At 41.3% G+C, this 288,358-nt stretch overlaps 1 protein-coding gene and 1 pseudogene across 2 annotated transcripts; both read left to right on the top strand.

Annotated features, from left to right (window-relative positions):
* Positions 1–124,156: 124,156 nt before the first annotated feature.
* Positions 124,157–133,904, top strand: LOC132352960 (large ribosomal subunit protein mL37-like; annotated as a pseudogene).
* Positions 133,801–285,215, top strand: CDH11 (cadherin 11). 2 transcript variants are annotated; one of them, XM_059903552.1, is made up of 14 exons: positions 133,801–133,984; positions 194,415–194,542; positions 212,208–212,315; positions 230,748–231,145; positions 235,757–236,051; positions 239,283–239,402; positions 241,387–241,554; positions 245,187–245,374; positions 251,695–251,948; positions 265,900–266,036; positions 266,876–267,009; positions 267,238–267,355; positions 281,267–281,518; positions 283,891–285,215. In XM_059903552.1, the coding sequence occupies exons 4-14, from the start codon at positions 230,918–230,920 to the stop codon at positions 284,385–284,387; spliced, it is 2,391 nt and encodes a 796-aa protein (XP_059759535.1). In that variant the 5' UTR covers positions 133,801–133,984; positions 194,415–194,542; positions 212,208–212,315; positions 230,748–230,917; the 3' UTR covers positions 284,388–285,215. The 2 variants fall into 2 exon arrangements, with proteins under 2 accessions (XP_059759535.1, XP_059759534.1); XM_059903551.1 differs by lacking the exon at positions 212,208–212,315.
* The last annotated feature ends 3,143 nt before the right edge of the window (positions 285,216–288,358 follow it).

Below are 288,358 nucleotides of genomic sequence, written 5' to 3'. Positions count from 1 at the left end.
ACAGCTGACAGGAGTTGGTGGAAAATATCCCCACTTTCTTGCTCCTTAGGAACATAACACAGAAGGCTATTTTACATTGTACCTGAAAGTTCTCCAGGGAGAATGAATCCTGATTTCTCTCAGCAGCAAACTGGAGAGTAACACGATTGTATTCCTTCCCTTCCCCGACTTATTCCCCCTCTCCTCTGACAGTGCTTCCTGAATCATCCTAAGTTGACCCTCTGGGAGAGACAATGTAAGACTAGACTTAACTGCCAGGGTAGTTATTGACCAGAGGCTGGCAACAGCAAAATGAGGAAGCCAAAGCTGACTCTTTCCAGTCTCACCCAAGGACCCCAAGCAGGTTTCCAGAGCTCCAAGGGGCTCTTCTTTGGGCAACAGAGATTCTCAATGGTACAATTTTCCAAAGCCAAGGTCTGGGAGCCAAGGAGCTCCCAGGCTCCGGTGAGACCCAGAGGGCAGCGGTGTCTCTGATGAGCCTGGGCACTGTGGTAGTGACCCAGGTGCCCAGGAAGGGGTGATCCAGAAGGAGATCTTATGGACACATAAACACCTGTGAGTCTGTGTCAAACATGCTGTCCACCACGGACTGTCACCAGAATTTTACATCAGGGTTTGTTTCTGAAGTGACTAACCTGAGAGAATACACGTCTAGAGGCAGAAGCACTAGCTCTTCACCTGTGGTTCACTTGAGAAAGCCTGAGCCTTTGGGTCAAACACATTTAGATTACAGTCCAATCTCTAGAGTCAGGTATCTTTCTACTGCAAATGACTGCCACACAACTCAAAGTATTTTCAACTAAAAAAGGGGATTTATTTACTCCCATACCCAGGAAGTCAAGGGGTTTCATATGGCTTCGGATAGGGCTTCAAATTATGTTGTTTCCTACTCAGCTCTTGGTTTTGATATCCTCTTTGTCAGCTCTATTTCCGGCTGAACTCTATAAAGTAGCCAAGATGGCCTGTGGTTTAAGTGCCCAGAATCTGTAGAGGGCAGAGTCTCTCTTCTCTGTTTTAGCAACGTCTTGACTTATAGGGAGAAACCCTGAGTGAAATATTGAATCCAGGGAGATGTACTACATTTTAGGCCATGACTGGGTCATGTCTCAACTCCAGGAGACTGCAGTGATGTCAGACCCACAGAAATCACAGAGACTAAGAATAGGGTTCGAGTGTTCCAAATGGCAAAAAGGATCTCGGTAACTAGAAGATGATAAGACAGATGGCGGGCACAGGCAGGTTCCACTGATGACAAAATTATTTAGCCTTACTGCTTAATGCAAAGAAGGGAGAAATGGAGGAACACGAAGAAACGACAGGAGGCATGGGGATGACTTCTCACTGGTGATACCTTTTAACTCTGAATTCAATGCCATCTCACCCTGACCACATAGTATTGTGTTTCACAAACTTCTCTGGTTAGAGAAGCACAAATACTGTGATGTGACTAAAGGTTTAGGAGACAAACTAAAATGAGCACAAATTCATATTCCTGTGACTTAATAAAACGTAAAATAATGAAACGTAGCTGTTATGGGCTGAACTGTGTTTCCTCCCCACCCCCCCCAAAATTAATATGTTGAAGACCTAAGCCCCAGTACCTCAGAATGTGACTGCATTTGGAGATAGAGCCTTTAGACAGACAGGTTAAAATGAGGCCATTAGAGTATGCCCTAATGCGATCTGACTAGTGTCCTTAGAAGAACTGGATATTTGGAAACAAAAAAGGGACACCATGGACATGTGCACACAGAGGAAGGACCATGTGAAGACAGGGAGAAGGCAGTCATCTGCAAGCCATGAAGAGAGGCCTCAGAAGAAACTAAACTCGCCGACACCTCAATCTCAGATTCCTAGCCCCCAGGACCATGAGAAAATAAATTTCTGTTTTTTAAACCCAGTCTATGGCATGCTGTTATGGCAGCTCTAGCAAACTAATACAGTAGCTACCAATGATTGAGAACTTACAGGATTCTAGTCACTATATACATGCTTTTATAGTGAGAGCATTTAAGTCCAATGGCAGTCTCAAGAGGTGTGATTAGTTTACATATTTTATAGATGGAGAAACTGAGTTTCAGAAATATTAAGGAACCTATTTGAGGTCATGCTGGCTCTAATCAGTGCCTACCTGAAACCTCCCCTTGAACGTTTGAATACGACTAAAACCAAACTCAAGGTTCAGTCACCAGGCCCAGTTTTCCCATCCAATATTCTCTCCGCCAAACATCCTGATTTATAAGCCAGAATCTGAAGAATCATTTTTAACTAAACACTGCCTCATCCTTCAGATCTAATCCATCATGCAATCTTGTTTATTTGACTTCATCTTCTTACAGAGTACCTGATACAACAGACACCCAATAAGAAATTATTAACTTTGTGGAGGTAGAACTGATATGCTTAGCACTGGAATAGATGGACATTGGTATACATTAGAAGGAAGATCAAAGATTATGCCAAGATTTGAATTTAAGGCACAAAAGGGAGTCTTTTCAGTTAGATCAGCCCTGAAGGAACTCATCAACGCATATTATCCTTCTCCCTCTGTTCCCATTCAGGCCTCTCTACTGTTATCCATGCCCAGGGTGCCTGCTATGGTCCAGACCATTATCTCTCACGTGTATTAGTTCAGCATCTCTCTGTACACCTTCTCTCCTCGTCTGCTCTAGTGCATTTTCCACCATAGCCAAAAGAACAGACCAATTTCCTTTAAAACCCTTCATGGGCTCCCCTACTGGATAAATGTTAGGATCATGACCCATGAAACGTTACTGGCTCTCACTCTAACCCTAAATAATGCCCAGATAGAGATAATGGGCAAAGAACTTAATTTCGCCAAAGCTGCAACCCAAATCATGGCCCAGTCACAAATCCACAGGCTGTCCTTTTCCTGTCACACCAAGTGGCTTCCCAGGAAGCCTGGTTTACTCTAACAGTGATGTACCAAACAGACATCTCTTCATCTGGGCGTGGAGGGAACAGGCTTCCCAGAGATCAAGTCCTGCCTCTACTACGAACTGAACAGGGAGTTTTCAGATATGCCAGGCCTCCATAACTTGGTTGCTTCATCTGTAAAATGTTAGGTTTTGGGTACTGAACTCTGTGACCCTTTCATGTTCCACAAATAATTATAAAGTCACATGCCATGTTGTTGAGAAGAAATAGGAAGATCTCAAGGTGAACTAGAGACAGAAGAAAACAACATGCAATGGACAATTTGAAAGAAACACTGGTACTGAAAAATGTAGATGTGGATGCAGTGCCTCAGAAACCAGTGATTTAAAAACTTGGGTTTTTCCCCACCCTCTGAGTTTTCTCTACACTTGCCCAAGGGATGCAAAAAATGAGAGCTGGATTTTCTTCAGGAACAAAGGGGATAGAAACCAGGCCTCAGACACACCTCTTCCCACCCAGACTGAGCCAGGATCCACCCAGGAGGTTGTGGCGGGTAGGAAGTTGGGGCCAGATTCCCTCCCTTTTTATGAACACGGCTGCCCTTTGAAATCACACTAGGCATGGCTGGTCAAAAAAAAAAAAAAAAAGGATCACTAACTAAAACAAAAACAATAAAGCAAAAACCAGAATCAGATTCTATGAGCAACAAGTTATCTTGGAAAGCAGCTGCAACTATACACTCACTTATCAAATGAGAAAATTAAGGCACAAGAAGTTCAAATAACATATCCAGCTCACACAATCAGGAAAAGATATTCAAACCCTTGTCATTCTGACCCTAAAATCTATGTTCTTACTGTGATACATCTTCTTCCTAATGATGAATGCTGTGAGAACGTCTGGCTGACACCTCTAGCCTTCTTAGAGTGGAGACAGATCACATTTATTGTTGCCATAGATTTTCTCCTCATGCAAAGGCAACTCTTGATCCCTTTGGTACTGAGATGCCATATGGAGAACTCCAGGATCTCTTGTTATAGCATATGTGTGTGTTATTTTTGGTGTCGACACCCAATTCCCTATACTGTTCTGGTTCTTTTATCAGGATGTTGGGCTTAAGATTAATCACCTCCTAATTGGGAGAGCTATTTTCTCATTCGATAGCAGAGATTGGTCACATCAGTAGGTAAGCATTTAGTGTGTAGCAGAAAAAAAAATCAGGAAATAAAAAGTAAAAAATAATAATTTAGCAATTGGATGTATAACCTCTATTTATCATGTCTCCTCTCTGGGTGTCAATTCACTCATCTGGAACAAGGGGAAGTGTGATTAGATGATCTTTAAGGATCCTTCTGGCTCTGGCCATCTTCAATCCTGTCTATGACTGAGAACAGGAAAGGAAGAGCCCCATGGCAGCTTGGTGGGGGCAGCCAGGAACCTAGATGGTCATGGACCCTGGGCAGCTCTGAGAATGAAGGGCCTGACAACTGCATTTCTAGAACATTCCCCTTTCCTCCTTTACCCAAACCATGTGCTGTCCTTCTAGAGAGCCTAAGGGACACAGCTAAGGGTTTTGCACCTGAGATGGAGAAGAAATCAGCCCCTGACATTCTTGTCTAACAAGCTTACAATAATGATGAAGTTACCCACTGTGACTTTGTAACAGTGACCCACTGATGAATAAATCAACCTTCCCAGTCTAACCTTATTGGGCACTGATACTATTATTTGCCAATTTTAGATATAAAATTTCACCTTTCTCTACTAAATAAAAAATTAAAGCTTAATAAACATCAATATCTTAATCAATATAGCTTGACAATCATTAATAATTCAGTTATCATAACAATAGCTGTAATTTACTAAGCACTTTACTAGACACCAGATGCTTTGTCAAGTGCTTTACATGTATCGTTTTATGGAGTCCCTTTCAACCTTATGAATTAGGTTCTTCTATGATTCCCATTTAACATATGAGGAAACTAAGGCTGAGAGAGGTTAAGTAATCAGCCCAGAGTAATACAACTAGGAGGTGCTGGAGCCAATATTCAAACTTAAATTGACCTGACTCCAAAGACTACTCTAAACCACTCTGACTTTTAAACTACCTTAAAAGTTGCATGCCTTTAGGATTAAAAGGCACTCTCCTCTTTGGTATGCCTAGACTTCTTGGAATGAAATTATCTATTGAGTCCTTCCCATTTGCTTTGGCCAAGTTGGTAAGCCATCACATTTCCTGTCCTGTGAGTGTATATATCTGTCTCTTCCACTGGTAATCATGCAAGAGAAATACCTGCCATGTTACTCTCTCAAGAGTTTGGGGTCAGGCCACACAGCATGACAACTTTAGCAGCTGGTAAGACAGGAGCTCAGACCTTCAAGAGGCTAAGAGTCCAAGAGGATCCCAAAGGCAGAAGGAATGAGCCTGGAACACTCCAAGTCACAACATGGATCCAAATCCTATAGGCTTGATTTACTAATGGCTATAGGACCTTATCAGTCTACACAGTTCAGGGGAGAGGAAGGAGGAAGCGTGAAGGATTTCCACTTGCAGCTTACTGGGCAGAACAGCGTTACATGGTCATAACTAGCTCCAGTGGAGGCTAGAAAATCTCTCTACACTAGATGAAGTCAACAGGGAGAAAAGGACCAGAAGGAATATTGAGGAAACCAGCCTATCATTCCTGCCCCTCTCTCTGACCGTTATCCTGATAAAATCCTCAAATAATGAATGATATCATGCATGTGTAAACATGCCCAACCCAAGAGAAGCCAGGAAATGGGAGGCTAAGGGAATGTGGGAAGGTATGAGTTTATCAAGATGACCACGGTGTATCTGAGAATGACATAACTGTGTTGGCATATCCAGAACCTTAATACTAGCTACACGGTGATCCAGTCACTGGAAACAGATGCCTAACTCAATCACTGACAATAAAAAAGGGGCAGAAAATGCTGATCTGGTTTATTCCATATTGCACAGAATATACAAAACTCTCATATCCTGCAATAGACAGAACATGGTCTACACCAACAGCAGAAAAGGGAAGCTAAGGGCAGCTTATGTAGTGGATCTCTCTCGTGAAAGTGAATCTGACCTGGAGGATCCTCCTTATTCCATCCCCTGAGAGATAGCCTCTGATGTGACAGATGTTATCTCATCCACCTCTCAAGGTCTCAGAATCACCAGACTAAGCTACCTTCTGAAGTTCAGGTTGACTTCTCACATGCCTGGAATAGCACACAGGTGTACTTTGGTGATGTAAAAAGAAGGTTCTACAGTTAAAACGAATAAATTGTGATCAAGTTTATGTACTGGTATCCTGTAAGCTTCGTTGGCATGAATTACTTTCCTAGGTCTGGTTGGCTCTGAATGCCATCACAAGGTCAAACACTGTTCCTTGGACCTTGCTGACCCCATCATATGACATCTCCCCCTAAACACACACACAAACACACACACACACACACACACACACACACACACACTTGGTAGCTTTGTCTGTATGGCCAATTGTATAGCCTATAGATGAGAGGTCTATATGCCTGTTACCTCTTCAAATTGCAGCAGAGAAGACAGATGCAGGCTCAGTAACAGAAGGAAGGACTCTCTTACAGTCATAGCTGCCTGAAAGAGAAAAGCACTGCCTTGGGAGGCACTGGGTTCTCCATCCCTTGACATAGAAAAGCATTGTTAGAATACTGTAGAAAGATTCCCAGCATCACAAGAGAAATAGACTATAAATCCCTTTTGTTTCTAAGGTCCTACGGTGCCCTGAAAATTTTTACCTGCATATCCCTTGAGTCCATGTAAACATTAGGAGCAATCAGAGGTGTGTGTTCATTCATTCGTTGACTCCTTCACTCATTCTTTTATTTATTTGACTAATAAATATGTGCACATAAATCACCATGGGCCATGCCATGTGACAGGGGCTGAGAAAACAGAGAAAGAAAACGAAGCACTCTCCTTCCCTTAAAGAGGTCATGGGGATCTTTGAGTGCGACAAGTGCTCTGAGAGCTGAAAACCTACATATGCACACTCTGCCAGATCGAGAGAAAAGTTGCTAGAGGGAAAGCTTTATAAAGTTAAGAAAAAGGATTTGTTATCTAATCTGAAACCCTCTAGGTATATAATAACTTTGATCGCTACTATGTTTTTACACAGAACTATCATTGAGTGGTTATCCAGACAAAGAGTACTGTATATGTGGGCATCAATCTTATCCAAGAAACCACAGGTTATCAGAACTCAATATGTTCATAGATAGATCATCAAATCTACTCCCCTCTTGTATATGGTGAGAAACTGAGGCCAAGGGAGGTCTAGTAACTTGTCCAAAGTCCCAATGTGATTTTTTGGAGCCAAGCCTAGAATGAGGTGATTGTGTCTGTCAGACTTGTATAATGTCAACTTGGTTTAATATGTTTTATTTTAGATGGCGGTGATGATGATGATGATGATGATGATGGCCGTGTATTAAGTGCTTGTCTATGTCAGGATACTGTCAAGGTGCTTTAAGGGCTTGCACTGTTGAATCTAAAAAATAAGCTTAGAAGGTAGGTGTTATGGTCCTCATTTTACAAATGAGGAAACTAAAGACCAAATAAATTAATTACTTTGCGAAAACACAGAGCTAGGAAGTGGCAGAGGCAGGATATGAACCCAGGTCTGCCTGATGCTCAAAGCCCATAACCAGGCATTAAACATCGTGACCTTGTAGTCTGCTCTGATGGACTGCCAGTTGATTCGTCCTGGGCATCCGGGATCACAAGGAATCAAATACAAGTCTTAGACCTCAGCTTAAAGCAGGTTAATGTTTGCTCATGACGTCTTGGTGAGAGGGGAAGGAGGTCAGCTGATACTCAGTAGCATTCCCATCCTCTCCTCCCCGTGAGGAGAGCACCCTCCAGCCAACTGAAACAACACTGAGAAATGGAGCAGAGATAACTAATCTAGGGGTATGACCCACCCCACTGAGACATTCCCCGCGTTGCCATAACAAGAGCAGGAGCTGTGATAAGGAGCTGGGAAACTCTGTTACAGAGGAGGCTACACCCAAATCAGCCTGTGGACGCAGACCAGAATCAGCCCTGGAACTCACGCCGCTGCAGCGTGGAGGAACAGGCACAGATCCCAGGGTGCAAACTGTTTCCGGTTCCAAAACGGCTCCTCATTCCTGGCTGAGGCTTGGTCTTTGTAAAGCCAATCACTCAGGATTAGGAGGGGCCAGGGTCCCTTTTGGATTTGGCCCCTGGCTAACTCTCTCGCTGTAGGAGGTCTTACTCCTACAATACCTCCATCCTAGCTGTCAGCTACAAAGAAATGTATTTGTAGGTGCCAGAATACTCCATGCTATTTCTTAGCTCTGGGGTATTGGATATGCTTCCTTCTGACACTTCCTTTCTCCTTCCTTTTTAAATTTGAGAATATCTATTCATTCTCCAAGATTGATTCAATATGGCACCTTATCTGGGAAGTCCTCCATATTCCATGATCCATAACACCCCCATCATTCAGATGAGAATAATTCAGTTCCTCTCTGGAGGGCAATCATTATCCCTTGGGAATATCTCTCTCAGAACACACCCTATATTACAGTAAAGTTGCAGGTTCATGTTTCTGTCTTCCTCCCTAAACTGCTGCCTTTTGGAGATCAGGGACTATCTTGTATTCCTCTTCGTATTTACAAGATGTAGTAAAATAAACATTACTTGCAGATTCTCAATAAATACTGCATGAATGAATATATGAATGTATAAATGAATAAACTGATGAGCTCAAATTAATTTCATAAAAACAAACCCTGGTCTAGTAGCTGGAGCCGGAAATAATTTATCTTTCACATCTCTTCTGTGAGCCTGATCCATGTTATCAGGTATAGCAAGAATGGTTCTTGAATCACCTTGATTCAGAGGCGAGGTGGAGGATCCACAGAGATGATCCAACTCAACTCTACATGGTCCACATGGGAAACTGAGGTTCAGGTGACTCACCAATAGCCATTCATCTCAGGGGTGAAGATTTTCAAGTGAGCATCAGGCCCTTTTCTATCAGTCAGAGTGGTGGTGATGCCGCAAGTTTAGGACTGAGTATTTAGGATGGGTCAGGCTCTCTATTGGAGCTGGGGACCCAGTGGGAACCAAGACAGACAGGGTGCCTGCACTCCATTGTTTACAGTCAGGGAAGGAGGGCAGACAGATGAATAAACAAAAGCACAGAGTGTATGAAGGAGGGACACTAAACATGGAGCTGGACAGTCTAAGTTTCCTGGAGGGAGATCCAGGCTAGAATTGGGGGGATTCACAACTTGGATCAGTGTGGCTCCTCCTGGGTTTAGTAATGGCTATTTTTATTAACAGTTCTCCCTACCCATTTGATAGGATCTACTAACTGCCAGGTCTGTATAGAGTGATTTACAAACTTAGCCTTTTTAAATCCCCCAGTTTCTCCGAAAGTTAAGTTTGATTGTCCCCATTTAACAGATGAGGAGACTGAGGCTCCAAGCAGATAAGTAGTGATAAAGTCCCCCCTTCCCCAGATAGTGAGGGGTAGAGTCAGACTGTGGACCCAGGCCTGCCTTTGACTAACTCTGCACCTCCCAGTCTAGCAATGGCTTGCTTTGAATATGTGCTCTAGGTGTTGAAAAATAGTAATTCTCAGATTTCAACAAAACCTCTCTCTTTCTAACAGTTACTGAATATCAACTAAGTGCTGAAATTGGTGCTGAGCTCTAGAAAGAGATATGAGGGAGATGGAGAAGGACCAAGAAGGACTCTAATTGCTAAAGGGCCGACAGTTCTGCATATAAGGGGGAGGGAGGGAAGGTGGAGAGAGAGAGAGAGAGAGAGAGAGCGCACACAATTAAAAGGCAGAAATGCCGAGAATGACACCCCAAGCACTGTGGGGAACAGAAAAGGAAGTGACTCACTCTTTCTAGGGAGGTCAGAGAGGTGAAGCCTGTCATGATTGCTTATTTGTTGATAGCCAACTTCTGGAGGTTTAACTTCAGAATAATAACCAAGTCCTCCTGGTAAGTCAGGAAGTACAAAATAGGATCCAACTGGTACGTTTTAACAAGACTGACTGTTGGCAACCTCTACACTTTCAAGATCCCGAGCAGCTAAACTATTCAAGAACTGGGTGATCTGATCACCTAGTGGCTAGTGGTTCTCAAGCCCAGCTGCTCACTGGAAGCCCCTGGGAGGATTTTAAAATATACCAGTACCTGGGTCACATTTAAGAACAATTAAATCAGAATCACTGGGAGAGAAGTCACGAGTTGGTAGCTTTAGAAAGGACAGACACACCCCTTACTGTGATTCTAATCTGCAGCCAGTTGGGGAAGCCACTGCTATTTGGGGAAAAAAACAGTTTTGGTGGCACTAAAGTGACAGACTGGCCTTTTAAAAAATCCCTGAGATAAATGAGGTAGGTAATGGCTATTGTTTGATCACCTCTCTCCCCACAGGGCCTTTGCATACCATTTTTCTTCTGGTTCAATCATCGTTCCACATTTCCACCCATCCTTCCCCATTTAATTAACTCCTTACCCTGCTAGCTCTCATCTCAGGGCCTCTACCCGTATGGAGGCCACCAAATCAAGTTCCTTTGTCATCTGCCCTCAAAGAGCTTGTTTCCTTACTCCACAGCCCTCACCTCAGCCTGTAATTGTACAAGTAGGAGGGTAAAATACTGAAGTCCATCTTGCCCACCAGACTGGAAACTTCCAGAAGCAGGGACCATAAAAATTGTGATTCCCTCTGTTTGTGATCAGGACCTAATTCAGTGACTAGCACAGAGGGAGCACTCAACAGATATATGTTGTATGAATGAGTAGATGAATAAATGGATAAATGAATGAATAAGGAAAGGAAAGAATTCCTCTATACTCCAGGCCATAAAACAAAACCTGATCAGATCTAGTGTTCTTGTTGTCCTTGTTATCTATTGTTGCTGTTCTGTGTTTCAACAATAGCCTCTTCCATATCTGCATTTCAAAACCCCACTCATCTTTCAAAGCCTAATTCCACACCCTACTCCTGCACCATGCCTTTCCAAATCACCCAGCAAGAAGTGAATTTCCTCTTCTCTACACAACTTGGATTCCTAATTGGAACGTGCTACATGCCATCTTTAACACACACATATTACCACTTTCAAGAGATTATAAGCAACTTGGAGGTGACAACTGCTTAATTCATTTCTGCCCTTTCCCACTCGGTGCCGGGTAAAGCATCTGCCACATAGTAGGTATCCTGTAATTACTGGTTTTAATGCCTGGGTGAAGGAATGAGTATATATTATGGGTAAGTGGGCAATAGACTTCTGCATTTATTTTTCAAACACAAACAAAGAGACAATCACATAGATTTTTAAGCTCATATGTATTCCAAGGATTGAGTCTAGGAAAAAATTACTAATCAGGCTTATTCTTTTCTCTTTTCCTTTGTAGACCACACTCTAATTTTTTTTTTTTTAACTAGAAGAGAGAATGCAGATAAGACAGTGATTCTGAATGAGTTTGGATAATTATATTTTTCACATTGCTTAGCAGTTAAGATTGACAACTACTGATTATCTAAAGCACTGTGTATTTTTCAAAAAAATTCACAAAACAAAAGTAATAATTGGATATAATTGCAAAACCAATGGATAAAGTCTCAGCACACTCTTGAGTTTATGGACCTCAATTTCCCCATCCATGAAATGAAAGACATGGAATAGATCAGTGTTTCTCAGTGTTTATTCCCCCCAAGACACACAGCGTAACTCATACAGGGTTCTTTAATTCGCAAGGTAAATATTTAGTGAGCATCTACTATGGTAGTCATAGAGATCAGGAATAAATAACAAAATGAAAAACCTCTTCCTGGAGTATGGGCATGTATTAGGGTTTTTCAGAGAAACAACTAATAGGACATGTGAGATAAAGAGACATATGTAAAGGAACTGACTCACGAGAGTGTGAGGGCTGGCAATTCTGAAACCTGAACGGCAGGCTGACAGGCTGGAGACCCAGGAAAGAGTTGATATTGCAGCTTAAGTTCAAAGGTAGTCTGGAGGAAGAATTACCTCTTCCTCAGGGGACCTCAGTCTTTTCTCTTAAAGCCTTCAACTGATCAGATGAGGCCCACCCACATTACGGAGGGCAATCTGCTTTACTCAAAGGTCTACTGATTTAAATGTTAATCTCATCTAAAAAATACCTTCATAGCTTGACTTCCCTGGTGGCTCAGTGGTTAAGAATCCGCCTGCCAATGCAGGAGACATGGGTTCGATCCCTGGACCAGGAAGATCCCACATGCCAGGGAGCAACGAAGTCCGTGTGCCACAACTACTGAGCCCGTGTGCCGCATCTACTGAAGCCCGTGTGCCTAGAGTCCATGCTCCACAACAAGAGAAGCCACCGCAGTGAGAAGCCCGCACACTGGAGTGAAGAGCAGCCCCCGCTTGCCGCAACTAGAGAAAGCCCGCACGCAGCAACGAAGACCCAACACAGCCTTATAAAAAAAAAAAAGATCAATAGTTGTACGGGAACTTACAACTACTTATTTCTGTTATCTACACTGCAGAGTGGTCACTACTGAAGATTCTGTGCACCCAGAAAATGTACTATATATACTGCAATTATTGGAAATGCAGTATTTTGAATTTTCCGTGTCTTTTTTATAATCAGCAAGTTTTCTTTAAAAAAAATAGAAATTCTTTCACCTGCTCAGAAGCTAATTCAGAATGTCTTCCTTTATGGACTCATCTTGACCTGAAGAAAGAGTTTCAAAGGGAAGCCCAGTATTTTCCTTACGTCTTTGGCAAGAGCCAGGCATTTTCAGGCAGCTAGCCTGGTTAAGAACGGAGTCAGTCCCTGGGGAGCCCCAGGTCTGCCTCAGAGATACCACTAAATGGGTTTCTTCCGAAATAGCTTCTAGCACGATTCAAGTTTCAGGAGCTTTCCAGTTTCTGGTGTCTTGACTTAGTGTTGCTGACTGTGGGAACTTTCATTTTCAGCATAATCTGGAAAACCTCACTAGCTGTATAACTCAGAGTACTTAGAAGATATTCCAAGGACAGAAAACTTGACCATACTTGCCAACACAGGTTAGCCTACACGCTCATAAACTGATAGAATTTTAGAATTGGAAGGGCTGAGAGAACACTATTATTAAAGGCTCCACATTATTCAGAGGTGGAAAAGGGTTCCAAAACAAGAAAGTGAGTTCCTCAAGGGCGCACAGTGAGCCTGTGCTAGATCTAGGGTGATTCTGTCTTTGTGTCTAACTGTCTTGGTAAAGAGAGAATCTTCACTGGCCTCCTAAGATGCAGTTACACTGTTTACTGTTATTTTCTCTTGGTTTAAGAGTATTGGTTTAAGAGTATTATCACCCCTTATCATAACCCTTTGAAATAAGAGTTAGCCATTAAAGGTTATAACCATTGTTCCATCCTTTATTCCTAAGCCTGTGTGAACACCATTTGGAATGGGATGGCCCCAGCAGCCTACCAAGATTCTCATTACCCAACCCTTTGGGGCAGACTTTTGCCAGCCTACACATCTAGTCTGGTGTGATGTATCAGACTGGAACATAGTAGGGCCTCCCGGCCAGTGCTACCCACACTAAAGAGGCCCTTTGGCGATGTTCTCTGCTGCTGTTCTTGTTGCTGCTGCTTCAAATTCCAGGACTGCAAATGTTAGTGCTATATCCCAACTGCTATAGCTATGCATCCTTCATTTGCCTAGTTATGGTTGAGACTAGTTTCAAAACACATACACAGAATGAGAGATGTCACAGGTGAGAATTTGACCTGCAAAATTTATTTAACATTAAAGTAGCTTTGCCTAGTGATGCTTTTCCAGTGATTCCTAAATCACTGGAGCTCTAGTAGCCCTGAGTCCAGGGCAACTGATAGATTGTTGTCCAGGTTTCTTCTTTCCTCTGAGCCCTCTCCTTCCCCATCTGACCAAGGCCATTGTAATGATGATGGCTCTCACAGTTTTAAACAGCTTCTCCTAGACACTCTTTCCAAAAGTGTTGATAGGAGACCAAAACACAGGAAGTGGAAGAGAAACACAAAATATCAATAAAATAATTTTTAAAAGCCTTTGCTGGGCTGCAGGAGGCTTGAGTGCATTTCCAGGTTTGTATTGACTGGTGATTTCAGTGGGTAAAAACATTAGCCTCTCTTGAGTTTTCCATTTCTCCATCTACCATGAAGATTCTTGACAGGCTTTTGTTAAGATTAAAATAATTCATTTTTAGAGCTAAAAAGAACATTAAACTCCACTACCCAAAACTAAAACATAATCCTGAAAGTCAGTTTCATCAATCTAATGCCAGAGTATCTGGGCAAAATGTGTCCTGAGAGGCTGGGGGAGTGAGAGTTGTCAGCAGTAGGTGAAGACCTGTTCACTCCTGGGCGGGGCTCAGAGTAGAGATGAGGCACTGGGGACTAGGATCCAATCTCAGCTGAGGAAGAATAAGAGACGGTGAAGATCACAATCAAGGGAGTGGGCTTCCTGGTCTAGGCACTGCCCCCTCAACTTGGGGATACGGCTCTAGGCCTCTAGCCCCCTCAGCAAAACTCAGTCTTTTTCCAGACCAGGTTGGGCTCACATCTCATTTCTCTTCAGGTACAGCCATGTTGGAGGAATTCAGTAAGGTTGACTGGCAGAAGTCTGTACCCTGAAATTGTGGGAGGTCAAGAGGATCCAGGTCTTAGGTTTGATTGGGAAGCTGGAATCAAATAATTCAAAGACCAGGCTTTTACACAGACCATCACAACCAAAAAGGCTAAAATAAAGTGTAGATCTCAAAGGTCCAGACCTAAAATGTCCAAGGTGGAGAGAGTGGTCATTCCCATTCCTTCCAGGAGGGAGCAGCCTTCAGAACATTCCTGTAGGCTGGTGATACTGTTTCTGTCATAGTCACAGTGTAGCAGAAGTACATGGGTCATTGAGTTCCCAGCACCTAATATGGGAGAGACTCCGATCGGAGTGTCTGGGACACTCAATAACTGAAATCTGGAAAACCCCATGAGAGATGTGATCAAGCAGAACCAGAGAATAAAATCTGCAATTGACTTGTGGGAACAGTTTGAGAGGACGGGGAGAGATGGGTTTAAGCGCCAACGTGGTGTTGCTGAGCTCCAGCCACAGAAGGGCAAGTTTGTTCTATTCCCCCAAATTTGCCATCTGCTCGATTCCAAGCCACATTCGTGGTCACCAGGCCAGTGTGTGACCCCCTCCCACTCTAGGGGAAACCTCCTGGTCTTCCACCCTGATCCTCTGTATGTCTGGCACCCCTCCTTCCCACTCAGCACTTCCAGCTCTTAAGGGTTTGATTGCCCTGTGATTAAGGAGGTTTGTTGGGTTCTAACATACTGAGGAAGGGGTGGGGAGAAGGCAATAAATATTTAATGAGAATTTTGCTTCTCAGTCTTCCTCTTAGAGGGGAAAATGGAAATCAAAAGTCTTCATTGGAACCCCCTACGGGTGGAGGACAAAGAAATATGCTCCCACTGGCTGTGAAAATGAGCCGCTGTGCACCTCAGCAAGAGGCAGCTCTGAGAGGGGAGTCTTAATGAATCACAGAGCAAAGAGCCCTTTCCTGGAAGGAATTATCCCCAGTGCTTTCTCTGATACCACTCGGAGGCTTCAGCCTGACGAATGCGGAGTTATGGCTTTAGAGTAGAGGCTCCGGCTGATTGTAAGGGTGACGTTTATGCAGCCTTCCCAAACAAGGCCCTCCACCCCGTTCTGAAAGCAGAGCCATCAAACTGGATCCTGCAGCTTGCTGGGGCCACACAGAGGGGCTATTTGGGGCCTCAAACAGTGACAGCCTGGAGGACAAAACTTTCTCAGAGGAAGCCGCAGACATGGTGAGGAGCTAGATTTGTGACTTGGGACAAGTCAATGAACCTCTCTGTTCCTTGGATTTCCAAACCCATAAAATAGAGATAATACCTGCCTCATAGGACTGTTTCTGAGAATTTAATGAGATAATATTTTTTAAGAGCCCTCAGAATGACTGACATATCATAAGCACTCTGTAAGTGTCAGCTACCGTTTTCATTGTTGTCATTGTGGTGGTGGCGGTGATTTCAGAGGAAGTTGGGGCTTAGAACTGAAGTGCTGGACAACAGCTGCCATGTGAAGTGGTAGGAACGTGGTTGATACAGGGAAGAGTCCAGGTCTCCTTCGTAGTCACAGCTGACATGTATTGACTGCTTACCACGCTCAAAGGATTTGTCATTCATTATCTCACTTAACCCTCACGGTAACCAATGAGAAAGACCTCACCACCACCATCATTACCATCATCATCATCATCATGAGAGGTGGAAATCAGACCTATGTCTGACTGACATCAAAGCCTGTGTTTGTTCCTTCTCCCACAGTCATCTTTGCTGCCCACTTCAAGACTTCCACTTATTTCAACATTGAGACACCAGGAAAGTATGACTGCAGTCTCTCATGCTGGCCTTCTTCCTACCATGCCCCTGTTGGGCCCCCTCAACTGCCACCACTGATATTGACCTGAGGCTTCAAATCTGCTCTTCTTTTGAGATACCCCTAACCAGACCCATTGTCCCACTGTCCCAGCCACACTAGCACATGTCTTGCTGCCATGGGCCCCAGCCTTCCAAGGCCTTGGAAAAACTCTGGGCATCAAATCCTTGTCTTTACCCTTGCTCCTCTGAGCCAGCGTCATCTCTAGCCTTCTCCCTCTGTTTCCCCTCTTAGCAGTCTGTTCCTATTCAGACCTGTCCAAATCTTAGCCTCTCACTAAGACCCTATGTATCTTGACCTTATATATCAAAGCCAAATTTCTGCCTGGGATCCTATTCCCAATTGTCTGCAATTACGACACTGCCATCTGTCTTGCTACTTGCCCTTACATGCATGCCTGAGACCCTGCCCTGGAGCCCCTGGATGGTGGAATGGACTGGTAGAGCCTGAGGGCACCATGCATCATGGACCACCATGAATATGGCCTATTGCTGCCCCTCATTCTATGGCTTCAGACTTCCAAGCCAATCCAGCCCCCAATAAAACACTTACTTCAGGCTCGCCTGGTGGTGCAGTGGTTAAGAATCCTCCTGCCAACGCAGGGACCATGGGTTCGAGCCCTGGTCCGGGAAGCTCCCACATGCCGCGGAGCAACTAAGCCCGTGCGCCACAACTACTGAGCCTGTGCTCTAGAGCCCACAGGCCACAACTACTGAGCCTGCGTGCCGCATCTACTGAAGCCTGCACGCCTAGAGCCCGTGCTCCGGAACAAGAGAAGCCACCACAGTGAGAAGCCTGCACACCGCAATGAAGAGTAGCCCCCGCTCGCCACAACTAGAGAAAGCCTGCACGCAGCAACGAAGACCCAATGCAGCCAAAAATAAATTAAATAAATAAATAAATATTAAAAAAAAACAACAACACTTACCTCCTCTCTACTTTATTCAGATTTAGATAAGAAGAGGTAACACTTATCAAATGATAGGAAATTCACTCCTGTCCGAGGTCTGATTTTCCTCTATCTAGTCCTCATCTGGCTTCCTTTTTCCGGTTTCAAGATGTGCCCCTGTGCTCCGCATTCATGTCCTCGTCACCCAACCCGATTTTCCAAGATTTCATTGCCCAGGGTGCCCCCACCCCTTACTTTGTCATTTTCATGTTGGTGGAAATAACCTTCTGCTCTGAGGAGATGCATCTGTACTTGGCCCCTGGGTCAGTCCCTCCATGCTGTCTTTTCTGGGTCCCACCACTTTGCTCCTCTTCCATATTCAAAAGTTGATTTGATATGGGAGGGCCAAGTGCACTGATGTATGAAGAGTGTCTACAAGGATCTAGTCTCTTCCTCCTTCCTGCAGACATCACTGTTCACAGAGCAGCATGGGTTGGATGGTGAACTACTTGAGGACAGGAATGTGATGAGTTCATCACTGCATCCCCAGCACCAAGGACAGTGCCCATGACACGCTGGGGTCCTGGTTCCTCATTTTCCCTTGGGCTCACCAATCTCTTTGGGAAGGGGGCTGGCTGCCTCTGTATGCTGACCTGATAATCTTTTCTTAAGAGGGCCTGAGATGACTGAAAAATCTTGTCCATTTGGTTGTTATCTGACTGTTCACAGGTAGCCTACAATATTAAGAGCTCTAATGAGGGCTTCATCCCTGGTGATGACCTTTTCCCCACAAGAACAACACATTCACTGTAGATAAATGAATGGGTGAACAAATGAATAAACCACAAGTAAATGCATGCATACACAGTCTCTGCTAGAATGGTCTGCTCAGCTTCAGGGGGACCGCTGAGTGTCATCCTTTGGGGAGGAATAACAGATTGAGGGTCTCACAAGTGAACAGATGGGAGATTTGGGAGAACAGATGCAAGGCCAAGAAGGTCAGAATTAAGAGGCTCAAGGCCTCTTGGCTGCTGGTGGCATTCAGGGTGGCTGCAATCATACTCCCTTGCCAGAATTCTGTGAGGCAACAGGGCTCATATCTGAGTCTCCCTCCCCTTTTCCCCCAGCACTCATTTCCAGTTCTCTGAAGGGAAAGATGGACCTGATCCAGGTGAGCCAGGAGGCTTTCTTTCCACTACAACAGCTGGCTGATTGCTCTGGGTTGAAGGGGTTTATAGGGACCGTGTTAATTGATGCACAAAACAACCCATCAAAAAGTAAACGGATCACACTGCTCCCTGAGGCATCAGGAAACCTTAGTCTTCGCAGCCTGCCTTCTATTGCTTGTTCAGTACCTGAGGTAATAATGCTTCCTCAGTAAACACCAGCAGGGAAACAGTTAAGCACTGGGTGGTATATTTCACTGCAGGAGGGCAGTTCAGTGTGTGACTGAACATTCCATCATCATTTGCCATCTTCAAATTGCCCAAAAGAAACCCCAACATCCAGATGCGGTGTTAGAACAAAGAGGGCTGGTTACTTTGCATTGTAGGCAGTGGACAGGAAAATTTGAGCTAAGGCATTAGGATAAATGGGATGATTGGAGAGATGATAGAAAGAGATATTTTTCATAGACTGCTTTTGTTGGTGATTTTTCTTTTTAATGTAGAAGGGTCATATTTTGTGGGGAGAAGAGCAAAGAGTCAAGAAATGTGGCTTTAAATCCCAATTTCCTTTGATGAATGCAGCATTTACCCCCATACAGAACCATTCTGCATGTATATGATAATGTGTAATGCATATCGATATTTAGGAAATGATCTTTTCTCTACCTGATAAGTTGAAGTCAAATCTTCCTTTTAGCGGAGAAGTAAAGTATCTCCAATGATTTCCTTTTTTTAGCCATGTTATGTGCATGAGCCAGTGCTTTGGGCTTTACAGCCATTAGCTCATCTAATTCTAGAAAATAATTCCCAAAATAAATACTATAATGCCCATTTTATAAATTAGGAAACTGAGGCTCAGAAGCTGATATTGTTTGCACTGGTCATAAAGTCAATATCTTTTAGAGCTGGGCTTCCAGACTGGGCTGATTTAACTCAAAGGTATGGCGAGGCACAACAGGAGAGTGGTCAAGTGTCTTGGATACCTAACCAAGGTTGAATCTTCAGGCTACCAAGTACTAACTCATTGATGTTAGGCACTTTACTCAACCTCTCCAAGGCTTAATTCTCTCATTTGTAAAACCAAGATAATGAAAGCACCTTCCCACAGAGTTTTGTAGTTATTAAATGAGGTAATACATGCAGCACACTAAGTAAAGGGCCTGGCACAGAGTAAATGCTAATAACTGGTAGTTACTACTGTCATCACACCATAGGATGCCTGCAGCCTCAGTTACTGGAAGAATCCACTTCTCCATGGACCTGGTGTTGGAGACTCTAAGTACAGGTGACCAGTTAGGAGACATATGTCAATTTTCCAAGAGATATGATAGAGCCAGGGTGGTGGGAAATGAGAAAAAGGGATGATGTCCAAGGAAACTTAGGTGAAACATGGGAAAGACTCATCACGATCCATATCAGGCAATGTATGGGAGACAGAGAGCCAAGGACAGCTCCTGGCTGGGTCAAACCAAGCCTTTGGCTGGTTTGCTAGTAACACATGTGGCTAAAACAGCTGGAGGAGGGAGCTGTAGCCGCCTGTCTGCAGAGGCCTCTTATCTAGAAGGCATATATCCAAGAACCACCATTGTGTGGAAATATTAATCAATAACTCTATCCCTTGCTGAACTTATGCTTTATTACAAATAGAGGACAATGTGAATCTGGCATCCAGCTAGGGTAGAAATAGAATTAGAGACTCAGGAGAAAGCAGCCGTGGCTCAAGGAGTTTACTTCATCACACTCTGTTCCTGGAGTCTATAGGCTCAGTGTTCTTATTTAATAGGAACCAAAATTCACCATCAAGTTCTTAGGTACCAGTTTGCAAAAGTCCCCGTGTAACTAAATTAGATTTGCTTTTGCCCTGAAAATTAAAGTCAGAACAAGGTCGAGGTGTAAATCGGGTTTGATCAGAGCAGCCTTCTAATGAAAGCAACAGTTGTATCCCTGCCTCCTTTATGTAGTGGTGAACATGAATCAAAGTCTTTTCTTTCAGTCTGAAGCTTAAAAATGATGCTGAAATCTGAGCAGGCCAAAGGAATGGATGAGGACGCACAGGGCCACTTTTTTTTTTTTTTTTTTTTTTTAAACTAAGACCACTTGACTGTTACTGAAATGAATAGCCCAGTTTGCTTTTTTTTTTTTTAAAAAAAAGAAATTCACGTTCTTTTATTTATTTATTTATGACTGTGTTGAGTCTTCGTTTCTGTGCGAGGGCTTTCTCTAGTTGCGGCAAGTGGGGACCACTCTTCATCGCAGTGCGCGGGCCTCTCACCATCGCGGCCTCTCTTGTTGCGGAGCACAGGCTCCAGACGCGCAGGCTCAGTAATTGTGGCTCACGGGACCAGTTGCTCCGTGGCATGTGGGATCTTCCCAGACCAGGGCTCGAACCCGTGTCCCCTGCATTGGCAGGCAGATTCTCAACCACTGCACCACCAGGGAAGCCCAGGGCCACTTTTTCAAATCAAGTGTTACTCAAGTGAGGGTTTTCCTAAGAGCCCCTGTCTTGGCCATTGCTCCAGAAAGGCACTCGATTTGAATCTTTAGGGCAAATGTGCTGGACTTTGAAATTCTTCGTTTTCCTCGAACAGTAAAAAAAGTATTGCAGACGTCAGCACACTGAGGCCCACTGAGCTTCAAAGCACAGGGATTCTGCTGAAGGATGGTGGGCTGACAGGCAAGAAGTACTGACCGTGTGCCAAGCATGAGAGGTGCTGGGTTCATTGACAGTCAATGATTCAGCACCTGTTTATCAATCCTCTGCCAAATGTCAGTCATCCATACCTGTACTGGAAACACAGGTCCTAGCTCTCACGGAACTTATATTGTAGGGAAATATGCTAGTGGCTCAAGCCTGAGAGATGTTGAGATGTCTGACAAGAGCAAAGAGAGATAACCATCCTGACTGAGGGACAGGCTTTGGAGTTAGACATCGTTTGTGTTCCGGATCTGCCTATTATTTGCTAATTGGTCTTGGGGAAATTTACCTTAATTCTCAGAGCTCTCACAAAGGGCTATTATGAAATGCACATGAGATGATCTAGGGAACAAGCTCATGCACGATATATGCTAGGTATACTGTATTGCATAAATTAGGGATGTTATTATTATTGACATAGCCTCAAGCAAGTTATTTAACCTTTCTGAACCTCAGTCTCCTTATCTGTGAAGTGGGGATAATACCCTCTGTAGGGCTATGAGAAGAATTAAATTGGATACTGTTTGTAAAGCACCTAGCCAGCACCGGAGTTCAATAAATAGTCACTATTAGGGACTTCTCTGGTGGACCATCGGTTAAGACTCCACTCCCAATGCAGGGGGCCCGGGTTCAATCCCTGGTCAGGGAACTAGATCACACATGCTGCAACTAAGAGTCCGCACGCCACAACGAAGATCCCGTGTGCTACAACTAAGACCTGACACAGCCAAATAAATTTTTTTTAAAAGTCAATATTATTGCAACTATTAAACAAAGCACAAATGATGTAAGCTAAATACTGCAGATTCAGTGCTATTTTGTCCCTCCTAGCGACTGTGGAAAGTGTAGAAGGGGATTTTTTGAAACTCTGCAAACTGGAAAGTTCTTTCGAAAATCATCTCCCAGGGTGTCATTAGAAATATATTTTGATGAGGACGTAAACAATTCACAGACCAAGAAATTGTATTTTCCTGGCGGTAAGGGTTATCCAAAAATCTAACGGGAAAATGATTACTGCTGACATTAGGAACACATCCACTCAGAGAGTAGCAAGTTGTAATAAAAACACACCATCTGAGGTTGGAAGTGTTTGGGGTTTTCTTTTAGAGAATAGAAAGGGACATTTTTTGACATATATACCTGTTTCTCAGAAAAGCAATATTAAGTAACTCCCACTTCCATTTCCAAGAAAGCAAAAGAGGCCCTTTGAGCAGATACCGTTTAAGAGTTGGAGATTTTTCATTAAATGAATCCTGCTACTGCAAACCCACACTGGGCCATTCCTAGGCGCGAGAACGCAGGGTCTCAGCGGCTGCCCACCCGGAGCACCTGCTGTCATCCCTGGTTCCCCGGTCACTGCAGGGGTGATCTGGGGTCTCTCTGAGCGTGTATCTCTCTCTCCCTGCATCTGCCTGCCTCTCTTTGTCTCTGACTTTTCTGTTCGTCTCTCTCTCCCCTGCTGTCCACGTCTCCCCTCCCTCTCTCCCTCTCTGCCCCCTGCCTGCCTCTTTCCTTCCATCCCAGTCTCTTTGTCTCTGCCTCGGTCTCTGTATCTCTGCCTGTAATTTTGTTTCTGTTACTAACTTTGTTTCTCTGTTTCTCTCTGGGGTGTTATCTGCCCTTCTTTCTTTTTACTCCTGTTTTCTTTCCCCCATTCTTTCTCTGCCTCATTTTCTCCTTAACTGTACTTTTAGGGGATTTCCCCCATCTATCTGTGTTCTTTCAGTCTTTGCCTCTCTGCCTGCATCTCTCACAACATCTCACTCACTCTCTCTACCCTCCTCTTTCTGTTTCTATTTCTGTCTTTGTTTCAGACCTTTTTCTTCTTCAGTCTCTTTCTCTCTCTCTCTTCATCGCTTGCTCACTGTGTGGTTTTCTTTTTCTCTCTTCCCCTCTCTCTCTGGTTCCTCATGTTTCTCATGCTTTTACCATGCCTCACTGTCTCTCCCCTCTCAGAAAACACACACACACACACACACACACACACACACACACACACACACACACACACCCCTCACTCTTTCCCTTCCTGCATCCTGATCTAGTGGACCCCTCCGCAGAGAGCAGGTTGTAAATTTAAAGGGACTCCATAATACCACTGGGTGTTGTTTGGTTTATGGTGCCTTTGTGAAATCACAGATGCATATTTCATTCTAGCAGCGACTTCGTTCTGGTTGGGTCAGCACCGTGCTCCCCCCACCCGTATTCCCATGACCCCCAGGCCCAGCACCCTGGAGACGTCCTCAGTCCACACGGGACGGCGTTCCTCTCCCACATACCTGCACAGGCCCCAAACCACACCCAGCTCAGGGGCCCTCAGGGCAGCCTGGGCTTAGTCAAGTCAAATTCAATCTAGGTTGAAAGAGGCAAAGAGCAGAAATGAAAAGAAGCCTTTATTTTAAAGGCGGGGGGTGGGGGTGGCGGGCGCAGGCAGAGAGTTGTATCTGCTCAGAGAAGGTGAGCTGCCTTGCGGAATGGTAATCCCTGGGAGACAGCAGTTGGAACAATGAAGCTGGGGTGGGGTCCCAGTCCTCCCAGCCCCTTTGCTTTGCAACTCTGCCTTTGTCAATCTGTGTGACACTTTCCCGGGCAACTGCCTCTAGTGGCAAGAAGGTAGGATTTGGCTTTAAAAGAACTGGGTTGGAACCCTTTCTCCTACCCCTCTATGAACTATTAAACCTGGACAATTTTCTCAATTGATTCTGAGTCTCAGTTGGATCAGTTGTAAAATAAATTCCAGATTCAAGCCCCCATTTATCCAGCAGGCCCCACGTGTCAGGGAGGGTGCTAGAGATTGCTCGATACGATTGCATGGAGGGCCATCTCCCCCAGGCCCACCAGCCAGCCAGAATCACCCAGTACTCCCTGGCAGGCTCTGTTTCCTTCCTCAAGTCTCAGTTTTAATATTGCCCTCTATGCTGGGAGACCTTAACGGTATAAATCCTTTCTCCTTTACACTCCACAAAGCAACCTGGTTATTACCTTTTTAGTACTCTGACAATTTATAGGTACATATGTATGCATTTGTTTATTTATGGCTCTTTTGCCCTCCTGGGACTGTAAGCTTCATGTGGGGAAAAAGCACATCTGTTTCATTCTCCATCATACAGCCACTGCTGAGGCTAGTGATACGGAAGCCGAGGTCGGGGCGGGGTTGGGGGGTGGCGGTGGTGAATTAATTCGCCTGAGGGGGCACACCTTGAAAGTGGTGGCACTGCAACGGGGACACACATCAGAATCATTCAAGGTCCCTCCCCTCCTTCTTGCCTGACGACACTTGCCATATAAGAAAAAATTGAGATGTTATATATGTCAAGAGGTTTGCAAACCGTGAAGCTTTGTAAAAATGTTATTCTCTGTAAAGTGGGAAGGTTAAGCCAGATTTTATCTTTCAACACCTATGATTCTTTGAAATATGCAGGAGCTTCTTTGAATCTTAAGGGAAAGGGAATGGGGAAGTCGAGAAGAGCCAATTAAATATGTTTCACCCGAAGAACGGATGAGTGGTAAGACCCTGCAGGGGCTCTGCACATGCTCAGAGAGCCCTGGTCCCCTGGGTGCGCAGCCTTGAGCTCTGAAATTGCTGAAGGACTTCCTGTGGCCCAGATGAGCTTGCTCCGTGCAAGACTCTGCAGCCAGGTAACAGGTCCTCTGCACCCCCACTGACATTTCAGGGTACTAGAGACTATCAGGGAAAACTCCTTTGACCTCCATTGTCAACAGGGTTGCGATTATTATTTGATTTCTGGGGATCTAAATCCCACACCAATTACCCTCTCTCTTTCCTCCAGATCTTAACCCGATTCTCTTTGACATCTAATGAGTCAAGGGTACATGTCTTTATCTCCTTTTCTAGATGCCTGAAGAGATTCTTTTTGCCCCTATGTTTTGGTTACTAGGACTAGGAGTTTCCAATTAGGTGTACAGTCTGGTTAACTGTATACCTCTGAGGGATAACTTCAAACCTCTCTGGTTCAAACTGTTTTAGAAATAAAACTATCAACTATTATATTCCTGATGCATTATATCTAATGATATTATATTAGATATACTTACATTAGGCATATTAGGTATACCATAGTATACTACTGTATTATATATATAGACAGTATATACTAATTATACAGTAATATAGCATAATACTATTTCCATAGATATATAAATATATAAACAAATATATATGTATATATACTATATTAGGTCTATTAGGTATAATTAGAATTATAAATGTTGATGTTTACTGGTTGTTAAATAATTAGCTTGGGGTTATTTCCTAAGGCTCTCAGCAGCCCCATGACAAGTGTATCATTGTTAATCCCATTTTTGAAATGAGGAATCTGAGGCTTAAGGAGATACAGTGACTTGCCCAAGGCTACATACCTAATGAAAACCATAGATGAACCCAAGCCCTGGCTGATTTCCAATTAATTATTTTTGATCTTAACAGTAATCCATTCCCATTGTTTTTACTTTTTCCACTGCCACTCTAGGCCACTATGACATCCCAACTAGACTACTGTCATACCCCTAAGTGGTCTCCCCTTTCCTCCTATCCAGTCTCCTGTGTTTCCTCAAAGGTTTGTTCCAGCTTCAAACTGTTGACTCTAAACGATGCTTCCCAATCATACCTGTGAGCAGTAAGGAATGTTCTCTTTAACACATGTGTGATTCTCCTCTACGGGCCTATAGCCACTCACAAGATTCCCGGTCCTCAGCCCTGCTTCAGCAGATCTCCCCTCTCTATTCTCTGCTAATCTTGCCACGCCTTGCTCACCAACATGAGAACTATCCCTTCTGGGAGTGTGGGAGCAGCAGTTCCCCTTCCCAGGTAAAATCAATGACTCTCAGATTGTATGGGGTCTAAAATGGATTGGGAAATATCATTAAGGATCTTCCCTATGACTTAACTCTAGTCTCTGCTTAAATAGCCCCATGGATAGGAAACTTAATAGCTTCTCGAACAGTGCATTTTATCTGGAGACAACAATGTATATTAACATGAACACATAACTAGCAAGTCTCTCATGTTCTCAGTGTGTTAGCCACTCTCCGCATATTGTATCTCCTTTAATCCTCGCCCAAGTCCTAAAAGTAACTGTGAATAAACCCATTTTACAGATAAGGAAACTGATATTCAGACAGAAAGTGAGTTGGAGAAACCCCCAGGGTTATTAAATGGCAGTGCTTGGAAACAAACCTGGGTCCAATACAAGATCCTATTCTTAGATACTTTGCAAATGGACACTGACCTCACGCTACACAAGGCCCCCAGGGAAGGGCTCTCGCTCTTTGTGCTTCCACAGCCCCTTTGCTGACCCCCTCGTGAGTCACATAGTCTGGTCTGCCTCCTCTCTAGGACAAGCATTCCCTGAGCAGAGCCTGTTGCAGACCTGTCTGCAGTAAGCAGAGGACATACCCAGAGCAGGTAAAAATATATGTTTACCGGTACATGCTAGACTAGCACTGAGGTCAGCTTGATCTGCTCTACACGGATTATCTCCTTCAACCCTTGCAGTAGGTATGGAGATTGTCCTTGCCTTACCAATGATGAGACTGGGGTTCAGAATTCTTCCCATGGCACTAAGACCGCCCTTACCTTGAGGAGTCAGATCACCACAGGACTTGCCTTGTAGCCCTGTGACCTGGATCAACCAGGAAGCAACTTGCCTCCTTTCTGACGTTCACTGTCACCTCTAGTTGAGAATGGGGCTCAAGAAGACCCGAACTTGGTTGTACTGAGCAACATGACTCCAGGTTATTGCTTTCTTCTCTCTGAGGGTAGCTCACACCTATACCTTTCCACTTCCTCCCTCTACTTAACATTTCCCATTATTTCTCCCAACTGTTGAGTTGGACACACTGTTGTTCTACACATGCCAAACGCTAAGTGTATCTTTATACACATTGTCACACTTAAATCTTGCAAAAATCCTACAAGGCAAATATTACTGTGACACTTTATATATTTGGAAATGGAGGCTCAGATAAAACTCAGTTGCCCAAGGTCACACAACTCATGCCAAATGAAACCTGATTCAAATCAGGACATGTTGACTCCTGAGACTGTCATCTCCCTGAGACATTCTGTAAGGCATTTCTTTCCCTCCTGTCCCTGCTGCCTTGTAGAAGCAACATACAAATTAGCTCTGAGAAATCCCAACAGGCGTTTCAAACTCTGATTAGAAAAGCAGAACTCTGAAGACTTGGATTCAAATCTGGATTTTGTCACTATTTGGAATGTGAGATTTCAATGCAGGTTGGTTTTCCAGGGTTCAGACTCCACGGACATATAATTTAAGAGCTACTATATATTACAATGTCTCCATTCGATCCTTACAACAGTCCTGTGAAATAGTGATTATTATTCCTGTTTCATAAATCAAATCAAATAAAAATAACTGGGTGACAGTTATGTGAGTAAAAGACATGTCTCTCTCAGCATTGCTGTTTCTACTAATGAGATATTAAATAGGGGTGCATTTTATACGTGGAATGGGCAGTGCAGATATTGCTACTATACAGAACCTATAATTAAAAGAGTGGATGTTTGTGACCTTGACTTGGTCTCCCAGTATCCTAATTAGAATTTAACCACTGTGGCATTCTGAGACTCATTCCGATGCTTGGGTACGAGTCGGGGGTGTGAATGTGTGTAGGCATGGCTCTAGAGAAGCCATCCCAGGACACAGGCTCCAGTCACCTGAGGCTATGATAAGCCAGCTGTCCTCTAGCAATGAGGTGGAGACCTGGGGTTTGAGCTGGGACCCCTGCCTCCACCTACCTCACTCTGGTTTGGGCAGGGATCAACATGGCAGCTCCTGAAGCTCTCCAGAACCCACTTGCCTCTCACTTAATGCACAAGAAACCAATGAGCCTTCCCGGGGTGTTTTTCTTGCAGATTTCCAAGCCTGGCTATTGGCTTTCTGTCACTTCTTTCAGGCCTGATTAACACAGTATAAAATTGAGGGGTTTTCAGCTATTCTTCAAAGAGAAGGAGTCAGTTTTCTTCCCCCTCATTCTGAAATAAGCAATTGCATTACCTCCATGTGAATGGAGTCTGGCGATGCAAGGAGATGGGATCAATACACAGTTAGAAGGAAGGCAGAAGCTGCAACAGCAGTGGACGCGGTGCGCTGCTCAGGCCGAGCTGCTGAGTCCTAGCATGAAGGGAAGATCAGAGGGGCGGTCGGTGATCTGTTTCCCTGCCTGTTGGTATAAGGCAAAGTGGCACAGGCCTTGCCTGATGGGGATTGTGATAATGGTAATTGTTAACATCTACTGGGCACTTACCACTTGCTGTGCTAAGTCTCTGACATGATTATCTCATTCAATCCTCACAAAATCCTTATGTGATTGGTACTATCATTGCCCCCACCTGACAGATGATGGAAACTGAGACTCTGAGGGGTTAGTGAGTTGCCTAAGGTAGCACAACTGGTGAGTGATGGAGCTGTATTAAATTCCAGATTAGCTGAGGTCAGAGCTTCTCTCTTGATCAACATACTCTAATGTATCCAGGGTCGAAGCCGGAGGAGCTTCCTAATTGGGCCTATTAGCTCAGCCTATCATTGTGGGAGATAGATGGAGGAAATCTTCAAGACTCAATAAAAGTGGCTTCCTTTGGGGCCAAGAAGCATTCTCTCTTGCTGATGAAAGTCTAAATTCAGAAGTTCCCGCAGGGGTTGGCGAGATGTAGGAGAAACGGCATAGAGAGATGGAGGACTCAATTTGAATCCCAGCTCCATTCACTGCCTTGGGACTGTGAGCCAATAACGTGACCTCTCACAGCCCACATTTCCTGACCTGTGAAATGAGGATGGTGACACCTATCTTTCAGCAAAGTGCCTGGCCCATTACTGGTGATTCGTATCTGTTGGCTCTCTTCTCTCCTTCTGGGGGGCTTAAATCCCTGGGGTCTCTGAATGTATCCACAAGTCCATCCTCCACTTTCCATTTTCCGAGAAACTTGGCAGAAAGCATGTGCTCGTGCAAACACCTGCGGGAGATCAAACTCAAAGTTGAGGTTCTTGCCTTGGGTTGGAATTATATATCAGTGGTTCTATCCTGCTGGAGAGAAACTCCACTTAGCAGACAGAAAGGCTTCTGATGAAATATTTTGACATGAAAATGCATTCGTTTTGTAAGAAAAATTTTCCAACATCCAATGTATGGGGCACACAGTAGGAAAAAGAAAGATTCCTGGTGAAAAGTTTTGTGAACTTCTTCTGCACTGGAGGTTTCTCACCTTCTTCACAGTCATCACAGGTCAATGTCCTTCCACTCTTCCCATGTCCCCGGCTCCATTTCCTCTGGCCATGCTTCTGTTCTGCAGAGCTAAACCCAAGTTAGACATGAGGCAGCTCTATCACCTCCTCCTGAAACTGGGTTAGCCATCCTGCTTCTCTAGATTTTTCCCTAGAAAAATCCACCTACGAAGTAAGTAACCTGGGAAACCTTACCATTTCTGTGATTTAAATACAGATAAATGGACCACTTGGTCTAAAATGGTCAAAATGGTGGCATGAGAACAGATTAAATAAGATCTGCCCAGTCACTGACTGAATTCATTGACACACAGTGCTAAAATATTTGACCTCTGCCCCATACCTAAGTTGTTCATCACGATGATGCCTCCCTTGAGAGAGGTGGTTCTCAATATGACAGGACATTAGGATCACCTGGGAAGCTCTGATAACTCCCCATGCTCCTGCCTCTCACTGGATCCTATAAATCACAGTCTCTAGGGGTGGGATTCAGGCATCAGCATTTTCCTTTAACTTTCCAAGTGATACCAATGTGTTGCCAAGGTTGGGAACTGCTGTTTTTATGGAAAAAGGACTAGAACAATTCAGAGGGAAAATGTCCTAAACCCCACTACTCACCCCTTCCCCATGGCTCTACAATTAAATTCCCTGCCAACACCAACTCCCTAAGAACCTTTTCACGTGGCTTCATCTCTGAGGTCCTGGGCATTTCAGACTGAGAGCTGGCTGGCCAATGATATGTGTGCTCGCTGACAACAATTCAACAGCTTTTCTTGGCATACTTGAGCTCAAAAAGCTGAAAGATAAAGACCTCACATTAAGCTAAGGGGTCTTGCTCTCTCTCCTCCAATCTCCCCAGGCTGATAAATAATGGATAATGAAGAACAGTGCTATTACATGCATAAAGCACTTGGCATCTGCCTCTAAGACAGCACTTTCCATCTAACCTGAGGTCCAGTTCAGCATAAAATCTGTTTGGTGGAAAGGCCAGGTCCTTTTGGAGGGCTCTTTGATGCTGCCAAGTTATTCAATGGAAAAAGGAAATAATTCAACTCTAGAATCAATCGCAATGTCGGTTTCTAAAAGGCCAAAGGGCTAGGTTAGTATGAATGAAGCTTCTCTTTCTCTTTCAGAGCATGACATCCAACATGTACCTATTTTTGAAGGGCAGAGCAGCAAAGCTTCTCAGAGAGGTCCATCCAAAATTGAATCCCTTAGAAATCTTCTGTTGTGTTTTCCTCTTTACAGAACATAGCACAACCATCAGAGCCTGTGTGTGTAATTGTTCTTTGTCTCCTCCCACTAGAGTTCAAATTCCACACAGGTGACACCATTTCTGTTTTGCATCTTTTGTGCCTAACACAGCACCTGGCAAAAAACAGGCACTCAAATACCTGCTGAATGGATGCTGAAGGAGCAACATGAAACATCTGCTTTACAGAGAGTTTCAGGGCATGTTTTGCTTTATTAGGCAAACACTTTATACCTTTTGGGGAAACTGGGGCCTTTCAAAAGATGAAGAGGTAACATGGAGTTAGGCAGTCTTTCCTCTTCACTAGAAATGCAAACTGGGGAACAGCCCAAGTCCCATCTGGGCGCATGGCTGTGCAGCCCTGGAGAAGTCACATCCTCAGCTTTGTGAGCAAAAGAGAGATTTCACCCCAAGCCCTCTGATCACACTGATGTTTCGGTGAGACAATGTGCCAGAGGAGGCAGACTCATCAGTGAGCCTGGCATTTGGTAGTGGGCATTCTCTGCACGGTGGCACGGATTGATGTGGGAGCACCAAGGGCTCAAATGCCTACAACTTCACGTGCACTGTGGAATTTTGGGTCAATTACTGAACATTCCTGGGTCTCAGTTTCCTCATTTAAAAAATACCCATGTATAAATTAATATTTTATTAGGATCGTGATAAACACAGTGTTTCTTTCACAACGTATGTTCCACAGAGAACTAATCCTTCCACTGCCTTATAGATAAAGGGTTCTATTTCAAAATAAGCTTGAGGAACACCACACACGCTATGCTTCCTGATCTAGTTAAGATTCAACAACAAATATTTATTGAGCATATAGTATGTGTCACACACTGGATACACCAGTGAACAGAAAAACATAAATTCCTGCCCTCGTGGAGCTTATATGTTACTGAGGGGAGACAGACAATAAACAAAATAAACAAGAAAACATAATAGACTAGATGCTGGTAAATGCTATGGAGAAAAATATAGCAAGGAAAGAGGTTGCAAAGGAGGGAGTGAGAGGAAGGGGATATTTCTTTCTCTCATCATTTCTATAGAATCCCAGAGAAGGCTCTGATTGGCTGACATTGTTCATAGGCCCACCCCTTAGACTAACTGCTGTTGAAGAAACTGCATCGAATCTGTGATTCTCCAGACATGGTCATGTCTGCACTCCTATGGATCAGGAGTCAGAAGTGGCTTCCAAAGGAGGAGGAAGACAAGAAGACAACATCAACTGCTATCATAGGCCATAGAAGACCTGGAAGACCAAACTTTTTTTATGAACTAATGTTCATTGCAGCACTATTTACAATAGCCAAGATATGGAAGCAACCTAAATGTCCATTGACAGAGGAATGGATAAAGAAGATGTGGTACATATACACAATGGAATATTACTCAGCCATAAAAAAGAACAAAATAATGCCATTTGCAGCAACATGGATGGACCCCAGAGATTACTATACTAAGTGAAGTAAGTCAGACAGAGAAAGACAAATATCATATGATGTCAATCGTGTGTGGATCTAATTTTTAAAAATGGTAAAAATGATCTTATTTACAAAACAGAACAGACTTACAGATATTAAAAACAAACTTATGGTTACCAAAGAGGAAACATGGTGGGGAGGGATAAATCAGGATCTTGGGATTAATATACACACACTACTATATATGATAGAAAACCAACAAGGACCTACTATATAACACAGGGAACTCTAGCCAATATTCTGTGATAACCTGTATGAGAAAAGAACCTGAAAAAGAATGAATATATGTATATGTATAACTGAATCACTTTGCTGTACACCTGAAACTAACATAACATTGTAAATCAACTATAATCCAATAAAAATTTTTTGAAAAATAAAAAGAATTTTGAGAAATCCTGCAGTGGATAAACGTGTAAATCTTCATTTAACCCAGTAGTTACCCAATGCTGTTAACCACATACATTTGTTTGTGAATACCTATCAGTACACTTTGATAAATGCCTAGTTGTAAACTTACATGATTTCATCAATGCTCCATCTACAGTTCAAATAACCTCACTATTAGTAAATCTAGATTTTTTGAGCAAATTCTCAAGTTTTTAAAGGACTTTCTAGATTGAAGTATTTCGTATCTCTCCTTATTTTTTCCTTTAATGGAAGTACATCTTGGCACAGGTAAGTGTCTTTCCTCAAATGTAATGAGAAATCTGAAGGATTTAGTTTCTGAGGCAGAGCTGCCTCCATGGTTTAGCAAAGGATCTGCAAACAATAAATGAATGAATCGAAAGTCGGAGCACCTAGTTTTGATGCAAGAAGAAATCTTCCAAACCACCATTTGTCCTGGTCAAATTGGTCTAGTTTAATGAGAAACTTTCATGATGTTTTATAGAAATGTTTGCAAAATCACAACCCTGTAAAATGTCATGTCATATTCCTTGTGACTTTGGGAAATGTCATGAGGTAAGCTATATCAGTAGGGCTCTTAATGCTTGCAATAAAAATCTCTCAGGGAGAGGGAGGCAGATATTTACAGTAGCTGTTGAGCCACAGGTCACAAAACATAAAACAGCTGGTTGAATGACAGAAGCAGAAGATCCCAAACTATTCACAGAAGATGTCAGTGTCTGTGGCCTGGTCCAGAACTGACCTCATTACTAAGACACTGTTTCATTCTAGCAAGTCATTCCAGCATCTAGGGAATCTGGATTCATTTTCAGTAGATACTGGGATAACAATAATAAACTCTTGGGGTTTAGGAAAAAGGGTCAGCGAATTTGATGACTAAAGGGACCACCTAGCATTCTTTTTCTTCAGACATGTTTTTTATTTTTAAATGGCTTTGTTTTATTTCATTTTAAAATTCAATGCATAGCCATTTAAAAAATATTAAAACATATGAATAAAAAGTACTCATAATTTCTCAGTTTAGAAATAACCACTATTAAACTTTTGATGAAGTGTTAAGTTTTAAGTTATGCTTTTTATGTTTCTGTTTACACAAATGTGCAAGTAAGCATGTAGTGTGTATTGTGGGTTGGTAAATATGTAGTTCTGTGTATCGATTTAGCTTTAGAATTATAAACATTTCCCCACATCATCAGAAAGTCTTCATATATATCATTTTAATGGCTACATAATATTCCATCTATTACATGCACTGTAATTTACTCACTGCTCTATATTTGGAGATGTTATGTTGCACACACATCTCCATGTTTTTGCCACTATAAATAAAATTGATGTAAAACTGGCATATAAGACTTCAGTAAATATAATATTCAGTCCCCTCAGGAATGTGGGAATTTTAGAAGAAAACATACGGGTTAATTGGTGATTTTTCCAAGTCATTATAAACGAATTAAAAGAGCAAGAGGACAGTGTTTCCATACCTATGTTTATTGTTGATGCAACACAGAAATTTGCTTTGATGCTGGGGAAGAGAGTTTTCTTTAAATTGTTGGAGGCAGAAAATTTCAAGAGGATCAAAACTAAAAATCACTGCTTTTCTGCCAGAACACAGGGAAGAAAAGCAATAATCAAACAAAATCATTAGGAGGGATCAGGCCAGAGGCATTCATTATAAGTAAAAAAAAAAAACATGACAGCATTTAGAGGGTTGATGAAGGCAGCTGGCACCTTTCAACTATTAACAGTCTTGAAGGTCCTCTAACAACGGAAAACAGACTAAAGAAAGGGCAGGAGTAATCAGTCCCCAAACAACAAGCTCCTTCATACCTTTGATTTGTTTTTTTCAATGATGCTAAGAATATAGTATATACACAATGATAATGGAGATTCTGTGATACTTACAGTATCAGAATGCAATCATTCATATGTGTGTTGTGTGTACACATGCACATATTCTCCCCTAAGGCATATCTTTTCCTCAATAAATTTCTAATAGGACTTCAGTAAAAACAGGAGAGTTCCTTTGTCTACTACACAAGTGTAGCAATTTAGCTAATCCTGCCAGTAATGTATGTCTGTTTCAAAGACCAGGCCAAACCAAGCTGACATTCCTAAAGAAGTGCACAAACAAACCTCATGGGAAAGGCACGCTGGCTTAAAATTCTGCACAGCAGGTCACCAAGTTGGCTTTTTAAGCAGGTGAAACCTGTCCAATTCGTTCTCTGGTTCTTGGGCATGTCCCATATCTTACCACGGAAGCATCAGCCTTTTCAACCTCTGCATCTTTGATAAATACCACACAGTTCCTTAGGTCATTCTGCATCATTCACCTGGTGACTTTTATGGAAAATGTGGCACCAAACTTTGAGGTCAGGATCCCTCGCCCACTAATTCCAATTTAGCCAGAGTGGAACCAGTTAACTATCTCTGAGAAACAACTCCTAGATTTTTCTTTTTTTTTGGCAAGGATATTTTATTCCCCTGGCAGGGGTGATTTTGATGGGTGGCTGGACATTTATGTGTGCACAGAAATCTAATTTCATTTCCTGCTGTTGGGGTAATGTAAGCTCCCTTTCCCTGCACGGAGGATGGAAGGCGTCAGGTTGGCAACCTGGCCGGTTTCCCATTGATCCCACCCTCATCAACGGGATGGAGTGGGGAGGCAGACTGACCAATGGAAACCTTTGGCTTGGTGCCCTCAGAAGTCAGGGTGTTAGTTTTCAGGCTCTGCTAGACACCGTGGCCAAGGCCAAGGGTGCTCTGTCAAACCTATCCATTTCAATTAAAGCCTAGACAGTTGGGAAGTAAAATAATCAATTTTGCAAGCTGAACTCAATCATCCTGTCGACACTTTATCTTTGCTCCGGATATACTTGTGCAGGACATGTTTAATACGACTCTCACGACATTATTCACCGATGACACTTCTGGTTAGAGACTGATCAAAGCTACTTTGTAAAAGTTACCAAGCTAAGGGAAAGTGGCAAAAGTTTCATATGTATAAATATATATATGTATGTAATATAGGTGTGTGTGGTGCACAAAACTTCCTTACTTGTCATTGAAAGGTCTCTGTGATCCAATGCCAAGCTCTACAGCCAAATCAACTAAATTGTTTGTTAATATATATCCAATGCTTCAATCAAATTTCTTGATGACCAACACTCCCGCATATCCCACAAAGTTAGAGACTATTACTAATGCCCTTTCCTTCCACAGTGATGCTTTCGACCATTTATTACTGCTCAACACAATGTGTTGGTCGTTTATCGAGCAACATTAGTGTGCCAGGCAGTTCATTTAGAGATGTCCACACATAATTGGCTTGATCCTTAAATCTTTGGAATAAACAAATTCTAATAGACAACTGTGCTCAACTTATCTATTTATTTATTTGTTTATCTCACTCTATTGTCATTACATTTTTTATTGTATTCATTGAAAAGTGATCAATTCAGTGAAGGCAAAAACTGAATCTTTGTCTCCACTCTCTTTAGCATCTAGCAGCGTGTGTGAAACACAGTAAACGCTCAATATTTTGAGTAAATTTGTGAATTATAATATCATTATTACTCCATCATACAAATCAGTTCCCTGATGCTTAATGAGTTTATGTAACTTGACAAGTCACACAGCTTGTCAGTATGAGAGCTGGGATTTGAATCTGGTTTTGTCTAACCCCTCCCCTCCTCTGCCTAAGCCCATCACTGACTGAGACCTCCATGACCAGTTTATATCAAACAAGATCCACACCCTGGTCTGGAGTTGTTTCCTGCCCCTCTGAGCACAGGACTCAGATGATGCGCTCAAACAAAAGTGAGGTTCTGCCAATGAGGAAGAATGGAAGTAGAGAAACAGCTGTGGGTGAACAGCCAATAGTGACTGCTATTGAAAAGGAACAGTAAAATAGTTCATGGGAGCTACATGGTGAGGAGTATTACCCAGTGTATGGCCTCATCTGACACTTTAATGCTAATAATCCTGAAACTTTATTTCTAATTAATGTCTCTCTTTTTAGCTCTCTATACATGAGCATCCAACAGATATTACACACTTGAGTATTCCACAGGTTCTTCGACTCAACAAGCCTCAAACTGAATTAATCATCTTCTCCACAATCTGTATTCCCTATCCTGTGGTCCCTCTTCTCTTGGCCCTCTGGCACCACATCTATCAGTTCACCCAAGGCTTAAACCTAAATGGCTTCTTAAAATCTTTTTCCACTCCAACTGCTACACCCCTACCTAAACACATGGGTTGTGGCATTGAGTTTTGTCACTGCTGAGATCCAAGGATCTCTTAGATTAGTCCACTCAACTCTAGTTACCAACACTGTCTAGGCTTATATCCTCGTAGAGTCTCATCTAGTCTATTTCCAGAACCTCTATTCTATATTTCCAATATCTGGTTTCCCCAAAGCCAATCTAGGCTCGACCATACCAGTATACCATATTTCTTAATTATGAATCTGCTCACAACTCATCAAAGTATCTTAGTTAACATCACGATAAAAAAGCCTTTGTTGTACAACTTCTCTTCAACTATCCAGACTTACCTCTTGTTCCTCCATCCTTTTCATTTTACCAGTGAGAAATCCTGAACTACATGAATTCCAATAACACCCCATGGATAACCTGTACTTCCAGTTTACTTTTAGCAGTTAACCAGACAAAATATATTAAACAATGTTTCTCAGACACTGGACAAAAGGTAGCTCGGGGAAGTGATCTCTGAGAAAAAGAAAACAAAGATGTAAGCCCTACAACTGCCTGGAGCTTACTGCCTGAAGGGTTTTCAGGCCACAGTGAACGGAGGGGAAACTCAAATGGAGCCCTGGCCTCCCTGAGTGGAGGAGTGCGGGGAGGCCAGGACAGCCAGGATTCACAGGGCTTTACCAAAGAGCACTAAATAGGGGAATGAATGTATGGAGAGGAAACAACTGCACACAGAGGTCTGGAGACATGCAGAGGGTTCTCCTAGAGTCTCCACCTGAGTACTGATCAGTGCACGCAAGTGAGGAAACTGCAGGAGGCGGGGGAAAGTACCCTCTGAAAGGAACATTTGGAAAAATCCCTGGAGTTCACACTGGGCCAGAAACAGTTTGTGTCCCCACCAGCCAGAGTAAAATAAATAAATAAATAAATAAAACATTGAGAATAGATGTGACACAAGGTAGAGTACATAGAAAGGATATTGCCTCAATATTGCGGTAAAATTAGCCCCTTAGTCTAAACACTGCTCTGAGCCTGCCTAAGAAAGCTAAAAAGCAGTCTTGAAAGTACGAAATTGTTTTCAAGTAAACTATCTGTATCCCAGAACAAAGCTTAAATGTATTTAAAGGAATACAAAAATAGCCAGCACCCAACAAGGTAAAATTAACAGTGTCATCCTTCCAATAAATATTACTAGACATGCAAAGAAGCAGGAAAGTACCACCCAAAATGAGAAGCAAACTCAATGAACAGAAATAGACCTAGATGACATAATTAGTAGATAAGGTCATTAAAACAGATATGATAAATATATTCCACATGTTCAAGAAGCTAGAGGAGAGTATGAACATGTTAAGTAAGGAAAGATGTGGAAGACATAAAAAGAAGAACCAAATTGAACTTATTTTATAGAGGGGAAAAATTAAAAAAAACAGTATTAGAGATTAAAGATACACTGAATGAGATGAACATCAATCAGATACTTAAGAAGATTAGTGAGCTTAAAGATGTAGCAAAAGATACTATCCAAAATGAAATAAAGAGAAAAAATACTGAAACAACAGAGCAAAGAAAAAACAAAAAACAAAAAAAACAGAGCCATGGGACTACTTTAAGTGGCATAATACACATGTAATTGGAGACTCTAAAAAGGGGGAGGAGGGTCATATCTGAAGAAGTAATGGCTAAAAAATTTCCAAATATGATGAATATTTTAAAACTACAAATTTAAGAAGCTCAACAAACCACAAGTATAAGAATCATGAAGATTATACTAAGGCCATCATAATCAAATTGCTTAAAGATAGGGCTTCCCTGGTGGTACAGTGGTTAGGAATCAGCTTGCCAATGCAGGAGACATGGGTTCGAGCCCTGGCCCGGGAAGATCCCACATGCTGCGAAGCAACTAGGCCCGTGCGCCACAACTACTGAGCCTGCGCTCTAGAGCCCGCGAGCCACAACTACTGAGCCCGTGTGCCACAACTACTGAAGCTCGTGTGCCTAGAGTCCATGCTCCACAACAAGAGAAGCCCGCGCACCGCAACGAAGAGTAGCCCCTGCTCGCCGCAACTAGAGAAAACCCACGCACAGCAACAAAGACCCAATGCAGCCAAAAAAAAGAAAAAAAAAATTGCTTAAAGAGAAAATCTTTTTTTTAAAATAAATTTATTTATTTTATTTTATTTATTTTTGGCTGCATTGGGTCTTCGTTGTTGCACACGGGCCTTCTCTAGTTGTGGCAAGCGGGGGCTACTCTTTGTTGCAGTGCACAGGCTTCTCATTGCGGTGGCTTCTCTTGTTGCGAAGTATGGGCTCTAGGCACACAGGCTTCAGTAGTTGCGGCACGTGGGCTCAGTAGTTGTGGCTCATGGGCTCTAGAGTGCAGGCTCAGTAGCTGTGGTGCATGGGCTTAGTTGCTCTGCGGCATGTGGGATCATCCAGGACCAGGGCTTCGAACCCGTGTCCCCTGCGCTGGCAGGCGGATTCTTAACCACTGAGCCACCAGGGAAGTCCCAAGAGAAAATCTTAAAGCATCCACAGAGGGAGAAAAGGGCATGTACATAGAGAGGATTCAAGATAAGAATGACATTCGAACAGTGCAAGCTAGAAGATATTGGAGCAACATTGTTAAATTACTTGGGGTGAAGGAGGGCTATGTCAACCAAGAATGCTATACCCAGTGAATGTATCTTTCAAAAAATGAAGCCAGAATGAAGCCTTTTTCAGATAAACAAAGATCTGAAATAATCCATCAACAGTGGATCTGCATTAGATGAAATGTTAAAGGAATTCCTTCAAACAGAAGAATGTGATATCAGAGGGAAAGTGAAATTTACACAAGGAATCAAAGAACTTCTGAAACTGTTTTTTATATATAAATATATATAAGTACACATATATTTACATATTTATATATACATACACAAGGAATCAAAGAACCTCTGAAATGGTTTTATATATATATATGTGTATATGTAAGTAAATATAAAATTTTTCATATTTTAAAAAAGTCTCCTTAATTTTTTTTTATTTTTTAAAGCAAAATCTTAAAAATTATTATGTGGTTTATAAACATATAGAAGTAAAATGTATGACAACCAAAACACAAAGGCCAGGGGAGGGAAAATGGTAGAATACTTTTGTAAGGTAAAAGACAACTGCTATAAACACTAAAGCAACCACAAAAGAGAAAATGCAAAGTGTTATTGCCAATAAGCAAATAAAGGAGATCATTTGAACCTTTAAAAAATAATTCAATAACACACCGTGTTCTCCCTGTTTCTGTGTCTATTAATATGTGTTGTCCCTGTTTATTTCTGCTCCAGAATATGTGGCAAACTCCTCCTCATCTCTCAAGGATCAGCTCAACTAACACCTACTCTGGGGAGCTTCCTATGACACCCACAGTCAAGCATACTTTTAGAAAAATAATTACATTATGACCATATTACTGTCTGTTACCATGGCTGACTCCTCACTAGACTTGACGTTCTCAGCAAATAGTATATCCCTGCTACAGAGTACATCTTTGGTAAATATTTATTGAATGAATGAAGTGTGAATGAATGAATTCAATGCTTTTATTAACTCTGATTACCCTTTGGGTCCTGTGATCCAAAACAGATTTACCTTGTTAGCACCGAGTGACCATCCTGATTCTAAAGTAATCTGTTGAAAGACTAACAACTCAGGTTAAATAATACTTATCCTTATTACTCCTGAGGTCATCAAGCCCAAACAGTTCCATAGTAAAATAATAAGACTAGCTCCAAGGAGAGTGCATGGAATTATCCTGAATGAAGAAAAATCCAGGACATCTTTGAGAATTTCTACTATTAACATGATCCATGAACTCCTTTCCTGTCAATATTCTGTAGGGTTCCACTCAAATGGCTCCTTTTCACAAAGTCTTCCCTATTTCCCCAAATAGGAATAAGCTTTTACCTCTTCTGAACTCCCCTGGTCCTTTGCATATCCATTTGGCCATTAGGTATAGTATTTTTGGATATGAAATAATTCTGTGTGCTTATCCCTCTTACTAGACTATGAGCTCCTTTAATTTTATTCATCTGTTCATCCTTCCCTGGAGCATATTGACAAATTTAGCATATGTTCAATTACTGTCTTAAAGAAATGAATAAAGAATTCACAATATAATATGGAATATTTTGATAAATCCTGTCACAACTCTATGGAATGATGGGGATCCACTGAACTAAGACTAACCTAGGGTAAAACTGACACAGCAACAAAGTGTCTGTGAGAAATGTTTTTCTTTCTTTATCAATCATCTATAATTCCATATCTATATTATGAAAGTTTACAAGGATATATTTCTCTTGAGACTTCTCAGTAAGAGGCCAAAACTCTATTTTCACTTTTTGTTTTGTTTTCATCCTGAAAAACACTTTTAGAAATCTTATTAGAGATCCATAACATTTATCAATCCACAAGTCATTTAGCTATTTATTTATTCATTTATTCTTTCAATAAGTGTTCACTGCAGGCTAACCATGTGCAAGGATGAATATACACAGATTGATAAAATCACCATCTCTATCCTAAATGGGCTTCCAGTGATGGTGAAGACTGACATAAACAGAATATCAGCAACACTAATAACTGAAAGATAGAGGCATGCACGGAAAAAGGGCATCTACCCAGAAAAAAGTGAGGGGCAGAAAGGGCATCCTGGATGACATGATACCTGAAATGAAACCTGCAGAAAGAGAAGACAAAGACCAAGGTAGAGGCGAGTAGGGAGGAGAGCTGAGTGTATGGCAATAGAATAAGTACAATAGGAGAGCCTCAAGAGATGTATCTGCAAAAGTAAGTAAAGGACAAATAATTGAGAAGCTCTTGTGCATGATAACAAAATCAGCTTTATTCTGAAGACAGAGAATCACTGAAGTGTTTTAAGTGGATGACATGTTTACATTTGCGTGAAAGAAACTCAGTGGGTTTCAGGGAGAATGTGTTAGAGTGAGACTCCAATGAGAAAGGTGGTCAGCTTGCACTGGGGTTCATCTTCCTTACCTGGAGAATGAGAGGAAAGGAACATATGATTCCCAGTGCTAGTAGTTTATGAGTTTCTAAATGTGATCTCTCTTTCTTTGACACTGTCCGAGGGATTGCAGGTATGGTTACTTTCCTTCTGGGGGCTTCTAAATTTCAACACCCCTAAAATGAGGAATTTGGACAAGGCCATCTCTGAGGTCTCCTTTCATACATAAAATCCACGGTCCTAAGACCATTTTTTTTCTCTTGGGTAATAACAAAAATTTCAGAGTATGTAAAACAATGCCCAGTAATTTCATAATTTAAAAAATACAGGAATATTGCACTCAGATGGCTACTCATCTCCAGCAATTAGAAAGTAATTATACTGCAAGTTTTTAAAAAGTCTCCCCAAACTTGATGGCTCAGCAAAAATTATTAATTTAAACTAAAAATAAATATGTGACCCTCTTCACATTCCCCTTGTCTGGCACCCTGGTGTGATAACCCCAGTGAGCCCCTCCCCATTTCAGCATATAAGAAAATCTGCAATCGTCTTTCTGTTATTGATTCTTTATTAGAATCATGTGTCTTATTTGAATAGAAGACTCTGCAGTGACTGAGGGCTCCCTGTGCCCACTGGGTAATTAAAGTCTGGGATTATGAAAGTTGGAATCGCTTACTCCTGCCCTAGAGCTCCTGGAAGACCACCACAGCTGATCCTAAATGCAAACAGTACATACATCATTTGGCAATGGGATACATAAATTAGAACTTTCAGAAGTCCAGGCTCTGCAATGAGACTACCTGAGTTTCAATCTAGCTCCAACACTTACTAGGAATATGATCCTGGGAAAACTCACAGACCTGTATAAAACTCAATCCACTACTTTGATAAGTAGGAATAATAACGATAATACCTATATCACTTGGTGACTAGAAAATAAGATATTTACTTCCCTATTTGTTATACCCTACCTCCTTCAATTTGATTCTTTCACCCAGCTCAAGGTTTTTTGTTTTGTTTTGTTTTTACCATGACACTTATCACCTTCTAATGTACTATATAATGCACTTATTTATTGTTTTTAGGCTTATTTATTTCTCCACCACCCCCCAAAATATGACATTTATATGACATTTATGAGGGCAGAGCTCTTTGCTTTGACTGATGCTTATCCCAAATGGTCAGAACATTTTGTGGCATGCAGTAGGCACTCAATAAATAGCTATTGATTAAATATATTAATAGTAAATTTTATTTGTTTTTTAATTTATTTATTTTATTTTATTTTTGGCCACGTTGGGTCTTTGTTGCTGTGTGCAGGCTTTCTCTAGTTGTGGCGAGCAGGGGCTACTCTTCTTTGTGGTGCAAGGGCTTCTCATTGCAGTGGCTTCTCTTGTTGCAGAGCACAGGCTCTAGACATGCAGGCTTCAGTAGTTGTGGCTCGCAGGCTCAGTAGTTGTGGCTCATGGGCTCTAGAGCGCAGGCTCAGTAGTTGTGGAGCATGGGATTAGTTGCTCCAGGGCATGTGGGATCTTCCCGGACCAGGGCTCGAACCCATGTCCCCTGCATTGGCAGGTGGATTCTTAACCACTGCACCACCAGGGAAGCCCATTAATAGTAAATTTTAAATTGGCTATTTGCATTCAATGAACGTTAAACTATTGTCATTGATGGTGGTGGCATCATCATCAAATTCCACGTAATTTGGTGTTTTTTGAAATTATCAGGAATTGCCTTATTGACTTTTACTTGATTTTTCCACCATTGATAGCATCCAAGTTATATTTGCAAGAGATGATGAAGTCATATTTGGTTTAGTTTCTACTGGTCAAAGCCTGGTTGACTACCTGCTGTGCCAGGCACTCTGCCACATTTCTGCACTTAGGAAATCTAAGTCCCAGCCTTAGAAGCTCACAAACATGGTAGTGATTATTATCTTGCAATTAATGAACTGAATCTGAGGCCTCTAATGAATGTATTCCTTATCTAATTATATCACCTGTGATCCTCATGCACACAGATAAATGGTCATTTCCTCTCTTCCTTCTCCAACCCCCAACTCTGGAACTTCAAGGACACCAAGGATAATGTCCATAGCTTGAGAAGCAGGAGTAAACAAGAGCCATAAAAATCACCTGGGGAACTTCTTAAATAGGAAACGACCTGACCCAAAAAATTCTGGCTCAGGAGGTCTGAGGTAGGGCCCAGAAATTTGCATTTTAAAAAGCATAGGGTGGGGGGCGCAGAGTCAAGATGGTGTACTAGGAGGACTCAGAATTCGCGTCTCCTCACAACTAGGGCACCTACCAGGCACCCGTGGGGGACCACGGACACCTAAGGGGACGGGAGGAACCCCCAGCAACCGGGTAGGACGTGGGGCGTGGAGGGGGGAGTGAGGGGGGAGGAGAAGCAGAGGCAGGACGGGACTGGCGCCCCTGAGGGGCGGCTGCGGGAGCGGAAAGGATCCCACACCTGAAGGGGGAAACTGGGGAACCACTGGGATGGCAGAGGATCAAAAGGGAGCATGGCCAGGTTTCCCCTGCCCACTTGGACCCCCAGGAACCTGTTGAGATCCCAGGCCTGATCCTCTGCCCACCAAGGCCCCTCCAGCCGCGCAGGTCCTGAGGGAGTGGGAAGGAGGGAATGGGGAGCAAAAGTAAAGGGTGGACCTCCAGGACGGCACCCCTGAGGAGTGGCTGGGGGAGGGAAGGAGTTCCTACACCCAGCGGGACCCATCCACGGTTAGGGGTCCAGCGGCAACAGGGGAGACCCAGGGGGAGACAGTGGGGGAGGGGTGTGGAGGAATGGAAGAGAACATGGCCAGTGCTTTCCCTGCCCACTTAGGCACCAGGAACCCTGTTGGGCTCCCAGGCCTAATCCTCTGCCCTCGGAGCCTCCCTCCTGCCACACAGAGCCCAAGCCCCACCAATACATCCCCACCCAGGGCCCCACCTCTACACTCGGGAGACCCCCTCCAACGCGCTGGGCCTAAACCCCACCCACACACCCTCACTCAGGGCTCTACCTCCAAACTCTGGAACCCTACACTCCAGAGGCCCTCCTTTCCACGTGCTGCCTCTCCCCTTCCAGGCAGGTCCTAAGCAGAGGCCCTGCCCCATGCTTCAACCTGGCCCCACCTAGGCCCTGCCCCACACTCAAACATCACCCCCCATCTGCCAAGGTCCCATCCCACCCTAAACCCCACCCCGGCCTAATTGCCACCCCCCACCTAAACTCCTCCCCCATAGCCAAGGCAATTCTCATAACACACAAAATACACTTTAAAACAAAGACTATTACAAGAGACAAAGAAGGACACTACATAATGATCAAGGGATCAATCCAAGAAAAAGATATAAGAATTGTAAACATTTATGCACCCAACATAGAAGCACCTCAATACATAAGGCAAATGCTAACAGCCATAAAAGGGGAAATCGACAGTAACACAATCATAGTAGGGGACTTTAACACCCCACTTTCACCAATGGACAGATCATCCAAAATGAAAATAAATAAGAAAACACAAGCTTTAAATGACACATTAAACAAGATGGACTTAACTGATATTTATAGGACATTCCATCCAGATACAACAGAATACACTTTCTTCTCAAGCGCTCATGGAACATTCTCCAGGTTAGATCATATCTTGGGTCACAAATCAAGCCTTGGTAAATTTAAGAAAATTGAAATCGTATCAAGTATCTTTTCAGCCCACAATGCTACGAGACTAGATATTAATGACAGGGAAAAAATCTGTAAAAAATACAAACACATGCAGGCTAAACAATACACTACTAAACAACCAAGAGGTCACTGAAGAAATCAAAGAGGAAATCAAAAAATACCTAGAAACAAATGACAATGAAAACACGATGACCCAAAACCTATGGGATGCAGCAAAAGCAGTTCTTAGAGGGAAGTTTATAGCAATACAATCCTACCTCAAGAAAGAAGAAACATCTCAAATAAACAACCTAACCTTACACCTAAAGCAATTAGAGAAAGAAGAACAAAAAAACCCCCAAAGTTAGCAGAAGGAAAGAAATCATAAAGATCAGATCAGAAATAAATGAAAAAGAAATGAAGGAAACAATAGCAAAGATGAATAAAACTAAAAGCTGGTTCTTTGAGAAGATAAACAAAATTGATAAACCATTAGCCAGACTCATCAAGAAAAAAAGGGAGATGACTCAAATCAACAGAATTAGAAAAGAAAAAGGAAAAGTAACAACTGACACTGCAGAAATACAAAGAATCATGAGAGATTACTGGAAGAAACTATATGCCAATAAAATTGACAACCTGGAAGAAATGGACAAATTCTTAGAAAAGCACAACCTTCCGAGACTGAACCAGGAAGAAATAGAAAATATAAACAGACCAATCACAAGCACTGAAATCGAAACTGTGATTAAAAATCTTCCAACAAACAAAAGCCCAGGACCAAATGGCTTCACAGGCGAATTCTACCAAACATTTAACGAAGAGCTAACACCTATCCTTCTCAAACTCTTCCAAAATATAGCAGAGGGAGGAACACTCCCAAACTCATTCTACAAGGCCACCATCATTGTGATACCAAAACCAGACAAAGATGTCATAAAAAAAGAAAACTACAGGCCAATATCTCTGATGAACATAGATGCAAAAATCCTCAACAAAATACTAGCAAACAGAATCCAACAGCACATTAAAAGGATCATACACCATGATCAAGTAGGGTTCATCCCAGGAATGCAAGGATTCTTCAGTATACGCAAATCAATCAATGTGATACACCATATTAACAAACTGAAGGATAAAAACCACATGATCACCTCAATAGATGCAGAAAAAGCTTTTGACAAAATTCAACACCCATTTATAATAAAAAAATTTCCAGAAAGTAGGCATAGAGGGAACTTACCTCAACGTAATAAAGGCCATACATGACAAACCCACAGCCAACATTGTTCTTAATGGTGAAAAATTGAAACCATTTCCTCTAAGATCACGAACAAGACAAGGTTGCCCACTCTCACCACTGTTATTCAACACAGCTTTGGAAGTTTTAGCCACAGCAATCAGAGAAGAAAAAGAAATAAAAGGAATCCAAATCGGAAAAGAAAAAGTAAAGCTGTCACTGTTTGCAGATGACATGATACTATACATAGAGAATCCTAAAGATGCTACCAGAAAACTACTAGAGCTAATCAATGAATTTGGTAGAGTAGCAGGATACAAAATTAATGCACAGAAATCTCTGGCATTCCTATACAGTAATGATGAAAAATCTGAAACAGAAATTAGGAAACACTCCCATTTACCACTGCAACAAAAAGAATAAAATACCTAGAAATAAACCTACCTAAGGAGACAAAAGACCATATGCAGAAAACTATAAGACACTGATGAAAGAAACTAAAGATGATATAAACAGATGGAGAGATATACCATGTTCTTGGATTGGAAGAATCAACATTGTGAAAATGACTATACTACTCAAAGCCAGCTACAGATTCAATGCAATCCCTATCAAACTACCAATGGCATTTTTTCACAGAACTAGAACAAAAAACTGCACAATTTGTATGGAAACACAAAAGACCCCGAATAGCCAAAACAATCTTGAGAAAGAAAAATGGAGCTGGAGCAATCAGGCTCCCTGACTTCACACTATACTACAAAGCTACAGTCATCAAGACAGTATGGTGGTGGCACAAAAACAGAAATATAGATCAATGGAATAGGATAGAAAGCCCAGAGATAAACCCACACACATATGGTCACCTTATCTTTGATAAAGGAGGCAAGAGTATAAATGGAGAAAAGACAGCCTCTTCAATAAGTGGTGCTGGGAAAACTGGACAGCCACATGTAAAAGAATGAAATTAGAACACTTCCTAACACTATACACAAAAATAAACTCAAAATGGATTAAAGACCTAAATGTAAGTCCAGACAGTATAAAACTCTTAGAGGAAAACTTAGGCAGAACACTCTATGACATAAATTACAGCAAGATCCTTTATGATCCACCTCTTAGAGAAATGGAAATAAAAACAAAAATAAATAAATGGGACCTAATGAAACTTAAAAGCTTTTGCACAGCAAAGGAAACCATAAAAAAGAGGAAAAGACAGCCCTCAGAATGGGAGAAAATATTTGCAAACAATGCAACTGACAAAGGATTAATCTCCAAAATATACAAGCAGCTCATGCAGCTCAATACCAAAAAAAAAAACCCAATCCAAAAATGGGCAGAAGACCTATATAGACATTTGTCCAAAGAAGATATACAGATTGCCAACAAACACATGAAAGGATGCTCAACATCACTTTCATGTGTGATGCACATGAAATGCAAATCAAAACTACAATGAGGTATCACCTCACACTGGTCAGAATGGCCATCGTCAAAAAATCTACAAACAATAAATGCTGGAGAGGGTGTGGAGAAAAGGGAACCCTCTTGCACTGTTTGTGGGAATGTAAATTGATACAGCCACTATGGAGAACAGTATGGAGGTTCCTTAAAAAACTAAAAATAGAACTACCAAGTGACCCAGCAATCCCACTGTTCAGCATATACCCTGAGAAAACCATAATTCAAAAAGAGTCATGTACCACAATGTTCATCGCAGCTGTATTTACCATAGCCAGGACATGGAAGCAACCTTAGTGTCCATCGACAGATGAATGGATAAAGAATATGTGGCATATATATACAATGGAATATTACTCAGCCATAAAAAGAAACGAAATTGAGTTATTTGTAGTGAGGTGGATGGACCTAGAGTGTGTCATACAGAGTGAAGTCAGAAAGAGAAAAACAAATACCGTATGCTAACACATATATATGGAATCTAAAAAAAAAAAAAAAAAAAGGTTCTGATGAACCTAGGGGCAGGACAGGAATAAAGATGCAGACATAGAGAATGGACTTGAGGACACGGGGAGGGGGAAGGGTAAGCTGGGACGAAGTGAGAGAGTGTCATGGACATATAAACACTACCAAATGTAAAACAGATAGCTAGCAGGAAGCAGCTGCATGGCACAGGGAGATCAGTTCGGTGCTTTGCAACCACCTCAAGGGGTGGGATAAGGAGAGTGGGAGGGAGACACAAGAGAGGGGGGATATGGGGATACTAACATAACACTGTAAAGCAATTATACTCCAATAAAGCTGTTAAAAAAAAAAAAGCATCTCAGGGGATTCTGTCTACAGACTACAGACTACACATGGAGAAACACCAATTTAGAGGGTGTATTTTATATGAGAAATAATTATAAGAGCATATGATGGCTTTGGGATTTTGTGTATAGTGCTAGGAATCATGAGCAGTGTTTGCCCAAGGGACAGCAAGGCTGAAACATGAGTCACTGTGTCAATGGGTGCCATGGCCAAGGAAGTGACTGAGAAAAAGACAGGGGACAACCCAAGAGGTTAAGGTTCAGCACAGGTGGAGAAAACCAAGCAGATGTGATAGTGGTCTGGAGGCCAGAGTAGACATTTTTATTCTACTTGGTCTTTTCCTTCCAACTCCAATGCTATTTCCAACCCATTTCAGGGTCCTCTTTTTTACTCCTCTTTTTCTACCATCTTTTAAATATAAGATAACCTTCAGTCTGTCCTTTGCCTCTTCACTTCCATGCATCACCTCATTCATCCCCACAGTTTCAGGTCCACTGTAAAAATTCCTCCTGGGTCTCTCTGCTCTCCTCATGATTGCTGTTGCATACCCATCCAGGTGGCAGAGGAGAATGAGAATCTCAGGACACAGGACAATCCTCTTAAGTCAACAAGCTTGCTCTGAATTCAGCTCTGGAAGTTCCTGGCTTGCTGCAGAGAACTTCATGGACCTGCAGCCCCGTGCCCTCACTCAGTGCTTGCTGAGAAGCAGAGACATGGACTGGGGAAAACCCAGACACCAACTGGTCAGTGGAATGGTTTTCTGTTTGTTTGTTTGTTTGTTTGACTGACTGACTGGTGATTGATTGATTTTGGTCTATCTGTTTGAGAAGCTGCAGTCAGAAATGGGCCCTTCAGAGACAGACACAGATAAGAATTAGGTAGACTTTCCTCCCAAAACACCACATATGAAAATAATATAGACTGATATTTCCTGAAAGCCCCAGCCATAAAGCCCCCAACTTACAAATGAGAAAGCTGCATCCAGAGAGATGGAGAGACAGTTCCGGGTGGGTGGGGGAGGGAAGGACTGGGAGTGTGGAATTAGCAGATGTAACCTAGTGTATGCAGGATGGATAAACAACAAAGTCCTACTGTATAGCACAGGGAACAATATTCAATAGCCTGTGATAAACCATAATGGAAAAGCATATAAAAAAAGAATGTCTATACGTGTATAACTGAGTCACTTTGCTGTACAGCAGAGACTGGCACAACATTGTAAATCAACTAAACTTCAGTTAAAAAAATAATAAAATTTTTAAAAACAGAGAGTCCCTATTTCTAGCAGATGGTCTCAGAGCTTTGTCTCCTAACAAGTACCCTGTGTTTTTTCTTCCTCACTCAGTCACAAAGAAAAAGATATTAAAATAGCATATTTAAAACATGGAAATATTAGTTGTAAGCTACTAAGTTGTCAACATTTTGACCCTTTCAAATGTAAAAAAGATTCAGGTTTCAACATGGATCTGCAATTTTCAGGAAAAAAAACCCAAAAACATAACTCAGAGAAGCTGAAGTGGCCTCAAAAACTCTTATCTGCTGGGGTCTATTTGGCCAAAAACTAAAGAGCAAATCTCTCATTCCAACCAGAAAAAGGATACTATTGCCAGATTTATTTTTAATTATTATAATTAATATTATCATTTCTAAAATGCACAGATTAAAATATCAAATATATCATAAAATATGTTTGGACCATGATAAAACATGAAAATTCTCTGTGTGGTGACCACACAAAAATGTTCATATCCATTCATTTATTTACTTGTTAAATGTTTACTGAGTACCTAGTATTGAGTGTCAGAACTATCATAAACTCCAGGGATACAATCTTGAACAAAAAAGATAAAGTCTGTCTTCAAGGGACCTTCATTCTAGTGGAGGTGAGGGATAATAAAGAAGTAGAAAAATGAATAGTGCCAAGTGACAGTAAGGGCTAAGAAAACAAATAAAGCTAGTGAAGGCACTAGAGAGCGATGATGTGCTATTTTATAAAGGGGAGTCAAGGAAGGCCTCTGGGAGAGGCTGGCTGCTTCATACAGAGCCAACTGCAGGGAGGCAAGAATGAATGGGAGACTAGTTAGGTGTTTTTTGTAGCAATCCACACAAGACAGTAGTGCCTTGGGATAAAGTGGTAGAAGGGAGGTGATGAGATATGGACAAAAATGGGACACATTTGGGGAGGCAGAGCTCATGGGGGCTTGTTGATAAATGGAATGCAAGGGTGTGAGACTCACACATTTCTGGGCAGAGCAAATGGGTGGATTGCAGGGTCATTTACTAAACTGAGGAGCTTGGGGAGGGAAATCCAAGAATGATATTTTAGATGTGGTCACTTTGATGTTCACGCCTTGACTTGACGCCGCTCAGGTAAGTCACGCACACATGTGCGCGTGCACGGAGTTCCTACCTGGAAAATTCTTTCCCAATTCCTTTATTCCCTTATCATTATGCATGTTTGTTTTGTACTATTTTACAGGCTTTTCACTCCAAATCTGACTCTAAAGATATTAGGGACTCCAGAACCTCAATAGTCTTATCTGACATTTTTTTAAGAAGAGAGAGAAGTGTGTGAGGGAGAATGATGCTTGTGATCATTAAATGAGATAAGTACAAAAGGGGGCCAGGAATGCAGTGCTCACCGGGCAGGGAAAGGATAAGGGCTTATTATTATTATTATTTTTTGTAAAAGGGCTTTTAAAAAAAACAAATTTATTTATTTATTTATTTACTTTTGGCTGTGTTGGGTCTTCGTTGTTGCATGTGGACTTTCCCTAGTTGCAGCAAGCGGGGGCTACTCTTTGTTGTGCTGTGCGGGCTTCTCGTTGCGGTAGCTTCTCTTGTTGCAGAGCACGGGCTCTAGGCACACAGGCTTCAGTTGTTGTGGCGCACAGGCTTAGCTGCTCCACAGCATGTGGGATCTTTCCGGACCAGGGCTCGAACCTGTGTCCCCTGCATTGGCAGGCGGATTCTTAACCACTGAGCCACCAGGGAAGTCCTGGGATAAGGTCGTATTGAGAAAGAACATGACTCTTTCATAGGGAACGAAGCAGAAGGACTCTGGACCAGGAGCTCTGAACGAGGACTTGCCATTTCCCTGTCCAAAATGAAATCTGCTATCAGCATTCTGTGTGGTCTTGGGGACATCTACCTATAATCCTATCACAGGCTTTATCCCCTCCATCTTCAAAGGTGGAGTCCTGGCGTAGACCGTAGAGCTGCGTCAACCTTATGTGATAACATAGTTCAGCTAACATGTGAAGAAACAGTGTGTATGAGATTTCTCCCCGGGACACATCGAACAAAGACAACTCCAGGTGTTCACATAAAGTTCAAATGTTTCATTTCTGAAAAGCTTTCCACAGCCTGCCAGAATCAGAGCTTGCTCACAGCTGTGAGATGGTTTCATTGTGCTGTCTCTCACTTTCTACTCCCCCTCCTCAACCCACTGTGGACCATCGACGAACACTTCTTGCCATAACTTCCCTCATACACAAATTTAGAAGCTCCATGGGCCAAATGCCATTCAGGACTGTGTCACCCTCCCTCACGAAAGGGAAAGAAAGGAGTGCTGCTTCCATCTGTAGTGATGACAGTGCTCACCCAGATCCGAGTGTGGTAATTGTGCAAGGGAGCAGACACTTTTCCAGCATTTTCTATGTGACATCCACTGCAGTTGGCAATTCTCTTCTCTCACAGTGACTCTGTGACATGGCAGGCTAAAAAGGAGACATTTAGCGAAATTGGTGCGGAACTACACTGGGTTCCTACTTCCCAGAGGTAAGGTCACAGGCTAACGTATCCAGGCAAGTATTTCTTTGTCCTACTGATCTTCAACTCAGGATCTCGTATAATTTTAATTTCTTCCATTTCCTGATCGGTGAAAGGACCACCTATGATAAATGTCATTCTCTTCTGTCTTAGAATAGTTTGCTTTTCCCTTTCCTCCATTTTATGTGGAAATTATACAACCAAAACAGTTGTTTTGTTCAATTGATGCTGGCCAGTGGGAAGTGAAGCCCGCAGGACAACAGGGATTCAAGCACCATCATCCTTGGAGTCAAAGTATCAGGAATGCCTGCGTTCACCTGAAAGTATTTCAGTGCTTACGGGTCAGTGTTGTAATAGTCACAAGATTCGTGAATTAATTATGCCACAACAAGAAGATAAATAAAATCACTGAAGATTGAGACCTCAAAATTGTGAATGAAAGCTGCATTGTGTACCTCTTCTATTTGTCTCAGGAATGGTCTGACTCCTTGGCACAAAACTGAGATTGTTATGTACTGAAAGAGAGCCAAAATCAGAGCAATGTTATGAAAATCTTGCTTTGGGACAAAGGATATTGAACTTTAGAAAACTGTACTCCTTTGAGCCAGGGTTAGGGAGCTACAGGGCCTCAAATGTGTCTGAGATTCTATGAGCCAAACACATCCTCATTTCAAACCAAAAATGTGTTTAATTATTGTTATTGATGCTTTTTAATAATTTCCAGAACTACTGTGGCTGAAATAATAAAATAAATCCATTAGAGTGATAAATGATTATTTGATCTTAAATAACACACCTAATACACAACAGACTTTTGCTTACAATAAATCTGGATCTCAACAGAAATGAGAGTCATTTTCTTCTTAACGACACTGAGGCATAGGCTACTTTGGGGAAATAGAACAACATGGAAACTTGCTTATGAAGCCTGTCATCTGCCTCTGATGAATGGAGGGCTCATTGGAAAATTTCCATTAATACTCAAGAGAGCAAATAACATCCATTATATCTGTCCCTCAGAGGAAATATTCAAATATAACAATTTCCAGGTAGAAACATTTGGATTTGGTAAAACAACAACAACGTTTTAAAATAATATGGTACTTTGCTAGAGTGGCAGTAGCCAAGAATTCTGAGCCAATCCTCTCACTGTTGGACACACAGAAATCCAACAGAATCAAATTACTTTATTTTTAATCAAGATGAATCAAGCTGTAGGAATGTAGGGGTTGACTCAGCAAAAGGAAAGTTTCTTGAGGTGGTAGCTGATTGAGGAATAAGCATATTGCTGATAAGAAAATGTAGGGTCTTTCTTCTATTTAAGAAGGAGCTCACCTCCTCCCCCAGGACAGAGGTTGCATCTGATTTGCAGTTTAAACCAGAAAATATAGAGAAACACTCTTTGTAAATGAAACATGTATGCACATATGAAGTAGCTATAGTGGCGTTTGTAGTAGTAGAAAGAGCAGCAGCAAGAGTAGCAGTAAGAGTGCTGACAGCAGCTAGCAGTAACAACAGGAGTGATGGTAACAACAGAGGTAGCAGCTTATATTATAGAACCATGGCTGGGATGATTGGGAGGGTATCTCCCATTGTAGAGATTAGGAAACTAAAGAGTAAAGAGAGAACAAAGGTCTTATGATAGGTAAACAGGACACCCAGGAACATAATTCAAATTTTGAAATTCTCATAAATAGAATATAAATATATAAATCTAAGGTTCTCAAAGCTGTTCGAGAGGCAGAAAATCGGGGACTCATTGCAGTCTTTGTAGAACCTCGAGTCATATTCCCATAGTTATGTCCTCCCATAAACTATGAATACTCCCAGCAAAAGACACAATTGTGCTCTTAGCCTACAATGCATTCATCAAAGGGGAAAAAAAAAAAGGTGCTAAAGTAAGCCTAGTTTCTGAATCTTTACAGTAATATTTGTTTCCTCAATGTGCATTTATTTGGATATTTTTTAGGCGCTCACGGGACAGTGGATGGTGGAATCTAAGGGTATCTTGGAGGTCACAGGTCGAAGGGTTATTTACATGTCAAAAGAAAAGCCATGTCCGTGGATTCTTTGGTTTCTGTGGAACACAGCAAAAAACAATGTTCTCTCTGCTTAAGTTTCATCTGTCTATTACCTGTCACCCTAAGCCACCCTTTTTCAAATTATGTTTCTCAGTAAAGAATTACTTTCTCTCTAGTTCGCTAAATAAATTGCACTGTTTAATGTCCTCCCCACTCCCACCCCCCAAGAAAAGAAAAGCCATGTGTCCACACATGTGTCCACTAGAAGATATATTTTCAGCTTGGATCCAAAATAACTCTTTGTGTCAAAGTTCTGGAGCTGCTGCTGGAAGAAGGACTCAGAGACCAGAGAATCCAAAGTTCTCCAATGTGAGAAAGAAGTCCTAAGACTGAAAGAAGAGAGAACAGACGTTTCCCAAGACGACTAGACGGCCGCAGCGTCTCAGCAGAGCATGTGAAACAAAGACTCCTTAGCAATGTAACTGACAAAGAGGTGTTTTAAAACGAGCCCTTAAATGGGGCTTAAAAAAAAGCTTGATTGAAGAAGTCAACCACTGCAGCTCCAACTAACATGGGAGGATTGCCCGGAATACACAGGAGGGAATCCTCTGAAGATGGACAACGTCAGGAACTCAATCTTCAGACTTATGTTCTAAGCAATTCCAGGGTGAAGAGGGAGTTGAATTTAATTATGCTTCAGTTAACAGTGTGCTATATAGTGTCTGGTTCTCATTCCACAGTGTGGTTCAATCATCCTCAGCTAATCCTGCCATGACTCTTGAATTAAACAATTCCTCCAGAGATGATCATAGACAGGGAGTTAGGTGTGGTGGACCTTCACTGACCATCAAAGTCAAGATTCCCGTGTGCAAACCGGTGAGCCCCACAGTGACAAAATGTTTGGCATCTCCTTCCTAAATGTGTAATAACACAGTAACACACTGCCAGTAGATAAGCAATGGCAGGTTCAAATGTTAAAGGAAAAAAAAAAAAAAGAAAAGAAAAAAGGAAGGGGACAAGAAAAATAAATCAATTATTTTTCCTGATAATTTTGCAGGGGGAAAAAAAAATCAGTTACTCTATACTAGTTCTCAGATCCCAGGACCTCAGCGTTATGTGACCTGATCATTTGGAGACAACTTTCTAGATTACCAAAATACCTTTCTCCAGCCCTTCAAGTTACGGCTTCCTCCCTCTCCTCTCCACTGCTCCACTATCCCACCCTCCTTTCTACTTCTTCACTTTCCATTCTTCACCTCCCACTCACTCCATAACCCACTGCCTTATAGCTTGGTTTGCTCACCTGATCACTGTGGCCCACTAGCCCACCGAGAATCAGAATGCTCTAGAGCAAGGTTGCTCTCGAGCTCTTCCAAAAAGCAGCACCAGGGTAAAATAAATCACCTTTAAAATTAAATCCTCCATTTAAGCATTTGAATAAAGATTTCCTTTGCAGCCTTGCCAAGTGAGGAGAGGTCACTTTGTGCCTTGTTTTAATGAGTAGGACAGACAGAGACAGGAGAGGGTTTGCCATTGCCAAGTGTGCTGGGGTTGACCACAAAGGCTCTATCAGTAACCTTTTGTAGCTGACAAACAATGATATCAGAGACAATTTGGGTACTGTAACTCTGCCCCAGGCTCTGCAGGAGTCTCCAGTAGAAGCCTCAGAGCTAACTCCACTATTTGGCCTCAGGAAAAGTTTCCCAGCCAAGTATTAAACCCCTGGAGATCAGGGGTGTATAACTTAAGCACTAATATAAGCTAAGAGGGAAAGCAACAATACTAGTGCTTCCATAATGGAAAGATCATTATTTTTAGGTTTGTATAGAAAGCGGAGCTGGCAGCTGTGAGGGAAAATGTACCCTTTGAAAAGAACCTACCATTGTTATATTTAAGCTGTTGGGATACAGCTTTTGACTCAGAGGCAATTGTCATATGCTCAGAATTACCCTATGAACAGTGACAGGCTTAATGATTTTGAAAGTAGCAATATACAAACAAAGAAAGGTGAGGGACCAGGCCCATTATTTCTTTTGCCTGCTAAAGAATTTGTAACCATACTCAGAGCTGATGGAGAAGGATAATACTAAGTTTACTTTTATTTGTGCTCATAAATATTTACCTGTCTTTCTTTAGGCAGGATAAGAGAGGTTAAGTACTTGTTAAAATAGACTTCATCTAAAATACCAGATCTGCTACTTACTAACTATGTGACTATGAGTAAGGTACTAACCTCTCTGTTTCCAGTTTTTCATCTGATAGATGCAAAACAGAGATAATAACAGCATCTGTCTCAGATGTGGCATAATGTTTCATTCATTCTACACATACTTATTGGCAGCTACACTGTGTCTGGCAATGTTTAGGTGCTGGGGATTCAACAGAGAACAAGAGAGACACAAGATCCCAGCCTGTTAGAGAACCTTACAGTCAAGTGAATCAGATAAGATAATGCATGTGTGTAACTGAGTACAGTGTAGGGCATGAAGTACGTACTTAATAAATGACAGCCTTTATTCAATGGTAATATCCCACTGTAAAGGCCATTAGGTGTATGGTAAAGGGGAGCAGAATTTGCAACCCCCAAATATGCCTCTTTGGCATAAGGATTATCTTAAACTGGTTATTTTTAACAAATGGTCCACACAGGAGAAGTTCTGAAAACTGAGCAGATGTTACCCTTTTGTAAGAGACATTTACATTTGTACGGGAAGTCTCCATTTATCAGAGTAGGTCTGCTCTGTACCAGGAAGAGGAGGTTGACTAAAACTCTAGAAACTCCTGTCAATGGAAAAGACACCGACTCAAATCTGCATAGCAACCATACCCTTGTTTACTGTGCTTTTCCCGGCAACTTCCCATAACTGGCTCCCCACTAACACCTTTCCTTTGTCTTAATCTGAAGAAGGTATTTAAGGTGATGGCTTGGGCCATTTGGAAGAGTTGCTCAATTTTCCTGGGTATCTCCCATGTATCCAGGAGGTATCCATGTTATTAAACTTCTGTTTGTTTTTCTCCTGTTAATCTGTCTTTTTATTATGGGGGGGGTGGGGGTGGGGAGAGTATCTCAGCTGAGAACCTAGAAGGGTATTATTTTTCCTCCCCTACAGGGGTCAGGCTGACCAGGCTTGATCCCAGTTCTACCACACATGAATGACTTGGCTGGGGATAAGGCATGTCACCTCTTGCAGTCTGTTTTCTCACTTGCAGATCGGAAGCAGTAACAACGCCTACTTCCAAGAGTTAGGGAAAAGGGTGAAATGAGATAACTCACAGTTCCTGGCATTCCGAAGAAGTCTGTGAATCAGAAACCCCTCAGATTGAGATACTGACAAACTGACAATGGCAAGAGAGGACTGAAAAACTGACTGGGTCTGAAGGCAAACAAAAACAGCTGGCCAGTTCTGGCCTGACTCCCACTTAATTACCCTTTATTAACATCTGCTGTATTCCAGGTATCACACTGCGGGCTGTGGGGAAGTGAAAAGCAGCTTCCCTGTCTGGGGGCGTGAGGGGAGAGGCAGTTTCATGAGAAAACAGAGAAGTAGGCATGTGACTCTAAGACCGGAGACTTCAGTGAGTGCCGTGCGGCAGATACACGTGAAGGGTGTGGGGTCTGTGGGAATGCAGTCAGGTCTGAGTCCTGGGAAGAAGGTCTGCCACGTAGGCAACCAGACCTCTAGAGCGCTGGCTCCATTGTAAACATAATGCTTTGTCATTCTGCAATCACAGATGCCTACCCAGAGGGGACACCCACAGCTGCATATGAGTGCCACACTAAATAGGGGGAGGGGACAAGAAAAATAGCATCTACAGGGAACCCACTAGGGGCCAGGCAGTGGACCAGGTACATTAAACATCATCTCACTTGATTTTTCCAACCATTCTGTCAAGGAGATGTGTCTGCACTCCATTCTAAAGTTGAGGAAACTAAGATTTAGAGGGTCTAACTCACTTGAGCAAGATCATGCAATCAGTAAAAGATAATGCAATATGTGTACCCCCAGGTCTTATTGATTCAAATGTTCTTCTTCCTACCCTACTATGATGCTTCTCACTAGTCATATATGGATCACAGCTTTCCTTGAGGGGGGAAAAGTAAGATCAGGAAGGTGGAAACAATTCAATAAATTGATTCAGTGTCATCCAAGTACAATGTACTATTATTGCCAAAGGTCCAAAAGAAACTGGATTTACCCAGGCAGAGTAATTTACCAAAGAAAGTGAGGTCTGTTCGGGTCTAGCATTCAAGTTATTTTTATCTGTTGATTTTTGCCTGAGCCCAGTATGGGACATAAGCTACCAGGACCATAGGCAGTGGACTTCTAAAGGGCATGAGTATACACCTTGACTTTGAGCAGGAACCCAGGACATAATCTTGAAATCATTATGGTGGTTAATGAGCATATTAAAATGGTTACATCTAGAACTATCCATGAACCGCAAAATAATTGGGTTGGTTGGTAGACATTATAAGAAACATGGATTCAGGGCGAGACTCAAGGTAACTAAGCAATGTGTGGTCGAGGATCAGAGACCCAAAAAAGGAGGCTTAGCTGTCCTCTGAGAGGTCAACTCACAAAACTCATGAGATTAGTCACTGAAGCAGTTTTTTTAATGTACCAGATTTATCCCAATTCAAAGGCAAGAATAGGCGTGCTTAGAAATTCAGCCAAGGTTTGAAAGGATGCAAAAGAATCCTGTAGCCTGGCCACTGGTGGTATTAAATCTGAGAGAGTATATTATTTTAAAATAAAGGAGAGGGAGGAGGGTATTTCTGCACCCAAGAAGAATAACGGTAGAATGACACTTCATCAGTGTTGATTCAGAACTGTCCAAGGAAAGAGATACTAAATATAGAACATACCCATATTCTGGAGAGTCCAAGAGCTACCTCCATGCCTAAAGAATATATTTCTCACTATTATTCATTGCTTTTTGCCCTAATTGCACTTCCCAATGGAATAATTTAAAAGTCTGATGTGGATTACCTGGAATTACAGATGTATATATTTCAATTATTTGCAAGGTATAACCTGCAAATACATAATTGTGAACTAATATGTTGGCCTTTGAATTCTACTTTGACCTCTTGTGATTTTGGCCAGTGTTAAGTCAGTCCCAAGTAGCCACTTACCTTTGAGTGCCCTGACACTGTTTTTGAGCCCACGATGCTGAGGTAACACCCTGAGTCAAGATGGTTATACCCAGGCTTATAGCCCAGAGACACCCTGTCTGACATCTGATCATCACCTTCAGGGTTAACACTCTCATTTCAGCACAGCATGAGTATTGAATAACCCCAGTTTTTTTTTTTTTTCTCTTTTACGTAGAAAGTTATTCACCAGGCCTTAAGCTGGAAGACAATAGGTATAGCTCCTTTTTTTTTCCCAACAGTGTTTGGGTGACCATGTGACATTCAGCAAACAGTCATTACTCATTACTGCGTTCACTGTGTTAGCAGGTACAGAAATGAGTAAGACTGAGGCACTGTCCATCAAGTACTGAGCCAGGTGGAGGAAACCATTCATGCATTCATACATGAATTCACTTATACTTGCATTCATCCATTCATTCATAAACCCATTAAACATTGAGTACCTAGTATATTCCAGACTCTGAGCAACCAGCAGTGATTAAAACAGACCAATTCCTTGACCTCATCATTCAATAAGGAAAGAAACATGTAACGTATCAGATGATGATCAGTGCTGTGGAAAATGTGAAATCAGGGTAATCTGAAAAGAGAGTGCTAGGCTGGGGGTAGGGAGAGTAGTAGTCACTATTTTATAAAGATTGGTAATGGAAGGCTTCTATATTAAGGAAGCATGTGAGAAAGACCTAAAGGAAGTGAAGGAATGAGCTAGGTAGATAAATGGAGAAAGGATATTCCTGGATGAAAGAAACACCTAATGTAAGGGCAGACTCAGCGTGGTCAAAGAGCAACACAGAGCGAAGTGGACATAAGAAACAATGCAGGTATGGTTACCAAGGGGGAAGGTGGGGGGATACATTGGGAGATTGTGATTGACATATACATACTACTACATACAAAATACATAACTAATAAGGGCCTACTATAGAGCACAGAGAACTCTACTCAATAATCTGTAACGGCCTATATGGGAAAAGAATCTAAAAAAACAGTGGATATATGTATATGTATAACTGATTCACTTTGCTGTACAGCAGAAACCAACACAACATTGTAAGTCAGCTATACTCCAATAAAAATTAATTAAAAATAACAATAAAGCCCTTCACCATCCTAAAAAAAAAAAACCAACAGCAAGAGGTAATTTCAAAGAGTTAATGGGGACAACATTATGTAGGACTTTGTAGGTGGTGACGAAGACTTTAGCTTTTCCTTGAAGTGAAAGGGGAAGCTAGTGGAGGGGTTTAAGGAGGGGAGCAATGTAATCTGACATTTTGCAAAGATGACTGTAATTGCTGTGTGAAGAACAGGTTGTTGGAAAGCAAGGGTGAACAAAAAGATATCACAGAAAAACTACAGCCAATTTTATCAGCACTAACCCAGCAATTCAGGAATAATTAGTCCGTGCAGAGAAATCTATACCTGTCTTCAGAGGCCACACCCATGGGCCAGATATGGCTTCCTTTCTTTTAGAGGCTGGCCTTTAAGAGGTTAAAAGAAATAGGGCTGCATGATCTCTGGAAAGAGCACCAATAGAGCATTTGCCTGGAATCTAGTTGAGGTTGAATAAATTCCCACTCTTAAGCAAGGTGGAAATAAAAGAGTAAAGATTCGGTCCAGGACACAAAAGGAAACTCAAGTGACTCATTTCTTACCCTATCCCTGACCCGACTCTAGTTAGGGGACACTATAAATGCCCTCAAGTGGAAATAAAAAGATGGAGATTCCCAAGCTCTCTTTACTAGCCAAGACACTGAGAAGGAATGACAGGAATTTCTGGAGTGTCCCTCTTGGGGCTACATTTTTATCTTTCTCCAAAGGTTGAGATGGAAACATCACTACCATCTTTGGGAGAGAAAGGCAGTGGCGTTGATGATGATGTTGGCAGAGGCAAATGGGCCAGCAAAGATGTCAACATTTCTGAATACAGTGGCTTGGGAGCTAGCTAGGAGCGGCTCTATATGGGGAAAAATGGTGAAAGCACCTCAGCACTAAAACAGTGACTCAGGGCAACACAATACGACCAAGAAAGAGACAGGTCAGCAAGACCCTGACCGGGAGCTCTGAGGCCTTTCCCTTCAGGGGTCACTGCCAGACAGTGGAGAAGGCAGAAGCTAAAATGGAGGTGGCGAGATTAACAGATACACAGAGGGTAGGGTAACGAGTTAACCAGGTGCGGACAGGGGACGGTGGCAGTGGAATGCGGAGCACAGCAGAAAGCTGGTGGTGGTGGTCGTCTCAATCCCCTCTCCAGGACCAGGTAAAGTGTCACATATCTGCATATGTTGCTTCCTTCTGGTGTCAAGTGGGAAACATCTAAACAGGGTTAGGACTTATCTAAGTGTTAAACTAACAAAAAAGATAACTTGCTCCATGATCTGCCCAGGGTTTATTTTCCTGTTATAACTTATGTTGCACTAAAACAGATACAGGAGAAGGTCTGTACCGTAATAAATGCGGTACCTGTCAACTCCTACCAGAACTGGAAAATGGGGAAGGACAGGGCAAGGCACTATGAATAGCTCTGGCCACAGAAGGAACTGTGGCCTTAGATGAGATGCAATGATACGGAGGATGCACTGGGCTTGTTCTGACTAAAAAGCAAGTGGGAATGCAAGGTCTGCTGCTGGAGGAGAGCAGAAACCAAAATTCCTGGGAAGGAAAAGGCTGGGGAAAGAGATGCATGGGAGAGGAAGGGCTTTTAAAAATGTCCTCATGTATCAGGTAATCGAGAAGGCCAAGCACATGTCCAGAGCTGGAAACATGCTCAGAAAAAGTCCAAGAAGACCTAAACTTTCACCTCTAGCTGACCTTCAGACTCTGCACAGCAGGGAGTGAAGACTGAGGCAGGGCTGTAAATGGACCGTCTAAGCACTGAAGGAGTGCCCCAGCAAAGACCCTATGCAGAGACTGCCAATGTGTCTTTGTCTTTCTTTTCCTTTTTTTTTCTTTTCTGTGGCTCCAGGCATTTAAAGAAACTCTGTCAAAACACTAGCTGACCAGTAAGCAAATGGAACACAGACTTCGGTGTGCCCACATGAGAAGTAACACAGAATTTACATAAAAAGTCTAGAAAATCACAAAACAAACCACCACCATCCACAACAAAGCAGCTACAACAAACTATTGGAGGGGGAGTATCTGAATTCTAGAATTGCCACATTATATTATTCAAAATGTCCAGCCAGTAACAAAAAATTATGAGGCATGTAAAGATACAAGAAACCATGGCTCATGCACATATAAAAAAAAATTAGTAGGAACTAGATTGTGTGCCATTTCCCCAAAACTAATATGTCCCTTAATAGATAAGTGGATAAATAAACTATGGTAAATCCATACGATGCAATATTATCCAGCATTAAAAGGAAATGAACTATCAAGCCACAAAAATACAGAGTTGAATCTAAATACATATTGCTAGATGAAAGAAGTCAGTCTGAAAGGGCTACATACTGTATGAGCCCAATTATATAATATTCTGTAAAAGGCAATACCATAGAGAAAATACAAAATCTGTGGTTGCCAGGGGTGTGGGTGAAAGGGATAGTGTTGAGTAGGTGAAGAACAAGACCTTCTAAAGTGGTAAAGTTCTTCTGTGTGATATTGTAATGGTGGATATATGACACTATGCATTTGTCAAAACCAAGAGAACTTTACAGAACAGAGTGAACCGTAGCACATGTAAATTTTTAAAATATCACTCAGGAGTTCATGGGATCCTAGAACGAAATGCATAATGTGATAAAAGAATCTGACCATTTTACAAATATATGAAACAACCTCAATTGAAGGGGATGGAGAGAAAAGAGGGAGACCTAAGCAATTGAAAATGAGTGGAGTCTATAAGAAAAAGGTAAAAGGACCTGTACGTAAGCATTGTACTCTCATCAATAAAGCTATTTTTCATGGGGGAGGGGTTGACTGATCTCATACCACTATACATGTGAATTGAATAGTTAAGTAAATGATGGCGAATGGCAGTCAGGTTTCTCACTGTCGGATGGGAGGTTACACAGAAGCAAAGGGAAGAGGCCAGAATGATCTATGTAGTGATGAATTATAGCTGGAGATATCAGGGAGAATTCATGCTTAGCTTAATATAGATACAGGCAGTTATACAGAGAAATATGTATAGATACATGTATATACACAGTTTTAGGAAACATGCATATTTTCCCCTGTTCTGCTGGCCTAGAAGCAATGACACCCCAGTGACAATGAGTGCCCCAAGCCCCCAGATCTTGGTTTCTGATACAATTCTCCAGTGAAAGGAAACAGGGGTTCTTGGTAAAATGGATTATTCTAGGACTGGGGTAATAAATATTCAAGATGCACTAGGAGCATCAGAAAGTAAGAAAGTGTAAAAATAAGTAACTATTATGGGGGTATGTCAAAGGGACACAGTGGTCAACTGAAAGAGCTCCCAATGACCAAAGCTGAAACAGTTTGAGCAACAAAATAAAATAACATTGGATTAAAATTCTGAGTATGAAGTAAACATCAATGAGTCCATAGTGATACCGATACCGATAAATAAATCAATGTGGGAAAACAGACAAATCTCCCCATACAAAAGAATTGCAAATTTTTTTACGTAGATAATCCATACCCAAGCAGGTAGAGTATAACTCCCCCTCCTTAACTGCAGTCTGTGCACAGTGACTTCCATCAAAAGATTGTAGTTTGGAAAGAAGGGCACAAAAAATAACTTTAGAGTAGGGAAACCTAATGAACAGTATCTCTGCCAGGTGACCAAAGTTAATACCAACAGTGATAAGTCATCTTGAGAACTTGTGGTCTTGATGTGATGTGAGAAAAATGGTACTTTGCCTCTGCAGTCTTCCTCCCCCAAACACATAACACCAGTGTAATCATGAGAAAAATATCAGAGAACTCTCAATTAAGGAACATTTTTGAAAGCATCTCAACAGGACTTCTCAAAGATATTCAGATCATCAAAAACAAGGAAATCCTGAAAAACTGTCACAGCCAAGAGGAGCCTAAGGAGAAACAATAAGTAGATATAATGTGGTATCCTTAGTGACCCTGGGACATATAAAAGACATTAGGTAAGAAAAAAATAAGGAAATCTGAATAAAATACGGATTTTAGTTAATAACAATGTATCGATATTGCTTCATGAATTGTCACAAATGTACAATACCAATGCACATTAAGGGAAACTTGGTGTGGGGTATATAACTCAATACCATCTTAACAAAATTTGGGTAAATTTAAAACTGTTCTAAAATGAAAGTTATTTATAAAGAGAACAATGATTAAAGTCATTGTATATTTCCTTCAAGAGTGTTTTCCTATTTATTTTACATACATTTAAATTGATTTTGTTTGTACTTATATAATCTGGGTTTTTTTTATTATTCTAGACATAGGCATTTTCCCTCATTATAAAAAACCTTTTATTTAAATCATTGCAATTGCAGCAAAAATTATGTATGGAGGTACCATAATTTACTCAAACTCTATTACTGTATATTTAAAGTATTTAGAGTCTCTATTTATAAAACATCTTCCACACAGTAGAGTATTTCTTAAGGATTAGATATATGTGGGATTTTTCACTAGTTTTCAAGGATGAATATCAGCCATGTGGTCATCCCAAGGGCACAGAGTAGGAAACAGTGCTATATGCTAAACACAATGTTTCTCACATTCTCAGATAAGACTGGCCTGCAGATCCTGTTAGTTAAAATGTAGATTCTGATTCAGTGGATCTGGAATGTGGCTTGAGATTCTCCATTCCCAGCAAGCTCCCAAGTGATGCGAGGGCTGCTGAGCCATGGACCACAAACTTGGAATGGCCAGGCCGTAAAGAGCCCTGCGCCTGGGTCCCGGCGAGCCGGATGTTCTGCTTTACCATTTCTCTCTCTCATGTGACCTTCAAGAATCACATGCTGGGCTTCCCTGGTGGCGCAGTGGTTGAGAATCTGCCTGCCAATGCAGAGGACACGGGTTCGAGCCCTGGTCTGGGAAGATCCCACATGCCGCGGAGCAACTAGGCCCGTGAGCCACAACTACTGAGCCTGTGCGTCTGGAGCCTGTGCTCCGCAACAGGAGAGGCCGCGATAGTGAGAGGCCCGCGCACCGCGATGAAGAGTGGCCCCCACTTGCCACAACTAGAGAAAGCCCTCGCACAGAAACGAAGACCCAACACAGCCATAAATAAATAAATAAATTCAAAAAAAAAAAAAGGAACAAAAGTATTTAAAAAAAAAAGAATCACATGCTATCTGAAAAACACATGCCCCTCCCCACCCCCGCCCCCAACCTCATTCTACTTTCCTCCCCTGGCTGTTATGAATCAGATCATGGATGTAAAAGCTCCCTGTGAACTATGAAACACCTAGTATAAGTATTTTTGAGTTCTCTCTTTCTCTCTCTCTCTCTCAATGGAAAGCTCACTGTACAAAGCCCCCCACATTGCACACTGCACTTTTGTAAAAGTGTCTCAAACACAAAAATGGTAACATTAGCAACTAAGACATGCATGAAATGGCTGTAGCACCATTAAGGTTCTTACAGTCCTGGTTGCCAAGAGTCAGACCGTTTAATCCTCATTAGGACTGATATCATTAACTGAAGGAGTTAGGGAGACTAAGTGGCAATAAAACCTGAGCCTTGTTTTCAAGGAAGTTGACACTCTTAGCACAGCTGGGCAGGGTACCGGTCGTTAGGAATGGTGGAATCATCATTAAGCAGGAGCAAGTCAATCACACCGAAGACGGCAGGCAAACCTTGTGTTTTCCTAGAAACGGATGCTCTCAGCAGCATGTTCCCATCAGGGGCCCATGACAATACTCTCACCAAAATAAAAAGGCATGTTGGGGTTTGCATTTCGGTCCCTGGGATGTGTGTCAAGTAACATGAGATCCAAGAGATATAAACTCAAGACAGACAGATCCAGTGTAATAATCTAACAATGAGGAAAGCACACTTGATTTCACTTATTTAATTGACTGGAAATTAATCAAACAAATTAATATGACTTTTTATCTTATTATCTTATTATGAAGGCTTTGTCAGTGCTGATGGATGGATTAATACATAAGTGAAAAAATAAGTGAATTATAAGTGAAAGAGTGAGTGAATAAGGGTTTGACAGACCCAATCACTTTGAATTTGGTGAATAATGGAATTAAATTTTTAACATGCCAAAAGCTCCATTAAACCTAAGGGTTCTAACACGTGTATGAAGAACTCTAAAGCTAACGAAAAGCAGGCAAATCAAATGTACCTACATGCATACTGTGAAATTGGGAAAGGAAAGAGAAAAACAGCAAAAGACTAGATCGAAAAATCTGTGAGGGAAGGAACGAAGCCTATCTTACGTCTATATGTCCAGCACCAAGTACAATTCCTGACACACAATGGGCACTGAATAAATATTGCTGAATGAATGAATGAGAAGGTGATTGTAGCAATTGTGCTAAGACTTTAAAGTGGATGAGAATCACTTGTGGGGTATACACGAAGCCTCCATTTCTAAAAATTCTGATTCTGTGTGTACGCCGTGGGTCCAAGATATTTACTTCTTCAATGAACTATCCCTAGATGACTCAGATACAGGTGAGCCACACTGAGAAACCCCAACCAATTCTTTATAAAGTTATTTCCAGGTGCCCAAAGAGGCACTAGACATGCCATATGACATTCTGATGCGAACAGTTTAATGGCTCAGTATCAAAACCAGAACTTTGATTTCCAGTTCAAGACTTTGCCTCTGTAATGCTAAATTTGCTCGGCCATTGGCTGAATAGATAATTCTGCAAACAAGTTATACTTCAAACTACACTGTATGTTCAGAGATTTCTGGGTCCCACCTTTTCCAAGATATTGGTTAGTACAGTTGTTCTCAGTCCTAGATCAACATTAGAACCACTGGATGGAGGGATTTTAAAAAGACTGACGCCTGAGGTATATCATAAGCCAGTAAATTCACAAATCTGAAGACAGGGCTCAGGGATCAGTAGGTAGGATGGGTGTCCTCAATATAACCAGCTGGACGACCCTGCCTCATCGGCACCTGTACCACATTCAGTAAAATTTCACATAACCCCTCTTAACTCCCTCCTCACCATTGGTTGTTTTATTCTCTGAAATATGCTGGACTCAAAACATTTTATATGCTGAATTCTGGTTAAAATCAAGGGAAAAGCTCACTGCATTAAAATGAACCAGAGCAGAAATAAACCGGGAAAGAATCCATCTTTGAAATTGTAGTTTCATGTCATTTACTTTTATTTAATAATTTAGTTTGGAAAGGCCATAGTATGTTTCATTGCCGTGGCAGCTTGAATTTGGGAGGGGGAAAAGGTTTTGCAAATCCAGTAAATGACCACCGTCTTACTAGCCTGCCCTTGAAATGACCCCCGTTGGCTGAGCTGGTATCCTCAGGTGAGAGAGGCTCATTCCCAAATACATACCTCCCTTTATGAGTTAAAAAAAAAAAGTATGTGTTTTATATATTGCCTATGATCCAAAACAGATTAAGAAAAGTTCTTAAATGTAATTCTATATATATAAGAGAAACATACATTGGAAGTAGGTGAAGACAATGAAACAAAGAGAAGCAAGGGCACACCCATAAAATGAAGCCAAGTATGAGTCTATGTCACGGTCTTCTCTCCCCAGGACTCCCTGAGGCTCCCAGGGCCGCCCCAGTCTCCCCAGTACTATCAGCTTGCATGGTCTTCTGATGCTGATTTCATCATGCTGATCCCACCCCTCCCCACTGACTCACTGCACCCAGTTCCCCGTCTAGCATTTCTGCCCTGGCAGTGTTCCTCCAGCTTTGGCATGCACAGGAATCTTCTGGAGAGCCTGTTAAAAACCCAGATTGCTGGGCACCTCTTCCTGAGTTTTTCATTCAGCAGGTCTGGAGTGGAGCCTGAGAAGGTGCCTTTCCCGCAAGTTTCCAGGTGATGCTGAAGCTGTGGGTCTGGGGACCACACTCTGAGACCCACTGCTCTTATGGTTTCCAATACAACACGCACTCTTTGGGTCAGGACAATGTATTTCCTCTGACTTGCAAGGCCATGCAGTTCTGGCTTCTCCCTTCTTCTTTAGGTCTGTTTAGCAAGATTCTCTCCTGAGCCTCTAAGCTCCTACTACAATGCCCTTCACCCAGTTTCTTAAGCAAGCCATCCTTCCTTCTCCCACACATGCAGTTCCCTCTCACCACTAACCTCATCTCACAACCCCTGCCCACCCCTAGTCCAATGCCCTCTTTGTCTAGTTAACTCATGTGTCATTTCCACAGGGAAGCCCTTCGTTTAAATCAGGTTTTCTTGTTCTATACTCCCACACTAGCCTATTCCTTTCCTCTACAATACGTATCTCAACTGATAACTATCCATTCATCAGTGCGACCTGTGGATTAAAGTCTTCCTCCTCCTCTACGCTCCAAGCCCCATGAGAATGGGAGCTGTGCTTGGTTTTGTGCACTGATTTATCCTGAGGTCCTGGTGTTACTGAACTAGGTTCTTTTAGCCCCATGTGCAGCAGGTCAAAACACTAAGGTTTACAGCAAAGAGAGGGCTTATTCACAAGGCAGCCAAGCGAGGAGATGCGAGAACAAGTCTCAGATCTGCCTCCCCAAAGGCAATGGGCTCAGGGTATTTCTGGGATAAAGAATAAAGAAGCATCATGGTCTGAGGCATGGGGAGTGTGGGAAAAGGTGGCTGGAAAAAGCTGTGGTAATCATCATTCTTCTCTGGTGCAACTAAGCTATAGGCCTCTGCACATTCAAAAATGGAGGTGCTTAGCATGATCTGAGGGTGGAGTTTTCGGCCTCTAACATCAAAATGTCACATAGTGGACACTGCCAGGCTCAGAAAGAGGGTTGGTGGTCCTGTCCAGTCTTAACCGGCTCAGCTCCAACTAGACACAGCTGACTCCAAGTTCCTGGAAAACAACTTGGGCAATCATCTCACTGTTTAGGCTACCTGCTGGCTGGAGGACATGCAAATCTTTTGCAGCAATATTTAAAATGACCTTGATTAGTGAAGGCAGGTTAAATGGATTTAACTGATGATTATTCACCGTTTGACTAGCACACTACTTGGGACAGAGGAAAGCCATTTACTTTTAGTGGCATAAGACTGCATATACTTATAAAGTTGATCTCACATTTAGCTCTAACTTTCTAGCCACAATGTAAAAAAAAAAAAAAAAAAATTGCTATTCACAGTCTATGTTACCCATAAGTTTCAAGGAAATCAATTGTTCAGAACTATTACAACCATCTCTGATTCTCTGATTCTTACACTGGCGTGGGGTCGCATGTAACCCAAACCTGCTAGTCAGTCAAAAGCAACAGAACATGCATTGATGTCATTCCAACTGCAAACCCAGTAATCAGGGTCTTGGCTCCTGTCTCTCACTCAGTGCCCAGCGTGGGCTGGGGGAAGACTTCCAGAGCACGCCATGGTGCTCTGATGGGGAGACACAATGTGATATTCTGCAGGTACACTGCTGATGGCTGATGCTCTGGTTTAATCCAGAGTTGACTTAGAGCCCTCAGAGGAATAGGTGGATTCTACATACTCCAGGCCGTAGTCCAAGAGTATTGTTTCTCTCGGCAAAACCTTTGAAAACTTGGATATCACCAGTGTGTTTAAGATTTCAATCGCTGGCAAGGATAGTTTGGGTGGGTTCCATTAAAGGGTGAAACCTTATGCTTTACAAGCCAATCTAGATGAGGAATCTGAACCTTAGACAAGCTGCCCGGGGCCTCCTGGGATAGCCAGGGTCACATCTATGATCATTTTAATACTCATATTCTGGCCTCCCTGATCTGTAAGCCTAAAGCTTTCAGGCTCCAAATCTGTTATAGGAAACTGCAATGGAGGCACAAAGATTCGTGCAGTGGAAGCATGTAGGCTGAACATGGGTCACAGCAACCTGAGTTCAAATCCTGCCTGCGACAATGGCCAGCTATATCTCTTGGAGTAAATTATGTAAACCTTCTCTAACCACCAGTTTCCTCAACTGGAAATGTTAAACGTGTTTTTAAAAGATTAGGGATAAATAAGATAATGTATGTAAAGTGCCCAGCTTATGAAGTATAATAAATGCTAGGTTTTTTTTGTTTGTTTGTTTTTGTTTTGTCTTCCATGACTCACGATTTTAATCAGCTATTATTTTAAGAAACCCAAAGCTTGACATACTACCACAAAGTGATGTCACAGGAATTTTCATTTGTGAAGCAAAGCAGATTTGAGGTCAGGCTAAGCTGGGCTATCAGCCTTTGTTCTTGTTCCCTCTAACGCCTTGAGAAAGATGCAGTGGATGCTTTTTTTAAAACACTAAAATAGAAAAAAGTGACTCCCCAGGGCCTAGTGGATGACGGAGCCTGAAAGAATCAGGCTGCCTATTGCTCTCAGCCAGGTGGTGGCAGGGAAAGGCACCTGGGGCCCACCTCAGAGGCTTTTGTTCACAGCTGAGTCCTGCAACCAAGGGTGCTCATGAACACCTTGTAATTCAGGTATTAACCTGGTGTGCTCAGCTGCCATATCTTCTCCCCAGTGGTTTCTGCAAAGAGTTTTAAGTTTGTCAGCTCATTTTTCACTTGCAGCATCTAACTTGGGAAATGGCAAATGGGCTTGGGCTGCCCCCAAACTCTGATTAGCATATGGAGCACTACTTAACAGAATTTTCCATTTTTAATATTGCTTGGAGTACCATAGTCAAGCAGCACTCACTTGGCATCAGGAGACATAGTTTGGACATGACTCTGCCCATAAAAGGGCATCCAAGGAGAGGGAATGGCATGTGCAAAGTTGCAGAGACAACCAAATAACCTGGGGTATGTAGAAAGAATGTGGAAACTCAGTGTAACTGCAGCCTTTGGGTTCCTGGGGTGGTGATGGAGAATGAGGACAGGCAGGGATGTTGGGAAGAGTCATAAAAGGGCCCCTGTTGTTCCAGAGCTCTTCTTACTCTCATGAGCCACAAGAAATCAGCTCACATAGGGTAGGCATGGAGGTGTGGGCGCAATCAGATTGTGATTATGAAATGTCAGTCTCACTCTGGCAGGCTTTGTGAAGGATGGAGAGAAGATAATGTAGACACAAGGAAACAAAACACCAGTTGGGCAGCTGTTGAAGTGATCCAGATTTCTAAATTATATATATATATACATATAATATACATATTATATTTATATAATATTTATATAATATATTTATATAAAGTATATATATTTTTTCCTTATGTGAACATCTTAACCACCTCCTAACCATGCACAAACACACATACACACACAGTTTAAATAGAGAAATTACAGTGAGGATAAATAATAGTTATTAAATTGAGGAGGTGATCCTCAGGAAAAATCTACTGGATATAGGAAGAAATGGGGGAAAGAGCAGGTGTTCAGTTTGCTGGCTTAACCTGTCTGGGTGGATAAAGAAGTGATCGTGAGGAAAGCTCTAAACAAATGCCTTTCCCTCTAGGTTTTGGTTTTGCCATTTGTAAGATTAGCAGATTGGAAGACAGAACTTTACTGAAATAGAGGGAAAACGAGTGATCTCTGTTGCAACCACTATCGTGCCCAAGGTGGTCTTCTGGTCAGCAAGCAGCAGCTCTATTTTTGGAAAGAAGTTTGTGGTTTGAATCTGCAGCATGAAGCTCCACATGCAAATATTTAAAGAAGGGTTAATGTTTCAGGACATGTTGCATCTTTGAATACTAGGATGAGAACTTGTGCTTGATGAAATAATTCCATAACATGAGATAGATAACAGATAGATAAATGTGGCTTCTCAGTGGGCCTGGGCTATTTCATTGAAAATTCAACCAAAGACAACATTTCTCAAAATTTGAGTTCTCTGCAACAGGCATCCATGAGCAGGTTCTATATCCTTAGATAATTTACATAAGTTGTCTCAGCCTTCATTTCCTTAACTCTAAAAGAGGTAATTAATACTGATCTCATCAGACTTTAGTGAACCAGAATGAGAGAAAGTGAGTAAGATGACCACCATACAGTTTGATATATAGAAGGGCTCACTTGAAGTTAATCATTCCATCCTTCTGTTTAGAGGATGCAGCCTCATGTAAAGGAATATCTGATGATTGGAATCAAATAAACCTAGAGACTGTCTTATGAACTTGAGTAATTTAAGTTCCCTGAGTCTCAACACTCTCGTCTGTAAAATGGAGATGGGAGTAGCTACTTTACATGGTTGATGAAATATAGCCAACGATGTTTCATTTAACATTGTTCAGTGTGTGGTAGTAATAAATTGTACCAGCTGTTACTGAATGAGCTTCAACAAAAGCAGGGTGTGGTTATGAGAGGTTTGCTCAGACAATTACAACCAATCCAGGAAAGAACTGGGACACTTCCTTTTTAACTAAGTTTACTGGTGATGAATATGTGGGAAAGATGGAGACCTCAGCTCTAAGTAAGTCTCTGAGAAAGAAGTGATGTCTAAATATTATTCTTTTCTGCACAATTTATTATATAACAAGATTATAACAATTCAATTAACAGAAAACAACACATTTGAGCACTAATCAAATACTATGTGGCAGACGCAGTACTTGGTTTCAAAAGTAATAGGAAAAGAAGAAAGAAAATACAAGATCTCACCTGCTTCCCAGGGAAAGTGATCCACAAGCAAATAAGAGTAGGGCATTGAATCAGTCTTTTAGTTAAGAGTATGCACATATGTAGCAATTCACAGACCTATTTCTTAGCTTGCTTTCTTTTCCTTAGGTGACCAATACGTGCCTTTGCAAGGAGTTAATTCCTTAGTTAGGAATGCACCCAACAATTTTGACTACTTGAAGGACTAAATCACAAAGCTAACAGAAGACTGTGTTCTCTAAGAGAGGCTCACATAGAGACACGAAAAGACCTTGAACATCTATAAAACATGGGCCCTCATCGAGGGAAGCAGAATGCATTTTCTATTTCTAAACAAACTTAATATTTTTCATCTGGAGTTATTTCTGTACTGTCAGCAGAAAAAAAAACATCTTTGCATGTGGTTGTGTATTTATGAGCGAGTTTTATCTCTAAACAGATTCGTAACTAAAAACAGAAATATCTTTTTATGGGAGACAGCTGGTTGGGAGATTAAAGATATACATGGAGAGAGAAAGGGTCTCAAATTAACAAACATTCCTAGACATAGAATGTCTGTGAGTATTAGGAATCTTTTGACTTGTGACCTAAAAAATATCTAATCCCCACTAGTTTCCCAGGATAGATTTCAGCCTCTTTGGCACTTAAAAGAAAAAAACAAATCTTGGAAAGCCTAGTACAGAGCTATAACTCTCCAAAATCTCAAGGAATCAGAGATAACCTATAAATACTATGTGGGGCATAAAATTCCTAAATATGCAGTTCCATTTATGGGATTCAGAAAAAAAATTAACCAGTCAAATCAGGCCAATTCTGGGCTTACTTTCTCCTTCCTGAAATACAGAAAAAGATGTGCTTCTGAAATTTTGGATTTGATCTCCAAATTTCAAGCCTCTGCCACATGTTTGTGCTGGGAGTCTGCTGTAGTTGCAATAAGGCTGTTCTTGGGTTTATGTTCCAAAGGGCACTGATAAACTTGAATTTTTAAACCTTTTTATTGAGGCTGGGTAAAACACTTTGAATCTGGTAAACTAATCCCTAAATTGGATTTATAGGACACCAATGATTAAAATGTCTCTAGTTATTTCTTCCTAGTCCAGCAATGGCTTTTAAAATAAATGGCCAGTGCATAGCACAGGGAGATCAGCTCGGTGCTTTGTGACCACCTAGAGGGGTGGGATAGGGAGGGTGGGAGGGAGACACAAGAGGGAGGAGATACGGGGAATATATGTATGTGTATAGCTGATTCACTTTGTTATAAAGCAGAAACTAACACACCATTGTAAAGCAATTATACTCCAATAAAGATGTTAAAATCAATCAATCAATAAATAAAAGGGCAAGAAAAATAATTAATTAATTAATTAAATAAAATAAATGGCCAGAACTCAGGCTGAATTCACTGGAGGCGGTGGTCACTGTCAGGAGAACACTGGTGAGAGAGGGTTTGAGGAAAACCACTTTTATGTAATGAGCTCCATGCCCCAACTCAAGAATCACATGTGCTTTAAGTTGATTTAATTCTTGGAATCATCTGAATAAGACCAAGGCATAGAGTTGGCTATACTCAATGATTTTAACAGCAAAACCAAAGTTGCAATCATCAGGGTTGGCTGATGCAGGAGAAATTCAGCAAAGTCTATTTCCCACACTCCTCCCAATCTAGCTAGGTGTTTCTCACAACTCCATTATTAAAACTGACTTACACATTGAATCTATTTAAAAAGCACAAGTATGCCTTTCTCATATATGGGAAACCAATATCAACTGCCATAAGCAGAAGGTTATGTACAAATAAATACAATGAAAATAAAATAGTCCTAGAAACGGTTGCTCCCTGAAGACTCTCAGTCTGATGCCTACTCTTTGGTGGTGATTGTTTTTTAAAGGGAGGTTAGCAAGTTTTAATAGATGTTAAAGATAAATTACCAATAAAGTCATTGCATGGACTGACTGACTACTGAAAAAGTTATACATTTACATTTTGTAATATTTATTGTCATGTGCTCATACTACCATGAACAATCATCTATAATAGCATCTGTGGTTTGTATTTCATGCCTTGGGAAATCCTTCTCTAGTGGACAGCTGCTGCTCTATATAGAAGCCTTATCACTTGGTAATGCACAACTTTTTAAGAGCTTATGAGTCATTAGCACCTGGGAGTGGATGAAGTTTAGATTCTTTCTTGATCTCCTTCCTGCCTATCTACCCTGCCTCATATTCTCCATTCCAGGGTTCAGACACAGGGTGAAGCTTTCCTTTACTCTTGCAGGTCTCCATGCTTTTACACGTATTGCTTCTAGGATCTAAAAATTCTCTTCCTCAAGGCAATCCTTCCGCTCATAAACACATCTTTCTCCACTTAGGCAACTTTCATTCACCTACTAAGACTCAAAAAGCCATTAGAGAACAAATGGATTATAGATATTAAGTGTGCTACACTTGAAGGAATTAATCAGAAATATTTTGTTAAAGGTATAAAGGTATGAGTACAAGAATGATTATCTTAGTATTGTTTGGAAAGACAAATATGGAAGTAATGGCAATATCTATAAATATAAGACTGGCTAAATGACCATGCTCCCTCCATAAAATACAATATTTTGAAGTGGTTTTAAAAATGGAGTCATCTATATACTTACATGGGAAGAGAGCCACTTTGTCTCTACAATTTATTGAATGCCTCATTGCTATTTGCCTGGATTGATTAATTCATTCATTAACTCTTCACAAAATCATTAAGGGGTTGCAGTATTACCCCATATTACAGATGAGGAATTCAGGACACAGGAAGGTAAGGCCATTTGCCCAACATCACCCTGTTAGTGTAGAGCCTAGATCTAACCCAGGAATTTTAATGCCTTAGATAGTTCTTCTGAATTTTAGACTGTATCGTAGGGCTTGAAGAATATATGTTAAATTGTTAATTTCGTTTAACCTTGGAAGGAAGTACCAGATTCACAGGGATAGCTCTGTATCCCCAACTGAGCCCATGGTGTTTGTTCTCATTGCCTAATTGGCTGATGCCTTTAAGCCCCAGTTAGAGGGTGGAGACATGAGAGGGGACATGTCTACTTATGCTCTGGGTCCAGTAGCAGGCTCATAGTGTTACTCTGTGAGCCCTGATGTCTGGGGTAAAGACCTTCCAAAAGGACTCACCCCTTCAGGACTGGTTTATCACAATCATATTCCTACGGATCTCACTTGGGCTCACTAGCTCCCAGTCATGATTCCTCACCACTTCCCGCCTCTTTGACTTTTCTGTCTGGCAGTTCTTGTACCTATCTTACCTAGCTCTGTTCAATTTTACCTCTTCTAAGATTTAGGGTTCTTCTTAATGATTCCTGAATATCAGAGCTCAGCTTATTCCTCGTTTTTGTGGTGGGGGAATTTTTATTTCCAGAGTAATGCTGAGCCTGCACAATCATCCCCAAGTTAGGATGGATAGGACTGAAGGTGATTATAGCCTGTGGTTTTAATCCTTGGATTCCACCTGTCTTTTCAAGGTGAAGCACAGAGATACAGTCTAGGGAGCTGTTGATGGAAGCACTGAGGCAGGAGCTAGCTTATTTTTAAGTACATTATAATCACTATTGGCAAATCTATTCTGATCATCTCTCTTTGAAAATGAAAGCTCTGGGCAGTATGACAAGTATTGTGAAATACCACCTTCCTACTGACAACAACATAATTATTATTATCATTGTTATTATCCCACAGAGGTTTATTTGCAAACTTTAAATGGCAAGTATTTTTATCTGGTTTCCTGCCAGATACCAGGTGTCCCTCCCTCTGTCTTGGTTAATAATGCCTATAAACATCAATTGGAAATAAGTCTGCTGTTCTATGAACATTTACATGACGCAAAGTGGCTAAAGATGACTGAACGTTGGGGGACTGAACGATGGCAACAAGACCATCATTCCCGTGGGTCTGATATGGGGCAGACACTATTACTTTCTTCATATTCAGAATCTCTCATATTCTCAAGATAACATCAAGGTAAACTTTATTAAACCCCATTTCAGAGACTGGGATATTGAGGATTTGAGAGGTCATGTGATTTGACCACGGTCATCAGTAAGTGGTAGAACCATGACTCAGACACACACCTTCCTGACCTAAAAACCTCAACATGTTATCCAATTCCAGCTTCCATGCCCAAACCATAGACTTGCTTTAGTAACTTCCCATCGTTGAAAGGAGTTCCTTTGACAAATCCGAATGCTAAGGAAATTCCTCTCTAATTTCCGGGTTGTGGCCACCATGAAGTGGTGGGGACATATGGGTAGGCGTTTGTTTTTCTCCTTCCTCCCCGCAGCTATACATTTTGGAAGCTCCCAAACCTTGGCGCTGTGCTGCATCAGCACACAGCTGTGGGATGTCTTCCAGAGAAGATGTTTATTTTCACTGACCCTCCCTCTCCCGAGGTTTGGTGTTATTTTTTTTAAATGGGTTTAAGTGTGAACAATCACCATCCACATGAATTCTTCCAGCTGCTTCTGAAGCTCTTTGGAGACCAAGGTCCAGAAGCCATAGTCTACCCTGCCCTGCTGGAGGTGCTCTTTGAGGGAAGAACTCTAGGGCAGGGGCGAGGCTGGGAGGGAGCACAAGCCAGGGAAAATCCAAGCCAAAGATGCCTCTGGCCCCTCCGTGGCTGAGGGGGGCTGGCTGTTGGGATGATCGGCAGATACGGAGAGCCCTTCCAGCGCTGCTCCTGTTTATCTCCCTACTGGTCCTTTTTGTGGATTCCAGGACTTGCTTCCAAGTGATTTTTATTTGGTCTAAAGCAAAAGGCCCCAAGCTTTCTGTCAGGAGCTGCAACTTTTCACCAGATCAGAAGGTAATGAGATCTACTGGATACATTCCAAGTGTATTACAATGCTGCATTATGCACTTAAAAAAAACCGAATAAACAAAACTTCTTTATTGAGATAAAATTCACCATTTTAACCATTTTAAAGCATATACAGTGCAGTGGTTTCCAAAACACTCGCAATGTTGTACAACCATCACCACTATCTAATTTCAGAATATTCCCATCACATCATCTCACTGAACCCCATCCAATACCATGAAGGAGGTGTTCTTGTTGGCACTTTACAGATGGGGAAGTGGAGTCTCAGAGGCTTGAAGTGACAAGGGCTGCAAAGGTGTGGAGTGCGGGAACTGGGATGCACGTACCAGAGTGCCTCCTTTCCAACCTCAGCTGAGCCTATGTGCCAGGGGCTGCTCATAGTAAGGTTTCTCGATACATGGAGACATTTAAGTGCCACTAAAAACAAGTGATTTACTTCTCGTAAGAAACCCAGAAAATCAGGTGGAGGAGAAACATTTGGTGGCATAGAGTTTAAAAACCTATCAGGGAAAAATTAGAGAGGTAGCAGGAGACTGCAATCTCTAAGTTACAATGGGGCCTGGGGGGTTTTGACTTGCACGTCAATACAGCAGAGGGTATAAATGAAAAGACAAACAATACAACAATAAAAGTATGTGTTCTCACCAGAAAGTCAACACATAGGTTCGTCCCTCTGTATCTTCAGGGGATTGGTTCCAGGACCCCCCCCATGGATCCGCGGATGCTCAAGTCCCTTATATAAAACGGCAAATAACCTAGACACATCCTCCCATATACTTTAAATCATCTCTAGATTACTTATGATACCTAATACGATGGATGTAAATACTATGCAAATAGATGTAAACACAATGTAAATGCTATGTTAATAGCTGCCTTGTGTGGCAAATTCAAGTTTTACTTTTTGGAATTTTGTGGAATTTTTTTCTAGAATACTTTTGATCCTCAGTTGATTGAATCTGCCAATGCAGAACCCGTAGATACAGAGGGTCTACTGTATGTTGGGTCCATATCTCGTTATTTCAGTCATGTCTCTGCAGAACTCTTCAGCACGTTACTCTGATGAATGAACGTATTCTACACTCTTATCCAGGTATCAGTAATTTAGCCAACAAACTAAGCAGCTCGTGTAGGGCAAGACTGGGTTAGTATAAATGGGAAACATTAGTTAGGAAGAATATTGACAAGATTGAGGAGAGGTCATGCCTGACACATGATCACTCAGCATTAGGGGGAGATCAACTTGGGCAGCAAAGACAGGCAGCAGGAGAGACCCAAGGATAGATGGTTCTAATCTCCTGCATCAGAGAGGGCTTCAGGCAGAATCCTAGAGGAGAAGGGATACTGAGCAGCTCCTGAGGCCACACCCAAAGCTTTTATTTCTCAATTAGGAGGCTTCCCTATTGCTTCCTCTCTTTCTCTGTAACATTCTGTCTCTCAGAGATGCTGCTTCTTTATTGCACAGCCTGGTTCACATGGGTCCCCAGCATAATTCTCATCACCTCTTCTTGCTGGGTTGGAGGTGAGAACTGGATGTGGTCTTCCAGATGGAGTTATATCACCCGTTGGATCTAGAGGACTGGCTTCAAGGTCAGAGGTGTGGTTTCCTCTTTCTCACTGCTGGTCAGTTAACTCCCTGGGGTTCTCTTTCTCCCAATTTATGTTGGTTTTGGGGTCTGAGGTTTGCAGTTGAGCCATTCTTCTATCTGAGCCCTCATCCTCAACTCTCTTTTTCCTCAATGACTCCACTTCAACATGACACATACCCCTTTTTAATTCCTTACTCTAAAACTGCTGAAAATTCCCCATTCAAAAGATAACATTTAAAAGCAAAGAGGTCAATTTCTCTCCAAATTTATCTCTAAGTACCTCCTATGCAATTCCTATCAAACTCCCAGCAAGAGTTCTTTGTAGACATATAGACAAACTTATTCTAATATTTATATGAAAAAGCAAAGGGTATAGAACAAGTAAAACAATTTTGAAAAACAAGAATGAAGGAGTCACTCTATCTGATGTTAACGGTTATCATATAGCTACATTAATTGAGACGGTGTGGTATTGGCAGAGGGAAAGATACAGAGCCATGAACAGAATAGAGAACTTATATATTGACCCATGTAAATATACCCAACTGATTTTTGACAAAGGCACAAAAGGATAGCCTTTTCAAAAAATGGTACTGGAGCAACTGGACATCCATAGGCAAAAAAAAAAAAAAAGGAATCTTGACCTAAAACTCAACTCAAATCTTGTACAAAAATTAACTCAAAATAAATTGCAAACTTAAATAAAAAATGTAAAACTATAAAACTTCTAGAAGAAAATAAAAACAGGATAAAATCATCAGGATCTAGGGCTAGACAAAACACCTTTAGACTTGACACTGAAATTATGAACCACAAAAGGAAAATGCAATAAATTGGACCTCATCAAGATTTTAAAAATTTGCCCTATGAAAGATCCTGATAAGGGGATGAAAAGACAAGCTACAGACTGGGAGAAAATATTTGCAAACCACGTATCTGGCAAAGGATTAATTTCTAGAATTAAAGAGAACTCTTGAAACTCAAGAGAAAAAAAGAAACTAACAGAAAGTATTCAATTAGAAAATGTTCAAAAGACATGGAGAGAGAGTTCACCAAAGAGGATATATTGATGGCAAATAAGTACATAAAAAGATGCTCAAAATTATTAGCCATTAGGGAAATGCAAATTAAAGCCACATTGCGATAGCATTACATGTCTGTCAAAATGACAAAATAAAAAATAGAGAAAACACCAAATACTGGCAACAATGAAGAGCAACTGAACCACTCATGCATTTCTGGTGGAAATGTAAAACAGTACCACCACTCTGGAAAAGAGTTTGGCAGTTTCCTATAAAACCGAATCTGCAACTATTATATAACCCAGCAATCACACTCTGGCATTTATCCTAAAGAAATGAAAACTGACGTTCACACACAAACCTGTACATGAGTATTATCAGAAGCTTTATTCACAATAGGCAAAACCTATAAACAACCCAAATGTTCTTCAACAGGTGAATCGTTAAGCCACCTGTGGCACATCCATACTGTTAAATACTACGCAGCAATAAAAAAGAAATGAACTATTGTTATACATAACAACTTCAGTGGATCTCAAGGGAATTATGCTGAGTGAAAAAAGACAATTTCAAAACATTAAATACTGTACAATTCCATTTATATATCATTCTTGAAATAACCAAATTGGAGAGACAGAGAACAGTTAATAGTTGCCAGGCCTTACGACTGGGGTGGGGAATTGGTGGGTGTAGCTATAATGGGATAATGAAAAGAAGCCTTGTGATGATGGAAAAATTCTACATCTTGATTTAATTGTGGTGGTGGTAATAAAATCAACACATGTGACAAAACTGTACATAACTATATATGCATACAAATAAGTGCATATAATTAGCAAACCTGAATAAGCCTTGTGAATTGTACCAATGTCAATTTCCTAATATCTATATTTTACATAGTTATAGAAGATGTCATCACTGGGGTAAACTGGGCAAAGGATACACGGGAACTTCCAAACATTCTTTTAAACTTCCTGCACGTCGATGATTATTTCAAAATAAAAAGTAAAAAAATAAACATTTCCTTGAGCACAGTATGTCAACAAATGATTCCCATTTTTTTCCTCCCATAAAAAAGAGCCTACCTATATTTGCCTCTCATGCTTCTCTTTCGTTGATTCTATCACTCACAATCTCATTGAACCTCCTACCGATTCATTCTAATTATTTTCCTTGAGGTCCCTGGCAATGCTTTGGTCTCTTCTCAGTCTTTTAGAGGGATTTGATCATGTGGTGAATATTCACCAAACTCTGTCCTGAAGAACACTGATTTGATTAAAGATATTTGAGTAGGAAAATGTTAGCTGAGTCTGTTATTCAAAAGCATTTCTAAAATGTTGAGCAAAACAACTTGCTTTACTGCCAAATTGCTGAGAGCATTTAATGAGGTGATTTACTTTATGTCCTTCTAAGAATCTGTCAGAGCTTGAAACAATCCCTTAAGTATCTTTCCACATACGCTTTCTTTCAGGGAGCTAATTCATGGGACTGGTGTTCCACATGAGACCACTTTTGGCAATTCTGCTACGCAGTACATAGCCCCACACCCCTATACACCCACATGCACTTACACATCATTCTTTTTATATTCTTTCTCTGACCTGTGTGTTTCTTTGTGATTCATGTTGCCTGTTCTATTAATGTATCCCTAAAGGCTCATTATATTCCTTTCTTGCAACTTCCCATCCTGTTTCCCAAACGGTAATGTTTATTGTCTCAGGACAGTCAGTATCCAGGACACATATCTTTTTATTCTGCCTCCCCACACTCCGTGTCAATTTTCATGGTTTCCTTTATCTCTATGGGGCATCTTCTAAATCTGTCTCATTAGCCAGATGTTGCCTCTCTAATTCACACTCATGTATCCAATCAGCAACTGGCACCTCCATCTGGGTTGTGAAAGCAACTCCAAACCAACTTGTCCAAAGCTGCGTTGCAGTTTCCCAATCCTGATTGTGATGGACTGAATGTGTGTCTCCCCCTAAAATTCATATGTTGAAGCCGTAATCCTCAATGTGGTGGTATTTAGAGGTGGGGCCTATAGGAAGTAATTCGTTTAGATGAGGTCATGAGGGTGGGGTCCCCATGATGGGATAGTGTCGTTTAAGACAAGGAAGAGAGACTGGAGCTCTCACTTTCTCTGCCATGGGAGGAAGGACACAAGGAAACAGCCACCCTCAAGCCAGGAAGAGGGGACCTCACCAAGAACTGAATCTGCAGGCACCTTGATCTAGAACTTCCTTGCCTCCAGAACCGTGAGAAATAAACATCTGTTGTGTAAGACTGCTATGGTATTTTGTTAGAGCAGCCTGAGCTCACTAAGACACTGGTGTTCTTCTTAGTTTCCTCATTTCAGGAAAAGCCACCTCCACAAACCCAATCATCTAAGCGAGAAACTTGGAGGTGGTTCTACCACCTCTCCCTCCAAATCATAGTACCAGAATTACCAGTTACAGAGTACCAGTACTTACCATATGAATTAGGTCATATATACCCATTCCCTTAAGGAAAATGTGATTTAGATGTTAAGTTCATACCAAAACAAAAGTAATGCACCTCTGTCATAAACCTCTATTTGCCAGACATCAAAATCCAGAGTCTTTTCACTTAACCATTCCACCTCCTTTAAATTCAATATTTCAACAACCTTTAATATTCATTCTCCCCTTTCCATCTTCTCTGCAGTTCCCCATGGCTTCTTTCCTAAACACTTGTGACAGTCTCCTTAGCTAACTTTTCACCTCCAATCTTTCCCTTCTCTATTTAATATTTCACAGCACCATTACATTTTCATGACCTTCAGTAACAATTATCGCCTTCCACTGGATACTGAACTAAGTTTACAATTTTTAATCCCAAAATTAAAATGACTTACAATATGTCCCACCCTCTACCTCCATCTGTATATATAAAACTGCACTATTTTTAAAAATCAAACCCTCCTCTTTTTAAGTACTTATTTATATCTATGTCTTTGGTTTATCCATTTATTTACTGGTATCAGAACCTCTGGATTGGAAGCTCTGGGTCCAGTCTCTATCTTGCTAATATCTTTTAGCAACTTGTATAAAATAACCTAAAGAACTTTTAAGAACATATGTGAGGAGGAAACCATATGGGAAATAATGTGATAACAAGAAGAGATTGAAGTGACTTCAAGCCATTGCCCACCTTCATAGCTATTGGGTTGGCCCAAAAGTTCATTCGGGTTTTTCCGTAACATCATAGGGAATGAGTTGCAAAAGGATTAGTGGAAGAATGGATGCACGAATATAAGCATACATGGATGAAGAGGTAGCAGATCACAGTGTGTGTTATAGAATAAGATTTAAATATGTGGGGAAAAAAACAGTTAACTTCCTACATTGCTCAGCCTAAGACACCAAACAGGGAGAATTGGCTTTGCTAATCCCCTACAGATGAAAGCATGAAGACTCTAGCGTTACCCAATTCTCAGACTCCGCCTTTTCCCTGCCATCCTAGGAATAACTCCTACCTAGTTACCCCACATGAAATGAAAAGATACATTGAAAGACCATAAAACGAATGGCAGGATATGTTGTCCTGCCTGATCAGTGGATTTCCAATGGACGTGAGTTTTCTCATCAGTAAATTGAAGACACTGGATAAAATAATGTGGTAGGATAACCCTCTCCTTAATCATGCCTTGTGAATCAGCCATGAGTTAAGCTCTTTCCTAGTGTGGCTTCCACTATAATGGCCTCAGAGAACCATGAATCACTTCCTGCATGAGCAGGATGGGACTATGGGGTCTCAGTAGATCACCTGCCTCTGTCTGAACTTCCCTGGATAACCCACCTATCTGTCTTCATTTCCATTGCAGGCTTGGTTCCCTGAGACGAAGATTAATGCTGCAGGAACTTTATTATGGAATATTCTTGGGATCAACACCTGTGGAAGGATAGGGATAGAAGCAGAATTGGCTAGACAGAAAAGTCAAGTGCAGTGTGGTCTCAAAAAGGGATTCAAATGACTTCAAGAGGAGCGCTGAAACCTGGATGGCCCTTTAGAGTTGTCTCCAGTTACAGTGGGGAGATGGGCCTTTATATCCCTGTGTCAACTAGACTTTGGATATAGGCTGCCCCAGTTTGAGCACGGCAGTTCTCTTTAGCCAAGGTACTTCCCGAAGGGGACTGACTGCCTGGGGGCTATCTGCCAGTGGCACTTTCAGTAGCTGAACGATAGGCTCTTTCTTCCTATAATGGGTCTGGGTGGACCATTATAATGATGCATTCTGTTCCCTGTCCGGAAATCAGTAATGCCGGGCGAGGAAGTAGGAAGGCTTTGTGTTGGCAGAGGTGTCTTAGAGAATGGCTGGAATTCTTGTGTCTTTCTCACTGTATGGAGAATGATCTGTCACTAGTGATAGCTACCTACGAATTCCTCAATAGGCTCACTGTCACTGACACTAGTAGAGGCACCTACTGCCTGGCCTGCCCTCTTTCTCCCAATATTTTGTTGCCTGGCTTATTTTATTCTCCCATTCTCAATTCACCTCCTGGCCAGAAGACTTCATTTTCACTCCCTTCTGATAGGTCTCCATTGTTCTTCTGGATGGATTGCTTGGAATAGGTTCCTTCATATAAGGCTGACTTGATGGGTAAGCAATTTGATGGAAATTTGTGGAAAATGGATGGATTTATGGATGAGTGGATGGGTATATTTGATGGAAAAAGAGTTCCCTCTGGCTAGTTTATCTTAAATTCCTCCCTCTGTTCCTTTTGTTGCAATATCAGAAGAGAAAGAATGAAGCTCAAACTGGAACTTTGGTTGGAAAGAAAGAAAGAAAGTAAAATAAAGTACACCAGTGCCAAAGGGAACCAATCTTGCTGATCTCAAATGCACCAGGCTCAGGTCTGTCTCTGTTTCTTGCCAATGCACAGTTCTCTCCATCTGTGATTTTCCTGGTCTCCACTCTCGTTTCATCCATCCTTCCTGATCCAAAAGAATTCCCCCAGACATCTCTGCCTTCAACAATTTATCTTGTTCTCTGAACCAATTTAATACTCGCTGCCTGAATAACAGAACTCAAGGTAAGAAAAATTCATTGATCACCTATTCTGTGTGGGGACTGAGTTATGACTTCAAGATTAAAGAAAAATGGCCAAAACTCGGTTCTTCTTTCAAGAAGTTTGTTTTCCTTTTATACATATCATAGCAGTACAACATGGTAGTCATTACCACAGAAGATGCAAGACGTGTTGCAAACAGAAGGTGTATGGTAAATGCTCACTAATTTTTTTAAATGAATGAATGAATGAATGAACAGATTTGCATTTTAGCAATCATTCAGGTTGCATAGATAGTTATGATGCAGGAAGGCCAGGTAGAGGGTGTTGCCTGAAATGAGATCGTGAAAGAGGACAGTGGCAGAGAGGTCAGAGAATTAACCAGATAGTTGAGAAAATGTTGCCCTGCTCAGGGACACACACACAGCTTCTCTCAGGGATCTATCAACACAGCATGTCGGGTCAATGAATGAATGGTGACGAGGTTTGCACCCTGTCACATACAAAATAATAAATTCACAAATTTAAAGAGAGTTTATTTTCTTTTTCTTACTATTTTAAGTCTTTTCTTGCAACTTCACATTTCTCCTTTTTCACCAGTTTGTAGCAAATTCATTTATAGTTCAATTTAAGTAATGGAGCATTTTACATAGTGATCTTTTCACATTTAGAATAATCACCCGGTTGTTTTCCCCAAACGTATTTATATTAAGGCTTTTGGGGAGCAAATTTGTAGTCTGCCAGCCATCAAACGTAAAATAAAGCCAAATTTTAGCAGTTTACCAATGAAATAAAACAGACTGAAATCTGAGTTGTCAAATTGTCAGTTTGGGTTCGGGAGTGACCAAATGAGGAAGTGCAGGCTTTCTCCTAAGCTCAGTGCTATAGTACAAAGCACCTCGTTTATTGCTGATTTTTAATACTTGTAGTTTTGAATTTCAGACTTAAAAAAATTATGTCTCTTACCCATCCCCCTGCCACACATGCATACACTCACTAGGCTCAAGCTATAAAAAACAACTAATTTCACCCCCCCAAACACGGTTTTTTTATTCTTCGTGCTTTTATTCATGGGTTTCTTCAGTGATAAATGTCATCTGTAACTCCCTGTTGCTTAACTCCCAGATTTCCACTGTGAGAATTAGCCACTGTCTTCTCTGTCTTGCCTACATCATATTAATATGTGTCATTATTGATGTTTGGCACAAAAGCTGTGTTTGATAAACATCCACTGAATTAGATAAATGCAGGGACCACAAGAGAAAATAAAAGACCAAGAAAGAAATGCATTTGTAAAATCTCAATGAACATACAATTCAGATTTTTGCATTTCATTGGATATAAACTATTATATTTAAAGAAAAAATACTGTAAATAAATATTAACTCTAGTTAGTAATGTGCATACTGAAGTAATTAGAAGACGTATACAGGTATCTACCATTTACTTGGAAATGTGTAAAAAATAGATGGATCAATGATGGATAGAGGGATAGATAGATGGATAGATATGTGATTTGCAAAACAAGTAAAATGTACATGGTAGAATTTACGTGATAGGTATGTGCATGCTTACTGTAAAATTCTTTCAACTTTGCTGTATGTTTGAAAAATTTTATAATAAAATGCTGTAGGGAAAAAGGTGAAAAGGAAAGATTAACCAAGGAATGGATAAATGCAAACAAAGTAATCAATATGATCCCTTTTAACTCTGACAATCAGCATTACCTCAATTTTTTCCTCATTAACTTATTTTTAAGTACCCACTATGGTTCACATAACAATGTTGTGCTATAAAATAGGTAAGAAGGAACCTTTGCAAAATATTTCCATGGGAGAAGGAAATCACTAAAGGTCACCCAGGTGGTCAATCCCTTTATGCATACTTACCCCAAAATTTATCCATCAATCTGAGATGAAAACACAACTCATAAGTTCAGAGATTAATGATGGTATATATGTGTTTTTGAGGTATGGGCAGAGACATTTTATGAAAACAGCCAACCCAAGATTTGTAGCAGGATCACAGGGAGCTCTGGCCTGAAGCCATTACATCATTCGTATACAAAATTTTATTTATTTGGATTTCAAGGAAATAAATTAAGGACACATTTGAGGGGTGAGAATGAAGCTTTGTAAATCACATATATCTGTCTTTAGACTTTAGAGTTTAGAGTAGACTAATAAATAAAGGCTGGAGCTTGGTTGGTTAGATCTAAGGAAGGTGGATAAAACACTGCAGTAATGGGGACCCAGGTTAGCTAGTCCCTTGGGACAAGCACCTACCTCACAAGTTAATTCACAAATTAGTTCACTCACTTTATACTTTAAGTATTCTCCAAACTCTCCATACCTTAATTGCCTCATCTGTAAAATGGAGCAAGAGTCTCTACCTGAACTTCCTGCTAAACTTGGTGGACTGAACACATGGGTTTGTCTCTGATCCCTCCTAAGAGTTAACTAAAATGACACTATAAGACTAAAGGGGCCCAAGTCTAAAAGCACAAGGAGAACAAAGAAGGAAATCCAAGAAGAAAATGAATGAAAACACAGGAAGCACATGAACGAGAACACTGACTTAGTAGAAGGGACACAGTTAGGGGCATCAACAAGCCAAGCCACTTTGTGTCTGTTTTGAGAAAAGCTCTGAAATCAGACACTCCTGTTGTCTCTGAAGGCAGAATGCACTGTAAGACTGGACTCAGGCGACTTCCCTGGTAGCACAGTGGTTGAGAATCCGCCTGCCAATGCAGGGAACACAGGTTCGAGCCCTGGTCTGGGAAGATCCCACATGCCACGGAGCAGGTAAGCCCGTGCACCACAACTATTGAGCCTGCATTCTGGAACCCGTGCTCCACAACAAGAGAAGCCACCGCAATGAGAAGCCTGCGCACCACAACGAAGAATAGCCCCCACTCACCACAACTAGAGAAAGCGTGCGTGCAGCAACGAAGACCCAATGCAGCCAAATATAAATTAAAAAAAAAAAAGACTGTACTCAGGAGGGCTTCTTCATTGTCTTTATATAAGGTTGCTAGGATGCTCAGGTCAGTTCTTCCATGCTGTGGGTCCAAGTCACCACCATCTCCCAACTTCAGTAGAAGACTGAACTTAATACTTAGAGAAAGAGAACCAGAAACTCTAGCCCCAGACCATGAGGTACAGATGAAAGTTTAAATGAGACAACATACCCAAAAAAGAGAGATTAAGTGAATGTTTACAGACTGAAAGATGAGACTCCACCTCAAACCCTTTCCTTGTTTGGCTCTGGAATTCTGGTAAGCAGTCTTAGAATTGCAGGAAATGTGAGGATTCATTACTGGAGAAACTGACCAACTCAACATAAATGGAAAAAAAATAGATTAATGGATGGACAGATGGATGGATAAATGGATGGAGAGAAAGAAAGAGAAAGAAATATTATATAAAGCTTTTGTAGAAATAAAAAGAGAGGGAGAGAAAGATGGAATGTTTGACAAGAGGAAGTGTATATAAAAGAACTGAATCTCATCTTCATGCTAGGAAGTCATTAGATGGTATCTAAAAATGAAAAAAAAAACCCAATATGACCTTGGGCATATTAATTAGAAACATGAAGGTATATACTTGGTGAAGACAACCAAATGATTTGAGAGCAGTTGTTTCTGGGTAGAAGATATAAGGCTGGGGAAAGTTTGGGCAAGAAACTGCTGATTTTTGTTACCTATGTTATAGAATAATGTGATTTTTAAAAAACTATGCCCATATTGTACCTTTACAAAAAACTAGTTAACATAGCAGTAGGGTAACATACGCTGTTGCACATAGTAGGCAGTGGGTCCTAGTGGTTAAGATGTAAGCTCTGAGCTAGGTTGTCTGGAGTCTTCCTCTGGCTCCACAGCCTTACAAGTTGTATGGCCCTGGGAACCTTATTTATGCTCTGATTGCCTCAATTCTCCTATCTGTAAATGGAAGACAATTTCATAAAGAAAATGAAGGACCAGATGAATGGATAAAGAAGATGTGGCACATATATACAATGGAATATTAGTCAGCCATAAAAGGGAACGAAATTGAGTTATTTGTAATGGGGTGGATGGACCCAGAGTCTGTCATACAGAGTGAAGTAAGTCAGAAAGACAAAAACAAATACTGTATGCTAACGCACATATATGGAACCAAAAAAAAATGATACTGATGAACCTAGTGGCAGGGCAGGAATAAAGACACAGACATAGAGAACAAACTTGAGGACATTGGGGGTGAAAGGGAAGCTGGACAAAGTGAGAGAGTAGCACTGACATATATACACTACCAAATGTAATTGGATGGCTAATGGGAAGCTGCTGCATAGCACAGGGAGATCAGCTCGATGCTTTGTGACCACCTAGAGGGGTGGGATAGGGAGGGTGGGAGGGAAGCTCAGGAGGGAGGGGATATGGGGATATACGTATACATATAGCTGATTTCACTTTGCTGTACAGCAGAAACTAACACAACATTGTAAAACAAGTATACTCCAATAAAGATATTTAAAAAAAAAATGAAGGACCCATTTCATAGCTTGGCTGTGGGATTAAAGAATTAGTAAATTTCAGTGGATTAGTTTCCAGCTAAGTAGGAAGTGCTAAAAAAGTATAGTATCATTATTATACACAGCCTAGTATCATTATTATACAAAGCCATTGAAAAATGATGTTTCTATGTAAAAATATACAATAAATAATAAAAAGATAATAAGGTCTATATTGGGATGTTTGGTATATTTTTTTAAAAAATAGGAAAATCCTAGAAATATAAGCAACATGTAAAGACTGATTTTCTCTTAGTTGTGAAGTTTTCTGTACCTTCAAAATTTTCTGCTGTGAACATATCTCACTTTTATAATAAGAAATAAAACCTTGATTTTAAAATGCAAATGAGTTTTGGAAGATAAATCTGGCTGTCATAGGGAGAAATGATGTGCAGATTAAATGAGAAATGGTAACATCTGGCACAGCCAGACAAGATATTAGCTTTGTCCAAAGGTAATATTCCGAAAGCAAGGTGACTTCACTAGTTTTATCCAATCTGGGCTCCCGTTGTGACCTGGGGTCCTGGCAACACACATACCCATCTCCACCAATATCTAAAGAAATTCCTTTAATCACATGCATGTGCAACAGTGATAAAATGTTTAATCAAAAATGACTTAAGGGCTTCCCTGGTGGCGCAGTGGTTGAGAATCTGCCTGCCAATGCAGGGGACACGGGTTCGAGCCCTGGTCTGGGAAGATCCCACATGCCGCGGAGCAACTAGGCCCGTGAGCCACAACTACTGAGCCTGCGCATCTGGAGCCTGTGCTCCGCAACAAGAGAGGCCGCGATAGTGAGAGGCCCGCGCACCGCGATGAAGAGTGGCCCCCACTTGCCACAACTGGAGAAAGCCCTCGCACAGAAATGAAGACCCAACACAGCCAAAGATAAATAAAATAAATAAATACAATTTTTTTAAAAATGACTTAAATTATTAGTCATAAGAACTGCTATATATCAGTGTTTAATAGGTAGTAAACAATTTAAAAATACTTATTGATTGAACAGATAAAAACTATTGGGATAAGAACTACATACAGATTACTGTATCACTGTCTCAAGTGTAATATTTTAAAACAACCCGTAAGAGTTGCTGATTGTATTCCTGATTTAAACCTTTAATTCCGCATTCATTGGGAAACTATTCAACCCTGTTAACAACCACTGTCATGGGGCCAGTGTATCAGCTGAAGTTTCTTCTGGACTTTTTTCCTGGTGCTGCCCACATTCTGCTGATGTGCTTCTATTCAGTCCTCTCTGCTTCTTTTCACATTTACCTGCATTCCACTCTCTTGTATTAGAGCTCTTGTTACCCTATGCATAAAATCCCTGGCTTTTGCTGATGTTCTCATTAATGTTCACTTTATGTAACTTAACATGGCAAAGAAAACTCGCTTCCCTCCAAAATGTATGTCAAATGTTTTCATTCATTCATTTACTCATTCATTCATTCATCTGTTTTGTCAACAAATGAGTACTGAGAACATACTATGTTCCTGATGTGCCCTGATGAGCAAGACATAGTTCCAGACCTTGAAAGCTTAAGTCTAGTGGAGACAAGAAACATTTCCCTTTACCTCCACAAGGGAGTGGATGCATGCCTTAGTAGAGGAAAATATAGGGTGCTGATGGGCATGTATAAGGAAGCACCTGATCCAGAGGGGGTGAGTCAGGGTGAACTTCTTAAGGAAGGGAAACTGTTCATTACCTCTGTTCCACTTTTCTAAATGGAATGCCAACTGGTGCTGCATTTCATTCTTCTGTTATTTCTGGGACAGGTATAGTCTCCTAATGTATGATCGACATAACACATCAGTGTAACATCATCAAATAAGCCCTACATTTACAACAGCTCAGGGAGCTTCTGTTTAACTTCTTCTCAGTCTGTTACTCTAAGCAAAATTCTGACTTCTATTAGAGCTGAAGAGCAAATCTGTCTTGTTCGTGTTTTAACAAAAGTTTTTAGCACTGCTTCTCACATAGTAGGTGTTTTATGAATACTGGTTGGATAAATAAATAAGAGAATGGACTATAGAAGATGAATGTTCACTCATCTTTCAAATTAAAGGGTTGGAAGAGATGCTCACCAAGTCCTGTTTCAGCTCAGAAATGCTTTTAGTTATATGTCAAATAGATCTTTTCATAATAATATTGGCCTCTTTGGGCTTTTCTTCAACTTGCCTTCAACTGCCTCAAATAAAAGACATCAAACAGGAACTTCCCTGGTGGCGCAATGGTTAAGAATCTGTCTGCCAACGCAGGGGACACGGGTTCGATCCCTGGTCTTGGAAGATCCCACATGCCACGGAGCAACTAAGCCCATGTGCCACAACTACTGAGCCTGCGCCCTAGAGCCCACAAGACACAACTACTGAGCCCGAGTGCCACAACTACTGAGCCTGCGCCCTAGAGCCCATGAGACACAACTACTGAGCCCGAGTGCCACAGCTATTGAAGCCCGTGTGTCTAGACCCCGTGCTCCTCAACGAGAGAAGCCACCACAACGAGAAGCCCGCACACCGCAACGAAGAGTAGCCCCCGCTCGCCACAACTAGAGAAAGCCCACGTGCAGCAATGAAAATCCAACGCAGCCATAAACAACGAATGAAAAGAAAAGAGAAAAGAAAGGAAGAAAGGAAGAAAGACATCTAACAGTAAATCAAGGGGCTTAGAGTCAAATGCTTATGGACCAAAGGTATGACGTAAAGGCCTTGGACCCTGGAGTCAGACAGTTCTCATTCTGATCCTGGTGCTGTCAGTTACTAACTGTGAATCCCAGGGTCAATTCAGACCCATTCTCTGGGTCTTGGCTTTTATCATCCTCAAAAGAGAAACAGCAATATGTGAGTGACATACAGAAGGCACTCAATACATATTTGTTGAGTGAATGAACTCAACAGAAAACTAGATGAAATAACCTATCTGTATTACCTGACATATGTGTTCAGGTGTCCATTTCCTCCTTCCATGCATTTTACAGTCAAATGCAAGTAAATAGGATGATGGCAGGAATAATGTTTCCTCTGGATTTGAAAAAAGTATGCGTTATGGAAAATATTTAAAGGAATAAAACTGCATGACTTTCCTACTTTCCCACAGAATTTAAATAGAAAAGAACAAGTGGAACGAGACAAGCAATTTATTAATCCATTTCACAATAGGCCCCTATTACATTATCTTTAAGGTCCTTTAACAAACAAAAATTAATTTCCAGACCCACAAGTTGCTGGCACATTGACAGACTCCTCAATTACAGGGTCTTTGGTTTAGAAAATAATGATTGATTATTTTAGACTATATTTCACTTAGTTATGGATGAGACCCTGAGTATGTACACAGAGAAATTATTTCAAAGTTATTATGATTAATAAGTGTTATAGACAGGATGTCTGAGTTACTGCAAAATCTGAGACAATGAAAACAATTTTCTAGGGTATCTGAAAGGGTTGTTCTGAGGTAGATGACAGGAAATTGGGAAAATGAATTGTGCTTCTGTTTATTTATTCCACAAATATTTATCTGGTGCTTTCTAAATATCAAACCTTGTGTTGGCCACAGGAGATACAAAGTTAGAAGAGACATGATTCCTGCCCCAAGAAGATTACATTACAATGGAGGAAACCAAATCCTACACAAATAAATTCAATGCAGTGATAGAGGTAACACGACAGAGCTCAGAGAGGACTCTCAAATGTGCAACTTTATTTGATGTGTTAAACAAACAAACACACATCACCTCCTACACAAGAGAACACAAGCTGAAGTTGTAGAGGTGAGTAAGGGCTTCCTGGGTGGACAAGGGCAGGGAAGAAGTACCCGATAGTTGAACCAGCCTGAGCAAAGGCAGCATTATGCTTAGAGGCCCCTTCCAGGAGCTTGACTGTGGAGTAGAGGGTACCAATAGGTAAATGGCAAAGATGAGGTCAGGGAGGTGAACTGTCCATTGGAGGTTTGCAAACAAGCAAGGAAAGTGATCACGGTCACATGTTAAAGAGACCATTCTGGTGTCAATATGAAGGCCTGAAGATGGCTAAAACTGGTCCCATGAGGCCCTTTGAGAAACAATATGGTAAAGAGGGGGAGGCAATGCTGGGATCCAAAATCGCAGTTGGATGCAGTAAAGGTAAGGTGGCCCTCAGATTTCTGAGTAAGGGTACTGGGTTGGGGGTAAAGAGTGAGGTCACTCACGGAGGTAGGGAACTCAGAGAGAGACAAAGTTTGATGGGTAGGATACATCAAAAAAAAAAAGTTCACAGAGATCTGAACTAGAGGTGTTTTTCATTCATTAGAGATATATTCTTAACTAGATGTGATAAAGTATTTGACATAGTTGTCTTGGTTTTCCAAGTAAGGATCCAAGCTCTCTCAACCCTCTAGTTATTTTAACGCTAAGCAATGTGAAATGCTTTATGCTTTAGCCTTGCCAATGGAGTATAAGGGGAAACACCAGTCATAGTAATTTTTGTGGTAGTTGTTCTTGCTTTGGGATTCATTGCCTGCTGTAAAAAGGGAGAAAGACTCCTACCTGATTCACAAGGTAAGGATATTAGGAGAAGGTCCGGCTAGAGGTGAGGAAAAGTATAGAAATTCATGGCTTTTCTCAAGCTGGGTTCCAAGCCCATGTTTGTGTGTTTAGTTACACAGGAATAAAAATTATAGGAGAATAAAATCTAACTCCAGGGTGACCTGAGGTGACTTCCATCTTCTTCCCATGGGTAATCCTCGAGATGGGGTTCTGTTCCTATTCTGTCTGTCCCTTTTTGTTCCATCTGTATCAAATTCCTTGGCAGAAGAGTTCAAGGAAACAGCACGGACAACAGAGATAAGATGTCACTGGATGGCCAGCTAAGGGTGCACCAGGACAAACAAATTGAAAACAAGTTCTATGTGTGTAGACAGTGGAAAATAGGGATTGTTCCAGGAATTGTGAAAAAGCAAACATTTAGAGAAGGGAATATAAAGCCCTGGACAGGCAGAGATCTTCCTCTTTTCACTTCCAACCTTTTGATGTAACATCCCTTAGACCAAATCCCCACAGAGGCGGTCTTATGTTACTAGAACGCCCCAAAATGGGTTGGAACTCTGGTTCAGTTGCTCTCTATATGACCTGGGGAAAAACTGCTGAATCTCTCTGATGTTTATTCACATTTATATATTCATTCATTCATGGAGGCAGGGCAACCACAATTGTCATGTATTTGGCAGTGCTTAAATGAAAGAATAAATTCACATTTTACAGGTGAGGAAACTAAGGTGCAAAGAGAGGTTACAGGGGGTTCATAGTGGAGCCTGGGCTTGATCTCAAGTATCGGGATAGTTACCACGAGCATTTTCCATAGGAGATCGTAAAGGAGATCTCCTACCTTCTGCTTCAGAGGGTAGCAAGACTATGAGCTTGATTTGAGTTCCTTGGAATCATATCACCATTTTTCCTCTGTTCTCAGATCTGTTTAGGCTTCAAGGGTAACTTGGGTAAAAATATTTAAGTAATTTTTAAGTAATATTTAATATTTAATATTTAAGTAATATTTAAGTAATTTATCAACCCTCCACTTTGCTTAGGCTGTTCAGCTCTGGCCTAAGGGAGTCAAACCAGGAGCCTTGCTCACCAATAAAGGCTGTCAATCATTCAGTCCGTCCTTGTCCCCAACCCACTGAGAAGAGCTGGAGCAGCTAAAGGGAAGTTTGTTATTATTTATGGAATAGCCAGTACATAAATATGGTCATTCAAGATGCACGCCTTTTAAAAAAGAATTTTTCACAAAGCACCCAGCTGATCTCCCCGTGCGATGCGGCTGCTTCCCACTAGCTATCTATTTTACATTTGGTAGTGTATATATGTCCATGCCACTCTCTCACTTCGTCCCAGCTTACCCTTCCCCCTCCCTGTGTCCTCAAGTCCATTCTCTACGTCTGCATCTTTATTCCTGTCCTGCCCCTAGAGGGGTGGGATAGGGAGAGTGGGAGGGAGACACAGAGGGAGGGGATATGGGGATATATGTATACATATAGCTGATTCACTGTGTTATACAGCAGCAACTAACACAACACTGTAAAGCAATTATACTCCAATAAAGATGTTAAAAAAAAAAAAGAATTAAGGTATAAAAGAAAAAAAAAGAATTTTTTTTCTGCAATAAAAGGAAGTAATGATTATGAGGGCAAGACCCATGAAATAGCAGATAAGAAATAAAATAGGCTTTTATTAAGTCACCATTTCCAAGTGGTGGAAAGGGAAATAAATAACAGAAGGCAGAGCTAGGGGCTGAGAAAATATTGCCAAGGGTGGAGTCTCACGACTTGACTATGAAGCAAAGACCCAGCAAATTAAATATGTTGGTGAAATCAGAACGAATTTTCAAGTTCTCCACTGACCTTATGTGCAATGCTTCTTTGCTCCCTGACTTTTAAGCTCAAGATGGACCCTTTAAAATATTTTTTTTTTTCTGATCTCTCTTGATTTCATTTTAAGACGTTCTTAGCCGTTGTTAGGCTCAAATAAATCCTCTGATTCATTAGGATTCATTGAGATTTTATAATATGCTATTTTAAATAATACTGCAATTAACATTCTTTGTGTTCTCTGTTTTTATTCTCTGGTAAGCTCTCTTGTCTCACCTCTGTGTGCTGCCTTACAGCTATCATAGTCAATTTCATGTGTGTATGTATACATATATATGATTTCATATTGTTCATATATATATATATATAATTTTTCTGGTAGGTTGCCTAGGCTAGATTCTGACTGCTTTTATTTTGTAGGCCACTGCAATGTCATATTCATACTGAAGTCTTTAGTAAACTGTGCTTTGTGCTAGGAAAAAAGTAGAAACATGTTAATTTTCCTTCTCTTCTACCCTTAAAAAAAAAAAATCTCACTTTTTAGCATATTGATGAATTTATAAATCAGGCTTTAAGGTTTTATTAAGTTTCAGGTAACAGTAAATTAAAATCTCATTCACAGATGCTTCATTAATTTCATGTTACCAACAAATGCATCTAGATTTCTTGCTACATTTGAATGTGTCCTATAAATATATATTAATAATGAATTCCTAGCAAGAAATATAACACATTGTTGTATAAAGCGTATTATAATGACAAGTATTTTTAAAGTATGTGTTTAATACATAATTCAAATGATCAAAATGTGGGTGTAATAAATCATAGCAGAGTTTAGAAATGAACTTTTCAAATGTGTATATGTAAATTTCTAGCAAGAATCTTTCTATTTCTTTCCATTTTTTTTTTGTGAATGTGTGGGTTTGAACAATTACTTGATAGGAATCCACACATACTAATGGTTTCTAAGCATATCATAATTAATATGTCCTCCTAAATGTAGTGCAAAGGTAATTTTCTCTTTAAATTACTTTAATAGAAACAGTAAAAATGCCATAGTTTATGTTTACCAGATAGAATATCTTAACTATGGCTTTCCTCTTGTTTCAATGAGTTCAGATACTGATATAGGCTGGGTCACTATTTTTGCTTTTGTGTGGTTTAGACAGAGCTGAGGAACTTGGAATGTAGACGGAAAGAAAAAGAACCAGGAACATCCAAGCTGTCTTCTCTCCCTGGATACTGTACCTTCAAATAGTTATCCTGAGGGTGTCAAAAATAAGGATCATCAGCAGGGAAGGGGGCTGACACTGGCTCTAAGTAGATGACATCAGCTCAATCTAGTCACAAATAATTAAATTGGAAACTATGTGTGAGTGTAATTGGTCCAACTTTAGAAAGAATGTCTGATCAGCCCAAAGTATCACAATATAAAGAAGACAGCCTTAGAGCTCATGTGTTTCCTGCTACTGGAAGTATTTATGCAAAGGCAAGAAAACCACTTGATAAGGAAGGCGGTTTCCTCTGGATGACCATGAAAGTGTCTCTCAACTTGGTTATTTTATGATTCTCCCCCTAGGTCAGAGGCTCCTGAGAGAAAACAATAGCTCTTGTGGATTCTTAAATCAGCAGGTCAAATACCTGGGGGTCACCTAGGTTGGTTTTATCCTCTATGAGTCTGGTATCTCAAAATCTTAGAAACTTGACACAGAGGGTACTTCTAGACATTTTCTGGCAAAGAGATGTCACGTTAAAGAAACCAGTGTTGAAGGACAGAGAGTGAAATGATTTAATTAAAAATCACATAGTAAGTTAAGCCTTGTTATGGCTTGAATTGTGTCCCCAGAAATTCATATATTGAGGTCCTAACCCTCAGTACCTCAGGATGTCACATCATCTGGAAACAGGGTCATTGCAGATATAATTAGTTAAGATGACTTCATTAGGGTGGGCACTAATACAATACGACTGGTGTCCTTATAAAAAAGGAGAAATCTCAGACACAGAGATAGAAATGCACACAGAGAAAACACCACGTAAAGACTGGAATGCTGCCCCAAGTCAGGGAGCTGCCAGAATCCAGGAGAAAGGCCTGCTGTGGATCCTTCTCCAGCACCTGCAGAGGGAGCATGGCCCTGTGGACATGCCTTGATTTCAGACCCAGAGGTCAGATTTCTCTCCTAGAATATGTCCAGTTCACACCCATGTCTGAAGACTGATCATGAAAGAGCAGAATTCCTTTACATTTAAAATTGTACCCTCTTTAATATTTTGACATCTCTTTGAAATCAATACTGTAAATTACAACTCTTCCAAGATGAAGCAAATCTCCACTTATTTTCTTGCTCCATGTTACAGATATTGCCAGGCTATAGTATAGTGGATCTCCCTGTCTAAGACAATCCCTGATCTGTAGCATGAATAAACACAGTGGCATCTGATACCTGGATCCCACTGGAATTTTATTTAGGTTTTGCTTGATTTGCAAAACACTTTGACACTTTCATTACCTGATCTCTTCCTACTATCAATTCCAGAAAGTAAGCAAAGAAGCTAGTATGCTACTTTAAATTTTTAAATGTCCTCATTTGTAGAAAGATTAAGTGGACTGTTTAGGATCACACAGCAAATTAATGACAGAGTAGGGACCAATGTATTGGTACTTCGTGCCAAATGCTTCTCATCTAGTGGATGTCTGCATGTGTTTTACTTCCTTCGATATGGAACTCTCAAATATCTACTGTATCTACCTTGGCAAGGGTTAAATACTTTGGCTTCATTGTTTTCTGGTTTGGCCACATGACTTGCATGGTGAATGCAATGTGAGTGGAAATAACATGTTTATGTTTAAGCAGAAACCTATACATCATCATGTGGTCCCAACATGCATAGTCCCTCTGGCATAAGACTGGTAATATTCCCAACAGAAACTTTTCTTTCAGCTTGAGTTCTGGCATAAAAGTGGCACACTGCAGGCCACATCCAACATATGATGATCATGTAAACGTGGATGAGAATAATCCTTGGTTGTAAACTATTGAGATTTGAGGGCACTTCCTTAGCATAACATAATATAAGCTACCTGACTAATATAGACTTCAAAGAAGTTATCTTCTCTATCCAGCCTCTGGAGGGAAGGTTTTATTGTTTTCCAAAAATCAATATAGGGACTTCCCTGGTGGTGCAGTGGTTAAGAATCCGCCTTCCAATGCAGGGGACATGGGTTCGAGCCCTGATCTGGGAAGATCCCACATGCCGCGGAGCAACTAAGCCCGTGCGCCACAACTACTGCGCCTGTGCTCTAGAGCCCACGAGCCACAACTACTGAGTCCGAGTGCCAAAACTACTGAAGCCTGCGCACCTAAAGCCTGTGCTCTGCAACAAGAGAAGCCACTGCAATGAGAAGTCCGCGCACCACAACAAACAGTAGCTCCCGCTTGCTGCAACTAGAGAAAGCCCGCGCGCAGCAACAAAGACCCAATGCAGCCAATAAATAAATAAATTTATTTTAAAAAATCAATATAGTAAAAATAGATATTGAATGTATTATGCAGACTCTTAATTTGGTACATTAATATAGATAAATTAAATACCTGTGTGTGATAAGACCTAAAACTTACTGAATATCTATTATGTTTTTAAGCATTTTATACCTAATTTTCTCTAACTCTCTCACATCAACCCTGAGTTGTTGTGTGGTAGATTGTAGAAATGTTAACAAATTCTTTCCCTTCCTGTACCACACCTTAGTAATGTTAACATAGCAGGTCCTCCATGTAATGTAAGAGCTAGGAAATGTTAAAACAATAACAACAAGAGCAACAACACATTTCCTTTTTTAAAAAATGTGAAAATTAAATCTCAAAGAAAGGAAGAGACATATTCAATATTTCTCAATTAAGGTTTGTGAGAGAGGCAGTTCTATAACCCAGTACTCTCTACATCAGTGTTAGCATAATTGACTACCTCAGAAGAAAGGATTTTCTTGAGAAGTGTTGGACTTGTGTTCTTTCCCTTTCATCTCTTTAACAACATTTACCTAGAGTTCCTCCCAGTCTAGAAGGTTGAATCACTCCTGCTTTGCATAAAATTTTAATTGTGAATCATTTTCATGATTGGTATCATCAGGGCTTAAATCATAGACCCACTGTATGATATGTAGACAAGAAAGGGCCCAGCATCTCAAGGTAAATGTGGAGTAGAAAAGCTTGGGACAACATTCAAGTAAGTTCTCAGTTTAGTAAGAGTATCTACGAAGATCACTATCTACATGTGGAGCTACTAGGATGGAAACCAAATACACGAGACCAGAGAACAAAGGTGGAAGGTAAAATCTGGTAGAGTTTCCTGACAGTGAAGAGGGTTATCAAAGTGTATTTTTTTAAAAGATCCTGATTTGTGAATGTGGACACTGATGGAGCTGCTCCAGGTGCTAACCTGGCCTGGACATCCAGAGGTGGGAAATGTTCCTTTCAGCAATTCAGGGTCAAAGAAAGTGCTAGATCCTGTGAATTTATAGTGGCATCAATTAAAAAGCCACTATAGAAGATAGTCTCATGCAATTGACATGCCTCAGAGAAGGTTGCAAAATAAACCAAGAAATGAGTGTAAGATGTATCAACCACTCATCACCATACATTTGAGAGTGGAGAAAAGGCCAGAAGACATAAGCAGCATCTGTCCTCACATCTTACAGAGGGAAAAACAATACTTGTGGAAAACATGAGACAACTGTAAAGAATGCCTGAGATCAACTACATATATTGTACAATATAAATCACTGTTAAATTGTTTTGCCATCAGTATAAAACTTAAATGATTTCAACAAGAATGAAAAGAAAAAAAAAAGCAAACCTGCAACGACCAGAAGAAAGGTAGAGGTTTAGGAAGAAAACATAAATGTCTTAGGTGTAAGAACAACACGGACAAGCATGTGTATAAGTTGGCATACAGACAGACAAGAATGCTTGTGAGGGTGGAGTTGGCCAGAGGAAGAGAAAGGACTTGCACATATTTTAGTACACTTAGGCCTATGACCTGTTCATTATAACCACTTGCCCCTGCATCCCCTCTTGCTAAAATCAGAGCTCTTTCTAGATAAGCCACTAGGGAATATCTGTGTGATGTGATACAATGAAGAGGCACTGGCAGGGATCCTTTCTGCCCCCTGTAGTTCGCATTCTAATGATACTCACCCACATTTCCTAAGTAGAATCCTAATGACTGAGGCCTTTGACTCTCTCTTTCAACATTTTAAAGCTTTGCTGAAGTGTTTGAAAATTCATTATACTTTATTTGACTTCCTTTTATTGTACAGAAATAAGAAGTCCCTGATGGAATTCTGGAATCAACATTACAGATACTGCACCCAGCAAAGTAGAGGAGAATCTTTAAAAAACCGATGCTCCCTGTAAGTCAATTAAGCATTTACACAAACATGTATGTTCACACATGTGCAAGCATATGCACCCACCCACTCACATGTGTATCACGCATGATACAGTCACACATTCCCAGCGAAGCCAACCCCCCACCCCTTGAAAATGAGGTCTACCCATCTTTGAAATAAATTACACATGTGGCAAATTACATGGGAAAAGAAAAAAACAAAAAAGTCCAAAAAAAGGCAATTCAAAAGGGTAATAGAACAGAGAGTAGTAGTTAATTATGATTTATAAACTTATTAAGTTGCTAATCATTGTAAGAACCAAAGAACACATTTAATTTTAAATAACATTAAAGTAGTGAAGTTGCCTAGATGAAAACACAAGCTAAGGAAATGTATTTAAAGACTGAGAAACCACATTTTTTTAGGAAATAGCCCAAATGTCACCTTTTAATTCAGCTTTCATCATTTAACATGAAGGCAAGTAGAACTAACACAGAATAATAACAACTCAACATTTCCTAGATAATTGTTATTAAGTGAAATAATGTGTGAGTTTTTTTCTTCCCTTGACACAAGTTGCATATTATTGGCAAAAACAAATTACCATGGCAGTTTATAGTTTTGAACTCTAATGTTCTTTGTGCACCTACTCCGTGCAAATCATGGTCTAATAGTCTCTATATTATGCATATACAACTAAGCAGAAGAAAGCATCATATCTTCTACTTTGAAAGCAAAAACAGACATTAAAATGGTATAGAAATTTTGATATTACAGAAATCACCTTCATAATATGTGATGACAAAGGTAACAGTTATATTTGATTACATAATATTATGTTGAATTATAATTCTGAACTTCCCTGTTTTTGCCTTCTAGCATGTGAAACAAGAAGAAAATTTTAGTAAAATATAAATCGAAATGTGCTTCTTTAGGCATATTCTACTTGCCAGTTCTTTACCACCTGGGAAGTGATTCTGTTCCTATACCAATCATTCCAAGTTTAACATGGATTGATGATCAGAGATAAAGGAATAACTGTGTGTCTCCCTATACTAAAAAGTTTTAAGAGACTAAAAACCCACCATACTCTCACCCTTTTTAAAATGAGGCATACATTTCTACATAGCACCTGAGTTTTAGGTTCATATCCTCCTTGTTTTCCTGAACTGCCCAAGTAGAGCTCATCTGTGCCCCCATAGAATCTAGCTCTTTTTTAATATTTATATATAATAAAACTGCACACATGCTGAGCACTTATTCTATGTCAGGCACTGTGTCAAGGATTTTACAGAGATTTCCTAATTCCTCAAAAATAATCCATTCGCTGATGGGAAAATTGAGGATTAGAGTTTAATAATCCTCCCTGAAACATCAGGCTGAACTGGTGGAGCTGGAATGGACCTCAGGCAGCCGAGCTTTGCAGGATGTTCTTAAGTCTCAAGCAGTGGGACCCATTTGGTGGATGGTTGGATGGCTGCTGGGTTGGTCAGTTAGTTGGTTGGTCATCTGTTTGGTTTGCATGCCTTTCCCAATAAACAGGGAGCTTCTTGACAATAAGGATTACAATTTACTTATTTATTCCTGAAGCACTGATCTTCTACCACAAACTAGACACTGTTCTGGGTAATTGGGATATAACAAGGAATAAAATAGAAAAAACACCACAGTCTATTGGAGTTTACTTTCTGGAGGGGGAAGAAAGACAAATACAACTTTATAAATAGATAGTGTGCCTGGTGCTGTAAAGTCCTTATGAAGAAAAATAACCCAGAAAGTAGAATAGGGAATGTAAGCATTTAGAAGGCAGGAGAGCTAAGTTATAAATGGTAATCAAGGAAGGCTTCAAACTGAGGTGGTCCTAATTCCAGATCAGTTATTGCAAAGGCCATGAAGCATGACTATGTGAACTGTGTAAAAGAAACACCAACAAGAACAGGTGGTAGAAGGTGAGGTCAGAGAAGTAGCAAGATGAGGGAGGGACCCATAAGATAGCCTGAGACCATTTAAATCCTTTAGTTTATGAATACAGAATGGTTCTCATTCAAAAGGTTTTAATTTTTTTTTCAAAAAAAAAAAACTTGACCTGACCTTGACCAGGTCACTCATTGTCTCACTGATGCAGAATCATTACCAGATAAATAATAGGGTTGGTAATTGATTCCTTGACCTCTGCAAATCTGATTTTAAGTTTCATGTGTAAATTCATATCAGTATAAGGTCTATTCTTTAATGACTTGATAAAATAAGTTGCAACCAAGACCAGCAATGTCCAAGATCAAAAAAACAAGAGATGACCCTAGACTAATGCTAGGTAACTATACTGTGCTCAGGACCATGTTTTTTTTAAGAATCTGGCCATTTATAGGATAAGTTAAGGTGTTATGTGAGGGATTTAGTTACCTATTTAGCATTGGCTGTTGGAATACTCAGAGCAAAAGTGGATTGGGGGGGGCAGAGAAGGAGAGGAATGAGAGAAAAAGGAGGAGGAGGCAAAGGAGGAGAAAAAGACAGAGAAGAAAGGAGGTGAAGGAGGAAGAGAAGAAGGAAAAGAGAAAAAAAAAAGATAAGTAATTTCTCAAGGACAGAAAATTGGACAGTCGAATCAGTCAAATCTGGGTTCAAATCCCAACTCTTCCACTTGGACATGAGAGAAGGCTGGCTGCCAACCTGCAGACATCCCATTTCCCTTCTTCCTTGATCACCTTGGTCTTATCTTCATTATCCTCTAAATGGCAATGTCACCAGGGAGACTAAGCCCACCTCAACTTCATGGTCTGAATCTTTCTTGGTCTAAGGTCATATTATGGTGGTCTCATTTACCTTGCTAATTGAAAGATTTGGTGTATGTAGGTACAAACTCTATATGAATCTACAGTAAGGCTCTGGGAGAGCTTCTGGAAAAGCTTTCTGTGATCTTAAAGAGACACAAGACCGAAATGGTCCCTTAGTTCGGTCTCTAGAGAGTGCCAGCTGCATGTGCCAAGCTGCCTTATTTGGACAAGCTAAATTAAGGGTGGCAAAATGTGAAGCTGTTGGAAACCTGACCCACTGGGATGATGCTGAGTCACTGAATTAAACTGTCTTGGACTTGAAATAGCAGTAGTATCATTTAAGCCACTTTCAGATGGGTTTTATGTTTGTTGCAACTCAACTGAAAGCCAGCTAAGCAATGAAATTCACAAGACAAGTGATCTCCTTCCATCCACCAAATATTTAGTGAGTCCTAAGAACCATTCTAGGAGTGAAAGGTGCAATGATGATAAGGTTTCTTAATCCTGCTGAGCCTTAACTTACAAATTTGCAAAGTGGTGCTACTAATACTGACCTCATAATCTTGCTATGGAGAACAGGTTATTATTATTATTATTCTTGAGCTTTGGAAACTGTAGGAAATCAGCTAAGGGATTATTATTGTATAAGTGGAAAAGTTCAACGGATGCCTCTGGCTGATAAAAATGGTTCCAATACGAGCTTTGGTAATTAAACAAAGACCCCTCTTCAGAATATGAATGCTAAATGAGGATGTCTAAAATGTAGGTAAGTTTTAGTTCCTTACCCTGAAGAAAGTTAGGTAATACCACTGTGGTGTCATGGAAAGAACACAGTTTGGAATCTGGGATCCAGACAGCTATATGATTTATTGCTATGTGACTTGGGGAAAGAACATAATTTCTCTTGATTCACTGAGAAAATAGAAACTATATACAGAAAAGAAGTTCCACCTGCTCCCATCAGCAAATATACTAACGTCTCAATCATTATCTGCAAAGGTGTGTCTTTGCTCCTGTTATGATGAGTGAACTCACCATGCTTTGCAGGCCAATTTCTCCAGTATGCCCTGGGCCCTCTCTGACCTAGCCAAGGATCTCTCTTTTGCTGTTATCTTCTCTCTTTTTTGCATTATCAAGTTTCCCCTATTGACTGCATTGTCATCATACAAAATCACTGTAATATTTCCCACTTCACCAAAAGCTCTCCCTTTATCCCAGAACCGCCTTAAACTATTGCCTAATATCTATGTTCCCCTTTACAGGAGAACTCCTAGAACAAGATGTACATTCACTGTCTTGACTTTTCCCCTTCTTTGTACCCATTCCAATTAAGTTTTTAATGTGACCATGCCCCTGGAACCACTCCTGTCAATTATTTCTCTCACCTAATACAATGGTCATTTATTAATCCTCACTGCACTTATCACATCAGCAGCAATTGACATAAACTCCCTTCATCTTTAAATACATAACTTGGTTTTAGAGAAAAACTGTAATTCAAAAAGATACATGCACCCCAATGTTCATTGCAGCACTATTTACAAAAGCCAAGACATGAAAGCAACCTAAATGTCCATCAACAGATGAATGGATAGAAGATGTGGTGTATACACACACACACACACACACACACACACACACACACACACACACACACTGGAATACAATGGAATATTACTCAGCCATAAAAAAGAATAAAATAATGCCATCAGCAACATGGATGGCCCTAGAGATTATCATACTAGGTAAATTAAGTCAGACAGAGAAAGGCAAATATCATATGATATCAGTTATATGTAGAATCTAAAAAAAAAGATACAAGTGAACTTATATACAAAATAGAAATAGACCCATAGACACAGAGAACAAACTTATGGTTACCAAAGGGGAAAGGAGAGGGAGGGATAAATTAGGAGTTTGGAATTAACATATACATACTACTATATATAAAACAGATAACCAACATGGATCTACTGAATAGCACAGGGAACTATACTCAACATTTTGTAATAACCTACAAGGGAAAAGAATCTGAGAAAGAATATATATATATATGTGTATATATATATGTGTGTGTATATATATGTATATATATATATATATATATATATGTATATATATATGTATATATATATGTATATATGTGTATATGTATAACTGAATCACTTTGCTGTACACCTGAAACTAACACAACATTGTAAATCAACTATACTTCAATAAAGAATTTTTTTAATAAATAAATACATAACTTGGCTTCTGGGACACCATTCGGTTCACTTCTTACATCACTGGTCATCCCTTGTCAGTTTCTTTTTCGTGTTTTCCCTCATTTTCCCCCACTTTAAATAGTGAAGAATCCCAGGGCCGAGTCCTCCTTTTATTTATCTAGCTCTACATAATACCTAGGTTATCTCATTCAACCCTTTGAATGTTGAACTCATGTGTTTATCTGCTTATTTGATTAAACATCTCCAAATTATTCCATCCCAAGCCAAATTCCTCATTTTTTCCCATCCCACCCTGAAATTGGTTCCTTCTACAGTTTTCTCTTGGTAAATGGCAACTTTATCTTACTATCTTTATCTATCTTTACCTCATTGCACAAACCTGGGTGTCAGGGCCGAGTCCTCTTCTCTCCTCACACCCATTTCAAATTCATAAGCAAACACCAACAGATCCATCCCTGAAATATTTTAAATCCTAGCATTCTTCATGTTCCCTGCTGCGACCTTCGAGTCCAAGCTACTAATTTCTTACCTGATTCTGTTTTGCCTACGCTGCTCCCAATCTCTTCCCCTCACAGCAGACCAAATGACCCTTTTAAGATCAATCATGCCACACTTTAGCTCAGAATCCTCCAAATGCTTTTTATCTTTTTCAGTAAAAAAGCCAGAGTCCTGAAAATTGCCTACAAGGCTGACGTGACCCCCCTGCCACCAACCACCACCCCGTGACCTCCTCTCCTACGACTTATCCCCCTCACTTTTTTTTTTTTTTTGCAGGGTTCAAAGATTATGTTTATTATATAATTTTTTTTCATATTTTTATCATGTAATATTCCTTAACTTTATTTATTTATTTATTTTACATCTTTATTGGAGCATAATTGCTTTACAATGGTGAGTTAGTTTCTGCTGTATAACACAGTGAATCAGCTATACATATACATATATCCCCATATCCCCTCCCTCTTGCGCCTCCCTCCCACCCTCCCTATCCCACCCCTCTAGGTGGTCACAAAGCACCGAGCTGATCTCCCTGTGCTATGTGGCTGCTTCCCACTAGCTATCTATTTTACATTTGGTAGTGTATGTATATGTCCATGCCACTCTCTCACTTCGTTCCAGCTTCCCCTTCCCTATTACTCAGCCATAAAAAGAAACAAAATTGAGTTGTTTGCTAACACATATATGTGGAATCTAAAAAAAAAAAAAAAAAAAAAAGGTTCTGAAGAACTTAGGGGCAGGACAGGAATAAAGATGCTGACGTACAGAATGGACTCCCTCACTTCTTTCAAGTCACATTTGCTTCCTTTTCTCCCTGAAGACTCCAAGTACCTCCAGGGCCTTTGCATCTGGGGTTCTCTCTGCCTGAAAGCTTGTCTCCAGTTACCTACCTGGATAGCTGCACCACTTCCTTCAGACCTCTAGTCAAACATCATCTTTTCTATGAGGCTTCTAAGACCAACCCATATAAAATAACCCCAATAGCACTCTAGTCCCTTATTCTATTTCATTTTCTCCAAAGGAGTTTGATCAACTAACATACTATACATTTGTTTCTTTCTCATATACCCTCCCCTCTTTATAATATAAGCAGCACAAGACAGCAGTTTGGTCAACTTTATTCACTACTGTGCGTGGAACTGTGTCTACAATGTCATAACCTCTCCATAAATGCCCACTGAAAGAATAAACAAATAAATGTACTAATTATCTATGGTCATACAGACTATATACACAAATACTAACATCACACGTGAGTAGATTTAGCATTTGTGTATATTTCCTTCTTATCTTTTCCTACCTGTACACATACCTTGTTTGTTTTTCTATTCTTTTGTCTTACAGAGTGGATATCTTTATATATATATATATATATATATATATATATATATATTCATTCCATTTTATATTCTAATTGTTTCACTTAACATGAAAAGCAAACCATTTTCACACATTAAACTTTTCATAAATGAGTCTTTCAATGGTGAGGTAACCTTTCTTCAAAGAGATGAGTCAGATTTTACTTATCCATCTGCCCATTACTGGACATTTAGGTTCTTTCCATTTTTTATTTCACTCTTCTTATTAACAGAATAAGCATTTTTACCAAATAATTTTTTACTATTTCAAATAATGTCCTTAGGATCGGGTGAAAACAGAATGGGTGGGAGAGTGATGAGTTCTCTGAGATTTAAAAGATTGTTTATATAGCCTCCCAGAAGGGTTAAACCTACTTGTACTCCAATACTGGGTTTCCTTGGCCAGCCTTGACTTTATGCTGATATGAATGTATAGCCTTGGTAAACTCTTTTCTTGTATTATTACTGTATTTATTCTTATTAATTCTCCACTCCTAGCCATTTCTAGAAATACATTTCTTAGTCCTGTTTCCAATGCTCCAGAAATACAGTGAATTTTTTTTTTAATTTTTTAAAAAATTAATTAATTAATTAATTAATTTTTATGGCTGTGTTGGGTCTTCGTTTCTGTGCAAGGGCTCTCTCTAGTTGTGGCAAGTGGGGGCCACTCTTCATCGCGGTGTGCGGGCCTCTCACTATCGCGGCCTCTCTTGTTGCGGAGCACAGGCTCCAGACTTGCAGGCTCAGTAGTTGTGGCTCACGGGCCCAGCTGCTCCGCGGCATGTGGGACCTTCCCGGACCAGGGCTCGAACCCGTGTCCCCTGCATTGGCAGGCAGATTCTCAACCACTGCGCCACCAGGGAAGCCCACAGTGATTTTTTAAAATTAGTTTTCTTAAAGGAGTTGGATCACCCTTATCTTGATGGTCAGTGAGGCTCACGCTTTTTCATATGGAAAATGCATGACGTGGAGTAACTTGGCTATTTTTAGTACCACTCTGCTTCCAGAACTTTAACCTTTTCCACCAATCTTTACATGCTATGCTTTCCACCTGCCTAATCAATTAATATGAGTATTCATATTGGGTTGCATTATTGAAAAAATGGTTTTCACAATAAGGTTTTAGGCCTCACTTTGTCCACACACCAGTGTGGACATCACTATGTTGTCTTGGGAAGAACATGGCCTTTGAGTTAGTTGGGTGTGGATTCGAACACCAGCTCTAACACATTCTAACTCTGTGACCTTAGACAGGTTGCTGAGTCAACCAGAACTCAGCTTCTTCACCTATAGGAACAGTAGCAGGAACTCATAGGGTTGTGGTCAAAACTGAATGACAACTGAATGAGAACAGTATATAAAGTTCTTGGAAAATTATAGAGTTGTTAGCTCTCTTTCCCTTTGTTCAACCAACTGTAGATTATTCTTTTGTCGTTGTTGTTGTTGCTACAGGGGTCCTCCCTAAAGGAGGATTATACAGACTTACACTGTTAAACTCTAAGGGCCATGTGAATTGCTTTGGTCAGTGAAACATGGACAAAGCGATGTGTCACTTCTGAGCAGAAGCTTGGTCAATCACGCCTTGTTGTACTCTAGGTAATGACAACCAAAGGAAGACTACTCTATTAGCCTGGGTCCCAGAGTAAAGATGACAGAGGACAGAGCCATAGCTGACCCTCAATGGACATGCAGCATCTGAGAAAGTAGAACCTCCATTTTCTGAGTCACTAGGATTGGGTGCATGTATTATCACAGTTTAATTTTAGCCTAACCTGACAACCGACCCCTACAATAAAAGAAGCATCTAGAGTGTCTCCCCACTTCAATAACAAAAAAGAAGCATCTAGAGTATCCAGGTGAAAAAAATGTAAAACAAACCAAAACACACACAAAAAAAGCCATGCTAAGTATGGCCAAGATTCTCTGTGAGTTATTAAAATTATTTATAGATGCTACTTGCCCTCAAAGAGATCACAATCCATTATTTCAGCATATGTTGTTATAAATTATCTCTTTTCTGTTCACACAAGGGAAGATGCTCCCTGACCTGGAAACTTGAAGGAGATGTCAACAAATGTCCTTCTGCCAAAAGGGTGTGGAGTGAAGAGAGATTTTTTTTGTTCTTCTCATTGTATCTACATCATATTCTACATATATCCCAAAGCGACAAGCTCACTGCAGTGTCTGCTATTGTACAAGGACAAAAAGCAATTCCACAAGCTATTTTAGTTTTCCTAATGGAAAAACTAGATGCTGCAGATGAAAGAGTTATTAGAAAAATAAGTCTTAGCTATCCTATAAAAGAATCCAAAATGTGCTGCACATCCTGGCCAGTCCATCAGCACTGCAAAGGTGTACATTAACAGACAGGATCTCTAATCAAAATATATCGTATATTTCAAGACTTTTTCCCCAAGAAAGTAGCCAAAGAAGAAGAAGAGCCAGAAAAGACACCTGAAGTGAACGTGTTTTGATGCATCTGTTTGATGCACCTGTTTCCAACAGCAGACAGAAGCTCTGCGGCTAGTATTCACCCAGGCCACTCGCCCAACTTCTATTTTCTCTCCTCCCTTTCCTGGCATTATGGTTCCTTGTCTCCACTCTCAAGTTCTGCTTTTGATGATGTGCTTCTCTGTCCCTGATCTTTGCCATTTCTTCTTCTTTTGTTTAAATGTTCAATTGTGATAAAATACACATAATATTAAATTCACCATCTTAACCATTTTTAGGTGCACAGATCAGTATTGTCCAATCAATCTCCAGAACTTTTTCATCTTGCAAAACTGAAACTCTATACCATTAAATAACAACTTCCAATTTCTCTCTCCCCAGTGCCAGCAATTACCATTCTTAGCTTCTGTTTCTATGAGTTTGACTACCCTTGATACTGCACGGAAATGAAATCACACAGTATTTGTCTTTTTTGTGACTGACTACTGTCTTTATTGTGACTAAACTATGTGCTCAAGTGTCCTCCGCATTATAGCATGTGTCAGAATTCCCTTCCTTTTTAAAGTTGAATAATGTCCCATTGTGTGTATATATGACATCCTGCTTATCCATTCATCAGTTGATAGACATGCGGGTTGCTTTCACTTTCTGCCTATTGTAATTAATGCTGCTGTGTACATGGATATGCCATCCCTTCTTAAGGCTGACTTTGTGCAGAACCTCAGCACAAGATAAAATGAGTTTTCTCTTCCCTCCCCAGGTGCGTCTGGGTAGGGATCAAACATTGGAGCTGGTAGTGGAGTGAGGTGATGAGGCACTTGCCTTGGGCATAAAGTCAAAAGGGCTCCAAAAATCTCAGCAATCAAGGCCCATAGTATTTCAATGCACTCTTTTAAAATACCAAAATTCATGCAAAAAATCCATGGTAGACAAACTATCAAAATTTTATGTAGAGACAATAACAGTAACTACTGTACAGAGCCATATTAGCACCAAAAGAAAAAGAAAAACATTAGTAATATTGATCTTGCCTTTATTTAAAATTTGTCATTTTGTTCATCATGGAATTTTTGCATTATTTTTTTTTAAATACTGCATTAAAATATTATCTGGATTAGTGAGCTTTTTGGTACCTTCATAAATGGTGTGACACCCATGACAAGAGCCTCCATTTCCTCGCCCTAGTCCCAGCCCTGTGGAACAGATTAGAATTAGGTGCTTATGGTCCCCACTGGCTTTATAAAATCAGATCAGACCAAGCAATAGCTTCTTTATTATTATCTTTCTAAAGTGAGAAACAGGCCAAGTTCTATAGCTTAAGTCATCATCAATCTTGCCCATGATCCTACCAAATATATCATTCTTTGAAACACCCCTTTTTGTGAAAATAAATTTTTCATGGCCAAATTGGTTTTGTAAGTGATCAGTTAAACACAGCTAAACAGATATTACTTGAGAATGTCCAGGAATATATGCTGAATGTGCTACTATATACTTATGTGTCAATATATGAGTCTTTTAGGTAGGTAGAGGCTGTTATTATATTCGTATTTGAGCAAGAAAGCACATTTTCAAGCACAAATCCAACTTGGACATCCAGGGAAATGCCTAGACAATCTTGGGGAAGAGATCTCAATAAACTCGAAGTAAATGTACACAGCTTGTGAAAAGGTAAATTGATAATAGGCATGCTGACACAACCTAAAAAATGATGTCACAACAGAAAGTTGAAAATAGCTCACTTGCTACCCCGGGGAAAGGAAGTTTACATTGGGGGATTTAACAGCCTCCTGTTGTTAGATAACACACAGCTTCATGTAGGAGAGAGTAGGAGAAATGCGAGTTATTGTTCACAACCTTTTTTTGGCTGATAGACTTCTCATTGACAGAAAAGTACCATTTTGCTGATTTCATTTTAACTTTCATAAAATCATCATTTAGAGTTGAAAGACAGAGTCAAAGCTGGCTTTATAAAAAGGTAGGGAAATGAAATTGATTAATTTGAAGGCATGGGAAAAGGCTTCTCTCTCAGCATAATAATGGCGAAATCCATTTCACTGGGTGAGACAATGCATAGGAGTTTCTTTTTATTAGATATTGGCAGATCAGTGGTCTTAAAGACATCCCATTGTAGAGTAGACAAAGTTTATTGGCTGCTCTCCATATGCCAGCTCCTGTGCTAAGCATTTATGTGGATTATCATATTTAATACATATGATGGTCCCATGAGGTAGAAATTATAATTACCCCCATTTTACTCAAGAGGAAATTGGGTTCAGAAAGGTTAAGTCACTTACCTAACTCACATACCTAGTAAATGATGGAGCTTGGAGCAGAAGCTAGGCAGTCTGACTCACTTTGCCTCATAACCTCTAGAGGCTAGAACCTTAAAACCTTTGCCTTCTAAGTACCAGCAAGCATTAAGTTGGCATCTATCTGGGAATACAAGCCATCTGGCTAGGAACAACTTAAATAACGTATCTTGAAAGAATTAAAGAGCAACAAAGGGAACTGGTGGCAGGACTGTCAGCAGCAATTCAACAGGTTCACATTTTTTCACGCACACAATAGTCGAAGAGAAAACAAGAACGAGCACCCCATGCCACAGTGGAGTTGTCACAGTAAGGGCATTACTTCCTACGAAAACAGAAGATTAAATTTATCTATACCACATCATATCCACAAACTTCCACAGAAAGAAAGAAAGTTAGAGGTAAATGATTCTCAAAACCTGACTGTGGTAAAGACATTCACTCTCCTCCCAAAACCTATGTCCCACTCCTCGTTTCTCAGCTCCCTTCCAAGAGGGCCATGGGGTGAGTTCTGACCAAGGGATTTGGCAAAGATTTAAGAACTACTACTGCATGACCCTTCAGCTCTTCTCTTTGCCTCCGGCAAGAACATAAATGGCAGAGTCAAAGAAGGAGTATCTTGGATGTTTCTGCAAAGACGACACCTTCTGAATAATACTGCACCGTATGTACATACCACATCTTCTTTATCCTTCCATCCACTGATGGACACTTAAATTGTTGCCATATCTTGGCTATTGTAAATAATGCTGCAATTAACATGGGGCATGCAAATATCTGTTCAAGATTCTGTTTTCATTTCCTTTGGATATACACCCAGAAGTGGGATTGCTGGATCATATGGTAGTTCTATTATTAATTTTTTGAGGAACTTCCATACTCGTTTCCAAAGTGGCTGTACCAATTTACATTCCAACTAACAGTGCACAAGGATTTCCTTTTTTCTACATCCTCTTGGAATCTAAAAAAAACAAACTCGTAGAAATAGAAAGTGCAACGGTGGTTACCAGAGACTGGGGGGAACTGGGGAGATGCTGGTCAAAGGAAACAGACTTCCAGTTCAAAGATGTGTAAGTTCTGAGGATCTAATGTACAGCATGGTGATTAGAGTTAATAATACTGTATTATGTATTTGAAAGTTGCTAAAAGAGTAGATCTTAAATGTTCTCACCACAAAAAAGAAATGGAAATTAATTATGTGACATGATGGAGACGTTAGCTAACCTGTGGTGATAATCTTATTGCAATACCTAAGTGTATCAATCAACATTTTGTACACCTTAAAATTACACACTGTTATACATCAATTATATCTCAGTAAAGCTCGAAAAGATTAAGGGAAAAATAAAAAAGAGGACATCTTCTTTAGAGAGTCATACAAGCAGTGGATTTGTTGAGTAAGAATAAAATTTAATGTGATATGTTTCTGATATTTCATGTTTGATTTGTTACCACAGCATTACATAGCCTATCCTGATAAATACATGGTATCAGGATCACGTAGGGAGCATACAAAAAAATACAGGTTTTAGGCCCACACGTCAGTCTACTAAATCAAGGATGGAGCAGGAATCTCTGTCTTTACTCAGCTAGGATATTCTAATGATTAGCACTTTAAAAAAAACACTGTTAGATGTTAGCTTCCTGCTTCCTCTCCAAACCCTACCATGACTGAAACACACACACACGAAAGTCCACATATATTGGAGCTAAGCCTTGGGTATTCTGGCACAGTATAAGGAAGAGCATGGATTTGGCTACCAACGTTGCTATTTATTACTGGCCTATTTATTGGGCAAATTATATAACTCCACTGAGCCCACTTTTTCTCATCTGGGAATTAGAGATAAAAATAGCATCTATTTCTGGGGTGATGGAAATATTCCTTTCTTGATTAGAGTATCAGATACACAAATATATACATTTGCCAAAACTTATGAAGTTATACAGCTAATATAGGTGCATCTCATTGAATTAAAGTTTTATAATAATAATAATAACACACCAGTCCCTACTAGGCAGATTAGTGAGGATTAAATCAGATAACCACGGAGAACACTTAGCCTGATGTCTGGCATTTTTTGGAAGTCTGGCTATTATTAGAAAATAGTAGCTATTATTACATTTATATTATGTGCTATGTGTTATGGATTATTTATTATGTATCATTATCAGAATATCCTCCAAAGTTACACATATCGAAAGCCATAGATTTGAGAAGGTGGGAGGAAAACTTAGACTATTTTAGACTGAACTGTGTTCTCAAGATGTATTTCTTCATGTTTTAAGTGCATAAATTCTCTTTACCAAAAGTATTTCAAAAAGCAAATTTCATACTTACTCTGTGTCTTACAGAATGTTTTGAATTCATACCTCAGCTTATCCATGACTTATAATTTTGCAAATGGTGCATGCTCCAACACACAATATATATTTTGTTATGCCTCTGCTATAATTAATCAAGCAAAAAATGAGTATTATATTTCCTAATGACGACTTTGTGCCTGCAAAGAAAAACCTTTGCCACAATGTTAATATATCTATATGATCGCCTGCATCAAAATGCACAATGCTTAATTCTAATTTCAAGCTTTAATTGCTATAGGCCATACTAATACGGATTTTTTTTTTAAAATACACTTTCCGTAGGTTTTCTCTTTAAGAAATGCTACGTAGTATAATGATATATGACACCCAGAGAACAACAGGATAAAAAATACCAAGCATTACAAATGTGTTTGGAGACAGACAGATTAAGTTCCTACAAATTTTAATTTACCGGAACACAAGAAAATGCACTTAATAATAATAGACTTTAAGAATAAGGCAAAAGTTTTTGTAGTAAGAAATGTGTGAAATGGAATATAGACTCTTCCTTCAGGCAGACCCCAGGGAATATGTGAGTGTTTACTGAGCTTCTCTTCTGTGCCTTGTTCCCTGTGGGGATGCAGACAATGAGGAAGGCAAGATTCCTTTCCTAAGAAACTTACACTTCACATTGGGAATGTTACCCATAGTTGGGGTTTTGATAAATTGCCAGTCTCCTGTCTCTAGAACTCAAAACAGTAGCAACAACAAACACAACAAGCTCAAGATTAAAAGCCTTAAAATAAAATAAATGATAAGTATGATCGTCACAAAGAGATAAATGACTCTTAGGCAACAGAAAGATTTGGCTGTAGCAGAACTGCTTATATTAACATATTTGAAGAAAAGTGCGGCTATCAAAAGAGAGAGGAGAAGGAAATGACAGACAGATTTACAATGTGTCCCAGCAACGTTTGGGGGGTGAAACAGAGGCCAGACATGCCCACATGGACCCCTCTTCCTTTGACAGGGCTGATGCTATTGCAGGGGTGGTGCACAGGCTGTGAGTCTGAAGCACTGACAACTTGGATCTTCCCTGTGCTCTCCTCCTTCATTTGTGAGGCTCCCCAAAATCTAATTATAACAGGTCTTTTCATGCAATTCCCAACACACACACACACACACACACACTCTTCTTAGACTTTTCATTGTTACCAACTTCACTAACGTGTTTAGTTTCCTATGAATGGTGGATATAAGTTGGTTTTCCCATAAGAAGATAGTAAGCACATGTTGAGTATTTACTATTTCCATATAGTTTACATTTTCTTTTTGTTTAATACTCCTAAGAACCCTAAAAGCTTGATATCAGTATTCCATTGTTATGTGTAATCCAAATGTCCCCTCCACCTTTAGTTTATAAGCTGCAGGGGAAGTCTTCTTTCTCACTGATATCAATTCAGATCCTCAACTCCTTTTTAATATCCTACCCCCACAAAACAATTCAGTGTCATAAAAGCATTATCAAACATGATAGAACTGACTGAAGGTATTTGGCAGGAAAATAAAGACGAGGACTTAACACTGCATCTATATAGAAAAAAAATTTCCGTTAGACATTCCTCTGCTCCATAGTCACCTCCTAGCTTTGATGCCAGTGGTATCACCTGAAGTGGTGTGATGTAGCAGCCTCGTACAATTTAGGCTCTGACTCCCGATTTTTCATCTCTCCACCAGTGAAGGTGCTCAGTCACAGCAAAGAATTCTCCTGGAGCTATAGTGTCCTTGAGAAGGCAATTTGGGAACCACACTGAGTGTCTTCTTGCTCCTCACCATCCATACCACATATTATTTATTTCTTCAAAACACATATGGGGCCCCTCTTAAGAAAAATTCTAGTGAATGAAGTTTCTTCCCTGCCTTACAATGAGATTGTGTGCTTCTGTTTTGTCCAGATTCAGTGCATTCTTCACAGTTAGAATACCCTGTAAAGCTACTTAAGAACTCCAGCTGGCATTTCCCTAGTGATACTGTAACTTGCTATATGCATCTCTTGCCACTTGCACAGGAAAGGAAAACAGACTCAAGAGGGAAAAAAATCCAGTAGTACAAGACAGCACATGATCCTGAATCTAATTTTGTGATGCAGAGGATAACATCTACAGGAGCTTGAGAGAAAACACCAGGAATTAGAGAAGTGAATCAAGACTTTGTTGGGGTGCAGGTCTTGAAAGATGGCTGCAGAATGTATGACACATAAAGAGAACATCGTATGCGTAAAAAAAAAGAAGGTACGTGTACTTCTTATATATTTCCATATATTATTCCACTGAGGCTAGCATAATTATCTGAATCAGCTCATCCAACTTGGGTTTTTAAGTCCCTTGGGGAAAGAGACTATCTCTATTAAAATTGCTTACAATCATTTGTTTTCAGATATCTTTAATTTTATTATTCTTGATGTACTGACAATATCTCCAAATCTTCTCACCAACTTTGATTTTCCAATTCCTATTCAAGTTCTTCCACTTACCCTACCTAGGTCCCTTTTGATTTCTCCTTTGGAGAAGATGTGTGTGAGCCATACACATAAATTGACCTGTTCTCATGCAATTGTGAGGCAGCTCTTCCTATGAAGGATGCAGTGGCCACAGAATTAAGTGGATTCATCATAGAAAGAATTAAAGAATCTGTCTTTGATAACTGCAATTTACACAACCAGCAATGTACACCTAGATACTCAAGAAAGAACATTTCAGGAACAGAGTATCACTTTTTCCCAAATTAAATCTGATTTAAGCCTAGGATTATCATATGTTATTCCTCTCCTTTGATTTCCTCTCCTCGCCTCTTCCTTCCTCTCTTCTCTTCTCCCCCACCCTCTCTGTAAAACAGACAGGTAACTAATTTTGTGCTGAGACATACATGGGCTTGAGCGTTACTATCTGGACAACCAGGAGCAGAGGGTTTCACCTCCCAGAGCCTCAGTCCCCCACAACTGCAAAATGGGGATGAGAGCATGGACCATTCAGGATTGCTGTGCAGGTTAAATGACATAGTGCATGCAACATGCCAAGTGTCTAGCAGAGGGAATATGTACCTTTTACACAGTAGCTACCCTGCAAATAGTAATAGTAATAGTAATCATAGTAGTGGTGGTAGTAGTAGTATAGTGGTAGTTTTACCATTAGTAGAAATAAAATTCTTTCCGAGGCATATGGTACTCCAACTAGACTTTTTACAATTTCTATTAAAATTTATATTTAGATGAGATCATGGTGGCCCTGTAATATCTTCTCCTACCCACAGGAGAAGCCCCCTGTGAAATATGATAATACCTGTCAGGCGGACGGCCAGTCTGAGTTCCTGTGCCTGACGTGAACCAAAGCCTCTGTTCTGAGGAGCACAAGATCTAGTGGCAGAGACCCTTCCGGCCAGATATCTGTCCTTAGGCTGAGCAGCATTTTCTCTCCCTCCCTGAAGTTTCTATCCATCAGTCCCAGTTTCGTACCCCCCTGGGGCGAAGCAAGATGAATCTAATCACTCTTCTTCATGACAGTGCTTTAGATATTTGAACAAAGTGATCATGTGCCCCCAGAGCATTCTCTTCTACAAACGATACAGCCTCAGATCATTTCTCCATGTGGCTTACATTCCGGGCTCTTCAATGTCCTGATTGTCAGTGTGACACCCAGGACTGAAAACTCTAACACCATCTATGGAAGAATACAGAGGGCAGAGAACCACCTGTGATCTGCACTGTGTGTTTAACAATGTGGCTAAATAAGTTGTCAATCTCTTTGTGTTGAAAACTTATCAAGTGTATGATTAAGTAAAACGTACAGATCTATGATGTGTGTGTGTTTGTACAGGTAAGTTGTACATGTGTATGTGTATTTATGTATATGTATATACACATATATTTGTGTGCATATTTCTTGTCCTCTCTCTCTCGCTCGCTAGAAATGATCCTTGTTAACAGTTTTAATCTCACCTGCAAGTTATGAGATTTAAATGAGTCTACATGTAAACTGCTTACATGGATCAGATGACTATAATGCTACCTATTCTTATTTTATCTTCACATGCATTAACATGGTCTATTTGCCAAGGTCTGCAACAGGTTCTAGAGATATTGATATATCTGGGAATATGTATCCCTAAATTATGTATAAAATACAGCCTCTGCCCTTAAAGAAATAAGAGCCCTGGGAGAAAAAAATTTTTTTACATGATGGGTCAAGTACTGTACACTGTTCCTGACTTATGATGTTTCAACTTTACAATGGTGCAAAAGTGATACACGTTCAGTAGGAACTGTACTTGGAATTTTGGATTTTGACCTTTTCTGGGGCTAGTGATACATGGTCTGGGGCTAGTGATACATGGTCTGGGGCTAGCGATACCTGGTCTGGGGCTAGCGATGCCTGGTCTGGGGCTAGCGATGCCTGGTCTGGGGCTAGCGATGCCTGGTCTGGGGCTAGCGATGCCTGGTCTGGGGCTAGCGATGCCTGGTCTGGGGCTAGCGATGCCTGGTCTGGGGCTAGCGATGCCTGGTCTGGGGCTAGCGATGCCTGGTCTGGGGCTAGCGATGCCTGGTCTGGGGCTAGTGATGCCTGGTCTGGGGCTAGTGATGCCTGGTCTGGGGCTAGTGATGCCTGGTCTGACAATCCCTCGTGCTGGGCAGGGCAGCAAGCCTGAGGCTGCCAGTCAGCCACCCAAAAGTAAGCGTAAACAACCAATACGCTGCAACCGTTCTGTACCCAGACAACCGTTCTGTTTTTCACTTTCAGCACAGTATTCAATGAATTACATGAGATATTCAACACTTTATTATAAAATGAGCTTTGTGTTAAATGATTTTACCCAACTGCAGGCTAATGTAAGTGTTCTGAGCACATTTCATGTAGGCTAGGCTCAGTTATGATGTTCTGTAGGTTAGGTTATTAAACGTATTTTCGACTTAACGATATTTTCAAGTTACGGTGGGTTCATGGAGACGTAACCCCATTGTAAGTCAAGGAAGACCTTAAGAATTAGGCACGTGGTGGGGTGCACAGAACACAAAGGAAGGATACTAAGTTCATACGGGCAGCAGGGGAGAGAGATGGGCAAGGAGTATCGGGAAAATATTTCTGGAGGATAGGACACCTGAGCATGGAATTTTCAAAGAATAAATTGGAATTAGCCAGAGCATAAAGGAGCAAACTTGTTCTAAGCAGGGGGAGGAATATATGCAAAGAGGATGATGCTGTGGGCATCTGAGCACGGACAGAGTTGAATAGGTTTCCATGCATTTGGCTTCAGGATATAGATGCATTATACGATGTTAAATGTCCAGTTCATAGGAAGTTACCATCCCAGCAGACTGAATGCTTGCCAGTTTATATCTGAGAAATACCAGCGCATACTGGAATGAGAAAGCTCTAGGGAGACACCCAAGCTCCACAATGTCTAAGCCGTACCACCCTGGATATACAGCTTATCAGCTGGCATTACAGCTTCTTCATCAGCAAAATCAGTGTAATTACACTCAGCAATAACACAGAGAAGGCACCTCCTTTCTAGTAACTGCTTAGGATGCTGCTGCCACTGCTGCTGCTCACTTGTGCCGTGATATTTAAAACAACATTGGCCAAATAAAATGTATAAGTACTCTAGAAGCCATGCTGTTAACAAAAGGAAAGCAAAAGATGTTTATCGTGGAAAAGCAATTACTGGGTGCTGGGCATGAGGGTGAGAAATAGGGTTAGGAGGAAAAGGCTGGAAAGGACTAGCTGCTATTCTCAGCTGCCTTTCTGCTTTGAAATCATACCTCCTTACAAGTGTTGATCTGGATAAATCTATTTGTTCCACCAGAATCTTTTGTAACTACACAAACTTTTAGCTGGAAAAATAACCTTACTTCATTTTATACATCTGCCACATCCAAAACAGTTTTACCTGATGATTGATTATTTTATAGCACATCTTCCAATGTTTGCTTCTGTGACTCAACTGACATAAAGAAAATAGACTGTCTGGGTGCATTTTCCCCTTCCATAGATATAAGAAAAGCTATAGGAGGAGAGCAAATCAGACTGTAAATACACATGATAAATTTTGCTTCTGTTGATAAACCTTTCTTAGTCAATCAAGAATTGCTTGTACTGGGGACTTCCCTGGTGGCACAGTGGTTAAGAATCTGCCTGCCAAGGCAGGGGACATGGGTTCAATCCCTGGTCTGGGAAGATCCCACATGCCACGGAGCAACTAAGCCTGTGCACCACAACTACTGAGCCTGCACTCTAGAGCCCGTGCGCCACAACTACTGAAGCCTGTGTGCCACAACTACTGAAGCCCGTGCACCATAACTACTGAAGCCTGTGCACCTAGAGCCCGTGCTCTGCAACAGAGAAGCCACCGCAATGAGAAGCCCACGCACCACAACGAAGGGTAGCCCCCTCTTGCCGCAACTAGAGAAAGCCCACACACAGCAACAGAGACCCAACACAGCCAAAAATATATAAATAAATGAATAAATTTATTTTAAAATATATATATAAATATATATATATGTAAAAGAATTGCTTGTACTAAAGACTAAATGATGACTATATGTCACATAGTAGAGAACTACTAATGTAATTTGGGCCAGTTAATGGATTCTGCTTTTACTCTATTTTCCCTTCATATTCTATACCAAATCTCTTTAGAGGAGCTGGCCTGACATACGTGATTTTTTTTCCCCTCCTCTTTGGTCATCATCCCTCTTCGAGGATGCCTTCTTTTAGCATCCTCTTTGGCAGTAAATGTTAGCAAACATTTATTGAACACCTACCGTATGCCTGTATGCTTGAGAGACAGTGATGAAGTATCAGTGATTATTGGTCTCTAGATGTCTCCTGCAGAGGGACAGTGGCGGGACAGACGAGCATAGGGGATAATACACTGTAGCAAAATCAAACTGTAGACAAGACTGTGGGAAGGGAAAGGTCAGGAAATATTTTTCTGAAACGTTTGATGCCTTAGTTCAATTTTGAGAAATGAAAGCTAATGAGAAGTAGGAGTGAGATGAGTGAGGAGCACAGGAGAAGAAAGAAAACACTCACTGAGTATTTACTATATTCTAGGCACTGCGATGTATCACCTTTCTAACTTACAACAATTCTCTGAAGGAGGTACCGATGTTATTAGATGTGGAAAGTGAGGATCACAGAGGTAAAGTATCTGCCAACAGCAAGTAAGGGCCATAACCAGAATTCAAACTTGGGCAGCTCAATTTCCAAGTCCATTGTCTGTGTCATGGAATCCTGCTCCCTCCCCTGATAGGAGCAGAGAAGGAGAAAATAAGATGAGCAATGGTATGGACACTTTAGGTAAGAAAGTAGACAGGTAAAAATCTTTGGAGGCCTTGAACAGCAAGGAATTGTTGACAAATGGCCCTGAGTGGCAACATCAGGGGACCTGGCTGACCTTCGCACTGAGCTCTGGGGTCAACTGAATGCCCTCCGTGTCCTATCACTTGTGTTTCAGGGCAGGACTCCAACTGACACAGAATCAATATAAATGTATCCTTTGGACATACTTTTGAAAAGCTGTGCCTGGAGTGAAGGTAATCAGTAACCATGGGCTTTCAGAGGGAAACAGAAATGTAGAAATCTTTCGGCCAAACTCATTTTAGACAAGAAGTGGCTCAGAGAGAGGAAAGTATTTGTCCAAAGTCTGCTCAGAGCTGAGGGATTTCTCTTTTTAACTAATTAAACATCAGGTGACACTGTCTTCCTGACCCAGGAGGATATTCGCGGGCACAGGAAAGGAGAGCAGCCTAGGGCCCAAAATGATTTCATAAAACTGCAGGTTGGGTTCTCAGCAAGCCTTGCGTGCGGGAAGATGGCGGCGTCCCGGTGGAGGTCTTGAAGAGATAGGATTGGTATGGCATTGGAGTCAGGGCCAGCAAGGCTGGCGCTTGCTCGCCCCGGGCGGCTCGGTCTTGGGAGCTGCGGGGCCCCAAGACGTGGGGCATAAGAGTGGGGCATGCGCTCCACGCGGAAGCCCGAGCCTCCTCCCCCGGACGGGGTGTACGAGATTCCTGGACTGGAGCCCCTCACCTACGCCGGGAAGATGCACTTTATACCTGGTCTGGCGCGGCGAGTCTTCCCGCCCTGGGACCCCGGCTGGACGCACCCGAAGTTCCGCCACTTGCCCCCGCTTCACGAGCACCCGCTGTACAAGGACCAGGCCTGCTACATCTTCCACCCGCGTTGCCGCCGCCTCGAGGGTGTAAAGAAGGCCCTCTGGCTTACCAAGACCAAAATAGAAGGCCTTCCTGAGAAAGTGCTTAGCCTTGCTGACGATCCAAGGAACCACATAGAGAACCAGGATGAACGTGTTCTGAAAGTGATCTCTCGTGCTTGTCTCTGGCACTCTAATGAACAACATCCCCAAGAGAGAGACCTACTGCCCAGTCATTGTGGACAGTCTGATACAGCTGTGTAAATCCCAGATTCTCAAGCATCCTTCTCTGGCCAGGCAGATCTGTGCCCAAAACAACACGTTATCCACCACCTGGAATCGAGAGTCTACTCTTATTCAGGTCCATGGTTCCAGTGGAGCCCAGCTGAATGCCAAGGATCCTCTGCCCCCCTAACGCCTTCCAAGAGGAAGTAGAAGCTACTAAGAATCATGTTCTTGAGACCTTCTATCCCATATCTCCCACTATGGGTCTTCAGGAATGCAATGTTTATGATGTGAATGATGACACAGGATTCCATTTTGTGTGTGTGTGTATCTCACATCTTCTTTATTCATTCATCTGTTGATGGACACTTAGTTTGCTTCCATACCTTGACTATGGTAAATAATAATGCTGTGAACATTGGGGTGCACATGAAAAGACCCTCAGCATCACTAATCATCAGGGAAATGCAAATGAGGTAACACCTCACATCTGTCAGAATGACTATCAACAAAAAGATAAGACGTAAGTGTTATTAGCAAGGATGTGGAGAAAAGGGAACCCCTGTGCACTGTTGGTGGGAATGTAAATTGGTGCAGCCACTATGGAAAACAGCATGGAGGTTCCTCATAATATTAAAAGTAGGACTACCATATGATCTAGCAATTCCACTCCTGGGTATATATCCAAAGAAAACAAAATCATTAATTTGAAAAGATCCATGCATCCCTTTTTTCTCTCATCCACTTGAAGCCACTAGGCTCTTCGTCAACAAATACAATCAGATCACTTCTGCTTAAGAAAAAAAAAAATTCAACAACTGCCCATTGCATTCAAGATATGATTCACAATTCTTTCCTTGTCCTACAAAGCCCTGGGTTATCTGTCTCTGTATTTCCTCAAAGCTCATTAAGCATCAGTCTTACAGATATTTTTTAGCTCCTCAAAAGTTCCAAATTCCATCTTGCCTCAATGCCCTTATGTAGTCTATTTCTTCCATGAATGTTCATGTTCTCTCCCTACACTTATCCTAACTAGCCCGTCTTCATCTTTTAATTCTCAGTTTTGATTCATACCTTTACGGAGACCTCCACTCACCTCTCCTTACCACCTCTCCCATATAAATTAGTTCCTAGTTATATTCCCTTGTAGACTCTGAGCAGTTAAGTCACATTTAATTATTCATTTATTAGCAAACTATTTGAGTAAGCTGTCCAATTTTCTGAGCTTCCCTGTTCTTACCTATAAAATGGGCTTAAGAATACTTGCTCTGTAGAACAGTTGTAAAGATTGAAATTAAAGTACTTAATAGGCATTCAATGAATAGCTATTAAAAGTGTTATTCTTTAATTCTACCCATGCCCAGAACAATACTCTTTGCAATGGGGAATTAATCATGGCTTAAGACCCAGAACTAAAGTGACTGTCAATCAGAATAGAGAGAATTTTCTGGAATATTGTTTCCAAGAAGAAAGCTCTTGGGCCACCTGTGTAAAATACTGCATTCCATTTTGACCTACCTTTGCTCTATGGAAACATCACTATTATCTCTTAGCCACCAAAAAGGCAACTGAATAGGGAAAGGGAAACACACAACCACTAGATAAAGCACTGAAATAGTCTATGCTGTGTAAGTTCACTTATCTTAAGCTGAGGACACTAAAGAAAGATTTTTTTTAAGCCTTCTCCGTCAGCTAAGGATCATTTCTGCCTTCCCTTCTCAGCACTGATAGTCAGTGTTTCAACATTCATGAAAACTGGAACACAGAGCTCTCAAATCCTGTAGTCTAAATTGTAGACTATTTGCAAAGCAAGCCGGTACCAACCTTGAAAATACTTCCAGTGGTTCTCCAGGAGCACAAACATATTTAAATGCACCTATTCACAAGTTTAAAAAGTAACGTAAACGTATGCACATACGAACATTGAAATAGCCCTCTGTGAGGCATTTTATTAAGCCAATTTCTTTGTCCATACAACAAACAAACAAGAATTAGAAATCAGAATCAGAACTGTCATTATGTATACCTGTAATTCATTTTAAGAAATTCATATGTTCTAGAAAAGCTGCCTGCACACCACCACTTTGTAAATTGGATTATATTTTTAAAAGCACTAAACAAGGTAGCTATTTTAATTAGCTTTCGAATAAAACCTTTGGTAAAATGCAAAATCATTTTGTAGTGTGAATAACTGGCATCATTAAATTCACTTTGTAAACAAGGGACACTTGCACCACATTTAGATTCAAGCAGATGATTCATCTGCTCTTGGTTTGGGGATTCATTCATTCAGTTAGCATCTTTCATGCATATATTATTCATGTATTCATTCTGCAAATATTTACTGAGTGCTTACCATATGCCTGGCACAGTATTGGATGCTCAAGACACAGGAGTGAATGAGAGAGATGATGTACTTTGCCTTCCTGAAGTTTATAGCCTGGTGGAGCAAGATGACCAATAAAAACATGTAAATTAAAATATGTAATATGATGTCAAGTACATATATGTTATAAACAAGAATAAAGCAGACTAAAGGGATAGAAAGTGGTAGACTACAGGGGATTAGAGCATCGAATGGGTGATTCTGCTGGTGAGAGAGCCAGGTAAATCCTGATTAAATAGGCAAAATGAGGGAGCAGACCACGAAATAGGGGCAGGGTGCTTCAGGCAGAGGGCAGAACAAATGCAAATGTCTTGAATCTGGAGTACACGTGCATTTGAACAACAACAAGAAAATAAGTGTGGCCTGAGTGATCAAGGGAGAGATTGGAAGATCAGCAAGATAGTCAGGGGCTGGCTCAAGTTGTACCATCTACACTGTGGAATGGAGGCAGGCAGGAGGCAATTGTTCTCAGCACCAGTAGGGGCAAGGGATGAGTGACCCTCAGAATCCACAGATTTCTGCCCATCACGGAAAGGTATGGTTTTTCCATATAGATCAACATACTTATATCTTTTCGCTTATATCCTCCTTCTTCCTCTCTTACTTTCTCCACTTCTGCTGACTTCCCCTTCCTCTCTCCTTTACCGCCTTTCACCCTTTCATCTTTTACCCTTCCATGAATACTTTTTTGTGTACCTACTGTGTTGCAGGCACTGTGCCTAGGGATCCGATAGATGCCCTCTGCCTTGGGTGTAGAGGAAAGTTCTTCTCTCTCTTCCCCACACACCCCCAAACATATCAAGACTAGAATCTGTTGCATGAGCTTCTCCACTCAAAGGGCAAGCTAGTGGGATGACTTGTGAGTCAAACATACATAGGCTGGAATCCCAGTTCCAGTACTTACCAGTTGTATTTATATCGAGCAGGGCATATAATTTTCTTGTCTCAATTCTCTCATCTGTAAAATAAGGATAATAATACATACTTTGAAGGAATGTTTTGAGAATTTCTAGTTTTATATATAAGTTGGTGATTAATATTATTACATTAATATTTCTGCTTGCTTTCTTCCTTTACAACTGGAACTTCAAAGTAAAGGAAGGACATGGTTACAATTTGGTAAGACACTGAAATCGCCTTCTGATCTTCTGTCTCCTCTAATGTTCTAGAATATTGTATTCATGATTATAGGATATAACCTATGGGACCTGACAACCCAAGATGACCCAGAATGGTGGCATGATGGAAATCTGTTTCTGCTTGTGGGAGAGTGCATTAATGGCCCCAACTCTTTACACTTCTCTGTATTCAGACTCTTTGCCATGCAACTTCTGAAGCTTCTTCCACTAGAAAAGCAGATTATATTTCTCCACCCATTAACTTTCAATCTGGCCATATGGTGTGCTTTGGCCAACAAAATGAGATAGAAAAGATAGTTTCCCGTTCTCAGCCTACTGGAGACAACCTCAACCTCAAGACACCGCACATATTTCTGCTTGGCATCTTGTGCAGTGACCATCACCATGAGAATATGCCCAAGCTAGCCCTAAGGAGGAGGATGAGAAATACAGAAAGCTGAGTGGAGTTACCCCAGCCCAGCCCCAGCCAACCCACAGATGTATGAGAGTAAATAACTGTTATTTTAAGTCACTGAGTGCTGTGGTTATTCATACCCTAGTATTACTGTGGTGATATATGACTGATATACTGGCCTTAATTTAATAAAAATATTTCTTAATTAACATTATCAATTAATCAAATATATTGATTGGACTTCTAATGCACCAGGTGCTGGAGATACAGACAAAAACCAAAAAAGGTATCATCCCTGCCCTCGGGGAACTTATAGTCTAGGTGAGAGGGAAAGACAAAGAAACGCTACAGATAGAGTTAAAGTGGATTATGTTTGAGAGATAGGGGATTCTTGGAGTCAGGGCTTCGCCTGAGATGATTGCCTGACTGCTCCTAGTGGTGGAAAGAGGAAATGCATCTAAGAGAGGTTTTCAATTTAACAGAGTCTTGACTTAAAAACTCCAGAATATCAGCTCTGGAAGCATCCTCCTAAGAACTTATGTTGAGTAAGCTCTCATTTACAGCCATGGGAACTGAGGCTCACAGAAAGAAAATTACTTACCCAAGGAGATTCAGTGAATTTGCAGATCTAGGACATGAACCCAGGGCCCCTGCCCCCAAGGTTGGCACATCTAATTCTATATGACCCATGACAGGCCTTACAGTGTCAGTAAATTTTGAACTGCTAAAATATTCTTGACCAGAAGTTTTATTACAAATATCATTTATGATAAGATTAATCTCCATCATTATTATAATTCATACTGTAACATGACTCCTTGCTCAGGTGATTTAAGGTGTGACAATAATCAGACCTCATAATTAATAATAGTAATTAATAACTTTCATTTATTGAGCCTCTGCTTTATGCACAGTGCTTACTGCTCTAGGTATGTGGGCACATTTAATCCCTGCAACAATCTAGGCACAGATAGCAAGCCCCATTTTACAGAACTGGAAACTGAATCTCACAGAGATTAAAGTCTTTGCTAGTAAGCAGCAGAACCAGGAATCAGACTCAGATCAAAGGCCTGTGGCCTCCCCACTTATCTCTGTGGCCTCAGCTGTGGGAATCTCTATCTGAAATGCCTGGTTCAGAAAAGGCATACCTGTTCAGTCTTTCTCAGTGTTCTCCCTCTGCCTGGGGAAGGCATGATGTGGGCCTACTGCAATGTGATAAAACCATCTCCCTATTTGGATCTTGCCTCACTTTTTATACCATTTACCAAAGGATGCCTCTAGAGCAGGAAACTTTGAGAAGGCCCGGGGTAGCCTGGGGCTTCTAAGTGAAAACAAGGAACTGACTCAGCAGGGCCTGGCTATCTTCAGAGTCTGAGGACAGACGCATCAAAGGGATGAGAGCCTGGTAACTTTGATGAAGGAACCAACAGGAAACTACCAGCCTCTTGCTGACAAGGACAAAGACAAGAAAAGGCCCATTTGAGCCTCATCTCTGTCTGGACCGGAAGAGTCAGGAAGCAGAGGGGACCGTTCAATCCTGCCTCCCGAGCAACCCTGAACCCTGGCTTCCTCCCATGAAGAACAAGGTGAAGGAAAGGTGAGGCAAGTTAAGATAAACACCCAAACTTTTGGCTGCTGGATGAACTGAATCTTTTAATTTAAACTGTCAGTGGGTTCTTTTTTTTTTTTTTCCTCTTTTCCTTTTTTAATCCAAACTGTAATCACACAATACTCCACCCAAGTGCTTGATATGGATTTCTAAGACAGATCCTAACATAGTCATAAAAAAATCCCCTCGGAAATGTGCACTTTGTACTGTGTCTATGTGTAGGTGTGTTTAAAATGTCACGAACTGGAATGCCTAACTCTAGTTCCCAGGAATTAATCACTTAGAAGAGTGAAAGGGGGGAATTAACTTGCTTTAACACTTATAAGACTCTCCAAAGCCATCGCCAAAATAGAACTTGCTGAATAGAAGTATGGTTATCTTTCCATAAGAACTAGAACTCTTTTTTTTTTAATTTAAATATTTCTCTCTCTATAAAACTGTCTTGCAATGTTTTCCCCCTGGGGCTCAGCTGTAGGTCATAGATACTCCGGGAATAAAGGTGTAAATTTTTGCCTTCCTTTTTGGTTACAATTCAATGAATTTTAATAAATTTATAGATTTGTGCAACCATCATCACTATCCAATTTTAGAACATTTTCATCTCCCAACACAGTTCCTTCATGCCCATTTGCCGTTAATTCCTATTCATACCGAGACAACCACTGATCTGCTTTGTCTCTATAAATTTGCCTTTTTTGAATATTTTATATAAATGGAATCAGAAAATATCTGGTTTCTGCACCTGGCTTTTAGCATGTTTTAAGGGTCATTCATACTGCAACATGCATCAGTATTTCTTTTCTTTTTAATGCTGAATACTATTCCATTATATGGATATACCACATTTTGTTTATCCACTCACCCATTGATGGACATGTTAACTGTTTCCAGTTTTTGGCTATAATGACTAACGCTGTTATGCACATTAAGGCACATGTGCCTGTGCGGACATAAGTTTCCAGCTGTCTTAAGTAGACTCCCAGGCATAAAATTGCTGGGTTGTGCAAAGGAATATTGAGTGCTGCTATACACTGGGTTCCATCTGATTCAGGTGTGCAATGTCAGTAGAAATCTGCCAAGCAATTTTTAACATACTTTTGAAAATCTGCTGATGCTATCATTCACGGAAGGGATGGTCTAAAGAAAACGACCACCACCAACAAACAACTGCTGTCACTTAACGAATTCTGAACCAAAAAGCAAAGAACACATTCCGGATAACGTCAGGTCAAATGTGACAAGGCTCATCCTTGGTCCTGTCTCCAAAATGGAATTAATGAAACTTTTCTCACGGATCAAGCGCTGTCCCCTAACCATCACCAATCCCCAACATCATTGTATACCTGCAATTAGACTGATGAGCCCTTCACGTTCCCTTCCTGTTTCCACTTTCACTTACGTGGAAAGCATGAGAAAATTCAGACAAGCGTTAGTAGACAAACAAGAGCAAACTCCGAGTATCTCTGAGGGAGAGTGGGGCCCTCTTCCAACCTCTCCTCTGTAACTTCATTTATAAGTGGAACCGTTGAGGTCAGAGCACCCCATCACCATGTTCTGCCCCTTTAGAGTGCGGGGACCTGGGCGGTGGCGTAGGACATACTAAGCCCATACAAAGTTTCAGGGCTTAGAGCAGACAGAAGTGGCAGATGAAAAGACAGGACCAGAGAGGATGATAAAGGAAGCAGGCAGAGTGTGGAAGGGACCAACCTGTGGAGGGAGAAGAGACAGGCACCGCGTCCCACTCACTGCGCTCTCGGGGAAAGCGCTCCGCCTCCTCGGCCTCTCGAGGGCCTCGCACCGGCACGTGTAGGGCGAGGGTGGGGGGGTACCTAGCGCCCAGAGGCCTGTCTCCTTGCGGCATTTGGGAAGTAAAGGGGGGCCGCTTTACCTCCCAGCGGGAAACTCAGCGCCCCCGCCCCCAGCCGAGGAAACGGCAGTTTAAAGGCCACGGCCACACGGAGGGCGAAGGACGCGGCAGCTTGGCTCAGGACGCCGGCTGGGGCGGCGGCCGACGCCTCAAGGATCCCGGAGCCGCCAAGAAGCCCGCGGGCGCACGGGGGGGCGTGGGCGTGGTAGTCGGATGGCCCCGCCCCGCCCGTCGCCCGCGCGCGCAGCCCCGCGCAGTCCCGTGCCGCGTGCAAACGTGAGGGTTCTGCGAACCGCTGGGACTCCGGCGCCCAGGGCTGGGAGCCCGAGAGCAGGCTTTGGCCGCCCCCACTCCCCTCCCACTACTACAGTCCCTTCCCCCTTCGCGCACCCTCCGAGGCTTTCTCTTCATTCTTCGACCTCATTAGTGTTAATTCCTCGACTCCTCTCCGCCCCTCTCGCCCGGCTTTCCCTCCGCTTCCTCCTTCCCCTTCTTCGCGGGCCCATCACTCCTTTTCCGTCCTCATCCCCGTCCCTCCTGGGATTCCTTTTCCCCATTATCCGTTTGCTGCTTCATCTTCCCTCCGTCTCTGCTTTTTCCGCCGCCTCCCACCAAAGGAACTTGTTCCGGCCAGGAGTCCTCACAGTCGTCCCCCTCCACCCTAGGGACGGCGGCGTGTGCGGGTCCCAGCACCGCTCCCGAAGCACGAGCGCCCCGCCCAGTCCCTGGCGTGATTCCGAAGCCCAGGCCCCGCCAGCCTTTTCTCCCGGCGACTCCGCGAGGGCAGGAAGCAGGCCCGGGGCCCCCTCCTCCAACGAGTCCTCCTGGAGGGCTACGGGGGCCACCCAGGGAGGATGCAGGCACTGCGCCCTCAGGCCCGGTCTCCCGCAGAACCGCACTCTTCACCGAGCCGGGGCGGGCGTGCGGCGAGGGGGCCTGAGGCAACAAGTGACGCTGCGTGCGGGCGGGGGCCACTGTACCTGCCTTGTAAGGGGGCCGGGCCGACCCTGGCTAAGCGATCCCGGCACCCGCCTTCCCCACACTAGGCTTTGGGGATGGGGTGGGGAGGGAGAACTGGGAGAGAACAGAGACGTGGTTCTTCCCAAGTCCAGTCTCCCTCCCCCAGGTTTCACCACCCGCGCCCCAAGCAGAGTTTGCTAGGCATGGGGAGAGGGAGTAGGGCAGAAGCCACCGACGTGGAGGGATCTTTGGAACGTGGGGCGATGGGGTGAGGAAGCACGATGCCGGATTGCCTCCCCCACTTGGCCGACGCTTTCCCCCTACCCACCACCCAGGCCTCCTGGGCCAAGGGCCCAGCCTGACCAGCTGGAGCGGATTTGGGCGAAGGAGGAAAGAGGGGCCCCGGAGCCCTCCCCAGTCTCCCTGTGCCGCCCTCCCTGATTGGCTGTGCGTCCCTGGAGCCCAACTTCAGTCGCTCTGGACTCCGTCTGAGCCCCAGGGGAGCCGGAGTGCGGCGACCCAAGGCGGGAAGGGGGCGGCCGCGAATCCCGGGGGCTGACATCCCGGGGGCCCCTGGGGGGAGGGACGCGGACGGGCCGGCCCCCGCAGCCTCTGCGAGGCCCAGCTCGCCGCGACTAGCGGCCTCCGCTCCTCTCCGCCCCCCGCCCTTTCCTTCCCTCCCAGCGGCGGCCTCCCTCCTCCTCCGCCCCGCCACCCCGCCCGCCACCTCCCCCCGGTTTCTCATTCCTGCCACCAGCGCGCTCGGCGGCTCATTCCGCGGCCGCCGCCAGACGAGGGGAGCGTCGCGAGCAGATGCCGCGGGGGCCGCTCGCAGCCGCCGCCGACTTGTGAATGGGACCCGGACTAGGGCCGGGGCTGACACCGCTGCGCTCGCCCTGCGCCAGCGACCGACGGCCCGCACCTCGCGCCCACCCTCCAGGGCCCCAGGTGAGGCGCACCGCCAGTGCCTTCCTCTCGCCTGGATGGGGCTTCTTCGGGTGGGGTGGGGGTTGTCTCTGGATGAGAATGTTTGGGGACGGGGGAGGACTGACTCGAGAAGGTTTCACTAATGCAAAGCAGAACCGGGGGGAGGGCGGAGGTAAGAGAAGATTTGTTTAAAAATCGAAAAGGAAGAAGCGAGCCAGCTGTGGGCGCGGGCAGCTTAGGGGGCAGAGGCGCCAGATGTGCGCTCCAGTCTCTCCCCCAGCTCCGGCCTTTTATGGGGTCTGCGCCGAAGCCGCGAGACAGGGGCTTTGCACCCGGCTGGAGCTAGAGGCTACAGAGCTGCGTTCCGGACACGCCGACTGCCCCCCGGTCAGGTCTCCGGGGAAAGTCGCCCCTGGCGCGGTGTCCGCCCGCCCGCGCTGCGACTCTTTCCGAAAGCGAAGACATGACCGCGCTTTGCAGGGTCCCTACCCCTTCCTCCCCATCCCCGCCGAGCGCTCCCGGGGACTCAATTCCTCCATCGAGACCGCCGGGGAAGCCCCAGAAAACGGAAGGAACCCAGCTCGGGTCGGCGATTTCCCCCGCACTTTTATAGCGTGGCTTTGGGTCCGCTGACTGCGGCTGGGGCTGCCGACTGCGGTGCGCGCGCCAGCCCTCAAGCCGGAGTCTCTTCGGGTGCTCAGGGGGCCGTTTGTCAGCACCCGCCAGCTCAAGGGGTGGCCCGTGAGCGGCTCAGACTCGGGCTCGGCTCTGGCTGGGGCTTGGTGGAGCTTGCCGGGGTCAACGTTAACTTTGCGAAGCAAGCCTTTCCCGTAGCCTGCGCCTCCTCCCGGAACGCGCCGAGCCTCTCCAGCTCCGCACGCACGGCCTCCCTCCCTCATCTTTGCCCCGGAACGGGAGCCGGGGGTGAGGAGCTTGGAGAACCCCGCAGAATGTGGGGGCCGGCGAGGAGAGCACCCCTCTCCCCCTACACCCGGGTACAGCTGTAGGAGGCCTGCCTGGTGCTGTGAAGAAGAGAGTCCCCAGAGAAACTGGGGTCAGGGAGGCCCCCGGGTCGCGCTTCTTCATCCCTTTCTTGCCAAGGCCTTGCTCCTTGTTTTCTGGGCGGGGGTGGGGTGGGGGTGGGCAGTTGTGTCCACACGCCTCCTTTTCCCGGGCGAAAGGTTTTCGAAATGCTAGAAAAAGAAAGCCCTGTTGCTTTTGCTGATAATGCAGCAGGAATTTCACGGGCCAAAGCACTGCTATTAAGAAATTGCATCTTTTAATTATTTAATAATGCCATCCCTGCATGACGACGGGTCGTCCCTAAGGGGTGGGGTGGAAGGTTGTTTCTAAAATCCTGCTGCATGAAGGTATACATCTGCCTATAAAGTCTTCCCTCCCGTTTCCCTCTAAAGAAATCTTTTTCGGATGGCTCTGCAATCTTTCTTGGTTTTCCTCTTCCTATCATTCCTATCAGTTTTCCTACGAGGCAGAGTAAGTTTTCGATTTAATCACAGGGAAGCCACGATAATTAATCTGGTGAGAGGATGGATCGATTTATCACTTGGGCTTGCAGCAAACATCGATGGTTTTGCGGGGTGTCTGGATTTCACAGGGACCGAGGTGTAGAAGTGTTCTCAGGAGCGAGGATCCGCCAGCATCGCATGAGCACATTTGCCACGCTGGGCTCTGAGAGCTAGAGCCTAATACCATGAGAGAGAAGAGAAGAGGCTGACCTTCATTTCATTAATCCTGGAATTATTTTCCCTACAAATACAGAGATGCAGCCATCAGAACCCAGAAGTAATCACTGCCCAACCCCTGCTGCAGGAACCCTGGTCTTCTTCCAGTAGAACAAAGGAATAAAAGTTGCAAAACAAAGAGACAGAGGGTTGGGGCCAATGCCAGAGGGACCCTGAAGCTCCTGGTCACTAAAGTTCCTTAGTCATGAGCTCTAATTCAAAGTTTTAGAGTTGGCCAGTGGGCCCTAGAATTCAAACCTCTGTGCAAGACTGAAATCCTGCCTAGTACAAAGGAATGTGAGTAGTTTTCAAGTACAGACCAGGAAAAGGCATCTGAGAGGCCAGGAAACTTTCCTTGAGTGAGAATTATCTTTACATCTTGCTTTTGAAACACTGCAAATTAATACATTAATCTTACAGCTGCACTTTATTATTAATAATTATTATTACTATCATTATTTTCCTTGTTATTTCAGAGTCTGTATAAGCGGGTCATTTTATTACATTGTCAGAAAAGAAAGAAAGAAATAACCCTCCCCACCCCTGGGGGAGAGAAAATGAAATGAAGAGCCGCATTGAACGGACTGAGATAGGATAATCTGTTGAGGCCCAGACATGTAGATTTACTCAAACTGAGCTTATTGCCTACTAGAAAAATAGGCTTTTGAAATAGCTCTAATTGAAGCACTGGACCATCTTGATAGCACTTCAGAACTTTCATTATGTTCAGCATTCTTATCGAAACACCAGACAGTAAAATTACTAGAAACCTAAGTTCTGTTTTCAATTAAGATGCAATATTTTGTTAATTTGAGAATTTTTTAAAAAGTTACATCTGGTTTTTTACGACCCAGAACTCATGTTTCCTCTTTGCAGTGGTGGCTGTGGATGTGTATGTTTGTTTGTTTATTCGTGTGAAGAGGAGGGGCAGGGTTGGCGAGCCATGCTGTGATTTGGGGGAATACAGATCAATTTCATGCTCCTTTAATGCACTTGTCTTCATAATTCATGGTTTTTCTTCCACTTTGAATAGAATTACATGGCTGCTTTGTAAAGATTTCTGGTTTGGGGACCCTCATATGGGAAACGCCATGACTTTGACCTCAAGGCTTGATTTACAATGCCAGAGCTACAGTCCCATGAGCATAGTGTGTCCCAGAACCTTGCCTGTGAATGTCTGTGACTTACGAAGTTGACAGTTCATGTAAACTTTGATCTGTGATATTCAAAGCTATTTTCAGAACCATCTAAAGATCTGCAAATCTGATTTTAGTCTGCCTTCATTTTCTACACATTTATGCAGGCAGATGTTCCAGAAACATGATCATTTCGTTTAAGTTTATTTTCAATATTGATTTTTTTCACTTTGATCATAGGAATACCTTATCATTAAATAGTAATGATAAGACAGTGGTCTATAGAGTTTGAAAGTAGGTAGCAAATCTTTTTTTCTTGAACTGTCAAATTTGCAGAATAACTATAAATTCCTAAGTTTTTTTTTTTTCCTAGAAAATCTCATCATTGTGTAAATTCACCAGCCAATGGTTTAAGGGATTGAAATGTGTTTGGGATGTTTTTCCCACTTATGCAATTGGTCCTTGTTCCATAAAAAGTTACCTGATTTGTCAAGAACCCCTGTTCTAGATTTACCAAAACATCGTAGTTGTCAGCCTTTCCAGTCCAAAGTTATTGCCCCTGAAATATGTAAATATCTTTGGTCTCTCTCTGTCTCTCTATTTATAGATATGTGCGTGTGTGTTATTTAAGGGACTAGGGGAAAAACATCAACAGGTCTGGTAAAAAAAATAAAATAAAACAAAGCTGGAGAAAGTTGGACAAATTCTGATGCACCAGTAGGAGTAGGAGTGAGCTTTTCCATCAGGATTACTAGGATAGCCATCCACAGCCTCCTCTATGGGCAAAGAAGGACTAAAGAAAACACTCGAGGAGGATAATTAAACATCTTTCTGCTATAATTTTACGCTGACGTTGAGAGCCTTGTGCATCTCTGGAAATGGGCTCCTTCGCGGAAGATTGCACTTCTGGCCACTAGAGGGCAATGGCACCCTTCTCCAACTTTGTGCGTGGGGCCCATCTGCTTTTGAGGGCACCATGAAAAGCGGTTTTGTTACCAGCAGCCTTGTCTGGACCTCTCAGGAGAGACGGAATTCAATCTAGCTGTGGTTCAGGCTACTGCTTGAGCAGTTTGTCAGGATTAACATCTTTCTAGTCGGTGGATCCCGTTACCTTCACTCTCTTCCCACCTTGGAGTTTACTAGAAAGTTGCAAAACCTGAATCTTGAGATGTCTGAGCAGGAGATGGATGGGGGCTGGGCTGTATGAGAAACAAGGTCAGTTCTCACTGAGTCAGTGATCTGGGAGGATTTTCTGGCTCTTTTTTTTTTTTTTTCTTCCCTGCAAAAAAGCATCATTTCAGACTCTGAGAGGAAGGGAATGAATAAAGAAGAGAAATATTAGTGAGATTGCTGTGATATCATTGCCTACTCTTTCAAGAGGTTTTTGAAGATGTCTGCAAGACATTTTTAATTTGCAAAAAAGAATAGCAGTTTGATCTTTGGTAAACACTTTGGGGCATGGAGTTTTAATAAAACAGTAAATGTTTTACTACTACCTTTAAACCATTCTTGATATTGCTGTACAAAACCTAACTTTAGCAGAGTGTAAAATTTAATTCAAGATTGGTCCTCATGCCCTGGAGTTTAATCATTTGACTTTTCTTTCCTCCTCAGTGATATGGAAATTACTGCTTATGATTAAATTGCGTATTCCAGGCTGCACAAATTTATATTTGTTACTGTTTGATAGTGTCATTATGAAATTCAGAAGAATGAAACAAAAAACTAATGCTATACTATAATTAAGAGGAAAGCTGTATTTAAAAAAATAAGTACTGTCTTAAGTAGATTCTTATTTGCATCTTTTTTTTTTTTTTTAACTGAGTACAGTTGCCTCCCTGGTGAATCAGCAGTGGTGTTCTTTGCAGCTCTGAGTGTGTTGGAATGCATGGGCAGTTGATGAAGGAGGGATCAATGCAAATGGATTATGGGAGGGAGTATTAAGTAACTCAGTGGAAAGTAAGACAAAGTGTTTTGTAAACCGAAGCTCACTTACCGCCGGACAGTTTATTTAACTTTTAAAACGAAGGCACTTTTAAATTGTAAGTGCTTGTGAATAATGCACGCTCATTAGAACTGGAGGGAAAATTTCACTGTTATTTGGTTTAATTAGTCGTCAGACAGTCACAGAGTTCCAAGATGCTTATAGAGATAAAGCATTGTTCTCAGAGTCTCTGTGGTCAGGGTTTCTGCTCAGGCAGAGCACCTAGTACACAGGATGTTAAATGAGATGGGAGTCTGAGAGAGAAGAAGAGAGGAAAGGAAGAAAGAGGAGGGGAAAAAAAAAAAAGAGTGTGGGAGAGACTAATGATGCTGTTTCTCATGGCAGGCCAAGGACTGGTGTCTCTCTTCCCTTTTCTCTCTCTTTCTACTCATTTAGACCATGTGAGGTGCTGAATCCAGAAAGCTGGCATACACAGCCTTACAGGCCACAGTAAACAGTGGCCAGAGCCTTATTCTATTGCCGTCTGGCACTGAGTACTCATCAAAGGATACTGTGAATAAGCATTGCCTTTTTCTCGAATTTTTCTGGTTATTCCAGTTGAAGACAAACCTTCATTTACTCCATGAACCTCCTTATTTGCTGGAAATCCTCCTGACACGGTCCTCTGCACTGGCATGATTTCACAAATTAAGATTACTTCTCCACGTTCACTTTTCTTGAAGAAAATGGCCACCATGATGATCACCTAACAAAGCAACCATGGCAGTGGAGGCCCCTACCTGAATTTAGTTTAAGACACACAGAGGTCTCTTTCCAGCCATTGCTAGGCTCCACCAGTGAGATCGAACAGTGAGAATTTAGAGCAGCATCCCTGCCATGGATGCTGATTTATTCTCAGTAAGAACAAGCATGGATGAAGGCAGGGATAGACATATCCTCTAATTATGGTACATTCACCCCCACCATGATCTCTGGGTATGTGTTACTGATGATCACATCCTGAACACTCAGGCCTATTACCATCATCCCCCAGGCCTGGACCACCTATTCAGACTTAGAGGCAGTATTGCCGAGCGGCAGGGCCAAGATCAGGGTGAGGAGAGTGAGGCTAAGACATACAAGTGCAGAGTTAGATCCTGTCTGTATTTATTTATTTATTGGCCACACCACATGGCATGCAGGATCTCAGTGCCCCGACCAGGGATCGAACTCGCACCCCCTGCAGTGGAAGCGCGGACTCTTAACCACTGGACCTCCAAGGAAGTCCCAATCCTGTCTTTATTTAAAATGTTGATATTTTGCTCATTGTGGATTTTTTCTAGTGATCTTGATTTTTTAAATATTTCCTTAAAATATTATTTATCTTGATTACTGAGTTTTTTGGCATCCCCTTATATTTTGTGCCCAAGGACAGAGCTCCACCTGACTCACCCTAGTTCCAGCCCTGCCCAGCAGTTTGATTCTTCTCGATTCCAGCTCCACTGCTTACAAAGTAGTAACCAAAAATGAGCTACCTTACTTCTCTAAGACTCAGCTACCTCATCTGTGAAAATGGAGCTCCTCACAATACCCATGTCCTAGGATTGTTGTAAGATAACATAAGGATTGGGTGCAATGCCTGGTTCACAACAAGCACGCAGTGACTGCTCGGGCCTTGTCCTCTCAGAAAGAGACCTGAGCTTCACTTTTATAGACTAATGGTGGCAGGTAGAAGTTCTTCCTCACAATTTTTAGGCCAAAATCCTTCACTAAACTTTCCCTTTGGCTTGAGGCCTCTCCGAATTAGTGATGAATTGTTTATTAGTACCTGCCTTTTTTTAAAAAAAACATTTCATAAGTTTAAGTGACCCATCCCTCTTCCATTTAAAATATTCAAGAGGCAGTCGAGATTTTAGAGATAAGTACCGCTTTTGAAAATTGCCTGCCTCCTTCCTACCTTTGCATTTTCTCCCTGCTTGTTTTTACATATGGGTTGCTGTGGAAAAGTTGCCCTGAAGTAATATCTTACTGGGAAAGCTTGCTAAGCATGTGATGTTGAGATATTCCTCACAAGGGTTGCTTCCCTTTAAAAGGGACGCATTACTATTCCAGACTAGCTTAAATGATAATTACTCTCTTGAAAAAATGTCGCCATTTCCAGAATATGCCTGTTTGTTTTTCAGGTAAATGTAGTTTGGGGTTTTCGGGAGGGTGAGCAGTGACAGTCTGACCCGTGGGAAGACTGCAGCTTGAAGAAGCTCTTGCCCTCTCTGCGCTCTTCCTCGGGCCCAAGCAAAAGCCCAGGGATTTGGCATCACGTTAAAAATAGCAGGAACCCTCACCCCCACGCAGCTGTTGATGGTGCTCTGTTTTCACACCCAGTATCACAGTCAGGCTGGGCTTTCCAAGGCTCCTGGTTCTTCCAGATTGTCCTGCTGTGTCCCATCTGTGGCCTCCTTGTGTCATCTGTTCCTACCCCAGGCCCTATGCATTCCCTCCTGAGTGCAGGGTGCAATGAAAGGAAGGCTCTGCCTGTGTTTGCTGGGAAAAGGGCAGGGGAGAGAGCCAACTTTATGAGATGCTACTCTGTGAAAGGTGCTGCACCCACTACCTCCTTAATTCTATGCAGTCACCCTATGAGGAGGGTACTGTCAGCTCCATTTTACAAGCGGGTAAAATGACCCCCAGGAGGATTCCAGACACTTGTCCAAGCTCACCAGGCTGAAGGAAGGAAAGCCAGGTGTCCAAGCCTGTCTGACTCCACATGCCCAGCAGTTTTCTGCTATCGGTGACGTGTGTTGCAATCCTGGGCCCCCTCAGCTTCCTGGAGAAGAGCAGCTAGACAGAGAGCTGAGCTGACGGCTTGACCCTGTGCCCCTACAGGATCCCAAATCTTGACCATAAAAGGAGCCTCTGAGATCTTATGGTCTAACTCTCCCTCTCAGCAGGTTTTCTGCTTGCCACTAATCCTGCAGCTGCTTAAATGTCCTGATGACAGCATGCTAGCGACCTCTCTGGAACCCCATGACATGAGAGGTGATTCATCAACTCTGTTCATTAAAATGCCCCCTCATATGAGGAGCTAAAATACCCCCCTGCTGTAACTTTCTCCCAACAGTTACTTTGCCCCTGCTCCCCATCACTTTTTCCTTCTCCTGACAGCCCTACAAATATTTGAAAATGGCATCCAGTAACAGTTAAAATCCAATAAAAAGTATTTATTGAGCACTTAGCTAGTTTCAGGCACTGTGCTAAGAACATTCTATAATATGAGACTTATCCACAGTGACCCTATGAACTGGTAAAGTTATTGCTAGCACCTTACAGAGGAAAAAACCCAGACATTCCCAGTGTTCCACAGCTGGTAACTGGCAAAGCTGGGATTCAAACTCGGGTATCTGACACCAAACTTAACCCCTATGTCAGTGTGCTCTGCCACTCAGCACTTCAGCTAATCTGGCGAGATACAGTTTACAGACCTCGCACCATCCTCATCTCTCCCATCTACTTCCACTCCATTTTGTCATTGTCCCCATTAACATGTGGCATCTTAAATCAGAGTCTCGATTGCAGTCTAACCACCATACGGTGATTGGACCTCCTACTTCTGTAGCAAGGACTGGACATCCCACTTTACCAAGTAGAATTCTCAGGAATCAGATGTTTGAAGTCATTAACTGAACTATCAGCTATTCCAGTCAACCTTCTTTTAGAGCTGAGGGTCCAGGGACCCAGAGAAGAACCGTGAATTGCCTGAGTCACTTGGTAATTTAGGAGCGGAGGGAGCAAGAACTGGGGAGCGGGGGTCTTGGCTCTTAACCCAACCTTTTACCACGATCTAAAAGCAAAAGCCTTTTTATTATTTTTTCTAGAGTCTATATACCTGTGGTCTGATTCTTATTTAAACATATCATTGGTTCAAGTATATATATATATATATATATATATATATATATATATATATACACACATATATATATATATTCCCCCATATATTCCCCCTGTAACATCATTTGGCAGTTAAATCATAACATCTATATATGGGCTTTGCATGAACCTACTATTTGGAAGTCATGGTCAGCCAATGCAGTGCCATTTGATAATATTTTGCAATATGTACCATTTGACTTCACCCTTCAGCTCTGTCCTATCTGAAAGACATCTACCACTAATACCTCCATTCCAAGTTTCCAGAGATAACAGAGTAGGAATGGCATCCTCACCTTGCCACCCCTAAGCTTTCACAGGGCCCTCTGGCAGGGTTTGGTTTGAACTCCATCTCAAACTCCATCTCAAATTTCTTTGTCCCATACTTTATTGAAAGGCCTGGGCTGGGCACAATGAAATGGTCAAATCACAGGGCCTTCCCTCAGAGAGCTGACAATATCAATGGTGCAGAACATACTAGGTCTGTCTGTAAAATCTCAAGGCCTCATACTGTCCGTACTGCAAAGGAAGTATAAACAAAGAGGACCACAGTAAGGACAAGCCACATGCAGTTCAGTGATCAGGGGTGGTTTGGGGAAGGAAAAACAGCATTGCACTGCTGCATGGTAGGAGGGGACCCTAGAGGCCACCCAGACCAACACGTTATGCCATTCCTGGCTACCATGTGCTGGTGATGACTGGAGCTCACTAGTCATATGGAGCTCACTACCCCTGGATGCAAACCACTGAGACATTAGGAACTTTCACTTTTAGAAATACTTCCTTAGGTTGAGCCAAACTCTGTTTCCCCAGAGGTTGTATTCTTTGGTACAAGCCTTTGATGTCATGCAGAATAGATACAATTCTTCCTCCCCATTGCAGTTATTCAGGATCTAAGTTGTCTTCCAGGATGCCTTCTCCCTGGTCTTAACATCTCTAGAATGAACACCCCATTCATTTTTGCTCCAGCCCTCCTCGGAGGGAAGGACTGAAGACAGAAATCTAGAGGCAGCTAGACTCTAGACTATCAACTCCCTTCTACACACTTCTTTTATTGCAGCCCGAGGCTACATTACATTAGCTTTTATTGCCAGCCACATCACCCAGAGGACTTATGCTCCACAGTTAATTTGTTTGTTTTTCCTTACGTGCTGCTGTTAAGTGACATTTCCCCACCTGTCCCTGTGCACATAAGACACGATAAGGCACCTTCAGCAGTGCTAGGGAGGCAGCCTGCCTTGCTTCAAAGCTTGCCGCTTCCCAGCTGTGCAAGTCACTATATCTATTTCTCAATGTCCTCAACTGTAACACTGGGTTAATGATGTCTACCTTATAGGATGGTTCTGATATTAAATGATATTAATATATAAAAGTGTTTAAAGAGTGCATGGAATGAGGTTGCTGTTATTATTATCTCCGTTATACTTCATATCTATAGTCTGGGTCCATTGATCCAGTCTTTCAAAATGTTTTTTAAATTTAAACCTTTAGTCTATTGTCCAGAATATCTGTCATCCCTCCTAGCCCCATGCAATAGGTTGGTTTACTCAGACACCTATCTTTCTTATTAGAAACAAAACACAACACAACAATAAAAAAAACCAGAATAGAAGCAGGGACAAAATCTTGTTAAACTACAGAAGACACTCCTTTTGAGTGATTCCACACCCTGGAATACAATATTCTTCATGTTACTCATTTCTTGTAATGCATAATTGCCATTTTGTTTGCTTGTTTGTGTGTTTGTTTGACTGCATAGCACCCAAACCCCCTTCCTGTGTTTGGAGACTAACCCACAATAAGACTCTATAGAAAGAAAGCCCTCCTTCTACTCCACAGCCTTGAAGGGCCATAGAGTTGCTTCCCTAGCTCTCCTGGAAGCTAAAACGCTGATTCAACTTCCCAGTGTGCTTTAAATTTGGATTCAGTATCTTACACTTATGCTTGTGCACGTGAGCATGTGCACACATGCGCACACACACACACACACACACACACACACACAATCACTGGCCATGAAGAACTCACTCTGGTCATTGCAGCAGTGACTGCTGTATCATCCAACTTCCAGGGGTAACCAGGGTGGTGGAGCAAGCTATCGCTACCCATGTTCAGCGGGGACAGCCACAGTGCCCTCACCCACCTGGTTCTGTGGCAGGATCTGGTCTGTGGTTCTAACTGCCCAGGCTCCTACATTCCTGACCATTTTCTGACCCTGCTTCTCTAGTCTTCCTGCAAGCACTGTGTTACCCACAGTCTGTATCTGTTGCTTTGAACTAAGAAACCCAAAAGGCTTCATTTCCCTGCATATCCTTGCAAGACTGTTGTAAGAAAACTTATCCCCTGCAATACTGAGTGGGGTATCCGGCTTTTGAGTTCCTCTCAAATGCTTAATAGAATGTTGATAGACAGTTAGATGTTAAGGTGTGAGGATAGAGCAGAGAAAGCCTTTATTAAACATTGAATGGTCCGATTTGTGTTGAGCAAGAATTGGGCAGGATGTCAGGACCTGAGCAGAAGCCTAGTGATAGGCTCAGGAGCTCAGAAGATGAAGTGGGATTTCCATAGGCAGCTATGGTGGACAGCATAACTGCTAGGCATCTGAATGGCAAATGGTCTCTTGGAAAGAACAGGGCAGGTTGTATGGTAAAGTGGCCCATGGATGCTGGCTCTGGAACCAATGCAAAATTCCCAAAAATATTATCCAGAGAAAACTAAGGCCAGATTCAGGGACAAGAGTCCAAATAGTATTCCTAATCGAAGGGCAGCCAGATAGAAAGGAGTATTCTGAATTCAGAGCCAAAATCTTGGAGAAGGCAGGATGGAATACATAGGAGCTCTCTAGGCATTGATACGAGCACAAAGGATGCCCCCATAAGAATGGGCAAATGACCTCACCACGTCCCAGCTTCTGGAGGGGACAGCTCCCACACCCTCCCAGCATCCTGGCCTCTTTGTTGGCCCAAGAATTGGATGATCAGGTGGAAGTTGTCAGTGCTTAAATTAGGGCAAATTAGGGCAGCAAGGAAAGACAGAGGAAAGCTTCCTCTGCAGTTGGTCCCTTATCATCCCAGGACAGCCTAACCCACTGCTGAAAGGAATCAGCATCATCCTTCCAGAGAGTGGAGCTTTCAGGGAAGCTCAGAGTTTCAAAGCTTCTGAGACTTGCTAGCCCGTCTGCTGGGCCAGGGAGTTAAACCATTGAATGGTTTTGATTTTGTGGTTGATGGCACCCCTTGCCCAGACCTGACCCAGTCGTCACCAAGCTGCACAGAAGTCTCAGAGCCATGCATTTCAGCTTCTGTGTGGTACTCCCTGACGGGTCACCGTGGACACAAATCCAGATCACAACCCAAGAATGACCAACTAAACATAGGTGAGGCTGGTTGGGCAGCTACATCAATAGTTATCTTTCCATTGTCTGTTTTTAAAGCATGCATATTTAAAGGTTTTAAATATTTCACAACATATTTAAAGGTTTTATAAAATATTTCATTGACAATAGCAGCAAAACTGTGTTTAAATTCCAAATCCAAATTGAAAATCCGGCGTACTTTATGCAAACAACTCCAATTCACAACACTTTGCCCTAAAATATCCCAATAGCGAAGGGAGCTTGCTCTTGAACTGTCTCACTCCACTATAGACTTCATATATAGACACAGCTGTAGTATAAGGTGTAGTTTTCATTTTTATTATTATTCTTGGGAACTTAAGAAGCACTATATAAACGAAGCATCACTATTAGTATTATTAGAGTAAAAACTGCAATTTAGCAGTTAGAACTGGGCACACTCACCTTCAAAGTAATGCATTGGCGATTCTTGTGTTTTATTCATCACTGTTCCTCCTGCAAACCTTACAGAGAATCTTCAACTTCAGCAAACCTCCACAGTGCGTTTGGGAGCATTAGTCAGGAGACTAATGCAGCCTGAGAGGAGATGCCTTTGAAGTGAGGGATGGATCCTGCGGAATCATTTCAGCTGCTCTCTCCCCATGAACCCCCTCCTGCCGTGCCCCGCATTGCAAGCCAGAGAGGGACCCGGTTTTCACTTACACAGAGGCATGCCTCATGTTCTTTTCTTATTGGATGCTTAACTTCTGTCTCATTTCTCATGAATGGAGAAAGATAACCTGTCAGCAAGTTTGCAGCCAATTGCTGACAGATTTTCCCTAATAGGCTGCCCTGTGGTTTCCTCCTTCTAGGCAGACCAGCCTAGTGAAACCCTGGCATTCTGATAAATAGCTGTGTGGCCTTGGGCAAGCCAATTAACCTCAGTTTCCTCATCTGTAAAGTGGCCTTTTGGGTCCTTTCCAGCTCTAAAATGGTCTGGCTCTCAAATCTTCTTCCACAAATCACTTGGCATGGTGCCTTCTGACCATCACATCTCAGCATTCTGGAGAAGGAGCCATGCAGACAAAAACGCCAGGATGTAAATGCACAGCTTTGTTTTGCCTGCTGGTGATAGTGGGCAGAGGAGGCATGCAGGGTGGTGAGTTTGGGACTCTTTGTGATGTATGTTGCATGTCAAATTTAGGGCTTTGGACTTCATTCCCTAGGTTCTAGGGAGCCTTTGTGAGTTTAGAGCAGGGGAGTGATGTGTTCAATGCTTTATTAAATGATTTCTGGACCAGCACTGAGAAGAACTGACAAAGGGGCAGAGACTGTAAACAGGGAAACTGACAGGAAGCCGGGACTAGAGGGCAGCATTATTACAATCACTGACGTGTACTGAGCATTTACTATGTGCACACGCAGTGCTCAGCACTTCCCATAAATTATCTCAATCCATCCTCACTACAACCTTAATGAGGTGGAAGCTATAGTTATCCCCATTTATAAAACGTGGAAACCAAGACTCAGGGTAGTTAAACAATTTTCCCCAGTGTTACGTCGCTGGTAAGTGGACAATCAGGGATTTGAACAGAGAGATTTTATGTTCTTCACTGCTCTGTTACAGCAAGACAGACTTAAGAGGCTTCCAGGATAGGTTCATGAGACTTGCTACTGATTGTCGATAAGGAATGGGAATGGATATTTTGCCAAGCGCTTACTGAGTGCCTGCTACTGAGCCTTCCAGAGATTATCTCTTTGCATCTTCCCAATAAACCCCAATATCACACTGATAGACAGTTGCAAAGGATTTGAACTCAGGACCTGAAAGAACCAGAAAGCTTTTCCTGTGACTCTTCTAATGCATCCCAAATTGCTGGATTCTTGGCTTTCTCCCCACCTGGGATGATTTATAGATGACACCAAATATTGTTTTCTGTCATGTGCTCATACGACTTAACTATTTTAAAAGATATGTTAGGCAGGAAAGTTGTGATTCCATGATCCATGTTCTCTCTTGATATTTTGGTTCCTGTCCAGCCCTGGCATAGGTGAAGGGAAGATGCCATCAGCAGTGTCACAGAAGAACATTTATCTGGCACCCAGGGTTCAGAATGTGTTTCTAGGGGATGTTGAGAGAAGACATGCAAACCCAGTCTTTGTCCTTCAGTGGGCACTCTCTACTTCCGCAGCAAAGGTGGGAGAAGAGAGTCACACTGCAGCTGCTCTGATGCATATTAATAAGGACCCAGGTTTCTGAGAGAGAAAAGAATCATCTACACTGGATTTGAAGAGGACATGAAGAGGGAACAGATTTGACACTCCAAGCTAGGACTCAAAAACAAATGCAATTGCAAACACCAACCTGGCAAAGTCTTGTTCAAAGAGATGAAGTCCACGGGGTCTCTGTGCTTAGTATTTCTTTGTCTGCTCTCATATTCTTTGAGCATTTTCATCTGTATTCCCCTTGATCCATCCATTTCCTCATCCCTAATTTGTTAATCAACTCACCGTGGGACAAGAGGGAACTCACTTCCCTTGTCTGGATTTGTTTCCTCTTTTGTAGAATAAGAAGGTTCCAATGGAAAACTGCCTCCCTCAGGAAGAACAGCTGAACTCTGTTTAAAAAAGTCCAAAAAAGAAGAGTCAGTCACCCTGCTTGACCCAGAGAATACCTGTATTATTCTCCTCTTAACCCAGCTCCTGGACTTCAGATTTTCATTTGGACCGTGAAAACCAAATGGGTGGTAGGCTCTTGGAAACTCAGAACTTAGTCCTCAGCTCTGGCAAAGAGCCTCCAGAACCTGTTCCAAACTCATTTAAATCAACGGTTATAAAAACAAAGCAAGTGAGACAAGCTTTGTGGGTAAGAATGTCAATTGATTAAATTCATGGAAATAGCATCACTCCTCAAAGATTGCCTGCCTTTGCTTAATGTTGAAAATATTGATACTATCTCTAGGATTGTTTCCCCTGTTTTTACATTTGCATGGGAAATGACTCGACTAACATTTTTTTCTGAAGATGGGTTTCTTCCTCTGAGAAAGTTACATTGACCGTATCGGTTTGGCCCACTGATCATGCCTCCCCATGCAGGGCTGATTTGGATGCAAAAGGGAGCTGTTTTAGAAACAGTAACTTTACCTGCTTTGTTGCACAGGGCTCAGTTGAGCTCGCTACTGGAGAGCATTGAGAATGCCATTCACATGCTCTTGAATGCGAGAAATTATGCTAACACAACTTTAATTTTTGTACCAAATTGAACAAAACTAACTAACAAAACTAACTAACTAAGAAATTAGTTTGTCAGAAATAATCATGGCTCTTGCAGAGGTGCCAGGTTGGCTAGTTCCTGAAACGTGACTGTTACTTCGTGAGGTGACATTTGTGTTGGGTGGGTGTGTAGATGGAGGTCATCCAGCATGCTGGACCCAGTTACACCCCCTGGGGAATTCCTAGGGGCCATTCCTGGCAGAAGCTTACCCCAGCTAGGAATATTCCCTCATCTCCCACTGTATTTGGCTCCCCTTCCGCCTCATTCCCAGTGCCCTGCTGGGCCTTGTGCAAAAATAAGACAAAACAAAACAAAACAACCCTTTATGTAAATAGTTTGATTTCTATGAAATTTATGCTTGACCTTAAATAAAGACATTGTGACTTGATGCTGTGTCTACAAAGGTGACCCTGGGGATGCAATGTAGTTTGGGAAAGGCTTCTGTCACTCATTATATTGAACATGTAGAAATGTTTTAAATCTATTATCTGTGAGGCCAGAAGTCTTTTGGCTTCATATTTCATAGGCTAACTTTTGAATGTTATTTCCCCAAAGCACTCAATAATTTTTGCAGGATCCAGGACACTGCTAATACTTCTGAGTTTCCAAAGTCAGCGTGGGTTCCTCCTCATCTTTTGGGGTTTCTCTTTTGCGCTAATGCAGCACAGAGTGATATAAATTCAATATCCTCTCAATGCCCTGTCGTGCCTTCATAACAACAGTAAAAATGTGTACCATTCCTTGATGATCTTGATAACGTGCTTTAAGTTCATTATCTCTAGTTCTGTGGACAGCAGGGAAAGTCTGATCTGAGTATAGAGCAATGATTAAAAGCTCACTGTGAAGAAGGTTCAGACTAGGAAGGTTGAGATTTCACTGCCACCATTTTTCAGCATGTGTGGCCATGTGTATATAACTTATCCTTTTTTTGTATCAGTTTTCTCATCTGCACCGTTGGGATGACAACGGCATCTACAAAGATCTGAGTACTTAGTGAATGTTATCTAATAATCTGTGAGTGAGAAGTGTATTGTTATTTCTATTCCACAGAGAGGCAGTGGAGATGCTGTGAGTTTAGACACTCTTGCCCTGGGTTACTAGCCAGTGTCACGCCGAGTGACACTGTGGATACTGTATCCAAGTTCAAGGACTCCAAATTCATTTGTTCCTTTCTGTTCCCTCTACTAAAGTTTACTCAGCTATTGTTTCTCTCTTCCACCCCAAACTCTCATCTGGATTTGATGAGGACTAGTTTTCCATTGCTTATGAAGGTTTCATGCTGTACTTCTTAAAAAATTGACATAAATAATGCTCTCTTTCCCAGCATGACTCATATTTGCATAGCTCTGAGGATGTTAAGAACTCAATTTTCTCCACTAAATCCTTTGGTTTTGAGCTTTTGTATGTTTATAATTGAAATATCAGAACGATAGCTCTCTAAGCCAGTGCTGTCCAATAGACATGTAATGCAAGCTACCAATGTGAGCCACACATGTAATTTAAAATTTTCTAGTAGTACAATTAAAAAAGTAAAAAGGAAATATGTGACAATTTTAATAATGCATTTTAAGCCAATATATCCAAAATATCATGATGCGTAATTAATATAAAATGATTGATGTGATATTTCTCATTCTTTTTTTCATACTAAGTTTGAAATCTAGTGTGTATTATACACATAAAACACATCTCAGTTGGAACTAGACACATTTTAAGAGCTCAGTAGCCACTTGTAGCTAGTAGATACTGTGTAGATAGAGCAGGTCTTAATTTTTCAAAGGACAATTTATACAACAAAAAATTTTTAAACAACTATTGGTGAGGAAGATGCCCTGTAAGACACATTATTATGTTATCTAATTTTATTCTCAAAACAACCCTGTACTTTCACCCTTATTTTTCAGACAAAGAAACTTAAGGCTCAGGTTATGTAACATGCTTATCATTATGCAGCTGGCAAGATGCAGAACTTGAATTTAGATTTCACAGGGAATTCCCTGGCGGTCCAGTGGTTAGGACTCCACACTTCCACTGCAGGGGATATAAGTTCAATCCCTGGTCAGGGAACTAAGATCCCGCAAGCCGTGCGGCACAGCCAAAAAAAAAAAAAAAAAAAAGAATTTAGATTTCACAAATTTTGTCTCCCTTTCCAGGGCTCTTCCTACAATACTATAACCACCTGATGATGATGATGATGGTGATGCCACGATGATGAAACATTAGTAATATTAGCATAATAACTTTGTTAACCCCTGGTATTGGTGAATTTATAACACTTTCTCTTACATTGTCTCACTTAAGGTTGTGTTTATTCACATATGATAACACAATCCTTTAAAATAAGTACTTACATCCTAAAAGAGCCCTGAGCAGTTTGGAGATAGAAAGGTCCAAAGCGAACCAAAAAGATGTGATAACTCAGTGAACCCAGCTGCTTCCAATGCCAGGTTTATCCAGGAAATCAGATTCATGTGAAGGTTAGAGAGAGTTTCAATGGAACGTATAATATGAACAGTAGGGAGATGCAGTGTGGTGCTTGGGCCATGTGGGTACACACGTGTGTGAACATGCTTGTGTTAAGACCTGGACAGAGGGAGACAAGGAAGGCGCAGGAGACAGGTTCACAGCCACATGTCAGTCTTGGCACCTTTTGAACCACATCTTCCTTAGCCCCCTTCTTTAACACTTCTTAGCTCCATTGCAGCTCTCCCAAGTCTCCATCCCAAAGCTGGGTCTAACAGAGGGATCCATAGAAAGGGGATGGCCAAGATAGAGTCATTCTTACCTACACCCAGAGATAATCATGGCTTCTAGAGGTAGGAGTGAGCTAACGTTGACACAAGCTTCAGACCTTGCAGTGTGGGCTACCTGTGAGTACAAAGCAAAATACATTAGATTAAAAATGCGTCATCCATCAATCCATACATTTAGCAAGTTTTCATGATACACTGATAATCAGTTAGGCTGGAGATAAAAGGGTGGACAAGACAGACATAGTTTCTACTCTTATGGACCTTATATTTTAGTTTGAGGGGAAAGCCAATAAAATATAAACAAATAAACAAAATATTTTTTCAGTAATGATGAGTGTGATCTGTAAAACATGGCAATGTGATGTGTTAGGAAATGACTGACATTTAAGAATGACAGCCACGCTCTCTGCCCATCCCAGCTGAGGAGTACAGCTGATGAAGATGATTGTGATGTTATTTACCATTACTGGGGGCCTACAAAGTGATGAGTAGAGGAGAAGAAGGAAGGAAGAGGGAAAATAGAAAAAAGAAGAAGAAAAGTGAAAAGGAAGGAAGGGAGGAATGGAGGGAGGGAGAAAAGGAGGACAGGATATCAGTGTCATGGTTGACATTTTTCATAAATGATTACAGGGAATCCCAACATTTGTTCTGAGAGTCGGGTCCCCTCATGTTGAAGGACAGCCCCAGAGAGGGAAAGGAACTTGACCAGCAACACAGGTGAGGTCAGGGCTCTGCCAAGGGCAGAATCTGGGCCTCTTGGTCACGGCATGTGTGTTCGTGCCCGTGTCTCCTCATGGGTGTTCTTTGCCTTTATGCCAGGGATGGTCTGTCTTAGCAATGATGTATTGGAGTAGTGCTATGCATCTCTTGGGGCTTCTGAGAGGTGGATGAATGTGTACAACAAGTTTGTGTAAGTAAATGGTTGAAATGGATAGATTTATTAGAATAGAGTTCCTCTGAGTAATGAAAAGAAGCGTTGAGACGATGCCTGGAAGAATATAGCCCGTGCATATTGGAGGGATTGCTTTGAGGGAGAAAGTTATTAGATTTTCACTTCTGACAATATAAAAAAAGCAACTAAATGTCCATATCAGGAAGAAACATTTACATTAAATCTGAACTTCTGCCTTCATAAGAGATGTTAACTATTAGTGGAAGAACAGAGAATTGTTTTCTCAGAGGGCATTAAACATAGCAATTGTCTACCCATCTTGCATATCACCAATAAATGCCATTCTGGTGGAGATACCCTGGTTGCCCCTTAATCCAACTTCCTTAAATTCACTGTCTCTTAGGTTTTCTTAAGAAATTTGAAATTTTACTTTTGGATGCAGGTAAGGAGACATTGAACTGCCATTCAGGGGAGTTAAAATGTGTCCCTGACTGCTGTCAGGAGATTGTATAACCCCTTCCATTTCTTTTGAGTATGAAATTTTCTGTAGTTTCCCATTTGTAAATATTGATGTATGCATAGTGCCTCATCCAGGATTCTATGAGGGAAACGGAATCAATAGGATATACATATATTAAGAGATTTATTGAGAGGAATTGGCTTAAGCTATTGTGAGGGCTGGTGAAGCATGTCTGAAACCCAAAGGGCAGGTGGGCAGGAAGGACGGACGGGAGCTGCAGGGTGTGAGCTCATGCTTCAGTCCTCAGGTGGGATTTCCTCTTCATTGAAGAAGCTTCCATTCTCTTCTTAAGGCCTTTCAACTGGTTGAATCAAGCCCGCCCTGATTATCTAGGATAATCTTCTTTACTTAAAGAAAATTGAGTCTAGAGTTTAATTACATCAACAAAATGCCTTTGCAGCAACACCTCGATTAGTATTTGACTATATAACTAGAGACTATAACCTAGCCAAGTTGACACATAAAGCTGACCATCACATGTAGTAACTACATTTTCTAAAAACTATATTTTAGATGGTGTAGTATAGTAATCAAAGGGTATAAAGAGTATGAAGGAATGTAAAATATGGTATTTCTCTTAACAGTGTGAGAATATGGTCGGCCATACCCAGCTGTCTAGAGCTCATCTCTTCCAAAGATGTTTGGAGACATCTTTGCATACAACCAAGTAGTTGTGATTCTGTTTTGAAACTCACTATGATGTCACACTGAGAGGCAATGCAGCAGACTGGACAGAGCTAGGAGTGAGGCCAATCTGGACTCAAAGCCTGGCTGTGCTATGTAAGAGCCATGTGAGTGCGTCTGTGACTTAACTGCACGAGAGAATAATACACTGCCTCGTAAGTTCTGGTGAGATTCACTTGAGACTTGAGACAGGCTTGTGCAGTGGAAGGCGATATACATACATACATGCATAGCTATGTGTATGTATGTATGCAAACACATACACATGCACACAGAAGCTATTTTAGCAAGCATCCATTTATACACTAAGCATCTACTAGGTAATAGCCACAGTGCTAGGTACTAGGCACATTGAGGTAAAACTATCACAGTCTCTTCCCTTAAAGTGCTAATAGTCTGGAGAAGGAGGATATAATTAAATTGGTAATTGCAGTATGTTCTGATCCATGCTGTAATGCACACATTTAGAACCATAAAAAGGCCTCTTAAATGTTGAATAACTGAAAGCAAAATTAATTAGCTAGAACTCTATTCTTTGAGTTTATGCTCCTTGGATGACCATGAGGACCAACTCTGCCTTAATAAGGAATTACTATGTGTTAGGGTTTAACTAAAGCTCTGGACAGGCTGCCAGGAGAAAGGTGACTGGATTCCCAGAGGTTGGCCAGGTGAAGAGCTTACACAGTATGGTTTATTTACTTGTCCATTTATTTATGGCTGTTTCTGTTCTTAAGAGAAGTTGAAATGACCTTCATAAATACCAGCTCTACACTAAGATTTCAACAAAATAAAGTTAAAAAGAAATTAAGATGGGGGGAAGCAAGAGGAAGGTTGTAAGGTAGAGCAAGAAACTTCACTGAAAAGCACACCATAATTTATGACATACAGCACTGTTTCCTAGTAACCTAAGCAGCTGGAGAAACACCAAGAGTTAGACAACCACCACAAATGAAAAATGCATTAGTTTCCAGGTGAGACAAAACATTTCTTGGCACTGATGCCAGTAGAATTTCTTTCAAAGAGACTTATAAAGAGACCAGTGCCTTTAACAGTATAACAATAAGCCCAGAAAACTGCACACATAGTATACATATGTATTTATATATATATGTATAGATGTGTGTGTGTATATGTATGTATACACACATACCTCTAGGGTTGCTTAATTCAAGTGGGGGCCCAAGCATACTAGACCAGCTTAGTAATCAAGATTCTTAGGTAGTGGCACTTGCATGGAATTTAGAAGATCCTGTCTCAGTCCAGCATCTCCCCAGTCCTCTCCACGTTCCTTTAACACACTGCTCCATAGCTTCCTCCCAGAAGGAGCCAAGAGGACGTGGGCTAGAAACAGAGGAATATAACCAGGTAAACCAGAGCTGCTGATTGTTCTAGAACCACACCACTCTTCAGAGTATTGGGCTTGGAGCCACTGAGAGCCCTGAGTTCTGGGCATCTCTGCCTCTAGTCTCCTCTACTAGCTTCATACAAGGCTTTTCTCTTTGTGGCCCCAGAGTTTACCTGTCTATGAGTGGGTCACTGGACTCCTAAAAGTCTTTGGGTCTCAGAAATAAATAGTGAACAGGTACAGCATCCAAGGTGGGTTTTAGCCTTTGGCCTCCCATGAACTCCTGAGAAAAGAGATTTTTTTTTTTTGTCATTACTGGAAGCTTAATGAATCTGTTTAGTATATCACATCACTACATAAACAACATTAACACAGGGTTCTTTTTATTTATATACAGACGTACCTTGGAGATAGTGCAGGTTTGGTTCCAGACCACTGCAGAAAGCAAGTCACACAAATTCTTTGGTTTTCCAGTGTGTGTGAAAGTTACACTGTAGTCTACTTTATACTGTAGTCAAGTGAGCAACAGCATTATGTCTAGAAACATGTACATGCCTTAATTAAAGATACTTTATTGCTAAAAAATGCTAATCATCATCTGAGCCTTTAGCAAGTCCTAATCTTTTTGTAATAGTCACATCAAATATCCCTGATCACAGATCACCATAACAAATATAACAATAATGGAAAAGTGTGAAATATTGTGAGAATTTCCAAAATGTGACACAGAGACACGAAGTGAACAAATGCTTTGGGAAAATGGCACCAATAGGCTCGCTCAGCGCAGGGTTGCCACAGACCTTCAATTTGCAAAAAAAAAAAAACCAAAAAACAATATCTGCAAAGCACAATACAGTGAAACACAAGAAAATAAGGTATGCCTGTATTTTCCTGTAAGGAAAAGCCTCTCAGGATGAGGAGAAACCACAGTGTCTGCTGTAGAATCATGGTTAATGGTCTTGTGCAGGAATGGGACAATGAGCCTACGATTTGAGCTGAGTTATAAGAGAACTGGGGAGATGTGTCTGTGGACCAGGTAAATGGCCACCTGGCACCTGGCCTGGGCTTGGTCACATAGCTGTAGCCATGTCCCACAGCTCCTCTGTGTCCCAGGAGTCCCTACCAATAATTGGAAGATAGTGACAGCTGCCATCTATATTATGGTTGATGTGCAAATGGCTATATAAAGAGAGAATTATACTTAGGGATTTGATAGTGCCAAAGACACCAAGAAAAGGGGTTCCTATCACTTTTTATATTTTTTATTTATTTATTTAATTTATTTATTTTGGCTGCGTTGGGTCTTTTTTGTTGCACGTGGGCTTTCTCTAGTTGTGGTGAGCGGGGGCTACTCTTCGTTGCATTGCGTGGGCTTCTCATTGCGGTGGCTTCTCTTGTTGCGGAGCACGGGCTCTAGGAGCACGGGGTTCAGTAGTTGTGGCATGCAGGCTCAGTAGTTGCGGGTCAGGGGCTCTAGAACACAGGCTCAGTAGTTGTGGCACACGCACAGGCTTAGTTGCTCCGTGGCATGTGGGATCTTCCCGGACCAGGGCTCGAACCTGTGTCCCTTGCATTGGCAGGCGGATTCTTAACCACTGCGCCACCAGGGAAGTCTGGGATTCCTATCGCTTTGGTCCAAAGGACTTCCATTTCCCTTCACTCAGTGTGAGTGAGCATCTCTTTCCTCTGCTCCAGGCTTAGAGATAGCATCACCAAGAAGCTATGGAAGAACACTGCCCTGGGAGTCAGGAATTCCAGATTCTCACCCAGATTCTGTCATTTTTTAGTTATACTTCGGGCAATTAACTTTCCCTCTTGGGGCATCTGTTTACATTTTCTTTTTAAATAATGGAGCTAAACTTGGTGACCTCTCAGAACCTTTCCAGGTCTGAGAGTATACCAGGTACTAATTACAGTTCTACAAGACGGAGCTATGTGAGTGAACCAGACAGACCCTGCCCTGTATGAGACTTCTGTTGGAAGAGGCAGAACATCCATGATAGGACCATCTCAGATTGGGGTAGTTGTCATAAAGCACATAAATAGAGTCATGTAATAGAAAGAGCTGAAATGGCTCACTCAAGCTAAGGAGACCCAAGAAGACGTCTCTGAAGAAGTGACATAATTTGATGTTCCTCTTCATCCTTGCAAACTAAACAGTTAAAATGACATCTGAAAGAATAGCTTTGTCCTTTGCAAATTCATCTCAGCAATAGCATTAGATGACAGAACTGATTTACAGAGAGGTCTCCTGCACTAAATTCTTTGTGGAATGTGCCAGGATATAAATAAAGGAAAATAAATAGAGAAGATCTTTACATCTTGAGCAAGCTCTGGACATTTATAGCTCTGGGACAGGGATGGGGCTCCATAAATAATTTTCAAGATGCAATAGACATGTTAATCAATTCAGAGAATGTTTATTGAGCACCTACAATGTGCCTGACTTTAAGCAGGGAACTGAGGCTAGGGTGTTTAATCATCTAGAATCTTCCTGCAGAAAAGCCTAGTCTAGAGAGAGAAGCAGTATGTAAAAATAAATATCTCTCTCCCACTGTAACAGTGGTGGTGGGAAGGGATATGGGACACTCAGGGACATTGGTAACAGTGCTGGTTTGCTGAGGTATGATCAAAACAGTTCACAGAAAATACTAAGGATGAGTGTTTCGGTGCAAAAAATAAACCACCGAAGTTATTTTAAAGTAATGATATTATTTCTGCTGAGATTTTACAATATTCATCTCACATTTTGGGGAATTAATACTAAAGAAGTAGCTTGAAATGTTAAAAAAATCAGATGCACAAAATATTCATCATAGCAAAAAAAAAAAGAAAAAAAGAAAAAGAGAAGAATGCTTAAATATCTATCAAGAGTAGATCAGTTAAATAAATTATGGTATATTTTTATGGTGGGCTGTAATTGTCACTGGAAGTATTCACAAAGAAGATGTAGCTACATGGACATATGCTTAGAGTCAAATGTTAAGAGGTGCAAAGTAGGCCACTGAATTATCTGTTCAGTGTGATTTCAACTTTCTACATACACACACCAGAGGATGGAAAGGAGTCATGGAAAGGAGTCATTCTGAAATACCAGTGGCAATTATGTAGTGAGGGTATGATGAATTATTTTGTTTTCTTTTAAAATTTTATCATTTTTCAATTTTTCATTACTGCACATTAGTACTTGAGAAAGAAACATGTTGAACATAACTCCAAACCTAGGGTATTTGGAGAAGAATGAAATAGTGGTTCCTTCTAGTTCAGTCTGTTTCTGATGAATTAGTCATTATTCCTCTGGAACAGAAGCTGAACCTTGAATTTAAAAATAAACTTTACATTTTGTTTTTAATTCTAGGCTTTTGCAATATCGCAATTCATTTCTACTGTCCACATTTTTTTTTCCTCTCTCCAAATTTAAATGAAGCAAGAGTAGAAAGCATATGTGAGTTTAGAAAATCTGGTTTTATTGTGTGTTTCTGTTGGCAGTCAGGAAGAGCTAAGGAAAAGGGCAGATCTATTAGAAATAAAAAGGACCTTAGCATAGCCATTTTATAGCTAAGAGCGGTAAGGCTTAAAGATGAGGGGTGGTTTGCCTATGGTCACGTGGCTAGTTTATAGGGACATTAGGCATCATCATGGTACAGATGTGGAGAGTAAGGCTAGGAAGGATATGGCCCAAGATTCAGTGTTGTTTTGGTGGTGATGGTGGTGCTGTTTGTAGAGGTATTGGTGATAATGATGATCATGGTATTTAGAGGCAGAATGAAGACTAGGGATCATGCTCAGTTAGAAGTTCAATGCAGTCGTCGTAAGAGTGTAGAACCTTCAGGATACATCCTTTTAAAACCAGAAGCACAATGTCAGAAAGAGAGCCAGTACTAAATCAGACAGAACTTAAGGTCTAGATTTAAGCATTGCTATTCCATGAAAACTCAGAACATGTCAATTTTCAGAATAGAAATGTTTATCTCCATATCTGAATTTTAAAATTCATTGTGCATATGTTCTGTGATTTAAAAGTAACAGTCTTTTCCATTTTTCTCATTCTATTGCAAATTGCAATTGCACCATGCTATCAAAAAGTTATTTAGTGACAACTTCTGGGGAGCCAAAAAGTTTCCTGTAATTTGCATATATTTTCCACATTTGGAATGCTAGTGATTACATTTTTTTGTGTTCACTTAAAATAATATATTATTATTGAAAATAAATATAATAATAAATGCAAAATGTTGGCTCTAATGACATATGCTAAACATTTTCACAGTGCAGCACAGCATATGCTTAGTTCTTCATTAAGAGATTTTAAAATAACTCGTATTTAGCAAGAATACATTATCTTTTATTCAAAATTAATTATATGCTGTTTTGTGTGCCATAATTTAAAGTGCTACCCACTTCTAATATGTAATACGCAAAAGAAACTATGGTTACAATTCATTAGAATTGGCTTCTTTCCTTTGCAATTTAGTGGCATAATGAATACATAGAGCTGAAATGCTATTTGCTACTTGAATCAAAAGTTACATGAAGTGCTGATAACTAACAGTTACAAATCCTTCATTTTTTTAAATCACAGCATGCCTCAAGAGAATGGAATAAGTCATGAGAGTAGTTCAGGCATAATTAGTTATTTTGCCATTCTTTGATAGTTTTTTTCTAATATAAATTCATTTATTTATTTATTATTTATTTTTGGATGCATTGGGTCTTTGTTGCTGTGCACAGCTTTCTCTAGTTGCGGCTAGTGGGGGCTACTCTTCGTTGCTGTGCTTGGGCTTCTCATTGCGGTGGCTTCTCTTGTTGCGGAGCACGGGCTCTAGGTGCACGGGCTTCAGTAACTGTGGCTCGCAGGCTCTAAAGCACAGGTTCAGTAGTTGTGGCTCACGGGCTTAGTTGCTCCGCGGTGTGTGGGATCTTCCCGGACCAGGGCTCGAACCCGTGCCGCCTGCATTGGCAGGCAGATTCTTAACCACTGTGCCACCAGGGAAGCCCCTTTGATAGTTTTAAGAACAAGTTTTTAGAAGGGCTACTGAAACTAGAGGGTAGAAGAATATTTAGAAATCATTTTGTATTCTTCAAACACAGAGTGTTATTAAATTGTTTGGCATGCCCAGACAGACACTTCTTTGAAAGCAAACTATGACTTTTGTAAAGAATTTGATTCTAGGTATCTATTAAATAAATGTAACATACCTTCTTAAAAATGAAACCACTTGTCTCAAACAGTGACCTGGAGATGTATTAGTTGTCTGGTTAAGTGACTGCAACTTTTGTTTGATCATCTTCTCTTTCAACTCTTTTTCTAGTGATAAGGAAAATGATAAGGTTAAATCCTTAGAGAGGGTAATATAGCTCATGACGGGGAACCCAGAGTTGGAGCTTATGTCTCTTTGTTTAGGTAAGGCTGTTATTTGGTTTGCATGCAACTTACTCATATTGTCACTCAACCTTAATTATTAGCGATAAGTTCAATAATGGAAGCCCATGTGAATACCATGTGACCTTAAAACTAAGCAGGATGGAAGGACAAAAGCAAAGTGCATCGAAAGTGAAAATGAAAATTTCTAAATGCAGTTTCCATTTTTGAACGGTATGGTGACATCTTGACTTCTTCATTAAAAGTGACAGGACCTAAAATACTTCTACTACTACTCATGCTGACCAGGGTGAAATAAGATGAGTACTCTAATACTTTGCTGATGGGAGTATAAATCAATACCGGAGGGCATTTGTCAAAGTTTTTCTTGAGATTAAACATATACAGACCCTTCGTCTTAATTGTTTTACTTCTGGATATCTAGCCTGAGGAAACACCTGAAACACAAAGACTAAGTCACAAAAAAAAATGTTCTTCCAGGTGATTTCTTACGGTATATAAATCATACTTTAATAAAGCTGTTAAAATTTGCTCATCAGATTTTTTTTATTGGAGTCAAAAGTGAAACCATGCTAAATGACTAGCCCTTAGAGGAAATCTTTAAATAGTAGCAGTTCATTCATACAACTTAGATTTGAGAAGTCATTTGTTAGATTTATGAAGATATTTTTAATAATATGGGAAAATGTGGTATAGTTTTATCAGAAGATACATAAAAAGAATTGCATGCAAACCACAATCTCTACTTTGAAAAATAAATTTTAAAAAGCATGGTTAAAATAATTAGAAGGTAATAAACTCAGACGGTAACTAATGATGGTTATCATTGGGTGATAAGATTATCAGTAGTTCATTTTGCAGTCATTTGTTTATTTATTCAAGTAAACAACTTGAATTTGTTTTAAACCTCTGCATTTTCAAAATGTTCTTCCATGAAAATGAAATACTGTTAAAAATTAGGAGAAGGGAATTTTAAAATATTAAAATGAGTCGTTGTCTTTTAGCGGCATCTTGATGATATCAAAGGATGACCACGTGTGGCATATTTTAGAGTAGATTCAGCTATAGTCCAAAGATAGTCCTTACCTGGGAGGAGGACCCAATTAAATAGGATTGGCAAAATCCATTATCATTTCACTTTCTCAATCATAGTTACCGTGTATCAGCCTTGAGATAGCACGTGGAACATGTTACATCACAAACAATTCGCCTAATGCAATCAATTTACATAAATCCTCCCTTTGACATTTAGCCAACAGTGGGGTTTTTAATTTCCATCATTTTATCAACTGTAATCAAAGTGTTAAGAGCCTGGAATTCAGAATTTGCTCACTACAGCAGTGTGTGGCGAATGACTGGCATGAATAAGCCAGCCCTCGCTGCTCGAGACCTTCTCATGGACAGGTCGTCGGTTCCAGTCTAGGATGTAAACGCATTTCCTGCAACTTGTTAACTCAATTACACCGTTCTCTGAATTGCTGCAAACATTTTTTATACAAAGCAACTTGCAGAGTCTCTATGGTAGCTGACACTTGATAATTCCTACAGGAAGGCATGAAGAATTAGACTAAATTCCCTGGATTCTGAAAGAAAGGGAAAGCGATTAAGAGACTGAAATTGCTCAGGCTGTGCTGCTGTCATTCCTGGAGGGAGCAATCCTGTGTCAGGTGCAAAATGTAGCAGCTCTGACTACCCCGTACCTATCTTCTGGGACATTTCCAATTCACACCTGACTCTGAAGCCTGCTCTCAATTGAAAGATTCCAGGGTGTGCTGGTCTAGAGCTTCCTTTCCTCTCAAATGGTATCATTTTTTTTCTCGTTTAAAATTCACTCTGAAGGTCCTAAAGTCGAATATTTGACTTAGATGTTTTCACACACACACCCAAATTAGATGCACTTTCTCTTACTCTCTGTTGTGGAACATCTAAGAGCATACAGTTCTGTGGGATGTCCAATCTCTAGGCCAAACCCTGGCCTTCAGAGCAAAGGGTCTTAGGACCTATTTCCTTACAAGCTCTGGGATTTGTCTTTGTTTTCCAAGGGTTTTATAGGAGGTGGTCTGCACACCGTCTGCTTCCATGTTCCCGGGGACCCTGTTTCAAAGGAAGCTTCTAGGACCCTAAACCCAGCCTTGTGCAGCCGGATGTGGGGTGGGTTCTGAGAAGCTCCATTTATAACAAGTCTCCAGGTGATGGGGAAGCTCTGTAAAGTTTAAGTGCTGGGTTAGCTCTTGTCCATTTTCAGAACACGTCCACCCCTACTGCTCCATTCTTTACTTCTTAACAGCTTTCTTAACAGAGGCACATGGATACTCAGAAAGGAGGAATAAACATTCTAATGTCCCAGAACCAACAGAGATGAGTCTAGGACTTGACTTTCAAAATGTGCTCCCTGGACCAGCAGCATCTGTATCACCTGGGGTTGTGTTAGAAATGCATTTAGGGTGGTCCATCCAGTGATTTTCTGAGTCAGAAACACTTGGAGTGGTTTGAAGAAGTCATCGGGTGCTTCTGATGATTTATAAAGTTTGAGAACCACTGGTCTATGGTATAGATGCCCAGTCTCCCAGCGCTAGCTGCATGCCTTCATTTATGCAAGGTGTTCACCTTTCTGATTTCTGTAAAGGATGAGACAGTGCTTTCCTTCAGACCACAATTCTTTTTAGAGAAGCTCACAGACCTAAAGATCCAGAAGAGATTTTAGAATCAATGTCATAGGCAGATGATGCCTTTAAAACAGATAGCGGTCCTACCAGGAAGAGGGAAAAGTTTGGTCTCTTAAAAGCAGCCTTCAGCTAGTCTGACAAGACCCACTGGGTTTTAAATTAGAAGACAGGCTCCTAAGTTGAAGCTGGTTCAGTTGAATCTTAGTATTGACATGTACCAGCTGTGCAGCTTTTGGGAATGCTCAAGATTATCTGACAGCCTTACTTTTCATATCTGAAACAGATATAATGAGAGTTCCTTTCTTTCACATGGCGATTTTGAGGCAGTGAGTGAAAAGGGCTTTGCTGAGGGCCCGGTAATCAGCAAGTGCCCAAAGAATGTCAGAAGACCTGTAACCATGGATATGCATTGCAGTTTTCTGATCTTTAGTTCCCTCATTTTAAATTGGAAGTAATTGTAGTGCCTAAAAGTGGTGAGTTTCAGTAATAAAAAAACGGAACTGAGTGAATCTACGCAGCAATAGAATCTCAGATCTTCCTATGAAAGATGAGAGGACAGAGACTGGACCTGTCTGCATCCCCAGCCTCCAGGACTGGTTTCAGCACATGTCCAGCGCTTGCTGAATAGACACGTGTGCAATTAATCAAGAGCTAAATTTTACAAAAGGAGCTATTTTCAGAATCTAGTTATATACTATATTCTTAAGATAATCTAGATATCTTATTTTGCTTATGATAATCTTTATGATAATATTGTTTATGATAATTATGCTTATTAGTAGGAGCAAAATTCTTTGTCTGATACTCCCAACAACTCCATGAGGAAGGTAGAAGGTACTTATCTCGTTTTACAGAGAAGGAACCCAAGTCAGGGAGCTTGGGTAAACTGACTACGGTGGAATGGAGTGACAGTTTAGGTTATCTGACCTCAGGGCACCTATGCTTAATTATTCCGCTTGCTGCTTTAACACTCTGGGCGACTTTAGCTGGTATTCTCTAGAAATAAGCAACAGGGGTGGACGAGGTTAGAAATAACTTTTTAAGTACCTGTGGGAAACATGGAAAACGAAATTATGGAAACATGGAAAACGAAATTATGCACTTGGATGAATCAGTGATTTTTTTAAAGCCTGTAGCTATAAGCTAATTAACTCCTAGCCAAAGTGAGAAAAGAAAGGCTTTCTTTTTTGTTGTTAATATAATGTTAAGGGCTTCCCCGGTGGCGCAGTGGTTGAGAATCTGCCTGCCAATGCAGGGGACACGGGTTCGAGCCCTGGTCTGGGAAGATCCCACATGCCGCGGAGCAACTGGGCCCGTGAGCCACAATTACTGAGCCTGCGCGTCTGGAGCCTGTGCTCCGCAACAAAACAGGCCGCGATAGTGAGAGGCCCGCGCACCGCGATGAAGAGTGGCCCCCACTTGCCGCAACTGGAGAAAGCCCTCGCACAGAAACGAAGACCCAACACAGCCAAAAATAAATAAATAAATAATTTAAAAAATATATATATAATGTTAAACTCTGTTCTTGTTAGATATAATACAGAAAACCCAAAGACAATTGTGCAGCTAAGTGCATTGTTCCAAGGTGAGCACCTCTAAGCCACCATCCCTGTGTGGAGGGAGAAACATGCAGGACATTCCCTCCGCATAAGCGTGACCACTTTTCTGACCTGTATGGTGATCACCTTCTCATTGCCAATGTGAGCATCCCCAGACACTATAATTTAATTTTGCCTGTTTTTCTTTTTTTATCTTTACGTAGTCCTTTCCAGTTTATTTTAATCTGTAAGTGCTTCCATCACTCCCTGTCAATGAAGAAATGGAATAATCCTATAATACAGGGTTTCTCAGCCTCAGCATTACTGACATTTTGAGCAGGATAATCTTTCCTGTGGGGGTTGTCCTATGCGTTATAGGATGTTTAGCAGCGTCCCTGGGCTCTACTCACTAGATGCCAATAGCATCTACTTGCCAGTTGTGACAACCAAAAACATCTCCAGACACTGCCAAATGCACCTTGGGGCTAAAATTGCCTCCAATTGAGAACCATTGCTGTAGAGTTTCCCTCAGTCCTCTCAATCTTCTGAAAATTGGATCTTGGATGAGAGTCTTAACCAGATTCAGATTCAATTTTTGTGTTTATTTTATTCATTGTTAAGACTACTTCCTAGGTGGTGGTGTGTATTTCCCCCAGGAGGCACATAATGTCTGTAATTTCTCTTTTTGTGATGCTAGCCACCATTGATGCCAGTGCCTAGATCCTTTGTAAGGGGTTGCAGGATGTTGACATGCCAATTCTATCATCCCCTAGCCATTGATTTGTGAGAACATCTGTATAAAGAGAAGCCTGCCTCAGCTACAATTTGGGTGCCAGTATGGTCTGAATGGGAAAGGTATGATACAGGTTTTCCATTCTCCTGGAATGCCTTTCACCTATCAGCCAGCCTTTACCATTCTTGCCATTTAGACACACTCTTCTCAGCTTTTAAGACCCAATTTATCAAATGAGTCAGGACCAGTGTGACCCCCTGACATCAATCACCTCATAAGGTCAGCCAGCGCTCCTGTGCTGCTCAGGCTCAGTATGAAACTTACCATGTTGGGCATAATCATTGGTTGTGATTGGTTCCCATGTCCTCTCTCACTAGGAAGTGAGGAAAGACTGTTTCTCACTCTTCCTTCATCTCACTGCCTAGATTTGAACCAGGCAGCCTCGTACCTTGGAAAAAGCACAGGCTTGGCAGTGAGACAAAACTGGACACAAACTCCAAATCTGAAAAGTAGCTGCTGGGTAATTCAAGCGAGACACTCAAAGTTTTGGGGCTTCAGTGTATTACTTGTCAAAATAGAAAAAGTAAGATCTCACAGAGCTGTTTTTCAGGATCAAGTCATTTGGAACAGTGCTCATGGGAGACACATTCACTACAAATATACGGTGTTCTTTCCTATTAAAAAAGTATCTCCTGTTTAAGGAACACTTACTATGGGCCATGCTCTACTACGTGTGCCCCTTGTGTGCCTTCTCATTTGATCCCCCTGCAGTGCCCCTATCCTGTGTGGTAGGTGAAGGAAATGAGGTTTACCACAGTTAAGCGGCCTGTCCAAAACTTCCAAGCTGATGGTGGGTTGACTCTAGACTAAACTCAGACCCTCCTGATGCTAAAATCCATTCTGTTATCCACTGTGCATCCTGCCTTTAATTGGGTGTTAAGCTTTGAATGAATGGATGGATGAATAAATGACTAAATGAATGGATATAAGAAGATGATGCTAGAAGTTTATTATCAAATAATTCTTTCTCCCCAGAGGGCTTCTTTTTCCTGAAATTCAGTTAAATCTGGGCTTTTCATTTCACATTAAGGCTGAGGCAAGAAGGAGCAGAGCCATGATTTGGGTGCGGATGTTGGGGGAAAGCAGAATGTCAGGTCCAGTCCGGCTTCTGTGACTGTCCCCGGTGGTATGGTTTGCATGCTCCTCACCTGTGCTCAGACACTGCCTAGCACTTTTTTCTAGCCAACTCTTCCCTTCCCTCTCTTATGATGAGGGGCTCACTGGTCTACACAGTCCTATTGGCAGCATAGCGCCCTGGGTGAGGCCTATGTCCCTGCCTCTTCCTTTCTACACAGCTATTACCTGCTAAAGGGTGAGGTTCCTAGCTGTCACCTGGGCAGACAGTGGAGCTGGGAACCTGGCCAGATGTCAGGGTGCCACTGGAAGGAATTTAAGCTGGCATGGCCCAGGAAGCTGAGCCTTCTTGAAAAGGATGTGGGTGGACAGGCAGCCCTGTGGTTTCCTCCAGGGGGTGGGGATCTCCTGTCCACAGCCTCTGAGTGGGACCTCATCCACGTGGGAAGGGGAGAGACTGTTAGGTGAACTCCCACTGAGATGGGAAGCAGCGACACTGGGCAAGTGCTGGGCGTGGTGCGTGGACCAGAGCGGGTCATCAGCACCTCTCTCTCCTTTGTTCCCCTCCCTGTCGGGAATGCTGCATGGACTTTGTGTGACATTTCCTTGAACCCATTCTGTGTTCACACTACAAGTCACATCTACGTTTTCAACACAAATTGATTTCAGAACACATTAGTAAACTATACAGCTATTTGAAGTCAAGTTTTATTTCAGAATATATTCAGAGTGAAGATTTTTGAGTGATACGATGCCTTTATGGTTTGGAGAATACAAAAAAAAAAAAAAAAAAAAAATGCCCAGGGTCCCTTTGGGATGTTCTGGGTTTTGATCTAGCAGATAACATTCTACTCTGATAGACAAAGTCATCCACCATTTTGATCGGCTCTATTGTATTGCAATCGATAGCAGACACTCTCCCTACCTATCTTGTGTGACCCATCCTAGCATTACTATTATACTGAGTGGCTCATCTTTGCAATACCATTAAATTTTCATATCAATTTTTAGGATATGTAGTTTGATGGATCAGTTTAAGTATTTAAGAGAAATAATAGAATAGTGAATACAGAGAGGTGTGTATTTGCAGTATTATCCAATATGAAATATATTCAATATATAAAAATTATATATATGTGCATTTTCGTATATAAAAGCAAATCATTTGAGAGATGAGTTTTACTAAGAAAATACAATACAATTCTATCTGGCAAGGATTTATGGAGGAAAGATTATATCCCGGGCTCTGCCATTCCATAAAGTGCTGGAGATACAAAGATGAATAAAGTAGGACACCTGTCCTAATGGAGGTCATGGTACATCCGGGGGCCAGGCATGCGAAGAAACAACCATGAAGGAAAAAAAAAAAATCACAAAGAATGGACAAATTAAACTGCCAACTTTTGTACATCAAAAACATCGTAAGCAGACTTCCCTGGTGGCGCAGTGGTTAAGAATCTGCCTGCCAATGCAGGGAACGCGGGTTTGAGCTCTGGTCCAGGAAGATCCCACAGGCCGCGGAGCAACTAAGCCCGTGCGCCACAGCTACTGAGCCTGCGCTCTAGAGCCCGCAAGCCACAACTACTGAGCCCGCGTGCCACAACTACTGAAGCCTGTGCGCCTAGAGCCCGCGCTCCGCAACAAGAGAAGCCACCGCAATGAGAAGCCCGCGCACCGCAACGAAGAGTAGACCCTGCTCGCCACAACTAGAGAAAGCCTGCACGCAGCAACGAAGACCCAACGCAGCCAAAAATAAATAATAAATAAATAAATAAATTTATTTAAAAAAATATCATAAGCAAAATTATGACTAAAGAGCAAATCTGGGACATACTCAAAACTAATATGAGCTAAAGAAGTATTTTAATATTTGAATAAAGAGCTCTTGCAAGTGGATAAGAAAAAAATACCATCACCCCAATGGAAAAGAGGGGAAAGACCTAGTCATACAGTTCCCAGAATTGTATGTGTGACTGTACACACACATACACACACACACACACATACACACAAACATATGAAAAATTCAACTGTGTTGCTATTCAAAGAAAGAGAAATTGAAGCAACTATGCATTTACACCTTTTACAAAAATATATGGGTGGAGCAGTTGCTACCATGACGGGACAGAGGAGTGTAATGGCCATTTCCACCCTACTGGTGGGTGTGTTAATTAAAACATCTTTTCTGGAGAATAATCTGCAATATATACATAGAGCTTTAAAATATCACCTCTCTTGTCCCAGCAGTTTTACTTGTAAGCATCCCTCCTAGGAGAATACACAGGTATATGGACAGAGATTAATGCACAATTAAGTTTGCTGCATTGTTACTTATAATAAGAAAAAATTAAAACTACTGAATAGCCCAACAGTAGGAGGTTGAATGGTTATATAATTTGTTGTCCATCCTGACAGGCAATTACACTACTGTTAAAAGAGGGTTCCCGAAGAATGTTTAGCAGTGGTGAGGTCAGGTGCAGTAGAAGAAAGATCTCAATTGTGTTTAAAAATAGGGGAAAATAGTGGAAGGAAATGTTTATTTTCTCATTTATACATTTTATTTCTCAAAATTTTGACACTGAGTATGCATTATCTGGTAATTTAAAAATATCAATAAATAAAACCTAAGAACTGAATTGATAATTGATAATTGAGTCGAGAATTATACAAAGGAAAGAAAGGTTTCCAGGAGACTGATCATTTAATTCCACTTGATGAGTCAGGCAGAGAAAGCTGGAGAAAAGAGATGGATTTTAAAGACTGAGACATAATTTGCCCTGTGGAAAAGGGAAAGAAGTTCATTTTGGGACCTCCAGGAGCATGTGTTGTGCAAATGACAGAAGCATAAACATACCTGGCATGTTGAAGGGATGAAATTGATCTGGTGTGACTGGACCATGCACTTTGCAAGGCACAGGGCTCAGTTGAATCAAGAAACGTAAGAGATGGCAGGCTGTAAAAGGGTTTCCATTTTCAGGCCATGCTAAGGAGTTTAAGCATCAAAACATAATCACAGAGTCTGGAAGACTCACAGCTGAATGCTGATTGGGAAAGACACACATACACACACAGAGTAAGATACATTTCATAACACAAATCAAAGTAAAAGCATATATATAAATATATGTATAAATGCTTTTCAGAAAACATCTTGGGGAGGGGGTAAAAAAAAATCAGTGTTTTCTCTATGATAAAATCCAAAGAAAACCACGGTAGGAAAAAAATTGCCATACTTAAAAATACTGTTTTTTTCCCATCGTTAACTCTTCCCTGTCCTTCAAGGCTTCCCAGCCTTCAATAAATCTGTTGGAGAGGCTATTCCTGAGCAACTCTTCCTATAGCAGCTGTTCCTTCCTCCTGGTTATCTATTAGTGATCACTACTTAGATTGTAGACTTCGTACACAATAGTGAAGAGACCTATCGTACATGCCATTGTATCCCCAGCACCTAGTAAACAGAGCATGCTTATACTCCAATACAGATGTTAAAAAAAAAAAAAGTAAAAGAAACAAAACGCAGAACTAAGAAAAGAAGGGTTAGTGACTAGTTAGGGTAAGTCTAAATTTAAATTTACTCAAAAATAGAGTAATACTATTTTGATTACTGTAACTTTGAAATATAATCTTTCTCAAGATTTAAAAAAAAAAAAAACAGAAACAGAGCATGCTCAGTCATAGTGCCTACCTGAATGAATTCACCATGCCCCTGCACGTGAAAGGCTTTATCAGAATTCATGAGGCTGGCTACTTCTGTAACTTCTCATGACTCAGACCACTCCTAGTTTAGGAATAAATGCAGGCGTGCTGGAATGGGGTGATATCACTTTTTATACACATATGGGTGTTCATTTTGAAACTGTTGTTAAGTTTTGGAGACAAAGAGTGGCTGGATAACCCTTTGCTTGTGATTAGGCAGTCAGAAGCCCTGGGCTTCTGCCACAGAGCCTTCTCATTTAGCCTCTGCCACCGATTCCTCAAATGGTATTACTGATAGTTTTGCTTTGTTCCTTCAGTTTTCTCCCCTGTGCTAAGAGGCTCTGAACTCCCTCTGAGTGGCTGATTCTAGGATCCCACCACAGGAGCATTCACTGCTTACCTACCTCATGATCTCTAGTGCAAAGTACAGCAGGAAGCAGCAGCTGACAAATGCTTGACAGCTTGTTCATCAAAATGTCTGTTAGATTAGAATTCTTTACGTTTTGAGACTGATAACACCATCCTATAAAGTTTCTGGGAAGTTCTTGAAGAAAATATCTGTTTCTTCCAGTGTGACAGGGGATTTTTTACAACTGTACTTCAATGGGAGAGTCCATGGTTTCCTCTGGGGACTCTCTATCCCTTTATTAGGGTAATAGCATAATATGAAACACAGCTAGCCCTCTGTATCCACTGCATTCACGGATTCAAACAACTGCAGATCAAAAATACTTGGAAAAAAATTCCAGAAAGTTCCAGAAAGCAAAACTTGAATTTGCTGCATGCCAGCAACTATTTACATAGCATTTACATTATATTAGGTATTATAAGTAATCTAGAGATGATTTAAAGTATATAGAAGGGTGTGTGTAGATTATATGCGAAATCTGCACCATTTTATATAAGGGACTTGAGCATCCATGGATTTTGGTATCCGCAGGTGGGGTTCCTGGAACCAGTCCCCCTCAGATGCCAAGGGACAACTGCAGTGTTTTTGCTGATGCTAATACTGAAGGTATTCTATCCCCACTGATATATTAAATGCTCCTGCTGCCACCAGGAACACTGATGTATCACATGTCTCAAGCAGAAGGCAGAGGTTTTGAGCTCAATAAATATATTCATATTTACTCCGTAGCAGGGGTCTGTGAATTGTTTTTCTACACATGGAAACAGCAGAGTGAGGGCAAGACACTGTGAAGTCTTGTAGACAAACACCATCACAGATTTAGTTCCCTTGATTTCACTCTCAGTGTTGGGGAGATTCCTTTGACTTTTATATATTGTCGGAATATATATCTATATTTATATCTAGGGATAGACATGGAAGAGATTTCCAGAAGAATGAACAGACGACGCCATAATTTGTTTTCAGTGATAATGCATCTCCGGGGGGTGGGAGTTTCTCAAGCAAGTGATTATAGTCCGAGAATCAGAGGATCAACATAATTGCCACCTTCTGCTTCAGAAACACTTGAACTAAATGTCTCTGTGTTTCCATACCTGTGAACGATGTGGACACGGGTGTTAAGCACACAGAGAACGTACAGATGCATGTCTGGCCAACATAAATTGAAGTGAAAATATTTGAGAAGAGTAGGCTTTATCCTTGATAGGAAGAGGTACGATGCTGCAAAGTCTTGAAGATGAATAGAAGAGTGAACTATGTAATGTTAAAGCTGTTTTATCTGTCCCATCAAATACGTGGGAAGCTTGATATTGCTGAGTTCTATAGCTGTCTAATGACTTAATATTTAATTTAAAAGGATTTCCTCCTTTAAGCTTGTTGTGTTGATTGTAAAAACCTGTACAGTTCCTTTTAAGGTACCTCATAATTCACTTTTTCATTGTCTTGACTGCAAGAAACTTATTAGGATACTGTGTGGGTGAGACGTAGCATTTACTAATTTTATTTTTCCTTTCTTTTCTCAGCTGCCATTGTGTTTTTGCATTTGAGTACCACATGTATAATTAGCCTATGCAATAGCTTCAGTTTCATTGTTATTAATTATCCTCTTTACATTAAATTTTCACTTTTCTGCCACAGGCGCCTTATGGTAAAAAAAAACCATTTTCTTCTGGAGCCAAGAAAGGAAGTACACACATGTAATGAGCTTCTGTATCGTGCCAGGCTCTTTGCTCCATTATCTCATTTTACCCCTGTGTAATCATCAATAAAGATGTTTATACCCATTTTTTTCCTCAGATAAGAAAACTGACATTTAAAGAGATTAAGTGATTTTCAGGTGTTCATATGTTGGAATGGTAGAGTCGGAAGTTACACCTGCCGGTGGCTTTACTTCTTCGTGACCTTTGCATAGAGTGTTTGCTGAGGAATAAGAGCCGACGGGATATTTTTTTCCACTTAGAAGTAACGTGGTGTTATGGAAGGTGTACGGAATGTGCAGTCAGGCAGGTCTGGGTCCCATTTATGCTCCTGATACTCCCTGGATGCCTGTTGGAGATCGGTTAGACTCTCTCGAGTCTTAGTTGCCCCTTAAAAAATGGGGTTGACCAGAGCTCTCTTTCCAAGTGTCTGCAGGATTAGAAATACCAGACTCTCCCAGGATGGGCTGGATCAGAGGGAGCTATTCTTCTCTCTTTTTTTTTTTTTTTTTTTTTTTCTCCACCCATCCTCCGTTTTTTCAGTCTGTGAGCCATTGATGGAGGTTATTGATGGCTTCTCCAGGTGGAAAAGCAGCTCAGTGAGCCCCAGAGAAGGAGGGTTTTCTTTTTCTGTGTGTCGGCATCACCCTGTAAAAGAGAAAAGAAGAAGCAAAGACAGCCATGCCTTTCAAGCCGGGATACAGGAATTGGAAGAGGGGTTTGTAGGCGATAAATCAAAGAAAATTGTCTAGAATTGGTACAAACGAAATTTGAGCTTAACAAGTGCTGGAGTGGTGAGGCAGGATTTGTGCTCCTCTAGCTGAAACGCAAGTACTGTACCTCCAGGGGGAAGGCAGCTTGTTGGCAAATTCTCAGAGGCACAGGAGTACTAATCTCACCCTGCCTGGGATCAGGGACTCATAGCCTTTCTCAAAGGCAGAGCTCTAGGCAGTCAGTCAATGCCCCTTCTTTCCCGGCACACCTCCCTTACCAAAAATATTAGGTACTGTGTACTGAGCCCCAGCACAAACCGGGCACTCGACTACAACAGGGGAAAATTACAAACAAGTGTATATCCAAAATTACAAACAAGTGGAGCTTCTTATTAATGTTCAACTTCTTGGGTGTTTTTCTTGGACTTTGGGAAAGGTAATGTTATTGTTTGTGTATCATACAAAAGTACATATATATGAATTATCTCACAGCAACAATTTAACCTTCATGACAGTCCCCTAATCATGTCCATTTTATAGATGAGACTGCTTGTTCAGAGAGGTTAAACAGCTGCCTCAAGGTCACACAGCTAGTTGGGACACAGCTGGTCCATTCAGTGCCATGTGGTCTACACTGGCTTTGCAGTAGCACCTTGTCCAGGGACAGTATCCTGGGAGCATCGGGCTGTGCCCGTTTCATCAAAAGAGATAAATCTGCAGGGCTGTATTGCTTGTTAGTGGTAGATTCTCCTGAAATACCCTTTTAGCTATACTGTGAAAGCCAGTGATTCAAAGATCCTTGCCAAAGGATCATCATAAATCCTGTTCAGACAGAGAAATCCCTGAAGGAAGAAAGGTTCTTTGCAGTGGCCCACAGCCTGGAGCAATAGTGTCCAGAAGAGGGAAATTTGCAACAATGCTTGAATGAGAGCCGAGGGGCTTGTTGACATGGGCAGGGGCACAGATGGTCCCATAAGTAGGATTTGATGAAGAGTCCCCCTCCCCCACAGGAGAGTGGGTAAGGGCTTTTGGACGGTGTTGCTGAGTGGCCACTGTCACATGTGGATTCTTATAATCCTCGGCCTGAGTTGCTATGTCTCATTCAGAGACAAGCAAGCTTGTCTGATATTCTGTCCCAGACCTTGGTGAAAATTAAAGGCATGGCTGACAGCCATTTCTTCCAGTCTTCTTTTCTCCATCCTTTTAGTCTAGTGAGGCTGGCAGACCAGTCTGGCAGTACACACCCTCCAAATTGTGGAGAGATGAGCAGATGACCAGACACACAAGCTTTTCCTTCTGTGAAATCAGTCTGCTCATGTTTGCCAGGATCCACCATGTGCAGGACACAGGGATCTGTGCTAGAGGGTGTAGGATGTGAGGGAGGAGAACAGTAAACTTTGTGTGTGAGTGTGTGTGTGTGTGTGTGTGTGTGTGTGTGTGCGCGCATGTGTGTTTAGGGGTGCTTTCTTCCTTTTGAAAGGATATTTCCAGGTACATGCATTTTAATAAAAAATATATTAACCATTTCTTCCACCCAAGGATGGAAGATGCTTTAATATCACCATAATAAGTTTTGCATTATTCTGTATAACAATTAGGAAAGGCTTATACAGAGAAATACTATTCTGAACATATATTCTGAGACAGGGTTGGACTTGGAAACAGAGGTGAAAATTACACACAAGGGTACATCCATGGGAGCTTCTTATTAATCTTCAACTGCTTGGGTGCTTTTTTTGGACTTCAGGAAAAGTAATGTTATTTTTCATGCATCGCACATAAATCTATGTGAATTATCTCACAGCAACAATCCTATAAGGTAGACACCATTAGGATCACATTCTAAATTTTAAAAAAGAAGGTTCAGAGAGGTTAAGTCACATGCCTGAGGTCACACAGCTAATATGTGAAGGAACCGTCACCTGGACCCCAGGTTGCTACGTCCAAAGCACCTGCGTTCTTGCTCCTCTCTGGAATTTTATTGAAGGGCAGTGAAAGAGTTAATTTGGGCATGTCGAACTAGTGCTGTTTTATTACTGTATCAGCAACTGATTCCCTATGGAGCCTGGGTGTTTTTGCAGTGCTAACTGATGCACAGCCCCATCCTGTCCTTTGTGACATTCCTGTCCCTGCTTCCACAGCCAGGCAGAGGAACAAGGGAAATAGAAAGTTAAATGAACTCCCCAAAGGGCAGTCACCAGAAGTCAATGGGTATTTGCTTTATTCTATTTGTTTGATTTAGAACAAAACAAAACAACGAATGTTCCCTGCCTCTGGGTCCAAGGACTTAGCAGCAGATTTAACAACGGCGGTTCCCATGAATAATGAAAGAATTTCCAAGTTGTCTGAAAAACGACCACGACATCAAAGAGACACACCAAAATGAAGCTCAGGTGTTTACTTCCTTTCCCCAGTGACCCAAGCCTCAGCAGCATCACATCCATCACCTGGGCTCTTATTAGATACGCAGGGCCTCGGCCCCCTCGCCCACACCTGCTGGAGCAGAGCTACATTCTACTACTGTCCCCAGGTGACTTGCCCAGTACCGCCCAGCCAAGGCCAGGGCCAGGATGAAGTGAGGGAGTCACTCAGCAGGGTCTAAAATTTGAGTGCCCAAAAATGCAGTGATCAACAGGAGCAATTATTTAATGCAATATTTTTTAAATGTTTTTAAAAATTTTTAAAGGTAGCTGGACATCCGCAGTATTCTCCTTTCTGGATCCTTGGGGGAGAGGGCAGGAGAAAAGGCTAGAGAAGGTCTGGCAGCTTTGATTTCTTGTTTTCTCTAGATAGTCTGAATTTTCAGCAAGAGAAATTGCATTGAGTGAGTTGTTTCTATTTTGGTCTGCATACCTCTATATTATTGGATTTTCCATAACTGTAATTATACACAAAGAATGTACCATTATAACCTGAACATTTAAGTTCCAAGTTCAGTTCGACTGCCGAACATAGGTCATACTAATGATGATGATAATGATCAAAGTAAGTAGGTAACGTTTATCGAGGCCCTGCTGTATGCTAAGTGCGTTACATGAATGAACTTATTTAATTTTTACAAGAACCCTAGGAGGGAGGTACCGTTTTTATCTCCACTTTAGAGATGAGGAGATGGAGGGATACAGAAGTTAGGTAGCTTGTCTGAGGTTGTCCAGTTAGTAGTAACTACCAGAGGTCGAATTCAGATCCAGGCAACTCGCTCCAGAGACTGCTCTCTTTACTGCTTTACAAATCTACAAATAAAATCGTGAAAAATGAATTTACATGGTATTCAAAGTTCTAAAGCAAATTTATGCACACTCTTTTTCCTTCAGTGTGCAAGTATTAGGTTGCCAAGTGTCTTTTTATTTTGAAAATGTCCCTTTTTACATTTTATTATGTTAAAATGCTCTTTAATAAAACAATGAAATGAGAGTAATAGACGACAGTAGTTGCCTTTTAAAAATGTCCATAAAATTTTGGCTGCCATTTTCTTTTTAATTAAGCCAGGAGTGGGTTGGGGAGAAGATGCTTTTTAGTTGGAGGGAAGACAAATATTTCAGGGTCCTCCTTGCTATGCTGGCAGCATCTATGAGCCCAAGTGGGCCCCATGTGGCCCTGCCCCGCCCCGTCTTTGCTTCTGCTGCAGCCCCTGCTCTCGCCTCTCCGGCTGGTGTCTGTGTAGAACTCATTAGCAGTGGGTGTGTGTCTCGCCACAGTGGCTCATTCTCAGGGCTGCCAGCAGTGCCAGGGATCGGGGCCGCCTCTCTGGCTGTCCTGGGAGGCTGCCTCTCTGGGCTGTCCAGTACAAAGCTGGGCTGCACCCTCTCATGGCCCTGCAGACTCTGGTGTCCCCACAGGAGGTGTCCTAAGATCGAGGAGGGAAGGAGCCTTGGAGATGGCATTGTCACCGCTGGATCCTGCCTCTCAAGGAAGACTCTAGGTGGCCAGCTGCTGCTCGGTGACCTTCGTGATGGTGGTGGAGTGAGTAGGCACTGGATTTAACGCGCCTGGCCTCTCCATCTGCTAGCCCGGGGGGGAAGGTGCCAGCGACACTGGCCAGCCTGGATGAGGGACAGGAATAGTGGCACAGAGATCCCAGCAAAGGGAACTGGCTTTTGTGGACACAAGCTCAGTGCCGTTTTATCTATGCCTTGCCCACACTGTTGCAGCTGTCCCCTCCATACCTCTCTGTATGCTGTGCGCTATTTCTGTACCTGCTACTCACGTCCTGACCCCCATATGATTCAGGGTTTGTTTGTAATTCTGGCTTGGGCGTTGCTGCTGCCAGAGCCAAGGCTCAAGGCTCAGCCTGGACTGTTGATCCTATGTTAGGAGTTTCCGAAAGTTTGTTTTGGCCCAGCTTTGAGAGAACTGGCGTGGGCTGGGCCCTGTTGCCAGATTGTCGTGCCTGGGGACATGCACTTGGGGCGCTCTTTCCATCTCTGTCTTTGTCTGGTCTCCTCCTCATTAAATCTTCCTGGGTCTGTGGAGTTGACTACCAATTGGTGCCTGACCTACTTACAGGGAGACACTACGTTCCCCTTTACTCATCATAATAAATGGATCATAACGGCTGGTTCACTGTGATTCAAAGTGGACTCTTATTTTAGAGTCCTTTCTACCTCCTTGGGGTGTGTATTTCTGCATGTGGATACATATATGTATTCATGTGTGTGGATGCATGTACATCCAGGTGTGTGTGTGGGGTGTGTGTGTGTGTGTGTGTGTGTGTGTGTGTTGTGCAGCTGCCTGAATGAAGGCTGGCGTTTTCCATTGCTATGTTGGGATTTTGCTTTTGGACAGCAGTCCTGTTGCTTTGTATCGAAGAATAGTTAAAGGGCTTGCTGTTTTCCCTGCGTCCATCTCCTTTCATTTTCTACTTGGAGCACCTTCTCTCAAGCCCGGGTGCTTACATTTTCTGCTCTTGGTGTCAGCTCTGTTTGCCTCTCTTCTGCCAAAGGGCACAACGGAGTTACTCAAAGGACCTTTTGAACTGTTTGTTCAATGAATGAAGAGCTCATTCGGGACAGTTACTGGGACAGCACATGCTTCCAACTGGTCCCTGACTCATGCCTTTTGGCTTCTGCCTCTGCTGATCTCAGAAGCCACATGGGATGTTGGTTTTGTCGGTGTATCCCGGTGTCTGACCTTTTCAACACCATTTTATCATGCATTTTGAAAGATACTTCCCTCTAACAAACTGCATTTATAAAGTAATAACCAATCTGTGTTCTCATTTTTAATTAATCATATATACATAATTGTCAATCAGAGTTTCCGATCAGTATGAGTTAATCAGAGTTAACATTTATTTACTTACCAAGCACCTTCCATATGGCTGACCTGTGCCAGGTGCTGGGGATAGAAAAGTGAACAAGATTAGCGGGAGACTTAGTGGGAGTTTCTAATATATAATATTCCTGTTAACTCATCATTTTAATTTGGGTAAAATTTATTGAGCACCCTCTGTGTGTTTGGAGCGGTGCCGAGTGCCTCGAGTGTATCACCTCTTTACCTGCTCAGAGCGACCCGGTGAGTTAGGCATTAGAGACACACCACTTTTCACGTGATGAAACTGACAAGAGTTACAGAGTTGAGTCATTCGCTCCAGGTCACACATTTAATTACAAGGCAGAGGATTTGAACTCAGGATTATAATACTCTAAAACTTTCCCATGGATATTACAGTCACCAACTCCCTGAATTCCTTCCTTTTCTTTTCTACTGGGTAGGTGTTTGCTTTTGTGGGCAGGAGAGTAACCTACGTTTTCTCCATGTTCTACTGCTTCTAGTTTAGGGTTTTCCCCTCAGTTTTACTGAGATATAATTGACATATAACATTGTACTAGTCCAAGGTGTACAATATAATGATTTGATATATGTATACATTGCAAAATGATTACCACACTTAATTAACATCAATCACCTCACATAGTTACAAATTTTTGTTCTTGTGATGAGAACTTTTAAGATCTACTCTCTTCGCAACTTTCAAATATATAATACATGATTGTTTGAAGTCTCTGTTTATAGTTTAGTTTGAAGTCTCTGAAAACCCTAAGTACAAATGAGTCTGTTGCCTCATAGAATAAATGGAGCTTCAAGTTTCCTAAGACATTCAACTTACTCACCTCCTGATTGCTTAGATGGGGAAGCTGAGTAGCAAAGGGGCTTGCCCATGGTCACACAGTGTCAGAGTCTGAGCTTGAACTCAGCACCCCTGATGTGCAGGCCAGTTGTGTTGATCACAGCACATTTCCTTGTTACTGGCTAATTTATTCTGAGCTAGGTGGCACATCTCAAGGTATCTTCTGGGTAATTCTATCCAGGCGTGAGGTTAGAGCAGCCAAAATTAGATGATGATGCAAGCCCATTAAACACAAGGTCTAATTTTGTCCACCCCTTTGTCCCCAGTCTCCAGCATATTCCCACTTCCACCCTGGGATGTCAGCAGGTGTGTGTTGGATGAATGAACTGGATGAAATGAAGGGGGGCCTCCAGGGATAATCCTCTCGTGCTATCTTTTTGGTAGTTGCTGACCTCCCTTCTTGGATTCTTCTATACCACAGGGTACTTTAGAATCAAATTGATGGTATCAGTATTTAATTTGACACTTCAATGATTCAGTCATTTAGTATCGTAAACTATTTTCCTGTTTCTATTTTGGAATAAATTGGCTGGTTCTTTTGGTACCTCTTGACAGAATAGGTTTTGTTTTTGGTTTTTTGTTTTTTTGGGTTTTTTTTTTTTTTGGTTGTATGGGAAATTGATAGAGGGATCTCAGTTATTAGACCACTAGTTCACCTTGGGTGTGGCCAGCTCACATACCTTCCTTTCAAGAGAGACACTTCGAGTTGCATGATGAGACTACAAAATTACAAATTTATGTCTAGGACAGATAATATTTTTAAAAATTATAAAGAAATGAGGAAGAGAGGAAAAAAAACACCCATGGTTCATTCACTCTGACTCATAAATTATCCTTATTTTTCTCCTCCCTTCCAGTACTCAACTTAGTCAGGAATATTTTTACATCATCATAATTGGAGTAAAGACTGTGTTTCATAATGAACCACATTGAAATAGCCCAACATGTTCTTCCACATTGCTTTACAATTCACATAATTTCAGCTTTGGGGAAGGACTGCTATTTCATGCAGGGTGTATACTGTGCCTTACTTAAAAATTGTCCTATTACAAGAAGGCAATTTTGGCTTTATGTGAATAGAAAGACGTAATTCTTATTGGGAATCTGGGTGAAATAAAACGGGATTAGAAAAGATTTGCAATACCTAGAAGGTGCTGTACTTCAAGTCAGTTATTCCATATCCACCAGCTTGTTAAAGCTCAAATGCTCTGTTTCCTTAATGAAAAAAAAAAAAAAGAACACTTGAAACATGCATAGAGAAGCCTAGAATTGGTCAATACCAGAATTTTTTTGGTCCTTTTTCTATTTTTAATAATTCAGATAGTTAAGATGCCTTTAAAAGCAAGCATCTTTCCTAATTGCCAGGAGCATTTTCCTCATTTCTGAAAATGGGTAGCATTTAACTGGCAGGCAAAACAACCAAAGCAATAAACATTGAAAGCTAAGTACTTAGGAAAGCTAACCTGGTCTTTAAACTTCTTCAGGAAAAACAATCAGAAAGGCAGAAAACGGTTGAAGTAAATCCACCTGCTCACGTTCAGGTCAAAAACCTGTAAGGATTAGTCCTTAGAGGAAGTTATGGGGCTTTAGGGGATGAGGCTGCAGAAGTGATATGGTGACGAGCTGACTTGGAAGAGAAGGTTGGGAGCGCTTTCACTAATTCTGTTTGTGTCGTAATTTGGCAAGGTCACTGGAGAGGATCTTCCTTAGGCCACTAAAAATAGACAGTCTAATAGATCCAAGCATGCTGTCATCTTTCCTCTCCTTTCCTTTCGTCGTGTCTTATTTGGGGAGCTCTCTTCATTCTTCTCACCCGCCTGCCTCCTCTGTAACTCTGTGTTTGCTTTGGATAAGCCATTTGTCCCCGTGTGTCGGGCATGAGAGGGAAGGCAGGGAATGTCAGGACCCCCACTCACCTTGCAGTTATCAGATCCATCCTTCCTTCCATCCTCCTTCCCTCCCCCTACCTTTCTGTCTCACCTTAACTTGGCCCCCAATTCTGTGTGTTTATCTCTGCAAAGAAACTGGCACATAGAACTACTCAATATGTAATTATTGAATCAGTGAAAGACAGAATAAATGAATGAATGGTGAGAGCTGTGGAGAAGGCAGTGTTCTAGTGAGGGAACAGTGGGGCCAGGAAGACCTCTCCCTCCCTTCAGTGTACATCCCATTACTGTTGTAATACCCTCCTCTTTCCACTCCCTTGTGCCCACCCCCACTTCCTATGTAATATGTCACCTGTTCACATATGTGTTCTCTCTGTCTAGTCATCTGTCTGTTGTTGTGTACATCTGTCCCTATCTAAACATGCACATCCACTCAGCATGAGGTTCTGTAAAAATTCCAAGGAGTCATTTAACTCCTGGATTCATTATTTCTATTTTTTCCCTCTTGATTCTGTGAATTTCATGCAGATTTTTGTGAATAAAATCTTACTCCCAACCCTGCTATGTATAAAATGGACAAAACAGAGCCTGTGTGAATTAAATAGAAGAAAGGAGAAAGATGTGGGGATCCCAGAACCCTCCACCCATACTGCCCTCACCCACCATAGCCTGCAGTAGCCTTTGGGGTATCTGGGAATTACCCAGTCTCTGCTAAACACAATTAATAGAATCACTGGATTAGATCACCACTGAGTTTCCATTTTGCCCTTACATCCCGTGATTTCTGATGTCCCTCAAACTTCAAGTCTGCGTCTCTGTGTTTAAGTTTTGTAGCAAATGCAGATAATCATGCAGTGGGTGCTATAGGAGCTATAATTAATGCAGACAACAGAGCTTCCACTCTTCATTAATCTCACAGGGACTGGGGGTGGCAGACAAATGTAATTATTCCCTAAAACAATGAGGTATCCTAGGACCTAAGGCCAGAATGGCTGATAAAGATTGTAAGCAGTAGGTATTGCCTCTCATTCCATCAAATACTGATTGAGCATCACAGCTGATTTAAAGGGATCCTAAGATTAAAACCATTTTAAATTTTCTGTGTCATTCATCACTAATTGTTTGCTGTTTATTTTTCTGTTCACTTCCTAACTCTGCCACTGGGTGAAAGCTCTGCAGAAATAGCAGCTGTGATGTTTGTACTCTAGGGTCTTGAGCAGGATCTGGCACATAGTAGATACTCAACAAACACTGATGGACAGGTTGAATGGGTGGTAGGGACGATGCTGTGAAGAGCTGTGGGTGCAAAGTTGGGAAAGGAAGGTGAACTATCAGAAGGCAATCATTTTGTTAGGGCCTTGGGGAACAAGAAGTTTATAAAGATGAAAAGATGAAAATGCATTCTGTGTAAGGCAAAAGCGGGAGCAAAGGTAGGGAAGAGTGAGATCATACAGTAAGTTGAGCAAAAAAAGATCAGTTCCTGGAAGGAGCTGCCCCAGGTGAAGCTGAAGGCCGGCTCAGCTCGGTCATGAAGGGCCTTCCCTGGGGGTCAGGGTGAGGTGAGTATGGAAGCCCTGGAGTCAGATTGCCTGGGTTTGAAGCCTTATAAGCTGGGAGACTGGGGTACATTAACTCAGCCTCTCTGTTTTATGTTTCTCCATTTTCAAATTAATGTGACGATCCATGTAAGCACAGGACCTAGAACAAAGCAGGCTTGCTTGTTGTTAAAAACAGAAGAGGCCAACCCAAGGAGACATCCGATGCTTTGAAATCAGGAGTGGCACAAGCAGACTCGTGGTGTAGAGTGAGCACGTAGCAGCGTGTGGAGGATGGACTGGCTCTCAAGTCCTCCTGCGAGAAAGATGCTGCCTGCATCCTCCCCCAACCCCCTCCTTCCCTTACCTGCTAGAGACTCTGAGTGTCCTCCATGTGCCGGCGCTGCCAAATAATTCTAGTTCCATTATGTTTACTCTCAGTATATTGCTCGTTGCCTAAGGCAGGGTCATCTGTGTGAGAACCAATGGGATAAATAACTGTCTGGCATCAGTATCTGGAATGGCTGTGATCTAACTGAGGACCAGTTCTCCCTTCATGGGCATGTGGTCTTGCACCTGATGGTGTTTTCCTGTCCCTTTGTGTGACGCAGCCCTGCCAAGTGTATGACTTCTTAGCCAGAGCTCTGCCTGTGAACCTTGGTTCAAATTATTTTATGCTGTCATCTCTCCTTTTCTCACTTTTGTTATGTAAAGCAATACTATATGTTTTCTGTGCTATATGCGTCTTTGCAGGCAGCCTTAAATTCCCTTTGGAATAAAATGGGATGTGCGTAAAAAGCATGACATGAATTGTAGAGAGAGGCAGGGTGGGTTCTGTGCCCAGTGAGTTTTCAGCCTAGCTTCTTCTCCAGGAAGACCTAGATTCCTGGAGATTTCTAGACTCTGCTCTCACCTCCACCACCAGGTGGGGACTGACATTTGTCTCTTCCGGTCATTCTGCCTCTGCCCTTGGAAGAGAACCAAGGTCATTCCCCTCACACATATGATCTGACACTGGGTATTGATGAGGATCCTACAGAGAAACTGTGGGATGTCTGAGGCAGGGTCCCTGTGGGCCCCGCTCCTTACCCACTTCCCACTCGGGGCCTCGGTCTCTCCTTCCGTAAAATAACTGCCGCGTGATGGATCAGTGTCCCCCTCCTTCAGTCATTCATGTTTGTCTTCACAATATCTGGGTACCGCCCACACTGTTATTTACTTAATATTTTCTTTTGACTCATTCTGCTTCCCTTAAATATTTTGAAAGAAAATTATATCATTATCATTGATGGCAAACTAGTACCTCTTATCATAAACAGAAGATAACCCCCAAATAGATAAAATTAAAAGGAAACTATATAGTTGAGTCTACTCTGAGCCTGAGAGTGCCTTTTCTGTTAAAAGAGAGATTTGCTCAGGAATCACTGCGAATGGAGACATTCCCTTTGCTGAGATCAGGATTGAAAGGTAATTGAAAAGGTACTTCTCTGCTTCCTGATTCATTGTCATTTAATGCCAATAATAATAATAGTAATTTGTTGGGCCCCTATTGTGTCAGGCATTGCACTATTTTTTGTATGTCTTTATATAGAGTCTGTATAACAGAAAAGTGATACATTTTTTATCATGATGATGTTGACGAATATTTGGTGAACAATTAATTTGTGCCGGAAACAGTAGTATACTTTACATGTATTATCTCATTTGTCCTCACCACCAGGGGCTCTGTGGGGTGTTGTAGTGCCCGTTTTACAGGTAAGGAAACAGTCCTAAGTCACGGAGCCGGTGAGGAGTCAAGCCCCATATTGGGAACAGGCAGGACTCTGAGTTCACATCCCAGCAGAGGCTGCGTTTCCTGCCAGGGTCTGTCTAATCCACAGTGTGGCCCCCTGCTCTCTTCCTGCTTGCTGGGTGACACGCCCACCTGGTTTGGCTCCTGGACAGGGTCTTCTGGCTTTCTGCAAGGTGACCAGACCATCTTGTCAGGGACCGTGAAACCTGGCTGTGTTTACACGTCTCCCCAAGAGCTAAAGGAAGACTTTGCTTGCCCTCATGATCTCCTGCACAGGCAGTGTCCTCTTAAAGATGGCTTCATCATGATACCAGGTTTGCCCCATGAAAACACAAACTCATAATGACTATTAGAGAGGGAAAGATCCTAGAGATCTTCTAGCTCACTATTTTCCCAACTGTGGTCAGAACCCTGCTGGAAGGAGTTGGGCTGCTTTTAGCTGGGGAACTGATTTTTTCAATTACAGAATTCTGTAGACTCAGAATAGGAAAGGACCTTACTGACCATCAAGTCCAGCCCAGTCCCCAGGGTCAAAATTTTGTATAAGTTGCTGGATAAGGAATGTGGTTTAAATATTTTAAGAAATAAGTGATCAACATGTTAATAGTGTGTGTGTGTAACTTACACACTTACAGTTTCACACAGCTACAGATATCAAAGCCCAGATATCAAAGCCAGATATCCAGCCCAGGCTGAATTTTGAAAACCTGTTTCAAAATTCAGCCTGGTTTTCTTGGCTGAAGCCTTAAGACAGAGATTTAATAAGTGGATATTGCAGTGGAGGACCTCACAGAGCTTCTGATTTGAGTACAAATAGGACCATTTGCCTGTCACTTCCACACTAATGATCCAAACCCAGTCTAATAAGATGACCCAACTCTACACAACTGTGGACAATGCCACTTTTCTCTTCATTTTCCGTTCTTATCATTGAAATTGGTAAAAATGGACTTCACTTGTAATCATTTGAAAATTTTTTTAAAAGATGAAAAGAAAGAAAGGGATGATGGTGTGTGTGGGTGTGGGTGTGTGGGTGTGTGTGGGGGGGGTGGGTGTGGGTGTGTACATCTGCCTGGGAGGAGAGTCCAGGGGGAACAGCCTAGATAAAGCTTCCTACGAGGATATTAGATTCTTGACATTGGCATGTGATTTTTCCCAAGATCTTTAAGAATGTCAAAATTGGTTCACACAAGTAGAGAATACTATTCCACCAATAAAGTGCAGCAAACTATAGCTGAAACATTTTAATGGCCCACTTCCCCTGCTGAACCTGAATGAATCCAGTGTACTTAATGAGGTGTGATAAGGATGCAGAGCGCCTGCTAGACTCGATTGCTGGCTCGCATCAGCCTCTCTATGGCCAAATTCATATTTGTTCCTGGAGAAAATTTCAAGTCACCACCTAGTGTGGGCCTTCATTGGCGCCTGTACACAGGTGGGACTTCGGTATTAGGGACTCATACTGGATCATTTGTTCAGAAGCTATTTGGGAGCATTAGTTTGTGCCTCTCTCCACCTGATTTACAGTAAGCAAGAAAACATTCATGCTTCTTGCCCTTGTGGAGCTTGTAGACAATTTGAATTTGTACAGCTTGTATCTTCAGAGTAAGTGTCTAAGAAGAGATAAATAACAAAATGACATTTTCTTTTTCTTAATTTAATTTCACATTGCAAAAGGACAGTCCCACGTAATTTTGAGAAGCCTGTTGCTTTCAGAGTGTAATGGCCTCAGAGAGAACCCCCTCCTATTATATCATAAATCAGTCTCATTGCTATGGCCAGTGCAGCTTACTCTTTTTACTATGAGAAGATAGTAGGAGGCCGTGACTATTTCTAACACATAGCATTAAGTCTGCAGTGTGTGTGTGCGTGCGTGCGTGTGTGTGTGTGTGTGTAAATACTCCCCTGACTTTGTGAATATGAAGAGTTGCAAATAAGTAGCTTTCTTGGTTGTATGGAAGTTGCTCAGATTTGATGAAACACTAGAGATACTGTTTCAGGCCTTGGGTCATAGTCAGAGGTCTTTGCTGTTATTTCATTTGGGGGTGGTGCTTCATCAATGTTTGCTCTCTCTCTCTCTCTCTTTCTCTCTCTTCCTCTCTCCCTCTCCCTCTCTCTCTGTCTCTCTCTGGCCTGGTAAAGTGATGCATTCCTTGATCTTTTTTTTTTTTTTAATCATTGGACTATTTCCCTAAATTAGTGCCCTAATTTATGTCTGGAGAAAATAGTTGAGTGTAGCTGTTGGATGAATTGCTATAGATTCAAGCTGCCTGTGTCCTGGCTTCCCCGTTTAGTGGCTTTGTGAATGAGGGCAACATTTCTGTGCCTCAATTTCTTAGTTATGAAATCTAATCATAGTACTTGATGTATCAGATTGTTATAGGATTAAATTATATATTATAGGAAAGGACTTAGCCCAGGACCTGGCACATTGCAAACTCTCAGTAAATGTTAGAAATCATCTCACCTGTTTGGATTAAGTTGTGTCTACATGACACGCAGCTCCTGGGGGTGTTGAAGAGCTGAAAGAGTTAGCATCACATGTACGTGACTATAATCATGCCCTTAAGTCCTCAAAGATGATTAAATGCTTCACTTGGCATCAGAGGTATTTGGGAAATATCGATCACACTTTTTCAAACTCAGTACATGTACAAACACATGGATTTACTGTCAGTCACTCAGGAAGTACCTATTGGTTACCCAGTCTTGTTAATAGCCAGTTGCTTACAAAATGATAGTCTATTTTACCGATCTTAACTATTTTAAAAAACAAAGCGGACAGCTCCATATTACTTTTATCAAGGCTGAATAATATGGGCCAAGTGAGTATATTATTATACCCCTTTGAAAAAATTACGAATTTTATCTGTCATTTGACATCAAGTAGATAAAAAGGCAATAGACTTTCAGTGTTTCAAAATTTTACAAATACAGTTTTATGGTGGTTCTCTGTTTCACCTCTACCATTTGTCTATTTCTCCAATAGGCCAAGCCCTTTAGAGGGTGAGCAGGCTGACCCAGGCCAGACAAAAATGAGTATAAGATGTGATTTCTGTCTTCAAGGAGCTCAAAGCTTCCTTGGATGCAATGTTGGAAGGGGCAGACAGCCATAATAACAAAGAACTCTACCCGTGGGAGAAATCAAGACGTAATATGGAGTTCTGACGGAATCTGGAAGCCCTCGAGTCCACCAGAGGGAGCAGGGTAAAGTCCCAGCACAGTTACACCAGCAGTGAACGGGAGGAGAATTCAGCTGAGGGAACAGTATGTGCAGGGAGGAGCAGAGGTGCTTAGCCTGCCAGGCTCAGGGAACAGCAGGTCTTAGCTGGGCAGGAGGTGAGGCCAGGACAGACAAGCGAGAAATGCGTGAGCTCCGTCGTCCAGTGCGGGCATTTCCTGACCTGGTAGGGAACCATTTAGAGTTTAAATATTCTCGAATTCTTTACGTAAAGATTGCTGTCCTTCTAAGAAGTAGGTGGCTCCTACCAGAAGGAAGTTTCTGTCTTGTCCTGTGCGTTACTGTCAAATGTTGAGCTATTTGTTCATTCACGGCAAGGAGACAAATAAGCTAAATAAACTATGGCAGAGGTAAATACTGTTCCAGAACAGATGTGATTGTGTGTGCCCTACTTGCTTTGTTGACTCCAGCAATTCTTTCTGAAAGTTTTCCAAATGACCCAGTAGATATCCCAGAAATTCTCCTGAAGTTGGGTTATATTTATTTTTATTTGCTTGCCGCCTCCTCCTTACCCGCCTCCCACCAAAAAAATAAATAAATAAAAAGTAAAATTGCTGCTATTTTAGGGCAAAAATAAAATATACTCTCTTGAAGAAAGGCTTTTTATTTTCCTTCGATTCTAAGTGTTCCCGGGTTCTATAACAATATAAATAGACTTAAGTGTGTGTGTGATTTTTATAGTGGATGTGTTTAGCTTTTCCCCCTTTTCTGATGTTGAATTCCTTTTTTATCCAGATTTTTATAGAGGATGTGTTTAGCTTTTCCCCCCTTTTCTGATGTTGAATTCCTTTATTATTCAGTAGAGAAATCATCATGGCAAAGTGGGAAGGCAGATCTTTGGGAGCATGGGAAATTTAGATTTGCATTCCCATTCTGCTGCTAATTAGCTTTGTTATCTTGGGCAAGTTATTTAACTTCTCTGAGGTTTAATTCCCTTCTCTTTTAGGAGGTAGGAACAGAATAAAACAAGCCCCGCCCAGTGCTGCTGGGAAGATTAATTAAAAGAAAAATGCACGTACAGGCACCAAGGCTATATATATTGGGGATATGTAGTGGGTGACAAATAAAACTGGAGCTCCCAGTATTGCAAGTGTTAATATGTTAAAGGGGAGAAAGCGAAACTCCATCATTTAGGCGAGAAATAGGGATAAAATGTAGAGTAGCAGGAGGTTTGCTCATATGCTAGATGACTGTTTGTTTATTCATTTCCCAAAGATATTACAAAGGCTGTGAATATTTATTTAGTTCTGCTCCCAATAGCCCTTCTAATAGGGAATTATTTGGGTACAACGAAAGACATTTGTAAATGCGGCTGATAAGACTGACACTGGACAAGGAGTGTGTTGTTGGACACAAGAATTCTATTGTCACTGGCTTCAGTTGTCAAGTGCCCGGGGAACCCAGAATTTATGGTGACAGCACAATGGGCCTTTCAGGGCCCAGCAAAAGAGCTGTGAGATCCCGCTCCCCGGCTTTTCAGGGCTTCTAATCTTTTTATCGGGCCCGGACAATGCCGGATTCAGCTGCTGCCTGCGCCTCCTGACTGTCCATTGGCCATCAGGTATTGTGCGGTAATTACCATGGTGACAATGGACTCTCTCTACACCAGTCCATCGGTGCTTTGGAAAACGGCGAAGGTTGTCACTTTGTATTAGGTGCCTCTAAAGGCATGGCTTACTTAGAAAAACTACTAAAGAGAAATAAAGATAATCATGCTAAGAGTTTGATTTAAAGGGCCACTGTGTCAAATCCATTTGGAGCCCAGGAACTCTTTATGGATGTTTTCCCGTAATTACAGCCAGACGCTGGGCGTCATCCCTGCACAAGCAGTGAGTAGCCGGCCTTCGAGATTTTGCAGGGAGCCCTGAGCTGTGGGCAGCTGGCAGCCCTTAAAGTCCTATGGGAGCAGAGGTCTAAGCTGAGCCATTGTACTTTGAGGGATCCCTGAACTTCTTTAAAAACTCAGTTTCCTCATCTGAAAAGGAATGGTGTGGAAAAATGCTTATAGATTAATATTAATTATATATTCCATGAATGTATATTAATATATGCAAATATATGATTATTAATCAATATATGAAAGCTTATCCGTCTACCATAGGGCTTTGTGAACAGCAAATATACAATAAAAGGTAAAACTAATTTTTTAATCATGCACAATTGAAAAAGCACAATCTATACCTTTTCATAACCACAGCTACTAATCATTGAGTGCCTACTCTAAGTGAGGTATTGTATTTATTATCACTATTCTTTACACTAATCCTACAAAAGAGTTATTAATATCCCCATTTTATAGTGAAGAAACTGAGGCTCAAAGAGTTCTTGCCAAAGTCAAATTAGCTTGGAAGAGGCAAAGCCTGGATTTTAAGTCCTGTCCCCTCACACTTAAAAGCTTCTTCCCTCATTTTTTTTTTTTAATCGTAATCTACAAATTTATCTTACAAAATATGCTTCACCATATGGTTTTGGAAGTTGGGCGATAACAGGAAAGAAAAACACCCAGTGGTGAGTATTTAATTGGGTTTATTCATCCCTTCAACAATGTCAGGAACATGTGACACCCATAAAAGGAAGAAGCCCCCATTTGCAGGGAACCCAGGCTCTACTGCCTGTGCCCCTTCTCCTGTCTGCAGAGCAAGAAAAACACACAGCAATATCAACAAAACAACTTGATGTTTCTAGACCAACAGAAAATTATATGGCCTTTGCTTGACTTCTTTGCCCAATAAAAGTTTCAAAAACCTGATATTTTATTGTTTAATCGTAATGTATTTAATCATAGTTTGTATTACTCAGCTCCATACCAAAATATCTCAAATTCCCTGTTGTGTTGTTATACCAAAAAGTAGAAATTATGTTATCACATCCTAGAGAAACGGGCATAATTTACCCGGGGAAGTAGGTCTCGTTGTGGGTTCTTAAAGCTGGCAGGAAAGGAGTAGATTTTTTAGTGATTTGGTCTGCTGCTTCCTTGCTCTATGAATTTGGGTATTTACCACTTAGCCTCAGTTTTTTTCACCTGTAAAATGGAGCTGTCACTCTCTCCTTGGGCTACCCTGCTCCACTCAATGGCAATTCTTTCCCTTTTATCCCCATCACCCCTGTGTCATACCTATATACACAGTTAGTGGCCTGAGGATCCTGAAGCATGCACTGATGGAGTAAGTGGGGTGGGGACTATTTTAATCTAATTCACATATACTTTCAGCCCTTATCCTCCCCCACAGCACTATATGTTGGTGTTTTTGTTGCTGGAGTGCTGTTGACAATGATCCTGGCACACGCCTGGCTGGGCTGAGCCCACATTCCAGAGGAAGACCCACACATGGAGAGCTATAAGCCAGGGTATTTGATTTGGAGCAGAAATCCTAAGAGAGGGATGGCAGCATGACTCGTGAGTCAAAGGGAAGGATGTGGCTCTGCATGTACTGAGTCTTCAATACAATCAGAGCTCAGCAAAAGAAATTTGCCACAATCACATCCCCATCTGTCCCTGAGTTTCCTCCTTGATTTTGATATGCTTGCCAAGTATTTTCTCCATCCCATTTTACACCTTTTACTTCATGGTGTTCCTTTTCCTGATTTCTCAGTCTCTGAACTAATATGTGGCATGGAGTGTCTGCGCCTCCAAAAGGTTCAGTACTATGGGTAGCTGAGCACAGCAATGGAAGGGGCTGGTAGAGAGCAGTGGTTCCTGTACTTGAAGAGGGCCCGTGATGGCATGCAAGCCTTGGGAAATGAAGGGAAGATGCCCTGAGAATAGGTAGGAGTGGGTGCAGCAGGGCTGCGTTGTATTTTTCTGTCTCAAAAGGGACCACATGATTCCAGGCCTTGGAGGAGTCATTAGATGTGGGGCAGGGCTGGGGGGAGAGGGAAAATGAACATTCCAACCAAGAACACCAATGCAGAAAGAGAACACCTGCACTATACCTGCCCAGCCCTCTCAAACCTAATGAACTCTTTTTTTCCCATCAATTCTGTTAAAAGCACAAAAACAACTTAGATTTCTTCTGTTCATTTTTTTCTAAGAAAGATGGTATAATCATATACTACAGACATTGTCCACAGAACCCAAAGCCCCTCTTTCTCAAATGTTTGCAGTGATCAGAATTTATAGACAATTCACCCATTTATTTTTGCTTTCCTTCCAAGGCTCTTAATTGTCAGTGCAAGCTTTTGGTGAAAGGAGTTTTAAAGGAGATATTTTGCAGGGAGGTAAAGAATGCAAGGTCAAGTGGGAGTTCAATTCGTTTTTATAGATTTGAGAAGTAAACTTTTAGAAGCACAATGGCTGTATCATGAACTGATTGGAGACCAGAGAAGAAACACAGGCTATGAAGTCTGCACTGCTGGATTCTGATCCCACCTTGGGTGTTATGGGCTGTACACCTCGGGCAAGAGTTTGACCTTTTTGAGTGGTGGGGTGAGATACCCTGATGAGTTCATGATACCCAGAGTGGATATATGCATTTAAAGAGAATACATTGGTAAGGACTGCAGTAAATGCCGGTTCCATCCCTGTTTATGGTCTCCTATTTATCCATTTCTGGGTAACATACCACCCCCAAATTTAGTGTCTTATAACAACTATTTATCATTACCTCTTACAGTTGAGTTGAGTGAACTCTTCTGGGCAGTTGTTACTTGGGCTCTCATGCTGTGTAGTCAGATGGCTGGAGTCACATGAAGGTTTGAGTGGGTTGGATGTCCAAGATGGCACCTGGACTTACCATCTGGCTCTTCAGCTTGGATGCGTGGAACAGCTAGAGATGGCTGGCCGTCTCTCTCGCTCTCTGTGCAGCTTCTCCACATGGCTAGCTGGAGCTTGCTCACAGCATGGAGGTCTAGAGCATTCAGACTTCAGACATGGCAGCTGACTTCTCCCAGAGCAAGCTTTCCAAGAACACAAGACAGGTTACCAGGTTTTTATGACTCAGCTTCTGAAATCATATAGTATCACTTTGGCAGTGTTGCATTGGTTACCCAGGGGCAACTCAGAGTCACATGGAAGGGGACCACATAAGGGCATGAATGTATGGGCGTGTGATTCATTGGGGGAGGGTTGCTGGAAACTGGCTACAATGTGGTTGCAAGTTGGGTCCTTCCTCATCAGTTATGTGCTGAATGAACTGCCCCCTGTGACTCCATGTGCATCTTTTTATGACTCCATGTGCATCTGCTACTCTATCTTTGACATCCTGGAAATAGCACACCTTAGGACAGTTTTCCTGTTCTTGATACAGTCACCAAATCAAGGAGCCATGAACAGATTTCAGTAGATGTACAGTTCATCCTCAGCCCTTCACCAGAGGGTTTTTCACATGTTGTTGTTGTCCTTGTTTGTTTTGGAGACAGCATTGTGTGTGAGGAGCTGTTAGGTGGAACCAAGACGAAGCAAGGAAAAGTGGATTTAGGAAAAATGAAGGATAACAAAGTCAAAGTAAGAAGCTATTTAAGCCCTTAATGCAGCCCGAGTTGATCCTAGAAGGTAGAAGTTCTGGAGAGGAAGGACATTCAAGAACTCCTTTATGCTGTTGTGTCAGGGACGCTATGCCAGCCGCACCTTCCTTGGTTCAGTGCCTCGGTTTTGGAAGACGACAGCTGTTCAGACACTCCATATTCCTCTCTTCATTCATTCAGCAAATATACATTGAACAGCTGCTCTGGGCTAGGAAACGTGTTAGACACTTCAGGAGACGTGAAGATGAATCAGACCCGAATCCAGGCAGAACACAGCCCCACACAGAAACTCCAGAATGTGGTGCAGAGCAGGAGGGGGGCGGAGAGGAATGTCGCCTTGACAAAGAATTGCAGCTCTGTCAGCCCAGTGCTCTGCTTTGCCAGCATGGGGATGACATCTCCTATCACAACTGCCACCACTGTCACTCTTTGCCCTTGAGTCTGTCATTCCATGAGGATTCGACAGCACCAGAATAGTGCTTCTCCCTTTAGGAGGGAAGGAACTTGCTTTGGACGCCAGTAAAATGTGGATTCTATCAGCAACCGGCTCTAAGACTTCCTGTCTCCCCTACAGGTTTGTTGTTTGTGCTAGAGCAGATGCGTGTAAAGTATGTAGCATATTATAAGAAGTTGGATGTATGACTGCTTTTATCTTTGTTATCAAAGTTCCAGATGCACAAATGGTTCATCAAACCATCCTGTGGGTACCTCTAAATCCATGACAAGTTTTTCCCACTTTGCACACAATTGTGATAATTTGTTTACATCTTTCTACACCTGGACTGTTATTGTCTAAGAAAAGTGTGTCCTATGCAACTGTGTACCCCCAGTGTCTAGTAGTGTATCACTTTATTGATTCATGTCACCTCTAGGTTACTAACGATCCTTTCACTTTTTGCAGAAATCACTGTATATTCGGCTCAGTGGCCTCCTGACGATCATTCCTGTTGCCATTTGTTGAATGACCAATCAGATGGGTGGAGTTTTGCGTTATAGAAATTGGCAGCAAGTATCCAATGGGTGAAGAAGGTAAGATGGACCAGCGTTACTGAGTGTTTCAAATGTAACTATATTTGTGGAGATGGAAATGATGGCTTCCAGGCCCATCACACAAACTTGCTGTGGTTTGAACTTTCACAAATCCAGAGTAGAATTTGACAGGGAAGTAGGCCTGGGCTTTGAGGAATGTGATTATTCACTGTTGTTATTGGGTTATCTCTATGGAGCACCTATTATGTTCCCGTACAAGGATGATGGTAGTTTTTTGTTTTGGGGTTTTTTTTGACTATAGAAGGTTCAGAGGAGAAAGAAGGAACTAAAGGGAGTTATAATTCCTTAGCAAGAGCTCGGCTGGATAGACTGACTAAGGCAACCGACATGTTGTTTTTTTATCCCCTTTTCTTCTTTTGAAAAGAATTCTCTAAATATGTACAAGGTGGCTTACATCCCACAAGAAAAAGAGATCGCTAGGAGGCTGAACCTTTTAGATCTCAAAAGACAGAGCACTAGATCATAAGGCAGGAGGATGACTTCAGCTCCAAGCCCTGGCTCTGCCGTTCATTGTCTGTGTGCCCCTAGGTTAAGGAGCTCTTCTCTGGGCCACAGGGTGGTTGGATCCAGAGTCTCTAACAGTCCTTAAGTCTTAGGATTCTATGAATGTATTTACCTCCTTTATCTGCTCAGTGGTAACTGGAGCTATATTTTATAGGATGTCCAAATATTCAAATAAAAATTTAAGAATTAATTCTACCAGCATGACTTTCCACACTATAGTGTCCTAGACCCATCCTTCCACGTGTCGGTGGCTCATCTCCACGTGTGTGTCCACCAAGTGCCTTAAATGCAGGGGCCAAATACAAGTCATGATTTTCTCCTGTAAAGCTTTACCTTGTCCTGTGTGCCACATTTCAGCCATAGCACCAAAATTCACTCACATCCAAAACATGGGAGGGATCCCATATGCCTCCCAACCCCTACCTCCAATAACAATTGATTCCTGTTGATTTACTCTCTGACTATCTCTGAAACATTTTTATTTTTCTCTATCCCCACTGCCACCATCCAAATGCAAGCCAGATCCCCTTTCTCCAAGATTTTGCCGCAGTTGCCACCTAACAGATCTTTTTGCCTCCAGTGTTACTTCTCCCCCCGTCAGCTCCAGCATGATCCATCTTTCATACATATCCTGAACAGTGTCCCTAAATCCAGAAATTATGTTACTTTGCTACTTAATTGCTTTCGATGTTACAGATCTGAACTCCTTCTCGGGCTTCTAGGACCCTTCGTTGATGGGGCCACTGTTCTGTTGCCCAGAGTCACTCTCAGCTGCTCTCTGCACACCAAGCCCTCACTGTACACGTCCACTCTAGGATCTACTATAAGGCACAACCTTTATTTCCCCAAAGCCCAGTAATCTCCCTCTCTTCACAAGCTAAGTTTTACTCATTTTATACCTTCACTTGGACCTCACTATCTCTAAGGAGTTCTTTCTGATCCCTGAAGACTGGGCTTTGGGTGTCTCCTAGGCTTTAGTCATCGAGATTACACCATTTACTGTGATTCCCACATTGGGTTGTAATTGCCTGTTTAGTTGTCAGTCTTCCCAGCTAGACCTGAAGGTTCTTGAGGATTGGCCTCATTTTGGAACCACCAGGCTCCCAGTTGCAAGCACTGTATCTGGCGCAAAGTAGGTTCTCAATAAATATTTACTAAATGTATGAATAGAGACTTTAAGTATAGTTTGAATAGAAGATGAAGAAGAGGACCTGATGTTACCACAGAGAGAAAAGTCACAATGTTGACAGCTAACAGGTATTGAGTACTTACGATATGTCAGGCACATAAGATCTTTAAAGGTATCACCTCCCTTAATCCTTGCAAAAACCTACTGTGATAGATTCTATTAATATCCAAGATATTACAAATGAGAAAACTGAGTTTTAGAAAAGATAAGTAACTTGCCTATGGCCATATTGCCATACTTTTATCCTTGGACGTTTTTATCCTTGGAGGTCTGACTTTAGCTAGAGCTTTTATCTTTGACTACTCCTTTCTTTTGTCTTCCCCAGAATTAATCTGGTCCATTATGGACAAAAAACATTTCCTCCACGTAAGGCTTAAGACTTTTCCTGCAGCCCACACAAGCTATTTTTACTTAGATGGTCAGCCCCTGTGACTGGGGTGTGTAAATCTTTGGTGATTTTCCAGGTGTTTTACACCCATATTTTAATGTGGGTTTGTTCTGGGACAAAATTTCAATTTGGGGAGCCCCCCCAACTCTTTCTCCCATGTTCTGGTCAACGTTTGTCATGGGAATAAACCAATGAATGAAAACACTCTTAGTGAAGGCAGAGCCACGCTTTCCTGCAAATGTACCAATATGACTTGGAAATTATGTGGCCAGCTCCTCTCACATTAGCATATTTTGCACTCATTTGCTCTGAAGCCTGGCTCAGCAGAGGAAATGCATCCCTCCTCTGGAAATGCCTGTGAATGATGATCATCTCATTTCTGCCAAGCCAAATGGGTCTCTTCATTTCATCCGACCTTTGAATTCTTCAGTAGGACTTGCGGCTGACATTTCCTTTTTTTCTTGGTAATAGGGACAATTAGAATGAGGTATCAATGAAACAGAGTCAGAAGTTAAATAGAAAGTACTTCAATTTAATTTCTCTTCTAGGAAATCGTTTAGGTTTTTTTTTTTCCACTTATAAATTAAGAACAGCCTGTTTTGAAGAGTTCTGCATAGCTTTTATTCCAAAGAGAGAAAGGTAAACTATTCTAATGTTTGTAGCACCCTTAAAAAAACACAGCATGGTACAGATGGAACAGTCCTGTGATCTTTCAGGATAATCTTCTTGTTTTAGACATAGGATTTTTTTTTTTTTTTCCTAGAGGGAGGAAAGGACTTGGATCATACTATAAGGTTTTGGAAGAGCAAAATGAAACTTACCTACAACTTTGGCTCAAGACTCAGATTCTTGATCCCCAATCCATTCAGGATGGCAGTGTTTCTTGAACAAGTGCCTGTGATGTGCCAGGATACAGGCAGGGATGAAAGGCTCTTTCCCTTTCTTCAAGGAGCTTACAGTCAAGGAGCTCTGTATAAAGCAATCAGAATCCTAGTGGGAAGGAAAGAGAGGGTGATGGGAGGTAGAGAGAAAGACTTTTCACAAATGGCTGTGAAGTGGTTTGGACTTAGGGATCAACTCTCTGGCTGACTTCTAGGGAAATCCACTTGAACTTCCATTCCTGGTACATTTTTCTTACTTAGGCACCTCCTCAGAGCAGGAGAGGAATGACCTGAGTAGCTACAGGACAGAGCTTCCTGGCCCTGCTACCTCACTGAGCTTTTAGTAGGGCATTGGGGCACAGATTCGAATGTCTTGAAGCAAAAAGTATTTGCTGTTATACTCATGACAAGTGTACACACGTTGAGACCCTCCTGACTGATAATCAGCAGGGGCTGTTCATCACAGGCCACCCAATTATCTTTCATTTGCATAAACATTTGTATAAAAATCAATGCCAAAAAGCCCCTTGGGGGGGCAGCTCACCTGTGCTGGAGCAGCCACCAGGCTCTGCATTGTCCCTGACAGTGTGAAATGTCAGCAGCCTGCCTTCTAACCCCCTCTGCCTGCTGGGTCTGTCTGTGAAAGCACATTTCCTATTTTTAGATATAGGCCACTGTGGAGAAAGAGGCCAAGTATCTGTCTGTAGCTGGTGCCCTGAGAATCATAAACAGACACTCAGTTCACTTGCTGACTCCTCTGCAGATCTTCAGTGTGTACAGTGTGACTGTCACTAATGCAATCAACTAAGGGATACAGGAAGCTCTCCTGTGCCAGGTAATGTAAATATCCCACCTTTGCCAGAATCGGTACTAAAGGACAAACTTCAACCGAAGCCATGGTTCTCTGATCTTGCTTTATTTAAGGAATGGTGAACAAAGTGCACAGACCCTCTTGATCAGGACAGTGAGAGCTGATGTTCGATGCAACGCCCATGTGCAGACACTGTGCTACGTGCGTTATGTTCATTGTCTTGTTTGACGTCAGCAACGCTTTGGTATGTGCCGTTGTCCTGATTCTTTTCTGATGAGGACACGGAGGTTCAGAGAGGTGGATGAACTTCCTGAGGGCCAAGCGATGAGCCATGTGTAGGGCCGGGGCCTCCACGCCCCAGTACAGTACCGTAGTGTCTCCAGTGTGTCTCTTCCAATTCTTTGGTGTCTTGCCTTCTGGTCTTAACCAAGTTGGATGGTGGTTATATTACAATTCTTTTGGTGGTCATATCATAAATCTCCATGTGGGTTATAAAGGAGACAGACCTAGGTGCTGCTGGCTAACGCAGCAGTGTGCTGCTGAATGTAGGCACTGAGTGAGAGGTAACCCATGGGGACAGGAAAATCATCAATCATCTCTTGAGAGCCATTCCTATTTTAGGCCTTGGACTAGGTGCCGATACAACAATAAACGAAATGCACATGAATCAACACGACAGTTGTACCAAAGTCATGTCTTTAAAGAGCACCCCTTCTTGTGATGGAGCCAGGTCAGCAGTAGATAACCATGGCTTAGAGTTTCTCAGAGACAGCTCCATGGGTTCGTAGGAGCACAGAGGGACTGACTCTGATAGAGAAAATCGGGGAAGGCTTCAGTGAGGAGGTGACCTTTGGGTTTCGATATGACGTATGAGTCAGAATTTACCAGGAGACAATCAGGAAGGATTTTTCAAGCAAAGAGAAAAGTGCAGAAGTTCTTGAGCCAAAATATTCATGAGTAGGTGGTCTGTTTGTTTGTTTATGTAAATAGGTAAGACAGTTACAAGGTCTACAGAAAATTAAGTACCCTTCAATCCCTATCTTCTAGTCTGTCAGTTTCCTTCCCTGGAGGCAACTACTATTTTCAGTTTTCTACGTGACCCTCCAGAGAGCTTCCAGGCAGCTACGACGCTACAACCACACACCCATGTACTCGCTTCTTCCATGTTTGTATACGTAGGTGGTATCCAACTGTAAACACTCGTATGTACACTGTTCTACACCTTGATTTTAAAAAGAAAACTTTATTAAGTTTCCCCCTCGTTTTTGTTGCTTGTTCTCTGACTTTAAGCTTTCTTTAAATTTTAAAACATTTCAAACCTACAGAAAAGCTGCAAAAATAGTAAAATTAATTCTTATAAACCCTTCATCTTGAGTCACTGATTTTTTTAAATCATTTTCCCCATGTTCCATGCAACAGCTGTATGAACATAATGCCTAATCGAGGTACAGCTTGGACGTCAGTTACCCAGACACTTAGGTGAGCTTCTTCTCTCTCCCCAGCACTTACTTAGCAAGATAACCAAGATGTACTTGAAACCAAGAATACGTTCCTCTCTTTGTCAGTTTCCCTGAGATGCCAGAAGCAGCAAATGTACCCCCAGGATGGAGATGGCAGGAGGGGCCCCTCTTTGGGCCACTTGCTACCCACTTGATGCTCATCTTTGGGAAAGGATCTTCCGCTGTCTCATCAAGTAGGGGAGTCTCAGGCAGGTGATCACGCTCTCTGCACACTTGCCTTCTGGACCCAGTGGTCCAGGATGGGAACAGACAGTCCCGCTGAAATCTACTCACTTCATTTCCGGCAACCAGCCACGTAGATAGTGTGACTTTTCTGTTCTGCTTGTCAGAGTCAACACAGCATCTCAAAGGCTGGTGTAGGGTTCCCTCCTTTTAAAGATCAAAGCACTTGAACACTGCTCGTTTATCTGTGCATTTCCTCCGTGCATTACATGGCAAGGAATAGTTTGTTCTCAACGTGAGAGGGACTTTGAGTACAGTGACAGGCAGGAAGTAACCCAAGAAGACAGTGTGATATGGTTTTGCCGTCAAGTGCTCTGGGCCCAGGAGGATTGTTTTCAGGTATTCATTCATTCACTCATTCACTCATCAAATAATTCCTGAAAGACACCGTGACATTCTTTCATGCTTTGTGCCAAGGCCTATGCGTGCTCTTTGCAGGCTGGGTGCTCAGTGTCTATGGGGTGATAAACATATCTGGGCTGAAGAAAGTAGGTGAACCTGAGAGGGGTCAGGTGGAATCACCAGGGAATGACTTCCTGGCCATTCAGTAATTGATTTATTCATGTATCAAACACATTTACTGACTGCTTACACTGTGCTAAATCCGCACATTCACCTGTGACTAAGATTACTGCAGTTCCTGTTCTCATGGAACTCATAATGCCAGTAAAGGGGGCTCCCCTGACCCCCTTCTTAGTCTACCTGTTTTCTTCAGTTGGGCTCATCAGGAAGGTTCAGCTGCTCCCAGAATGTTTCAGGACAAAATCAGGCCATTGCCCATCAGCCTCCCAGCCCCATGTGATTTCCAAGACAGAGACTCACCATTTCCTCCAGAGGCTACTAACCCAAATTACCCTGTGCCCTGTGGGGCATGCAGAGCTCAAAGCAGTTTGAGACAGCAAAGAAGGAAGGGTAACAAGACATATTAAAATCAGCCACCCATTAACCGTGTCTGCTGAGAATCTAGAAGGCTGCAGCCAGACACCTGGCAAATGCCTCCATTTAGAGGCTTTAGAAAAATTGTGGAGGGGCCAGTGAGTTCATCTTTTCAAGAGGCTCTGAGTTTTAGAATCTAAGCACCATTTGAAATGATGTTAGGTTTCCATAGCAACAGTTCTTATACTTTTTTTTTTTCTTAAAGAAAACAAATGTTTAAAAGTTTGACCACATACCTGCAAGAGCTAGAAGGAACCTCTCTAAATGAATATCTAGCAAGTTCCCTTAAGTATCACATTTCTGTCCATAACAGATGATATTTTGGACCTCTCAACATTCCCATTCTCTTTTCAGAATTTCCACTTGAAAAATGGACCCAGGAGTATTGTTACTCAATGCCCCTAAACCATTTGCATCATGCTTTGGGCAAAGAAAAGGCCCTTGTCGCTTGTGTAGTTGCATTCTTGTCCAGGGTTTGCGCTGGACCGCACAGTGGCAGGGAGCGGCCTGCACTCACACGGGAAGGGCCAGGGTCGCTGGTGACCAGGTTCATGGGAGCACATCCGGCTCCCTGATCTCTTCCCGAGTCCTCCTCCACCGAGCTGCAGCAGGATAGATTCTTCTAAAGTCTAAACTGTATCAAGTTCCTTCAGTCTAAAACTCCAAGCTTCAGAAGTTTGCGGTCTTTCACAGGATAAATTGCAGGTCCCTCCGCCTGGTTCCTAAGACTGACATGATCCAGTCCCCACCCCCTCTCATCTCTTGAAGCCCCTATTCCACCCTCCCAGTTAACTCCCCATCCATACCGTATTGCTGAGGGTCCCTGTGCTTCATGATGCTTAACACTCTATCCTCTTGCATCAGTTTTCCTTCTCAGTCTCCATTTGTCTGAAAATGCTGAGAAGGATCCTCTCTTCCAGGTTCCTGACTCCTGAGTGCCTTGGTTCCTTGGGGGTCTTGATATGTCTTCATGGGCCCTGGGCATCTTTGCCTTTATGAGCTCCTTTTTCTATTAAAAGAATTAAATGTTATATTTTATGGCTGCTTTGGTATGAAGATGAATATAATCTTTACCCTCAAAGGTCAATTATCCTTCTGACCTTAAAAGAAACTGAAACATTCCTGTGAGCCCGTAAAGGTATTGTGGACCTCAGGCACAATACTTCTACCTAATGGAGAAGCCTCAGGGGCTTGGCACTTTCTGTTCCCTCAGTCTCGGTCCCTTCACATGCCTGGCTCTCCATTATTTAAGGCCTTTCCTGATGTCACAACCTGTAAAGGCACACCCACCACGCGGTTATTCGGTATGTCATCATTCTGTCTTATCCTTCACAGGAGTCATCATAATGTGTGAATATCATGTCTATTCCCTTTCATGGTTTACTTTTTTATTATCTGTTTCCCCCATGAGAGTCTAAGCCCCTCGAGGTTCAGAGACATGGTCTGCCTTGCCCACCCCTATATTCTCAACATCCAGAGCAATGTGGTCCACACTAGTAGTAGCTCAGTAAATATTTCTTGAATGAATGACTAAATCAACACCTAATTCTTGAATGTTTCTCTTATGGGTCGACAGGAATATGATGGTTGGTTGCCTGTCTTAGAAAATTGTGTGTGGCCGAGGGCTGGAGCGTGAGCTCCTCCGTGCTGCTGGGTTGCTCAGAATTTTCAGACGCCTCTCTCTCTATTCCTCATTTTCTCCCTCCCTCTCTCTCTCTTGCTCTCGCTCTCGCTCTGAGTTCCTCCTGGGCCACCATTCAGATTGGAGTGGCATCGGTTCCCGGAGCACTCCACTCTGGGGATGCCAACAGCTGCATCATGGCTTTCCCGCGTGTGCATCTGTGCATTAACACAGGCCTTTCGGGCCTGCTCTGGCTTGCCTGACCCTAATCCCACCGGGAAAGAACGTGCATCTGTAATACTCTGGAAAATTGGGGCTGACATGTAGCTTGGTACCCAAAGTGGTTTCACTCAAGCAAACACAGAGAATAATAGCCATGCACTTAAATGCTTGAGCAGATATCAATTGGAGGAACGTTCCAATAATCCGTGTTTATAAAGCCCATGAGTATGAATTTTTGAAATAGCACTTACCCCACTTTATTCTTGACAAATGATGTTTGTAGCCATTGAGATATTTTATTCCAATTATGTGCCAGTGTTGTGGGGAGAAGGCTTCTGACAATAGCAGGACATAAGCCATTTTTACTGTGCCTCTATCACTATTCCCGTTGCTAAACTTGACTGGACAGTTCATTAAGATGAAAAATTAACAGCACATGCTTTGGGGAGAATAATCATGGAACATGACAGCTTGTGGAGGCACTGGCATTCAGAGAAGAAGACAGATGACAAACGTGCTGGTCTTCGGAAGGAGTGGTGATTGGCCAGTCGGTCAGGAGCCAGGCATTTACTGAGCGCCAACTTGTGTGTTCAGCCCTGAGCTGAGGTGCCGGGGGAAAGAAAATGCAGGCAACACGGCCTTTGCACTCCAAGAGCGTACCATCTATTTGGGAAGGCTGGGGAGATTTCAGCTGTCAATCTGGAAGCCCCAGAGGGGTGTAGATCAAATGCCTGACACTTTGGTGCTGACTGTAAGTTCAGGAGTAATTCAGTGTGGACTTTGGAGAAGATTTCTTAGACCTTGAAGAAGAATAGGATGTTGATTAGTAAACTGTACTCTAAATATAGTAGCTGCTAATGGCTATGATTTTGATTTTGGGAATTGGTGAAATGTTCTAGAATTAGATAGCAGTGGATTAATGTACAACTTTGCAGATTTACTGAAAACATGGAATTGTACACTTTAAAAGGGTGGACTTTATGTGAATTATATCTCAAGAAAGCTGTTATTTTTTTTAAGTGCTAAATTACAGTAAATCTTGTTCAGGGAGTTGAGCTTAGTTCCAATAGAAAAACGGGATGGGACAGACTGACATTGATAGGAAGGAAGCTCATACCCATTTTACAGACGAGGAAGTGAAGGGTCAGATCAGCTCCTGCTTTGCCCATGAAGCCACAGTGAATAGTGGGGCTGAGTCTTCACCTCTAGCCCTTCTTGGCTCCAGCACTTAGATGCTTCCCATACCACGCTCCTGGTGCCCAGAAAAAACAGACCCTGGAATATAACAATAACACGAAAGACAACAGTGACAGTGACTTCCCTCTGTAGAGCACCCTTGCCTCTTTTTTCTCTCATTTGTTCTTACGGTACCCCTGTGACGAGTGATCAGTATGAGTGTGCCTGCATCTGTGGAGGTGGGGTGTGTCTTAGGAGAAAAGGAGGACCGGGAGAAAGGAGATCACATCTGCTTTCCAGGCTGCATAAAGAACGCTGAATTCTCTTCTTCAGGCATTCAGGGTGTTTCCACCTCCACTTAGGGCTCTGTCTCTCCCTGGACCTTTATACGCATCCTATTTCTCCAGGGCAAGCAGAATTTCTAAGTGAAACCATAGAGATGTGGAATCCACGGATATTTAGAAACAAGGCTTGGAATTGGGTGTCCTGTCCGTTAAATATAGAAGTCAATGCTGTTTCTCTTCTCCTCTGTAGAAGGAGCAGATACACATTTCTATTGTAAAGCACACATCTAGATTAAAGTCACTTAAATCATTATCTCCCCTGCAGTTCATAAGAGAGCTTTTGATGTCATTCTCAGCTTACTAGCGTAAATAATGGGTCAAATTCTCATCCTGTTGGACAGGATGGAAATCTGACTCAGGATTTGTAAATACTGCGGCATTTCATTTATTTTCACGGGGACATTTTCTTCCCCAGCAGACAGTGAAATAACAGCATCCTGGGAAACAGCCTGTGGAGGAATCACGATGCATTAACCTAAGCAGTGAGATCGAAACAGAAGCTCTGTTTGCGATCTCCCACCAGAGCCCAAATCCCGGCAGTCCCCACTGTTTGGCTGCGTTCAGGAAGCGTAAATAAAAGTAGATCTTTGTAGAGTCAAAAGGAGCTGAGATTTAGGAAATGGGAGTCTTTCTCAAGCAGCAGACATCCTCTTTCCCAATTTCATTACAATTTTCTTAGCTTTTAAAGAAGTTAAATGAATAAAAAAATAATAATAAAAGATTAATACTTCCTGAAATATATCCCTGCCTATTTCAGAGTGTTTGCTTTTTTCCCCTCATTGAAGGGTCTGGACTAGTGGCCTGACTCAGGGGTGGGAATGGCCAGGTTCTAATCTTGTTTCTTGCTGGAAAGTGACTGCTCTGTGCTCCTCTTTGCTAATTTGTCGAATGTGGTCAACAGTGGGGTGATTATTGTAATTGCCCAATAATCAGTGTCTATAGGGATTTTGTGACCGTTGACGGAGCTATTACCTCTAATGCACTTAGAACAATGCCTGTCACATAGAGAAGGCTTCCTGAACAGGGCTCAGGGTGGTGGTGATGGCAATGCCTGAGTCTACACAATTCTAAATATCCAGGTGTTTCCAAATTCAGGTTCCTGTAGACAGAAGTTCGCAGTGAATGACGGAAACCAGGTCACAGCCAGGTTTGCACAGCACAGGCATGCAGGTTTGCCCTGGAGGGCCGGCCTCCCCTCGAGCTGGCCTGAGTGTTAGCCTGTGAACATGGCAACAGGCACGGCCTCCCTGGGCTCTGCTGGCGCCACGTGCTGGTTCCCATGCACAGCGTGCCCCTCTTTGCAGAAGGGTGGTGCCAACTAAAGTGTCCCACAAAATACAGAAGAAGCACAGTGCACGGGGCGGGAGTGGTGTCACACAAAATGACCTGGGTTGGAATTTCGGGTCTTCCTCTAACTGTGACTTTGAACAGAACAGTAACTCTCTCTTGTGCTCGTGTTTTTTTGTTTTTGTTTTTAATGGAGCAGGAAGCAGTGACCGTCTTGACTGTCTCCCAGGGTTGAAGAAGGACTTGCATGTTTTACATTGTGAAACTGTACTTTCCTTCTCCTTGCCCAGCGCGATGTAGCTCAGCACAGAGGAGAAGGGGCCACGGCGTCCCCCTCTGTGCATCATCTCAGCTTCCTTGTGAACCGCTACGTGTGACTTCTGCTGAGTGCTTTAACCTCGTTAAGTTTCTGCTTTCTCATCTGTTAAATGGGCATATTAGTTTCCTGCTGCTGCTGTAACAAACTGCCACAAACCTAGTGGCTTTAAAACAACACAACTTTATTATCTTACAGCTGTGGAAATCAGCAGCCTAAAATGGGCCCCATGGGCTAAAATCAAGTTATCCATAGGGCTGTGTTCCTTCTGGAGGTCCTAGGGGAGAATCTTATTACTTGTCTTCTTCACATTCTAGGTGTCTCCTGGGTTCCTCGGCTCATGGCCTCTTCTTTTGCCTTCAAAGTTCATCACCTCATCCTCTGCTTCTCTCATCCATTCTCTCTCTCTCTCTCTCTGTCCCTCCTGCCTCCCTTTTATAAGGACCCTGTGATTACACTGACTCCACCTGAATAATCCAGAATAATCTGCCCATTTCAAGACCCTTAATTAAACCACATTCACAAAGTCCTCTTTGCCTTACAGTTTAATACATTTACAGGTTCTGGGAATTAATACATGGACATCTTTGTGCTGGGGCATCGTTTGTACTCACAGGACTGTTGCAAGGATCAAATGAGACAATGCATGTAAAATACTTAGCACGGTTCCCAGCACATAGTAATAACTCAATACATGTTTATTCTCCTCCTTAGAATCACTGATAATGACATTTGCTTGCATACCTCCAGGAGACAGCTAGGGATTGCCACAGTTGTAAATGCCCAGCTCTGCACGCTGGCAGGAACAGTGGCCTTGTTTGGCCGTGGCTGGAGGCTTCCACTCATCTTAGCCCTGTAAGGAAGCCAGTCTGCGAAGATACTTCTGTCTGAATAATACTCCCTCCAACAGAGTTAGCCTGACCAAGTTTTGCCTCTTTTCTAAGCTTCAGCTTTCTTATTTGTAAACTGAGGTTAGGGGGAGGAGCTTGACTCTGGGGCCCCGGGGTTCAATGGTTCTTCTGTTGAAAATCTATGAACTATAAGAAATGATCACAGGTGAACCAAAAAAAGTGCAGGTTGGTGTTAAGGTATGCTTACTGGCTTCTCAGGGAAAACAGCCCATTGCAAAACAACAACAATAGAAACAGCTATCATCTTCTCTTGCTTTCCATGAGCCTTCATCAGGGTTTCTAACTGCGGGTGCTTCTGGCTCAGGCTGGGCCACGTGATGACGTAGACAGGAGGCTGGCACTGGGTGCTTTCTGTAATGTGTGGATCCCAGGTAAGTGAGGATGTGAGCTCAGGTTTCCAAGATTAAGGTGGGGGCTGAATTCTTCTATTTAGAAGATACATCGTTCATGGATCCAGGATTGGAGAGGAAAAAAGCAAAAAGAGGAAGAAGTCTACTATGTGTCAGACATGTAGGGATGCTGTCTTTGTATCATTTAATTCCCACCACTTTGCCTGGGCTGGGGAGCATTTTATGTCCATTTTTCAAATGAGAAAACAGAGTGTGAGAAAGATTGACTAATTTGCCTGATGCCTCACAACTGGTAAGTGACTCGAGAAGAAGGAAGTTGAATTAATACTTCAAATCCAAAACGGAGCTTCTTAGCTATAGCAGTGAGCCTTCCTCAGTCTGGGCGATCTGGCTTTCTCTGGTACATGGCAGGCCACTGTGAAGTGACTTGGTCAGCCCCCTGAATGTCTCCACTCTCCCTCCCTAGTGGACAGAAAGCCAAGGCCACAGTATATTTCATCATTTCCTCTTTTACCCAAATTCTTGTGAAAAAAATCTCCATCTGCCCTGTCGTCTCCTTTACAGCCCTCTGTCTTCCCATCTCAAATCCCTCTTTTTCCAAGTTATTTCAGGCAAAGTCGAGTGAGGGATGTTTGCAAACAAGTTGAAACCCTTGCATCCCAGTGATCCCTCTCGCCTCTAGAGTTCACCTCCCATTGGAAGCTGGACACTCGTTGCCTGTGGCACCGTCTTCACTGATGATCTCTCTGGGACTCTTCTGGGGGATCTGTGTTTTGAATCATTTTAGAAGTGGCAAGAGCACTGTCTTGGGAGAATATTGGAAGCTTGTCAGAGCCACGCAGAGACAAGATGGCTGCAGGCCGTGAGGAGGTCCTGCCACTTAACGTGGGTTGTGGTGACCAGTGACTTGTAACTCTGATGAGATGGGTCTGCATGTCTTCTGTGACTCAGAAGCTGCCTCCAACAGGACATTTGGATGCATGGATTCAGGTGTTGGCACAAAATTAATCTCTTTAATTGCAAACCACAGTCCCTACAGAGGAGGAACACAGCAGGCACCTTCCAAGCAGGTGCAGTATCAGATCCAGCACCTCTAAGAGCCCTGAGCAGAATGAAGCCAAGCCTTGAATCAAACACAAATCAAGCCTTGAATCTGACCTGGTGCAAGGTGCAGTGAAAGTCAGGAGGCTCTAGGGGCGGAAAAAAGAAAACAGATACTATAGAGTATTTTTTTTTTCTCTATGAGAAAGGCTGTACTAATTGGGCAATCCTTAAAGTCAAATTGCTAAAAGTAGAACCTCTAAGATCAGATGGTCAGGGGTGGTATTAGTTGTGTGACCTTCAGTGAGTTATTTAACCTCTCAGAGTTTCAATTTTTCACCTATAAAATGGGGATAACAGTAGTAAAGAACCCATAGATTTTTGCAGATTAATGAAATAAAGCACGTAGACTGCTAGGTGCAGTATTCAGCATGGAATAAGCACCCCGTGATTGTGAGCCCCCCCTACCATCGGCTGCTGTTAATCAGCTGTGTCCTCCTGGATGAGAGGAAGGCCAAATGGGAGCTGATTTTGGAAACCCTGATTCCTCTCAAGGAAATTTTTTCCTTTCTTGGGGCAGGATTTTCAGCCTAAGCCCTACTCTCAGATAGCAGCCTTCACCTTCACTAGTATCTCTGAACATTAGTCTGACTTATTCTTTCACTCTCCATCAATAAAACGAGGATAATAATAACCCTTGCTTTTGCTGGCTGATGTGTAACATGAGCTAATGTGTGTGAAAGTCCTTTGTAAATTACAAAGTGCTATAAAGTATGAATTATTATTGTGATTGCTCCATTCTAGGCATCTCATAAACAATGCAGAAAATTAAGGATGAGTACTACTGGTATTCAAAAAGCATTTATGCCTTTTTAAGTGTGTGACTATAAATGATCAGCAGATGGACTTGATACTGCAGTCTTCAATCTGGCTTAAATACTGCCCACTGAGGGCAGCGTTCTAGCAGGGGCAGTGCCAGCAGGCAGTGGAGCATAATGGTTAGCGGGGGCAGCTCTGGGATTCCACCAGGTTTGAATACCAGCCACTGATGTGCTTTGTGACTTTGCCCAGAATTACCAAAGGACTTCTGAACCTCACTTTCCTAATCTGTAAAGATAGTAATTCGTACCTCACTGAGTTGCTGTGAGGGGTAAGTAACATAATGATCATCAAGCTCTGGACACATTACCCAGTATGGTGATCTGGAGGACCTAGAAACCTCCCTCATTGCAGCCCCCTTGCCTTCTGACTGACAGGTGTGCTCTCTTTCACCTGAGGATTCCCACTGAAACGCTAGTCAGAGTTAGAGCCCTCGCTATCTCCGGGGCTCCCAGCAGCCTCACCGAGGCCACTGCCACACTCACTCAGCAGCTCAGCACCTGGCTTGCCCTGCTGTTGTTCAGGCCTCCAAGGTCAGTTCCAGTATGGCCAGGCCTTTGCAGATTCCAGTGCCTCCTACTGATAAATCTGTGTGTGTGCTCAGTGGGGTGGGGCATGATATAGAGCAGGAGACCACCTATTAAAGCCAGTGTGAACAGCCTGAATTCTTGGCCACAACCCTGCAGTGGTGAGGGGCCCACCTGGGCTCCAAGCACCGTACGTTACCAGCCAGATCCATCTGGACAGTCCAGACACAGCCACGTGCACACTGATTCAGTGACAAACCAGAGAAATGTAAAATTGACCTCAACACTATTAAGTTCTAGGGGCCGAGGCTTTAATGCTGACAATGATAAGAAACAGTATTTATTGAGCACTTACTACATGCCACATACAGTGTCCAGCACCTCACAAGAATTATCTCATTTAATGCTCACAACCACCCAAGGGGAAATGTGCTATACTATTTCCCCACTTTTCAATTGAAGGCATGTGATGAGGAAGAGCAGAGGCAGGCTTTAAACCCCATGCTCTTGGCCACAGCAGTGACCATGGCTCATGGGGTGGGGGGTGGAGGCTCATGGCCTGGGGGCAGGTGACTGGGAAGAACTGACAATCACAATGGTCTTGCTCAGCCTGCACTCTGCCCTTCTCCTTCTGTGTCAGTGTCCTGGGGCTGCCATAATAACCAGGTACCACAAACTGGGTGGCTTAAACAACAGAAATTTGTCTCACAGTTTGGGAGGCCAGAAGTCCAAAATCGAGGTGTTGGCAGAGTGGGCTTCTTCTTGAGGGCTGTGAGGGAGAATCTGTGCCCCGCCTTCCTCCTAGCTTCTGGGGGCCTCAAGCAGTTTTTGACTTATAGATGGTGTTCCCCAGTGAACAAATGTCCCCTTTTAATAAGGACAGCAGTCATAGTGGATGAGAGTCTACCCTAATGACTTCATCATCATCTTAACTTGATCATCTGCAAAGACCCTATTTGCAAATAAGGTCACCTTCACAGGTACTGGGAGTTAGGAGTTCAGCATCTTTTAGGGAAACAATTCAGGCTATAATACCATCCAAGCTCATTTCTAGGGTTACCACTTTAGACACAAATGTGTCCACTATAAGTCTTTTGCCACAGACTCAATCAACAAGTATTCATTGAATGCTTCCCACGTGCTCAATATATCAAGCTACCCACTGGAAGTAAGATGATGAACAAAACACATGTGACCCCCATCGTCATGGAGCATGGATGATGCACTCTTGGAGAATTTCAATCACTAGACCCTCACAGTCCTACAGCTAAGCCTTTTATCAGTAATTCCAAATGCCTCATCTAAAGGGATAAGTGAATGTAGCTTCATCGTTCTGAGTAAATCTAAAGAGAGTAACCGGACATAAATATTAATATTTGATTAACTTCATTTGCATGTACACATCTCCAGTTCATCCATTGCTTTGCAAAGTGGCATGTGATTTCTTAAAGTCTCTGTGTGTTTTTTTCCCCTAGTTTACTGGTAGGGTGTTATCACAGGCCTCCCAGACCAAACACTGCAAATAGAATGATTTTAACCAGTGTACCACTTATTAGATGGAAGAGCAATTAGCCTGTGCTCTGTTTAATTAAGCCTCACTTAATGGGCAAACGTTTTCTTTAACGGGCTTGCTGTCACCTCCTCAGTTATTTAAGGCAGGTCATTTCACAGCAGGGGGAAAAAAAGAAAGAGATAGGAAAAAAAATTCTCATTTGCTCCAAGTCGATTGGTCTGAGGAAAAGCTTGGCTGTCTAGAAGATGCCTAATTGCCTCTGTGATCCTGTGTTTAGTCTGTATTTAGTCTTACGCTTCTTATTGAAACGCTAATCAGGGTTAGGTCTCACCTCTTGAATGATTTTGTAAAAACTTGATATTCCTCTGCTTAGCTAGGAGTGTCTGCATGCAAGTATAATGCCACTCCGACTGAATGGAAAGATAACTAATGCCCTTAATTTTGCAAAGAGGGCTCTGATTTGGTACATACAGTACAGATCAGGGGAAATCAGAATAAAATTAATTTCCTTCTTTGCATAGGCACCACCTCTGTTATACCAAGAGCCACTTTTCTTTGGCTGAGTTTATTGGGGATTTGGAGAATGCTTGGAACGTGTATTTGAGCTTATTTCCTGTAGCTGGGGTCAAATTTAGGTTATGACATTTTATCTGGTGTCAGAACTTGGGGAACTTAAGTTCTTTGACTCTCCGTTTCATCTGTCAAGTAGGAATAATTATCCCTACATCACAAGACTGTAAGGAGTTCAAGTATCATTCATGCTCCTAGCTCAAGGTCTAACATTGCAGGCATGCAATACAATATATTACCTGCCTCTCCCTTTGTTCTCTGTCCCTTCCCCCAACCACCAACCCTTGAAGGTGGGACAGATGTGGTTGGTTTTGGGTTTTGTTTTTCCCCCACAGTCGTAACACACTCACCTTAAATCTGAGTCATAGGCACTCTGCTGCTTCTGAGTTCTAAGGTCTTAACACGTCTAACGATGAAAAATGACTAATTGAAGCAGGCACCCATTTATTTTGACAGAGGAGAACCACAGTGATGGACATTTGGCTATTTTCGCATGGTCAACTGACTTGCTGCTGACTTTCCGTCTTTGCATGCTGCAGTACAGGTATGAATCCATGCATTGCCTTCACCTGCATTGGCCAAAGAGTAAACGCTATCAGTATTATAATTATGATTTATTATTTCTGCTTGTGGTCTGCCTTGTGCCTACTTTTCCTGCCTCACCCACTTCCTCTTCTTGAGCAGTTCCTGTGCTTTCACAGTCCCACATTCCCATTGTTACCCAAACACAGCATCTAATTCCATGCCTTAGATGTTTGTTCCCGCTGGTCTGACCCTGAACATCCGATTCATTCATATATTTCAAGACTTAATTCTGGCTTATCAAGTAAGTCTTCTCTGACTAACCACATCCTCGTGCCCTCATTTATGTGAGTCTCCTATGAGTTCTCTCAGCTCTCTCATTTCCCCATCAAAGAACCTTCCACATTGTTTCCCAATTTTCCAGTCTGCTGCCCAGCCTGCCGCCACCACCATGAGACACTCGGTGACTTGAGGACCATGACAACATCCTCTTGTTATTCCCTCTGCTTAACTCAACACCAGGTTCCCACTTCATGCTGAGGGCACGTTTGGCAAATGCATTTTTATTAATTTCTGTGTGTGTGTGTGTTTGTGTGTGTGTGAATAAAGATCCATGAATGCTGCCTTATGAAATGACCTTGGAAGTTGCCTGCTAATCCAGCATGGTACATGCTCCTAATATGAATGATCCTGACTCTCAGATTTGGGTATTGGTTATTTTCTCAGAACCAGTGTCAAGTCAGAGGATGAAAGAGAACATTATTCCTAATTCCTCAATCATTAGCACTATAGATAATCCTTTCATCCTTAGGCCTTTTACATTGTAGTTCACCTGTCAATATCCAGTGGCCTATTCTACCTTCTCCTGGGAAATCTAAAATCCTTCCGTGGTTTTCTCTGACCTCAGTTACACTGATTTTAAAAGTTTCCAAACTGTCAACATTTACCCAAATGTGATCTCTTCTGCCCAGTGATGTTGCTTCTGTGAAGAAATAGTCAAGAGAATTCTGAGTTCACAGAGAAGATATTTGAAGACAAAATGATTCTGGAAATTAGGATAAAAATAATTTGAAGCTTGAAGATTGGCTTACCTAGTCCCGTTCTTTATTTGTACAAATGTTTCCACTTTGTCAGACAAAATACAGGACTTCCAGTTAAATTTGAATTTCAGATAAACAACAAAGTGTTTTAGTATAAATATGTCCCCCAAATTTTATAAGACATACTTGTACTAAAAATAACTGTTGTTTCTTTGAAACTCAGATTTATTTGGATGTCCTGTACTTTCATTTGCTAAGTCTAGCACCCCTGCTTTCCACTAAAGTTAATGACCTGCCCACTATGATTTGATAGGCTTGACATCAGGCATGATAGGGTGGGAAACATGCAGGCTTTCTGAGACCCAAACCAGTATTCATTCCTAAATCATATGATTGGGAGTGGAAATTTTTCTACTGTAACACAAAGGGCTTTCCGCAAGTTTGTGATCCTAGAAATCTGCCCCATCTTAGCAAAGCAAGAGTTGGTTCAACACGCAACCCAACTCAAGAAAAGTGAGCCATATTAAAACAGTTTTATCAAGGGTAATTGCAACATAGTTTTGTCAGTTCAGCACACCACAAGCCTGACTGCAAATGCCAGGTATGTGCCCATTGAGGCCAGGCTCTCTCTAAAAAAATTGCTGTTGTTTTCCGTTGTGTAGGACATTGAGAAAGTAACAAAAGCAACTGTATTGAGGATTACCAGAGCCATACAATAGAATATGGGCAAACAGTTTACTCTGAAGCCATCCATTTATCCAGTATGCATGATGTCTAGCTGTCTCCAAAATAAACTCCGATTCTCCACGCTCACTAAGGAACTGACTTAAAATTCTTTAGCCAGTTATAAGTAAAATAATTTTCACTATTCTGCTATAATCTGAATTTCTCCTCTTTATCATGCTTTCTTGTTCCAAGATGGCTTCACTAGAAAAAAAAAATCACATCCTTGTCTTAAGGTCTTCATTACTCTTTTTTTTTTTTTTTAACATCTTTATTGGAGTATAATTGCTTTACAATGTTGTGTTAGTTTCTGCTGTATAACAATTCATTACTCTTTGCAGAAAAAAAAAATGTATCTTTTCTCATCTACCTGCTCAAAGTGCAATCTCAGTGCCAAGTTTGTGACTTGTAATGATTTGAAGGAGACATTGCTTCTTTTAAATATGTTCAACAAAATGTCTGCTTGCTTTTTCTTATGACCCCAGGAAGATATTTTTTGGATTTTGGTTTAGATATGCCTGGTGTTTCACTCTGAGTGTTCTCAAAGTGAAACTTCCGTCTCCTCCTCATGTCAAGAAACCTGTACTCTAGGGCTTCCCTGGTGGCGCAGTGGTTGAGAATCTGCCTGCCAATGCAGGGGACGCGGGTTCGAGCCCTGGTCTGGGAAGATCCCACATGCCACGGAGCAACTCGGCCCGTGAGCCACAATTACTGAGCCTGCGCGTCTGGAGCCTGTGCTCGGCAACGAGAGGCCGCGATAGTGAGAGGCCCGCGCACCGCGATGAAGAGTGGCCCCCGCTTGCCACAACTAGAGAAAGCCCTCGCACAGAAACGAAGACCCAACACAGCCATACCATACATACATACATACATAAATAAAAAGAATGTAAGCAGACAAGAATAGCATTAAAAAATAAAAAATAAAAAAAAAAAAAAAGAAAGAAACCTATACTCTATACTCACTTATGGTTAAGAGTCACTTTTCAATCTGGATACAATCTGAAAAGCCATTCCGTTTTCAGAAAAGCCATTCCATCCTGTTGCCAGGATGCATCCTGGGTAACACTTAAATCTTTCCTCTTCTGTAGGAAGATCTTAATGGTTACCCAAGAACTGAAGGCTGGGCATCTGTTGAAGAGGGTGTACAAGCTGGTGAAATACTGACATAAAATAAGAATTTAACTTATGTAGCAGCCGAGGGTTCAGTTCACTCCCTGCTGGATAAAACATGATTCAGCAGCAAGGTGCAGAGACTCTGCCATAGGGCCTGTTGGGACATCTCAGCTGCAGAGTGAGAAGGGCAGGAAGGTGAGACACAGGCATGTGTTTGTTTGTGTGTGTGTGTGCGTGTGTGTGTTTGGTTGGAGCGGTTAGCTAGAATAACTCTAATGCAGTAGAAAATATTAAGATCCCAGAATCCCAGAGTCCTTGCTCTGGGTTGGTCCAAAGGGTATACATCTGAGGGAGAAATACAGTCATCACCAGAGTTACACAGCAGATACAGGCCGGAGGCAGCATCATTTACTGTCTCCTCTGCCCAGATAGAAGGGAGACCCCAAGAAGTAGGTAAAAATGCCAGAGTCAGGGGCAGACCCCAGGGAGAAAAACCTGGCATGGCCTAGGTACAACCTCAAAGCCCTAGGCAGTCCAACTGCGCTTATCACCAGAGAAGCAGTCATGGTGAGGATTAGGTAGTGGGTTTCCAAAGAAACAAGGCATCAACTCATGATGTGGAGGGCATGGCTTCTGAGGAGGGATAAGAAGGGGGCTTTAGTACTGCCCTTCCACTTCTACATTCCAAAATTCTACCCATCTGTTTCCAGATCTAGGTTCTATTTCCTTTCTTGGTGAAGTGGCTATGCCATCCTGAGTATATTTTGACCTCTCTGAATGTTCATCTTTACTGTTCATTTTAATGAGCTACTTAATCTGGGGTTGTTAGTATTTTCTGAATGTGTATATTTGTCAAATCAACTAGCTTTCAAATTCTGAATCTTCCCTCCCCAACCCGCCCCGACCTTGTGAGTTCTGGGTGGGATTTATTAGGTTGCTGGACTTTAGATCTTAAAACGTCTATGCATAGAAGAGATGGAGGATGGGAATTTAGACCTTGGGGATGCAGAGGGTCCCAGCCTGGGATACCCAGTGAAGAGGTTGGATTCAGAAGCAGGAAGAGACTGAATGAGGAGACCAAGTCATGTTTCTATGTCCCTGAGGGCAGCCATCCTTGAGATGCAAGAGTGGGCATCTCTGTCATGGATGTCTTGCCAGGAAGGCTAAGTAAGTCCTTGATGATAAAGTTCATGACTTATACAATAACTACTTTGCTGTTCAGTCTTCATCTACTCCTTGTGTGACTGGGGCAACTCTGGTCCAAGGGACTTCCCCTTAGTAGGTGATGCTAGAGAGCCCATTCCACTTTACCAGCAGTACCATGGATTGCAAAAGTCTGCCTTTCTGATAAAATCGTTTTGGAAAGAGGTACTTGATTAAAGGATGTAAGATTCTTGAGAGCAAGGGCAGAACCCACCCCTGCTGCACATGCTTCTCCTGGGGAGACATCATGGCATACCTGGGAAATATCCCATTGTACTTCGTCACCTTGGTGCTCTATACACTGATTAAAGTTTTATATTTTTTGTTTGTTTACGTAATTTTGTTAAAAAAAAATAAAAAGGTTATTGTCACCTCCTCTCCATTTGCTGTTAAAAACAGGATTGAATCTCCTTTGCAGTGTGGGTATTGAAGCAACCAGTGGTCTTCCTGTCAGAGAATACTTCTGGGCTTCACCTTGGATGCCCTCAGATGAACTGTTGATGTGTGGGACTTGCCTCCATCAAGGCATAATCCTTCCTTCCATGAGCTACATACCTAATCTTTTCAATGATGATTAGCTCATGAGATCTCACAGAGCTATCTCACGTTGGGCTGGTTCCTATTGTTGGAAGACATTTATTGTCTGGCTGCCTTCCTATAGTTCCCTGCATCACTTGCATATTATTACTCATTAGCACTTTCTTTGAGGCTGAGGCAGTGAAGGATGTAGAGGAAAATTTTGTTCTAAAGTGGAAAATGTTGTGAGAGAGAGGTTTGGAAATCATGATTCATTCCTTCAAGGACTATTTGGAAGTGTGGGGCAGGCTGGAGAATACCTAGGGAAGGGTTGGGGCAATTCCTCTAAGGAAATGTTAAGGGACTGGTTTTGTTTGAAGTGGAGAATTAATTGCAAGACTCTTGGAGGAAATACGCACTCTCTAAAAATGCTAGTAACCTGAGTTCCTTGAGAGCAAAGAATATGTTTCACCTAAGTTTGTAGCATTTAACTATTGCAGAAATCCTACAACTATTTATTAAGTGGTTGCGATGTGGAATAAGATCTTGCTGAGCTCTGAGCATCCCCAGAAGGAAAAATTAAGACCTTCAGAGGACAATTACAGAGAAGTTCATCATCAAAGGTGGAAAGATAAGAGCTTCCTAATGGGCCATATATGGCTTCAAATTTCATTTCAGGTGCCAACTAAACCGAATGCTCTGAAAGTGAAGTTCCTCTGGCCCTTGTTTCCTTATCTGGACAAAGGAGGCAATAATGCAAAACTCTCAAAGATGCTGGAGGGAGAGAGGCTATAAAGAATCTATATAAAGCACCTAGCACCTAGCAAGGTGCCTACCACACAGTAGGTGCTCATAAAAACAGAATCTAGTTTGTAGATGATAACTCACTAACAGTTATGCCACCCCCCTCTTCCCCATGGACTGGGCTGTTTCAAAAGGAGGCTGAATGGAGAATGAGTGATTTGCCAAGATGGCCTCCCCTAACTCATCCGGTCAGGTGAGCCCACCCTCTCATGTGACAAGTACTTGGCAGCTTTGTCCATACTCCTTATGATTGCTCCATTCTCATCCCATATCAAGGATAACTGAAAGACCCTTAGTCTCTGCAGAGAAACTTCTGGCCTTTATCCCTATTGAGTCTGGGTCCTTGCTGGAATCAGGCATCCCCCTCTCCCCAACACACACACCATCCCTTAGGCAAGGAGGTCAGTGTCTTCACAAGTCACCACTACAGAATCCCCTCTGGTCCTGGGGCAAACAAAAAGGATGCCCGTGTACATTTGCAGCATCTGGCAGATTTTATAACCTTATCAGAGAAAAGGAGTGAAATCACATCTCTTTTCTGTAACAATAACAGGTCATTTACATTTATCTACAATCCACACCACTAAAGGTTAAAAGCCAAAACTTTAAAAATTACTCAAAGAAATGGAAGTTGCCATTGCTGTCAGCATTTCATCATGCGTCCCCTCACCTGTGTAGCCCACATTATGCTTTTACAAAGAGCTTCCCAAACCATTATCTTATTCGACCCTCAACTTAACTGGGGAGCCAGGGAGGTCATGCATCATTTGCCCTTCTTTTCAGAAGAGAAAACAGATCCACAGAGGTGAAGTGAGCTGTCGGTTGTCAATGGTCCCACGGTTTCCTGAACCCGACCTCCTCCCTGAACCAGATTATAGGCACTGAAGCAGGAACTTACTAGCTGTTGCTGGATTGAGACAGCAAGTCTGTTAGGTATCAAGATCTCAGGAGCGGTTTCTTTTTTCCTTTATTTTTTCTAAGGCAGCTGAACTGCTTTTCAAGGAAGCATTTTGCCCAGTCTAGCTGTGTGTCCTGTTTGCCGTGGAGCATGGGGCCCGTTGGCTCAGCCGTCCCCCACCCGTTGTAGTCCTATCCCTTGATTTTTCCAGGCATTCTGCTAATGTCATGTGGAGAGTCACCGTGTTACCCAGCCCTTTATTTGACAGATCGGAAAGCTGAGGTCTAGATGATTGGCCGTAAGCAATGAGTTCACGGCAGGTTTTGAATGCCTAGAACAGTGTTCTTTGTCCGCCTTCATTCCCTGAAGAGACACTTCTGCTTAAGGTGAGGATGTTTTAGTGCTCAAGACCAACGCTGACTAATAATAGAAGTTGTTTTTTGATGATTGAAATCACCATTGAGCACTTGAAATGGGACTAGCATGTGCAGGAAGTACATTTTAAATTTCGTTTAATTTAGGTGAATTTACATTTTAAAAGCTACATGTGTCTAGGCTGCTACCATATTGGATAGCACAGCTCTAGATCAGTGGTTCTCAGCTTGAATGTACCCTGCAACCACCCGGGGAACTTCAAAAATACTGAATCCTGGTTTCTTTGCTTTCAAGTGGTTTAGAGTAAGGCCTTGGCAATGGGATTTTTCAAATAACCTCGCTCCCCCCTGGTTAATTCTAATACGCAGAAAAGTTCCTGAGACACTGTCGTCTAAATTTTAAGCCCTATGAGGGGCAGAGGCCATGTCGGCATATACATCACTGTAGTCAGGGGCAAGGAATTCAGTGAGAAATTAGCTATGTTCCCAAATCTTAGGGAACTTTATGTATCCTAGGGAAAAGGAAGGGTTAAAAGTGCCCTTATTAAATTGCTTAAAAGGACAGTGTGATCAAAGGAATGGAAATGGTCCTTCTTCCTGGCAGAGGGAGAGGATGAAGTAGGTCTCTTTGTGATAATGACTCTGGTAATGAATTATAAGTAAGGTATGTATTTCTTCCAGAAATGCATTTGTAGCAGTAGATGTTTTTGCCAAGCAAGTGAACTCACGTCTGTAATTCACAATAGGATTAACCTGGGATTATAGAAAATCTAATTAATTGAACCATAGCATCTGAGACCCACAAAAGACACTTAGCGTTGCCTTTGAAAGTCCTGCCTATCTGAGAGTGTTTGGCGTATGCTTCAGAAAATGCTCTGCACACGTACAAGGCACTTGACGAGTTTGCTGTATCCCATTACTTTTCTTTTATGCTTAACTTTTTAAAAAAAAAAAACCCTTACTTTTGATAAATGACATTAATGCATTTGAAAAGAAAGAATTGGGCTTCAAAGATTGGATTATTTGAAACGACAATGCGATCATTATGAAGCTATTGTTGGTGTCTGGTTTCTGAAAACAAGGTGGGGCGGGAACTCTGTGGGGTATGTAAAGATACAAAAAAAGCCATTTAAAATATGGCAGAGTTTAGTCTACTCTTAGCATGATAGCATAGTTTGGGGAGGTCCATTAGAAAGAGACCTCCAGAACAGCCCACCCACACTCGGGTAAAAATCAGGCTTCTGATAATTGGAAGCAGCTTGACTCTCCATTCCTCACTCCTGTTCAGTGGCTGATTAAGCTGGACGGATGCACGCGGACCGCAGTGGATTGAGGTCACAGGCTGGCCTTCTCAGAATTCTAAAGGCTCTCGGAGGTGGTGATTGGAGGCACTCTCTCTCCTCGCCTTAGTAATTATTTCAGAAAACCACATCAAGCCCTTGTCAGTTATTAAGGCCACCCTGGGTAACTCCTCCTCTTATTGTTTATGCTTTAAAAAACAGACTTTGTGGAAAGTAGTTCTCTGCAGGATGTCACATTCTAGCGAGAATATGTAGATTGCTTTTCCTCTTCCAATTCTCCACTGATCATCTTTAAAGAGCTCCCAGGTCCTTATTTCTGAATGTCTGTTCCTTTCTTGAACCTGGACTGGCCGTTTCCATAGAAATCGTTTGAAAAGGAGGACTGCTTTTAATCCAGGTTTTGAGGGGAAAGGGCAGGGTAGATGTTATAAAGATTATCTTTCACTGTCGATACTTGTTCCTCCCCCTATATTTTCGCTCTATACAGTGAGGTCTTTAGGTTTTGTTCATGCTGTCTTTTATTTTGCAAGTTACTTATCATTTCTGTATCTCAGTTTTCCCATCTGTCTGTTGAAGAAGGACGAATAGTGGAAAATCTAAGCTAGGATTTCCCCCAGTTCTGAGATTCTAAGATTGATTAATGCAGCAAAATGTCCGAACTTGAAACAGAAATGCTGACACTTGACAATACCTACTACTGGAAGAAGCTGGGAACTGGACTTACTCTGAGCTTTCCACTTGAACGTCAATCCATTGGCTTTACAAGCTTAATATGTTCAAAACCAAACTCATGCTCTTTATCCCCAAACGAGTGTCTTCTTCTTTCGAGGCCAGGAGCAGCAACCCTGTCTTCTCACTCTCCCCAGACTGCAGTTGTATCCTGTGCCCTCAATCTGTCCAGTTCCCAAGGCCCTTCACATCGCATGATTTCTAGAAAGTCCTTCTTTCCTCCATACAAGGCTTATTTTTCTAGTTCAGAACCATACTATCTCTCACCTGAACTATTGCAATGACTCCAGGAGTCTCCCTGGACTCATATATTAGTATCATTGCATTTAACAATCCCTATTATAAATATCGGTTTGTCTGTATCTCCTTAATGGACAGCCTCCTGGAGACCTTTGTAAGGCTTGCACCGTATTGCATGTTGTATGTGTATTATATGCCATATTCATGCATCCAGGGCTTAGAGTACATATTTATGTATTCTTGTTGAAGGAACAAAACTCCTAATTTATCATCTTTATCACCTGCTGTGTCTCAGCCCATGTTAAGTACTACACGGAGTTCTCTTCATGCACCATCTTGTTTCATTTTAGAACTCCCCCGTTAAGACTGGTCCTGGTGTTCTTCACATTTTCAGTATTGCGGTGTGGAGACCTACAGAGGTTGAGTCACACACGTAGTGAGTAGTAACTCTTGAGCTGTAATCCTCTAACCCCATCTGACTCCTGAGCCCATGCTCTCAACCATTTTGTCAGAACTGCCATTTCTCATGTTGGTTTATCCTATATACCCCTGACAGCTCGGACTCCATCAATCTCCTGACCAGAGGACTTAATGGATTCCCACTGTCCATCAGGTAAAGTCCTGATGCCTAATGCTGGGTTTTAATACCTGTCACATTAGCAGGTCTTGCACTGCCTAGTCCCAGAGGGCACCATTCACATTACATCTGATGTAAGTGGGACTCCTGGAGTTGTGCATGGAGCAGCCCTGCCAGTGCAGCAGGATCCAGACCTTCTAAATGAATTTTCATCTCTCTCCATCCAGGGAAAGTTGCTGTGTCTCAGCCCAGCACAGACTCACAGCCTCCTGTAGACAGCTCCTTAACAGGAGCTATTGCCAGTCTTCTATTTTATAGAAGGAGAAACTTAGCCCCAAAGGAAGAGTGTCTTTTCTAAGGTTACACAACTGTTTAGTGGCAGAACCTTTGCTACAACACAAGTGTCTTGACTTTTGTTCTACATCTCTCCCTATTGCCCAGTATTCCTTGGAAATTTAGAGAAGAAATAGGCATTTTCTACATCTGAACAAAGGATCTCCACAGCTTTAGTACTTCACCCTTGACCAGGGGAAGAATCACCTAACTTTTCCTCTTGATTATTGTATTGATAGTTTACTAGGTTTGCTGTTTGATGATAAAAGAAAGCACTCAAGTTAGCTCATGTACAAGGGGCTTATTGTCATCCGATGTATAGGGAGGGCAGTGCAAACAACCTCATAGAAATTCAGAAACAAAATATCAGTAGGGCTGGGCCCCGTGGAGACAACAGCTGGAGGGAAGTCCTTGATTGCCAGGATCTTCATATAACAGGGCCATGTGCTCTGCCATTTACGTGGCTCAAGGACAGAGGCCATGTTTGTTTCTGTTTGGTTTCTAACTGACTTGCTCATACCCTGATTTCACTCAAACACTGGCCATAAGATGTCACTTTGTGGCTACTCCATCCCCCAGGTGCCTCATAACCTTTCTGTTTCAGCTCCCTTACTAACTGGCAAATGGTCCTGTTTTCTTTCATTCAAGTTCCCCAGTGAATCTGATTCACCCAGGTTATCATTTTGAATGAGGTTACACAGTTTGATAAAATCAGGAGTTGGTTTATGGTTTGGTTATCACTGGACTACATGTGGTTCAATCATCCATGGCTCTGGGTGAGAGTGGAAACTCCAGATGTGGGAGACTGTTAATATAGGTATTTGCTTGGAAGGGGCTGGAGTAGGCAAGTACCAGAAGGCAGGAGTGATATGTTACAAATTCATCTGCAGAGATGTGGTCACTGATTCCTCTGTGTTCTTTTACTCAGTCCTGTTTGCACTTATCACATCATACCATCATTTATCTGCTTAGACAACTGTTTCACCATTGTTTGAGTAGAGTCTACAGATTAGAGAGGCACTGCAGCCTCCAGGGTCCAACCCAGGTCTGGCACTGTGAAAAGTTACTGCTGAATGAAGGAACCAGGAAATAAAGAAAGCTTTATAGATATTCACTGCTCTGAGACAAAGAGAGATTTACATACAGGCCTTTGATACCACAAATGACGTTACATTATGTTGAGCATCTGTTTATCATTACCATTTTTGCCCTAATCTTCCCTCAGGTACTTTCACTCATGCAGAAGAAAAATAGAAAATAAGATCTCTCTCTTTCCACACATTCATATAGGGTGTGTATTCATAGCCCGAGATGATACTGATGACAATGTTATTAACTGTATGTGTTGATATATTTTATTCATCTTAATGATTAACATTTTAAAATATTACAGTGAGAAAAAGACTATCTTAAGGATTGAGTAGAGCAAAAATAATAAGTTCTTCATATCACAGACTGCGTTTAGTCATCTTATCATTTGAAGATGATTTAATTACTTGAAAAGATTAATAAATAATCAGTGAATGATTCTATATGTTTGGGGTCTGGGGACTTAAGATGGATTTCTAGAATACTCTGTGGCCACAAAAGCCTAAGAATATAAAGGCTGATTGTACATACTTAAATGAAATTCACATCTAACAAAGATTTTTTTCAATGTCAAATACAATATGGAGTTTAGACCATCCTTGGAGATGGTCTAAACCATGTCCTTGTGTTGAAGATCAGGAACATCGACTCTTAGTGTTTGGGAGCCAGGTAAAGCCATAGCATGGGTTTTGCAGTCACATAAACTTGAATTTGAATTGCAGCCTTGCCAGTGTTTCAGAGTGTATCCTTGAGTGATTTACTTAATCACTCACAACCTCAGTTTCCTTGTAGATAATATTGTGGGTGATATTTACATACAGTTGTGGTGACAATACAGTTAAATGGTGTATATCAAGCCCTGAGTATACTGCCCAATACTATAAAAATCAAGCACCTTGTCAAGGATAATTTCAACTATCATTACCTAATTTTATATAGCCCATAAGTGATGGAACTAGGATTTGGACCCAGGCCTTCCCAACACCAGGCAGGGACTGATCTTTTCAGTTCCAAAGCTGACACTCCTGTGGTTCTCTATTCCTCTAGAAGCAGAGAATGAAACTTACATGGAACAGTTTTAAACATCCCACTTGCCCTTAAAGCACGTCATGGTCGTTGATAAGGAGCCCTCTTTGCTACCTACTCTAACATTTGAATTTGGTGTCAGAGAGTGGAGTAACAGATACAATGCCTGCTTGGCAGTCTCTGCTGTGTATTCTGCACCTGAGCAGAAGTGACTGTTACCGCAAGCTTATGCTTTGCTCCAAGCGTAGAAATCGGGGAAGAAATGTGATTCAGTAGTTCTTGTAATACTTCCTCTCCCCATTCTCTGTGATTTCCACAGACATGGCATAATTCCTGTGATTTGATTTGAAACTAGAGACCAGCTCAGTGCTGAGTGATGAGATCTGAACGGGGAATAAAATATGCTTGAATTAATTTGCATAATGGAATCCGATTGGTTACAAAGCTGTGTTTGTTGCAGTGGGGACCAGAGCCCCTGAGCTCCTGACAAGAGGACACTGCACTTGCAGAATAAGGTTTTGAGTTCTGGTGGGCTTGGTAATATTCTTAATGTAATGATAACCTGTCTTTAACTGTAAATTAACTCCCTGGAAATGAAAAGAACAGGTCAGCCCGTCTGATCCTTCCAGCTCTGTGGGGGAGGAGAAAGCTAAAAAACCAAAGCCGCTTGATTTTTGCTAAGCGTTTTCGTCTTTTTTTCTCTACCCGATAACAATTTCCAGCAGGACTCCAAATATACTTAAACACCCGTATGTCATTTTCTTTAACGGAGACAAAAGCAAGCACAGTGAGTTTTATGCTCAAGGCGCAGTAGCTTATGACGGGCTATCTGCTCTCAAGATAGAGGGGCGAGACTTCCACTTAGAGCTGGTGGTTTTGCAAATTCATTTTCCTGTCATGTTATTACTCCTGTGACTTTCAACAACATTTATTTTTCCTTGCAAGCAATATGCTCCCATCATAAAATAAAGTCCTCCTATATGTTTTAGTGGAACCTCAATGCAGACATTCTGGCATACTGCTAGAAAGTGCTTAAATGGAAGGATTGTTCAAGAACTGCCTTGGGGGTCTTTATTAAAACTAATTAGAACACTGATATATTTCCTTATTTGTTACCAACGTCAAGGTCTTCTTAGGAGGGCAGTCTCCTGTTCATTTTCGTGAGTGATTCCTGCAAACTCTGTACCACTGCATACATCAACCAGATCTCTAGATTTTAGGAGCATTTCCAAATAATAATAATAATAATCTTTCTGAACACATCTTTTTTAACCTATACACATAGAAATTCTGAAACAGGGTGTTTGAAAATAAAAAGCAAAGACTTACTTTTGTGTACTAGTGCTGTTCAAGGACCTGGTTGTACTGTGTTGTTGATGAACTGCTATAATCACTTCCTGTTCCTCTTCACTTTGATCCTTGCTATAAAATGCTTTATCTTCCTCTTTCTAGTTTGGTTTAATATTTTAGTTACAGTATTACCCCCCACCACAGTGCCACCAAAACTTAAATTATTTTCATCATTAGACTATTATGATATGTCTTATGATATGTGTCCATATTTGATCTTCAGCCTTCTCTTAGAGAGGCAATATCACATGGGATTATAGGGGATAACAATGCAGGTTTTGGAACCAAGCATCCAGTGTTCATATCTCAGTTCCTCCACTTGCTGGCTCTGTAACTATGAGCAAGTTACTTAATCTTGCTATGCCTCAGACTACTTATCTGTAAAATGGGGATAACAATAATACTATTGTGCAGAGTTATTGTGAAAATTTACGACATAACTCATTGAAAGCACTTAGAAGAATGTTAGGCAGACAATAACACTGGACAAATGTTTACTGTTATTAACATTTTCATCATAGTCATATTATGAGTATATACTAGGTTCTCATACTGGTTTACTGCACATGGCATCTAGGTTACTGTTTTTATCACAGTGTCCATATCGTCTCCTTATGAATCTCAGAAACCAACAAGTGGTGATAGCTGGTATTGCTCAGTGGTTAAGGACACAGACTCTAGAAGCAAACGTCATGGGCTCAGATTCAGCGCTACGATTTATCTGAAGCATAACTTTGCACAAGTTGCTTAATCTATCCGGGCCTCAGTTTCCATCCTTTAAAATAAGAATATTCACAGTACCTATTCATAAGTTTGTTATAGAAATTAATGGATGAGTTACTATTTGTAAGGTTTTTAGAGCAATAGCTAGAAAAAGCTTTTGCTAAGTAAATTTTCATTCTGAAATTGAATTAAAAAATAATGTCTTAAAATTCGTCTGAACATACCTGAGATTAACCATTAAAATAACTTTATATAGTACATACAGCCATATAAGCACTTATAAATAATGGTTTCAAGGAATTACTTTTAAAAGCAAGTTGATTTTGCTATTCTTTCCAACAGAAGAAAATAGATAATTTCACCTTTTAAACAAAGGGTGAAATTTATTGTTTATTGGTCATGTGGAAACTCTTAAATTCATTAGTATCAAGCTAGAATTTTTCTTCTGTAAAGGAAAAAGAAAGTTGTCATCTAGTTTCAACACGTTTAGTGTCAGAAATAATTGTGCTTTACAGCAAAATGGCAGCCAGAAGAAAGAGGTGCAGAAATATCAACTTTAATTAAACCCTTTCTTTCAAATACACTTCACAGTTTATATGCAAGAATAATTTATCACCGTGTGAATGAACACTTAATAATTGGCATGGTGTAAAATGGGCAGAGATCTTGTTGCACCATATGCTTTTTCTTTTCTATTTCTTCTTCTTGAGATTCTATGGTGGCAATATCAAGTTTGAACTTGAAGTATGGGGTTCAAGTCATACATTCAGCTTTTATTGGTGTCCTGCTTTGAGCTCAGGCATTGGCCATCTAATTGTGAATAAGATATCATCCCAACCATTAAGAGGAAACCAGTAGAGTAAGGAGATGGTGTATGAATCAGAAGTGCCCCCAAGATATCTCACCCCAACTCCAAACAAGAACATGAACCTGGAAACCACTTGTAGAAAATGTCACCCAATGGCTTCACTTTACAGGGAATGAGGCAGAGCCACTGCTCTCGGAGCTGAGGGAGGACCCACCACCAGCTAAGTGGCAGATTCTTACTCATATCTTTGGCTTTTTGACTTAAATGCAGGTATCTTGCTATGGCTTCACATTGCCTCAGTGTAGGATCCAACTCCTTCTGGTCCCTCCCTGTGCTCTTTCCATGCAGTCAGTTTGCCTTGTAAGAAACAGCATTTGATGTAGTATTGATATGCCTGAGTCTCAGGGTGAAGCTGTTAAGTGAGGACACTGCCTTCTGAATCTTTCTCTCTCTTCCACACAGCCTTTTACATATCCCAGAGTCTGTCTACAACAAACACTAAACTCCCTATTCCCTGAAAAGGGTCTTGCATAAAACATCATAAAATGGTCTTGAGGACAGTGATGGACACCTGAAATGAATGCACATCTGTGGCCTCCCCAGATAACAGTTTGCCATATTACAAAGGAGCAGAAAGACTCGGGTTGATGAAATCAAAGAGCCTCAGAAGAAAGGGGTTCTGCACCAGCAAATTAGAATGCCACCAGTTCCCTTATTTTTGAGACCTCTAAGGCCAGACGGCTGTGGTACCTCCATGTAACTCTTATTCCTCAATTCCTGTCTTAGAGAAAGCACCTCACCCCTGTCTTCTGGGCATCTCCACCTGCAAGGCAAGAGCACTTCCTTCTGCTGAGTGAGGGCTGCATGCTTGGACTGTGGTGCTCTAGAAAGAGAGGAAGAGACCCAGTGTGTGCCCAGTTCCCTCTCTGTCTTCAGCCCTGCATGTGTGTACCAAGTCTTGTCATTCCTATTGTTCAGATGAGACTGAGGAGGCTAAGAGTGCCTGACTGGCATGTCGAAGCCACCCTGATTGAAATATATAGAAGTGGTATTCCAATTCAGCTTTACCTGACCTCCAAATCTAGGTACATTCCACTCTGCCAAGATGCATTCTCTCTCTTTCCTATTCCCCTCCCCCCACATCTAACCACTTCATCCAAATCATATAGCAAAGAATTAGGTGATGGTTTTTATTCCTACAACACTCAAGAATCGCACCAATTTCACTGGTACAGCCGCTATGGAGAACAGTATGGAAGTTCCTTAAAAAACTAAAAGTAGAGTTACCATATGATCCTGCAATCCTACTCCTGGGCATATATCCCGAGAAAACCATAATTCGAAAAAATACATGCACCCCAATGTTCACTGCGGCACTATTTACAATAGCCAAGACACGGAAGCAACCTAAATGTCCATCAACAGAGGAATAAATAAAGAAGATGTGAGATATATATATAAGAACCAGAGTGCTAGAGAGAGGACTGGAGTGACTGTAGGTGAGAAACCACAAGAGGCATGGAAAGGCATTAGCAGCTCATATATATATATATATATATATATATATATATATATATATATATATATATATATATATAATGGAATACTACTCGGCTACAAAAAAGAATAAAATAATGCCGTTTGCAGCAATATGCAGCAGCATGGATGGACCTAGACATTATCATACTAAGTGAAGTAAGCCAGACAGAGAAAGAAAAACATCGTATGATATTGCTTATATGTGGAATCTACAAAAAAATGATGCAAATGAACTTATTTATAAAACAGAAATAGACCCACAGACACAGAAAACAAACTTAGAGTTAGCAAAGGGGAAATGGGGTGGGGGAGATAAATTAGGAGTTCAGGATTAACATATACACACTGCTATATATAAAATAGATAACCAGCAAGGACCTACTGTATAGCACAGGGAACGATAATCAGTATTTTGTAATAGCCTATAAGGGGAAAGAATCTGAAAAAGAATATATATATATATGTATATATAAACCTATATACACACACACACATATAACTGAATCACTTTGCCATACACCTGAAACTAACACAACATTATAAATCAACTATACCTCTCAATTAAAAAAAAAAAAAAGAATCTCACCAGTTTCATTTAGACCCACAGGTGTTGAAATGAAGTGTCATCCTCCATGCCCAGCAACTTTCTGAGAGTCCCTCCCGTTGGGGATGGGGGTGGTAGTGAGGACAGTGTGGTTCTGGGAACTAGGGGTCCGACTTGTTTCTGAGAGGTGCTCCAAGGGGAGAGGATGGCTGTCCAGAAGAAGGTGTAGGATCCTAGGATAGGAGAATGAGCTTTGGAAGTTCCTTAGGGGAGAATTAAGTTTCCAGCACCAGAAAAACAAAGTCCTGTGAAGAAGCCCAGAAACCTGAGGCAGGAGTTAAGGACCAGAGAGAAGAACCAGAGTGCTGGAGAGAGGACTGGAGTGACTGTAGGTGAGAAACCACAAGAGGCATGGAAAGGCGTTAGCACTCATCTTTACTATCGATGAGTAGCTGAGTCATGGCTGGGTGCCAGGAACAAGACCTTTGGACCAGCTGGTGGGGATGCTGTTTTATTTTGCTTTTCCTTGTTGGAGAGAGCTTATAAAGTATCCTTGGAAAGACTGTCAGGTTAAGGTAGGATCTTCAGGTTCTTGGGTGGACACTGGACCAGACAAGAGCAAATCTTGCTTACTGAATTGACACTATATTGATCCAACAATGAGAATTTGACCCATTATTTCACAGACAAATGTTTTAGTGGCCATCAGTGACCATCTTAGGGTCTGCCCCGACCTCCCATATCTAGAAGGATTCATTGCGGGCTTCCTCCTTTCTTATACCATCCAGTAAGCCAAACAGTCTTGGGACATGCTGTGCTTGTGACCAGCTCTGGGCTTTGGGGCACGCTGTTCCTTCTACCTGGACATCCCATCCATTCCCTTCTTATCACAGTAACTCATCTGATGGTTGTGCCCATCCATCCCATCCTCCAGGAAGTCCTCCTTAACGGTCCCCACTCTCTGCCATCTCCATCCTCAACCCCCATCAGTTATGTGTTCCTCTCCTGGCCGCCCATAATGCCCTAAGTTTCCCTATTACAAAAACATACCCAAGCACAGTTATGATCATAATAATAACAGATAAATATGAAGCATTTACTGTATAGTAGGCCTTGTGCTAAGAGACTTAGGGGTATTACTCGTGTATCCCTGTGTAGATCTTGCAGTGAGTTAGATTCGCGAGCCCATTTCATAAATGAGCAAGCTGAGCTCAGTGTCGGCTTACCCCAAACCCAGAGCTAGAAAATGGTAAAACTGACACCCAGACCTGGGCAGCTGGATTCCACAGCGCACACGTTTTATCCTCATATCGACCTTGAGGGGTTTCTTCGTGTATGTGTTTATCTTACCCACCGCGTGGTAAACGGCCAGAGAGCAGGGACTATTTCTCACTGGCGTCTGCAGCCTCGGTACCCGGAGCAAAGCCCTAACAGGGTCCAAAGTGTGTCAGTGTTTACAGAATGGAATTGAAATGAAGTGGGGATGGAGCCTGCGACTAGTCTGACCTTTCTATCTCCCTGCAGAGGCCGACCGGGGAAGTGGGCAGCCCTGACGTGATGTGCTCAGCGAGGAGAAACATTCCAGTCCGAGAGAGCTCGGCGTGACGCGTGGCAGGCCACCACTGGCCAGGCCGCAGCACAGTCGCTGGAAGGGGTGACAGCCGCGTTCTCCTGTGCCTACCACGTAACCAAAAATGAAGGAGAACTACTGTTTACAAGCCGCGCTGGTGTGCCTGGGCATGCTGTGCCATAGCCAGGCCTTCGCCACGGAGCGTAGGAGCCACCTGCGACCCTCGTTCCACGGGCACCACGAGAAGGGCAAGGAGGGCCAGGTGCTGCAGCGCTCCAAGAGAGGCTGGGTCTGGAACCAGTTCTTCGTGATAGAGGAGTACACCGGGCCTGACCCCGTGCTCGTGGGCAGGGTAAGGCTGCTGTCACTCCACATTTATTTCTCACTCTCCACCATCCCTGTACTAGGGTATGGTCAGAACAAAAATATAGGAGGGAAAATAATAATGGTCTGGCCATCAGTAAAAACTGCAAAATCACTGTTCATACATCCTTCTAGCCTTTTTTTTTTTTTTTAGTTCATAGACTTATCCCTGTTAAGAACACTTCAGTTTTCCACTTGATGTTATGCCCTCAAACATAATACATAATGGTTACACAGTAGTCTACTGAATAGAAATGATGATTATTTATTTAACCATTCTCCAACTGGGGGCATTTCCCCTACCACATCCAAACCCCAGCTTGGATGCCATCGTTTGTGTTCTTATGATGCTCTGGACTCTTTTCATCATAGCTTTCCTTCCTGTAGTACACGTGTCTACGTATTCATCTGTCTCCCTCACTGGACCCTGAGCTACTTTCCATCAGGAACAGCGTCATTTTTGTATCCCCAGGTCCTGTACCAAAGTCCAGCTTTGGGGACGCCTCTGTGAATATTTGACAAGATGAATGGATGTGTCATAAGAATGGGTGGAATTTTATCCACTTTGGCTTAGGGATGGCAAAACCCATTTCAGAAGGCTTGAGAGTCTTAGTGCTACTGAGAAATCCTGCATTCTCTGTGTACCCCCTCCAAAAAGTGCAAGGGTAGAGAGTTCAAAATACATTTGAGGGAGCTCCCTGGTAGTCTAGTGGTTAGGATTCGGCACTTGCACTGAGGAGGCCCGGGTTCAATCCCTGGTCGGGGAACTGAGATCCTGCAAGCCGCACAGCACAGCCAAAATTAAAAAACAAAAACAAACAAAATATGTTTGAAAAACTGACTGTCTGGGGCTTCCCTGGTGGCACAGTGGTTGAGAATCTGCCTGCCAATGCAAGGGACTCGGGTTCGAGCCCTGGTCTGGGAGGATCCCACATGCCGTGGAGCAACTGGGCCTGTGAGCCACAACTACTGAGCCTGTGCATCTGGAGCCTGTGCTCCGCAATGAGAGGCTGCGACAGTGAGAGGCCCGCACATCGCCATGAAGAGTGGCCCCCACTCGCCACAACTAGAGAAAGCCCTCGCACAGAAACGAAGACCCAACACAGCCAAAAATAAATAAATAAATTAATTAATTAAAAAAAAACTGACTGTCTGCTATATCAATTATGGTAAAACATACAGCCATCTTTTAGAGGACACTGACATGAACTGCGAGGAGATAGGTGTTCACACACATAAGAACATAAAGCCTGCTATGGGAAGGTACAGAGTGAGGCAAATGGTAAACTAGGGTAAAATAGTCCTTGGTCTCAAAGAGTTCAGGGACTAGTGGAAAAGAGACACTTACCTAAGCAATTAAAAAACTAAAACAAGAAGCAGAATAATGAAGAAATTCACTAGCAATTCAATCTACATGGTAAAGTTTGGGAAGGATGAAGGGCAGTTTCATGGAGACAATGGTAACAACTTGTGACCTGAAGGATGAGTAAGAGTTATCCTGTGAAGGGGGAAAGGGACAAGAGCAGATTTGTGGGATGCTCATTTCTGAGCCTCATAGATTCCAATGAAGTTATCTTAGTTGCTGCTTAACTTGAGAAGAGCATTCCATATTCATGGAAGTGACATCTTTGGAGGAGGTTCATATTAGCGTCTCAATACTATTGTTAAGGGATGGAAAAGTGCCTTTTTGAAGAGATGTACTAGAGCAATTTCATCATTTATATCCAAAATGGAAAGATTACACCCAAAGTAGAAGTATCCTTGAGAAATGGAGCACAGGGAAACAACTGGCACATAGAATTCCTTCCATCAAGGAGATGGGCTGTGTGCCCAGAGAGGAAGAAGAGACTTGAGCCAGAGCAGGAGCTGTGTGGCTTGAACAACGTGGAGAGCTGTGCGTGAACTGTTCTTAGAAAATAGAACATCTGCCACGGGGACTTTCTCAGTGGGGAGCAGGGTGTGTATTAGGGTGGGGAGTGCAGAAGAGACAGGACCTAGAGGGCCGTTTCAGCATCTCTGTGGAGCAAGCAGGTGTCATGCCTCCTAAAAGGCAGCAGATGGAAGAGGATGGAAAATCTAGACACACGAAAATGAGCCTGATGTCGGATTGGATGGGGGTAAAAAGAAATAAAGTGGTCGGATACTATGGAACTTCCTTTTGAGACAATGCTGATCTGTAGTTCCCCATGAATAGGAGGACTAGACTAGATGACTTGTTCCCTAAGAACCTTTGATTTGATGACATCCAAGTTTGAGTGATTTAAGATGCTCTCAAAAAGTGGAATTTGGCAAACCATGGACTTCTGGATTTCCTGCAGGAAGCACAGTCTGCATCATGCTGTGCTCTGCAGAGGGGATGCCATCAGTCTTGGGAGTTAGGAACTGGCTGTGTCCACCTCAGCAACTGATCCCTTGATAGCACTGAATGTTTGCCAAACTGCTTTTTGTGCTGAAACTAATAAATATCATTGTTGGTTGTATGGATCATCTTTGTTGGAGAGGGAAAAAAAGGAATTTATATCCAACTTAGAACTCTGAAAACAAGATAAAAATAATGAGCAGTATATTTAAATTTTTTTCAGTTATTTGGTTGATCATGAAATTTGTTTAATTCCCAAGAGTCTTGCCGAATTCATATGTAATATATGAAGGTCCCTAGAAACATTCCTTGTCTAAACACTCCCATTAAAGTAAGTGTTGCATTGATTTCCTTGTTGCGCATTCACGTGGCTGAGCCCCTGACTTTTGCCAGGTCTGAGGCAGGGAAAACAAATGAACATAAACTATTATTGGGGGTTAGGTGGGGAGCCAGAGGAATGGGGGCAGGGATCCTGCCCTCACTGTGGAAACTTGTATGAAGACTGGGGCAATTTGGGTCATCCTTTTTAGCTGCATATATTCAAATCGCTTTGTATATTACTCGCAAACTGCCTTATTCATAAGAAATGTGTAGTCATAATTTCATGACAGCACATAGCTTGTTATGAGTAACAAGTTCTGAAGGAAAGTATGCTTTTTTTCTTTTCCTGAGAAGCACTATAGACTAAAATCAACATGTAATTTGTACCTACAGGTATCCCCCTGAGCTGAAATATTTGGTGTTTCACTGAGGCACTGTAAATCAGTTAGATATTTTGGGGGAAATTGAAACAATACAAAAAATTTTTAAAAGCAATGTGTTCAATCCTGCTTTGTGATTCTGGACAAGCTTTCTAGGTTTTGGTTTCATAATAATAATAATTAAAATCGCATTAATAATATTAAAACAGAATTATAATAATAAATAATAAGATAATAATTATAAGTAGTAAGCATTATTATATTTCAATGTCATTTGAATAAAGCTTTTTAGTTTATACTAGGTTTTCTTATGTAGTAGGTAGAACCAAGGCCTTTTTATCCACTTGGCTACTCTTGAAGCCTATAAGAATGGTGAAAGTAATGCTTATCTTTTCCCACAAAGGGTAAAATGAGGGCAGAGGAACTCATCAAGATGATAGCTGCAGAAATTGAGGTTGGACAACAAGGTACAATAAAGAGTTTATTGCTACAGGAAAATTGGATGTGGTCTTTGGGGGGGAGTTCCATGTTACAAAACACAGAGCAGAGTCAAGGCAGAAGGCACAGGTGGGTAGTTAGGAGACCTGGATGACCTCCTGGCCCTGCCAACTGTGGATTTAGGCAAGTTCCATCATTTCTCTGGGCTTTGTCAACAGAGGGGAAATTCCCAAGGATATACAGTCTTTCTATGTCTAAGAGCTGCATCACCCCACCCCACCCACCCCATGCTTATGATGGGAATGGGGGCTTGTGCAGGCAGCTTCCATCCTCAGCTCCTCATACTTCCTGCGCCACACAACAGGTCTTCCAGAAAGTCTGATCAATGGATTGTTTGAGGTAACAAAAGCCTGGTGTCCTTTGGAATCTTAGTGTCCTTTGGAAGAGGACTGAAATTATAATAACATCCATACAATTGATGAGGTCGATTTATATGTACCAGTGTGGAAGGGTCCTCTGAATTTATTGTGGTAGGAAAGCAGAGGTGAAGAGTGGTATGTGCACTATGCACTTTATTGTGTAAAAATAAACCAAAGCACGTGTATCTGTATAGATATTCTTGCATATGCATAGAATATGTCTTAGAGGATTCACAAGAAACTGGTCATAAGAGCTGTCTCTGAGCAGGGAAAAAGAAGGAATGGGAATCAGAACTTATAAGATTTACTTATTGCACAAATGTGTGTTTTTTATTTTCTATAGTATGTGCATATTTCTTTCAAAATAACTGAACTAATGTATATTATATATACTTTGTATGTGTGCATATGTAATGGGAGAGGGGGAGGGAGAGCATGAATCTTAAAATTTAAAAATGTTTGGACCCTGGCTTCACTGCTCCCCAGCTGTGTGACCTTGGCCAAGACAATTATCTTCTCTAAGATTACATTTCTTCATTTGTAAAATGGGGTGAGAACATCTCCCTCTCAGTGTGTGTGTGTGTGTGTGTGTGTAAACAGTGTATTGTCTCAACAGCATGTGTGTCTCTACCTCCCCAGTGCATCCGTCCTGGAATTACAAATCTTGATTTCTCTTTTCCTAGCTTCATTCCGATATTGACTCTGGTGATGGGAACATTAAATACATTCTCTCAGGTGAAGGAGCCGGAACCATTTTTGTGATTGATGACAAATCAGGGAACATTCATGCTACCAAGACATTGGACCGAGAGGAGAGAGCCCAGTACACGCTGATGGCTCAGGCGGTGGACAGGGACACCAACCGGCCCCTGGAGCCGCCATCAGAATTCATCGTCAAGGTCCAGGACATTAATGACAACCCTCCCGAGTTCTTACACGAGACCTATCACGCCAACGTGCCCGAGAGGTCCAACGTGGGTACGTAAGGGCAGGGGAGGGCGGACCCAGTCCACCTGCAGGCCTGGTGTCTCTGTGGGTGGGCAGGCTGGTGCCTATTCTCCCAAGTCGGGAAGTAGAAAGTATGCTGTATCTTCTATGGCAGAATAACAAACAAAAAAATTTCATATACGTAGCTGAAGTTTCAAATATTTTAAATTGCCCTGAGGTTTTAAACTCTAAGCTTACAAAATATGAGGAGGTGTGGAAGAGTAGGAAAAACGTAATCAAATCCATGTCATCCTGGCCCTGGTGCTTATTAACCTTGTGACTGGGAATCAGTTGCATCTGTTCTCTTAGCCTGAGTTTCTCCTCTGTAAAATGGGGATAAAAGTTTCTAGTCATGCAGGATTAGAAATAATATACATCTGGTCGCTAGTGCTAGTTGGTGTTCAATAAGTAATGGCAATATTTGTACCATGTAGGCACCATGCTAATTAATGATTTACATGCAGTATTGCATTTAATCTTTGCAGTGACTCATCTTTGCAATGAGGCAGGTCCTATTTGACATATTTTGCAGATGGGAAACCCAAGCTAGAAACAGGTTAATTAATTTATTCAAGGTCATCTGAGCTATTAAGTCAATCCAGAATATACACCTAACCATGACACTGTGTCATCATCTGTTAGAATAATTCAGAAGCAGCTATGTCTTTTATCATGCATAAAGACACATCACATTGTTAGAGGACAATTCTGTGAAAGATTTATTCAACTAGCTACCTTCTCCTGGCAATAACCTTTGTTTGGCTTTATAGAATGCATGTAGTTGTGGGCTTTTGAGAAGCATGCCTCATATTAAGAAGGATTTGTTTTTCACACAGTGATCAGAGCTGTACTAATCAGGGAGTGAGTATGGTTATGTGAACCAGAGATTTAAAGTTCCCATGAGGGCTTCCCTGGTGGCGCAGTGGTTGAGACTCTGCCTGCCAATGTCGGGGACACGGGTTCGAGCCCTGGTCGGGGAAGATCCCACATGCCGTGGAGCAACTAAGCCCGTGCGCCACAACTACTGAGCCTGTGCTCTAGAGCCCGCGAGCCACAACTACTGAGCCCACGTGCCACAGCTACTGAAGCCCGTGCGCCTAGAGCCTGTGCTCTACAACAAGAGAAGCCACCGCAATGAGAAGCCCGCACACCACAATGAAGAGTAGCCCCCACTCGCCGCCAACTAGAGAAAGCCCGTGCACAGCAACAAAGACCCAATGCAACCAAAAATAAATAAATAAATTTAAAAAATAATAATAAAATAAAGTTCCCATGAACGTAAGGATCATCAGGGCCATTTTACAGATGAGAAAACTAAGCACCAAGATTGGGAATCAGTTTGCTCAAGAGTGTTAGCTACAGAAGTGACTCTACAACTCTAAGCTCCTTCCATTCTGCATATAGAACTTTTGATGCTAAAAAAAATTGTCCCCTTCTTCTCCTCCAGCTAAAGTCAAACCCTTCTCATACTTTATGAAAACCCAGCTGAGCCTTTTCTGCCTTCTTCTCTTCCCTTTGCCCTGCCCAATTCTTTAGTTTCTCAGTATTCACCTGGGGACTTTAATGAGAAGTAGCAGACATCAAATAAATCAGTAAATAGGGGACAGCATTGTCCGCAGCTGAGCCAGGGGACAAAGGCCAGCTATCAAACATGATGCTCGAGGGGAATTTTCATTGATCCCACCTCTTGGGGCAGCTTGGTGCTTAAGGAGTAACATCAGACTTTGCATCGTGGCCTATGAGAGTAGTGTCTGCTGCCAGACAGTACTGGGTTGGAATCATGGCCGTGCCTCTGACCAGCCAGGTCAACCCAGACAACATCTTACATCTTTCTCAGTTTTTGTTTCGTTATCTATACAATGAGGATAATGTAAACTCTAATGAGAGTTAAACAACATAGATGTAAAATACAAAGAGTTGTAATGAACTTAGTGGATTCCTCGAAGCAAATTAAGCATAAAAAATAATACTTTCCCTAGCTCTACCATGAAGGTAGAGAATAGAGCTTATTAACTCCCTTATAAATCTCCACTACTTAGAATAGTGCCTAGTTATGTGGGAAGAGCTCAGAAAAAAGTTGTTTGTACGAAATAATGAATTACAGAAAAAAAAAGTGAGATTTATTTTTATGCCATGTGAAAATCACTGACAGCCTTGTAAATTAAAGGGTTGTCAGAGGCTGTGTAAATGTGCTCCCTTGCCTTTCACATAGAACCTGGCCCCTCTGCTGAAACTGTCTCGGAAAGAACTTGGGTTTGGTTGTTTGCTGGGTAGACTCCTGACTCTGGTAATAACCCACTCTGAAAAATAGGTTGCAAAACTTCCTACCTGTCATACTAAGTACCTCACAAGCACAGTGAATGTAAAAACACCCAGCAGAGGGGCAGAATACATGGAACATGCCCCAAACAATGCCTGGCACAGAGGAATTCTATAATAACCAGCTCTCTCCCTTGAGCATCTCCCCTGCCCCATTCTGAAGCCCAGCATTTCATGCCCTCAGATACTTGTGACCATCAAGGAACAGAGGTTTTTTTTCTAGGAAAAACAGAATCCTATCTTCCTTCAATTCCCTGGTTTCCTTCCATTGTGACCCACAAATGCTTGCCTTAGGTCTCACCAGATGTCTACTGGTGGTTTGTGTTATATGACTACCAGACCTGTTAGAGGTGGGAAGATGCAATTTTCATGCCAGTAGGGAACAACATTCTGTACAATATTTATAGCCATCAATTAATTAAAATGTAGTATTAGCAGCCATTTTATTACATGCAAAGCAACAATAAAACGATGTATTTATTGCTCTGCTACAGATGGAAGACTGCACTCTGTCCTTTCATGAAAAGCAATTCATCATTAATTATCCTTTATTATACTCTTTGGGAAGATTTTTATTTAATTATTTGATATACTGAACATTCCAGTTGCATGGGTCTTAGAATGTTTTTGCAATAATGTTCATATTATTATTTTAACTACTAAGTATAACAGGATGCACTATGAATATAGAAAGTTCATTTTTAAGCTATGGGAATTAAACCAAAAGGAAAGGAGAGAGGGAGGGAGGGAGGTTATTTTTGCATCTCAATCCCGGAAAATGAAAGCATGTTGAATAATTTTGGGGCTCTCCTCAGTTTTTAATCTTAAGATAAAACTTTGCAAACTAGAATATAATTTGAAAAGCTGAGGGACTGTTGCTAATGACTGTATTTCACTTTTAAGGAACGTCAGTAATCCAGGTGACAGCTTCAGACGCAGATGACCCCACCTATGGAAACAGTGCCAAGTTAGTGTACAGTATCCTGGAAGGACAGCCCTACTTTTCAGTAGAAGCACAGACAGGTACCGTGGAATGGCATTGCGATTTGCGACACATTGTGAATAAGGAGTCCAGGCCTGCTCACTAAAACTTATTTGAGCCTTAGTTTTCTAAAATATAAAAAGGGCCACCTAACAAGACTATTGTGAGGATCAGACACTGTGCATGTGCCTGGCCTAAGGGGAGCATCCAGTGAACTGTACTTGAATAAGGAGTCCAGGCCTGCTCACTAAAACCTATTTGAGTCTTAGGTTTCTAAAATATAAAAAGGGCCACCTAACAAGACTATTGTGAGGATTAGATACTGTCTGTATTGCACCATGTCACAGTAATAAATATAGTCTTAGATGCAACTTTTCTCTTAAAACCATATCTTAAAATTCAACTTAAACTTAAGAATTTATCTTAAAATATGTTTTATCATAAAATTCAACTGTGGATCCAAATTAAGAGACCACAGGACTTGAAGACTGGTATGAAAACTGGCAGCTTTCAAAGCCAGGGCTGGGGATGGTGGGGCTGGGAACTGATGCTCACGTGTGTCTGGGAGGAGGCATATCCCCAGCCTCCTCCACTGTGCTTAGATTCCCAGCGGGCGTTAGCATCCAAGAAGGAGGCTCTGCAAATTCCGTACAGAAAACAAATAGCAAACCGAAAGAGTGAACAAACACAAACAACCAAAACCCATGCCAAAATGTTTCACTCCATTTGTACCAAATTTGATCCTAGGATCCTTTTATCAGAATAAACACTAAAGTCCTGTGAAACTGCTAGTCCACGATATTACGCCCCAAACTCATTTCTTTTTTCCACAACATACCCCCATGTGTTTGAAAGATGTTTACAAACAATCCGCTTTTATTATTATACTTAAAATTTATCAAATATATATGTTTATATGTATATACATAGCCTGCCAATCAGATACTTTGCCCACTTATTGAATATAATTTCCACTTACCTATGTAATCATTTATTTGTAGCCTCTTTGCTTCAGATCACAATTTATGGGGCTACTTGCTATCATTTCATCAAAGGCATTTACCAGTTAATTTTGCCAATTAATTTTCAGATTAACCAAGGATAAATGTGGGATTTTATATGCATTTTTGAGATGTTAAAATTGCTGGAAGGACTCCAGTTGCAACTTTCGTGTCTCAGGGACTCATAGTTAAGAACCACCAATTTGAACCTACCAAATTATTTAACAGACAAGAAAAACGAGGCTCAGTGAGTTCAAGGATGTTGCTGAGAAACATACAAACGTCAGGGTCAGAAAAGGATAAGGGCTTAAAGCTTCCACAGCACTCTCTTATATTTCCAATATAAATGTTACCGTATCTAGAGACAGAGAAAGCTTGAATATGTTCCCAAAAGATTTAAGTGAGCATGGTTTCCACACCAATAATGTGCTAATATCCAGAGATGATGTAGAATTCAATTATTAACGTATCATTGTTTCCAGTGATAGCAGATAGTAGACAGTAAGTGTTTGTATAAGCATTGTATATACTTTTAACCCATTTGGTATACACTTAAAAAAAATTAATATTAACATTTTAATATATCACCTTCTACTTTAACTTAATATGGACCATAGAAATGTTTCTAAGAATTGCATGCAGGCATAGATAGTCAAAAGATTCTGCTGGCAGTCCAAAAGCACGGGTTTATGTTACTGATGTTCATGCAGTGTGTCCTCAAATATATCAGTCTTTAGGATCTTTAAGTGTCACACCTGAGAAGGATGAGGTATTACTTGCATTTACAGTACAACATATAAAACATAAACTTTTAATGCTATATTAATAATTATGACAATTTGCTAGAAAATATATCTATATGATGCTCCAGGTATGGCTACTTGTGATGATAATTACCATGTTGGAGTGACTCTTCTGTGAGGGCAGGTGCTGTTCTATTCATCTTTGCTTCCCCTGTGCCTAGACCTTCTTTGTTATAATGTTGCCAATGAATATCTGTGATGTTCCCTGCTCACCTGTCCAGGTATCATCAGAACAGCCCTTCCCAACATGGACAGGGAAGCTAAGGAGGAGTACCACGTGGTGATCCAGGCCAAGGACATGGGTGGACACATGGGCGGACTCTCAGGGACAACCAAAGTGACGATCACACTGACTGATGTCAACGACAACCCACCAAAGTTTCCACAGAGTAAGTAGGTGGGCTTGGCTTTCACTTTCCAGTGGTGCCACAGCCAACTCTTCTCTGACCCATTCCTGCTGTACTCAACTTTCCAGAAGAAATCTAGAAAAATGGAGGCTCTTTATATCATTCTTGCAAAAAACAAGACAACAAAAAACTTAAGTGGAGGAGAGGTAGTGGGAGAAAGTGGAGACATAAAATGTTCTGCAGCCCTGGGAACAGAAAATCCATTTTGCTAGCTGCTCATGGTGTGATGTAGCAATTAATTAACCTTCCTCTGTCTCAGTGTTCTCATTTCTAACCTGGATATGTAATAGTACCTGAATCAGTTATCTATTGCTACCTAACAAACTGCCCCAAATCTTGTGGTTTAAAACAATTATAATCGTTTATTTTTGTCATGAGTCTGCAATTTGGGCAAAACCTGAAGGAGGCAGCTTGTTTCTGTTTCCATAGCATCAACTGGCACAGTTTGGGGCTGGAAGATCTACTTCCAAGACGGCTCAGTCACATGGCTGGCAAGTTAATGTTGGCTGTTGGTTCCCCTTCATATCAGCCTCAAAGGAGTGGCTTGGATAGGTTCTAAAAGTGAGGAGAGCCCCAAGGACACCAAGCAGAAACTGTATTGCCTATTGTGACCTAGCTTCAGAAATCACATAGCATCATTTCTACTGTAGTCATAAGACTGCCCAAATGTAAGTGGAGTTCTTGTCGACGCCACCTTTCAAGGGAAGGACGGTTAAAGTCACGTTGAAAGAAAAGCATGTGGGCTTGGAGATACTGTTTGGACTATTTTTGCAAAATACAATCTTCCACAGGGCTCAATTAACAGGATGTCGTTAGAACTAAATGAGCTAGTGTAAAATCTCACAATGTTATCTGGCATAAGTTGTCAACAAATGTTAGCCATTATTATCAATATTATCTAGGGGATTATGGCCCTTCTACAAAATTGATAGGCTTGCAGCAGGAAACAAAAGAAAAAATGATTTGAAAGGTCATTATTAATAATCATAATTAAAATGACTACCATCCTTTAGTGAATAGTTACTACTATTACAGATCTCTACGAGAGCCTCCATTTTACAGATAAAACTGAGTTCCATGAAGGGTGCAGTAACTTGCCCAAAGGATACGGCAAAGCCAGATTTTGTACACAGATCTGTTATGTGTACGTTATAGTATAGACAGAGGTACAGTGTGATCGTAGTGATGCTGCTGCTGCTAGTTCTCGGGGAGTTCACCATGAAAGTGTCTTCTTCATTGACGAGGAGGGCAGCTGGTAGAGACTGTGAGTTTATTGCCAGAGAGATGGCACTTTGTATAAATGAGAGAACAGGGAAGGCCACCAAGTATGGCCCCAGGAAGGCACCATGCATGGTCACTCAAAGGAATCCAAAGACAACAATCTATGCAAGGGAGACATTGAGATAGAGGATTGCAAGGCAACAGCCAGTTCTCCTAAAGTCACTGCAGAGATGAAGACTGCCCTGCCCGGTCAGCCACAAGGTTCAGCATCCCCAATAAGCTTAAGCCTCACAGAGTGCTCTAAGAAACTGCATCTCCATTATCCACTCTAAAGCTGGCTGGTATGCTGGATGGAAAAGGCCATGCAGGACTATTAGCAGGTAGTGATTAATGCCCCTGCTCACATACAATCATAGAGTAAAGTTACGTCACTATTGTGAAGATACCAGTTTTACAGCTATGAACTTGACGAAGACTTAGAGAAAATCAACTGGGAGTAGGTTTTTCTAAATCTTCATGTAAATTGGTAATTATCTGCAGAGGCTCCCACCTCCCACTTGTCCTTTACCATGGAGGGCATGGTGTGTTTAAGTTAAATATGGATCTGAACTGAAAGTATTCACAGCCAAACAATAGATTGGGTTGGCCAAAAAGTTCATTCAGGTTTTTCTAAAAGATGTTATGGAAAAACCCAAACAAACTTTCTGGCCAACCCAACAGATAAATGTAGACAGAGTATTAGAACTGATAAAATTCACATAAGGGGAAGCTAAAGCTTAAAGAGCTTAAGTAACTTGCCTAAGACCACTTGGCTTGAAAGTGGTAGAGGCCAGGTTTCCAACCCTTGCTTCTCTACGTTGTTTCGCAGAGAATATTTTTGAATTGTGATAATGCAAATAAGATTATCTCAAGGGCTTCCCTGGTGGCGCAGTGGTTGAGAATCTGCCTGCCAATGCAGGGGATACGGGTTCGAGCCCTGGTCTGGGAAGATCCCACATGCCGCGGAGCAACTAGGCCCATGAGCCACAATTACTGAGCCTGCGCGGCTGGAGCCTGTGCTCCGCAACAAGAGAGGCCACGACAGTGAGAGGCCCGCGCACCGCGATGAAGAGTGGCCCCCGCTTGCCACAACTAGAGAAAGCCCTCGCACAGAAACGAAGACCCAACACAAACAAAAAAAATTAAAATAAATAAATAAATTAATTAATTAAAATACTTATTAAAAAAAAAAAAGATTATCTCAAATCTCACTTCTCTACTGAAAACCTTTCAGTGGCTTCCCACCAAGTTTAAAGAAAACCTGAAGTCTTTTCCATCTCCTGCAATGCCCTTTGTGCACAGTTGGGCCCCAGTCTCCCCCTATATACCCTTACCAGAAGGCTGCAATCACACTTGTGGTCTTGCTGTTCTGTATGTATTCACTGTGTTCCCACTTCAGGGTTTTTGCAATTTGCTGCTTGCTTTGTTTATAATTTTTATCCCCAGGTATTCACATGATTTGTCTGGCCCAGTCCTTTCAGGGGACATTCACACACACTCACATGAACAAACACACTCACACACAACATACATTTATACACAGTCACACTTACACTCTTTCATTATCCTCTGTCCCTCACTGCACTTTATTTTTCTCCTTCTTAGCAATGATATCAGCGTATGTATACATTTGGGGTTTTTTCTCTTTAGAATGAGGAAAGAATCTTGACTCTTTCATTTACTACTGAGTCACCAAAGGCTAGGACAGTGCTTGGCATATATTAGGTTCCTGATACATATTAAACAAATCTATATGGAAATGTCACACTATGAGAAGCTTTTCCATATAAGGTATCAGTTAATCAAATGGTGAAGGAGGTAAAGTAAGAAGAAAGTCAGATATACAGCTGGAAGGATCATGACCATGAAGGATACAACTTGCATTTGATTTTAAAATAAATATGGAGCTACGGAAGGCTTTTAAACAGGGAAGGGTGTTCTTTTTCTGGGCACCTGGCAGTGCCATATGTGAGCCTTAGAATTAACTTATGGACCATTCCAAAGACGTAAAAAGAAGTTTTGATTTTTTTGAATGCGTGAAGGTATACATGGCCCTCCATCAGTTCCTGATGGGAAATGTAACTGGGCATTGTTTTCCTTTCTCACATGTGACAGGTGACCCCACCCTACCACCCTGGACCCTGATATTGTTTCATCATCCTTTGCAGAAAACATTTCTTTGACAAGCAAGCCATGTGGGATCTTCCTCCCATCCATTCACTTCTTTCATGTTTTCAATCAATAGAAAGTTCAATGTCAAACCCTTTGAGAAATTTATTGAGATTCAATGAAATCTAAAGTCTTACAGCTGCCAAATAAAAGGGAAAATAAAAATAGATGTCTTCTTCTTCTAGGCGTATACCAGATGTCTGTGTCAGAAGCAGCTGTCCCCGGGGAGGAAGTGGGACGAGTGAAGGCTAAAGACCCAGACATTGGAGAAAATGGCTTAGTCACATACAATATTGTTGATGGAGATGGGATGGAATTGTTTGAAATCACAACGGACTATGAAACACAGGAGGGCGTGGTGAAACTGAAAAAGGTGAGTTAGGGTGAGGAATCAGATATGGCAGTGGTGTGGCCTGCCTTGCCGAGGCACCGTTGCTGGAAACAGGGAGTTGAAGGCTAAAGAAAGGAGAATATGGACGACTGAGGGCTGGACCTGACTTTGCAGTTGAGCTCTGAGCTTTGGGGAGATAACAGAACTGTATTCCAGAGGAAGCTGGCAGAAGGGGCCGATGATGCCTGCCTGAGTTTGATGGTTAGTTTTTGAATGATTTGGGGAGTATAGTCAATAATAATGTAATATCTTGGTCTGGTGACAGATGACAACTAGACTTAACATTTTGAAATATATAGAAATATCAAATCACTATGTTGTGCACCAGGAACTAAGATGGTATTGTAGGTCAATTATACTTCAAAAACAAGCAAACAAATAGACTCATGGAAAAAGAGACCAGATGTGTGGTTGTCAGAAGCGGGGGGGTAGGGGGAGGGGAAGTTGGATGAAGGGGGTCAAAAGGCACAGACTTCCAGCTATAAGATAAATAAGTCCTAGGGATGCAATGTACACTGTGATTCATATAATTAACACTGCTGTATGTTATATATGAAAGTTGTTCAGAGAGTGAATCCTTAGAGATCTCATCAAAAGGAAATTCCTTTTCTTTTTCTTTTGTATCTATATGAGATGATGGCAGTTCACTAAACTTACTGTGGTAATAATTTCCTGATGTATGAAAGTCAAATTTTTATGCTATACACCTTAAACTTAGACAGTGTTGTATGTAAATTTTATCTCAATAAACTGGGAAAAAAAAGGGGGAGTGATAATACCTGCCCTGAGATTGCTAGTTAGTTCTTATATGACTTGGCACAGTTTCCCCATGGAAAGAAAGATAGCTAGATAAATCTAGATTTTGGAGAGACAGCCCTGAGCATACAAGAAGTTCCCTCTTTAGCTCTGCCAAGCTGAGTCTGTTAATATAGGCTCTTTGGAACTTTTCTTATCTCAAACATCCAAGGTCCATTACATTGCTGGACCTTCTATGAAACTTAAACAACTCCTCTGCTTGATTTTCCCTCAAAACTGAACCTGAGAAGCAATAATAATGGGCCTTCCCTCATAGTCAGCTAAATTGTTGCTAAAAATGTGTCCCTGAGATTAATTCACTACAAAAATGAGATTATTGCTTGTTCTTGTTTTGTTTAAAAAAATCTAACATTTACTCAATTCTAAATATTGGCCAAAGCCTGAGCCTCTTATAAGCATTCATTTATCTTACATGATAAAAATCATATAAAGTAGATGTTATTATCCCAGTCAGCAATGATACCTCAGTTTAATTGTGAGGAGACTGGGGCTCAGACAGATTAAATAATTTGACCCTGCTGTAATCACACAGCTAGCAATTTAAAGACATGGAATTCAAACTTAGTGTATTCTAGAACATCTTCCCCCTCTAGACGTTTTGCAAATAGACGGACCAGAAAGGGGTTATAGAAGAGAGCCAGATTTGATTCACTTTCAGGTAAAGAAGCAGTTACAGTATATTCTAAAACGGTTTTACCCCTGATTTACCACTTGAGAAATCAACACTTCTCCATCATCAAAGTATATGGAGTATTAAATCTGAATTGGATGATGGAATTACCTTGGTTTTAATCAAGTATTCATTTTCAACTTGGTTTTGTAACATGAATATTAAGCTCCTTGGTGTGATGGAAAAGATTGGCCTGGAACACTGATAAAAAAAATTAATTTGAAGAATCAATAAAGAGGCTAGTAGCTGGAGAGGAGGCAAGGGTGGGGCCGAGGGAGATGCCTGGGAGGAACCTTTCAGTAAGGAGAGCAAGGAGAGAGGTGTTCTAGGAAGCCGACTTTTCACAACATAAGGAAGCATTGTTGGGTTTGGGGGAAATATGAGGGGACCCAAACAAAGAGAAAGTAGAAGTGACTGTCAATAAAAGAATATGGAAGTCGGGGTGAACTCTGGATACTTGGAAAAGTCAACATTAGTGATGATGAATGGTGTAGCCACAGAAGCCTAATCACCAGTCACAAGGGGCTGGGGTAATCACTTCTTCTGGTTTCTCCTCTGGAAAAGTAGCTGTGTGACTATGTGTAGCATAGAGCTGACAACTGGCTTTGTTAATTAACATTTCTATCCCTCCTGCTTGCCACTGACATATGAGCAGTGACATCAGCGATTCCTGCCTCCCATCCTTTGCTGTTCAAGTAACTGGGTAGTTGGTTATGCTTAGGTTGTCACCTGTTTTCAATGTATTCAGGGTATAAACACACACTGTGTCTCTAAAATCTGAAACATGTAAATCACCCCATGGAACTAACACATCGCACATGAGCTCTCTGCATATGATTAATTTGCACATTTTCCCCCAATTCAATGTGTTTCTTCCGGGCAAAGGAATAATCTTCTATAAAGCACTGATGTTTAGGTTTAAAACAGAGTAAGATGTTCTTTAATTTGTAAAAGAACGTTTGCTTAAGCTTATAACACAATGTTCCAACTGTCCAGCAGGAAAAAAATATTGAGAGGTGAATTTAATAGAGTAAAATGATGGATCCTTATAGAAATCATTATATATATGATTTAATAATATAAAAACATATAGAGAGATCCGTGAAAATATTTTTGTCTTTTAAAAATATTTTTTAATATAGTTTTTTCACTCATTCCTTAATTCATTCAACCTTTTTCTACCAAGAGTTATTGAGTTATTATTATTTGTCAGGCACACCCTTTGTGAGAGGCTGGACATCTAAAACTGAAGAAACAGAGTCCTGGTCACAAGAAGATCACAATTTAACAGGACAGTTAAAAGCGAAAAGACAATTAACATAGAGGGGGTTTTCCCAGCCTTGACACTATTAACATTTCAGGACAGAGAATTCTTTGCTGTAGGGGCAGGGCTGTGCATTGTATGGTGATTAGCAACATTCCTGGCCTCTCCTCACTAGATGTCAGTAAGCACACATCCAGCCCCACCAGTTGTGATACTAAAAATAGCTCTAGACATTGCCTAACATACCTGGGGTGAGGTACAGCAAAATCACTCCCCAGCTGAGAAGCAACTGTGATAAAGTATGATAAGATCTGTGACTATGGGTCATGAATGACTGCTTACAGGGGGCAGTTCTAGAGCTGAGCCTTCATAGATGAATAGGAAATTACCAGATAGATAAGGAGAGGAAGGTCAGAGAAAATGAGCTCACGAAGGACTGGTGTTGAGGGAAATAGGACACAGTTAAGAAACTTGAATAAGTTCAGTCTTGAGGGTTTTGAGATGGATACAGTGGGACCAGTTGAAGAAATCTTGTTGGAATTCAAGGGAGGAATTACAAAGACCTGAAGAAGGCAAAAGAGGTAGAGGTGAAGAATTCAAGAGTTATTTAGGAGCTAGAGTCATTCATTTATTGAATAGCTTAGAAAGCAATAAATATTTCTTGAGTACTCTGTGTCAGACACAGTAGGTGTCAGGATTATAATGGTGCATGAGAGAGAGAAGCTGCCTTCAGGATATTGAGACAATCTCTGTGTGGTTAGCAAAATAAAGATGAGACTTGTAGGTGGCTTGGTAGACTTGGGGAGGAAAATCCAATCGTGCAGCACCTTTGACCGAGTGGGACTCCAATTATCACTGAGAGATCCCGGCACAGTTTCTGAGGTATTTACTTTCAAACAAATAAACTGCTTGTAAAGCAGTGTGAGAGCAGCATTAGAAGGCATTTTAAATATTTTTAAAATAATAATTTTAATAAAGCCACTTTTATGCCTGATTATTTCTTTATATTCTCTGTCCACATGTATATAGATGTGGATGTGTAACATTTAACACAGTTGCAGTCATAGGGTGATCTGATTTGTTAACTTAATGGCACATCATAAACATTTTACATGCTGCTATATAATATACATAATTATTTTTAATGACTACATAACATCCCATCCTATTGATGGACCATTATTTCCTTAATAAAATCTCACAGTTGGATTTGGTGTTTTGTGTGTATGTTTCCCATGATTAAATATAAGCCCTCTATGATATCTAAACATCATGCATTTTTGAATATTGTTTGTTTGGGTTTTCTGTTGAATTAATCCCCCAGGGAGAATTTTTAGAGGTGGGATTAGTAAACTCAGGGGTATTGAGATTTTTATGGCTTAAGTAGTATGCTGCCTCATTTAGCTTTATTTCAACTACTCATAACATGGATATAAAGGTTCACATGGGAAACTACTTTAAATCCCTTTTGGAAGGAGGCAGGGAATAAATTGTAGGCAAATGCTTAAATGTTGTCCATCCATCAACTCTGCTTCCCATTCAGTCGCAATGATTGGTACATGTGATCACTTGGTACGGTCATTACTGGGCACTGGAGAGGCAAAGATCAGCAAAGATCAACAAGACTCAGTAGAGTCCTTTGGGATGCTCCTCACCTAGCTGGGGTGGGGGATGAGGGACTGCAGATGGGCAACTAAGGGGCCACACAAATCTGTCTGGGGGAGATGGGGAGGACCTCACAAGCCTGGGATGAGCACCAGAAGACAGTAAAATCTCACCAAACTAGGAAAGGGCATCCCAGACAAACACTTGCAAAGATCTGGGGAGCTTCGCTTGAGATTCAAAAAGTATCAGTCAAACTGCAGCATGACTATACTGGCTTCAACAACAACAAGGCTTTCCAGTGGAAACAATGCTCTGGGTCCTTAGGTATATGTCTAAACCAAGTTCAAAACTTTCTGTTCTGGGAGAATCAACAGGCTATCTGAGATCAGAAAATTTCTTCTTACCTGGTCTCAGAATATCATATTCATGTTTTAATTTTGTCGAATAATAGCAGAGATTTTTGAGGAATTGCAGCAGTCTCATACCTTCAGCCTATAAATATCATTTCTTTCTGCTGCTCAGTAACCCAGTGAAGGACAAAGATGCTGCTGAGTCCGGAATGTCGGAGCAGCTGGTGACAGATTTTGCTTCAGGAAAAGGGAGTGTTCTCTGACTCTGGGGAGATGGGGGTGGAAAAATGATGGAAAAAGTGTCAAGGGTGTTGAATGCGTTTAACCTTCCTGAAACTGGAATCATCCTCAGTTTAGAGTGCTGGAGAATTAGGTTAGGACTAAGCCCTATGATTATATGCCCATTCAAAATAATACCAGGCAGATGATGACAACATGGCAGGCAGATGCTAGCCTTAAAAGACCCAACACTCCAAACATGTGGGAGTTCAGTATCATCCAGAGTGCTAATTAGAAAGTTCTGTTTCCTAGGCAGGAAAGCTTGTTTCTCTTCTATAATTTTACTTTTCACCCTTTACTGATTGATTCACAGAACCTTGTCTCCTTCAGATTTAGGGAGTGCTTACCATCAATTTCTTAAAAATGACAGCCATTCAAATGCTGCTTCTTAATATTTTTTCCTGTCTGTGTAAAATCTATATTGTTTATAATTGTTTTTCTTTAAATGGACTTTTTTTACATATATGTATTCTTTCAACAGGGAAGTATTCACACTGTACTATATCACTTGCCATAAGTAGGAGGTAACCTAAAAATGAATGCAGTCAAAACAAAACGATGTCATTACATTCTAGCTAGAGAGTTATATCATAGTCTCTTGAAAGGGAGATCAGGAAGCATAACAGGTATGTTAAAAGTTAGCAGTATACTGAGATGTCCTTGACGTGTTTGGGAATGGAAGAATTGGAAAAGGAATAATAGGATCAGTAATTAGGATAATGTCATTCAAAAAACCCACCCACGCAAAATTACCCATAAACCACCTTAAGTCAGTGTATGGGCCACTGCTGGTAAGGGTCCCAGACTTTGAGAAATGCTACATGGTCAGAAACTTTAAAAATGAGACTATCAATATGATTAAGCCAGAAGTGTGTATGTGTGGAGGGGAGCAGTCATCTAACAAGACATGCTTTTTTCTTTGCCTGAAATTCATTGACTATTTTTATCACCAAGATTCTTAGTACTTTTCAGAATGGGCTATAACATTTATTTTTGTAATGTCTTAATTCCTTTCCTTAAATGATTTTAGTGACTGAATTGGGCAGCCTTAGTGTGTTCATAGAATGTGGTTCACTTTCGATGATGTGGTCCTTCTGTGTCTGTCATGCTCCTAGAATTACCCATTAAGCACATTCCAAGTTTCAGCAATTGATTTGTCTGATTTTCTAACCAAATGGCTCAGGTAATTGGATATTGAATAAACACTGATTTTCTCTCTTTGAACAACTATTCATGGTGCCCTATAGAACAATCAGGTTTTTCTTTTCCATTATTCTTTCAAGGAATTGGTTGTCAATCTTCTCTTCTTTCTTGCCAGCCTGTAGATTTTGAAACCAAAAGAGCATACAGCTTGAAGGTAGAGGCAGCCAACGTGCACATCGACCCAAAGTTCATCAGCAACGGGCCTTTCAAAGACACCGTGACGGTCAAGATTGCAGTGGAAGATGCTGATGAGCCCCCCATGTTCTTGGCCCCGAGTTATATCCATGAAGTCCAAGAAAATGCAGCTGCTGGCACTGTGGTGGGGAGAGTGCATGCCAAAGACCCTGATGCTGCCAATAGCCCGATAAGGTACAGAGAGATTTATTTTTAAATCCTGGATGGGGAATTCCGGAGGCAAGAGGTCTTAGGAAATCCCTATAGGAACCAGGTCCTTCAGTCTCAAAAAGGGTCCAAGATATCATTCAATGTAAACAAGATGAAGACTTAGAAGACATGAGTTCTACTCCACCTCTGCACCAACTCTTTGGATAGACTTGTTCAAGCTCCAAAATTTCTGGAGCAGATTTCCCGATGTATACTAGGTGATGTAAACCTTAGCTTTGCCTGTCTCAGAGAACTGTGGTGAAGTATAAATAATGATTGTGAAATAATAACAGTAATTCTAATTTATTGAACACCTTCCTATGCTCCAGTTACTGTACTAGGGGTGTCAGATATATAATCCAATTTATCCCCTCAATGTTATTTTCTAGGAATTATTATCTCTTAAATTAAGAGGAAATTGGGGCTCTGCACGGCAAAGTGACTTAACCAAAGAGACACAGACAGTGAACAGGAGGCTCAGAAGGCAAGCTTTGTCTATCTATCTAACTGCTGAGCACTTTGAAGAGATAACAAAGTGCCCCTCAAATTTAGGATGCTTTTATTATCACAAATATACTTTTGTGACTTAGACAAGAAAGCTAGAAAAGCCATTTAGAACCCTGTCTCCCTCGCTCCCCAACCTGAGCTAATGACCAAGGAGACTGACGATGAAGATGAGAGGGTGATGAGAAAGAGGCTGAGAAGGAGGCTTGAGTCACAGATTCAAGGCATGCCCATATAGGGCAGAAATATAAAGTTGGCTGAAACCTGCCCTGGACTGGGTTCTAGTAGGTGTTTGTTTTTCCATGGCCACTCCCCTAATTCCCTTCTTGCCTAGATTCCTTCCTCTGCCTCCTCATGGTCCCCCTGCCCCCAATCTCCCACCTACCTTTCCGTCATCCTGTAGCCAGACTGAGTGTTTTAAAATGCACATCCAAACATCACATCATACTTCAGTTAAACAGCAACAATGACAAAAAAAAATCATTGATCAAATTGTTTCCCATTGTCCCCTACTCCAAAATAGTCTCAATTCTCTTACTTGGCTTAAGGCTCTTCTTCGAGCTCCTCCCCCCCAATTCCTGCTGTGTCCTGCTGGTCTCTCCTGCTTTTTGTCTTACTCTCCCTTGTCATCAGACTCTCAGTTGCAGCTAGACGGGCTACTTCCTGTCCTCTTCTAATTCCTGACCTTCGCGTGTTCTTCCTTCTGGTTGGAGATCTCACTCTCATCCTTTCCAACTTGCTACATGGTACTCATTTTTCCCATCTCCACCTAGGTGTCACCTCCTCTAGGGATTCTTCCAGGGCACCCTAAGGTGGATCAAATGCAGCTTCCACCTCACAGCTCTCACCATACATCACAATGACAGCTTACACTGTGTTGTCCCTGGCACAGTCAAAGAGGGCCAGGGATGTGTCTGTCTAGGTCAGGGGTTAATAAGCTACAGCCCACAGAACAAATCCAGCCTCCATCTACATTTTGAGGAATCTCTATACAGCTTTCCATAATGGCTGCATCTTGAACAGGTATCTGCACTCTCGTGTTCAATGCAGCATTATTCACAATAGCCAAGATATGAAAACAATCTAAATGTTGGTTGACAGATGAATGGATTAAGAAATAGTGAGATATATATATATATATATATATATATATATATATAGATAGATATAGATATATATATAGATATATATAGATATATAGATATAGATATACACAAACATATATATATATATATGTGTATATTATATATATAAAACAGACTATTATTTAGCCTGAAAAAAGAAAATCCTGCCATTGGTGATAACATATGTGAATTTGGAGGATACTGTGCTAAATGAAATAAGCCAGACTCAGAAAGACAAATATAGCATATCACTCATATGTGGAATCTAAAAAAGTTTGACTTATAGAAACAGAGAGTAGAACACTGGTTGCCAGGGGCTAGGGAGTGGGGAAAATGAGGAGATATTGGTCAGCATGGTAACTATAGTTAATAATAATGTATTGTAGACTTGAAATTTGCAAAGAGAGTAGATCTTAAGTGTTCTCACCACACACACACACACACACACACACACACACACACACAGGAAGTGGTTGCTGTGTGAGGCACTGGCTATGTTAATTAGCTTGATTACGGTAATCATTACACAACGTATACGTATATTAAAACATCACGCAGCTCTACCCACCACCAGAGCCTCCCATCAAGCCTCTTAGATAGCCTCAACCACCAGAGGGCAGACAGCAGAAGCAAGAAAAACTACAATCCTGGAGCCTGTGGACCAAAAACCACAGTTACAGAAAGATAGAGAAGATGAAAAGGCAGAGGGCTATGTACCAGATGAAGGAACAAGATAAAACCCCAGAAAAACAACTAAATGAACTGGAGATAGGCAACCTTCCAGAAAAAGAATTCAGAATAATGATAGTGAAGATGATCCAGGACCTCGGAATAAGAATGGAGGCAAAGATTGAGAAGATGCAAGAAATGATTAACAAAGACCTAGAAGAATTAAAGAACAAACAAACAGAGATGACCAATACAATAACTGAAATGAAAACTACACTAGAAGGAATCAATAGCAGAATAACTGAGGCAGAAGAACGGATAAGTGACCTGGAAGACAGAATGGTGGAATTCACTGCTGCGGAACAGACTAAAGAAAAAAGAATGAAAAGAAATGAAGACAGCCTAAGAGACCTCTGGGACAACATTAAACGCAACAACATTCGCATTATAGGGGTCCCAGAAGGAGAAGAGAGAGAGAAAGGACCAGAGAAAATATTTGAAGAGATTATAGTCGAAAACTTCCCTAACATGGGAAAGGAAATAGCCACCCAAGTCCAGGAAGCGCAGCGAGTCCCATACAGAATAAACCCAAGGAGAAACACGCCGAGACACATAGTAATCAAAGTGGCAAAAATTAAAGACAAAGAAAAATTATTGAAAGCAGCAAGGGAAAAACGACAAATAACATACAAGGGAACTCCCATAAGGTTAACAGCTGATTTCTCAGCAGAAACTCTGCAAGCCAGAAGGGAGTGGCATGATATACTTGAAGTGATGAAAGGGAAGAACCTACAACCAAGATTACTCTACCCAGCAAGGATCTCATTTAGATTTGATGGAGAAATCAAAAGCTTTACAGACAAGCAAAAGCTAAGAGAATTCAGCACCACCAAACCAGCTCTACAACAAATGCTAAAGGAACTTCTCTAAGTGGGAAACACAAGAGAAGAAAAGGACCTACAAAAACAAACCCAAAACAATTAAGAAAATGGTCATAGGAACATACATATCGATAATTACCTTAAACGTGAATGGATTAAATGCCCCAACCAAAAGACATAGACTGGCTGAATGGATACAAAAACAAGACCCATATATATGCTGTCTACAAGAGACCCACTTTAGACCTAGGGACACATACAGACTGAAAGTGAGGGGATGGAAAAAGATATTCCATGCAAATGGAAATCAAAAGAAAGCTGGAGTAGCTATACTCATATCAGATAAAATAGACTTTAAAATAAAGAATGTTACAAGAGACAAGGAAGGACACTACATAATGATCCAGGGATCAATCCAAGAAGAAGATATAACAATTATAAATATATATGCACCCAACATAGGAGCACCTCAATACATAAGGCAACTGCTAACAGCTATAAAAGAGGAAATCGACAGTAACACAGTAATAGTGGGGGACTTTAACACCTCACTTACACCAATGGACAGATCATCCAAAATGAAAATAAATAAGGAAACAGAAGCTTTAAATGACACAATAGACCAGATAGATTTAATTGAAATATATAGGACATTCCATCCAAAAACAGCAGATTACACGTTCTTCTCAAGTGCGCACGGAACATTCTCCAGGATAGATCACATCTTGGGTCACAAATCAAGCCTCAGTAAATTTAAGAAAATTGAAATCATATCAAGCATCTTTTCTGACCACAACGCTATGAGATTAGAAATGAATTACAGGGAAAAAAACGTAAAAAAGACAAACACATGGAGGCTAAACAATACGTTACTAAATAACCAAGAGATCACTGAAGAAATCAAAAAGGAAATAAAAAAATACCTAGAGACAAATGACAATGAAAACACGACGACCCAAAACCTATGGGATGCAGCAAAAGAAGTTCTAAGAGGGAAGTTTATAGCTATACAAGCCTACCTAAAGAAACAAGAAAAATCTCAAGTAAACAATCTAACCTTACACCTAAAGAAACTAGAGAAAGAAGAACAAACAAAACCCAAAGTTAGCAGAAGGAAAGAAATCATAAAGATCAGAGCAGAAATAAACGAAATAGAAACAAAGAAAACAGTAGCAAAGATCAATAAAACTAAACCTGGTTCTTTGAGAAGATAAACAATATTGATAAGCCATTAGCCAGACTCATCAAGAAAAAGAGGGAGAGGACTAAAATCAATAAAATCAGAAATGAAAAAGGAGAAGTTACAACAGACACCACAGAAATACAAAGCATCCTAAGAGACTAGTACAAAAGCAACTTTATGCCAATAAAATGGACAACCTGGAAGAAATGGACAAATTCTTAGAAAGGTATAACCTTCCAAGACTGAACCAGGAAGAAACAGAAAATATGAACAGACCAATCACAAGTAATGAAATTGAAACTGTGATTAAAAATCTTCCAACAAACAAAAGTCCAGGACCAGATGGCTTCACAGGTGAATTCTATCAAACATTTAGAGAAGAGCTAACACCCATCCTTCTCAAACTCTTCCAAAAAATTGCAGAGGAAGGAACACTCCCAAACTCATTCTATGAGGCCACCATCACCCTGATACCAAAACCAGACAAAGACACTACAAAAAAAGAAAATTACAGACCAATATCACTGATGAATATAGATACAAAAATCCTCAACAAAATACTAGCAAACAGAATCCAACAACACATTAAAAGGATCATACACCACGATCAAGTGGGATTTATCCCAGGGATGCAAGGATTCTTCAATATATGCAAATCAATCAATGTGATACACCATATTAACAAATTGAAGAATAAAAACCATATGATCATCTCAATAGATGCAGAAAAAGCTTTTGACAAAATTCAACACCCATTTCTTTTTTTTTTTTTTTTTCCTTTTTTTTTTTTTTTTAATGTCTGAAACATTTATATTAACATATTTCCATACATATTTCCATACAAATACAAATATGATTTTTAGAAATTTCATGTAATGTCTGAAACATTTATATTAACATATTTCCATACATATTTCCATACAAATACAAATATAAGATTTTTAGAAATTTCATGTAATGTCTGAAACATTTATATTAACATGTTTCCATACAAATAACCCAATGAAAGTTTAGTATTAGTTGTTTTGTTTGTTTTTTTATACTGCAGGTTCTTATTAGGCATCAGTTTTATACACATCAGTGTATACATGTCAATCCCAATCGCCCAATTCAGCACACCACCATCCCCACCCCACCGCAGTTTTCCCCCCTTGGTGTCCATATGTCCATTCTCTACATCTGTGTCTCAACTTCTGCCCTGCAAACTGGCTCATCTGTACCATTTTTCTAGGTTCCGCATACATGCATTAATATACGATATTTGTTTTTCTCTTTCTGACTTACTTCACTCTGTATGACAGTCTCTAGATCCATCCACGTCTCAACAAATGACTCAATTTCGTTCCTTTTTATGGCTGAGTAATATTCCATTGTATATATGTACCACTTCTTCTTTATCCATTCGTCTGTTGATGGGCATTTAGGTTGCTTCCATGACCTGGCTATTGTAAATAGTGCTGCAATGAACATTCGGGTGCATGTGTCTTTTTGAATTACGGTTTTCTCTGGGTATATGCCCAGTAGTGGGATTGCTGGGTCATATGGTAATTCTATTTTTAGTTTTTTAAGGAACCTCCATATTGTTCTCCATAGTGGCTGTATCAATTTACATTCCCACCAACAGTGCAAGAGGGTTGCCTTTTCTCCACACCCTCTCCAGCATTTGTTGTTTGTAGATTTTCTGATGATGCCCATTCTAACAGGAGTGAGGTGATACCTCATTGTAGTTTTGATTTGCATTTCTCTAATAATTAGTGATGTTGAGCATCTTTTCATGTGCTTCGTGGCCATCTGTATGTCTTCTTTGGAGAAATGTCTATTTAGGTCTTCTGCCCATTTTTGGATTGGGGTGTTTGTTTCTTTGATATTGAGCTGAATGAGCTGTTTATATATTTTGGAGATTAATCCTTTGTCCGTTGATTCATTTGCAAATATTTTCTCCCATTCTGAGGGTTGTCTTTTCGTCTTGTTTATGGTTTCCTTTGCTGTGCAAAAGCTTTGAAGTTTCATTAGGTCCCACTTGTTTATTTTTGTTTTTATTTCCATTACTCTAGGAGGTGGATCAAAAAAGATCTTGCTGTGATTTATGTCAAAGAGTGTTCTTCCTATGTTTTCCTCTAAGAGTTTTATAGTGTCCACTCTTATATTTAGGTCTCTAATCCATTTTGAGTTTATTTTTGTGTATGGTGTTAGGGAGTATTCTAATTTCATTCTTTTACATGTAGCTGTCCAGTTTTCCCAGCACCACTTATTGAAGAGACTGTCTTTTCTCCATTGTATATCTTTGCCTCCTTTGTCATAGATTAGTTGACCATAGGTGCGTGGGTTAATGTCTGGGCTTTCTATCTTGTTCCATTGATCTATGTTTCTGTTTTTGTGCCAGTACCATATTGTCTTGGTTACTGTAGCTTTGTAGTATAGTCTGAAGTCAGGGAGTCTGATTCCTCCAGCTCCATTTTTTTGCCTCAAGACTGCTTTGCCTATTCGGGGTCTTTTGTGTCTCCATACAAATTTTAAGATGATTTGTTCTAGCTCAGTAAAAAATGCCATTGGTAATTTGATAGGGATTGCATTGAATCTGTAGATTGCTTTGGGTAGTATACTCATTTTCACAATGTTGATTCTTCCAATCCAAGAACATGGTATATCTCTCCATCTGTTGGTATCATCTTTAATTTCTTTCATCAGTGTCTTATAGTTTTCTGCATACAGGTCTTTTGTCTCCCTAGGTAGGTTTATTCCTAGGTATTTTATTCTTTTTGTTGCAATGGTAAATGGGAGTGTTTCCATAATTTCTCTTTCAGATTTTTCATCATTAGTGTATAGGAATGCAAGAGATTTCTGTGCATTAATTTTGTATCCTGCAACTTTACCATATTCATTAATTAGCTCTAGCAGTTTTCTGGTGGCAGTTTTAGGATTCTCTATGTATAGTATCATGTCATCTGCAAACAGTGACAGTTTTACTTCTTCCTTTCCAATTTGTATTCCTTTTATTTCTTTTTCTTCTCTGATTGCCATGGCTAGGACTTCCAGAACTATGTTGAATAATAGTGGTGAGAGTGGACATCCTTGTCTCGTTCCTGATCTTAGAGGAAATGCTTTCAGTTTTTCACCATTGAGAATGATGTTTGCTGTGGGTTTGTCATATATGGCCTTTATTATGTTGAGGTAGGTTCCCTCTATGCCCACTTTCTGGAGAGTTTTTATCAGAAATGGGTGTTGAATTTTGTCAAAAGCTTTTTCTGCATCTATTGAGATGATCATATGGTTTTTATTCTTCAATTTGTTAATATGGTGTATCACATTGATTGATTTGCGTATATTGAAGAATCCTTGCATCCCTGGGATAAATCCCACTTGATCGTGGTGTATGATCCTTTTAATGTGTTGTTGGATTCTGTTTGCTAGTATTTTACAACACCCATTTCTGATAAAAACTCTCCAGAAAGTGGGCATAGAGGGAACCTACCTCAACATAATAAAGGCCATATATGACAAACCCACAGCAAACATCATTCTCAATGGTGAAAAACTGAAAGCATTTCCTCTAAGATCAGGAACGAGACAAGGATGTCCACTCTCACCACTCTTATTCCACATAGTTTTGGAAGTCCTAGCCACGGCATTCAGAGAAGAAAAAGAAATAAAAGGAATATAAATTGGAAAAGAAGAAGTAAAACTGTCACTGTTTGCGGATGACATGATACTATACATAGAGAATCGTAAAACTGCCACCAGAAAACTGCTAGAGCTAATCAATGAATATGGTAAAGTTGCAGGATACAAAATTAATGCACAGAAATCTCTTGCATTCCTATACACTAATGATGAAAAATCTGAAAGAGAAATTAAGGAAACACTCCCATTTACCATTGCAACAAAAAGAATAAAATACCTAGGAATAAACCTACCTAGGGAGACAAAAGACCTGTATGCAGAAAAGTATAAGACACTGATGAAAGAAATTAAAGATGATACCAACAGATGGAGAGATATACCATGTTCTTGGATTGGAAGAATCAACATTGTGAAAATGACTGTACTACCCAAAGCAATCTACAGATTCAATGCAATCCCTATCAAATTACCAATGGCATTTTTTACAGAGCTAGAACAAATCATCTTAAAATTTGTATGGAGACACAAAAGACTCCGAATAGCCAAAGCAGTCTTGAGGGAAAAAAACGGAGCTGGAGGAATCAGACTCCCTGACTTCAGACTATACTACAAAGCTACAGTAATCTAGACAATATGGTACTGGCACAAAAACAGAAACATAGATCAATGGAACAAGATAGAAAGCCCAGAGAGTAACCCACGCACCTATGGTCAACTAATCTATGACAAAGGAGGCAAAGATATACAATGGAGAAAAGACAGTCTCTTCAATAAGTGGTGCTGGGAAAACTGGACAGCTACATGTAAAAGAATGAAATTAGAATGCTCCCTAACACCATACACAAAAATAAACTCAAAATGGATTAGAGACCTAAATATAAGACTGGACACTATTAAACTCTTAGAGGAAAACATAGGAAGAACACTCTTTGACATAAATCACAGCAAGATCTTTTTTGATCCACCTCCTAGAGTAATGGAAATAAAAACAAAAATAAACAAGTGGGACCTAATGAAACTTCAAAGCTTTTGCACAGCAAAGGAAACTATAAACAAGACGAAAAGACAACCCTCAGAATGGGAGAAAATATTTGCAAATGAATCAACGGACAAAGGATTAATCTCCAAAATATATAAACAGCTCATTCAGCTCAATATTAAAGAAACAAACACCCCAATCCAAAAATGGGCAGAAGACCTAAATAGACATTTCTCCAAAGAAGACATACAGACGGCCACGAAGCACATGAAAAGATGCTCAACATCACTAATTATTAGAGAAATGCAAATCAAAACTACAATGAGGTGTCACCTCACTCCTGTTAGAATGGGCATCATCAGAAAATCTACAAACAACAAATGCTGGAGAGGGTGTGGAGAAAAGGGAACCCTCTTGCACTGTTGGTGGGAATGTAAATTGATACAGCCACTATGGAGAACAATATGGAGGTTCCTTAAAAAACTAAAAATAGAATTACCATATGACCCAGCAATCCCACTACTGGGCATATACCCAGAGAAAACCGTAATTCAAAAAGACACATGCACCCGAATGTTCATTGCAGCACTATTTACAATAGCCAGGTCATGGAAGCAACCTAAATGCCCATCAACAGACGAATGGATAAAGAAGAAGTGGTACATATATACAATGGAATATTACTCAGCCATAAAAAGGAACAAAATTGAGTCATTTGTTGAGACGTGGATGGATCTAGAGACTGTCATACAGAGTGAAGTAAGTCAGAAAGAGAAAAACAAATATCATATATTAATGCATGTATGTGGAACCTAGAAAAATGGTACAGATGAGCCAGTTTGCAGGGCAGAAGTTGAGACACAGATGTAGAGAATGGACATATGGACACCAAGGGGGGGAAACTGCAGTGGGGTGGGGATGGTGGTGTGCTGAATTGGGTGATTGGGATTGACATGTATACACTGATGTGTATAAAATTGATGCCTAATAAGAACCTGCAGTATAAAAAAACAAACAAACAAACAAACAAACAAAAAAACATCACGTTTTACACATTAAATACAGACTTTTTAAATTGTCAATCATATTTCAATAAAGCTGGGAAGAAAAGTAAATAGATCTGAGTATGAAAAAAAATTGCCATGGACAATGGAGTTTTTCTATTTATACCAAAGAAAATGCTGACAGAGCAGAAGGAAGTCCCAAATGTAAATGCTGTTCAGTTGCCTTTAAGTCTTTGAACATTGCCCCCTTGGGGAGAAAGGAACGAAATTACCCTTTATTGAGCATCTTCTTGGCCCCAGACAACCCTGCACTAAGTTATTTAAGTTAATCCTCAGACACCCTCGAGGCTGTGATCACTTTAGGATCCAATAGATGGAAATACTGAGGCTCAAAGAGATGATGTGAATTACCCAAAGTCACATGACCAGTCAGTATTGGAGACTGGATTTTAGTCCAGAGCTGCCTTGAGTCCACTATGAGTGGTTTACTCTCACTGGGCAGCCACTAATGGAAAGATTTCCCAGGAAGGTTTGAGTACCGTGCTCTCTGTGCAAGAAGATACATCAGTTAACGACTAAGGAGCTTGGTAACACCTTTAAACTACTCAGAAATGTTCATGGTGTGAATTTTAAATGAGTTAGCTTTGGCCTAGAATATCAAGGTGCATTAGCAGCTTTTTAGAAGAGTGATGATGTAAAAACACATGGAACAGCTGCTCATTTCCTTGGCACCTCGTTATCTCCAAGGATCCACATCTGTGATTGGTTATTTGGGTCATATTTTCAGTGGAAGCTATTCTGTGCATGGAGCCATTTTCCATGTCTATAATTATCCAAAGATGCTCACTATGGCCCTTGAACCAACTCCCCTCACCCACTCAGGTCCTCATTCTTAGAATTGCCAAACAATTCATAGAATAACCTTTAAAGTTTTTTATTCAGTGGGTCTCCTAGCCAGACTACCTACTTTCCTGAGTGCTTATCTTCACCTTTAAGGACATTTGTGTCCTTAAACATACTGGGTAGGAGGGCCTTATAGTGTCAGCCAAACTCTTAGCTGCTTCGAAATTTCTGCAGCTTTCTTCTCAGACTCTAGCATTAGAGACCTTTTCATTTACCATTGCCTTCCTGAAATATTCTTTCCTCTTAGCTTCACTGGCAGTGACCTCTTCATGCCTCAGACATACCCGGTGTCTCCACTAGTCTGAGATCTCAGTCCAGGCACTGGGGGCTCCCTGACACTCAGCCTTTCACTTCAGACTTTCTCTCTCTCTCTGTCCACTTATCTATAGAGTTTCCGTCCATGCTACTGATTGAATTGAGTTAATGCTCTAAATTTTCTGACTCTAGGCTGATCTTTCTCCCTGATTCTAATTCTGTACTTGTTCTGCTGTCTGCTCTGCATTTTTACCCACTTCCTTTGTTCTTCACTGGCTCATTCATTAAAAACATATTTTTGAGCCTATACTTCTTGTGACATACTTAAAAAAAAAAAGACCGACTATACCCCTGACTCTGTGAAACCTCTGATAAAGTTGAATCTTGCTCTCCTGGTGTGGCAGCATAGTCCTAGTGGAAATTCAACCTCTCCTTCCTGGTAAGTTGACTTTGTATTTCCCAATGTCTCCCTCTCTGCGACACTCAGGCTAGAAACTCTCAAGGACTCTCCCAGCCTCCCACAGATCTCCAAATATCAACTGAGTCCTACTGGTTCTGTCTTTATCACATAGGCTTCTATTCCCTCTGTCGCTTCTATACCTCACTCTCTTATCACCTCACTCCTTAAAAACTATCAATACATCACCTCCTTAAGTTTCCTCTGTTCCTTCCTTCACTCTCACTAGCTCAGACCACCTTGCCCACCCTATCTTATTCATCACCCTGATAGTCTGAATCAGTTTATTTGTTCCTATGATCAAAAGCCTTTCATGATTTTTCACTGGCTATAGTATGAAAGTCATACTCTGTAGACTGACATTTGATCTGTCCACAGTGTGTAATAGCAGCGACAACAACAAAAATCAGAGCAGCTATATTTGTTGTTCTGTTTACTATGTGTGAGGCACTAGGTTATGCATCTTCAACATCTATCATTTTATGTAATTCTCACGGATAACCTAAAAGTTAGGTTACTATAAATATTCTAGTTTAAGTGATAAGTAAGCTGAAATTCAAAGAACTTAAGTGGCTTTTCCAGTATCACTCAGCGTATATGTAGCCAAGCAAGAACTTGTACCTAGGACTTTACAAAACCAAAATCCATGCGCTTCACTTCTATAGAATAATACTTGTTAATTATCTTTCTTCCTGTGAGCCTGTCTTGTCATGTCAACTGGATAGTAAACTCCCTAGTGGCAGGGACAAAATATTCTATTATTTTCTCTTTATTTTCACATAGAGCTCTGCTGAGGGTTTAGTCACGGAGCCTCTACTGACATTTATGAGGTGTGTGATAGTTTATCTTCTCTCTCCTCACTGGGGAAGGGGACTCATCATTCCATTCTCATAGGGAGCTGTGAAGTCAGCGATATCATGGATGAGCTTATGTTTTCTATATTGCGAAGTGCTGCTCTGCACTAAATTCCTCTCTTTTGGAAAGAACATGATCTAGAACTGGAAGATCCAGGTTCTAATATTGGCTCCCCCAGAAGCGAGATAATAGACCATTTGCAAATCCCATCGTGTGTAGATTGAAGAGACTAAACTCTGTGACATCCATGGTCTTTGCTAATATTCTCTAATATTCTTTGGTTTTATGGCCCTCAATGAATGTCTTCAGACATATGTACAGTTGGCCTTCTGTGTCCATGCGTTCTGCGTTGATGGATTCCATGTCGATGGATTCAACCAACCACAGGTCCAAAATATTTCGGGAAAAAAAGTCCAGAAAGTTCCAAAAAGCAAAACTTGAATTTGTGGCACACAAGCAACTATTTACATGGCATTTACATTGTATTAAGTATTTTAGTAATCTATAGATGATTTAAAGTGTACAGGAGGATATGTGTAGGTTATATGCAAATATTATGCCATTTATATGAGACTTGAGTATCCATGGGTTTTGGTAACCTCAGGTGTCCTGGATCCAATCCCCCATGGATGCCATGGGACAACTGTCAACACTTATTAAAGCCAGGTCTCCAGAACTTTATCCTGGGCAAGTTATGTACGTTACTACACCACTCCTCTTGACCCATCTTCTACCTCACCTTGCCCCATAATATTCTGGAAATTCTTTTGTCTTTTGTTAGAAAAAGGAAATTTTTCTAGTGGACAGGAGTAGCTGAAACCTTCCAACTATGCTGTTAGGCTCAGCCTGGGGTCATTAAAGTGTGGGGAGAATGCTCTACAAATGAATGGCCAAGTCCTCTTTGCATATTTCACAATGGAATTCAGAACCAAGCTACCTGAGAACCCCTAAAACCAAATAAATTGAATAAATTTATTCAAAATATAGTTAGCATTTTCCTTTAAGTAAGGAGAAAACTGATTTTTTAGTACCGTAAATGATCTGTGATGATAACTTAAGACTATTTAATATTTCATATGCAAAAATCTGGCAAATGTTCCATACACTTGTGACTTTCTGAGTAGTTTGGGAGCAAGGCAAACCCACTTCCCAAATGCAGGTTCATAAATATTCAGATGGTGGGTGATTGTAGTAAATACGAAGAAATATGCAGCATGTTATTCCATTTCTCATTCAGATATGCAACATATTATTCCATTTCTCAATCAAATATGCTAAACAGCTCTTTCATTCATTGTCCTGAATAAAGAATTCCAATGTAGCAAAATGATTTCTATAAAAGATTAATGTATGAAGTTTGAAAAGTAAATCTGATTAAAAAGAAAACCTAGCTCAAGCAATTCATTGAAAAAGTTGCTTTAAATATAGCATGGAGAAAATATTCAAATATTAAGCTGCTTGGAATGTCTTGGTCTAATTGCCTCATTTGCATTCTGCTTAGGTATTCAATTGATCGTCACACTGACCTGGACAGGTTTTTCACTATTAATCCAGAGGATGGTTTTATTAAAACGACAAAACCTTTAGATAGAGAAGAAACTGCCTGGCTCAACATATCAGTTTTTGCAGCAGAAATCCGTAAGTATTATCGTAAGGGTTTTGATCCTACTTTACCAAATATTATTCTTTGAGACTTTCTATATATTCTGGAAAATAACAGACAGCTGAGATAGAACAATTTTTTTTAGTCTTAAACATGATTTTCAATCTTTAAAATTTATTTTTGGTCGTCTATCTAGGGAGACATATAAGCAAATAGAGATGTTTTCATTTTCTTTGGCAGAACTGGGTACAGACTTGGCACATGAGCTGATAGCCTGTAGCAGCTTGAAACTCTTAACCACCACTGAAAGATTCCCCACTTTATCCTCAGTTTTGTTTAAACCCAGAGCAGCAGAATCCTTAGAGCCAAGATTTGTGGGTTCTTTTTTACCTATAGACCGGTGGTTCTCAAACTTGATCATGCAATGGATTATCATGAAAGGCTTGTTGTAACAAAGATTTCTGGATCCCACCCTCAGAGCCTCTAACTCAGGTCTTGGGTTGGGTTTGAGAATTTTCACTTTCAATGAATTCCCAAATTGTTTGATGCTCCTCTGGGGATCCCACTTGGAGAACTGCTGCTGTGGACTACACTCTGAGGGGGCCAGGCTCCGTTATAAGCATTTAGAATTAAACCTCAACAGAAAGGGAAAAGTGGTTTATTTCTTACTGGTCTAATGTTGACCTTTATTCTAGGACATCCCCCTCACATTGGATTTGGCATACTTTGGATTTTAGGTGATTTTTGTGCCAACAGTGCCTTTCCCCTCAGGGCCTGAATGAGTGGCTGGAGCTCACTTTTTCCCAAGAGTAACCTTGGACCAACATGGATTCCTCCCTTGCACATGTTTACTGTCTCAATCCTCTCCTTTCAGACAACCGGCATCAGGAAGCCAAAGTCCCTGTGGCCATTAGGGTCCTTGACGTCAACGACAATGCTCCCAAGTTTGCTGCCCCTTATGAAGGCTTCATCTGTGAGAGTGACCAGACCAAGCCACTTTCTAACCAGGTAACGCTGCTCTGCCTTGGCTATGAATAAGCATTTAGAAACAGAGTTCGGTTTTGAGAGCATCACCTGGAGATACTTCCCTCTGCCCAAGAAGGCTTCAGAGCCCTGGTTTAGCTCTGGAGCTATGTTCTCTAATTAAAATCAGGCTTCTCAGCCAGCCAGGAATTTTTGAATGAATGATGTGCCAATGTCAGCATGATTTATTTATGGGCCACCTTTCTCTTTCAGCCAATTGTTACAATTAGTGCAGATGACAAGGATGACACAGCCAATGGACCAAGATTTATCTTCAGTCTACCCCCTGAAATCATTCACAATCCAAATTTCACAGTCAGAGACAACAGAGGTTCGTACCAAGGTTCCTGTGCATTCAGAGAAGTAGAAATGGAAAATAAATGGCTTTTACATTGCAGAGCACAAGTATTTCCCCTAATCTTAATAATGCCTTTCTGTTGAAGAACAAACAAGAAATAATAATGCCACCTTTATTTTGAGATGTGGGCTCTCTTGGTGCATAGGAATAAGTGAGTCTAATTTTATTTTACTTTTTTTGTTGTTGTTGGCTTTGATATTCACGAAGCAGTGCAAAAACCAAGTGGGGAGGCTTACAGGGTCAATACGTAAACAACTTCATTTATCTTTTTTTTAAGAGGTTGATACATCCTTAGGGGGAAGCATGGCTTTATGAATATTGATATTAAGTAAAGCATTAAAAGAGATTAGTTCAACCTTGTAAGGTAATGTAATCTTTCAGCTGTCCCTCCCTTCCCAGCATAGTTTTAATGCAATGTGGTTGGGTACAGAGCTTGATACCTAAAGGTAGTTATGGAATTATTGCCTGAAGGGCATGAATAAAGCATTGTTTCTCCACTGTAAACATGCAAAATTTGATGTGATTTCTACTTCTCATTTCATTAGTCAAGGAGGTTCTAGACTTGGAAATTATTCGAAGTAGTTGTTTTTTGTTGCTGTTGTAGTATAGTCCCAAACTGATGCAGTCCCTTGACAAAGTGTATAGCAGAGCCAAGATCAAAAAATAAATTTCTTGACTCCTGGCGAGACTATTTTGGCCTGCACCTGTTCCTATAAGCCTGTGACAATGCAGGTCTGTAAAAACAGGAAGACAAATGCCATGATTTGACATAGAATAAAATGTCGTCCTTCTGAACACATGTTTTCATTAGACACATGCTAGCTATGTACGAGGTTATAGATATATTGCTTTCTTGATGACTGAGATCGGGTTTATAGGATCTTAAATTAATCTAATAAGTAATATTACTTTCCCCATCACCATTATCAATGTTATCTATATTACACATACCAGTAACTATGTTCTAAACACCGTGCCAAGATCCTTCCCATACTTTATTTAATTTTCTCAGCAGCATCATAGGTAAGGATTATTATTATCATTCCCATTTTGAAGATGAGGAAAATGAGGGACAGGCCATTAAGTAAATCAACCATGTGGGAGCGAGACCTAGATTTTAAACCTGGACATTCAGAGGCTAGAGGTTGCAGCCTGAACCACTGTGCCCCATGCTCCTTGGATTTGGGGGGATATGACCTGGCATACTTTATTATTATTTCTTGGACTGATTTGAGCATTTCATTATGATCCTTATATCTGTGTGTTCATATAATCCCTAATTTACATTTGAGGTCTAACTGCTGGATGTATTTCTGGCAATATCCCTGTTTATCGCTGGACACCTCCTGAAACAGCTGGTGTTTCTAGGCTTTTCTTTGCCAACTTTGCCTCCATCACCTGCCTTGTCTTCTTTTTATGTGTGCAATAATATTTAGTTGCTGTTTACCCTCTGAAAACATTATACTAAGACCTATTGTTCTCTAGGGACTTATAAATATTTCACTTTGTCACAGTACTTCGGGGACACCATCTATATTTTCAAGGAGATTATATTACCATGGAGAAGCCAACCTACTGCACAATCTGTTTCCCCTGCCCTTTCCTATAAGAAACTAATCCTTTGTGGAGCTACCACTTTTGCAGGGAATTGCTACTTTTTAAGAAAAATGACTTTATTAACTATGGCAAACAGTTAATGAAAACTCCCATGTTTACAGCTATTACAAAACTTTAAAGCAAATACAGTCCTATAATTATCATTTAATAGAGTTTCTTTCTACCAGATCCTAAAAGTAATTACATATTGAAGTGATCCAAAAAGAATAATCACATTCCACATCCTATTAATAGCCTACTGAGTTACCAAATTTCCCAGCTGAGACTGTTTTCCATAGAAAACATGAGATACTGGTTTACAGCATGCTGAGTAAAAGCATCAGATTTCTCTCTCCTTGAGTGCTTACTTCCATTATGCCATGTAAATAATCAGGATTGTGTTTGCCTAAACTCGGCACAAGCGTTCGGCCTCTTTAAAAATATAAGAGGGGAAGCCATCTTAATACACACAAGCCTTTTATTTCATTTTTATCTTACTCCATTCTACAGCCCAAGCTTCAAAGACAACCCAGCAGGCAGCAGGAAAGTAGAACACTGGATAACTCTTCAACATATGAGTCCATCTTGGGCTAATAATATCAAGAGTGGTGCTGTTTGGGGAAATGAAGAGCTGATCCACCCAGGCTTTGAGATGCATTTACTTTGAAAATATTAGACTTATGGCATCTTTAAAAAACACAAGGAACATGTAATGAATAAGAAAAGTGCAAAGAAAAAAATACTGAGAATAGCCCCTCTCATTTATGTAGTTCTTCATTGGATTATAAAACCTGCTAATGGCCATTGTTCCACTTAGTTCCTAAACAGCCCTAGGAGGTAGGCATTTTGGATATTTTTATCCCCATTTCCTAGATGAGGAAAGAATATGAAACATCATAAGATTCAGAGACTTGCCCAAGGTCACTCTAGCAATAAGTGAATTGAACTAAAATGTTTGAATGTTTAAAGGGTTCTGTCTCGTGTAGTAACACTTTATATATTATGAATATAGAGCTTGTGTCTTTTCTAATTAATTATTTTCTTTAAAAATCTTTGTTTACCCCATAATCAAATAACAGTGATCTTCAGAAGAGAAAAACTCTAAAATAAATTCATCAATCTAGTATTCCAGGGAAAGTGTGAATAGAAAAGGACAAACTGTACTTCAAGTTTAATTTTAATCACAGCCATGGTAATTGTTGTAAAATATATTTGCAAAGAATTTTATGTTTCTTCTACTGCATAATTAATACATATTCCTTGTAGGAAAATTATAAAATACAAACAAGCAGAAATAAAATTTGAAATAATAAAATAACTTGATAATATACTATCCAGAAATAATCACTGCTAATTTTTATAGCTTTCCAGACTTTTTCTTGGCATGTATTTTGATCTTTAAAAAAGGCAACCGTAAAATGATGTCCGCTTTTTTCCCTACATAATAATACATGATATGCATTTTTCAGCATTAGTATACTTATGTCAACATTTTTTCCCCTAAATATCCTCCTAACTTCATTACAAAGGTATATGATATCAGTTGACTATTGTTGTGTAAGTACGTTGTTTTCACACACCTTTGCCAAATATCTAATTATTCTTTTAGGATAGATTCCTAGAGTGGAATTACTGTATCAGAAGCTTTTGATACTTAATTGACAAATTGCCTATCAGAAATATTATACCAATTTATAATAGCATCAGTAAAATAGGTAAGCTCCAATTTCCTCACATTCAGGCCAACTCTAGATACTATTATTCTTTTTAAATGATTCACAAATTGATAAGTAAATTATAATCACATATCACATTTAAAATTTTCAATTCCTTTCATTACTAGTAAAGTTAGGATTTTTTAAATAAGTATTGATTCTTTTTTTTAATTGAAGCTCTTTTTATTTTTTGCTTTTATTTATTTATTTATTTATTTATTTTTATTATTTTTGGCTGTGTTGGGTCTTCGTTGCTGTGTGCGGGCTTTCTCTAGTTGCAGCGAGCAGGGGCTACTCTTCATTGGAGCGCGTGGGCTTCTCATTGCGGTGGCCTCTCTTGTTGCAGAACACGGGCTCTAGGCCACGGGCTTCAGTAGTTGCGGCACACGGGCTCAGTAGTTGTGGCTCGAGGGCTCTGGAGCACAGGCTCAGGAGCTGTGGCACATGGGCTTAGTTGCTCCGTGGCATGTGGGATCTTCCGAGGACCAAGGATTGAACCCATGTCCCCTGCATTTGCAGGCGGATTCTTAACCACTGCGCCATCAGGGAAGTCCAAAATTTTTTTTTTTTCTCTTTTTTGGCCATGTGGCATGTGGGATTTTAGTTCCCTGACCAGGGATCGAACCCGTGCCCCTTGCAGTCAAAGCCTGGAGCCCTAACCACTGGACCACCAGGGAATTCCCTGATTCTTTTTTTTGCTTTATAAATCAGCTACTCATGTCCTTTACCCAGTTTTTGAATTGTATATTCATCAATTTGCAATTGATTTATGAAGTCTCTTCATCTTTTAATGCTGTTAACTTGTGACTTATCATACCCATTGCATAGATTTCTCCAATGTTTCAATGTCCTTTCAGTCCTGATTATGCTATGTTCTAAAGTATAGATGTTGTGCTTTTTGTATCAGTTTTTCTGCTTAAAATTATTCTTAGCAAGACTTTCCTCATGCAAAAGTGATATCAATATTCACCTAGTTTATCTTCTTTCTTATATATCATGTTTCCCATTTCAATCATTTATCCATGTTAAATAAATACACAGGCTCCCTTTGTTGGCCATTTCCTAAATATCATTTAAGAAATGGTCATTTCTAATTGCTTTGCAACGCCGTCCTTTTTTTCACCTACATTACATACTCTTAGATTTTTTTTTTTTTTGGACTATCAACTCTCCCTATTCTATTTATTCTCATGATAGTATCATATTTTTCTTTAATGGTTGCACACGTACAATATGTGTGTTAAAATCTGACAGGGGTTTTGTCTACATTATTTTCATTTTATTACTCTTTCTTAGCTTTTGGTTTCTTTGTTCCTCCAGATATAATTTAGAATTATTTTTCAGGTGCCTGATAAGTATCTTCATGAATTTTATTGAGTTTACCTTAAATTTATGGATTAATTTAACAACTAAGAATTTTAAAATATTCTTCCTATCTAGAAGCATGATCTGACTTTCCACTGACTCAGTTCTCTTCTTATTACCATCAGGAATGCTTTATAGTTTTCTTCATTTTTGTTCTATGCATTTGTTACTAAGTTTATGGCTAGCTACTTTAAATTTTGGATACTATTATGAGGTAGAGTTTTAAATTATGTATATTTTCTAAGTGACAATTTTTAATATAAACTATAGCTCTTTTAGTTAGTTCGTTTATTATTGGACATTGTTCTAAAGTGATGTAACTTCTAAGCTTATTTTCTTAGGTTTTGTAGGGAGACAGCTACATAAAAATTAAATAATAACAATTTGCTTCATTCTTTTTTTTAATATTTGGGTTTTTTTACAAATTGCATAGATTTGCATTTTATATGTGAAATAATAGCAATAATAATGGCTTTACTTGTTATTTTAATGGGGATATTACTTCTAGAGTTTCATCATTAAGCATAATATTGGTTGTTAGATTAAAATTAAGATTTGTGTTATGGTGTGTGTGTGTATTTTAGGAAGTTTCCTTTCCATTAGCATTTCATTTTTAAAACATGGATGTTCAATTTTTAATCACGATTTTTGGATTCTAACAAAGAGACGGTATGATTTTGACCCTTGACCTAATGACTTGATAAATTAAATTGACATATCCTGATACTGAACCTCACATTTTAAAGTTCCAAACCTCTTATTCTAAACAATGATAAAATATAGAGAAAAGAGCAAGAGTTAAAGATTAAATATTGGCTTTAGCAGTGAATAAGACATAGTCCCAGATGTCAGGAAATTCCCAAAAGCACATGCAGCAAAGTTAGTTATACGGTGAAAGCACAGCTAATTTTGATAGTGACTATTTCGTGACCTACCTGCAGAGGAGCTGTAGCTATCATGATGGCCTCCAAACAGGCTGTCTGACTCTAGTCTTGCCCCCCCTTAACTCAGCCCTTACTGATAATGTCTTTCTTCTTAAAATTCTTCTATGGGTCTCCATTTCTGGTGGATTTAACTGAAACTTTATAGCCTAGTGAGCAAGAAATTATATGATCTACCTCCCATAAATGTTGCATCTATTATCTCCTTTCTCTTGCTACCTTAAAACGTAGGCTCCAGAAACTTCAAACCACCTTTAGTTTCCCAAATACACCATGCTCTCACATGTCCATGCTTTTGTTCTGTGGAAAATGTACCCCCCACTGCCTATTATACCTCCTCTTTCAAGTCTCACTATAAATGAAGTCTCTTAGGGGAAGCTTTGCTGGACATTCCCAGCCCATTTGGATGCTACGTCCTTTGTGCGCCAGGAACACTGCACTAACCTCTAGTATTTTTCTTATCACTCTGCGTTCTAAGCATACATTTCCCTGTCTGTCTCCCATTAGAATATGAGCTCTGTCGGGGCAGTACCCGAAAACTTAAGAAAAGTGGGTTAACTGAATGCATGAATTAAAGTGAAAGAGTAGATGGAAAGACATGTAATGTGCTTCAGACATTTCAGGGATTAGTTATTACTGTGGAAAAATGATTATGTTCTGAGATAAGCTTCAGGCTGAAAAAGACAACCCATCTTTTGGTGTTGGAATGCTCTGTAGGAGCCAATACCACATCACCCATCCATTCATCCTTTCATTATTTATTATTCCACAAAGTTATATTGGAAATCTAAGGTTTGGATCCAGGAAGAGGTGACTTTCAAATGTATTTATTTTGCAAGTGTATTATCTAATATGGGCCAAGTTATAGATCAAATGAACTCTGATACCTGATACATTCAGAGTTAAGTTTGAACTGCTAAAAAATAAAAAAAAAACAAAAAACAAAGAGAACAAAAAAGAGTTTGTATGGAAAGCAGGCTTGGCTGGGTAAGGAAAGATAGCCAAGACAGACTGACCCTGATTAGACCAATTGGCAAACATCTTTCTTTCTTTCCTCTTCCCCGCCTCCCCTTTTTGGTCTAAACTAAGGACAGTTCTTTTTTTGATGAGCAGCACCAAAAATCATCTAAATATGCTTCTGGTTTTTCACTTTTATAATTCAAAGATAGACAAACAGATTTCTGTGGAACTTTTTTCCCCCCTTAATTGCTTCAATATGGAAGATGCTCTGTTGGCAGATCAAAATGGCAGATGGCTTTTAATGCCCTGCCATTTTCACTGTATAAATAATTATGTTCTCTTTTCTGCCTGAAATTCATTGCTGCAGTTTGTCCAACACAGAATACAATTTATCTGGAAACCCACCCCCTCCTCAACCCAAGAGAAAGAGAAATAGGTCTTCTTGGTGGATCAGACAGATTATTCTTTCAAAGTTCCCTCTGGTCACTGACTTAACTACTCTTGGGATTTCTCAACTCACTAAAAGACCCTAAATGTTTATATCCCGCTGAATTCCTTGGTAGTTTTCCTTGTCTTAAACCAAGAAATATATTCCTTTCTCCCTCCCTATCACCAAGGAGAAAATTGTCCTCTAACAAAAGTGGAGGGAGAGTTGATTCTAAGGGATGTGATAATTTATAACAATGAAAAGTCTATTGATACCACAAACAGGGCACACTTAGATGCCTCATACACACCTGCACATAGGCAATTATTCCACAGTGTTATTTGTTGCATTTTGTATTTTGCCGATCCCTCAGTATCAAAGGTGTTAAGTAAAAGATCATGATACTCCCCCTTCCCCGGCAGTATGCAGCTCCTTGATTTAGAGGGGAAACATTACACCATCAGAGTCTTGGATCAAACAATTTTCTGCATTAATAGTTTAAGGCTAGTCTCATAGAATTTACCTCATTGTAGCATTTCCTTTATTCCAAAATATTGAGAAAATAATAGATTTCTTTTTGCCCCTTGCATATTGGTTTGTTTCTGAAGGTGTGTGTGTGTTTCTGGAAGTGCTATGGGAAGAGAGGTGTTGAATGAGTGCCCTTAATTCTTTGTAGGTCTCTCTGACATAAAGTCTTAGGTTTCTAAGAGCAGCTCTTTTATCTGGGACCTGAGTCTATCTGGATTTAGCTATAGGCTGTGATGGGGTCCATCTAATTAACTAACCATGTTGGGGAAATTTGGTTAAAAAAAAAAAAAACCAATGTAATTGGCATGCAATAATATCAGGATTCTAGGGTCTGCTGTGCACTGGGGAAAATATAGTGAAACCTAGAGGAGTCTGAATCCTAGTTTTGTTTGTATTTTCCATGTTATTGTGATCAATTGCTTCCCTCTTTGTTTCTCCATTTCTTTTCATATAAAATAAAGGTAATTATACTTTCTGCACATAATTTAAAAATTCTTTGGGATAAGGTAGGCAGAAGTAACAAGGAATAAGGTTTGCACATATTAGCAGCTCAATAAATGTTACTTAGTTGAATCTGACTCACCCTAAATAATGAGAAAAGAATAATGAGACAAAGAGATGAAGATATTTACCAGGAACAAGATCCATAATATTGATAGAGGCAGCGCTGATCGAGTTGGGTTCAAACGTACAAAGTGGGAGAAGATGGAGTCTGCAAATTGATGGCAAGCTTATCAGTAAAATCTGACTGTGTGGGAAAGCCAGATGGATGCTGAGATATAGTGAAAGAAACATCCTTCAACTGTTTAGTCCTCTAACACACAAAATACTGCTAACCGAACAATGATGAGTGAGCAAGGTTCTTGCCTTCAGGGAGGTTACTGTCTGATGGAGAGGACAGACATTCAAACAGTTACCATAGACTGAAATATGAGATATGAGCAGTGACTACAGGTAGATAGACGGCTCATATGGTGTTCAGAAAGACAAGAAAAGATATATACGCAAGCTATTAAGTTCACCTTTAAGCATTAGTCATATCAGAAAATTAATGCTACAAACTTTAAAAATGTTATTTGAAATTTCTATTATTTCAGTCCCTCCCTCAGATTCAAGGTGGCAAATACTGGCTTCAAAAATTGAAATTAATTTTTCAAAAATCACATCTCTAAATGAGTATTAAAAAACCTAAATAACTAGACTTTTCAATGATGTCTTTTGTAATTGTATAGCATGTGTACTTCTGAAATTATTAAACTTGAAACTCCACTGAGACTTTTGGGACACACTATATATATATATATATATTTTTTTTTTTTCATTATTCTGATACAGCTATTGCCACATTTCTAAGGAAAGTAGAGAGGGCCCAGAAGAAAGTAATCAAATAATGATTATTCTGCTAGTGACTGCATAACTGTCTTCAAGTGTGTGGAAGCTTTTAATGTGGTAGATAGATCTACTTTGTCTCTGAGGTTTGAGCAGAAAGGGTAGAGTGGGTAGATTTAGGTCAGAAGTGAATTAAATAAGAGCAAGTCTTAAGGCTTGGCCTAGATTCTCCATATCTTTTTTTTTTTTTCTTTAACAATCTCAAGAGATGGGCTCCAGTCTGATGCAGACAGCGCCTATCTGCACAGGCTAAAGTATCTCTGATCAAGTTGATCAGTGGGGGAATTTTTAGCTTTGGAACAGAGAGGGACAGAGGAAAAGAAGTGGTAAGGAAGAGCATCTTAAGATGCTCTTTAGGAAAGCTAATGGGGCAACATTCTCTCACCTTAGGCCAAGCCTCTCTCCTGACATCATGGTGAGAGCAGAAAGTACTAATCCTTTGCTTCAGTGATCCCTCTTTTCAAGTTGTTAATATGCAGGGGCTATGCCCATATACTGCCCATTTTGCCCTGTTCCCATTATTTTTTTACCTAATACACGGTTGGCACCCTGTGCAGTCTATGTATCAAAGGCTGCTCCCCTATCATAATTTTCCCTTTTAATATCAGTTGTATATATTCCTCCCTTGGGTGACATCATCATCATAGCCCGTACATTTGCATCTCCAAACTGGTACCATGGAGACCATCATTATCAGGAACTTTTACATTTTGTTAGTGTAATGACAAAGTGTGCAGATAAAAACAGCATACGATTAGGAGTCCAGGTTGTAGCCATAAAAATTTGAAACCTGAATTTATTTTCCATTAATAGAAATACTACAATTTGTACATCACATATACTAGTAATTTATAGCCTCATTCGCAAGTTTTTGCCTAAGTAGGGGTAAGAAAAAGGAACTGCTAACTGCTTCCACGTTTGTGGCCAGGGAGGAGAATATTGGGTGTCAGGATGAAACACCGAGGTGCTTGAAAAACATTTTCTTACCATGGGAAATATATCACCCAGGATTGAAGAGCATGAACTATCTTCCTACCTCTGGATGATGAGCCCTTCTATGTAGGCAATTGCATTCAAAACTGTGATGACATTTCCAAGAATTCACTTTCCTCTCTTTGTCAATATGTTTCTCTTCCTCATTAGTCTACTGCACCAAGAGGAGAGCTTCCAGAAAAGAATTAGTATTTACTGAGCATCTCCGACAGCCTGGCACTATGCTAAGTACCTTTATGAATGGAATCAGATATAACCCTAAAAATTATTAGTTTTCTGGATGAGAATACAGCAAATCAAGACATTTACCTAACATGTCTAAAAGTCAGGCAATTGGATATGTAGAAGAGTCGAGATTCAAACCCAGGTCTGTCCGACCCCAAATACTGAGAGATTTGCTCTTTGGAAGCTTTATAAAGGAGAAGGATCTGAGAAATCTCTTGATGGAAATTTAAAAATCCATACAACATTTGTCATTTTCTGCCTCATCTTATTAACCATGGAGCCAATTTGACACTTCCCTAAAAATGTGTCCTCACAGAAGCTCTTATTTTTTTTTGGGTCACTGATAAACCTCAGAAATATGTATGTCCAAAGTAGGGGGACCCTCTCAAAGATAGATAGGGAGTAGCTGGCTAATTGAAATAATTGAGATGCGAGAATCTGTAGCCAAACTTAAGATGCAAAATTGATTTCCTAGAGGGTTTTTTTATTACTGTTTGTTTCTTTTTCCATTTGTTTTTCTAGAGTTGATTTTCATGGAGTCCCTGCCCATAGTGGCTCTTTTTGTTAGTAAAAGATCAGTGATCAGAGTGGACCACAAGAAAGCCTATCAGAGAACATGGCACTGTCTCCTCTGATATGGCCCTCCCCCAGAAAATCTCATCCCCCCATTGGTGCTGGGGCCACTTAGATCTAGAGGGGGGATATTTTATGCATTCATGCCACAGCAACCACCTAAGTGCCACAGTAACCACCTAAGTTCCAAACTAGTCTGGTTAGACATGTTTCTTGTCTAACCATATCTACCCTTCACCAGTTCACCATCCCTGGAGGATCTCAATACTGGTGCTAGGTTTTCTGGTAGAATGATTCCTGAGCCCTCTGGAAGCAAAGCCCAGAGGACAACCATGGGCTTTTATTATATTATTTGGTTCCAAAAGCAACCCCGTGAGGCATGCTTGATATCAACCAGTGTCCTCATTTTAAAGATGAACAAGTGAGGCTCTGACAGGACAAGTGACTCATTCTAAAGCATGGATTTAGAATATGCCCAGGAAGAGACCTTCACTCCATTTATCTTCCACCTCTCAAACTAATCTTAAAATCCATATGTGAAACATGTTTGACTAGAAGACAGTTTTTAAAAGTTCTCGAGATTCTACTGATGAATCACTCAGAGACAGTAAATGGTTCAGTCAGCCGGGTACTTCGATGAGCTTCCATTTCATAGTTACAGTGTGTCTGAGAGGACTCAGCTGTTCAGAATGTGAAACATCTTGAACTCGCAGGCTGGTGTCCTGCTCAGAAACATGTTTTCCATTAGTGTTTGATTTTCAATTACCTTCATGTGTAAGCCAGCCTGCTATGATCCGGAGGTACAGTCTTGCATGGATGGCACATTGAAAAATAGATTTTAAATTATGGCTTCCACAGGTTTAAAAAAATAAAAACACTCAGGTCACATTCCCTCCAAACTACACCATGGGTAACAGGGTGGGACCCAATAGATAAACTAAGTGAATGCCCTCTTGGGGATGTCATTTGTATCAGAGAAGTATATTTGATCGAGCAATTAATTTGCTTTTCTTCGTAAATTTTTCATACTCATTTTTATTGACGACGGCATTTGTGCCATTTCAGATCATTAAAATGTGGTAGATATTTTAACATTTAATTTGTGAAAGTCTTACTTGAACTCAAAAGAAATTTATGAGACGGAAAAAATAACATTTGAATTAATTATGTAGATATGTAATTTTTTTGTATTTGTTAAGCATACAACAATGTTATAGCCTAGAAGAGGAAAGCACGGTCAGGAAACTGAATGTTAACATTCTATTTGACCAGCTTATTTTTATTTTTTCATGATTTTTCATAGTATATATAATTTTCCTCCAGTGGTAAGAGCAATATATGCCAATCACACAAACTTCAGAAAATACAGAAATGAGGGCTAGCTGTTCTGCCCTGTTTTTATTGAGAGATTGGCAGCAAAGGGCAGAGGATCCATCATTAATAAGTCTTCCTGAAAGCCAGCAGGTACACCCACCTTACCTTCTGCAATACTCAGAATATCTGCTCAGTCCTAAATGAGACTGAATCTGCCATTTGTATATATTTTTTATCTCACAGAGAATATATTACATTTCCTTTAACCTAAAATATATGAATTCAATTTTTAGATTCTAAGATAATTTTTCCTACCACAAGAGCTAATTCATGGTCCTGTCAATCCATTCAAAGTATGCTGGCTATTGGGCCATCATGTTGGTCATAACATTCTTATTGCTATAAATTACTGATTCCTAACTCACACAAAAAAATGTGTGCCATATTGAGGATATGTGTGTGTGTGTGTGTGTGTGTGTGTGTGTGTAATTTGATGGAGTATATTCAAAACTTCCACAGTTTTATAATAGTGATGTTTTCCAAACGCAGAGCATATGGCCTGGAAAAATTCTTTTTGGCTGGTACAGATATGCAGAAAACATGATGAGGAAGCATTTGGGGGAATAGGTTACAAACGATTGGGAAATACATGAAAACCAACATCTGGAACTTGGGTGAAACTTTTCCCAGAACAAGGTTACGACATTTATTCAACAAATATTTACTGAATGTCTGCTGTGTGTCCAGCACTGGAGAGACTGAGATGAATCAGATAAAAGCCCCTACTCTCTAGAAGTTCACAGTCTAGGAGAGACCCAAGTAGTTATGCCACCAAATAATGACAGAAGAGTGGGAGGCTGATTTCTGTAGGAACGTACAGTGGGATGGGTCACAAAGGAGAAGAGGGGAGAGGTCTAGAAAGGGCTCCCAGAAAGTGACTTTTGGATTCAGTTTTGAGGCTTGAGAAGCTCACTTGTCATGATCAAAGGAACGGCTTTGGGGGGCATTAAAGCAGAGGGTCAAAGCCAAGGCGTACAAAGAGTGAAGTGTGCTGGGGAACAGACATGAGTTCTGCACAGCAGGCTGAACTGGGGTGTGTGGGAAGGGGCAGGCATGAGCCTGGAAGGCAAGGTAAAATCTAGATCAGGGAACTATCTGGTGATCCACCGCGCAGATGTGGGCTGTGTTGTGTGAGCAGCAGAGAAAACGTCATCTTTTTAAGCAGGAGTGACATGTTTAACTGGGTGGCTGAATTTCAGAGAAACTGTAAACCTGCTGCTGGGTTTATAAAATATTTCCACTTTAAAGATGATATTTTCCTTTAGGGCTTATAGGTGGGTTCATAGTTTGGGCAAGATTTGAGGGTGGATTAGAAATCTCTCAAAAAACTAACAAAAACTGGCCAAAGGCTTGTCATGAAGTAGGGAAAGTGCAAACATGAAAAAGAAGGGTTTTGTGTGTTTTTTCTCACACTCGCCTATATATTTAATTTTATCGTACATTAACATAGAGTGTGTGATTGAAGCCCATACTTTCTTGTATTTGAGGAAAGGGACAACACCCAAACAGAAAATGGTGTGGTTACCCGGCCACTGAAGGCATTTATATCGACGAAATAAAAAAGAGCTGATTTCTGCGTTTCGTTTCGAGATGGGACAAAACTCAGGGATCCTTGTCATGCCAAATGACTGCAGCTTCTATAGATGTCTAGATTAAAGAACAAGTGGGGAGGATTCTGGTTGTAGCCTTCGTGGTGAGAAGAGCACATTCAGATCAGCCAAGCTGAACGCAAAAATGTGAAGTCTGTGATTCCATGGTCTTGCTCTGCGAGTACACCTTGTCTCCCCTCTTCCAACAGACAACACCGCAGGGGTGTATGCCCGGCGCGGAGGGTTCAGTCGGCAGAAGCAGGATTTGTACCTCCTGCCCATCGTGATCAGTGATGGCGGAATCCCTCCCATGAGTAGCACCAACACCCTCACCATCAAGGTCTGTGGGTGTGATGTGAACGGGGCACTGCTGTCCTGCAACGCAGAGGCCTACATCCTGAACGCCGGCCTGAGCACCGGGGCGCTGATCGCCATCCTTGCCTGCATCGTCATTCTCCTGGGTAAGGGACCTCCCAGGTCACCTGTAGGAAGGGCCTTTCAACCAGATGCCCACCCTTGAAACACATATATTTCTCAAGTTACCGGGAATTGTGCTATATACCGTGGAGGCAATTTGAGACAAAAAAGAGGTGGTGCCTGCTTGCTAGTGTATTTTAGGGTACGGCGGGGGAACAGGCAACTTGACAAGCATTAGAGCCGAGTTGGGGGTGGTTGTGATGACCAAATGCCGGGCATCACAGGGCTGCGTAGCAGAAGACATCTGGGGGCATCAGCAGGGGACGGGGTTGGACATCAGAGATTTTGCAGGAGAGGAATTTAGGCAGAGCCCTAGTATATGAACAATGGTGTGCCTTACAAGAGGAATGAGAAGAGTTAGCGGTAGAAAGAATAATCGTGATGTCAAAGATGGTCTAGGAAGGACTCAAGGACCTGGATGAAGACTGGCCTGGCTGAAGTTGGATCTGGGCTCCTCCTCTAGATGTCATATGTAATATCTGGGTGCATGCGTCAGCTCATGGGGACCCCAGAGCAGCTTTTCCTGCACTTGCCTGCTGAGTTAGGTGCCCCTCTTCTGCACATGGTCCCATCTGTGGTTTACTCTGTAATAGCAGGAATGTGCTGATGCAGGTAACATCTACCAGTGCCGGGCCTCAGGAAGATTAGATCAGTTGTCCCAAAGTCTCAGAACTAGTGTATGACAAAAAAATCAGGATTCAAATCTAAGTATGTCTGACATCAAATTTATACTTGTTCCATGATGGTTAGTTCTTCACTGAATGAATTAATGTGTCCCTGATACATAGGGAAGAGCCAGCAAGTTTAGTTCAACCAATAGTTAATGAGTATTTTCTGGGTACCAGGCCCTGTGTTCAGCCCTGGGGGATAAAGAGAAGAATCATACAAGATCTCAGTGATCAAAAAGTTCATAGTCTATTGAGGAAAATAGGCATGAGCAGATAAATTGCAGAGGCACATGGTGAGTACCATGATAGAGACACGAACCTAAGGCAGTGGGGGCACAAGAGGAGAAAGTACCTGACATTGACTGGGAAGGTCAGAGACAACTTCCTGGAGGATGTAACGTACTTATCAGATGCTGAAAGAGCTTTCCAGCTGGGGAAAGGGGCTGGGATGGATGGATAGTCCAAGCAGAGGGAGCAGAAAACAGAAAAGCTCTGAGAAGTTCATAATCTAGTGGTGGAGGCAGATATGTGAACAGTGTGACACGTGTCACCGTGATGGCCAGGTGGGTACATAGAGTGGATACCAATAGCCCTGTCTGGAATCAGAATGGGATATCAGGAAGGATTTTTGTGATGAAAGATAAAGAGTCAGCCAAGCAAAGAAAGTGAAAAAGAGTGGTCCTGGTGAAGGTGCTGTTAAAGAAGGCACAGGGGAAAGACACTGCCTGGTGAGCACTGGAAGCTGTTCACAGTCTGGTCAAGTGCAGACCCTCATCCCTGCATCTCAGAGTGATGGTGGACCCAGAGGGGCTCTCAAGTCACTTGCCAAATTCAGCCACAAACATTTTCTTCAATCTTGCTGAGTGTGCGAGCGAGTGTTCCAATGGAACATTGTGGGGAGGTGGGGGGGTTGATAGAGAATGAAACAGTGTCAGAGCTTTCCTTATAAGCAACTCTGCTTATTCATCCTAGATGACCTGAGTTTAGTGGAATCCCCTCTCTCAGGGAAGAGACAGTTACAGTGGTTTTATCTGGAGTTTCAGCTGACGCTGTTTCCCTGTGTTCAGATAAATAGAGAAGATTTGTCATTTGTCTCTTAGGGATCTTTATAAACTACCCCTCTTCTATACAGTGGTGTGAAGAGAGTCTAGCCATGCTTATGATAAGATTTCTTATAAAGGTAGAGTAAAGGTCAATGCTGACCCCACCTCAGAACTCTGGGCAGGGGCTCAGCACCTCCTGTAGAAAGTTAGGACCTCAAGTCTCTGAATGTCCTCATTTGTAAACTTTGGAGAGGCAGCTGTCTTCCTTTGCAAAAAGAAACAGGCATAACCCACTTTTAAGAGGCTGCAGACAGACATATTTAGAATCTTCCTAATTCTTCTGAAGATGACTTCCAAATAGTGTCGGATTCATTTGTAAAAACTCAAAATAGTTGCAACTTGCCAGTTTGTTTGGATATAATATTTTCCTGGAAGCATTTTGCAGATGAAGAGCCAGGTGGAGGGCAACTTTGCACATCTTTGGGGATTCCAGGTAAAGCTCTCATTTCATAGACTGGTCCCAGTTCTGAAGCATGTGTACACCATGCTTTAAGGTAAGCAGAGTTTCCCTGGGAAAACAACCCAGAAGACTGGGCTTAACCTATGCTTCCTTTCTTTTTTTTTTTTTTTTTTTTTCCCCTGTAGTCATCGTAGTGTTGTTTGTGACACTGAGAAGGCAAAAGAAAGAACCCCTCATTGTCTTCGAGGAAGAAGATGTCCGTGAGAACATCATTACCTATGATGATGAGGGGGGTGGGGAAGAAGACACAGAAGCCTTTGATATCGCCACCCTCCAGAACCCTGACGGTATCAATGGATTTATCCCTCGCAAAGACATAAAACCTGAATATCAGTACATGCCTCGACCTGGGCTCCGGCCAGCACCCAACAGTGTGGATGTGGATGACTTCATCAACACGAGAATACAGGAGGCGGATAATGACCCGACCGCCCCTCCTTATGACTCCATCCAAATCTATGGTTACGAAGGCAGGGGCTCCGTGGCGGGCTCCCTGAGCTCCTTAGAGTCGGCCACCACAGATTCAGACTTGGACTATGACTACCTACAGAACTGGGGACCTCGATTTAAGAAACTAGCGGACTTGTACGGTTCCAAAGACACGTTTGATGACGACTCTTAACAATAACGATACAAATTTGGCCTTAAGAACTGTGTCTGGTGTTCTGAAGAATCTAGAAGATATGTAAACAGGTATTTTTTTAAATCAAGGAAAGGCTCATTTAAAACAAGCAAAGTTTTAACAGAGAGGATACATTTAATAAAACTGCAAGGACATCAAAGTGGTAAATACTGTGAAGTACCTTTTCTCACAAAAAAGGCAAATATTGAAGTTTATCAACTTGGCTAGAGGAAAACCACTTGGCATACAAAATATTTAAGAGAAGGGGAAGTCTAACGGTGAACTCACAATGAAGGGAAATTGTTTATGTGTTATGAACATCTAAGTCTTTTTTTCTTCTTTTTTTTAAAAATTTGTCAAAGAAGCTTCCACAAAATTAGAAAGGACAACAGTTCTGAGCTGTAATTTCGCCTTAAACTATGGACACTCTATATGTAGTGCATTTTTAAACTTGAAATATATAATATTCAGCCAGCTTAAACCCATACAATGTATGTACAATACAATGTACAATTATGTCTCTTGAGTATCAATCTTGTTACTGCTGATTCTTGTAAATCTTTTTGCTTCTACTTTCATCTTAAACTAATACGTGCCAGATATAACTGTCTTGTTTCAGTGAGAGGCGCCCTATTTCTATGTCATTTTTAATGTATCTATTTGTACAATTTTAAAGTTCTTATTTTAGTATACATACAAATATCAGTATTCTGACATGTAAGAAATGTTACGGCATCACACTTATATTTTATGAACATTGTACTGTTGCTTTAATATGAGCTTCAATATAAGAAGCAACCTTTGAAATAAAAAAAGATTCTTTTTTAATTCTGGGTTTGATTCTTAACATTGAAAAAAATTATTTCTAATGACCCATTTATAATTCTAATTTAAGATATTTGTGATCTTTTAATAACTCTATTTATGATCTGTTGTAGTCTGCTCTTTTATTGTTTATTTAAAATCAAATATGTTTTACAAATGTTTTTTCAGACAAGATTCTGTAGCATTGTGTAAAGCTTTTTTGTACATTCTCGGTGTTAGCTTCCTGACTTCTCTTCACATGCATCTTCTATAAATGAAGGATGCTAAAGATCTAGGTCAGTCTATGATTTTGCAATACTTGTTATATAATATGCCTTTATCTTGTGTATCAGTAATTTGATGGTTATGAGAAGCGAGCCCATGAGGGAATGAAACTATCAGAACTCTGAAATTCAAGACGTAGATTTTATGCCCCATACCGAGCATTTGAGGGTTGGGGGGGTGAAGAGTCAAAAATATATATTTGCCATGTGTAGTTATCAGATCAGACCTCCAACGTTATTCTATTTTTCCTTACTTTGATTTTGCCAGGCTATCATAATGACTCTGCCAGTTGAAACTGCTTATTTTTCCTTTTATAATTTTAACGCCTCTTAAAACAATGTGGCATTCTAAAGTTTGATCAAAGAAAGAGCAATTCATTTCCAAACCTTGTTTTAAAATATGCTTTGGGCCATAAGCTCAGAATGAGGACAGGGACCATGGTGGCTTCTGAGGGTCAATGCCATTTGATCTGTGAGTATGCCTGCAGTCTCCTGCAGTCCCATCTTGCTGCCTGGGGGTTGGGACTTCTGTGAAGGACACTTCACCTGCTCCATAGGGCCAAAGGTCAAAACAGCAATACTCGGGGAAAGAACATACAGGTTATGCTATGCTGTAAGTGCTTTTCCTCTTTCCCCTAGACAGAGGGCACACACTTTCTCTTGGATTGCAGATAATTTTTAGATTATCTTCTTTTTTTTTTAACTTTATTGTGGGAGTTTGTTTCAAGCAATTTCTTGATATCCTGCTACATACTATTTTTATGACTCAGTCAAAATGCATACAAAGATAAATGTTTTGATGAAGTGCTCACTTCCATATTCCTTTGCATTTAAATCAAATTGTCTGAACACTTCAACGGAATAAATTCTGTGGACAATGTCACTTTGGAATCTTTCATTTCAGTGAAGGATTGCACACTCTCAAGACTTCCATAATTGCAGGTTTTGTTCATTTTTTATATGGTTTTTGTAATCCAAAGAATATTTTGCTAGATTTGCACAGATCTCCAGTTGAATTTGAAGTGAAGAAATAACTCAAAAGGAAAAAATGAATAGCACTGGGGCTTCTCTGGTGGCGCAGTGACTAAGAATCTGCCTGCCAATGCAGGGGACAGGGGTTCGAGCCCTGGTTCGGGAAGATCCCACATGCCGCGGAGCAACTAAGCCCGTGAGCCACAATTATTGAAGCCTGCGTGCCTAGAGCCCGTGCTCCGCAACAAGAGAAGCCACCACAATGAGAAACCCGCACACCGCAAGTAAGAGTAGCCCCCCCTCGCCGCAACTGGAGAAAGCCTGCATGCAGTAACAAAGACCCAACGCAGCCAAAAATAAATTAATTTAAAAAAAAAAAGAAAATGAATAGCACTTAAAACAAATATACAGCTGTAAGTAAGCCTGTCACCGTGGATGATCCTTTTTTCTAGGAATGTATTTGGATTAGATTTGACAACTACAGTTTCACATTTTTTATGTTTAATTTTTTTAAAAAAAAAGCTGTCTACTTTTCAATAGTTAAAAATACTTGTTTTTATTTTTATTTTTTTCCTTTTTATCTTCTCTTTTTTACTTTAAGCCTCTATTGTTTGTAGACCCCTCTTAGAAGCTTGGGAATAAAACGTCTTTCCCGACTAGTGGAGTCCTTTTTTCATTTGGAACATATTACCTTAAAAGCAATCTTAGTTTAAGTGGTCCTTCCTTATTTCAATATAAAGTAATCACTGCTTTATGACCTGGATTCAGCTAAAGAAAGGACTCTGCTTTGTTATTCTTGTCTTTCAGTAGTAGGTATTATTTCAATCATCATTCATTCACTCCTTCATTCACTCATCAAAATCTTATTTTGTAGACCCTGTGCTAGTTTCTCAAGCTTGCAGAATGTCTTGTTTCCTGATGTGTTTCAGGCTTTCCAACCCTTTCCAAAATATCTATCCTTTTGCCTTGTAATCAGCTATTTACCTCTATGCCCACCCACCTCCCCAGACAATGCATCAGGCTATTTCCTCTCCTTCAGAGTTGAGGGAAGAAAATAAATAAAAGACATAACAGGATATGGTGAGATGTTGACTGTGAATGGAGGGTACGCCAATCATGGCCTTTCTGGACAGATCTTGTGTTTAGCTAAGTTGCATTTTATACGCCACTGTTCCTGGCATGATGGAGAAAATAAGAGAGCAGATTATCTATATCTCTTGGAGAACTCATTAAAAAATACACATTCAAGTTGCCCAGAGAGTATAACCCTGTGTATAGGGTGACACCTGGTCAACAGTATTTGAAATTGCTCCTGGGTAATTATGCAACATCCTTCACCTCTTTTTGAGAGCCTCTGTAGGACAATGGGGGTGAGTTGGGATCTCTGAGCAGAAGAGTGGCCAAATCTAGCTGCCAGGCAGTGTGGAGGACAGATTAGGAGCATATAAACCTAGAGGCATGTCAGGAGGGTTATTATGAAAGTCAAAATGTGATAGAAGTATCCTAAAATAATTCAGTAAATTGGTGATGGAAAAGAGGCAAGGCTTTGCTGTTCCTGCACTGCCACCAGCCTGGTCTAACCCATCATCATCTCTGACCTGAAGGACGAACACAGCCTCTTAGCTGATCTCCTGCTCCCAACTTCTCCACAAAGAAGCCAGAGGGATATGAACTCCCAACTCAGACCACATGACTCCATAACTTAAACCTCTTCACTGGCTTCCCAAAGTCTTAAATATATATCAATTCCCTTACTTTATTGCTTTACATGATCAGCGCCCTGCAAATCTCCCCAACTTCATCTTACTCCATTCTCCTATCAGTGCACTGTGATCCAACCACCTTGGCCACCTTTTAGTTCCTTGTACAGACAAAATGTGCCCCCTCTTCCATCTAAAGCAGCTCACTCTC

This window comes from Balaenoptera ricei, chromosome 19, assembly GCF_028023285.1.
Source record: "Balaenoptera ricei isolate mBalRic1 chromosome 19, mBalRic1.hap2, whole genome shotgun sequence".
NCBI lineage: Eukaryota > Metazoa > Chordata > Mammalia > Artiodactyla > Balaenopteridae > Balaenoptera > Balaenoptera ricei.
The sequence above is the reverse complement of the archived record's forward strand: the minus strand, read 5'-3'. Positions and strand labels throughout refer to the sequence as shown.

Excerpts from the sequence above, each read along its gene's own strand:
- CDH11 (XM_059903551.1), top strand. The coding sequence starts at position 230,918 with ATGAAGGAGAACTACTGTTTACAAGCCGCGCTGGTGTGCCTGGGCATG. Across the intron at positions 245,375-251,694 it reads GCGTGGTGAAACTGAAAAAG|CCTGTAGATTTTGAAACCAA; the intron begins GTGAGTTAGGGT and ends CTTTCTTGCCAG. Across the intron at positions 267,356-281,266 it reads CACAGTCAGAGACAACAGAG|ACAACACCGCAGGGGTGTAT; the intron begins GTTCGTACCAAG and ends CTCTTCCAACAG.